At 43.9% G+C, this 274957-nt stretch overlaps 1 protein-coding gene across 1 annotated transcript; it reads right to left on the bottom strand.

The window, feature by feature from the left end:
• Positions 1 to 40414: 40414 nt before the first annotated feature.
• Positions 40415 to 257554, bottom strand: GALNT17 (polypeptide N-acetylgalactosaminyltransferase 17). The gene is made up of 11 exons (XM_075719882.1): positions 257317 to 257554; positions 200319 to 200502; positions 177604 to 177770; positions 163314 to 163488; positions 160384 to 160581; positions 116696 to 116813; positions 56765 to 56950; positions 53138 to 53275; positions 51797 to 51892; positions 41201 to 41368; positions 40415 to 40543 (listed from the first exon to the last, which is right to left on the bottom strand). Exons 1-11 carry the CDS (start codon positions 257552 to 257554, stop codon positions 40415 to 40417), a joined length of 1797 nt encoding a protein of 598 aa, XP_075575997.1.
• Positions 257555 to 274957: the final 17403 nt, after the last annotated feature.

The following is a 274957-nucleotide window of genomic DNA, read 5'->3' as shown; positions in this document are numbered from 1 at the left end:
TGGTAACTTGGAAGAAACTTTCATCCAGCAGCCTGTTTTGCAGTTTTAACGAGGCAGAGCCTCATGACTTATTGCAGAGGGGCTGTCTTTTAACCTAGGGGCCAACTGACTATTCTGCATATCTCTCCGCCGGGCCCACATTCCCAGGAAGTTGATCGTAGCATTACCACAAGCAAGTTCTGTTTGTTTTGTTTCATGTACTCCAGCTTCACTTTGGTTTTTCCCTTATGACCATGCCTTTGAGTTTACGGCATTAGAGGGGAGCTAGAGCATCCTTGTACAGTATTTTCAGAGTAAAACAGAGGAGAATTTGCCAGCATCATACAAAATTTCTATTTTTGCTTCATAACACCACCTTTGACACAAGACTGTGGGGTAGCATGAGTCTGCTCGTCATTTTTTTCCAACCGTGAATCAGGGCTTAAGAAGCACCACCCATTTTCACACATGGGCATTTCTGAGATTTGTGCACAGTCTTCCAACCGACTCTGCAATCACCAGCGCCAGTTAAAACTTCCTCTATTTGGTCCTGTCTGCATATTCAACAACATTTGCTTTCCAGCAGTTTTGCCCTTCTTCTATATTGGTCTTCAGTAACTTTATCTGAGATGAAAATCATGAGGAAAGCTCAGGAAGAGCTTTCCTCCCCTCTCCTTGCCTGCACAATTTGTATTTATTTCATTTCATATGCCCTGGCTGTAACCTGCAGTGAAACCTCTGTGTCAGACACCTTCTCATGGGAGAGGTTATACTTTCACCTGCACGTGGTTTTGACCAGGCAGCTGCTCCAGTCCCTCCCAGGAGCCATCCCACCACCACCACCATCGTCCCATGGGCAGGCTCCAAAGAGGGTAAGCTGAAAAGCACACTGCAGCAAGAGAAGAAGGAACCAAACTGGAGCCTACCACCATGTGTTATGTAGTGTGTCAGACTTTCAGGTCCTGCAAGTGTTAGTTATTTTTCCTGGAAGAGATTTTAATGACCGGCAAGGAGAAGATGGAGTGATGCAGACCAGAGACACAACATGTCCCGTGGAAAGCGCAAGGACTGGGTGAGCCTGGGGCCAGGATTACATTGGAAAGTATTTTTCCTTTTAAACTTGACATAAATCCTTGCATTGACCTTGGGATGAACTGTGCAACTGTGTGTCACGCCAGGAGAGATCTGGTTCCCTTGCCCTCATGGGAGAGGTTTCCCAGCCAGTGCTCATGGAGCTGATGTGGGGAGCCCTCCCAGGGAGGCCCACAGAGGCACCCGAGCATTGGAGTTGCGGTGGCTTCATGGTGCTGGCTGGGTGAGCTCCAGAAACACCAAGGAACAGCAAGATCTTGTTCCTGTAAATGTAGATGACTGTTTCCTGTGCCACAAGAAGAGGCAGGATGGCTCCCCAAAGGATTGCAAACCACAAGCTTCCCTCATCCTACACAGCAGCCATTGGCTTAAGCCTACATCTGTCCCAAAGACTCGTTTCAGGTCTTTAGTTGATTACAAGTTCAATTGATAACATTTAACCTGTATTTTTTCGTAGCCTAATTTAAAAAACTGCTTCTCATTGTTCTGTCTCCCATCACCCCTTTAAACTCATGTCACCACTTTGGATTTTGCCTTTAGGTGTGTGTCTCAGTCGCCCACCTCCTCATCGTTGCCATTTTCCTGGTGCCCCCTGCTCCATCACTGAAGATTACAGCCATCTTTTCCAGAGCAGCTGAGTTGGGTTTTTTTCTGCCTTTCACAAACACACACTTCTGTATTTCTGTTCTGCTGTGACTAATAGAGGTCAACTGCAAAATATTCCACAAAAAAATTGTTATATGACCCAGAAGATGGAGAGATTTATGTTTGCTATAGGGCAGCAGCAGTCTTCAAACCAACAGCATAAAAATCTTAGGGAAGATCTGAGAGCAGGATTCGCACTGCTGGGGAGCCAAGGAATGCTTCCAGCACTCGCTGCGCTGGGCATTGCACATAAAGAGCTTTGAGATCATTTTAAGGAAACTGTCATCCACATTTTTAGGTCTCAGGGGCATGTGAAAAGGTGGCAGAAGCAGGAAAAAAGTCTAAGTGTTACTTGCCACTGAGTAATACTTATTTTTCCCCCTGGGTCTATGCTGCGATGAACATGGGCAGCAGGGGCAGATGGAGCTGAAGCAGAGAGGTGGGCACCAACCCACCAGGCCTGCTCAGCAACAGCAGAAACATGGGGCAGAGCGGTGCCTCTTCACTGAGCCCAGAAACACAAGCTAAAACAGATAGACCAGGCATTTCTCCACGTTCTTCTCACTCATCTGACAGCTAATACCAGGCAGACTCAAATTATAACAGCTACCTTATGGATGAGATGATCTTTTGCATTCCTTTAAGATTTCTGGAAGGCTCCACAATTTCTACGTGCATGCTCCGTAAAAACCTTTGTAAATACAGCAATTTTTCAGTATAATTCTTCACCTTGAAGCTCCATTTGTAAAACCAAACCTATAACTAATAGATCTGTAAAAGCCATAGCCTGGTGTCAGTAGAGTTCATTGCAAAACTTCCCACTGATTGTACTGGGTACAGGATTTGGTGGAATCTGTTTGTTTGTTTTTTTTCTGTAGGGAAACCAATTTATCCATTATGAATCAGTGTCATGCCTTGCCAGAGGTCTCCTTTTCCTTCCTAGGGCAGCCTTTCTCCGTCTAAAGACATCTTGAAGAGATCTCTTCTTCAATCAGTCAGGCTCTTCTGGTAGCTAGTGGCAATGCAGGATGCATCAGGCCAAGCCATTTCATCCTTTCCTCTCCCCACAACCTTTCTACCAACACCTTCCCATCCTTCCGAGCCAGCAGCATTGGACCTGTGTCTCTTACCTACCTCCCTGTTTCATTTATGTAACATCCATTTATCTTCTTTTCTTTTCTTCTACACAAGAAGGAAAGAAAAGGGCTTTTTGCTGCTTTAACAGACAGGAGGTAAAAATAGAGCAGTAAAATTTTGATTGGAACCTGATGGCAAAAGCTTAGGGAGAAGAAAGTAGAAGAATCAAAGAAATAAAAATAAAAAACCCACATCCCGCACTTTAAGAAGAAAAAAACTATTTAAGTGCTAATTAACATACTTTGAAAAATACCCAGACTGCAGCAGTGCTAGGTAGAGCTGTCAGAAAAAGCACTAAACTTATGCTCTTGCCAGTTACATGAGAATTTAAGTGTCTTTTCAGCACTGCAATTCTGTACAAAAAGGATATTGCTATGGCAACCCTCGCTGTTCATGACACGTGTGCCACCCGTGTTGGAGCGACACGCAGCAATTACAGACACACTCCCAGCCAAACCAAGGATGGACAAACAGCTCCCAGCAGCCTGGGACAGTGTTTTAGCTCGTGGATTAGCAAATTGTTAGCAAACTGTGAGCACCCCAAAGACAACTCTCTTGGCTTAGGCAGAAAAAAAATGTGTGCAATTAAACAGATTGACATGCCAGGAAGGCTTTGAGGTGGCCATGATTATTTTAGCTTGAGAGAGGCTTTGGTTTGGTTTGGGATCAAGTGAAATCAATGCATAAGCAGGCTGTCCTGTGCTTGTCAAGGACACTTTGGGCAGGTCTTCATGTAGGGATCGGTCTCTGATGGGTTACTGTTCCTGCAGGGCAGCGGGCTGCATCGCTGATAACCATTGACTTTGACTTTAACCATTGACTTCAACTTTGAAGGCACATCCTGATTTTCTGCTCCTGGAGAAGCCAACAGAGGGAACAGCAGCCATGTGGCACACTGAAATACTTTGGATGCCACGGAGAAGTGAATTCCAGCAAAAGCTGCTGAAGGAATATTGCTTACCTGTCAGGTCCAAAGCCATATCATAAGCTCAGCTGTGAAGAAAACCAGGCAGCACAAGTGCATCATGTTGGTGGCAGTGGCCCTGGGGAGCAAGTTACTGCCTGTGACAGGCTGTGCCACCTAAGGACTTCATTGGGGCCTGACCCTCTCAACAAGTCTACCACTAAGAAATAATTTTTAATCAGAAGCAATATCAACAGTAATTTAAAGAACTGAACAGGGTGGGCAACTGGGAAAACTTGGCTTTTTTTAGGGAGAATTTGGTCCTCATGCTGTTGGAGGTCATATAGGATAAAAGAGAGTTGACAAAGAAAAAGCAATTCTTTTTCATGTTTCATGGGTAGCCACAAATATGCCAGTTACTGTTAGTAGACACCCCATCCTGGTGAAGGTGCTCACAGACCCCCCCAAGGACAAGGGTCACCTGTGAGCAGAAGGGTGGGAGGTGTTAGGAGACCCAGCTACCTGCCCCTGCTCCCACGTGAGCTAGAGCTGTGTATCATCTGGTGATTTGGAGAGATTTCATACAGACTATTCAGTAGTTATTAGGAGCTCACATGTTGGATACAGCACACTGGTGGGGATGGACATTGGTTGCTTTACATGGGAGACTTCCAGCAACTTTGTAATAGAAAAGATATGTACATATATAACCATCTTTTTAAGCTGGGGCCAAGTAAATGGGGTTTTTTTGGTCCTTCTCCCATAAGATAAAGCATTCCCAAGGATACTACTCTGGCTGACTGGTCTGTTTGACAGCCTTGGATGAGCAAAGTACCTACTGGCAAACACTTGTTTCCATGGAAAGCATAGGAATATTCTTTCACAAAAAACACGCTGCAAATTTTGGCCTGCTGCAGAATACCAAAACATCTCCTGGGACACCCAGAGGACTGAGACGGCTGTCTGAAGTCCAGTGCTGGCTCTGCTAAAGATGACGCACTGCTTTGCGACGTGCCTGGTACAAGGAGACTCTCAGCTTTTTCCACAAAAGACTCTCTCCCCCCACATTGCGTGCACGTGCATGGAGCAAGCAGTGCTGCAAAGGGCTGTCATCACACAAAAGCAAGAGGTGCACAGTCCCAAGTCAGACTTAGATCTGCAAGGAGAGGAGCAGTAGGAGGAATACATTAAGATCACTAAGAAAGAAGTTCCCTATTTTATCCACCTGTGTAATAAATTATTTAGTTTCTGCTTTATGGATGATTATTTGAAAGAAGAAAAACCAACTCTTCTAAAATGAGAATCTGATGAAGTATCTTTTTTCTTGGCTCTGAATCATGCTTACATTCCACAGATGAAGATGTACAGAACTTGCTCGTTTTCAATCTATTATTTTACTGTACTATGTTCTGACAGTGCAATTACATTTCCCTGGCATCACTTAAAACCTATTACTTTCCCAGGAATTTAATACAGAAAAAGAAAAGGCTCGCAACATTTTGATCTCTATATATTGTCAGTTGTTATCAGGACTGGATCTTGTTTTTCTCCAGTTCAAGTAGGACATTTTAGGCAGCTGTAGGAACAGTAGAAGCTTCACCAAGTGCAAGATGGACAGAAAATCTAACAACATTTTAATTGGAAAGAGTACTCCACTCCTACCTCTCCAGTGGCAAAACACTGAAAAACTGCCTCAATTTGGCATCTTCACTAGGAAGGAATTTTGGCCCCAGAAGCAAGAAGAAGAGTGAGAAAGGAGAAAAAGGAAATCCTCTGGATCTAAAAATCAGTACTTGACAATTTGATGATGAAAATACTGCAGGGGTTTTTCTTATTTTCTGTCAAGGCAGCCCCAAATACTTTGTAGCCTTGACGAGCATTACTAAATGAAATTGCCATTTTCCAACCAATTATTTTCTACAGCTGTTCATGGCCAGTCTTTGCCAGCATCATGAATAAGCAGCTTCAAACTCTGCAATTTTTACAACTCTTTAGGTGAGATCTATATTACAACTTCCCTTTATCAGCTGGTCTTCTGTCTTCATCAGCCAACAAGTAGACATTTGACCATCCTATTTGAAGCTGTTGACCTTGCTCTAGTAGCTACCCCTCTGCTCTTGCCAGCATTCAGGCATGTCTTGTCTCTCTAGCAAGCAGTCCCACTAAACCCAAACCATACAGCTGATGTGTTTGCAGCATCAGGCCCCTGGGGTTGCCATTTGACATCAATCTTCAAACACATGCCTCTATATTCATATTGCACCAACCCAAGAACAGTATTACATTTCCTACCATCTCTTTCAGAGGAGCCAAAGTTATTTCAGCTTCATGCAGCAGCTCTTGTTCTCTCAGATTTTAGTTGGGGTGGGGGGTGGAAGAGATATGAAGTTCCTTGTGGACTCTAGGGTAAATCAGGTGTAACTCGTTCGAGTTAATTGGCTTAAACTGGAATAAGCCCAGAATCCAGCCTGTTGCCATTTAATCCATACTAGAATCTAAGTAATCAATGCCTCCTGATTCATCTCTAGGAAGTTCTTCACTAATACATGCATCTCCTTTTTGTCATCATTTCATCCCTCACTGTTTTCAAGCCATTTACTGTTCATTGCTAAACTGACCATTTTTTGCTTGTCAACAAATGACATGGCATTTTAATTAAAGAAAACAATTCACAAAGTCAGCAGCATAATGGTAAAAAAAAAAAAAAAAAAAAGAAAAACTTTGTACAAAATACTGTAAATACTAATATAAATTAACTTGGCATGCAACTTAGATAAATCCTATTGTATTGCAAGTTTACCTGAGTGTATAAAGACGTGTATAAAGGAAAACTGAATGCCATATGTATCGGCTGTTTCCTCTAACCAAACACTACTGTAAATACATAATCTGTATAAAAAGATTTTAATTTTGCCATTATTTATGCAATAGAAATAAAGGTTTTTTTTCTTTTGATGAAGGATGAAGTTTCTTTTTTCCTCATTTTGAAGCAGTCATTGATATTTATTCATGCCCAAGTACAAGAGCAAAAGCTAGATTTGCATAAAATATTAGGACAGAGACCCTTTCTTCCTTCTGAGGGATACATGAACATTTGGGGGTTTTTATTTTGCTTTGAAAATAGATTTACATATTTTAAAGCTTGTTACTACAGAAAGAGCTCCTGGCTGAATAGATGCCTTGGCTGTTCAGAGCTGGGATCAACACTTTGAAAGTGACACAGATGCACAGGACTCATTAGCATGCCAAAGAGAGGAACTGAACTTCTCCTCTGGAAGTGGAAGTCAAAGCCACAACTGGTGTGGTTGGTGGGCACCACAAGCAGATCTCAAAGAGAAAAGTCAGACCATGCCATGTGGTCTTTCATGGCACTTGCTTAAAAACTCAAAACCCCTTTCTACCAGAGTCAGAGCCTGTTTCCCTGAGCTCAGATGGGCTTGGGTGCAGTGCATTGCTGCTGGGAAGAGGATGTTGGTTTTAATCCTGTCTCTTCTACTGCCAAGTCTCCATATCATGAGAGCTGTTCTGTGAGTCTAAACTACACTCACATGTCCTGAAGAGCAGCTGCTCCCACAGCAAGTCCAGATATTTTCATTTCACTGTAGACCATTCTGCAAAGCTACCAGTCCACAATGTCCTGCAAGCGTTTAGCTGGAGAAGATGAGGATGAGGTTAATGATTGCCCCCAGAATTGCTTGTAGTGGTGCCTAAATTAAAGCTTAAAAGGAAACAGCTGATGTAGGCAAGTCATCTTCACCCAGGAGGACCCAAGTCACAGTGGTAGGACTGCTGGGACAACCAGTGCAACCCCCAAAGCTCCCACCATGCCCATAGGTAGAGTATCACCTCTACCTTGTGCTTGGAAATGAGCTGTGATCCTTTCCCTAGACCTGACCATTTTTACAAAAATAGCATTTCTGATTCTTTCGTTTAAACTCTGAAAAAATGATTGACTTTCCCCAGACAATTATATATATCACACTCCATTTCATGGTCTCACATTATTTATTAATTACAACCATTTGGACAACAGCCTGGCAGCTCAGATACTGTTCCTTATTCCTGGAATCATCACAACTTTCAGTATGAGCAATTGTCTATGCATGGATTACCACTGAAAAGCAAGCAATGCGGGAAACTTATGTTTACAAAACTTGTGATCTAACAGTTTAAAAAAAGATACTGTACACCCTAGTTGACCTTTTACATTATGTAACTGGAGAGCATTTTAATGAATGGCTTAGGAAGTAACCTGAATTAATTACAGAGATGAATCAAATGTATTGTAGGAATTCCTATGTATTTATCATAGGAACAAATGAGTAATTGAAGAAATTTTCTGCTGGAAGGAGAAACCTACACCATACAGCTCTCCTTTGAAAACAGAGTTCTCATGCAAATCATTGCACTCTATGTCTTCAATGAAACCACAGGTTTGTATGTTGTATTTCAGGCACCAGAACCATTCAGAAATTGAAATTCGCTGGCATCATTGCTAGTACACATCCTCTGTGCCCATCAGCCCTCATGGATGACCACCATGCTGGGCAGGTTAGTATGATACCATTGGGAAATCTTCACTGACTGCAGGGAGAAAACAAACTTTAAAAGAGAAAAACACAACACACTTGGACTGAGACCAAACTGCTTTATCCCACCATAAAGAGCCCACACAAACGACCACTGTTCCAGCTTTACCAAAGCTCGTTCAGCTCTCATGTTATTTTAATGCTGTCCATTCAACAGAGATATGCAGGTGAAGGGTGAAGGTGAAGGAAGCCATATCCTTCAGCTGTGGCCCAACAGGAGGTTTTGGGTGCCTGCTGCCACAGGAGCAGGCATTGGCAATGGGCAGCAGTGACTGCATGGGTCTAATCCAGCTGTCAGAGACTCAGTGGAAACATTCCCAGACTTAGTGGGATTTGGATTAGGTCATCATACAGCACAGTATTTCACACCCCGGCTCTTTGCTTTGTTTAAATGAAGTCTGGCCAAAGCCTCAAGTTTAATTACGGAAGTACAAATACTGAAGAAATAAGGCTTTTCTTACTCTGGAAAAAATTCAGGCATGGCCCTGTCTCATACCTCTTGCCATCAATAGGCTCCCCAAGCTCAAAACTCCCAGCAGACAACGTCTTTGGTTAGACACAATACTTTTGTCCAGATAACTACACTCTGCCTGTGACCCTGCAGGCTGGTTTTGCTGCTAGGATCTCACCCCCTCAATATGCACGTCCTTCTGATTAACATCTATAGAAAGTATTTGCTAATGCAAATCCAGAGGCAGTAATTTATTTGGTAAAAGCTAGTTAATCCTGGCAAGGCTTTCCCATGTAAGTATAGACTAATATCATCTTGTTTTAATTGCTTCTTTAAGAGTTTCTCAAAAATATTTTAATTAAAAAATTCACCAAGAGTATCTCCAGATCTTTCCCATTTATTCTTCTTCCCACCAAAATTATCAGCACATTTGTAAAGTTCTAAAGAAAGTAATTACAGCAGATGTTGATTGCTGCTGCTAGCATTGAGGTTGCTGAATGCTACACATCAGTCTCCCAGCTTCTACTTTTTTGCAACTGTCTGAAACAGAAATTTCCATTCTTGGTATTTGCTCAGAAAGGAGGCTGTCTACACAGGAGCTGGGATGCTGGGATGCTTTTATGCCAGCTGCTAAGGTTAGGGGAAAGTTGCGGGGGAGAAGCAGGAAGAAAGGACGAGATACAATTAAGGAACTGCTAGGGATACTGCGATTTGGGCAAGGAACAGCAAGGAATGGCTGAAAGCCATTTCATTTTACCTATAATACTATTGGCAATGAATAAAGGTTCTGTCCCACCACCACATCTCCAAAAGGCATGATAAATCCACTAGAAGCGCCACCAGCACACACAGTTACAACAGTGTGGAAGTATCAGACTGAAGATGCCAAGTGCATGCCTGCCACGCTGTAATAAATGTCTTTTAACCCCAATTTTTGTCTAGGTTTCCACTTGCCTATAATGAGCTGGCTTTAGAATAAGCTGTCAAAAATAGTTCACCATATAATGACAGAAAGCCGAGATAATCACAGGGTGACCATACATGTCACTACAGACAGAAATTCAATGCAACAGCGTAAGCACAGGGTCAGCAACATGCAGTATGATGCTGATGGTGCAGGCAAGCAAATTTTCAGTGTCCTGTGACTCCTCAGAGATAGAGCTGCAAAACTATTCGAGAAGCAGTGTCTCTCACCTCTGCTTCAGGAAGAAAAATAGCACCCAGCAGTGCTCCCTTAAATGCTTGCTGACAGTGGAGTACTTCTAGGTCTGAGCTAAAATTACAAACACAGTCAAATAGAGAAAGCTCTGTAAAAGGACCTTCTGAAGTTGTGCAAAAGCTCCAGATCTTCTTTCTCTACATCACAAGTTAGTTTCACAAAAAATTCAGCGCTCTGCCTTCAGCCCATGAGTTTTCAGCCTTTGTCCTTCTGAAGCCATTAAGCCTGATCTGCCAGAAAGATACTGCTCCACTGGAGATGCCAGACAAATCCCTTGCAGGCATATGAACAGGCCCCACATGGCTGGTTTCGACACGTCAGCTAATAGTCAAAGTTCATTACATCTTAGAGAGAAGAAGCTGTTTTCCACAGGGCTGAATTTCACACACACAAATCCTAGGGCAAGCTGATATATCAACTTCCACTACAGCCACAGGGACAAAGCAGGGTTCTCAGAGGCATCTCAGCCCCAAGGAGAACACGACCATGAGCATGGCTGCTACTGAGCCATTTCCTGATTTGTCAGGTTCCAGTCTCCTGAGCAGTTTACAGAAAGCATTAAAACCTCCTGAAGTGAAGGATTTCAAATGGAGGGGCTGGGAGACCCCAGCTCTGGCAGTACAAGCAGTACCACTATAGTGAGGGTAATCACTGCATGTTATACGGAAAAACCTCTTGAGTGATTGCTGTTTGCAGAGGCTGATTAAATATAAATTAAACTCATCCACATGTTCAGCAAGATATGTGATTCAAATAGCAAAATCATCCTTCCCATTGGCTGTGCTGACTGTTTGGGGAGCTCATCCCATGGTCTGGCATATCTGCATATATGGGCTACTCCGCACCTTCTGGACCAGCACCAGCAACCTTGGCATCTGCATATTATTGAAATTAAAAGAATCATGTTCACTTACATAGAGATGATTTCAGATACAGTATGAACAAGTAATTCATTAGCCTCACTTTGTTTGTGGGGGAAGAATGCAGCTCCCTGTATTGCTGCTGCTTCATTACCAGTTACCACTGCTCATCTTCATTTCAATATACGTCTCTAAACACCTCTCCATCTTGTGTGCCTGGGTCAGGTTCTGGCAATGCACTGGGTGCTCCATGTGCCCTTGCCATTAAGTAACGAGACAAGCCATCAGTGATGAAGGGGCCAATTCTGCATCACCAAGCATCCTGGCTATGATTAAGAAGAGATTTGTTAATCTTCTCCCCCATTGTATGAGGGAGACAGCGCCGTATTTCTAAATCTGAACTATCATCTAGAGACCCAGGAACTGGCACCATCTCCAGCTTACAGTATGTGGCTGGGGACCAACATGGACCTCCCTGATACAGAAGGGATGGGACTAACTCTGAGCATCTTGCACATGAGAGGTGTTTGGAAAAGCTGTGGATTTCCCCTGCCTCCATCAAGATGGGATGGGTATGTTGACCCTGGGCTGAAGGTAAGACTCACTAAGTGAAACCAAGGGATAATTGGTTTCTTGAATCATATGGTCAGAAATGGCAATCACTTTGTGAACAGACGGATCAAAGAAGATTCGTGAAGAAGGTAATGACCAAAGCTATAAGAGGGAGAGGGGATGTTGCTTCTTACCATGTTGTGTGAGCTCCTACTGTGCTGGTGCCAATTTTAGTGTCTTCTCTCACTTCAAACCAGAGAGAATCTAGGAGCCTGAAAAATGCTTAAAATGGGAATTGCTTCTTATGGTGAAAGAAAGCTCCAAGTACCAGAAACAGCCTCCAGATTAGGGCCTGTCAACACAGTCCAGCCAAAATGAAATGTATTTGCAAGTGCATAACCCTACTTTAATCCTGAAGACCTTCAACCACCGACTTTGAATACTTGTTATTGCTTAAACTCAATTTCAGAGAGCATTTGTTAAATCAATTAGCTACTCTCCTATTCATTTGGAGACTGATCACAATGTTCACTGCCTCTTGGACAAATTAAATTAGCAATTATTTTAAAATGTTTGTCCCCTATAAAGAGGAAAAACAAGCATCAGTTCTGAGGATAGAAAGGAAGAAACAACTCCAGAGGGACAACACTGTGCCAAAACTGAAAAAGGGTTGACCATATGGATTTGCTTATGCTGGTCTCAGTAATAGGCTCAAAGAATGGGATAGGTAGCATATTAGGGGTACTACGAATCATTGTTATTTCTTAGGAAAGTAGTTACAGTGCTGCTGTGATAAATTGCTTGTAAGAATTCAGGGTACAGACTGCTGACATCAGTCAGGCAGGAAGCTGGAGTTCAGATCACAATTGCAATTATTTCCGTATTTTTAACCAAATCAGAGAGTGAACTTGCATGAATAAAAAGAATCCTTTACGTAGAAGCTGGCAAAGTGAAAACTATTGCTGGCTTTGCAGAAACCCAAAGCAACCTCCAGCAGCATAGGTAAACACAGTCTTTAATAGACTCGCTGAACTACTAACCTGGTCTAGCAGAAAGTCCTGTGCTAGCACAAAGGTTGTTTTTGCTGTAATTACGCCCACACCACACTCCCAAAGAAGGATTAACATTTAATTCTTTCTAAATTTGGCTTATGAAATATTGACGATGGTGCCTTCTCAATAAGCTATAAAGACATCTTCTACATGGTGTGCAGCAGGAGCTCAGTGATGTTTATTTACTTATCCCTTTCACTAGGTTTGGCTCTGAACACCCATGTTAAAATTGTTAGAGAATGCCCCAGGCTGAGCTAAGCAGATACCAGCAGGTAGAGCTAACAACCAGTGTTAATAAAAATCAATGAAGCATTCTTACAAGGCAAACTGTTATCCCTTCACAGCTCACAGTCTCCTCACTCTGACAGAAGATGATGATCAACAGATGTAGAAGCATCAGGTAGGGGCAGCTCCAAAAAGCTGTCTCTTAAACACACTCTTCTGCAGTCCCAACAATCTGATTTATAAATTCATGGACATTTCTTAATACTTTTGGGACACCTTATCTCACTGGCTAAACAAATCCACTTATGTATGCATCACTTCTAAGTGTGAAATAATGTGTTATTAAAGTTATTGCAACCCTGGTGATAGCAGAACCCTTCCAGTCACAGTGACCTCATTATTGAAAATCCTTTGTATTGAAACAGTCCAACTTTGTAAAGGTCTTACTGCATGACAAAGAAGTCTTGGGATAACAGCATCCTCGTGGCCTTCCAAACATGCTCCAGTCCAAGACATGACCTCACCACAAGGTTTATTGCCTCTTGCTGAAACAATGCCTTCTTCTGTGTCCCGGGGAAATTGTTCACTTCTCTGGTATGCTAAGGCAGGGTTCAGGAGCAGAGCTTGTGGCTCCCACCTCTGCGCTAATCTAAACCAGGAGCAATCATTTGCATTTACCAAGCAACTGCAAAAACATGCTTAGAAGTAGTAATCTGCCTTCTTGCTGTCTCTCTGAGAAAAATAGGATGAGGAATTACTTTTTCATTGGCATTTGCAGCAGGAATTAGGCTGCACACACACCACATGCACCCAGGAGTAATGGGTTTGCTGCACAGCAAACACAAGAAGCCTCCAGCCAGGAACACCTTGGAGGCTGCCACAAGCCCCGTGCTGTCCCCAGTCGCACTAAACTACAGCCACCAAGGTAGGTTGGTCAATGCACAGAGGTAGCTGGCATAGGAGCTAACTTCCCTGATTTATCCCTACTACAACACAAAACAGCTTTATCTCTGGGTGTTCATCTTAACCGCTGGCAGCCATTTTACACTGTAGAAGTTCACTGGTTATTAGGGGAGGCTACAGCGACAGTGGAGATGTAGGCAGTTTTAATAAGCAGTTTAATGAGCTGTTCATCCAAATTATGCCCTAGACTCTACTGAGTCACAGCTACTTATACAGGCAGACAAGCTCAGGTGTAGGCATCTAAACTGTAGCCATCCACATTTAACCACCTGAAGCTTGTCCCTATTTCTTTAGCCATGAGGGAAAAATTATAGGGAAACTCTTAATAGTTCTCCCCAGCCTATGTGAATCTGTGAGTGTCCTAAGCACCAAGACAAATTTTCCTGTTTAACAAAAAACTCAATTTTCTCTTCTCACCACTCACCCTCATCTGTCCAGTTAGAGCTGACATCAATAGTGAATTACACCAGATGCAACAGAGGCTGGACCAAGAGTAAGCTTAAAGTATTCGTCTATTTTGGGGGGGATCCCTGCTTATCTTCCATTATATCCAAACACTTCATTTTTCAGAATCTGATCAATAACCTGACAAGACACTGTTGACCCAAGTTCTTATTTTCACAGACCTTCCACTGAAGTCGAAGGCAGAGCTGACCTAAGCAGCAAATAAAGAATTCATGGTCACTCTGAGTAATACAAATTCCCAGTGTCTTTTTCCTTTGCAAGAGTAAATGAGTGTAAATAGCACAGACTACATCTCTTCTGGAGAATGAGAAAAGCATACTCTTTTTATTTGGTTTGATTTTCCTATTACTCTCTGCATATAGAAGAGCTACCTTAATTAATGCAAGCTTATTATGAAATTAGAGCACCAATATAATTAAATCATTGATTAAAAAGCCAATAAAACAACCAGCTAAACCTCTTTTGAAAGAGGAGCAATATGAATACTACTTGATTAAATATTACAATTCAGTCAATATTTAGCCATTCAATTGTATTGACTTAATTTCTACATCGAGCTGGGAATAAGCATCTCTTGGGACCTAATTATGTTAGTTTTGCTTCCCGTGTTGTTCGCTAGAGTTTGTGTGTGTTTGTTTGTTTGTTTTGATATTTCCTAAACTTCTGACAGAGCAGATCTTCCATCCCAGGGAACCATACTGCATGAAGATAATTTATGGGTAATGAGTAGTTCAGGTAATTGTGTTTATCTTTGGAAAATAACTTTAAGAAAACCATCTCATCTATAAAACAAAGTCATCTCTTCCTCAGATAGCCCCCATAATGAATTTGTTAATGAACTTGGCAACTAGGTCAAATCAATAGCCTTGCCCCAAGTTCACTGAAGGTCACTCTGGTGCTTAGAGAAGAAATGTGCTTCCCTCCTTTCCACATCCATCCAGAGAAATGTTGCTGCAACATCCAAAGCAACCTCCAGCTCCTCAGTGACACACGAGGAGGTTGCATATTTGGAGTCACCTCTAGCACTGGGTGAATCTGCAGCACAACAGACTCCCAAGGAGGAGTGAGACTCCCCTCTAGGAAGCGCTGACCCTCAAAGGGTCTAGCCCAAGGCAGAAGGCACAAGATAAATGGGGAATGCAACTCATACTCCCATATTCAGCATTAAGTGAAACAAGTCAAACTTCTCTGTTCACAAGAACAACAAGGAAGTCCTTCCTGAAGGGAGGAAAGAGAGGAGAGAAGATGTCTTGAAGGAAAGGGTAAAGAAAGAAGCTCAGATCAACTATCCCTACCTCTTGGAGATGAGTAAAAAGCCCCATCATCAGAGCAAACTCAGTTTTGGAGCTTCTCAGCCTCACGTGGCCATGCTCACCTGCTTCTCTCCTCTCCTCACAGCTGCTCTCCACCTTGCTTTTCACACCTGGCCCCTCCTGATCAGGCCAAGCTTCTCCCAGGCCCAGTTGCCTCCTGGCTTCACGCCCTGAGCACACTACTGCAGCCATCTCACATTTACCCCTTTCTAGCATTTGCACAGGCCTCCCAATTAGTTCCACAGAGCATTTCTGTCTTTTAAAGTTCCAAACTGAACTGTCTGAGCAAATGTGTCCAGGGTAAAGATGGCTATCAACCACCTAAAATTAAACTAAACCACCTAAACTGCTAAAGCAGTTGGCAGCTTTGTCAAAGAGGAGGACTTGCCAAGTAGTCACGGCCCCAGTAACCACGCTCAGTCAGCTATCACACAACAGGGGTACCTGGGCTCCATCTTCATTCCAGCTTCCTCATGGGAACATGTGTCACTCCCCATGGCTTTGAGCAGACATGACGCTGGAGGTCCTATGGCTGCTCGCTCACAAAATCTTTTCCTACAATAATTCAGACAACATCGCCCCACAAACCTCTCTTTCACACACTTCACCTACACAACTCCCTCCACAGGAATCAAACATAGGCTCATCCATTTCACAACTGACACCCTAATACGAAATCTCTTTCTCTGTTGCCACTCCAAAACTCAAAACCCAACAAAAATTTGGTTGTGACCACAGGGAAGCCATGAGCACATTCACCCCAATGCTCACACCTACCCCACCACCAAGGAGGCCACCCTGCACCAGGCAGAGCACCAGCACCCCTTCCCATGGGGCCAGGCTGTCCCCACAGCATTGTCCCTTAGCAGCAGAGCACTGGGGAGAGGCCAGAGAATGCTCAACCAGCAGTGCAGCAGGATGCAATCCCTCTGGCTGCAGACAATTTCCATCTACTTTCCTCCATACAGAGGATGGTGGCCATGCTCTTCTCAGGGAAGAGCTGGCTGAAGTAATGACAGTGTGATCCTGGCACCTTCTGCACTCTCCCCAGCATGAACCTCTAACAACTCAAGTAACATTTAGGAACATCATAAATCCCAGAGGAGGCCACATGCCCAGCCTCTCCCTGAAGTTGTGCAGGGTGAAGAAAGCAAACCTGTTCTTCAGGTTGTCAAGATATTTCAAAATGCTTTCCAGCATTCGCTGAGCATCTGGTTGCAAGATAGATGGACATTTTTGGAAGAAACAAAGTTGTGTTTCAGATTCTTGCAGACTGTTTGCTCTGAAGAAGTAGCACAGCTTCATTTGCCTTTTCTTTTTCCCCTATGATATTCTCCAGTTCTTTTTACTTAGGGAAACAAAATGGCTATGAAGTAAGCACCAAAGAAGCACAGAAGAAAGGGAAGAGAAGGAATAGGTTTTCTAGCACTTTTTTAGCTCAGCATTTGCATTGGATCCTTAACTGGGTCTTCAGGAACATCTGATCTCTCCCCAGTGTGCAGCTTACTCTGCATGCTCACAGGCTATGCTAACACCTCCCTCAGCAAAGCTCACCTTTACACAAACGTGTGTTTTCATCAGGAAGGTGTCTTGAGATCTCTCGGGGCAATCAGAGAGCAGCCAGGGATCTGACACAACACAAGTGTAGTCTTACCTATCCTCTATGCCTGACATGGCTGCACAGTTCAGATCAGAGATTTTATAATGCCTGTCTTCAAATAAAGCTAGGGTAAAGTGGGAAAAATTGCTGGTTTGTCCTACTTGTTAAGTGCAACTCCTTTAGCTCCAGAAAAGTTGTTACACATGCTGGGACACTTCCCAGTTCCCCTGTGAGGAGGCATCACCACTTGGCAAAAAACATTAATCAGCCTCCAGAGGGAGGGTTGCATTTGTTTTGTTTTGTTTTGTTTTGTTTTGAACCTTCCATCCTCATCACAGTGTGGATACACAGGAAGCTCAGAGCTGGACTTTGAGCTAAGAAAATCTAAAGCTATCACCTTTTTTGCTCAGCAAACAGGAGTACATTAATGTTATCATTGCTTTCAGGAAGGACGCTGAAGCTGTTTAAAGTTAAAAATGTAAATCAAAGCCCAAATGAGGTTTGAGGTTGCAGCAAACATGCCGTAGTGTGTCATTTGCAGCAAGGCAGAAAAAATATTCTGGCACATGTGTGAGATGTTAAAAATAAAGCATATTGCATATCTTATTCCAGTCTTAGGCAGAATTTAAAAAAAAAAAAGCCCAAAACCCAAAAAGAGAAGCTTGTTCAGGGCTTATCAATGTGACTGTCTCCATCAAGTGATGTCTCACACACTGAAAGCAGCTTCTGAAAATGAGACTAAAAAAACAGTTTATGACATCTAGTGGTAAAAGAAGATGTGCACACACACACTGTCACTGCACAAAGCCCTGTGAGACTCACACTTGTATGCCAGTCAGGAAAGCCAGGCTATTTTCGGCAGTGAGTTCACTGTACTTACATCTGCACTTCTTGACAATAATCTGTGTGCAAAGTGTAAACTCTTTCTTTGCAGATCTATCAAAAGTCAAGGCGCTACATGCAATGGATGAGTGCTTTCAATTTCACCATCAACTACACTGCACATGGAAAAACAGACCTTTGTGTAGGCAGATATCATTCTGACAATAAAACATAGCTTCAGCTCAAACCCAGATATCTGTGAGCTTTTATTATGAACCTTGTAGCTGGTTTCTCAGAAATGATGACTGGCTGCATCCTTTACTCTTCTGGTTCAGAAAATGTCCATGCCAGAGTAAGAAAAAAGCTACTGAAACTGCACCCGGGATCTCTGAAGTGAGCAGGTACCAGTCACTGCTCAAATGATGGGAGGACGCACAGAGACTATATGACATCCCAGAGCACACACAATTTCTGGTGTAGCTGTGCTTTTCTCTTATTACAGCAGTAAGAGATGGCACCTTTGTGCAAAAACATCTCCTTCATGCCCTTTATATCCACCTTGTTCTCCAAATAGCCAATTATTGGCATTCTTTCTAGACACCTTTGTATGAAGTACTGTGATTGTAACAGATAACAGATTGTAACAGCTGCTTTAGGATGTGGGATAAACTCAGCTTTTCCAGGTCATTCAGTGCTGCCCTCCATCATGGAAAAGCTGACTCAGTCCTGCAGGACAGCTGGAAGAAACCCCACAGACCTCAACAGACCTTCTCCATAGCAAAGCTTCTGCTACAGCATCACTTCACTCCCTGACAGAATTAATTCAGAAGTGCAGCAGGGCTGACAGTGTGCTTTCCTCCAGGAATCCAATGCAAATCCGCTCTTTTGCTTAACGACCACCACCAAAGCTTAGGCACTTGACTCTTCCTCACGCTCTCCTTTGTTTTGGCAGGCTGGCACTCTTCACTGCACCAAGGACTCCTGTGGCTGCAAGCAAGCTGAGCGCTACTGCCCTCAAGGCTCAGCTCTGCTCAGGTCCCGGCACCCACCCAGGATGGGAAGAGATCTGTAGGGTCTGGGAACAAATTTACTTTACTCTAAGTGCCTCCTACATCTCAGCAGCTGTGAGTGCAGAATGTTCCTTCTGATGATGGCATCCATGTCAATGAAACCACCATGCTCAGGGGTGGCCAGCACCTCCTCCAGCCCATGGGAGCTGACTTTTCAGCTTGAATAAGGGTTCAGTTTGGTCTTGCTGTGACTTACATTGAAGGTCAGCAAGTGGACTCTTGATAGTGCCCAGAATAGGTGAATCAGGGTCCCTTGAACCCAAGGAAAACCCCTGAGAAGGGGAAGGGGAAAGAAAAGGGTGGACATGACTTTTGAAGCAGGAAAGTAAATATTGCAATGTATGTCTAGCTACTGCACAACTTGATAGGCTGCTAAAATGCATGCTGCTCTACCTAATAACTCAGCACAAATAACATAACACTGCATTAAGTTTTGTCCACAGTCAATTAATGAGAATTAATTTAGGAGAATATTGATGTTTACATAGGATAGGCTGCATCCCTGGCTGCCTTTTAAAGCAATTCTTTAAACTGTAAAAAGTACTGATTAAAAAGGTCTGAAACACTTGCCTTTTTACTGCTGGAAACCTTTTGTCTAAAGAGTTGCCATACTCAAAGATCAGCAAAAACCTACAGTTTCAGCTTTAGACTCACAACCCAATATCTTTTTAAGCCCAGGAGTCTGTCTAGATGCCAGGGAAAGGACAAGGTGACTGATCCAGAGCACTTGGCATAGAGGGACTTTATCAAATGACATGACAGTGGGTACACTGCTAACACTGCTTCCTAGGACCTCTATGTTATCTAAAGCTCTTGCAGGGGACTGAGCTGCCAAATCAGATAAAAAGCAGATTCTCCTGTGTTCCTGCCTTTTCTGCCAAGCTCTCCCACCAAAGGACAGTCTGTAAGAGAAGGCAGAGCTACTTTGCTAGCACAGCTTTTTAGTTTGTAATGCAAGTCTTTCAACAGAGATGGCTGCAAACAACTTTTGGTTAATCCTTCTTTCTTATATCTCCTCTCTGCATCAAGAAGTAATCAGAGGAATCAGTGGGTGAGTTTAAATATACTCAAAGTACAGTCACAGAAAGCTTGCTGGAGCTGGGCACAGGGAATATCACCCCAAGAGCTCCCCTGCCCGTGTGTTATGCTGAAACATAGCTTGGCTGTTGCATTGCAGTAGGAACAGAAGTCACAAATGACCATGCAAGTCCCATCAATCCGGGTGCAGCAGCAGAGACACCTCCACACCTCCACCCAGCCCCAGGTGTCAGATCCAGCCAAGCTGATGTTTGCAAAGCCCCCTGAAGTGGGTAGGTCTTGTTCAGGTCTGGGTAAGACGTATCCCCAAAGAGAGGAAGGATGCAAAGGATGCAGCTGAGGACATTCAAGAAAGCTCTCCATGTGTGAGCCACCCTTTCTCTCACTCACGCTAGGCTGTGACCAACAGGCATTTTGGGAGGGATCACAACACTTTCTAATCTTACAACACGCTAGTACTTTGGTGCTTGAGGGATGCAAACAGATCTTGCAGCACCAGTTCCTATTCTGGAGACCAGAGCAAGAAAGTTAAGCTTTTATCATTTCCCCACATGATGAGGAGCATAGAAATCCTCTCTTCCCATTCTGTTTCCTTATTACAAGGTGGAGGGGAAGTTGCTAAGCAGTAAAGGAAACATCTGTTTATTTTTAACTTACACCAAAAAAGAAATTAAAAACCCTGGGAGAGAGGCTACGTGAGCACCCTTCGGCAGCCCCAGCTTACACTTATTCATGTGATTTTTTTTTTCCATTCAGGATCCAACCTGGTGATATGCTGAATGGGCTGTATGGGCTTGGTGAGGCTTCATTTCTAGAGAGCTGTATGAGCAGATGGACACACAGAGCTGCCTGCAGAACTCATATAAAGTTGTAGTTAAAGAATACGGCCAAAGAAAAAGAAATGTACAGTTTTAAATGCCAAGAGAAAATCTATTTCTAACCATCTAAAAGGAAACTCCCCTCCATGCTCTTCTCACACCCTGATAACATTAATCTTCATTAGCTTTTTCCCCTGTATTAATGTGAGAAATACTTCTTGCTCCAGGGCTTCCTGAAGAGGTCTCCTTCAAAGAGGATTTTTTGCATAACTTACTGTAGGACTCTGGGGAAGTGTCATCAGAGTCCCTTCATGGGTTCCTGTACTCAGGTGCCCTGTTAAGCATCTATAGTTAGAAGACATGACACAAGCATTGGTACCTCTCATGTCGCCCTTCCCTCCATCCATGCCAGAGCCATACTTGCTTTCAGCCTAACATTAATGCCCACACACTTCCTGCTAGGGGTCCTCTAGGTACTGCATTAGTCACACACCTTGTCAACGTGAGCTGTGGGCCAACATTTATTTGAACCCATTTTTTTCCAGCACAACTCCCATTGTCTTCAGTGGGAGTTTGAGCCACATCCTTCTCGCAAGGGCTGCTGCAGACCTTGCACGTTTCCAGCACCAGATCCTGCAATGTCTTGCAACAAAGTGGCTCAGACAACTGAGTGGGCTCAGAGATTGTTCACCCTGTTGTAGGAGGAAACTTCCTATGCAGTACCTCTCTTCAGTGATGAATAAATATTATTTGTGCGCAAGGACTTGTCAGCAGTCTGTGCATTATGCTGGCTCAGCTGCTAAAGGATGAAATTCATCCCCCTCCTCCATGAAGCACAGTGTATTTTCTAGGGTGTGGGGTGGGAAGAAGAAGGGAAAAGCATTTCTTTAGGGGAACTTGCAAGCCACCTCTTGTGAGAATAACCACTGGGTGCACTGCAAACTTGCCCACATTCCCAGAGCTGGTCTGGAGAACAGAGTTACAAGGGTAACTCTTATTGAGCTAAAAACCCCTTCTCTACATTTAAACTACCTTTTTCTTGCAGACAACTTTAAGATCATTGATTTAGTCAAGAGTAATTTCACTTCAAGGGCTTGAGAAATGCCACCTTGAAAGGAATGACAGAGTTCACAGTTTCCCTTCCAAATTCATTTGCACTTTTGCCTTGCTACAGTCAAGGCCTTATACCAATAACCGGCCTTATACCAATAACCTCACCCCACCAAAGTAAATCATGCAAACAATTTTAGAATGAGTGGAATGGGCCAGGAGAGTATTATTTTATATTGTCCTGGTTCCTTTCCCTGGGAGACACCTGGGTACATACTTATGGGGCAGTGGGATGGGAAGGAGGAGGATCCTGTGTGTGCCAACTAACTGCATTCCCATAGCCATGATCTAGTGTCTGGCCCCAGATAGTATCCTAGCTCCCTTCCTCAAAATTCCCCTGGTGACATTGTCCTTGATTCTCATGACTGTGCCCTCCTCACCAGCCATCCACGTCCAGGCAACACTGAGCTCTTCAGTCCCTGACCACATTCATGAAAGTATCCACACAAAAACACTGGCCCTTTGTTAACTGGCACCCTATAATTACTTATCCCTTCCCCAACTCCAGTCTCAGCATTTCTCTTGATTCAGTCATAGCCTGTCTGAAGCTGTCCTGGCCAGAGGTCCTCTCATGTACCCTCCTGACGGCCTTTTAGGAAGAATACACATTTATTTCTCTATCAGAACCATGCATGGTGTTTTCATACAAGATCTGTTGGGTCTGCCACAGCCATTTCCCTCTCACAGGCTGCCTGAGTGCCCTGGGTTAGTGCATCAGTCTGAATTCAGCCTCTGCTAGGTTTTTGTTCTCTCATATCTTCCTCCACTCTACCAAGTACAGACATGATCTGATTAGACACATGTCGATCATCATCACATGCATCACCACACAATGAACACAAGGCTGTCAGAAGACCCAACACACTGACCAATACCAATTCCTGGAGAGCCCTGGGTTGGGGTCCTTGGTTTTGTCCACAAGAAAGGTGTCTAGTGCCCCAGTGATCCAATATGACATGAATCATCATCTCAGCATGAAAGCAGTCCCCTGGGACTTGGCCATCCACCCAGACTGGATAGTTTACTAGCCAGCTCTGTAAGCATGGGCTTCAGTAGGAGGTTAGAGGTATCTATGGGTCTTGAGTATTCAGATCTGAAAGTAAAGTATGCACAGAGACCAGAGAGTATGACTAAGTACAGGAATAAAAAATATACAGTACTCATATATATACACATACACGTACAGCATTCAGACAGCACTGCAGAAAGACAAGAATAAGAGGAATAAATCACACATCATGAAGTCTGCCTGCAGGATAAGAAAAAGGTCTCTATTAACATTTAAAAGGAAAGATTCTTTCACTTTTGCCTGCTGATGAGCTCAAACCAATCATGACCATGGAGAAATCCATACTGGCATTCTTTGATGAGCCTTTGAGTAACACCAAAGTGTTTTATTACAAAGAAAGCCCAGGACTTGTATTTCTTACTGCCAGTATCTCTCTGGTCTGGGGGAGAAGGGTGAGAGAGCCTGTGCTCTTGCCAGCGAAGGGCTGTCAGTAACCAGCTCCCATGGTCCCTCCACACAGTGAGGATGTCCAAGGCAATGTTGGTGTGTGGGGAGAGGAAGACAAACATTTTCCCCTCTTTTCTGGAAAAGCAGGCATTCTTGGGAACACATGGAAAACCAGGCCAGGCCAAACTAAACAGATTTTCACCATTGACTTGGCCATGCAAAGGCCAAGGGAGGTCTGCAGCTCAGGAGAGAGATGGCACTATGTGTGTGTGTGTCTGCATGCTCAGAGCTGCCACCAAAGCTGCACCATGCAGCAAGGAAGGGCAACTGCACAGCAAAAGCCAGGACAAAATGGGCAAAACAAGAAAGCATTACACCTTTTATGCTATAAGCAGATGAAACGGAAAAGGAAGCACTAGAACCAGACAGGCACCAGCACATGAGTGCATTGTGTTACCGCCACCAGCAAAAATCCCAAGAGCACCAGCTGGGAAACAATGGAGATAAAATAAAAGAGCCACGGAGGATGCAGGAGCAACACCATGTCCAACACTAGAGACGGGCTAACCTTCTTCCCTGCCCCCCTGTCACCACAGGCAAGAGGAGCTGAGAGCCGCTGGTTCACCAGGAGATACTCACAGCCGGTCTCTGAAATAAACAGCACAGTTTTGCTTGCAGCATTTCAGAGGGGAGATCAAAGGCGCAGCCCCTGCAGTAACCCCGCTGCCCTTGTGCACCCTTTTCTGCTGCTGTTCATTTCATATGGCAGTCTGAAGCCAGGCTTCCTACTACTGTATCCTGACTTTATGTGGTCTGCAGCCTCACGTCATTTGCAACATTAAATTGCATGAGCCATTTCTCTGCCTTCAAACCAAATCTCCAAAGCACACAGCAAATTAACTGGCTCCGTCTTTGCTGCCCACTCCCATGCCCTATGTGGGGGAAATGAGAGCAAGCTACAAGGGCACAGGGCCTCTCTTGGTAGCCTGTGCTAAATGTCATGGGCTGCTGTCTACCTGGTAGCCGGTTTTGGCCCTAAATCTATTCCAGTAACAACTTCTATTGTAACCTTAGCAGTCCTGTAGCTGACCTTTATTCATTTCTGCACTGAAATATGTTTAAACAGGGCTTTGTTTGCTGTGAGGCAATGAGGGAGGAGGCAAGCCTGTACTACTCATGAAGCCTCAAAGCATCATGGGTTGTGCTTCCTCAATTAACACCACTCTTCATTTCACTCCCCATGAAAACATCACAACACATGTTGACGGAAATGTATTTAGCCTCATAACAGGGCTGCATGATAAGAATAAACTTCCCTTAGCTAGGGAAGGGCAGAAAAGCTGAAATTTGGACACCTGATCACAACCACTAAAGACACCATGACTACTGAGGAGGCAACGACCTTGTCACAAGCTGCCAGCCCTTCTAGTGTGTTGCCTTTGTGCATTCCATTGCTGAAAAACTTAATTTTTCCCCAGTGTGGTTCTTCCTTTGAAGCAGAAGCTCCCAGACCATGCTGGGAGCACCTTGGCTCTCCAGATGGCTCCCACACCTGCTGAGAAAGTTTGAAATCTCACCCCAAGGATCCAAACCCAAACAGCAAGAGGTGTGTTGGAAGTCACATGTCTGGGAAAGACAGCAAGGTTTCCTCCCCACCACTGATTTAGCATCAGTGCTTCCAAACATTGGTCCTAGATGGATTTTCATCTTTTTTTGCCTTAGGATCCTGGGGACCTCTTGTGGTGGAAAGTAAAACTGTGTTTGTTTGAGAAGAGTGAGAAAGGACTGGGCAGTGCAGACTAGCAGGCTCCATAGCTTCTTTAAAGAAACTTCTGAAACAGAAAACAGAGGAGACAAGATGCTCCCAGACAAGAGCAACTAACCCTCCCCTAATAAATAGCTGTGCTAGGTAAGGTCCCTGCAGCCTTTATAGGGAGACAGTGAATGACTCCTGATTTTACAGCACAAACTACATAACTCTGAAACTAGGAGGCTGCAGCAATGCCAGGCCAGTTGTCCCCACCCCTGGAGGAGACCTGGAAATCAGGCTCTGCAGCTTCACTCATCGGTTGCTTCCTTGTAGGACCCTGCCTGGAGGAGTGATGCCAGCCTGTGCTTATGCACAGTAATGCTTCACTGTGCTCTGTGTTGGTGTTTCAGCCCTCCAGCTCCCCTGGTGATGTCTTTGCTGGCTATTTAATTTGGGGCTTTTTTCAGTGGGGAAAAATTCAGACAACTAAGACCTGAGTTGCTCGATGTACAGAGCAAGAGATGTCCCACCACATGCAGTCTGTCTGTCACCACTCCTACAGCTCAGCTGCAGGTATCAACTCTTGAGGATGAAGGCAAATGTTGTGTTGGGAATGAGACCAGGACTGAGACCTCAAATAAGGCAGATGATTGCTGTGTCCACCACAGGCACCCAGGAGGGAAGGGGGATGTTTCTGTGCTGAGTTGTGGATCTCATAATTGGATTACTTGTTTTGAGCCTATGCTGGCCCAAGGGTAGGGAAACCAAAGAAGGGAAAGCCAAAACAGCTCAAGCTAGACTGTTTCACTGCAAAATGCCCATGGTTTGCTAAGGAATGTGGGTGCTTTAGTCTCTGAAGATTTTGATGTCATCTCCAGTCAGATGGCAAGATCAGCTCTGCTTGGAAAGACACCCTACAGCATGCAGATGCTCAGACTGGGTCCCAGCCACCCACCCAGTTCAGGCTTGCTCTTTACAAGATATGCTAGCAAAGGAGACCATGAAGACAAGCTCCACCCAAACATGAATGAAGCTGGGAAGCCTGTGCAGAAGACAGGCCATTTGCTGTGCTGTTGGTTGCTTATCTACAAGGGCTTTGCTCTTACTATGAAAAAATACAGTGTAATTTTTAAAGGCTTTTTTTTCTCAATGGATGCTCCTGCTCAGGATGTCAAAGAGCTCAGGACCTGCTTAGGTTTGCTGTTTCACGTGCCCATGCCCCTGTCATCCACGCCTTCACAAGTGGCTCACACCAAAGAGGCCTAGCGCAGTGCATGAGCACAGGGCAGGGCTGCTGAAGGCAATGCCACATCTGCACTAGCCCATGCAAGTCCCTCTCTCTCATCTGAGCAGCTAGAAGATCCCTCCCTGCCCTGTCAAAGCTTTTTAATGTGAAGCTACAATTACACACCACTATGGAAACCAAGGTGATCTATACCTCCTTTAAAAAATACTAAGCTACCCATACCTCTCTCTCATCTCCAAGTGTCTAAATAATTAACCTGCCATTGATTGCTAGTAGTGCCTCTACCTAAGGCACTTTGGGACAAGTCTGCTCCCAAGGAACTGGGCTTTCCTTGGGGGGAGGCAGAGCAGAGCCTTCCTGCAGGAGACCCCATCCTTCAGCCTGTCCCCATCACCCACCTAGCCCCCTGGTGAACAAGGACCTCGCACTTTCCTGCTGCCTTGTTAGCAGAGGAAATATATTTCTTTTGATATGATTTGTTCTAATGCCATATGGTATGATCTGTTCTTCTGAGTGTTTTAGAGATGGAGAGTTTCTGTAATCCAGGCCTTTTGCCCCAGATGCTACTATTCAGATGTGTTCTGGTTTCTGCTGGGATGGAGTTAATTTTCTTCCTAGTAGCAGGCACAGTGCTGTGTTCTGGATTTAGTAGGAGAAGAATGCTGATAACACACTGATGGTTTAGTTGTTGCTAAGTACTGCTTATGCTAGTCAAGGATTTGTTCAGCTTCCCATGCTCTGCCAGGCGCACAAGAAACTGTGAGGGGGCACAGCCAGAACAGTTGATCCAAACTGGCCAAAGGGCTGTTCCATACCGTATGATATCATGCTCAGTATATAAACTGGGGGGAGTTGGCCGGGGGCAGCGATAGCTGCTCGGGAACTGTCTGGGTATCAGTCAGTGGGTGGTGAGCAATTGCATTGTGCATCACTTGCTTTGTATATTATTATTACTACTATTATTATATTGTTACTATTATTACTACTACTGCTGTTTTACTTTATTTTATTTCAATTATTAAACTGTTCTTATCTCAGCCCAGGAATTTTTCTCACTCTTCCGATTCTCTCTCCCACCCCATCGGGGTACGGGGAGTGAGTGAGCGGCTGCGTGGTGCTTAGTTGCCGGCTGGGGTTAAACCAAGACAAAAATGACAGATTTATAATTCTTAACTTTCCTCCTTGTTTCTACTCCTGTGTTTTCTTCCCCCATTTTTGAAGACCATCCTGTTGCTTGTGATGTGCAGAGATCATAGAATCATAGAATTTGTTTAGGTTGGAAAAGACCTTTAAGATCATCCAGTCCAACCATTAACCTAACATTACCAAGTCCGCCACTAAGCCAGTTAAGGGTAGATGCCTCTAATAGCTCTGACATTGCCTCTGATGGTTTGCCAATTAGTTTATATGTGTTTTATTAGGCTCACAAGATTTCTGTGTTGGAGAAGTCCAAGACCTCTCCTGACCCAGCAGTTCCCAGTGTTGATGATAACACACTGATGCTTGCGCAGTACCAGGGCCAACTCTGCCTCCCATGCTGCCCCCCAGTGAGAGAGCTGGGGGTGGGCAAGAGGCTGGGAGGGAACACAGACACAGGGGGGAGTGAGCAAGCGGCTGTGTAGGGCTTAGCTTCCAGCTGTCATTAACCCACAACAAATATCGAGGAGGTTTTCTGGGTCAAGTGGGCAGAGTTGTGTTTGAAGGTGAGGTTTGAATCTGCAGCTCTGTGTTTTCACCCAGTACTTCCAGCAGTGCCAGCCTGTGGCAGCACAGCTCCGTTGCTCTTCCCTCTCCCTTGCCTCCTATTACTGGGCCTTTCAAGACATCAGCTTTCCTCTTTGCCTGAAGGTGTAATTCCCTGGTTTGATAGACTGATGGCCAGGACACTTGCTGTAGTAAAGGATCAGGGTTAAAAAGGAGCTACACACAGAGACACGCATACACACACACACACGTGCAGAGAGGATATTGGACTGTCCCCTGCACCACTTGACGCTTTCCCAAGCTCAGCATCTGGCTTCTGTATATGACAAACCAGGGACATGTGGGCAACACCAGGGGAGCATCTCCATAAGAGGCCTCACTGGCAAGGAAAGTACCTTTTAGGTGCATGAAGTGCACCGAGCTTAAAACTCACATTCCTATTTATTGCCACACTTACCAAGTGGCTAACTCCTGACAAGGAGCCATGTCCTGAAGGTGCCAGCCGGGCAGAGCTCCCTGGCCTCTGCACCTCTCTCCAGCTGGGCAAATACAAACCATTTTTAAATACACCTTTTGTTAAAGCAAGGCTCGACTTTCCTGGTTAAAGCTTTACATAAAGTCACACAGTCACCAGGGCACCACTCCCAGGGAGGAGCCATTCATAGCATTATTCAAAAGCCAATATTTGCCCCCATTTGGGATTTGCTAGCCCCTCAGGCAAGTCCCGCACTGCTCACAGCCTTGCCATCACCCTGTGCTTTTTAACCCTGCGAAACTGCCGAGCTGTTTGGTTTTCAGGCACAAGGTGGCACTGAGGAAGCGGCTTTCCTCTCCGTGCCGCTGGTCTCTGGCGCGGCAGTGCCCACGCAGGGCAGGGTTCCCTCCCGCTGCCCCTGTGGGCTCAGCCGCTCCGCTGCGATGTGGCACTTTAAAGGAAACACAAAACCCTGCATTCAAACTACCGACCTACAGCTTCACCCTCCACGCGGGTAACATTTCACTGCATGAGCCCCGTGGGGTTCAAACACGCCACAGGAGAGGATCACCCCACCCACGAACACACGGGACCGGCCGCTACCCAGCCAGGGTACCAAACCCATCACATTTTGCCGGTGTTGCCCTTGCACACCTTACATGACTTTCCTTCTCCTCCTGAGCTCTCACAACCCACGTTGGGAATTGGGGCATGGGGCACCCCGCCATGGGCCACCCCACGCTGCCTGTGGGCAGCTGCTGCCAGGAGGGCAGTTGTCACTGCTCTGGCTGATGGTGCACCACTTGCCAGGGACTCAGCTCCCCAGAGAGATCACCCATCCTCTTTACCTCACTAAGGTACTCCTGCACTTACGATTTCCAACTTGCTTAGGGGAACTTTTTTTTTTTTTTTTTTTACATGCATGCACAGCAGCATGCTTCCCTTCAAGGGAGATGTGAGTGCACAGGAGTGGCAGAGGGCTCTGCCCTGAGCACTGTCCTGGGATGCAGGGGAAAAGCCCCCACTTGGGTGGCAGTGGCCCCATGGGCAAGGAGTGGCCTCCGGGCAATGGCCCCATGGGCAAGGAGTGGCCTCTGGGCAAGCGTTGAGCACCAGCCCCATCCTGGACCTGCCTGGGAGAGTGCTGGCAGCTACGAGGCAGCTGCCAGAGCTGCTGGAGCACACAAGATGATGGCCATTGGTGGAGGTCCCACATGAGCCTCCCTGCAAAGGGGACAGGCAGTGGCTTTCCAGCAAAGCCAGCAGACAACAGCCCCCCACGCTGCTTGCCTGCATGAGAGGTTGGCACAAATTAAGACCATGGCCAAAACATGAAGCACCTCAGACCAGCCTCTCTATGATATTTAGAGAGCTGTCTGGCTCAAGAAGATGATGGAGCAAGAGAGAGAACCCCAAATCTAGCAAATAAATAAAGCACTCTGCTTCCTCTCTGGCTTTGGGGGTGGGCCTTGGAACCCAGGACAGGCAGGGGCACAGGCAGATGCATTGCCCACAGCCATCTCCCCAGTCTCAGAGCAGAAACAGCTCTGTCCTGTACTAGGACCAGGCCCAAATACTCTTCCCTGTCTCCATCCTTCATCTCAGGCATTTCAGCCGTCTCCTTCACTGTGCTTCACGCAGCTCCCAGCACGGGGACACCCACGTTGTTCAGGGCATGCAGGGTCTCTCATAATAAATGGCTAGAGCATGTTGCATACAGCAAAGCTCCAAAATAACAGCCATGAAACGTTAAACACTGCAGTGAGGAGCAAATACCTCCTAGGTAGTTTTCCAGGCCAGTGGTTACAACAATCTCTCTGTATGTTTACACACAAATAACAATAATTAAAGCAAAAACCAACAGAACTGTGTGCACTCTAACCAGATTAAAAATTAAAAAAATAAAACCCTCCTTGGAAAACAATTACACTATTTCTGCACTGTTTAGCTATTCAGAGTCTCATAGGAGTCCAGTCTTTTAATGAGACTTATTATAGGATACAATTACATAAGTTAAGATCCCAAATATTCAGGGTAAAACCATGTCCCTGCTCCACAGGATGGGAGTGGGAAGAGTTTCATGCTTAAAGGTCCTTGGTATGGCTGACTTCTTGTGAAGAATAGTATTAGCATTATTGACTGGATTGTCTGTCTCATTGCAGTTTAATAACAAAATTGTAGAGAAATGGATGAGCTTATTACTTTTTGTAATTTCACGCACAAATTTGCAGTATGGGGGAAATTGTTCATTAAAACATGAAAAGCAGCTTGTTTGATTTTAAGGTTTTAAGGACTCTGGTTTAAATGCTTGAGTAATAAATATGTTTTACCTGCCACCTTTTCCCAGGAAGGATTCAAATGCTATGGGGCCTTCCTTTGTATGCAATCAAATATTAAGTAACATTTTGACCAGTGTTTTTCACTCGTCACCTTGCAACTCCATTAAATAATTCATGGATAACTAACGACAAAATGCCCCCTTCTCTGATTGCAAAGGGTAGATGCTCTTGTTCACATCCCTTCACCTGCAGTAAAAGGAAATCGTTGCTAATCAGGATCATCGACGGCTGGGAGCAAGATTTCTAGCTGCATTTCCAGCTCCGAGGCCGCTTTTGTAGTGAAGCAAGCAGGAACAGCTAACAGCCAGCTCCGGCATTCAGCCTGCAAGCACACTCCTTGCAAAGCATTATTTTTTTTAAATGTGCATCTCAGAAAAATCATGTTTTCCCTTGCCTGCTATTGTCAGTGATCACTTGCCTCCCAGCAGTCAAGAGATAGCAGCTGATTAATATCAAATCTCTGGGAGCTGTTAGATATCCATCAAAGGCCTGAAGAGTGTGTCTTTTGCCTACTGAAACAGTTTAACCACTGATGGGATTATAATTATCTTGCTATCAACTGCAACAAAGCAGCTCAGCAGGAGCTGTTACACTTAAACAGAGGAGGTCAACTAAATTATTCTAGTGGGAAAGTAAGTGTGAGACCATGACCTTGCTCTATAGATTGCCTGTTATTAATTGGGTTTATGATTTATATTGAGGCCAAGCTTTCACCTGGCGGTCCCAGGCCAGTGGGATGCTCAACAGCTGGATGGTCCCTTGCTGTCACCTCCCATTGAGGGTTTGGGATATATGAAGCCTCTTTGCAGCAAGCGTGGAGCAATTCCTGGCTCCAGTGGTCATGGATGAGCAAAAGAGAGCTGCCTCTTTTGGGCTAGGAAGCATGAAAGAGCCACAGCTCGCTCTTTTCTGGACCAGAAGAAACATGACACGGAATAGGAGCAGAAGGAAAAAATCCATCCAGCTTCGCTGTCAGGGCTGGGGAAGGCAGAAAGGCTCAAGCTTGCCATTCAAGCAGAAAATTCGGCTTAGACACGTGAGCAGTATTTCTGACAGTGAGCATGGTGATGCCTGAGGAAGCACTGATGAACCATCAGTGGCAGTTCAGAACCAGATGGGATGAACATCTGCTGCATGGATATGCCCTCCCTGAGGGAGGGAGAAGCCGCTCGGTGCCTCCCAGCCCAGTCCCACGTGCACTGGGGCCGGGGGTGACCCATGCACAGGTGCTGGCCATGGCAGGGTTGGCCCTTCCTGGGGCCCTGTGCTGGGTCGGACACCTTCCTCAAGGCCAAAGACAGGCCCATCCTGGAGCAAGCAGCCTAGGTGTCTGCCCATTCCCCCTCTCACCAAATCTGGCCCTAATGTCCTCCATCTCCCTTTATTTCCCCCACCCCATGCAGCTCCTGGCTTTCCCCCTGGAAGTTCCACTGACCCACTATGGGGCATCTGGACAGGAGGCTCTGGGCATTTTTTCTGCTGTCATTCAGCTCAACTGGGGTAGCATAAAGACTGGTAGAGTATTTTGGGGTTTTTTTCTTTATTAGAAAAAAAAGACAATCCCAGCCTACAGCAAAGCCAGGTTCCTGAGACCCTGCTATCCTCACATCTACCCTAATCCCTTTCCCTCTCCCTGTGCATGAGTGATCTGGACCCTCTCAATGAAGGACCACAGGCTTTCCCCACCACCTTGGAGAGGTGTGTCCCCAAACACCATGGCTTTCTGCTGCCTGAAAGCAGGATCTACCCATCACCTGCACCTTTTCATGGCAGGGAGGTCTCAGAGTCTGGAAAAACCATGGCTTTGGCCATGTGATCACCACCACTGAGCCTGTGTCAAAGCACTGCAGCACTGACAGAAGCAGGATGGGTACCAGCTGCTGTAACAAGCCGTGCTGATGTCTATTTATTAGCAATAAAAAGAAAAAAAAAAAAAAAAAAAGGATTTGGATTATAGGCACTATGATTAAAATTTAAAGAAAGAAACACAGACTGATATCCTACTCAAAATGCAAACTTGGAGAGGAAAGCGGTAGATGGGGAATCTAAACAGCAAAACGAGGATGTATAAAGAACAAAACTACTAGGAGAGAGAACAAGAATACGGGGAAAACAAAGCAAGAGGAAAAAAGAAGAGAGATGAAACAGGAAAGAATGAGTGAAAAAAATCAGAAGTGGAAATAAGCAATCAAAAGAAATAGCAAAGGAAAGAGAGAGCAAACAAAAGAAAACACGGGGAGAATAAAGGAACAAGAGAGGACAGAGATGGAGCAAATGCACGCAGAGAACAAAGAGGGGAATGTAAGGCAGCCCCAGACACAAAAACTAAGACAAGACAGCACTAAAGACAAAGGGAAAGCGGAACAAAAATAGCACCAAAGCAGAAAGCATGAAGGGAGTGAAGGTACTGGTGAGATGACACTGGAGTTGAGGGGCAAAGCAGAATGTAGGGACAGCGTAGGAGGGCAATGCCGGGGCAGATGCTGGTCTTGTGCTGCCCTCCCTCCTCCCAGCACAGCCCTGTGGGACAAGGAGGGGGCCCAGGGAGGGTGTGCAAAGGGAGCAGGTCACAGCAAAGACCCACGGCTGGGCTTGGGCTGGAAGGGTCGGCCCCACACCATCCGCCTCCCCACCAAGCCTCCCTCCCCACCCAGGGGCAATAGTGTCCTGGACTGCCTGGCCTGAAGCCAGCTCTGTGCATAGAAACCCCTCTGAAGGTATAACAGCTCCTCTGGTGCTCAGTCATTCCAAAACCACTGATGGCAAGGGGCAACCCTCCTTTCCATCATAATTTGTCCCTCCTTCCCACAACCAGAATTGTCTTGTCCCCTGCTTTAAGCCAGGAGCTGCATGAGGTCTCACCTGGACGAGCAGGGATGGGGCAGAGCAAGGTGGAACTCATGGTCCAGCCAGCTCCAGAACGGACCCGCTACTGGCCAAGCTGAGCCCGAGAGTGAAGCTGGTGGCACCTCTAGGATAACTTATTTAAGAAAGGTAAAAATCGCTGTGCTGTGAGAGAGAGGAGCAAGAAAAATGTGAGAGCCTTGCAGATACTGAGGTCAGTGAAGAAGGAGGAGGAGGTGCTCCAGGTGCTGGAGCAGAGATTCCTCTATAGCCGGTGGAAAAGACCATGGTGACGATGGGCTGTCCACCTGCAGCCCATGGAGGAAACCACGGGGGGGCAGATACTACACTGCAGCCTGCGGAGGACCCCACGCCAGAGCAGGTGGAGATGCCCTGAAGGAAACTGCAGCCCATGGACAGCCCAAGCTGGAGCAGTTCATGAAGGACTTATCCCCTGGGAGGGACCCCATGATGGCGCAGGGGAAAAAACGGAGGAAGGATCAACATAGACAAAGTGTTATGGACTGACTGCAACCCCCCTTCTCCATCCACCTGCACTGCCTGGGGAGTGGGGAGGAGGTAGAAGAGTTGGGAATGACAGTGAAGTTGAGCGTGGAAAAAAGGGGGTGTTGGGGAGAATGTGGTTTTAGTTTTGTTTTTGTTTCTCACTATCCCACTCCATTTTTAAATACAATAAATTAAATTATTTTTCCTCAAGTCAAGTCTGTTTTGCCCATGACAGTAACTGGTGAGTGATCTCCCTGCCCTTATCCTGACCCACGAGCTTTTTCATCTTATTTTCTCCCCTTTCCCTTTTGTGGAGGGTGCGTGAGAGAGCAGCTGGGTGGGCATCCAGCAGCCAGCCAAGGCCAAACCCACCACAGCTGTCCTCTGCTCAGCATGTCTGCAGCCTTGGGAAGCTCCTGTACTTTCCAATGACTCATGTGGAAGCTCTGCGCTATCCGCCATGTGGGGCTGCATTCCTGGTCCAGTTCTCCCAGGATAAGGCTTTGAGCACATTTTCAGTGCTGAGGAGCACTGCGGGAAACAACCCAGCCTCCTCAGGGGGAGCTTGCAAGACTAAAAGGATCCTCGCAGTAGCTGTTCTGCTTTCAAAACGCCAGAAGTTGTTACCAGTTTAGTGCTGGGTGCGAATTCTGCATCTCAGCACAGCAAATCACCTTGTCCCCACTGTGCTATTATTTTCCTCCCGGCTGTGATTTCTGAAGAGCACAATAAGAAATTAGTTCCTGCACGGGTTCTTGCCTAACTATGAAATACTTGCCTATAACAATAAAACCTAGAATTACAATAGCCAGGAAAGACATTTGGAGAGCTATTACCCATCATGTCTCAGAGCCACCAGATGGGAATAAAATAAGAAACTCCTCCTCCGGAAAGCTCTCCAGGTTATACAATCTTTCTTGTTATTTTGCCTTCTGTCAGAGGAACACCACTTGACACACAGGAACAGGATGGCTGTTCTAGGTAGTGATTCCTGCATGCCTCCAAAACAAATATTTAGCAGTTTAGGAGACCCTGGAGCTAATGCCTAGGTTATTATTTTCCCAATAAATGGCACTGCCTTGAGCACAACTGGCATGAGGTATCTCAGCCCCAAGCACGACCCAAAGCACTTGGGCCAAATTCTCATCTGGGGTTCGCATAAGTAACCCAAACTAGCAGTCCTGTAAATAGGAACTGACCCCTTTTTTTCTGCTATAATTCCTACCTTAGCCCATAGGTGAGACCTCCCCAGGGTGAGGAGCCAAGGATGGCACCAGCTGCTGCACTCAGCTGAGACATCAGCGGGTATTCATCACAGTAATCCCCCAGGGATGCAACACTTAACCCACTTGCTCTCAACAAGGTATCCTGGATAAGTGGTGACCTGGGATTTCAAGCTTGTCATTTCTGCTATGTTATTTTATTTTGAATGTGTTGCTAGAAGGATGTTGTCACTTTGCTTCGAAGCGAAAGGCACAGCTGAGATCCCAGTCCCACCAGCACTGACTTAGCTGAAAACCTGAAAGAGCTGAGCAACTTCACTGGCTTCAGCGTGTTGCATGGCTCCTGCCTGTAGGAAGATTTAAAGCCATTAATAGGTTTTTGATTTTTTGATTTATAAGAACAGTGATTCCAGGAACCACCTCCTCACAACACACAGGATCAACCCACCTACAAGACCTTGGCCTTTCAGTAAAAATGCAGAAGAGCTCAACCCCTCACCTTTCCAGCACTAGGCTGGTGGGGCTGGAAAGGGTTATGTCCCTGAAACTGGCACAAAGTTTTTCTGATGTTTCTGATCTACAGATCACTTTGGTTCAGCAGTGACAGGGAAAAGCCCTTTAATACTTCATCCCAACGTCCTTGGAAATCCAGCTGAGATTCCTAATCGTCATATAGGCTTTTCCCACTCCCCAAACCAATGCAAGACAGCTTCTCATCTGCAAAGGCGAACTGCAGAGATTTCAAAATGCCTAATTTCACACTGCATGGCGCAGTGCTTAAATCTGTATCTATTAGCAGTGGATGACTGCCCAAATTGCTCAGTGATCAAGCAGAGAGGCTTTCCTATTGGGAGTCCAAGAGCTAAACTTTTGACTTCAAAATGACAGTTTAACTTCATTTGAGGGCTTAGAGGGAACTTTCTGAAAGTTTGGCGCTCTGCCCTGGGCAGCACAAAGGTCCTCCTACAGGCTTCAAAAGAGTAAGAGCTCGCTGTTCACTTCAATCTGCCATAAAGCACATTGGATCATACCGTTCTCTAACCTGGACCTTTCCCCTGAGAAAGTCTTGAGTGTGTAAAATGCACACAAGAGCACAGATTTCCATCTTGTGTCATCCTTCAAGAGAGCTGTGGCTGCAAATGGGACACTCCATGATGGAGCTCCTATTTACCACGCTCTGCACAAACAGGCCCCAATGTTGGAGGCTACACTTACCTGGACTTATGCTAACAGCCTGCTGTGTCCTCAGCTTGGGTGGGAGAGCTGCTGCTCCCATCAGGAGAACTGCAACAGTGCCCTTATTATACGGTGTACCCACAGATATACTTCCCTCTTGCATGGGCATATACCTACCCATACCTTGCTGTCCTTACAGGGACACCACATCACTGGCCAACCTGTTTTTTAGGATAATATGGATGTAAGAAAGTGGGTCTAAGGAGTGCTCCAAGCTTCAGGTTACATTTAGAAACACCCGCCCTGGGTACAGGAATGCATTTGCAAGCGATGCTTTTTTACCATGTAACATCTCTTTTCAGCTTTTTGAAGGTAGCTCCGTTATCTTGGTGAGTAGCAGCCGGGAGGGATGGATGAAATGGGAGGTTAATCTGCATCGGCCATCTCTCTTGATTTCTCCTTCATTTCCATTTCTTTTAAAAATGGAAGTTCCATTAAAACAGCAGCACTTTTCTATTAAATAAGTAACAGAGAAGAATGACTGCCTCTGTACCTCATCAGTAGTGAATCTTCTTAAAATCACTCAAGAGGCAAGGCTCAAATCATATATTTAATAAGAACCACTTCGATATCACTTTTTAAAGCAATTAACATATTATTAGAGATAAGCGCAAGACGCAACATTTAGACCCAGATTTCTAAGACAGATTTCTATGGTTTAGGAGGGTGCAGACCTCAGGTCATCGCCTTGGCAATCATCTCTGCATGTCACAAACCAATGTCAGAACAGAACTTCAGTTACACGGACACAGCAGATTAAATTCTCACTTTTAATCCTGATTCTACTCATGCTGCTTCTTTTCAGTCATTTTAAAGCACTCTACTTACACAAGTGAGAATGGGTAAACCACCTCAACAAAGTTTCTGCCCAACCTGAGGGTCCTGGAGCAAAGTGTTCATTTCCACCACCCCCTTCCTTTTGGATATTCAGACATTTGCTTTCTTTATGGAGCATAAAGGAAACACATATCTGAACCTTAATTTTTTAAAAGGATCAAAAAAGCCCATCACCAGCAGGATCCCCATCGCCAGGTCGTCTTGTGTCACCTGAGGGCAAGCTCCCAAGTGCATGTACATCACAGGCAGCACAAGTGCTACCAGGCAGCTGGAGTTGCTCGGTGGTGCACCCTGCTTCTGCCAGGGGCTGCTGCCTCCCGAGCAGAGCCACGTTGCTGTCCCAGAGTGACTTCAGCTGATAATCCGGTGTGTTAAATAGAGCAAGTCCCTCCTGCCTGGTGGCTGAAGCACATCCTGCGAATTATGGTAGCTGAGGTGCAGCCACACATTCATTTCTGTTGCCGGTGACGGGGACAGAAACCTCCAGCAGCTGAAGCAGATGGAAGGCTGGGGGCGGTGACACCTTATAACACCACGATTAAATCTGACAAAGCCCATCTGTTGGCGCCCTGTGCACTGGCAGGACTAGAGCTGAACTGGGAACTATGAAATATAGCACAGGCAATGTCCAAGGGCTTTTTGGTTGTTTATCCTGAAACATGCAGTCTTTTGCCAACACTAAACAATATGTGGCTTCCCCTGATGACTGACAGCAAACTGATTGCTCAGTTAAAGGGCATTTTACCATTTTGACCATTAGCTGTGAAGTCTCACATCCCCGAGACTTTCTGGAGTCCACTTCATCAGTATATTGCTTTTCTTAGGAGGCAGCAACAAATGCAAGGGAAAATACATCATGCATCTAAAGACATTGTTTTCATGTTGGTTCTGTAAGTGCTGAAATTTATTACACAAGAGATGATGCAACAGCGAATAAGAGAGCAAAATTCTACATTGACTCCCTACTTTACAATTCAGGACAACTAAGAGGTTTTACTTAAGGAAGGCAAGGGAAAAAAATCAGAAACAACCCCAATGGATGAGGAAGTCTTGTCAAGCCTAAATGAACAATCAGTCCTATGTGATGCTCATTGCTGTAGAAGGAACATTGAAATATATCTGCTTCTGTTCAATAAATTACTAAAACATCAGTTATAAACCTGCTGCATGGCACTGAAAATTAAACTCATTAAACATCCAGGTAGCTTCATCCTGATGCAAATGGAAGACAGGCATGAGTGCTCTGCAGCAAACAACTCTGTGTGCATCCCATCTTTGGGAAACATATCTACATGTATATCTCATATATTAATATATTTTAGCACACCCTAGCCAGAGGGCAACCAGAAAGAGTATTATTCCATGAGGAGGACAGGAGATGGGCTGGCTTCTCTCCACCGAGTGAAGCCTGTATCCACCCATTAGTCTAGCATCCATGTAAAACAACTTTGCAAGAACGCATTTCCCTTTGCCAGTTAGCCAGACATCAGGACCCCAAAACAATGGTCTCACACGACAGCTGGGTAGATTTGGTAGCCAAGATTACTGTGGGCCGAAAAAAGCAGGTGAAATCACCCCACTGTATTAACAAGCCTCAAGTGACTTTCAAGGTCAAGAATTTCAGCCAAACCGCCATTTATTGGTCTCTTGACCTCCCTCTCCCTTCCTTAATTCACCATTGCCCATGAAGGACTGCAGCAACGCATGCTGTTTGGGGCGGACCTTGACCACAGTCTCACACTGACCAGGCAGGATAGGTGTGCTTGAGCCTCAGGAAGAGAAATACACCACTACAAACTTATGGAGACTACCATTATCAAGGTCTTTGTCAGACCAAGAATGCCTTAAAAATAAACCCTATAGCCTCCACGGGAGGAAAGCCCGAGTGGGACTTTCTCGCACGTTACCTGGTCTCAGCCTGTTGCACACACAAGCACATCCATTCTCCCTTCTACAAGAGGAAAAAAAAGGTAAAGGTGGGTCTCCAATGGGACAGTGCCAGGCCGGCAACTCTGCTGGGAGGGCAAGATGGATCTGCAGCTCCCCAGGCTCCTACAGGGAAGGAAGCATCACACCAGCCCTCCTCACCACACGAGTCCGACCGATACCCAAAAGGGCAGGCAACTGCCCAAACAGGCAGGCATACATACAAGGTGTTTTCCAAGGGGAACCCATTTGGGGTCTCCATGGGAAGGACTGGTGCTGCATGGGGCTGGCTTGTGTAGCAGCACATGGGCGATGGAGAGGGGGCAATGGGAGATCAGTATTTTTATTCAATAGGATTTTGTTTAATGACATCTGTGATCCATGGGAGGCTACTGGGGTGTCTCTGAGAGCCTTGCCTCTCCCACACTCAAGAAAGGGGCTGCTGGATGCAGGGACAACAAAGGGAAAAGAGAGAGAGGACCTAGCAAAACACCACATCTTTCAAACTCAGCTCATTTGACAACCTTTTCCTCTGACAAGCATGCAAGTTTTCATGCTTTCCAGGCAGGTATATCCAGGGTCTCTTGACTCTTGATCGCGGTGCAAACCTACCTGGCCCTTTGGGAGAGCTTGAGGTTGTCTGGGAAAACAACAATTCCCTGTCAGTAAAATGCTCACAAGACTGCATGAGCTTATTACAGTCATTCCAGCAGAAATAAGTGGTACCTTTTAGAGTGCTTGCCAAAAGAAAATAGCAGTTCTGACCCAATTTCACACAGTTGGAATCAGCTGTGGGAGACTAATATACAATAAAAATAAAAAGACACAAATGCCCATTTCCCCCATGTCCTCTCCTAATAACATGAATAAAGCTCTGTTTTGGTATTTCGTCCTTTCCAAAGGAGTCCAGTCAGATCAGTCCAAGTCACCTGTGTTTCAAGTTATTCTCCTCTGACTCTTCCACCCTTTACTTGATGAAATTTTTAATCGTCCACCTTTGTCCTGTGCAGCTGCGAAGAATCAGATCAATGCCAGCTATTCCCCTGTTCTCCACTTCCAAGCATCGTCCCGTTCCCTTGTTCAGGATGGCGCCATTCTAAAATTAAGGGATATGGGGAAAATATTAAAAAAATTAAAGACATGGGGTTGCCTGTGAAGCAAACCAGGACCATGCACTGCCCAGGAGTGCAGCTGTGTCCTTGTGCATTGCTGGAAAGCGCACAGCACTTAGCTGGGCGGTAATGCAATTCAAACAACAAAATAATTCCTGAAGTAATCAATGTGAATTGAATGAGCAACCTTTATCACTGACAACATGGATCCCTAACACGTCAGTAATGAAAGGACATCTGTAACCTTTAAATAGCATGGCTGCGCCCCTGTGTTAGGAAAATGTGACACTTCTGTAGAATGTATATTATTTACACTCTGCTTTCGGACAAAAGTACCATGTTTTCATGTATTTCACCATAGATTATCTATAAGAAACAAAGAAATCTGGAAGTCATCAGCAGGGCACATTACATACATTTGAAGGTATCAGAAAGGGAAACTTCTCCTGGAAATTGTCGTAAAATACTGTCCGTGCCCTGAGCCCTCTTAACCTCTTCCCTCTGTCCTAGGACCTGGCACCTGCTAATGCATGGGACCACTTCATCTTCGTCCCACACTGTCTCATGCCAAAGAGATGATGTGCCACAGCCCATGGTTTGGGAAGCAGAGAGGCAGCACCAATGGCAGATCCATAACAAACCTGTATGAAATTCCAGCGCTTATGGAGGCTGCTCTTGACCTTTTCACAATCGAGGAGCTGAGGGAAGCGGCTTTTCACATTATCCACCAGGCAGCGGGTATCAGGTAGAAGAGTTGTGGTCCCAAGGGCGCCGAGATGAAGGAATCCCTCCTTGGTGTAGCGTGCAAGCTGGGGGGCAGGGAAGGAGAGGAAAAAGACCATCAGAACCTTTGGAGCATCATTAGAAAGCGGTCGAGGAAAGGACAAGTTTGCAGAGCCGCAGGAAAAAAACTGTGAGGATGGTGCACAGAGAAAGTAGAACTGCCAAGAGGAAAAACACCCAACCTTCTCCAGCCTTTTTTTCTTGTTGTTTTGGGGGTTTTTTTGCAGATGCAGGTGAGGAGCTGGGGCACAGGAAAGGGATAAGAATAAGTCTGAGCCTTAAACCCATCATGGGGCAGACTCCTCCAGCCTCCTTTGAGCCTGAACACTCTGTAGTCTGGGGCAATGCATGATTTCCCCTGGTTTTCAGCCAGAGCCACCTGGCTTAGCCTGCCACACTGGACCAGCCTGTGGCTTCTCACACGCTTGGTAAGCCAGCCTTGCTTTGGCCTGTGAACAATGCTGCTGGTGTGTCTGGCACAGCCCTCCAGCAACTCCAACAGCAGCCAGCAGCAACGTCAGCCAAAGAGGGCCAATATATAATTGGCCCTGTTCCCCGGGGATGCAAGCCTAAATCTCCCCCCTGGTTCAGCACTGAAGCAAAGGCTCAGGATTGCGCTAACCCATGTAATACCCCCTGCATCCGACCGCCCACTGCTCCCAGGGACCTGTCTTGGCTGCCAAGGAGATGCAGGCTGGTGGCATTGGGCAATGCTGATGGCTCTCAGGGGTGTTGGGCAGGCAGTGCACAGCTGGCACTGAGACAGCATCAAGACAGCCCCGCTGCCGTGGCGGGGCCACATACAAAGGGCTCTTCCATTTGCAGTGTTTAAGGAATCCCACCAAAATATTTCCCTAAACATATTTAAACTCAGGAGTGAAAAGAGATGAATGACAGCAGCCTGCCTTTTATAGTTCAAGGGAAAGGTATATACAGCTGCTTATTTAAATTATGAATCAATCCATTATCTAGCAGACAAATAAGGAGTATTCAGCACGTTAATTAACTGAGCATTAACTGTGACCCAGATGTTTAAAAAGAGACAGTAAATCACACTGGGAGTTCAGGTTATCTTGGTTACAATAATTAAACATTGAAAATCAAGTTAAAACAATGTAACAGGGTCCAACTCCAGCTAGCAACCACAGATACAGTTATGGTGTTTGAAACCGATTTTGCCTTCCCTCAGTGATGCTGGTTGCAGGTATAGGTGCGCTGAATCCTCCGGCTGGCCCCCGTGCTGCCTGTCTTCCTTAGGAGGGGTGCCTGGTGTGCTTTGCTCCCAGCTGCTGGTGGAGTTACACTTGTAGCCAATGTCTTGTGTATCAAAGCAAGACCTCTGCTACTTTACATCTCACCGAGGTCCATTTCTCAAATGTATTCACCCAGATTCAACTGCACCAGCCCACGCCATACAGTTGATCCCAGAGTCAGGCAAAGCTGCCCCATCCCATCCCCCGCTGCAGGATCTGCTCTTCTGCCCCCAAAAGCCCTTTGCAAGATGGTGTAGAACAGTACATGTCTTTTTAGCTTTACAGTAAGTACCCCTCCAAACTGCTGTGCTGGCACAGCAGGCAGGGGTGGAAAGGAGGGAAGCCTGCAGAGCTTAAAGTCATAACCATCACCTCTTCCTCCCACTAATTCACCGTCTCCCCCAGGCGCAGGGTGCCTGACTGCAGGATGGGGATCCTATCCACCACTGAGCTCAGCTCACACCGTGCCAGGCTCCCAGCAAGGGAGCTGCACTGTGCACGAGGCTGGAGTAACCTGGGAATGACCCCCCGGGCACCTCCAGCCCAGCTGAAGGCTCAGATTCACATTATTTGGTTTTAGCAGTTTGATGTTTTGATGAGCCAAGCCTCAAGTGAGATGGTGCTCTCAGCCTGACAGTGTGTTTTTAACGACGCAACTCATCTCAATTAGTATTTGAGCACCAAGACAGAGAATGAGGCCACTTGCCTTGCAAAAAGAATGAGTTATATAAGTAAAAGACAAAAAAGACAAGCCTTCTCCATGACAGACAGAAGAAATCATCCAGAGGTCCCAAATGGGCAGCGCAAGTTACTCTCCTTCTCCTCTTTCCGAAATGTTTCCTACCAAGTACATAATTAGTGTGCTAGACACTTTCTTTTTTTATGATGTTTGGCAGCTTGTCTTCAGACAGTTGGCCTAATGCCCACAAGACAACATGATTTCTGCTCTTACGTGTTACCGCCTAATGTGGTGGGAAAAATAAGTAGAGCAAAAATCAAATCTTTCCCGAGGAAGGAGCGGGGTGGGGGCTGGAGGGAGACAAAACGAGCTGAAAAACGAACACGGGTATTATGAAAAATGCATTATGTGCATCTATTAGATGTGTCATCTACTTTGTATAATAGCCAGATAAATAAAGCCCTGAACACGTCTGGATCTAGCACACTGCCTAATGCCTGCTCTACTCTGCCGAGTACAGCAGAGGCTCAGCAGCAGCCATTCTAAGCCTTCCAGCCTGTCCAACCATCAAACCTGAGAGTGATTATTCCCAAAAAATCCCACCTAATTTGCAAGTGCAAGCTCCACTGTGGTCCCAAGACATTTACAGAATTTTTTGTCTTTTGGGATATTTTGCCTTTGATGCCTTAATTCTTCTTTTGTTATTTTGCTCCTCTCCAGAGTGAGCCCGCCACAGCAGCCAGGGGTCTCAACCACAAGGTGGTAGCAGGGGGTGAAGCACTGGGGTAAATGGAGTCCTGCAGTGAAGCACCAATCCTGCTGCTGATGGGTCATTCTTGAGCGATACAAGGGGAGAAAATACAGAGCAGAGGTGACACTCGAGACGTTTTCCAAATGTTTTCCTGTTGGACCACATTGGTTTTCTCCTCTCATATGTTTCATAAGGATTGTCCCTCCTGTTCTTGATTCTTTCATTGCCAACCACCCCAAAAATGTTGCCTACATCAGCAAGTGTCTGAACAAGGCTGCTCCCTTGGAGATCCCATGGCTACTTTGCAGTCACCAATGATTTCCTCACATGGTCATCATGGTGCTTAAAGATAATAAAAGTTTGTCTTTTTTCAAGCAAAATTATTTCATTGATGAAGAAGGAGGTTTTGCCAAAGTGTCTAGTCACAGGAAGTTAATGACAGCCTCTGTCATATAACCTGTTAAATCCAGTGGTATTTAATGTTACAAACCCATGTTTTCCTGGTTTTGTGGAAAGGCAAATCACCGAAGTCATGTGAGTTTAAATTCTGCTCTACTTGCCCTAAAAATATGTTTTCCTTTAAAGTGATCTGTCCTACGTCATGTTGCCTGCTAAGCAGGTTTGTCAGCCTCCAGAAAACAGACTAAGCCATGAACAGTGAAGGATACAGCCAATCCAGCAGGAAAAAGACAAACATGGAGGTACCAGCCTGAGGAAGTGCCTGAAGGAATTACCCAGCCCAGCACAGGACAAGAAACAAATGGAAAGACCAAGAGGAAGGACCAGAGAAAAACTGTTTGAAAATATTAACAAGTTACCTGTTTAAAAGTGGTTAATACTGATGAGGTCTTAAACCCCTTAATCAGTGTAAGTGGCCCAAAGCCACATCCCCAGAGAGAAATATGCATTCATACCCACAGCCTCTTACAAACACCTTTCCAGGTAAAACTGCATCTTGCAAAGTCCCCCACCTTCAGGTACCACTCGGGGGGGCTGCTTTGCCCCAGGGGGACCCGCAGTCCCTGCTGATGCCAGGAGAGTGGAGGGGTGCACAGCTGCACATGTGCCTGCTGCATCGCTCGGGCTGGTCTCCCATCGGCAAACTTGTACCAACAATACATCTTCTTTGATGATTGTTTCTGGCTGGCTGCATCTCAGGGATGGGAGAAAGTTAATTAGACATCTTAGCACCTGGGAAATAAAAGCCTTGATGACCTTCATTGACTCTATTGGAAAATAATTTACTGTTGTTTAGCTTCCTTTCTGCACTGAGCAGACCATGAATTAGCAATCATAAGTAAAGCTTACAGTGTTTTCTTTTTAACACAATTTATTCAGATGTGCTATTTTGTCACCCCTGACACTGCAGTGTCCCGGATGATCTCAGTATTGATGGTTTTGTCCCCAAGTTCTGATGCTTAAATGGGAAAAACATATTTTATCCTATAATTAAATGAAATGCTCTGCTGGGTGAACATTATCTTAAGTTTTATAGTATTATAGTGCTTTCTATCACGTTAATATATCACCATAGTTCTGTCACTCCAGTGAGGTATTACTGTATTATTAGTGTAATACATCATTACAGCAAGGTGTTTTCATGATGTATTGCTTAAAAGATGAAGCCATCAGGAAGAAAAAAATCCAAGAGCAGGCTCAATATAATTACAGGATAAAAGGATACTTCATCATGAAATCTGATAATCATTTGACCTGGAAGTGAATGAAAGCAGGGAGAATGGAAAGCTAAAGGGAAAACAAGAGAAAAAACCAAAAATATCCCACACTGATAGATGCTACAACAGAGGTGCTGCAAGCAAAAGCCAAGATCTCATCCAAATTCAGTGCTAAGTATGGGGTCCATCACACCTAACTGTATTCATCTGAATGCTACATGCTTAGCTTAAACCGATTAGCAGTCATCAGCAGAGAGAGCAGAAACTCAAGATATAGCAGAAGCTGCCCTGCCTTGAACAGGACAAATCAGTCATTTCCATCTGCCTCTGCATTGGGCTGCTCATGTACAGATACGCAGCAGCCACAGCAGACAGTAGTGTGGTGTGGGGATGGACTCAGAAAGAGTGAGGACTTCCAACAAAATCCCAACATTACCCAGTGTGGCAGGGAACAGGACCCGCAACACTGCTATCCTCGTGTCATTAAAATGCCAGCAGGGACCCTACACCTTACTCTTGCTCGCTGCAGCCAAGGAACCTGCTCCTTAACTGTACAATGCATTTAAGCATGTATGTGATGGGCCACAGTATCAAGGAGAGAAGTGGAGATTTGAGGACACTACATGAACATTGAGAACAGGCACCACTGTCTGTGCTTTTGGACACTGAACAACTCAAAAGGAATTGCAACTCCTTGTAGGGTTTTATTTATATACATATATATACACACACGTATGTATAAAACAAGCAAGCTATCTGAGCAAAGTGTTTACATTACTTCTAATTATATTCCCAGCAATAAATTACAACATGCAGCCCGTTAATTAAGTACTAGCAAAAGTCCAGTTTCTTTTGAGCGGTGCCCATGCTTCTGCAAAAGACTAATTTCAAAGCTTCTGCACTCACTGATAGCTACTTGTAAAAAGCATTTTCAAGGAGTTAAACTAATTGCATGTATCATGAAACAAAAGAACTGCCAAGAACTGGCTCTCAGCTGGAGAGGGAAGGGACAACGTGGAGGTGGAAGACCAAGAAGAAAAATGTGCGCTGAGCTTGCGTGACAGGAGAGCTGAAGGGAGCCAGTAGCACTGCGTTTGACTTCAGAACATCAGGTAGGAAAAGAAAACATTGTTAAGTCTAAGCACAAAAACAGTTGAGGAAAAAATAAATAATCTGCTTTTAGCCATTCATCTTAAAGCCCAGGGTTAGCAGGCAACGTCAGGCTAATTCAGTTTCTCATACTATAATGCACTTAGAGGTTTAAGTTTCCATCCAGAAAGTCCAGTTTGTGCCACTGTATTGGGTTTGCATGGCAAGGTTTTGGTAGCGGTTGGGGCTACAGGGGTGGCTTCTGTGAGAAGCTGCTAGAAGCTTCCCCTGTGTCTGACAGAGCCAATGCCAGCCGGCTCCAGACGGACCTGCCGCTGGCCAAGGCCGAGCCAATCAGCAACAGTGGTAGTGCCTCTGTGATAACATATTCAAGGAGGGAAAAAAAAAACCCACAGGGACACAAACTGCAGCTGGAGTGAGGAGTGAGAATATGTGAGAGGAACGACTCTGCAGACACCAAGGTCAGTGCAGAAGGAGGGGAGGAGGTGCTCCAGGCACGGAGCAGAGATTCCCCTGCAGCCCATGGTGCAGACCATGGGAAGGCAGGCTGTGCCCCTGCAGCCCATGGACACCCACGGTGGAGCAGATATCCACCTGCAGCCCGGGGAGGACCCCACGCTAGAGCAGGGGGATGTGCCTGAAGGAGGCTGTGACCCTGTGGGAAGCCCATGCTGGAGCAGGCTCCTGGCAGGACCTGTGGACCCATGGAGAGAGGAGCCCACACTGGAGCAGGTTTGCTGGCAGGACTTGTGACCCCACGGGGGACCCACGCTGGAGCAGTCTGCTCCTGAAGGACTGCACCCCATGGAAGGGACCCACACCGGAGCAGTTTGTAAAGAACTGCAGCCCATGGGAAGGACTCACACTGGAGAATTTTGTGGAGAACTGTCTCCCGTGGGTGGGACCCCACGCTGGAGCAGGGGAAGAGTGTGAGGAGTCCTCCCCTGAGGAGGAAGGAGCAGCAGAGACAACGTGTGATGAACGGACCGCAACCCCCATTCCCCGTCCCCCTGCACTGCTTGGGGGAGGAGGTAGACAAAATCAGGAGTGAAGTTGAGCCGGGGAAGAAGGGAGGGGTGGGGGGAGGTGTTTTAAGATTTAGGGGTTTTATTCCTCATTATCCTACTCTGATTTGACTGGAATAGATTAAACTGATTTCCCCAAGTCAAGTCTGTTTTGCCTGTGACGTTAATTGGGGAGTGATCTCTCCCAGTCCTTATCTCAACCCACAAGATTTTTCGTTATACTTTTTCTCCCCTGTCCAGCTGAGGAGGGGAGTGATAGAGCATCTTTGGTGGGCACCTGGCGTCCAGCCATTTAAGAAAAAAATTGTGTACATTTAAGCAACAGCTCGGTTATATTTAGCAGTGACTCAATCAGCCACAGTTGACTGATCTTTGTTTAAAGGCAAAGATAAACCAAAGTGAGATTTGTCTCTACCCCAAAGGACTCCCATGGCCAGTTCCTAGGCTCAGGTGGCTCCTGAAGTTTGCAGTTCAGGCTTAGGTAAGTTTTGGGATTACTTAGTCCCGGTGAGCCTGGAAAGCCCAGGCTGACCATATTGTGAGAACAGGCATTATGCATCTTTATGCATTCCCATCACTTGAACTATACTTTTTTTTAGCTGAAAATGAACCTCCTTCAGTTTGCTGCACCCCAGATACTCACCAAGGCTGCCACAGCTGCAGTGTCCTGCAGCTCTATATCCTCACTCGCTCCATCCCAATCTTGAATTCGCCCTCATGCCAATGGGGCTCATTTTGCAGGTGGAGAATTGAGACCTGTTTAAGTCATATTTGAGGCCTGTGATAAAACAAAGAACTGACACCCCATCTTGCTAAGCTCTGATTAATGTTGCAGGTTTTCAGCCAGATTTGATGAGCTAATCATTAAGATGTGACAAAAAAAAATCAGATCTTATCTCGGGAAAGCTACCAGGAATGGGATCACATGTTCCCAGACCCTAGGGAATGGTGACAAGGTTTTGCCGTGAACTCTAATATTCCCACCTGAAAAGCAGCAGTTGGGGCACCTCCCTCCCTCATAAAGACCTCCTCTCACATATGGGCTGCACAAGCACTGTGAAGGAGCTAGACTGATGTTATCTGTAATGTCCAACGGATTAAAAAAAAGTTGTTTTCAAGATCAAGTTTACATATCTCTTGTATTCACACAGGTATTCAATATTTGGGTATTCAAAAAAAGACACCCAAACCCAAGACGTGCTACAACCCATCATGGGCTAGAACACAGCTGGAGCCAGCAAACCAGTCACAGCAGCCTCTATTTCAACTGGAAAGCTCTGATGCTTAAATTGGAATCCGCTCAATAAATAAATTACCCCAAATACTTTGGGAAACCTACTGTCTGGTGGGGCACTTTTCCTCTCCCTGCTCTCCTTTCTGATTCATGGGAGAAATTTTCAGACACAAGGTTTTATTATGCAAATACCTGTGGGCACTTAATGGGATGGTCTTTATTATGTTGTTATTTCTGTATGACAGTTTTGGTCTTAATGAATGCAACCACAGTGCTGAGCTTTCTTCTGCAACATTATGAAGGAACCAGAAGTTTCGCCTCTCTGTACCTGCACGGAGAGCCCAGGGACCCTGGAGCAGAGGTGCAGGGCAGGTTTACAGACCTCTTGGGAGCAGAAATTCTACCACTGGTGTTGAGCACTTCTGTGTGATTTATGCACTTCTGGGTTGAGATGGAGGTTTGATACAGTAACTTGCCTTTGATGGCACAGTAAATCTGTCAAACACTGGAGTGTATCAGGTGGCCTGGATCTGAGTCTTCACTCATTGCTGTTTCACTTCCTGTGCTGCTTCATCACAGTAGTTTGCTGTTGTGCAGTAATTTAAACAGGACTTAGGTGCTCACAATGCTTTCAACACGTGCTCCTGCCCATCCAGCCCTTCTCAGCCTAAACCCCATGCCATCTGCCAGCACTGACAGCTCTGGTTTGGGGTTGTGATGTTAAAATAAGCTGTTAGAAGGCATGGCCAATGCCAGAGTAATAAACATCATGACGCTGAGACAGAAAATGGTGGAACAACAAGCCTTAGTGGGCAAGGGAAAAACATAGCCCGTATAGCACAGTGACCAGAATACATGCAATGAGAGGGCAGGTCTTCCCTAAACACACACAAAGAGAGATTGTTGTCCTGCAAATAAAAAGAAATCTTTGTCTACACCTTAAACACACCTAACTCAGCATCCAGGCACAGCTGGGATGGGATTGTCTCACCTAACCTCACCCAAATCAATGTTAAACCTCCAGTATAAGACATCCTCTTGGCAATGGAGAGCGACGGGGAGGACCTACCCCACCATGTGAGGTGCCATGGGTCTCCTCCTGCAGCACATCTAGACTTTTTTGGGGAGAATGTGGACAATGGCTTCAGCCTAGAAACTTGGTGTTCAGACGGCTTTTAGGCACAGTTTTGCCTCAATTTCTAAGCAGATTAGTAGATTAAAACCCCTTCAGTACAAATGTGGCTCATCCAGAGAAGGTAACAGGGAAATATTTCTGAGTCTGGCAATGAGCATAGACTTTTTAACAAACAGAAAAGAAAAGCAACAGAAGAAACAGCTTTGTCACAGAGGAGTTTATCCCTGTTTCCACCTATCACCACCACATACTGTACAAGCACAGTGACGGTACAGCCTGTTATCCACAACCTCCCTGCCTTGGCTAAACTTCCAGTATAGGCAGCCAGAGTATTTACATGGGAAATGTAAACAAAAGCAGGAGGCTGAAGTCATACATACATCAAATCCTGATGATAAGCACCCAGGGCCTGAGTGGATAGAGCTAAAATGCCAGAAGAACAAGTGCTGCTACTTTGTGGCTTTAGGGAGGTCAGGCATGATTTTGATAATGAAAGAAAACCTAAAAATCACATCGTAATTCTTGAAAACCCCTTGTGTCATAAGATGGCCATTCTGCTTCCAGACCTAAAGGGAAACTTGTTGTATTTTCTCCTTAAAGATTGTAGGGGAGAAGGACATTGTGCTAAGGGATTTGCACGATGAGATGATGACCACTAGGCATAAAGAAAAACACAAAGGAATTCACAGGATTTAGACAAAATACTGAAGTGAGGATATGGGCAGAGGTAAGAGAAAAACAGACAGGAAAAGTTAGTAGGGAACTGGGTAAATTATCCCTGGAGCTGCAGATCCTGAAAGTCCAGCTTAGAGTCTGCTGTTGGTTTAACAGATGCCAGCAGTGACAGAAGCAGTGTTGTACCCCACTTTGTTCCAACTCTATGGCAATTGAACCAGCAGCATTCCCATGCTGCTTTCTTCTTAAAACATGGTAAAAGATAAAACTACAGAAGAGGCTGAATTAGTTCATCATCACTAACTTTCAGTATCTGACACATCCACCAATCCTCTAAAAGATATGAGATCTACAGTGAATCTTGGAATGATGATTTTTAATCTAGAATATGCTTAAAATTAGGATAAGCAGCTTTTGGTTTGCTCCAAAACTTTTGGAGAGGCAAAAGGAGTGCTAGAAAACTAATGCTATGGTAAATCCCAGCCAAGCTGAAATGGCTAATTATCATCCCGTTAAAAAGCACTGTTTGTTTTCTTTACCCAGTTGGTAGTTTTTACTCTGCTGGGTGAAAGAGAAAGGAAATGTCTTAAAATGCTCTGCTTGTGTACGCTCTGCTCTGCTCATTGGCTATTTGCTTTCAGCATTATTTACCCTCATTTGGAAGATTTTTCCAAATTATGCTTTTACTTGCAGCTCTGGCATGACTATGGTATTCCAGAAAATAGCTACCCTAAGAGCAGCTGGGAAAATGCACCTTCATATCCGAGGTATTTTTTAACAAGAAGCTGGGCCTTACACATTTAAGAGAGAAGCCAACAGACATGTTGCACTTCCATACTCTGTCCTCTGTCCATCCAGCCTCTGCCGGGTACCGCCTGCTCCTGGCACATGCAGTCCCAGGAGAGTAACTCCTCACCTGTGGTCCCCAGCCATGGCACGGGTACAATATTGCTGTGTGGTTCTCCTGCGGGCCCTGGTCAAGGCAGACATCTTTTGCCTTGTTGTTTCGAAGCTGTAAGAAATAAAAAAGTGCAGAGTTATATGGCCCTGTCTCTTTAGAGATAAGCAATAAACTGATATGCAGCAATGTCTCTAGCCCCTCTTGCTATAGAAAGAATATACAGTGCTATATCACCAGGCATAATCAGGCAGAGAAAGGTTTACTGCGCCATATGTTTTCTTTAAATACAGGGCCTAATGATGACTGCTTTTATATAATAATCACCATTCAAAGGAGCCAACTTCCTTGAACACAGCTTTCTTTGTATTTGGTCATGTGTGGTGGTAACAAACATATTTTTAGACTGCCGTCAGCATGTTGCCAGGAGCCTGAAATCAATGCAGAATTGCTTGTATTTCATCGAAATCTCGAAGTGCTCAACAAGGCAGGAAAAAAAGTGCAGCTAGCACAAGGAATCATCATGGGGATGCAGGAGGAGATGCAGAGATGGCAAACCAGCCATCAAGTACTGAAGGACATGCTTCAGAGGGAGCATGGAAGTGGTAGGTTCATGCTACAAAGCCAAATGGCTGCTGAACCCCAGCCACCAGGTCTGTTAACGCAGAGATGTCCTCTCTCCAGGCTCCCCATGTAGGGCATCTGCAACAATGCCTTTGAAAATACTGCTTTTTGGGGGGTTTTAGCCTGAGGGCATTAAGTAACTCTGATAATAAATCTTTCCTAAAATTAATGCCCATCTGGGGTGCTCGGGCTGTGCTTCAAGAAGGCTTCTCAAACTGCCACTATTCCACAAGACGTATTGTGACAGAGTATTATTAGTTCCCATAAATGCCTGTTTTTATATTCCCAGTATGATCTCAAAGCCAGCAGAGATTGCATTACATCTCCTTACTTTATCTTGTCCTTAAGCTGTTGTGACAACGCACTGTATCCCACAGAGACCTTGTAAGGAATTAGGCTGAGTTTAAGTCAAAGGGTTTTATAAAACAACTATGTATTAAAAATATACGTACAGCTGCTTAATCCATGGAGTCAATAGGTAATATAGATAATTTTCTGTCAATTCAGTAAATGAGGTATTAAAATATTTTACTGTATATGGTCTCTAAGATCAGAAATAAATCCCAAAATAGGTTTTTAGAAGAAACTGTGAACAGATTTATAAAAGTTTATATAATTATGCACAAATAGTAGGTTTTGATTCACATTCCTCTCCTTTGAGGCTATTTCTCATCAGGGACTCACCAGCTGTAAATATTACCAGTCTGATCTAAGGGACTGCTCAGCCTTAATTACCTCTCCATAGGCGACGGTGTTGTTGTATCTTCTCATTTCTGGATAAACGTGGTCCAGGTACCACTGGAAATTTTTACACTTCAAGCTCTTCCTTAATGCTTTTCTCTCAGAAACATCCCCAATGTCAATACCTGGATTCTGAAAAATAAAGACATAGCACGTCACTGAACGGATACTCTTAAAAAAAATTTAAACCCAGCACATTTCACTGATGTTTGATACCACTTCCAAGCTGTCTGGAAACTGCCAACAGCTGAGTAACTCCACACAGAGGCCATGCCAGGGAATTTTAGCATGAGTGTGCAAGCTGAAATTGTCCTCACAGAAGTCAGAAGGAAGACTTGGATTTCACAGCCACAGCAAGGAGAAGATGCATACTTCTCTCATAGGTTTTGAAGGCATCCTTGCAGTGGCCACCAGACTGATGCTGGACATGTTTTGGTCCTGGGAAGTCATTTAGAAAAGAGAATCTAAATGGAGAAGAAAAGGTTTTGAAGGAAAGATGAGAAGTGCAGTGTAAAAGAGGCACATCTTCCAACCAATTTCCCTGGGTTTTGGATGCATCTGAAAAAGATGGAATTTGTCAATGAACAACATAGTACACCAAAGTATTTTTAAAAGGTCTCTCTTCCTGTTTAGGTACTGATGTACAGGTCTTCCAGAAGAGCTTAACAGCAAATATACATCAGGATTTAAGAGATGGTCACATGCTGAATCCTGGAAATGCGAACACCTGACTGTGCATTGAGCACCAAAACCTTTCCCCTTACTCACCAAGAGTGTGTGACCCTATTAAGAGGCAAGGCAGAGGACAGCATAGTTAAAGGGTATAAAATAATGGGGGGAAAGAAAAGAAGAAAAAAAAGAAAGGTTTAAGATTCATATATAATAGAGGCAGATAGATAGCTAAGAATAAAGGATAAAAATTACAGGAGAAGAGAAGTTGAAGCTGAACCTTGGAAAAACCTCTTGACAATTTGGACAATTATGCAGTGAAAGAGTCTCCCTGGAGACACAGAGGAACCCCACTGCTTGAGCCGATTTAAAAGCAGACAAAGCTACAATATCTGTCCCCAGAAGAATAATCTTACAGAAGCCAGGAGCAGGGGCTGAAGAGAGCTGCCCCCCCTTAACCTTTTATTCCATTACAGAATTTGGGGAACTAATGAAGCAGCCAGGTGAAGGAAAGCAAAGGCACATTGCAGCCCCTTTTACTCCTTCCTACAGGTGTCTGGGTTTCTTCTCTGTTTTAGCTCCTGCTCTTGTCTTTTCCAGTGATCATTACACCTGGGAAAGCAATTTTCCATTACAACGCTTGTAATGATCTTCTAATGAATTATTCACTCTGCTTTAGAGAAGACACCATTTTAATGTGCGACTGGTAGCTCATAGGTAAAAATAAAGATGATTCAGTGTAGACAGGTAGGACAGGCTGAAATCTGAGTGGGTGAGATGGGATGCAGAGCAGAATAGGACCACAAGCCAGTCAGTACCTGAAATATTCAGTGCATGGGGTTTGGCTTGGTTTTGAATATAGTGGCATCACAAAATAATTCAGTTTATATCCACAACCCCTTGCACAATACCTACTACCTGTCAAACAAGGCTTCTCTAAAATTAAATCTCGATGTTACTGGTAAGACCTGTATAAAAATCTCAAATTGTTTTTAGGGTAACCCAGATCTGTTTCCGCAGACCCACCCCCAGTGTTGATTCATGTGATGCTGCCTTTTCCGAGCTGAACCAGGACCTGCGGCTTCCTGGTCAATTTTAATCCCTTTTTGCTGTGCTCCAAAGCTGTTCCTGAGCTTTCTAAAAAGGAATCAGCCTGAAGATCAGGGCTGAACCCACAGTAATTTATGATCCCTGCCTATGGGCGTTTGGATCTTGCAACTGATTTTTAAGAGAGACCTGATATCACTTAGTCCTTCAGGCAACTCTCTGCCTCTCTGAGCGCTTGGAGCAGTGCCTGTCACAGCCAGTGCCCTTCTGTAGCTCGCTGGGTAAACAGCATTTCTTTCCATCTCTATACATCTATTTCTCAATAACGAACTAATCCAGGACTCTCCACTACCCCCAGGATGACAGACTGGCAGTGCAGGCAGCTCATCGACCCTTCCCAGGTACCTGTTGTTCTCTAATGCAGTGCAAAGTTGCAACTACCGTGGCTCTAAATGCCAGCAACTCTCCCCAGATGTAACCTTTCCTCAGAAAGCAGCGGCAGCTCATGTTTTTGTTTTAATGTTTTTCAAAATGCCCCAGAGCACAGTGCTGCCAGCCGTGGATGCTGCCACAGTAGGATCAGGTCTGCAGCAGCTCTTTGCAGGGGTGTGATCTGCAAGGTATGACTATTTCATGTTTATTTTTAACACCAAAAGGGTGGCTATAAATAACTGCTCACAAGGTGTCTGCCCACTCGTGGCAATGGTTTGTCCTCGCACTTGAACAGAGCAGCCCAGCACTCATGCTTAAGTGCACTGCAAGTGGAGTGGGTGACAGGGGGTTCTGCAGGGCACCCTGAATCCTTATCCCACCCATCACCTGGAGAGCATTGCTGCTCCCCCTCCCCCTCCCCACCACCCCTTCTTCTCCTTCTGGCAGGACCAGAGGCAGGAGATGGTGGGACTGGTCCAGCCAGGGCTGCTCCCAGCATGCTCCAGGCAGTGTTCAGAGCTGGGAGGCAGGAGATGGTCTTGGGTTTCATGATTAGACACAACCTGCATGGAGACCAGAGCCCAAGCAGCAGCCTTCGACCTACATAAAGTCATCCTGGAGCCTATGGAGCTTTACACAGAAGTGCAGGGAATCACCTAGAGAGGTCCACGTGCAGGACGTGTCCCCCTGGGCATGGTCAGCTTGTCTTGCTGGCAGGACCCCACAGTTTTCCAAAGATGTACCATGCTGCGACATGGCAGGATTTACATGAAAAATAATGTGTCAGATCTAAGAAAATCTAACCATTTCTGTGCAGAAATAAATATAACCACCAAAGCTATTTAAAGGGAGTATTTCTGGAGCACTTGCACATGGCACTGCTGGGAGGATATCTCCTTCTGTGAGCCACTGACATCCAATCCTTTACCTCTGAACAAGGTTTCTAAGCGCTTATAGCCTTGACTTTCCCAGCGCTGGGAAAGCAAACGACCCAGACACCTGGACCACACACCGTCCACAGTGAGCTCTGGGCAGCGACAGCATCTGCTAGCTGGGAAACCTGAGTTGGGCTGCATGTGACCTGCCCGAGCTGCAGAAAAAAACCTCATACGCTAATGATGCTGATATTAATAATCTTCTGCCAACCAACTTTACAGACAGACTCCATCTGCAGAGCAGTGTAACGACATAAACTCATGCTGTGTAAACACTCAATGGGGAGATAAACACTACAATACAGGTTTAATTTTTAGAAATGAAAATAAAAAGGCTGATGTGAATCGTAGGAATTCCTCCACAGTCTTCATGTTTTGCAGCACCTTTGTCAAAGCTGAGGGAGCTCTGTTGACTTACACCTGGGGGTGCAACCCAGGGTATTTAAGGCTCTCCTCCACCCAGGGGTACTAAATGCTCTATAATTCAAGTTTCTAACCCAATAAAGTGAAGACTTAGGATAGGGTGCAATGGCCGTACCTCCAGCGGCAGGTTCCATGCGATGTAGACATGTGATTTGTAGTCGTCCATCCACACCTCGGCCACCCGCAGGGCATTGCGCTTGGTGTAGAAACCAATGTTGTTGTTGTAGGGCTTCTTCTTGCGCTCAATGTGAGCCACCCGGGAGCAGGGCAGGACCTCCATGCTGCCGCCGCACAGCCACACCTGCAACACAACCACACAACACCGTCAGCACGGGGCTCTGCCATGATGCAAAGGGTCCATGTTTAAATTAAAGAGCAAGATGGCGGGTTTTGAGGTTTCTATAATATTACACTGAGCGCAGAGCATCACATCATCTAGCTGGCAAGTGGAAACCCATGGCCAGGTTTGGCCTTTGCTCAATGGCAAGACAAGCAGGAATAATTTAACCTGTGCCCAGAGCAAAACACTTGTCGACATTAGAGGCATCAAGTCTATATCCAGCACGTGGTATTAATGCATTGTAGGATCAGGTGCTGAGTTTACAGGGATGTTGCTACTAAATAAAAAGGATTAATGACTGGAATAGTTGAAACAATTGCAAGATCTCCTCCTGCAGAAGGGATGACTCAGTGAAACATATGGCAGGGACAGATTTCTCCCACTTGAAAACATTTGTTCATTATTTTTCTTTCACATGATGTTTAAAATTCCCTTAAGTCACAGTTTACAAGTTACTAAAATCTTTTGAGATCTTCTTTTTATCACACGGAAAGGGAATTCAAAGAAAGGCATGCCATACCTGGGTTCTTCCCTCCCTGTTTGTCTTCACCAAGAAGTTATTTATCTTAAATTAAAGACATGCACCCAGGACACCAGGCAATCGTTACAAACACATATGCCAAACAGGCCTAATAATCCCAGTTTCGCCTATTTTGCAGTCCGCTCCACATTACCATTTTGCACAGTTGTTATAACACCCATCATTTCTGGGATCTCTTCCAGGCTCACCACCTTTTATCCCATCTGCATTCCCTAAATTTTACTGACCCTGCTCAATCCACTCTCCCTGCACCACGAGGATCCTCCTGGCTGTATCAGCTGCCCTTTTTAATCTCTAAGCGGTTGTTTTAGCACACCCAACACAGGGCATGTGCACATCCCAAGCCCAGGTGACACAAGTAAGGGACAGCACTACACGGAGATGTCTTCCCTTGGGGTAATCCTGCTACTTGTGCTGTTCTTGCTTGGATTGCTGCAGAATATTGCAGCCCACGTCAAAAAATCAGAGCCCCATTTATTAGCTGGTGCATAAACATATAGAAAAAACGCCATCTTACTCCTGTTCTGCCGTTTGATCTTTCTGAACACTTTTAATTACAATTTCATGCCTCCAGAGCGAATTCAGAGTTGGTCTCTGAGATGAGGGGCATGCCTGACCCTCCTATCCAGCCTCAACCATGCTCACCTCTGGCCAGCAAAGTCCACAAGGTCTGCTTGAAGTTTTGCAACAGGCTGGGAAAGCAAGTAAGAATTGGACAGGGTAGTTCTAAAGAAAAATACTTCTTTTTTTAAGGAATATTCCCAAGGCAACAGTTTGACAGAAACTGCCTGTGTTTCTTGCCTGCTCAGTTCTTTAGTTCCTCAATGTCTTGGTCAAATAGGAGCATTGAGCCCTGCCCTTGGGTGCTCCCAAAACTGCTGGGCTCAGCCGCAATGCTGAATAAAGCTGCGAGACCTGGAAGATCGCCAGCAACACCTGCTTTTGTAGTTTTGGGGATTTGTTAAGTTTTGTCCTGATTTGAGATCAGAATAATTATTTTAAGAACGTAAAAACTGTGACACAATTAAAATGTCATTTTCCAGTAATCTTGCCTCTAGCAGTAAAGGTGCAATATTGTCTTTCCATGCTTTAGTTAAATAATTCACATGGCTTTATGCTAGACAGCTTTCCTAGATTTCTGGAATATCTGTACAAGCTATCTTGAAATGCACATATTGTAATAACCTGAGAGAGGAGGAGTGTTGGGCATTGTGCAAAGGGCATTGATGATATACATATCCACAAGACAGTTCCAGAGAGATCAATAAAAATTTAATTCAAAAAAGGCACTTACGCAAGGAAAGACCATACTCCTATCTCCTAAATAAAGCCTAAACTGTCATTATAAATTAAAAAATCTGTTTTTACAAGGCATTTATAACCATTTCTGCTAGTAACAATGAGAGCAAGGACAACTATTGCATGGGAAACAGCCAAGTTGCACCCGGCATCACTGTCCTCAGTGTACAGAGGAGTAAACCATGGCCCCAGGAAGACATTGCTTGCTCCCACGTGGCCTGGTAAGGACTTTCTGTTCCTGCTGACATGCAAAAACGCATGTGAACAGGTCCACAGGTGACAGCAAAGGGACTGCAATCCAGGAGACATCCTCCATGGCCACAAAGCATCTCAGTGTCTTTGCCCTACAAGCTCAGTGTCATGCTTTATCCTTGCAATAACCACAACTGTGCAGCGGTGAATGACCCCAAGAAAGGCCCCAGACTTTGTCCTCTGGGTGCCAACATGAGATGAGCTGTGAGACACCGTGACCAAAAGGTCTCAGCAGACTCTCCGTGCTCCAGCAAGGCTGGAAGTCATTGCCTGCTGATGCCCTGATGCATCTTGACCACTTGTGTCCATGTGCTGCAGGCAAAGGCCACACTCAGTTGTGCACACACGTGCAGAGGCAGCCACCTCTGCTGAGTTCACTGGCACTAATGTCCCAACCTGCAGCAACTCTACCCCTGTGGCACTCAGACCCTGTGGGCAGAAGGCTCTTTGGAAACCTTTATTTATGTCCCTATTGAGCAGCCATTTGTCCCACCAAAGACCTCTAACAAACAGATAACCTTCCTATTAAGTAGATTTTTCCTGTTCATAGCAAATAAACCTACAATTGCTTAAGATACTCTATTTACTGCAACTAACAGCATTAACGGGACAATCAGTCCAGCATGTTGTTTCTGCTAATTCCTTGAAGAATTATCTCTTAGTAGATGGGTAATCAAGAGGCAGCACAACACTAAGACCAATCAGAAAAATAAGATACTGTCAAATGAATTCATGTTTATCCTATTTAACAAGGCAGAGTCTTTTATATTGCTTCCTACAAAGGATGAAGCCACTATCATTTAATTTTATACAATATGTATGGATGGGATGTAAAGGCATGTTTAAGGACTCAAGATAGAGTATCTAATACAGCAGGTTAAATATGACGAGCAAGTCTCAAGTTTCTCCCTTATTTTCTAACATACAAATTTCAACACGACTATTAGCTTGCCATTCATCCACCCATAAAGAGACGCAGAATTAAAAATAGGAGCATTCTGCTCCACTAAATGATGGTGACTCAACAACTTCGCCATCGGTCTACACACAGGAGTAATCAAACATACAGAAAGATGCTTGGATTTATAAATAACCAGTTAACACTAAATTCCAGTGAAGAAATCCCAGAGAAACAAACAGAAAACAAATCCAGCACCCAGAGATCTTTGATCTGTTTTTCAGAAAGCTAGCGGGTAATACACTTGCAATTATTTTCCAAGCAAAATGTGACTGTCCTAAGAATTCAGCATGGAAAAGCAGCGATTCCTCTGAGGCAGTGAAACATCTGAGTATGGCTGAAACCGCATCAGCCATCTACTTTCTAGAAGGGTCTGCACATGGGGGAGGCAAACTTTGGTTAGCACGAGACTGCATCACCTTGCTCCAGCGATGGGATGACCCAGCTTTGCTTTCTAATCGCCTTCCAGAAGCACGAAGGTGTCACGGGTGTGTAAAAGCATTTGTGAAACAGCCAGCATCTCAGTGACCTGCACTGGGGATAACCCAAAATGGGGAGCAGATCCAGCACGATGCAATACTGCAGCAGAGCTACAAGAGAGGTCCAGGTGCCTCTCTTGTGCACATGTACCTGCATGTTAGTGTGTGCATGCAAGTACTCAGCAATATTCAATAGCAACATATTCCTCCATCTCCCAGCCAAGACAACAGAATCTCCTCTGCCATCTGCCTCCATTTGAAAAATCAAATAATTGTTTTTACATTGCTCTTGTGGAGCCCTCTATACATCATTCCTAATGACAACTAGGACATGAGTAATGTAGCATTTGGGAGCATCCTGGAAAACAGTGGTGACCAGGCCTGTTAGACAGGACTGCAAGCAAACCAAGGGAGAAGACACCCTGGCATTGCCTGGAGAAATGCACGTCCCCTGCGGTTACTGCAGTCCTGGTAATGGAGGGAGAATGGAAGACTGCTCACAAAACACAGCGTACCAATGGTCCTTTGTGCCTCTAATAGAGACAGCAAGAAAATCCCAATTTTGCTTGACCAGCTCATTGCAACAGCCACAGAAACAATTTTCAAAGTGTTAAGCAGTTAAGATCAATTACTGTCCGTGATCCCCTTTGCCCTCAAAAATATACTGCAGCTATCAATTTGCTTTGCTCCCATCTGCCAGAGCTAGCAGCTACTCTCAAGGAGCATTATTTAAACAAAAAGGGCTTTTGGCAATCTCCCAAATGTCAAAGGAGCCAGCCAGGCAGAAAAGGGTGACCCAGAGGAGGATCCACCACCTGGGAGGGTGCTGAAAGCCTGTTCTGCACCACACTGGGCTTGGGACGTTGTCCGTGCCCCCCAGTTTAGCAGGGCTAGAAATACATGTTGGAGTGGCTGGCCAAGCTCATGCCTTGAGGTTGGCAGTGCTGGTGCTATTAGTGCTTTACAGGTGTGGTTTGCTTGGAGGGAGCAACCCAGAAGATGTATTTGAATGCCACTTGGGGCAGCAGGAGGATGCTGCTCAGCACAGGGGGTTGCTGCCTTGTCCCACCCCATTCTCTCTGGCAGATCAGAGCTGCTTCCTCCACCACGTGCTGTCCCCTCTGCTCACCCCATGGAGTGGGGGCCCCTCACGGCTCCCTCCCTTGGGTGCAGGTGCAGCAGCACTGACGTCCAGCCAGCACCCACTGAGCAGCAAAGGACGTACACAGGGGAAGGACCGGCTACAGCTCTAGCAAATAAACAGACAAAAAAATTAACTTTGAAAACAGAGATTTTCATCAGAAAATACTGACAGAGGGACTGCTCCCCCTGGGATGGCAGAATAACTTGTATGTCGTGCTTCTCTTCACATGGCTGCAAGCCGTACAAGGGAATTTGGGCTCACCATCTGGTTTTTGCACAAAGCAAGCCAGTATCAGAAAAAGAGAGAAGGACTTCTGCAAGATCAGAGCCAACATTGGGGCTGGTCCCTATCCCCTTTCCAGCCTGCGGGTTGCCAGGACGGTGCCCCACCCCAGCACAGCACCTTCTCCTCTCATCCATCAGCATCTCCAGATGAAAAAGCATACTATTGCTGCCCCTGGGCTGCTGCCTTACACAATGCTGTGCTTCCTCCTCATCTCTGGGATATCATTAATAATAATAATAATAATAATAATAATAATAATAATATAAGAAGGGACAGTGACTACCTTGGGTCCTGGATGTGGAATTCTAGCTGGAGCACAGTGTGACATCCATGATGAACACTGACAGCTCCCATTAAAGGATGCTGACTTTAGTTGCTTATAACTTTGCCAAATTTTAACTATTCAGACTGAAATATATCCTAGAACAGCTCGAGCCTGCCTGCAGTTAATGCAAAGAGACATCATGTCTAATGGTGTCAAGATGAGTCTGCAAGGTAAACTTTTAATCTCTGAATGTACTGTGACAGAAGGAAACAGGGAAAAAAAACCCCTCTCCTAACTTTCATTGCACAAACTCCAGGCTTTTTCAGCTGATAACTTCATTTCTAAGGTGATTAGCAAAACCATGCCTTAATTAGCAATAGAGTTCCCATTTAACAGCTTTGCCTTATCTTTGCCCCCCTCCTTTCTTTTAAAAGTAACTTCCTAAGCTAAAGGAAAAACACAATTACCCAGGGCAGCTAAAATAATAAGGAATGTATCAGAACAAAGACCTAAATAGTAAAATCGAGAAACAGAAAAAAAGGCAAAGAAATAATCATTTCTCCACATGCTCCCTCGTATAGTTCTGAGAGACGGTATCTCTCCAAATTATTCCTTCTGTCAGAAGAAACAACACTTTTACAGATACATTTCCAGCTATGGATCAAGCTGTTTCTGTCCTTTCTGTTCCCATTTTGGCTGTGCTCCATCCCACGTCCCTGCAGGACATCATGGGAGGGCATCCCCACGGCCAAGCTTGCACTGCCACATCCTGGTGTCCGAGATGCCAGAACAGCAAAGGAGTCAGGAATGGGAGGAAGAAGTCACTCCCCAAAACCTCTGTAATTCCTCATGCCCAAAGCAACGGAGGGGACAAGGCTCGAGCAGGCAATGGTGACGTGGGGCAGGGCAGCCCAAGCCAAACTCCTCAACCCCAGCCAGCAGGGTCAAGGATTCCCACAGCAACGGCTTGTGCAAGGAGAGGTAAACACACCGCATTTTTGGAATAACAACCCCTTACACTTAAAATCCCTCTTGAAAAGAGAGGTAATGCAGTATCTGCCTGTTATTTAAGTATCCTCAGTGCAGAGCAAAGGTGGTGTGTTGGCCTTACTTCCTCTAGAAAGCATTATGGTTTGGTACTTATAACAAGTATAACTTAGCAGTAGTACCTTAATTCCCCTGGCACAAGGTCCTTGTAACGTAGTGGTGAGAGACATGCACTGCAGCAAGCCTGTTAAATCCAAATATTAGTAAATAAACATCTCCACGCCATTAGCTGATGCTTGTTTACGGGCGACAATCAGAAGTTGCATGACTCACAGCAAGCTGGATAATATCTTATATCTTTTTATATATTTATATATATACATGCTATATCCTAGATCATCACTGAAGAGCTCCTTCAAGCTATTGTGAATGTCACTATCGCATGTAACAATCACAGCAAGAACTTTAGTAGAAATGTTAAGTTGAATTACATGAAGGTAAGTTGAGAAACCACACACAGAGGGGAAAAAAATAGAAGGCAAATCAGCTCTCTTTGGGAACTTTTTACTTCCACCGCAGTGGAATATAGTATTCATGATATCTGAAGGTGAACACCAGCACTCCTTGAAGAGGATTGCCTTTTAATTTGGGTATGTGGATTTTCATAGATCACATCAAGGGGAGGACTGGTGGCATGAGAATTTATACAAAAGCAGTGAGGCCATTTTGCTATTGAATCAGCAAAGGTCTGGTGTTGTATCTCCAGCAAAGACCAACAACCCGACCAACTGGACGGTGAAGCATTTCTCTGTGCAAGGAGGGACAAACTCTCTGGTACATTGACCTCAGAAGGCGGCAATGCCGTGGGGATAGGGACAACATCTGCACTGATGGACCCAACAGAGACCCTCTTCTTGTTGGAAATCTCAACACAACTTCATCCTGAACAACTACTAAATTATCTTGGAAACCTCTACGAAGAAGCAAAACAGACTTGGCATCCTGCAGCTGAAATGGGAAAAGGAATTTTGTCGCTAAACCTGTAGATTTGTTTTCTCTCTCATGAGGCCACGGAAACCTTTTCCGAGAGGATCAGGGCCAAGCAGCCAGATCAGGTGTGCTATTCACATGCCATTTCCTTCAAATATGATTTTTGAATGGACATGTCCTCACCTGACCATCTCAGACCATGCCCATTCAAGCAGAGAATGGAAGTGGGAGGAGAGGGTAATACTACATTTAAAACAATAAATTATTTTTCTTTTTTGGCATTCCTTCTCTCACATTTTATCCTCATATTTGATCCAAAGTGGATCAGGTTCCTGTCTATGTTGTGCCAGACCAATAACAGAAATGCCCAGATTGTCCAGTGTCCAAATGTCTTAGCTTTCCTGTTGAGACTACTAAACTCATTCCTTTTATAATGGCCATGTAAAAATGCCAAATAAGAGTGGAACTCAGGTGCACAATTACTCCAGAAATCCTAACCTATAGCAATACCAGGTAATAGCCATGGTTTTCATCCTCTTAACTCAGCAAGGAACATAAATAGTTTAACATTTGACATATTGGAGATGCTAGAATAAAGCAAGCTTCATGTCAGTGCAAAGCAGTGATTTCTCTGTGCTGCCACAGTTCAAGGAGAATGATACATACACACCACAATTGTGTTTGCTCAAACTGGAGGCTTTTCCAATGAAAAATTTATGCTGTGCTTCTCCAACAAATGCAACACAACCTGTTCTAAATAGCGCATCATTCCTGGCTACAATAGGTATTGATTTGACTTTATCACCAGATAAGATACATAAGAATGGGCTTGGTGGGAAGCTACATTTAAAAGACTCCAATCACAAAGCACAGCACGGGGAGGATTAGCTGTAATGACAAGTGTCTGCATCCTCTTGGCTCGGAAAAACTGCTGAAAAGAAGCATTTCACTTCCCAGTGTATCGGGACTAATATTTTAATTGCTGCAAAACCAAACGGTAGCAACTAGAGCGACTGTAGCTTTGCCATTTTAGTGCTTCCAAACATTTAAAAAAAGAAAAAAAAGAGGAACAGAACATTTTTAACTCAACATCTTGCAAATGCTTGGTGAAACTGGAGACATGCTCTCACACCTGAACTCCCAGCCTTGGCTGGAGATGAAGCCAAAATTTGCATCACCAGCTCCCATATGGCTAAGTCCTGCATTCCTGCAGAGCATAAAGCTCCAGTTACGTGCTCAAGTGGTTTGCAACTATCATGGTATAAATCTGGGTCTCTTCTAATAAGTTCAGTACTAAAATTCCTCAGTACACTGATGTTATCTGATCAGCCTTGGCAGCATGACAAGGACGTGATTATGTTGTAATAGTATAATGCAAAGATTATTACAGACTCGTAAAAGACAAGTGCCTTAAAAACAGCAGCAACAATACCTGCAAGCCCTTTCGGAAGAAGAACATCATGCTGGGCCTTATATGCTCGTAGTACAGAAATTACCTGCAGGATTTGACCCTGAACTACTTGGAGGCTGCTCTTTTTTCTTTTATTGCCAGTAATGTACCAAAAGCATCTTGATCTCATTTTCCTATTACCATTTCTGTCAAAGCTGTAAAAATAAAATAGCATAAATAGTTCAACAAAATTTTGATCTATTTTTCATGCAAAAAAGCCTTTAGAAAAAAATTATCCATAGACCGTTCTTCGGACTAACACGATTCCATGTGGGGAGCAGCAGGAGGAGGAGGGAAGTTGCCATGTATCATTTTAACCATAAGAGGCAGTTCTGAAACAGAATTATTTATGCAGAGAGAGGCAGGCGTGTGATAGAGCAGCTCCTGAGCTGACAGCACCGCAGCTCCACTGAGCTTCTTCCAGTCCTCTTAACTCCAGCACATCATGACTGCGGCTTTTGTGATCTGTAATTATAGATATCCTCTCATCAGATGCTGATGGGGAAGTGCTGGAAGGAAGCCGAGTTCCTCCATAGATGTTTGTAGATGGATACGATCGAATGTGACTCAGCCTATCCTGTCTGCAGAAAGCTGCTCAAGTAACTCATCAAAAAGAGCAGCTAATGAGTTTAAAACTAGAGCATGCAAATATAGAGGGAGGAAATGTATACAGTGCCTGTGTGTCTATTGCATGGTGTGAATGCCTGTAAGTACGTACAGACACGTACACACACAAGGTATTTTACGCCTTGTCAGAACTCAAAGCCAGACTGACAATGTTTCCCAAGTTCTCCAATGTTTTTGCCATGGTCTTTCTCATTCATGATGCTTGGAAAGGATTCTGAACAACAGTGTTGAAACAAACTGTCAGGTTTATCGAAAGCTCTCTACCTTTGTTTTAGATCTTGTTCTTAGGAGGGGTTTCAAAGGGTTCCTGCCCATCCCTGGTGCATGGAGCCTGCTCTGCCACCCAGCTGCCACAGAGGCAGAGGAAGCTCCAAGCCGGTGAGATGTGTCTGAACCACAGGTATTTACATTCCTTTGAAAAATGCTCCATTCTGAATTTCATTGCTGTATTTTAGTTGATCATGGGTTAGACAGGAGGAAATACTCAGAACTGATGTCCAGAAGAGTTGGAGGGAGCCAGTGCAAAATCTGTTTTCTTGGTCTTGCCAAGACCAAGAGTGATGCTGCGTTGCCACAGACACCTGACTGTCACTTCAGTAATGACGTATGGGCAGCTCAGGCAGGGCAAGTGAAATTGGAAGCTGGCTGTCATCTGTCCCTTGTTTTAGAGGGGAAAAAGTATCTGCCTGTTTTACTGAAGTAAGCCATCTTTGTGTGCAGGCTGTCACATGCTACTGCCCAAAGGTGCTACTCCCAGCACCAAGTCTGCTGCAGACGGACTTAGTGTGTGCAAGTTTGAAATGTTAAACTAAGGTCCAAACCAGATGGTTAGAGACCAGGGCAGCTCTGTCATATTTTTGCCATTCACTCTGCCATCTGCTTATTTTCTCTGGCAGTGTTAAAATCCCCTCTTCAGTGGAGCCGTCTCATACTTTGAAATAATGAATACTTTGCAACTCAAAGCAAGGATAAAAGTTTAAAGCCTAAGCAATTGCTGTGGCTCCGAAGCTGTCATCAGCAAAAGCACTGATAACTGATTGTCACAGACAGCCTTCAACCTCCACTAAAAAGCGATGTTAAAATTCTGGTACACGTGCAGGTAAAGCATTGTGCAAAGGCTCTCTAAGATTAATAACCTACTAACAGCTGCTCACCTTAACAGTGGTAGGCACCATCATCTGTTGAACATCACTCCTTCAAGTCTGGCCAACTGCTGAAAAATTTCCTGTCAGGACAGAACAGCCGCTGAGCTGGAGCTGTGATTCTAAATTTGGAAGCCCTGTCTTTCAGGGCAGCGTTTAGGGTGATAACTATGGTGCAGCTGTTTGATCTATCCATGAAACACACCAAGACCATTGAATTACCTTGGTGGCCATCCCTCCGCACTCTCTCTTTCACCTTCAGAAGTTTCCAGAGCAGGCAGCCAGGGCTCGTACGCACTGTTAGATGTTGGTTTAATAAAGACCACAGCATTTCCTTGATGTAGACATACTTTGGATGCATGGCCACTTACTTCAGAGGACTTGAACGTGCTCACAGCAGCCAGAAATTCAACCCTTCAACTAGTGCGCAAAAGCAATAGCCAAGAAGACCGAGGCTGTGCAGTGAGTGGGGACAGATTTGGAAGGGAATGAAGCAAAAATGTGTCTAATGCAAAATGGTTTTTGTCCTCCTGTTATACACAGCACTGTCTACACACAGAGCTGCATTCCTATTTTTATTAATAATAGTATTAACACTGCTCCTGTACAATCCTATCTTATCAAAGCCTTGTTTGGATATTAAGTCCTGCCCTCCCTGAGATCAGCAGCACAACTCCCATTGTCTTTCCAGAGCCAGGATTTCAGCCTCTCTGTCTAAGCAACAACAGCAATATCTTTGTGTCAAATGCAGAAAGGATTCACGTGTTTTTGATGAGGGCTGTCGTGGACACATCTGCACGCCTGGGTGTTACATCCTCCACATTACAAAGAGCCTTGTGTTGGTGGCATGAAAAAGGCAAATGTATCTTGGTCAATTCTTGCTTTTCCCTATCTACAGTGAACTTAAATGTCTGGATTATTTAAAATAATTAAAGAATCACAGGGTACCTTAAGAAAATACTCCAGATCTGCTGGCAAAGCTGATTGCATGAGTCCTCCCTAAACCTAATTCAAGGAAACCCAGTGAAGGCAGAACATATTTACTGTTGCATTGTTTAGGGTGACCCAACCCACTGGAACAAGAGCACTTTTGGTCACAGCTCCATTAGGAGATCTGAGATGACATTAATGCCCAGAAGAGCAGCAGTAACTCTTCCCCAGCACAGCCACATCCACCTCTGCCTAACCCCAACTGGGCATCAGTCACGCTCATATAACCCACTGCTATGGTAGGAAAGTGTCCTTCATGGCTGCCCAGAAAGCATCTTGCTTCACGTGAAGTCCTCTTATAACCCACATTCAAAATTGCTCCTTTGATCCGCAGCACAAAACTACCAAGTCAGAGATCAAAGTGTGTTTGAAATCCTACTTCTGCTGCTTGCAGACTCCATTAACTTGCTACAGCTGGAACTCCATTCCCAAGGAGCATATTTCAATGCTCCCCCGTTCCCGAAAGCCCAGCCAAACATCTCCTTCATTTCTCTCCGCTTACCTTGGGGTCTGGCCAAAGCATGGACACCACTTTGCAGAGCATCACAACTAATGATTTTTCATGAAGCAAACACCAGCTGGCTGTTGTGCTCATTATATTGCACCTCTTCAGGACAATTTAATGGCAGTGAGACCCCAATGAAGCATTAGCTCTGCGCTGTCTCCAGGTGACTCTGGCACTACCTGGCTGCCACGCTGCAGAAGAGGCGGCACAAGCTGCTATTTCAGGATGTCCTTTTGATCATCTTTCCCTTCTGGGAAGAAGAGCTAGGTGGGTCTCCACACTGTCATGGTGTCTGGCCAATGCCCTGAATGCTGGCTGAAGGTTAAGCTACACACACAAAATTTCTCTAAATCATCACACGTAAGGCTGCACTTGACGGGTCCATGCAGTAGCTTTATGTAAAAGAAAAACACATGGACACACAACCACTTTGGCTTTCAGGCATTTCTTTGTGCTTATGAAAAACCTGAAACACCCCAAATTCCTTATTTTTCTCCTGCAGTTGTACATAGTATGTAGTCCAAGAAGTATCTTGGGGAACAGACAGGTGGGTAGGAGAGCCATAGCCCCTCTGCCCCAATGGTGCCAGCTGGCTGGGTGTGTAGCTGTGAGCATCCCAGGGCTGCGGTCCTCCCTCCTACATGCACTTTACAGTGAGCTCTGGTTTTGTAACTATTTTGATTTCAAACTATTTATATTACTGTGAACAGGAAAATACGCCTTCCCTATGTTCAGCTCCCACAGCCAGGATGCACAACAAGAGCATGCAGTGCTGGGACCACGAGAGGTTGTGAAGCCTCTGTTCTCTACCCTTGACTGGGCAAGCTCCTGGGAAAGCTGATCTGACTCTGAAACTCAGCCAGCTTTGAGCTGGAAGTGGACTACAGCCCTCCGAAAGTCCCTTCCAGCCTGAATTATTCTACAATTCCTGGGCAGAAATGCTTAACACAGATGTTTGGAGGTCACAGTGAGGACGCCACTGGGCTAGGGTAGAGAAAGTGTGAAATACTCTCTTGGTTCTTCTACTGAGCATCTTGACAAGTTATTTCTGTGCTATCTACCTTTGTTCTCTCCTTTTACAACTCATGTAGTCTAACTGAGATACCATCTCACAAGGAAAGAGGCTGTCACAACACATGTGGATTGCTCCTAGTGCCACAGCAGTCTAACCTCAGCTGAGGCCCATTCAAGATACTGGAATATAAGGAATGATTTTGTACAGTAGGACCTTTAGGGATATTTTAAACTTAAATATGGTGTTTTTCAGACGTTTCTAATCTCTGGGTCCTGTGAAATTTTCCAGTTGAGGAGAAGATCGCTTCAGAAACTTCTCCAAGTTAGATTACTGTACAGCACACAAGAATTTTTTTCTCTTACCCTCTTCACAGACACTGTAAAGTAATTCCTTGACAGCCAGTGTCCACAGGTACCAGACTGAAAACTCGGTCTGAGATGTTTTCTGGGTTCCTTAGAGCATGGAGGAGATGCGATAATCCATTGTATGATTCTGCTAGACTAGACAGCTAAACACACTTGAGATGGATCAGGGTATATATTCCTTTTTGTCCACGTAGCAAATAGCACACAAGGACCTGAACTGTAGCTGGGGTCTATAAGAACAACAGGTTAGTGGACAAGAAAGATGTGCTTCAAAGTCTTTTAAAGGTCAGTCTCTACTGCAACTGATCAAAGCTCCTCAATAAAGTTATAACAGAGAAGCTGAATCAGGAGAAGAGAGTTGGGCAGCACAGGCATATTGCCAAGCATCGAAGGATAAACCTTAAGGAATTCTGATGTGCAATAAAAGTACTGTTTTTGTGAACAGTCAAATCTCTCAGTTTAATTTAAACTGTGCTGGAAGTTGGTGAGAACAGTCATTTCCCAAAATGCGCTCTAGCTTAGCTGCAGGAGCTTCATCTGAAGGCTCTGAATCAAAGCAAACCAAAACACCTCCGAACAGGTCATACACTCAGTTAATTGATTTATTTACAAAGTTTAGAAACTAATCTTATTTATTTTGCATGAAATGTGCAGAATAGAGATAGTGGTAAAAACATAGAGTAACACTTTAATGTGTTCAATCTGATAGGATACCGTTTATTCATTTGATACTACTGTGGTTATCACACTTCTGTGCTTTCCCTTGTCCTGTTACGTGTAAAAGTCTCACTAAATATTTAATAGATTTTAAGAATTTCAATTCTAAGTCCCCAAATGCATAGTTGTTGTTTAAGATCACCTAATATTAATTTGTTTCTATTTTCATATTACATCCCTTTTTAAAATCACTAATTAATTTTCTCCTCAAAAAAAAGAAAGCCTCTGTAGAATAATGATGCCCTCAATCCCTCCAAAAGGTACTGCAAGCCTGGTTAGTGGCACTACATTTCACTCAGCACAGGCCAATTTCGAGATTGCATTTTAATAGGAGCGCAGTCCTTATCCTTTCTTCCCTGACTCCTCTTGTCCTTAATTTGCCAATTAGAAATAACTGCAGTGGAAGTGATACAATCCCACAATGCTGGTTTCAGACAGATTGTCACCCGAATAGCGATTAGAGTGCCATAAAAAGAGCTCATAACGAATTTTTTTTCCCAACAAAGCACATTGATAGAAACAATGTTTTCATTTATTTATATGTATATGTACTTACGAACACACATACTCAATTATTTTATTCTAACACAAAGAAACCTATTACCATTCCCTGTAACTGAGAGCGTCAAAAAGCATCAAGAAGTATGAAAATGGTGATTATATTCTAATCAGACATTTCCAGGGAGAATATTTCTACTTTTTCAGTCAAAGCCTGGAACAGCACACAAAACAGTCTCTCACTGTAGAAATCTGTCTTTAAGTCAAAATTGCTGTTTTCCAAGTCTGACAAAATGGGGCTGTGCTTTAGGCCACCCCATGTGGTGGCATGCACCTCCCATGTGCATTCCCAGCCATTCCCTCATAGTCCGCACTGCTCTGGCTGTGGACACCTCAGAAGCGTTATGAGTGCCCAGAGCACTGGGCATTCAGAAAGCCAGTGCTGGGCATCCTGCAACGGCTGAAGGCAGCACAGGGGGTACCATACACATCTGATGAGACAGACAGAGAGCAACCATTGGGTCATGCAGTCTGACTGCACATTTTCTCCCTTTTCCTTTTTGATTGACTCCAGGCATCCTTATCAACTGGAGTGTCCCATGACTGCAGGCTCCTATGGCCCAGAAGTGCAGAGTCCAACAGTGCCTCCCCAGTGGGAAAATCACATCTTCTGCACTGTGTTCTGCAGGACACATACCTTATCTGTGTTGTGTAAAGATTACAACAACAAGCTGGCTTTGTACACACACTAAGACTGGCCTCTCCAATGGCAACCATGTGCTGGTATCCATGGATGAGACTGCAGAACAGGGCAAGCACATGGTGACACCCACCCCCATGTCCTTCCCAGCTTCAGGCAATCTGTGGCTTAAGGACTCCCTGAGAAAGAGGTGAAGTCTTTGCATTCCACAAGCCTCTGCAGGTTTAATTTTGTATGTTTTTCCAGGAGCAGCCATGTGGAGAGCAGCTCACCGTTTCTAAGTATCTGCAAAAGCCAGGCCAGAGCTCTTGCATGTCATGACCATGTCTTGAACATCACGATCTGTGCTTTTATTTCCCATCTCTTGCCAATTAATTTGCTTCAGGCCATTGCCAGAATAGGGCTCTGATGACATTTAATGAGATGGGGCTTTGTGAGATTCAAGATGACCCCAGTACATACTAGGTCCTACATACAGTACATACAGTACATACTAGGTCCTACATACCCCTAGACAACTAGGGTTGTTGTCTTCCTCGGCCATGTGAGACTGCCTATGCTCAGTTTGAGCTGGCACCAACAAAGAAGGGATTTTTTTTTTTTTTAATAAAAAGACATACCTGTTATCCTTTGACTGGAGTAAGACCTGCCTTCTCATGAAGAAGGGCTGGTGTCTCTAAAAGCATTTCTTCTTTTTTCTTTGGCCTCTAAGATAAGCAGCAAAGCTCTGGATTGCTAAGCACAGGCTGACTTTGGGAGCTTTGCTCCTTCTCAGCAGCTTTGCTACAGCAAGGCCAGAGCAGCTCTGCTGCAATTTTCTGGATAGAAGACCACCTTGTCATTTTATTACATATCTGCGCTCTGGACTCAGTGTCCTGTGGGAAAGTCATTTCCTCCACCCCTTCTTCTTCCAGCAACTCCAAGATTGGGGAGGGCTAACTGGAGCAGGCAGGGAAGAAAGCCAGGGTGTTTAGGAGGCGAACTGCCCTCCCATCCCTCATTTACAGTCAGAGAGCAAAGAGTACAGGGAATAGCCTGAATTTCTTTCATATAAGCAGCTCTCTTACAAGAGGGCTGGCTGACACAGCTGGGCTTCACTCAGTGCTACAACAGCTCCTCCACACCAGCTGTCTCCAGAGAGCAGCTGAGAAGACGTGGGCAGTGTGGTTTCATGGGAAGAAGATGAAAAGTGAGAGTTTCCAGATGAAGGATATATGATAGAAAACGGACAAACAGGAGCCCATGTGGGGTGGGTGCAGCTGGGATTGTACAGCATCATCTGCACCGTCACAGGGCTGTCCTGTTGTGTTTGGCCATAGTCTGCCTCTACAATGAAGCAATTCAGCAGAAGAGGACTTCCCAGGCTGGGCTGCACGCTATACATCTTCAGGACTTTGGTGATGTCAACACCCAGAGGCAACAAGCACCTTGTTTTGGACCAGGTCAGAAACCCAGCAGAAGTGCTGCTGCTTCTCAAGTACTCATGACAGCTCCCTGCAAAGGGACAATGAGGCAGGCTTCCACAACCAGAAATTAAGAGCCTGTATTAATCACCCTACCTTGTGGGGACAAAACAGTTTTCCCATCAGACGTTATGTCATAAATCAGCAAGTTTAAGGTTCTTCATGATGTTATCCACCTCTATGGCCAACTTCTGGCACACATCTGCTTAGATATACATCTAGTTCAGGCCAGGGCACCACAGCTTCTGAAGCGGCCCTGGCCCATGGAGGGGACAGTCTTGTTCCCTGTCTCATTTGGCCTAAATATATTGAAAGTCACCTGTTACAACATGCTGGCACACCAGGGATGGGAAGGGCAATGGGACCTGTTGTGCAGGGCCTTCTGGTGGCTCATGGACTTCTGTGAGGCACCGGTGAAGGACAAGAGCAAGTCCCAGAAGAGCCTGCTGATGCCCAGGTGGGATGGGTGGGTGCTTTTATACCAGCACTCTCACCAACATGTTCAAAATGCTGTATCTGCAAAAAGGCTGTGCTGTGGAAAAGGCAATCCCTGTCATTTAGCAGCAGTGCAGAAGGATGAAAGACATCACCCATTAACAGTAAACAATTAATGAGGCCAGACTGTTCTCAGTTATGTTCATCTGAGAGAGTGAAAAAGATGGGTGCCTCTGATGTAACTGTCACTGAGCTAATCTATTGTGCCACATTTTCCACCATGTATTTGAAGTATTTCCCAAGCCATTTATCTTAATGAAGTATCACGTATTCATAAACAACTAAGTGTACGGTGGTTACCCAGCCATGTTCCAAATTCTGCCTCGTCTCTTTAGACGATTCATCTTGATTCATCTAGAGATTCATCTTGCTTTGGAGCCCACTTCAAGCTTTACTCCTGCCTCTTCCAAGCACTTACAGTCACTTACACATCTTGAGCCAGCTTTCATTAAACTGAGATTAAAAGGACTTTCTCCACAGACAAAATCATAAAATGGAAAATGTCTCATTTCAGCTTTTGCCTCCAAATACGAGGCTTGCCATTCAAGGGCGCACCAGCACTAATAACTTTTCTGCTGAAGCAGCTACTTCTATTTTATTCCTTTCAAATGCATGACAGAGTCTACAAAACCCAAAGCAGCAGCACAGGACATGTTTTTAAGAACAGCTCTACAGCACACGTGCACTATGTTCCGCTCTGGGAGACTCTACTGCACCACAAATACAAAGGACACGGATATGAAGTGCCCTGCTCTGTTCTCACACTTTTCCTCTACAGATATTTGCTGTTAATTCAGCATATAAAGGTCTGGCCATGTCTGAAAACAGAGATGAGTCAAAAGCATCTAAGAACTTTTTCTTTAAAAATTTGGAATATGGTGATTTCATTGAAATTGCGCTAAAAAGGAAACGTAGCATTTCAGGATAATGGATCAAGCACCATTTAGAGCTCATCAGAATGGAAAGTGTCTGTATTTTTGGTTTTGCATTAAGTTCAAAATTCATAATAAATTATAATAAAAATGAAAGCTGTGAATGGAGCAAAATTTCAGATTTAGCAAAACAAAACATTCTCATCAACTAGAGCATTTTTTAACTTCAGTTCTGGAAACTTTTCAAGCTTTTTTGAAACACATTTCAAAACCCAAACGGAAATAATGAGTTTTGGAAACTGGAATGTATAAAGTGAACAACAGAGAAGAAAAGACACAATAAGCAGTGCTGTGTCTTCAGGTCATGATGACATTATGACTCACTTCTCATTCGTTCAGATTTCAACACCAATTGTTATTAGTGCCTACTTCATCAGCATTCCTGGGTTTGGTATGAGTTTAAAATTACAAATACAGCAATAAACACACAAAACCACAAGACATGGAAACAAAGCATAAAAATCAGAAGATCCCACCTTGATTGCTCCCAAAGTGCTGTCAACAAATTTTTCCAAACCACCTGCTGGAAAAAATGTCCATTGCTGCAGCCTTGGAGGCTGAGCAGAGGTTGCCTTTTATGTGTCCCTCTGCTCTAGGAAGGTCATGCAGGAGAAGGGGCTGCTTGAATGCTATTCATGGTTTTGCAAGTCATACCAGCATGTTAAGATATTTTATTTTACCTGTAAGTCACCTGGCAGCCTTAAAGTCACTGCAGACCTTAAAGCAATAAAAAGCCTTCAACCAAATTCCCTCTAAAATGAAGCCTGGGCCACATTCTGGCTCCACTTCAAATTACACTTGTAAAGTGTAAGCCAAGTCCCTAAAGGAAAATGGAAACACTTCCATCCACTTCGATAGGCTTTAAATTAGCCTTAAGCATGGTCCCACATGCCAAACTCAGCAGTGGTTTACTTGGGAAGTGCCAATGCCATCATTACCTACCAGGGCTGAGATTTCAATCAGAGTAAGATGGTAAAACTTTTTTTAATTAGAAAGATGCATTCAGGTGCAAAAGGATCCGCTCCTCCAAGACCCGTGGAGAGCTCTAGGTCTGAGAAGTGCCTCAGCTCTGCTTCATTAGTTCAACTAGCAGCTGCTCATTGATCTTCCCTGTAAATGAGTGAGCTCTAGTACATTGTTAAGCACAGTTACGCACATCATGCTGGAGGCAGAGAAAAAGCCCACCTGGATGCTCGAATCATAGAATGCTTTGGGTTGGAAGGGACCTTGAGAGGTCATCTAGCCCAACCCCCTTGCAGTGAGCAGGGATTGAACCCGTGACCTTGGCGTTATTAGCACCACGCTCTAACCAACTGAGCTAATAGCCATGAATGTTCCTTATTGCCGTGGACAGCCCAGATAGGGAAAGGTTGGGGTTCTCCTCCTGCCTCCTTGGCATTTCTATGTATTTTTAGCTTTCTGTCTGAGGGTAAAGAGCAAGACTCTCCTTCCATCATTGAGTGGTTCCCCTGTATTTTTGAATAAGCAGTTTCTTGCTGAAAGCATCACAACGGAGCAGCTCCACATCTATTTTCATCACTACCTGACCCAGCTCAGAGTTGACAAGGCTGCCTAAGCAACTTCTTCCCTGCAGGGGAAAGAAAAGATCACCAAACCTGCCCTGCACCAGAGAAGCACATTACAGGTACACACACACAATGATAATGTGTGTATCAGTATACTAGTGATAATAGGGCTTTGTATATGCTCACACAGCATATAATAACTTACCTTGTTCTCATTTGCTATATTCTGTCTGTCATGGTTTGGGTGCTTTCAAATGTCTTCAGAGCTATTTAGGATTACTCATCCTTCTGCGGCATGAAATGAGAATCTGAACTCAAACTACTGGTACAGAGCTTGTCACTGACTCTTTTTCATCTCGGTAAAATTACTTTTGAGATAGATGCCTTCACCAGAGAGAGATGACTCAGCTTCCCAGAGACCAATGTGCTCTCTGGTTCTCCAACACCTGCTTGCTGCAAGAAAACCTTGCTGAAGGTGTTTGGGGCAATCTGCTGCCTAAACCCAAGTCTTGCACTGGACTTTGTGCCAGCCAGGAGTCCAAGCCCAGCCTGGCTTCAGCAAGGGTGGGGTAGGCACAGAGGTCCACAGCAGAAATTGTATTGAGGAGCCGCAGCCCAGTAGGGGTGGGCTTGCCAAGTACCAGGAACTCCATTTCCATGAAAAATACTGCAATTTGGAAATTTCTTTTAATTCTTACCAGTCCCAGATAAGGGCACCAGAGCAAAACCACAGATCCTGCTCTTGTGGAGTTTCTCAGGTTTGACCTGCCATTGCACTGATTTACTGGGAGCACTGGGAGAATATGCACACAGTGTTTAATTACGGACGTTCCTCACCAAACACATATGCCAGCAATTAACCCCTCAGCCAGCGGTGTCAGTGGCAAGCCAGTCTATCACCACCTGCTTTTTATATCTCTTCAGCTCCATACACATAGGAGAGATATAGGATTTCATCTCATCTGTGTTAAGATCATATATTACTGGGTCACACACGTGCTGCACAAAGCACAGCCAAAGCCTTGATGCTGCCAATGGCATCTTGTGATGATGACAGAGGGACTTGGTTTTTATCCCAGATCTGTAAAATCTCTTGAAATGAACTAATAGCAGCTGTTAAGCAAATGTACGGTTTAAAGGTAGCAATTAATTTATGCATTGTCAGGGGTCGCACCCCACACTATCTGTCGATCAACAATTAAGTGGTATTTAACTCCTTCCAAAAGGCAGCAACAATTACTTAGGACAATGGTATTGTGGTTGCTGTTTTTCTTGAAAGTGCTTTGTTTTGACCAAAACCTATTGTTGTATTTAATTTTCACAGTGGTAGTGTTTCTTTTTTTGCATTTTCTAAATGAAAACCAAACCCCAAAGTTTTCACATACCAAAAAAGGAAAAGAAAGCTGAAAACCATTCTTTTACTGCTTTTCCCTTCCTGCTCTGAGAAGAAAGTATTGAAAAGCTTTTGACAAGTCAAATACTTTCATAACCAGTTTTTTTTTTTTTTTTTGGCATCAGCAAGAATAACACTGTTCATCTTCCCAAGCCAGAAGATCAGGATGCAGTGGAGATCTGGCAGCAGTTGGGGGGGATGGCTGAAGCTGACACTGCTGCCTGCCCGTCTGCTCGATTTAGCAGAGGACTCAACGGACAGATTACCTCCATACCCGAGCTGTGAAGTTCTGCAGCTGCAAAGCAAAGGCACATCCCACTCAATCACGGCTGCGGCAAGGGCCGTGACTGCCACGACAGCTTTAATCTAGTGCTGGATTTGAGTTAACAAGCTAAACTGGGAGCCTTAACCCTGCAGTCACGGCTGTGCGAAGTCTGAAGCAGTCATCGAACCAACCAGCCTACTTGCATGTGGTGTCCCACTGTTGGCAGATCCTTCCCGAAACTCAAGGCCAGTCTATGCTATTCTTATTTAGCTCCACTCCTTTGTCCTACATTTGGTTTAGCATTGAAGTAAAGCAGGAAAAAAAGATTTTAGCAGGGAGCATCTCTTCCCCTCCCAGCCTTTTAATAGCAAGATCTCTAACCCAAGCTCATCACCTATGTTTTTCCTGAACCCATGCAGAAAGAGAGGCACCTCCACAAAGAGCTTTACCCACTGACATCAAGGTGGGATGAATGATCCCTTAAATGGCACCTGTCTCCCTCTCATCTGCAAAGATAGCCAAGACAGGGGACGGGACATAGAAAGACATTTCAAGACAGGTGAAATGGATATTATACAGCTCATCCACACATGGGATTATTTAGGGAGAGCTTTGGTTGGGGTTAGCATCCCCATGCTCTTGGCTCTCTGGAGACCACTGCAATTCTGCATGTGCCTGTATGGAGCAGCATATTTTAAGCCTAAGGCAATGCCCATCAAAATCAATAAAAAATTCCTATGAACCTTATCAGACATTGAATAAGGACTTATTTAGTCACCAGAAAGAAGCCCAAGCTGTTACTAGGTCACCATTAAGCAGAATAAAGAGATTAGCTTAAAAAAAAATGCCTTCACCTCTGCAGGGTGGATGCTGCCATGGCTGAGCATGTACAGCCGGTCCCGTGCAGGACCACGTGTGTGCTGTGCTCCCCCAGGATGCACGTGGGAGCACACACTGCAGCAGTACCCTCACTGGGGACCCCACGCAGCCTACGCCTTTCTCCTCCTCCCCGCAACCACACCTCCTCTTTGTGAATTGCTTCCAAAAGCAGTGATTTAAGTTTTAAGCAAGGCTCATTTTGGCTTGCCGTTAGCTACTCACAAGAAAGGCACCTCATCCCTGCTGGTCACCCAGGCTTCCCTTACTGTCAGTGGAGTGGGACAGGCACTGCAGGAGGATGAATTGCACCCTCAGGAGTACCCAGCTCCCCTCCAGCGCTAATTAGGCTAATCAGGACTAAATATCTAATTTCTACCCAACTCTGTTTCAATGCAACAAATCACACTCACAGCGTCGCTATGCCATGGAAGAGACTTCTGCTTGCTGTAAGGCCAAGGAATTGAGCTGCAAATGCTGTTCGGCGTACGCAGCCTGAGGACTGTGTTATACGTGCGTTATTATACCTACAGTAACTACAGGAACAAACCCAAACACTGCACAAATACAGTCACAATGAGATTCATACTGTTATGGCCACTGCTGGCCAAATGATTATAGGTTTCTGAGTTCATCTACGCAATAAAATAAAATAAAATATATAAAACAGCAGGAAACATGCAGGCTAATACTGGAAGAAAACATTTTTGAAAGCTGAAGTGGTGACTCACTTGAGGATTGCAAGAACTGGTATGAACTTGGATAATCAGTGGATTAAAAAAACAGAAAAATAAACCCCAAATCTTAAGGGATGAGCTGTTAATCTGTGATTCACATTAATGGGTGGTTTCCCTTAGACACAACCTTACTGAAGTCCCCTTGCTGAGGTGTCCAGCTGAGAAGGGCAAATTCAGGGGCAGGCTGGGTACTTACTGAGACTCTCCTGTGACAAGAGCCCACCAAAGTGAAGGAGGAATCGAAAATCTAGAGCTCGGCAGATCACATCTGGCAGTCTCCACTCGGCTTCATGTGATTTCATTCTGACTCCTAAATCTACTGGCTTCAAACCATGGTACAAAGGCATATCCAAAATGAAAGGCACATTCTTGGAGGGTTCTTCTGCTGCCATCTGCAAATCATTATTTCTCCTTCATAAAAATAATTAAGTGCAAATGGCTACAAGAAGGGGAAGAAATTCCTTAGCTTCTTCTAGCAGGAATTTTTACCAGCACCAGAAAAGGAGGAGAAAAGACCTGTGTGCAGCAAGTGTCCACCTATCCTTTCAGTAGGGTACCTCCAAAGCAGAGGGAAAAGGAGAGCAGACACATCCTGCAACATGCTGCAGAAACAGTCTGCATGTGCGCTACCCACCCAACCCGTTCCCAAAGCGCTGACTGCCAACACACAGCTCTGCTCACACCCTTGGGCCAGCCAGAAAGGCTTCAGGTCTGAAGTAATTTTCCAAAATTAATACATATCATCGCAAGAGCCAGCATGGGGCAAAACCATGCCCCTGCTGGGAACCTCCTGTCCCCTCCCTGGCAAAGGTGGTGGGTGCATGAACAGGGACTGATGTGCCTTCACCCTCCATGGGGCTGCTCCGCAGATGAAAAGAGCCAGCAAGAAATCATCTCGGAGGATGTCTGACCCACACCCACAGCTTATGGACTGCAGTGCTTGGGGCTGGCGTGACAACTTGCACCTTTGGCTTCATTTTATCCTGGGGAATGAGGGAGAGAAGCTTGGCCCAAAGAAAGAAGCTGTTTGGCGGCTATCTCATATGATCTTTTAGACAAATTTTCTTTCCTTTCCAATGTGAGTCATGAGACTGGAACAAGTGAGATTGTAAGATTAAACAAGTTATCAGCTCCCCATCACTGGAAACATAAAACCCCTTTTGCTCTCCAATGGCAATTAACAAGGAGCAAAAGCAGATAAAACTAGAGCTGGCTGCTTGCCATCTCTGCTTAATCTTCAGATAACTATTTTCTTAAACCTCCTCAGACTAGCTGTTCTGTGTCTGCAGCAGAGCGGTCCCTGCAGATGAGGCTGTCTCAAGAAGGATAAGGACATAAAGGGAAAAAAAAGATAAAGAGATGGGGGAAATGCTTGGCATGCTAAAAAGGACAAAAAGCTACAAAGCTATTGCTTGGAAGCAACACGGGAACAGAGATGAAAGGGAAAAGATTAACTTGTGTTGTTCAATTTTATGAAGGCGCTGTACACAGCCTGAGTTAATAGGGCTTCTTGCTGAAAATCATACAGGACAGAATTAGCAGCAGCTAAAGAAAATGGGATTTGAAGATTAAATCTCAGTGCTACGTAAATACTCGTTTGCCAGTGTACTGCCATGGTGTTTTGAAGTCTTTATTGTCACAACGCAATCCAGCTGAGCTGGGTAGCTTTGTCTGTCTGTCTTTCCTGAGGTACCTTTGGTGAACATGAAAGTTGCCACTGAGCAGGGATCTACCGTGGATGAGACATAGCCAAGGTGAGGACTGTGCCGACTTCCCCATGCAATGCCATTTGTTTGCCCTCAGAAAGCCCAGCATTGGAAAAAATATACCTGTCTCAATGACAATATATAATCCCCCCAGGTCTAGCTGGACTAGTGCCCCTGATCACAACTGTCTGAGCCCAGCACCTCGCTCTTCACTTCTCTAGTTTGCACCTCATCAGTCTGTCAGTGAGGATGTTATGGGAGACAGTGTCAAAAGCTTTGCTAATGTCAAGATAAACATCTACTGCTATCCCTCATCCACTGAGCCAGCCACCTCATTGCAGAAGGCTATCAGGTTGGTCACGTATGATTTCCCCTTTGCAAATCCATGTGGACTATTCCTAATTGACTTTTTGTCCTTCAGATACTTGGAAATGGCTTCCAGTATTAGTTGCTCCATCATCTTCCCAGGGATGGAGTTGAGGCTGAGTGGCCTGTAATTCCCTGGATCCTCCTTCTTGCCCTTCTTGAAGACAGGAGTCACATTTGCTCTTCCAGTCCTCAGGCACCTTTACCAGTTGCCATGAGCTTTCAGAGGTAATTGAGTGGCCTCGCAATGATATCAGACAGCTCCCTCAGCACTTATGGGTGCATCCCTCAGGCCCCATGGACTTGTGTATGTCCAGTTTGTTTATATGTTCCCTAACATCCTCCTCCACCGGAGGCAAGTCTTCCTTGCTCCAGACTTCCCCTCTGGTCTCAGGGGCCTGGGGTTCTTCAGGGCCAATCTGACCAAGATGAAGGTGGCATTGAAGAGCTTAACCTTTTCCAGTTCCCCTGTCCCATGTAGCAGCGAACCCACATTTTCCCTAGTCTTCCTCCACTGCAGATGGACCCATAGAAGCTTTTGTTGTTGCCCTCCATATCTTTCATCAGACTCAATTCCAGGTAGGCTTTGGCTTTCCCAATCCCATCCCCACACACTTGACAGTGTCTGGGTTCCCGCTGGGTGACCTGATTCTGCTTTCACCCATGGCACGTTTTTTTATATTTGAGTTTTGCCAGGAGCTCCTTATTCATCCATACAGGTGCCCTGCCACCTTTGCTTGACTTACCGTATGTTGCAACAAACCATGGGCAGATGATCCTTGAGAATGTACCTATCCACCTAGACCTCTCTTTAATTTTTGTTCTTTTTTTTAAAGAAAGGCCAATATAAAGTAACCCAGAGTACATTCCAGTCTTCTTGGATCGCCTCTCTGAGCTGAGAAGTCTCAGCGAGCACTACCAAAGCTACACTTAGATACCACACTGATAAAATACTATAGATAAGACATCACAGAGGCATGATTTTGGCTTTGTTTTTCTTGAGCATAGAAGTACTAGAAGCAATTTTCCTCTCTTTTATCTAAACCTGAAACATATTATTGAGCTCTCTAAATTCCATTAAAGCATCAAAGCCATGTTCCACACCATGGTTCTTTAAAAAAAGAATCAGTGTACTTAAAAAAAAGTCCAAACTCCAAAGCCTGCTTTCAGTTTGAACTGTCAAAATATTTTCCATACGCAGTGCAGGTACACACTTATGACTGCCAGTCATTCCAGATATATTCTCTTGTAAGGAGAATTTTAGTTTCTTACTTGCTAACTTTTTTATCCATTTTGTGGAAACACTTCACCCTAATTGTCTATTAAAGGCAAGTAAACAAGATGTGATTTCCAGCAGGACACCCACATAATGCATGTGAGAGACTACACAGCAGACACATCAACCAGGATTGCTGCTTCCACAGAATCAACCAGAAGAATTTGGATAAATAAATACACCATTAGGGCTATGGCTTCTTAACAGAGCCCCAGGTATTAGGACAGCTTTAAAATATTTGCTAGCATCGTTTCAAGCCTCAAAAATCTGCTGCAAGTAGCTTTAGCAGTTACCGGGAGCCTCTCCTGTAAGCACTGGCGTGGTGCTGCTTCTTCTCTCTCCATCCCAACTATCAGCTTTAGAGTCTCTGCTCTGTTTCCATCTTTCCCTTCTTTGTGGCTGGTCCTACTCCCGGCCTCTCCCCTGCCATTTCACTCCCAAACACCATCAGATGAACAGACTAAAAGAACTGGAAGGGGGTTTTCCTGGTTTCGGCTGGGATAGAGTTAATTTTCTTCCTAGTAGCGGGCACAGTGCTGTGTTTTGGATTTAGTAGGAGAAGAATGTTGATAACACACTGATGTTTTTAGTTGTTGCTAAGTACTGCTTATGCTAGTCAAGGACTTTTCAGCTTCCCATGCTCTGCCAGGTGCACAAGAAACTGGGAGGGGGCACAGCCAGAATAGTTGATCCAAACTGGCCAAAGGGCTATTCCATACCACATGACATCATGCTCAGTATATAAACTGGGGGGGGTTGGCCAGGGAGCAGCAATCGCTGCTCAGGAACTGTCTGGGTATCGGTCGGCGGGTGGTGAGCATTTGCATTGTGCATCACTTGCTTTGTATATTATTATTGTTGTTATTATCATTATTATATTGTTATTATTATCATCACCATTTTACTTTATTTCAATTATTAAACTGTTCTTATCTCAACCCAGGAGTGTTTCTCACTCTTACTCCTCCGATTCTCTCCCCCATCCCATCAGGTTAGGGGGAGTAAGCGAGCGGCTGTGTGGTGCTTAGTTGCTAGCTGGGGCTAAACCATGACAGGGTTTTTTGATACATCAGACAAACTCTTGTAAATTTGTGGCAATTTCACATGCTCCAAGGGTTTCTTCTACCTTTCAGATGAGGACTTTGAGTAAGACTTAGACCGCTTGTGACCAATTCTGTCTCCATGACAGTTTTTATATGAAAAACTATGTTGAATTGTGACATCTCAGCCCCTTTGAGATCCATCTGAAGCCAGGGAACCCAAGCTCCGTTCACTTTGTCAAAGTTGCAGGATTACTACAGCTGCTTAAGAGACAAGCTGCTCGCATCAGAGATGGCTGTGTTGTTTATTGAGGCGGGCTATGTGACTGGCATTGGGAATTTCAGCGCTCCAGGCCAGAAGCTACCACATCACCTTGAAAATAAGTGTCATCTCTTGCTCTCAAAGGTATTCCATATTAGTTAAAAGTTATTTGTTATCTGAAACACAGTGACAGCGTAACACCAAGAGCACCCACGCTGCCGACAGGCACGCTAGCTAGATTTGCTGCCAGTGTCAAGGAGACAGCGGGATTCACAACAGTCGGCTGCCCAAAACAAAACACTGCATTGTGCTTTTAAACAACTGCCCTGTATCCAATTCCCTTATGCCTCTTTTACAAATTGAGCTGCTTAATTAGTCCATGATGAGTTATTGCATATATTAATAGGAAGCCCATGAATAAGCACTGTGCTGCTGCTGAGCTCAGCAAACAGGCTCCCAGAACTGCCATGCACATTGACTCAAGCACATGGACTTGCAAATTCAAGTCAATGAGAAAATCCGATCTTCATGAGTTTGATTTTTTATTTTGCTTCTTGCCATGTAAAGGCTTCCCTGTCCCTGACAGGCTCTTGGCAATGACAGCCTGCACAATGGCTCAAGCTTACTTTCTCTTGTTTTCCTTAATATTGGTCTGATAACAGTATGAATATTCAAAAAAAAAAAATCACAAACAGGCCAAAATAACCCACAGGCTGCACACACAACAGCATCAGTGAGCTACCACTGGTGCACAGCCATCGCTGTGATGGCCCACGATGGCTTTTAGTGCAGTACTGGCTACAGCTGAGCACTGCAAAAAATCCTTATTCTCAGCCCACCTGGAAGCTCAGCCTCACATAAATATAGCCAAGGTCCTCCTGAAATTTATGCTGCTCATTTATCTTACAAATGCACTGTGAGTTTATTATCTAGACAGCACTCTCAGCCCCTCGGAAGTGAATAGCCCAGGCAGTAACACTGACAGGGCTGAGGCTGGATACATGCACGGCACTGATCACCCTGTGGCAGCCCCGAGGTCTCACGAACATGCTCTTGATGGCCCTTTGGTCTTGCAGGTGCTGCAGAGGACTCCAGTGAAGGTATTTTTCAGGAAGCTCCATTTGCAGAGAAGCAAAAGGAGAATTAAGAGTTTGGCAGCCAGGAGCAGTGTTTAGCTTGGCAAAAATGCAACCAACACCCACGGTGGCCTTCAGCCAGGATCGTGGGCTGGGAAGCTCACCGGATCCTCCATGCTGACAGTATCAGTAACGCTAACAAGCCCATAACAATTACATGACATTATGATAACCTTGCAGATCATCATCTGATAGTGCCTTGGGAAGCTGGGCAGTTCAGGGTAACACGTGCTTTTTATTCTTTGAATGAGTAGTAATTAATTGGAAACTGGATTTGCTGAGCGCTGTGTCCGAATATGTTCTCTGCTGCTCACATGCTGCGTAAGAAGGCACAACAGAAAGTTTCTTATTGCCATTTTAAAGATGGTGAATCAAAGTACAAAATAGTTACGTTACTCAAAGTTACAGAAGGAGCCTGAAACAGCTGGAGACTGAACCAAAACTCAAGTGCTGGTTTTGTGCAACAGAGTGACCTTTCTGATGCACTGGAAATAGGTGAAATGCTACATTTACTGCAGAGAATAAGCAAGGACGGAGAAGGAATTAAAGGAAAAAAAGAAAAAATCTTGTCCTTTGCCTATTTACAGCCTCTCTCTGTGCTGCAGGAGAGCGTGTGCCTGCTCACACCCACGAGACTGTAAAGAACCACAGCCAGACAGGCAAATTCCCTACAAAAGGCTCACAAGGGACACAGAAATTAATCTTTTTTCCTGATCAGGGGTCTCAAACTGACAACATTCAGTTTGCAGAAAAGTAATTTTATAGCTTTGAGCCCTGCTTTGCAGCAAACATAGTTAAAATCCATGATGCCCCTGGAATGAAACGAAAGCCTGGACCTGGCCAGGATGTTAAACTGTATTGAGTATCAGGAAGGAGAAAAGCCTGTAGTTTCAATTTACCCTCTGAATTTATTACAGCTGTGAACAGGAAAACAACAGAGCAACAATAAGCAATGATGGTTCAGCATTTCTGGCTTCAGACTCCCAAATTTTGACATTTTCAGCCAGTGCAAGACTTCGTCAATGGAATCGGCCACCTTCAAAGAAACGGAAGGTATTTATTTCCCCCTTATATCAGTTGCTAATGCTACCCCAACTTACCTCTCCCCCAGCCAAAGGAGCCCTGACTTTTGCAATAAGGTTTAGCTCCAATATATAATCACATATTACAACTACAACTACAGCAGTGGCTGCTGGGCATGACTGGGGCTGTCATGAGCAGACGTGGAGCACGACTGGCCCAGGGTTGCTCGATCCTTCATGTGTGATACAATCAGGCTTTGCATTCGCAGCAGCCCAAAAGGTTCCTTGCATATGGGAATTCAATTAAAGAACTGAAAGGCAGCCTCTCATACCACTTTGCCCAGACAGGCACATCAATTTCTGCCTACAATTAACTAGGGTGAAAAAACCAAAATGAAATCTGAGAGCAACCCTCGTTCTCTATGGACTAAAATTCATACTTTGCTTTCAGATAAAGGCCACTCTCACTCTATCTATCACCTTTGTCCAAACCAGTCTGAGTAAGCATCAAAAGTAGGAAATGCTGAAGCTGCTATTCAAACCAGGGAGAACTTCAAAGTGACAACAGAGAGAAATAAAAAGACTGTGGGGAAGCAGAGTGATGAGAGGTTACACAACCGCCAAATTGGAACAGGATTACCTAAACAACCTTGAAGACAAATACTCTTTGTTGTGGTGGGCTACATCTTGAATTTGTTTCCTTCCCTTTTTTTATTTAAATTTCTCTTCAGCTATTTAAATTCCCTTTATTGTTCTATTTTTCAAGTAGTCCTCAAATCATTTTACCTTCAATACAGACTTTGGAAACATATTACAGATGAAAGCGAGAGGACTGTGGCCCTCACTGCTACATTGCTGCTGCTGTGACAAACCCTTTCCTTTCTTTTTCTCTCCTATTTTAACTACCAGTACTTAAAACCTATCAACTGTGATATTAAGAGAAAATGTAAAGCAAGAGACAGGGCTCATTTATTCTTCTTGCTGCTTCACTTATGAGATGTCACCAGAGCCAAGACTACTAATCAAAAGTCCTTTTAGATGTGTGGTGGCTTTTTTTTATGTGGAATGTTGATTAAAGATTTAACTTAGATCATAAAACTGATTTTATTTGGCACTTCCAAAAAGTCTTAAAGTTTGGTGAGCCCTTCCTTCCTTATTTCAATATTTGCTGACAACTGACCGCCCTGAATAGCCCAGAAATGAACTTTGTCACAGGGGCATTACGCTCCATAGAATATGCAACTTCTGGTAATACTGAAAAATTCAACACTTTAAATTGTTTGAATTCAGAGGCAAAGCAACAATAAACATGTTTCTGAAAAATTTCAGAAAATCAGCTATTCAAAAATTCATTTCCCCATTGGGATTTTAACATCAGAAAAAGATTATCTTCACAGGGTTGGGTTTTTTTTTTTTCATTTTTGTATCATTTTGCCATCATTTATAGCATTAGAACGGTTTATTGAAAAATAAGCAAGAGATAGTCTGCTCTGGACATGACATCATGGACAATACTTGCTCAGTATTATGCACAGGAACACTCCCACACAGAATCATAGAATCATAGGATGCTTTGGGTTGGAAGGGACCTTGAGAGATCATCTAGCCCAACCCCGCTGCAGTGAGCAGGGATTGAACCCGTGTAGAATAGAAGAGAAAACCAGAAAATAGAATACAAGAACACAGTACAATTTAATTGTAATGCAATACTTTGATATTTGCTTCAAAAGTCAGCTGGTATAACTTTCATGACTATGTACAAGTCATAAATATGAACCTGTTAAACCTAACACAATTCAGCTTGAAATTAAATTCTGAAGTGTCCACAGTTACTGAAGCTCATACTTTAAACACATAAAAATCTGTTACTGCATGGACTTTCATTCAAATTTATGAAACTGCCTAAAAATACAGATCTTGAAATGCATATTTCCAGCAAACACCAGCTCAGACAACAACCCTCTGTCTCACTCTACTGCCACAGCAACCGCTGCTAAGTCCTTGGTGGACCCTAACATCTCAGGTATGTAGTTATGATATATATGATACATAATACAAAATATGTATTTGCATGGTCTCCCCACTCCTGCCACACTTCACAGGGATTTCAACACAGAGTCCTCCCGTGCCTTCAACATACCAAGGAGTAATTTAGTCTTGTCTGTTGGCCACTTTGCAGTGAAAAAGAAGTGCTGAAAGTTTTCTTTATTTGAAAGAGCTGCATTAGAGGTAGAATATTTTTTGTCACTGTGATGCAATGAAACACATGCTGAATCAGCCAGTAACTTTCCCTTTTCAACAGTCATTAGGGGGTTTCTCTTGAGTTATGAAGAGATCAAGCAATGTTCAGGGCACCCTTAGAAGGCAATGCCAAATGCTGAAGATGGCAAAAGCATGGGCAAGTCCTTAGAGTCTCAGTTTGTAAAAGATTCACTCTATGTCTATGAAAAAATCATAAATAAAATATACCTGCAATACACCCCCTCCACATCATCCAGGAACAAACTGTAATAGAAGAGACTCCATTCAGATGTGATTTCATCCAACGTGACGAAACCCTTAAGTCCTGTTGGCTTGAGGACGACAAGACCAGTCTGTGGCCAAAGCAGTGACCTACTTTTTACTTGCTCTTTCTAAGAAACAAAATCTGAGGACTGTGGGCTCAGTCCTGTGCTGCGATAACACTGTTGCAGAGAGGGAGGAAGAAGAGGGTGAATGAAGCACTTTGACTCCGTTTCTCTGAACAAAAGGCAGGCCACAAAACCAGTGGAGCAGGTATGCACCCAAAGTCGTGAGCAACACTACTGAATTAATAGTGGGTAGGTCATGGTAAGAGCAAATACATGCAGAGTCATCACAAAATAGTGAAGCAGCAAATCCAACCCATTCCTGCAGCCCCAGCTGAAGTGACAAGCTCAGGGACAGACATGACCTTAAGGGCAGTGGGCAAGTGGGACTTGAATCTTCTGCATCTGAGCTGGGTGATCTAAACCACTGTCCTTGGTCACACTTCAAGCAGACCAACGCCCTCCTGCCATTTTAGAGATGATGAAAGCTTACCCGGCTAAGAAAGGCAGGTTGGTCATGAACAGGAGTCCCACACCTCCTATCCCTCATCCAGTGTCCCCACAAGCAGCCCAGCCACCACACTAACCCGTGGCCTTCCAGATGGCTCATACCTGACCAGGACCATGCTGGGCTGTAGGATTTTTATTCCATGACAAATCCAATTATCTATACCAGCTATAAAAACACCAAGCTGGCTGCATCTTCTCTTCTACAGCAGTTTGCACCCATCCAAGAGCCCACAATTTAGGCCAGATTTTTTTTTTACTGACCACTCTCTATACAAGCTCAGTTGCTCAATAGGACGTGCCTGCTTTGCTGGCATAAAATAAGCCTAGGAGTCAACAGGAGTTCAGACCCATAACAACAAAATGATGGAAAAAATTGTAATAGAAAAAGCCAGAAAGCTTACTTCTTGGCTGCTGTATAGTAAGAAATAAATGCTGTAAGCTAGCTCAGGGCAAGGAGTCAATATTTTTCTGTACTAGTTTAGACTTCATAAAGATAATAAGGAGTAATCGTACTGCACAAATGGTTTGGCTCTTTGCGTGGATTATTTTACATGACGAAAAAAAGAAAAAATTGCTTCAATAGAAGTTTTAAAGGAAAAGTACCTTTGCAAAATTAGGCACTAGCAGCCAGTTAATGACAACTTTTGTTTTTGCTGGGCAAAATGCCTAAAACTCCCTTTATTTTCCCTATCAAGTAGGCAGCCATTCAAGTGCCCCAAAAGACCAACCACAGGGGTTGGGAAGTGATTAATACTACACCAGCTGACCCTCTGCAGTCCTTAATGTGTTTTTCCAGATAAAATTAGAAAACACTTCATCCTCCCTTTAATTTGCATTATATTCACCTGCATTTTCAACATTTATTACCACGTTCATAACGGAATAACTAGGCTAAAGACTGAATGTGAAATTGAGTTTCGTTTCCCAGACCATGTATTATATTTTAATTAATTCTAATAGCTGCTTATAGCTATTAGCACAGTGCCAAGTTGGGACTTGTGTATATATATACAAAATTTCATGAAAGCTATTTCTGCCTCAAAAGTTTTTTTGCAGAGAAGTATTTTTCCAAGTCCCTGGTTTTTTTGGAATTTGGGGACAGTACATACCATCTAGGTTGGTTGATTGAGAAGCCAGTCCCACCTGAGCTGAAGAAGAAGTGTAGAAGAAGGTCTCCCAGCTTTGCATTTGGACCTTCTTCACAGGAAAAGAGAACATTCAGTCTTCATGCACTTTCATGCTTAGGAGATGCAAGCATCTCCTAAGTAAGTATTGCAGTAAGTATTCAAAGGGCTTTGCTCCCACAAACCCCAGCTCAATCTCCCCCTTGCCCTGGTGCCTACAGAAGCAGGATGACACCTTCAGCGCTGAAGACCTTGGACCTTGGTCCACAATGGTAACCCCTTACCCAGCTGGATCCAAATAATCCATACCTGTGTGGGTGTTTTGGGGCTGTTACATAGAAAGAGAGTATTTCATTAGACTTAGAGCTGCTGGAAACCATTTGACACTTGGAAGGGAAGGGGTGTGGCCTACGGAGGCAAATGGATCCAGCCCCCACCTCTGTTAGTGGTGTGAAGGACCACCGAGAAATCCCAGTGTCCCCTGAGCTATGGAACTGCCACGCAACATTAAAACAAAACAGAGTTTAAGGTCCTATAAAGATCGTGTACTACGTTTTCTTTTGAGGCAAGGAATCTATTATCAGCACAGTTTTCCATCACCCAAGAAGCTGCGTCAAACCAATGAAAACATTTCCACATGGAGAAAGTTTCAATGTTTTCTTCCAAGTAACTTTGCTGCCAATTCAGTGAAACATGCACAGAAACAGCCCTTCCTTCCAGCGAGTGCATACTGTGCCTTTCTTCTTTTTAAGTACGAAAACTGGTTTATTTTCTAAAAATGTTTTCCATTTCATAGTTGGAAAATAATATTCCAAGTGTCCTCTCTCCTCAGTGAAACTATTTCACATAATTCCTGCAGCATCTGGTTTTATTTCAGGAATTTTATGTTTGGCTTTGCCAAGTAACTGATACAATTGAGACAAGGGATGTGAACTAAAATGGGCATAAGAATTTACAGTATGTTTATTCTGACTTCTGAAAAGCTTCATTAAGGTCCAGACTATCCTTTTGGACAGGGCGGGTATGATTTCTGCTTCCAGCAGTTTCCTCCTGAATTCAGCCCAAAGATCAAAATACCTAGAGAAACTAAGCTTTGTATTCTCTTTTTTATTGAGTCTTAAATAATTATGCCTTGCTATGTGTGGCACAATCTATATTTGAACAAGACAAGTGGGAAAGCACACGAAATCCAGTGATTTGTAACTGAAGACTGAGAAAAACCAGCTATTTTATGTGAGGTTTTAGGTTTTCACTGTGAAGGTGGCAGGGGAAAAAATGCAAGTGAATTTATAAGCATGATCTTTCTTTAAATCCTTGCCAAAGAACCAGGAAATAATCAGGTCTGGGCAAAGTTTTGATAAGCAGCTTTCCAGTGCAGGAAATATTTTTTGTGATAATGCTGGCCAGTGGCAGAAGAAAATGGCTGTGTGGGGCACTTCACTGTTACTAGGACATGAAACTCTTTCTAGCAGGATCTGCTTAGAAAGCTTCATCCAAAGCCAGCTACCTACAACACCCCGAAGCTCTCCACCACTTCTACTCCAAATTCCTGGTATATATAGTACCTTCAGGGACACAGAAGATTTGGTTACCAATGGTGAGGCCTTCCCTGATTTCCCAGACCATGAGCATCTCTGTAAAACCAGACTGATGGAGCTTCGCCCAGAGAAGAGGACTCTGATGCCTCCTGAACCACTGTTTCAAAAAAAAAAAACCACAACCCCTCTTTAGTACTCATGCTACTATTATTACTCTTATCATCATCATTTTTTACCCTCTCTTTCCCAGTTGTGTTAGGAGTAGTTGTACGCTCTTCCCTACCAGGAGAAAGATCATCTTTTTCACTCTTTCTAAGCTTGCCGGCACACTCTCATTACAACACAATCTCCAAAAGACGACCCCCTTTCAGGAGTTTTCTTTAGCTTTCTAATTTCCCAGTACGCTAATTCCTGGTATTAATAATCACTTGCTGCATCTGGTTGCCTGTGCAGCATTTGCCACTTAAAAGGATTTCACATGTATCAGAACACACTTACACTGGCAAATCATTTGATCTGGAGTAACACGCAGTGCACTAAATTGCGTAAAGCCAGACTGCATTAGCTCTCAGGGGCTTACACCTACACCTAGTATATTGTAAATATATAGCTTTAAACATATCCACTTTTAATCTCAAATCAGAGGAAGAATAATAAAATAAACCACTAAAGATGGGAGCTTGGGAAGATGCGGTGACTAAAAGCATCCTTTGTTTTGAGGCTAAGCTGGCTCTGAACCAGAGCTCTCTTACTAGAGATGGAGAAAGCAGTTAATTTGTTCTGCTACTAAAAACCAGATTAAAGTACAAGGCTAAAGCACAGTAAATAACATCATGTTCCTTCTCAAAGCCAATTGAATCGTTGTAAAAAACAAACAGAAACATTTTATAATTCAAATGGAAAAGGAAAGGAGGTTGAATTTGCACAAGACAGACCTAGGCACAGTCTTTTTCGAAGTATTTTTCTCTCCAGGAGAGAAGCAGTAGCAACCTGTCCTCCATTCAGAAAACACTTGGCATGTTGGCAAGTCATCATTTGATGCTCCTTTTTTTTCCTTCAAATAATTATTTAGAGTTCACAGTGTATTAATTTGATGGTACATCTCATCTACATAGTATGCTAAAAGCTCACAATTAATCAGAAATCAGCATCACGCTTGCTAAGCACCACCTCTCCCTTGTTTCTTTGAGTTGCCTGATTCTGGCAGTGTTGATGAAGGACAAGGGTCTTTTATTCATAGGCAGGCAGCACAAGTTACCCAAACCCCAGTCACTCTTCTTGAACGACACAGTGGTCAGTGCCAGGGCTGGGCGAACAACTCACATGGAGCAATTTATCCAGTTCAGACAACAATTTCAACCACCTTCTCTGCTTATGAATTGCCAAAAAAGACTTTGATATTTTGTAACTGCATGAAATATCTACAGCTGTAGGATGAACACATTAATACAAACATCCTGAAAGGCTACGGGATTCAGTGGTAACCCCAAAACCCCAGCACCGCACAAATACTACATGTTCCAACGAACATACAGAAACGTGATGTTTTTGAGGGACAGTGTGAGGACAGTGAAGCTGGCTGCAGGTATGTTTGGAGCTACGTTAACCCACACTATATATACGCCACGTGAATGAGCAGAATGTATTATAGTAACCTCATCAGTTACTATAATATAACCGATAATAATATAACCAATGTCACACACTGATAGAAGCTAAAGAGTGATCTGGGGATACAACCAAGTACGAACGACAAGGTCTATCAGCATTTATTAATCCTCCACATCCGTTTCACAAAAGGACGAGACTCTAACAAATGACTCCCCGCTTCCCTCACAGACTATCGCAAACCCAAACCCGCCACTTTGCATTTCATTCAAATCACAAGAGACACTTCAGGAGGGAATAAATTGAAGGGATTCTTGCCCTGTATATTTTCACAACAACAATTTGCTTTACTTTATGCAAAAAATGTCATGAATATGTATTCCAATAGCAGCACACATAAATCAGAGCTCGGGGTGAATACACAGTATGTAGCTCCTCAATTAGAAACCTGCCTTCCCTGGGGATTAAGCAGACTGTTTACAGAAAAACACCAGGAGCCACTTTGTCCACAGCAGCAAGAGGTTTAAGTAATGCACTGCCCCAGGCTACCTGCGCTCCATGCACAGGCTGCGGCCACCCTTCCCATTACCAGGTTTGCTGCTCTTCCCTCTCAGACATATTTTATAATGTGCAATGTTTGCCAGACCACCCAGTCCCAGATACTCACAGGTCACAGAGGTATCAGGCTGTAATGCTCATCCTCAGGAAAAAGTACGTTTTGGATACACTCTCGTGTTGCTCTCAATGACATCTGGCTCAGCTGTGGGATGCGGTGCAGAGGTACCAAGTCTCCATTTTTCTTTAGACTTTCCCAGGTTGAAGCAACGCCAGGGAGGGAGACAATTTTTTCATGGCATTTGTATATGAACAAGCATTATTTGTTAAGGTAGCATATTTTATCTGGAGACCAGCTATAAATGGTGACATGATGCTGGTGCAAGCCAAGTTGACACAAAGAGGATTTGGTGCTGTGGCTATCCACATTAAACAGCACCACTAACCTTCTCTGCTACAGGCTGAGCAAAACCCTGCCTGAGGATTCAGCCTGGCTGATATGGGACTCACACACAGTTCTTGGAAATTAAAGTCTCTTATGACTGACATGTGTGGTTCTCACCCTGAGATAACCCTCTCTGCCTGGATGTGGAAGCTCACTGGCCTTTATTTCCTGCAGAAATAAACAGTTGCATCCTCTCCTGCTTTTAGAAAACCTGATCAGGCTGTGTTTCTGAGAACAGCAGAAGCAGCAGCAGCAGTGTGAGGGCAGGGAAGCCCCAGCATGGGAGCGGGGGTGGCTTGTGCTGCAGTCCTGCAGACTGACATCAGGCCATGCATTTAATCCCTTCACAAACTGATCCCAAGCAGCCTGAAGATCCTCAGTAGCTTCTGGGCAACCGCACAACCACAGAGCGTGGGTGCTCCAGCAATGCGGTGAGTCTGGAGAGGAGGAGTTGGGGGTCCTGAGCTTGCCCCCGGGGGCGGAGGCAGTACCACATCTATGCATGGCTCAGATCTTGTGAAATGCAAAGCTGGGAGAACAGACCCCAGTCAAACTTCACGGAAAGCAGCAGGCACTGGAGACTTCAGCAAGCGCCAAGCTAACCTAATTCCTGTATTGTATCCAGATTTTCCAGGTTTGGAAAGGACTCTGCAAATCTCCCATGGAAAATCTGACCTAGAGAAGTGCAAAGTGTTACTACTATCATCAGCACCAATTGTACAGTCAAAAGAAAGGTTCAGTTCCACCAGGACTGATGGTTTGACTCAGATGCCATCCATGAGCATTACTTCAAAGCAGCAGCAATTATCAAAACAGAAAACTGATGAAACACTCAGGGAAAATACATTTTCACTCTAATAAATCATCCTCAGCCAAGGGGATTCTTTTCTGCATCATGAGTGGGCACAATCACACATCTTCCAAAGGCCTTGAGAGCAGAGCAAGGCTGATGTCATGTGACTCAATTTACGGGAAACACTTATACCACAAGCAGCAGAAGGCCAGGATAACTCTCACGAGGATGAGCCAACTGGATTATAAAGGAAACCCACATGCCTGCTCACATCTCATTCTGCTGTCTGTTGAAGCCATCTAGAAAGGAGAAGAGCAGAGCAAAATGAAGAGTCTGGCATTGGATGCAGGTCCCTACCCTGGAAATGATGCCTATGAACATGTTCTTGATGCTTAAAAGATTCTTGCATGGTGCGAGCCCTTGTATTTCCATGCTTCGGAATTCATCATGCTCATCGCTGTTTCATCGCCACTTACTTCATAATCAAACAGGGTCTCGGCAATAAACTTTCGTTCTGCTGTTCCTTAAATTCAACAATACTCCAATTTGAGGACACGCCGATAATAACAATAAAGATCCCAGAGATCCAGACATCCCATTTCAACAGAAAATTTCCACCTACTGTGATGGTAACCAAGAGAAATAGGAAAATGCCTGAATAAAGACTCCCTTTTTATACTTGCAAAATTCATAAAAACATATGGGTTTATTTTACATTTTAAGATTTCCCCTTAGCTAACACCAAGGATTTGCCATTTTCTGCCTACAGGGAATTCTTTGTGGATCAGCTCAAAAAGCATGAGAGCAGAAAAATGGGCATTTTCTAGTAACTTTAGTTATTACCTGCTGCCCTCACATGTTTATGGGGAAATAAGTTAGCTCACTTCTTTAAGATATGATATGCCACTTCCAGGTCATCACCATAATTTAAATAGCAATTCTTATGCAAGCTGCAGGAACTGCAAGGCAAGACATCGTAAAATATGTTTTATATTTGTACATGCTTGGGAGGCACATTTTTTGTCTTTAAATAGCTTTGCTTTTCAAATAAACAGAAAATAAAAAGTAGATAATGAAAGTCTGGGAATGAGATTTTTACAGGCAGGTCCTCCCTGTGCAGAGCCCTGCACGGGGCAATCCCAAAAAGCTGACTGCCAGATTAGGGCCAGAGCTGGTTACCTGAAACAGGTGGTGATCAGTTACGGCATATGATGGTCCAGCATTGGATGAGCATTAGAAAGTTAAACTTACATTTGAGATGATAAACAAGGAAGAAGCAGCAATCAGTTTTCTTAGGCATGAAGTGGCTCTTATACAGTGTGTTAGTAAGTATTTAAGATAAGTGGATTGACTGTCACGTTGTTCGCTGGAAGGCAGGAACTGTTTCACATTGATAGTTCAGGCTTGTAGTGTCATGTTTGCTGGCTTCAGACTTTTCATGTATTGCTGGTGTTAAGGCCGCCGAGACCTGTCTTTCCTTGACCCAGCCCTGGGACTGTTAGATATCAGCTGTTTCACTACACTTCAAGCATCCTCAATATATTTTCCTTTTTCTTTTTTTAAAGCAACATTTCAATCACTCTTAGAAGAGAAACATCTTTTCTAAGGTGGGGGCAATTTCTCAAAGCTGCTCTTCGTGAGAGTATAAATGTCTCCTGCAGTGATTTTTTTCTCCTAAGCTCCACCGATGCATTGATTCTGTTCATCTTCTTTCTAACCTCCTGTTCATGTGAAAAAACAGATTTTGGCAATAACAGCAGTGCCAGAAATTGCATTTGAGATGTCTACTCTGTCAGCTGCATCTCCACAACTCATCAATGACAGTATGCATGTCCCTGCTACCTGTACATCAACTTTCAGATAGCACACATTTTTATGGCACATCTAAACCTACCTAAAGTGGTTTAAAATGAAAGTGCTGACGCATCAGCCCTTGCTGCAGAACAGGAGTGCCAAATGCAGTATCTGTGCAAAAGGAAACAGATACAATCTTCAAGCATCTCTACTAGTGATGTACAAGGAAGGGTCAAATGAGGAGGAACAGCAGAAAAAATATCAAATAGAAAAATCTGTAGTATCTGCCAATGCTGACTTTTAACTGGCTCAGATGGGCTGGCAAGTACAGCAGCGATGAGAAGGACGAAGTCAGGCACGCTAATCTGATTAACAGGTGATTAAAGGACACGGACTGAGAAAGGAAAGGGGTAAAGGGTTAACAGATACCACACTCCCAACAGCAGAAGAAAGGACACTGTCTGCCTTGATGATGAAATGAGTGTAGTTTTGACAGATCTGGGTCTGCTGTGCTTAACCTCTCCTGCAAGGAGATTTTGAGCTGATTTGCTCTGTCAGAAGAAATCCTTCCTTGCTGCTGAGCGCTTCCCCTACATATTACGATTTAGCTAGTGGCAGGGCACAGAAACAACTTGGAAATTATGTGCTGTAAACTTGTGTGCATCTTCTGTGCTTTATGGCTTTCCCAGAGTTGTCCTATAAACACACACAAGTTGTGAAGCGAGGCCACACAAACAGGTGAAATAAGGACTGTAAGATGTGTCTCTTCTCAGTGATCCAAAAGGCAGGCATCCAGCCTGTGGCATTTATCCAAACTCCCACTGCAGGAGTTAAGCAGGATGAATCACTTCGAGTACCCAAGTCTTTCTTCTGATTATGAAGGACACACATTCCCCTCCTGGATCTTTCAGTGAGAGATGCAATAGGAGAACCTTCAACTAAGAAGCCCATAAGCTGCAGCAGCATCAATGGCAACATCACATGGCCACAACCAGGTGCATCCGAGGTGGCACCACTTTTGCATGCACAGTAAAACAAGACAGAAATAGGTGGGGCAGGAGAGACTTGAATAAACTGAGCAAGGATAACATTCAGGAGTCAATTTCTTTGCTTTCAGCCAAATTCAGGCCAAGGTTTTGAGAAGAGAAGTGAAGCTGGCCAACAGCTGGTGCTCAGTGAAGAGGAGGAACAACATGTAGTGCTGCTGCCCCAGAGCTCACTCCCACCCTCGGGCAGAGACGTGGGTGACATTTAAGAGGCAGAGGCAGTCTTTCTAAATTTAATAGCCCTCAGTGGATTTTTCATCCATTAATTAAACCAGTTGTTGAGCAAGTGAATCCAGTTGTTGCGCAAGTGAAGTTTTAGCAGCCAAGTGTCCACAAACACTGTGAATAAGCATCTTCTTCAATGTTTTCAAATGCCCCTGTGCTCCCTTCGGTATGTGTCCCACTGAAAGGGCCCAAGAAAAAGCAACTCTAACATCCACTTGCTCTGTTGCCACTTCTGATGTTGCACTTTTCCCACATCCTCCTCCACTATCCAGGCTCCAGGTGACCTCTCTGCTGAGCACTTCCCCATGCAGGAGCCCTTTTATACCCTCCATTATCCCCACTGCCCTCCTCTGAACCGTTTCCAACTCTAAGTCATCATTTTTGAGACTGAGGTTCAGGAGCTACACAGCATAGTTCAGGGTGTAGGCAGCCATAGCTATGTCCTCGGATTTATTCTCAGCTCCTTTCCTGATAAATCCCTGTGTTTTTGTTGCCTTTTCAACTGACACTGACACTGAGATCATGTTTTCAGAAGCTGCCCACGATGAGCCACTGTTACACCAATCCCCAACTCCCCACACAGAAGAGTTTCATAAAGAAAAGGATGGACATCAGCAGAGAAATCAGTGGGGCACATATGACCCTATACCAAATGTGCATCAACCATAACAATACTTCTACATTTAAAGTACCAAATGCCTCTGAAGTAATGCCAACAGAGAAACCTGCACGTGTGTTTACTTCTGAGAGCCACAGACCCTTCCAGGTGATTATCAAGAGCATTTGTACAATGGGCTTTTCATGCTCTTCAGTCGACATTATCAGATATTCTTTACAATCTATTCTATTTACATGATTCACATTTGCCAAGAGCTAAATACTTTCAATGAGAATAATCTACTACACGCTGCTCATTTAGAATAAAGTTCTCCTTTTTCCTTTACAGTAATGCTTTCCAGTAATGAAAGCAGCTGGTCCCAAAATGCCCTGGGACTTACACTTAACTGGAATTGCGATATGGAAATCCAGGAAAAAAATCTCATTTGCACTTCTTGAGATGTGCTCTTAAGCCAGAAAAAGTCAGCAGAAGCAATATCATTCCCTAAGCCCAATGCCTGGAGACCTTCAGCTTTGGGCCAGGTCTTCTGCAGCTATAAAAAAATATTGCTCTTCTGCCTCCATAAACCTATATGAATTTACACCAGCAGGATAAGTATAACTGAACACAAGCTCTACGAGATATAACTACTCATTTATCTACACAGTTCAAATAACGTACCTAAGGTGTGTGTATCTGCTTGAAGAGCACGTACTGTGCACTACTTAAAATGCTGCTATAAAAGAAGGAGCTTTATGAATACCTGTTGTTTAGTTAATCATAGATTTATTTCTGAAACCTGTATACTGGAAGTCAGATCACCTTTAGGAGAAAAAGGGAGAGGCATACAATTTTTATGAGAAGATAAAAAAAGAGGTTTATTGTATATTACCATTATAGTTCCTCCTTTAGATGTTTCAATGTCTAAAGAAATTTAAAGCGCTCTCTGTATTTTCCTCCCTCCTCCATAGCAATCATTGCCTTTAGATAGATACACCAGTTACAGTAATATAACTGAAAATGATGACATGCCATAGGTATTTTATTATGCATTCAGTTTTTTAGGACTTGGATTATAACCACATCGCAGAAGCCTGGTCAGTAAAGCTGAGAGAACTTCTGCAAAGATAGCAAAACTGAGAATTTCCCATTTCATACTCCATTTTCAAAAGCACTGAACATACCTCCATGTTAAACATTACATGTCTAAATTTAATACCAATGAACACATTTTTCCCTTTATATGTGTCACAGAAAGAGCCAAGCAAATCCATTAAACACACAGACTGCTACACCGTGAATGAGGTGTTCCCCCAGACCAAATGAAATCAAAGCAGCCCAGGCACATGCTTCCCCGGGGTGCTCAGTTTTTAGGTAGATAGCTCTCAATTTTATTTTTCAGAAAGATGCTGGGAAAAGGGGAGGAGAGGAGTGATTCAGTGTCTAAGTGTCCCTTGCAAAAAAATGAAAATGCAGTTGCTGTAAATGTTTTTAAAGACAACAGAGGTCTTAGAAACAAGAGGCACTTTGCAGCTGAAATCAAAGCAGAATATACAACCAAGTTCCCTGGCCTGATGTGTAAATCAAGAGCATTTGTAAATGTGTAATGTGTAAATGTGTAAATCCTATCAAGAAGAGCAGCTTTTGGAGGCATGGAAGGCACAAATGAGACGGGCACACCCGCTCCAACTTCTACCCCATCAATACGTGTTTTTGTCAGAAGCATTTCCCTCTCAAGGGAATTGGGGTCTTGCCCACACAGTTCACAGCAGGACACTCCTTACCTTCCTGTAGGGCACATAGCTCCTGTCCCCGAGTCATCGCTGGGAGTCCTGCCGGAAGCCACCTGCAGCGGCCATGCTGCCCTCCATGGGGACAGATCTCCATGTCACCAAGGTCATTAAACCAACCACACATCAGAACAACAAAACCTGCTCCACAAAGAGACTTCAAAATATGCTAAACCCGTACCTGCCTCTGGTCCCTCACCTCGCCTGGACAGACTTTTTTTTCTTTGACACTTTGCTCACCTCCATGAGCTCCTCCTTATACTGGAGACCAAAATCAACACTGGATGCAGCTTTAGTTACTGTTAAGCTTATACATTAGGAAAAAAAATAAAATTAATGGCAATTTCAGCTGAGGAGGTAACCACCCTGTTATTGTTCTTGAATGTTCTCCTTGTATCATACAAATGATAATCCCTGAACAACTGTTTGTTCCTGTAATATAATCTAAATAGACAACATAACTCTTGTAAAAATGAGACAAAAGACATGACAAGACACTCTATTGTGTATTTGACAAAAGCAGCAGATAATGTAAATGAACAGTTTTTAAAGGCTTTTAAAATGGTTCAAGTGGCTGATTTTTGACTGTCAGCAAAAATTACCATTAAGATGTCCTGCTTACAAAGGTCTGTATGCTGTTCCTGCAGCTTGTACAAATCTGAGTAACTGAGACTTCTGAGGCCATGATCAGACAGGTTTGTTTTCTTAATAATTTTTAAGTCTTCTCTATTTTGAAGCTTTTGCCCCATGGCCTTACAAGCACATGGAGATGCATCATCAGACAAGATGGGGCCTCTGCACACAGGCTTGGGGGTTCAGCAAACCCTTGGCCAAGAGATCAAGTCCAAGTAAAGCAGATATGGTCAGTAAGAGAGGCTATACATGCTCATTCTCAAAGTAAAGCAGTAGGGAAGCAATGCCACCGCTCTGACAAGGTGGCGTGGGATGAAGGAGTGGGTGAGAAGCAAGGTTAGGCAGGAAGCAGAGCCAGTGAGCTATCGCCATGGCACGTCAACAACGCCAATGCTGGGCAGCAGTTCCTCCCTGTCTGGGCAGCAGAAACGCAAGAAAAACTACCAGGGACTTGGTGGCTGTGATGAGCTTGGACTAGAAATGTGGTTGCAACCCTCTGACAATGTAGGTAGCAAGAGCTGTGAAGGCGGTTGGGATGGACAATGTGGCTGGTCACCCTTTTGGGTACTCTGACAAAATCTGCTGGTCTCTGGGTCCCACGGCCACACACTGCCCCTTGTTCATGGCTTTGGGTATGGATACAGGAAGCCCTTGGTGGGAACAGAAGGGTTTGGGGGCTGTCAGGGTAGAGAGGGCTGTCAGTGCAAGAGCTGGCTGGAAGATCAGAAAACTGCATTTTTTTTCCAGCTCTGGGTTTTTCAAATTGTGTTGAATGGAGACATCTGTGCTGGCCATTAAAGCAGGCGAGAGAGGAACCCCTGGGGCAGGCAACATGTGTGTCATCTCCTGTGACTCACTATCTCTGAGCACTCACTAGAGATGCCATTGGAGCAAGCACAGACAAGGAGAAAATGAAGCTTGCCAAAATCCGAGTTCACCAGCACGGGGAGATATCATGGGATCTGGAGCTGGCCGAGCAGAAACCAAAGCTACAGGAATGTTTTCTTTATGTTCACAGCCAAAGCCCAGGCTCCTGATCCTGGAAAAATCCAGTAAGGAACATGAGTTTTTGCAGACCCACACTGAGTTTCAAGTACAAATGGCCAAAGCTAAGGTTTTGAATAGAAAACAGATGTAAATCTGTACATTTCTATGGTTTTAAACCCAAAATCCCAGGAAGGAGAAAGGAAACATTTTACTTCTGGATGCAAACTTTCTTTGCATTTGTTTGTAATTCTACAGCTGCCAAGCCAACCAAATCAGACCAGAGGGGCAACAGCTGAGCCTCAGGTGTGGTTTTAGATTACTCTCCTGGAGCTCACGGCTGGGAAGAGGGGGATGTGTCCTGCCAGCACAGGGGACCCAAGGAAAATCAGAGAGGGATGTTTCGACCTGGGGATTTGGACCGATTCTCTCCATCCAGAGCTCCAGGGACAAAATGGGCAGGCACAGGGGGCATACAGAGCACTTGGGGTTAACACAGACACATCTGTGCTACAGGACCCCATGAGCAAAAGGAGAATATCAACAGTTACCTTCTTTTGGTGGGTGGATCAACATCTCTGGATGGAAAAGACCATATAGCAAGGAGTTCCTTTACCACTCACAATGCCTTTGCCAGCAATGTTAATGCTAGCTTTTGAACATTAAAGGCTACAGCACCTACCCACAGTCCTGGCTCATCATTTAATCTGAGATCCTTCATTGGAAAGCAAACAAAATGCATCCTCAGAAGCAATTATAAAAACACTGATATGCCCTTAGCACAATCAATACTTGAATGATGCCAAAGCAACAAATAAGATAAAAGACATACTGGAAGCAGGCTGCTGAGCTCAACAGGTCAGCAATGAGACTATTACCCTAGCTTCTCCTACAGACAGGTACCCCCCTCCCATGGTTTGGGAGATGTGCAGGACATGGACGTGAAAAGTGATGGGCAAAGACCTGAAGCATTTAAGAACTGACATAGCAGGAGCATCCCCAGTGCCTCTGCCCAAGAGTGAGGCACTTGGAAGGTGCTGCTCGAATGGTGTCCTGGCTGCTGGCACCCCAGGGAGTGGGGAAGGGTGACAACACCGAGGATCATCTTCCTCCTAAAATGAGCACTTAGCAGGCCAACGTGGGAAATCCTTTGTTATCTACTGCTTTGGGTATTGCTATCACCTTGTGTCTTGGCAAAACAGAGCTATAGACTTAAAACTCCTATTTTACATATTAAATTAGATATATTTAGTGCAAATGTAAATTTGTATCTAATTGTCTCTCACCATTTAACTCTGTTGCTTTGACAGAATGAAGTACCTTCTACAAAAATAAACTTGGGTTCTTTGTGCCTGAGGCAGATCTAGACAGTTATCTCCTCTATGGGATTACATATGAACTCTTCATTATAAGCTGCATTATTTGCAGCAGTTTCTGCAGCACTAGGAAATTCCAATTTTCCTTCTCTTTTCGGTCCTAGCACTGGGCTTCAAGGCACAGATCTGATATTACGGAACTGCAGTCAGCACAAAGCACTATTTCTTAATAACGTAAAAACACAAAAGAAAGGGTGATCTTAGCTTGATTGATGCTACTTCATTTGCATATGCCCAGTAGCAGTACTTTGGTTAATTAATAGGTATTTTGTGTCTGTAGATGAATATGAAATAATGGGTTTGCGATTGAAGCTTTAGGCATAAATTTATTCAATGAACAGGTTAGTTCACTTCCTGGTGTCTTCTCCCAGTATTTTCTGTGCAAATAAGACATAATAACTCTCTAGAAGGTGGTGACACATGACAAAATCCAAGAAGGATGCACTTGTATTTTAAAGCTAGATGAGTTAATTAGCTCATAAAATGGAAGAACTGTTTGGAGGGGCCAAGGGGCGGAGGGAGGATGAGAAACAACACCATCTTCCAGTGAAAAATTTTGTTTTGAAAATATTAACCCTTATGGCTCAAATTCAGCTCTAGAGGCCTCAATCCAGAAAGGCATTTAAGCAGCACTTTTTAAGCATTTAAGCAGGTGCAACAGTGCCACAGAAATTAAGACTGCCCAGGTGCTTGAAAGTTAAGTGCTCTGCTGGATCACAGCCTAGGTAGTCAAATGTGGAATTTCGTTTTCTACTCTGTTCTGCCTCACCAGCTTCCTGTACCAGCTGCTTCTAACCAGCTCAGGGAGAGACTAGATGTTGAAAACATTGCTGAAATGAGTGCAGAAAAAACCCACAATATGTACTTTAGTTCCATGGTATCAAATACCTTAGTGGCTGAGTTTTTAGGCAAAGTCAAGGAAGTTTTGGTCAACCACCCGAACTCTTACAGAATTTTAGGATGGGATTGGCTGGCAGCTTAATACTGGTGTGAGGAGGCTGCTGAGGAGGCAGCCTGCAGTGTAGAGGTCAAGCTGCAACATTTTCCCTTGCCCTGGGACTCCTGGGAAAACCCTTAAATCAAGGAGATGAATGAAAACTGTGGGCAGTGTTATTGGGGCTAACTACCTTTTATGCATTATGGCAGTGGTGCATCATAGCGACTAAATCATCTATGAGGCAACAGTCTTGCTATGAATAATAAATGCACCATGGGGAAGCCAGAAAGTTCACTGCTGTGATAGTATTCACTTTACAGGGAGCTCTGACTGTGAATGCTGTTCAAAATGAGTGCCACAGAGTACCACCTCTGCAGTCTCTATCGAGTATCACAAGGACACACTAGACTGAAGGATAAATGCACTGGGAAACATAAATCGTGTCTAGTTATTACCACTGTTATTCTCAATGATGCACAGGGCAAGTCTTAAGTGATATCACATCAAGGGACATGCACTCAGAGCCAGGCTCTTGCTAGTCACAAAAGGAAAGAGGAGATTTTCCAGGATGGCTGCATGAGATAAATTATTAGTTCCCACTGAATTTTGCTGGGATTTTTTTCCTCCTTGTCCCACTGAAGCCATCACTCAAGTCTGCTGGTATTGAAAGAACTGTGGAAGAAGTGAGCCAACTAATTTGAGAAGAAAACTGAACAGGCTGATACTTCTTATCACTGCCATTAACACTGGTTGAGTCCAAAGACACCAACAACTTTTCTGAACACATGAGACGATGCAATTCCTACCCCAGTCACTCTTCATGTATATTAAAACAAGCTCAAGTTCACAGGATTTGTTCAGATCAAAATAAGCCATGGGCTGGACACAGCATGATCTGCCGAAGCAGAGATCTTCCAGGGCCTTCTGCAAAGCTTCAGAGCTGGACATGAATGTGTACCAAGTGTTAACACCCTTATTAAGCGTTTTACATCTGCTTTGTACTCACTGCATGCTGGAGCTTGTGACAGCACAATGGCAAATCATACCCAGTAACACCGAAAAGCAAAAGGTCAGGAGGTAGGTGACTGGCATACGAATAGACTGGACTGAATTTCTTGGAGGAACGGGAGACTGTAACATGCCGCTATCCATCAAACCTGGCCATAAGCTGATATAAAAGAAAGTGCTATAAAGCAATCCCAAAGAGTAGGATACCGGTCTCAAAAGGATTTAGATGTTCAAGGGGGAGTCCAGGAAGTCATGCAGGGTCTTCCGGCAAAACTGGGATGCTTGAAGGGCGCATGCAGGAGGCAGCGTAGAAAGGCCTTCCTTAATTTGGGAGTGCAGCTGGACTCGCTACAGGGCTGGGACAATATTTGGTCATGCTTACTATTATCATTACTATAATTTTATGCTGACTTAGCAAAGCTGAGATGGACATATGCAGGGATATGCAGATGGTCTCTGTTTCTTGCCATCAGCTATCAGGCTGTCAGCTGCCTTTTAACTGAGTTCTGTATTGGTGAGGAGTTCAGATGAAAAAGAAATACAGCTTGAACAGTTCTCAGAGCCAAGGCTGCAATTGCAGCAGGGGCTCCTGGAAAACAGTGTTTTCATTTGTAAAAATGAACAGGTTTGACCTGAAAGTCCTTGAGAGAGGATGACTGCAAAGCCCTACAGAGACACTGAACACACTAAAATCTGGTTGGGAATTTCTAACTACAAGCTTTTTTGGTTGAAAATCACAGGAGTGTAACGGCATTGACTACATTTTCACCAGAAACAATCCTCAGGCCTAGGAGAAATCTGCAGTCAAGGAAGAGAGTGTCTTATCCTTGAAAAAACCCAACATTTAGTGATTACAAGACAGGACTGCTCTGAGCTCTGAGGCTACCACACTGCCTGGGTCAACAGAGGCTAGTGAGAGTGACAAAATCAACTCCATGGCTCTGGATGAGGTAGGGAAGAGATCTGTGTGTCCCACAGCCCCAGCAAGTGTATCACAAGTTAGTCTTCTCATAAGAAAGGACAGATGAAAAGACAAAAAAAATAACCTTGCCTGTGCAGTCATGATGAACAGGGAGCTTTCTGAAAGCTTTATGAATATAATGGGATGAAACCATTTCTCATCTCAGTTTATTATGAGCCTCATTTATTGGTGCGTAATTTCACGTCAAATTTTCTCGTGGCATTTCCCAAGCGTGTTTTTTGTAAGAAGACAAAGTTCAGTTTGGTTTGGAGTTGCTTTTTAGGAAGACACAAGCCTGTTTTTTGTTTTATAGGGTAATTTATATCCCAGACATCGTAGGCACATGCACAGACCAAATGTGCTGCTGCTCACCTTGTATAGCGATGAGTGAAAGGAGAAAGCAAATTTCAGAGAATTATTGTTTCAGACACCCAGAAATACTTTAAAGGACAGTTGTCCTCCAGGGAGTGATGCTATAAAACCAGCTTTCAGGGGGCCTAACTTTGCTACATCTCAGCAATTCCTGACTGAATTGCAGCCACCAGGCACTTGGAGAGCTGGGACTACTCCAGCTCATGCCTCATCCGCACATTAACGAGTGCTCAGTGCTGGAAATGTGACCACAGCCCAGGCAACAGGGGGATGGGAAGGGATGTCCCAGGGCTGCTTCCACTCAGCAGCGCCCAGAGGGCTAATAAAGAAGCAAACCAATGTGCCTTGCAGTACAGAGGAGAATAAGTCAGTTGTAATGATACGGGAATCCTTCTTCAGCTGCTCATACCCATCACTGCTGTTTAAGAGGACTTAAGTAATTTATTTCCCTGCAAGAACACGGAGGGTGAGAGCCAAAGCATGGCTGCAGCAAGCCTACTGGCATCACCCATGCCAACCCCTTTTCTTTCAGACACACCAGTCTATGGTGAACACCAACACAACAAGCCTCTGGCTCACACAGTCCTTAAAATGCCTGCTGATGTATCCCAAAGATGCAACCTGGATCCTACATTTAAGTGCATCCCAATGCCCCTGCCCATCCAGCCAAGAAACGTCTTCTGCTATGGGAAAGTCTCAAGTCTTCCCCACAACAGCAAGGGCTGGCTGGATGGGACGCATAGGATGGCACTGCAGGTATTCTCTGGGGCTGGAGATGAAAGTAAACTGTTGTCCGAGCATCAAAGCCAGGGCTGCCAAGATAACCTGAATCTGCCTAGCAAACACCTTCACCAGAGCCCAGAACAGAGCAGACCATGCATTGGCAGCAGGTGCTACGTATCTGCTGCATTTTATCCTAACAGCTGTAATACAAAACATGGGTGGTGAGGCACCCTGAGCCCCTGCGCCAACCCCACGCCTAGCGGGGTTCAGGCATTTCCACATAAAATATTGAGGGAACATGGCCAGGAATGGATGCGCCCCTAAGCAACAAGCAGGAAAGGGTGATAATGCAGAGACTCAGGGTGCCTCTTCTGCCACATCTTTCTCCACAGAGGATGGAGAGCTGGAAGCCCAGGAGAAGTTAAGGGCCTTCTGGAATGGGTCTCATGCCCAAGAAACACAGAGTGTGATAGGGGAAAAAAAAAAAAAAAAAATCAACCTGTCTTGGGGATAGTGGAGGTTTCTCTGATGCCCACAGCCTGGACGTGGGCAGGGGTGTGAGCACTCGTGCTTGAGGAGCCCTTGGACCACCCTCACCAGACAATGTCAGTGTGGTCCAAATCCTATAGCAGTGGAAATTCAAATTCAAATTTCCACAAAATTCAGTGGAAAGAGCAACATGGGAATGACTCTGTTCAACAGGAGCAGAGTGAGGCCAAACATGAGTGCTGCAGAACCTCTCTCAGGATTTAGGCTCCACTTTCTAAAAACCATTGGTGAAAAGCATAAACAAACCAAACTTTGCTTAATCTCTACGAACCTGCATGGCCACTTGCCCTTGCTCTCTACAGCCCCTTTAGCTATGGAGATGCTGTGGCTGCTCTCCACATCTGGCTTTCTCCACCCAGGCCTCAAGCCCAGGGTGACCAGGGTGGACTCCAGCTATGGTCCAAAGTTTTACCAATGTCTGGCAGATCCCTAACCACTGCTTGCCAGAGGCACCGATCCTGTGAAAAATCAGTAAAAAGCTAACACCTGCCAGAGTTTCAAGTGAAGATAAGGCATGGCTGAGTCCTAAAATGGATTTCTTCATCCACCAGTGAATCTCAACTGCAACACATGGCCTATTGCACTGCAAGAGTTACCATGTTTCCCAGCAAAGATGATCACTGTCTTCCTGGCATAAAAATCAACTTGTCAGTAAAACCACTAGAATCCAGTGTGGTGAAAATAGCGGTCCCTCCCCCTGCTGCCTGTCCCCATCTGTCAGCGGGTAACAGGCAGGGATGACAAACCATTTTCTATCAAGAGGAAAGAGAGATGGGAGCTCTGCGGCTGCCTGCCTGCAATTTCCTTTCCTGAGGAGGGATAGCTATAAACCGCCCAAGCACTGCAGCAGTGAGAGCAGAGTTGCTCTCTGGCTCCCAACACGGAGGTTATAGGCTGTTTAGAAAATAATCAAAATACAGCTCCATTTCCATGGAGGCGGTTGTGATGAAAAGCATTTTACCAGTTTGGAAAACTACACTTGAGCTTCTTATAACGCATCTTCAAACACCTATAGTAAATACTGAGCTGACAACTAAAATGCCAAACATAGGATCTGAATTTCTACATACTGATTCCTGCTCTTAAAATAAATGCCAGCAGTGATTGGATATTGTTCCGTGATGAAAATATTTCTTCTAATCACACAACAATCACTCGGAAGAGCAAAATTGACTTCTCTAACAGGGATACAGGTACAAATAAACAGACTGTGGCTGTACACGAAAGTAATGTATTACCAGTGTATCACTATTTCTAAAGCTGTATTTCTAAGACTTCTTCCAAGGTTAGTCCTACTCTGCCTCTTATTTTGTTCCAAGTAAACTTGATTTTTATTTGGAAACAGCCTTAAAGTCCTTATTTCTAAGTGGATTTTGGTGTCTGACTGATAAAATACTTTTTAAAAGCTGGTCATGAGTTTATATTATTAGCAGATTTGGCTTGTGGGTGTGGAGTTTTTTGGGGTTTTGGGGTGGCTTTTTTATGTTTCCCAAACTGCAGGAGCCTGTGGGGTCTTGGCAAGCCATAGAATCATAGAATGCTTTGGGTTGGAAGGGACCTTTAGAGGTCATCTAGCCCAACCCCCCTGCAGTGAGCAGGGACAGCGGTATGTGATAGCCTGCATCAAACTGCCTGTTCCTACGGCTGCTCCACGCTACAGGGAGGCTTTTTGTGCCTGGAGATAGAGGAGGGAGATGTGATCCATCCCCACACAGCTTCGTCCTGCAGATCAAGCTGGGCCAACTGTAACTCCCACATCTGTTAAGTAAAACTTCCCTGGCCTTTAGCGGTTCCCTGTTACTTTTACCAAGGTTTAGCCTTCAACTTTTCAAACTGGGTCTTGCTCTAACTCCAAAATTTCTTTCCCTTATAGGCGAGCCCAGAATTTCATCCCCTTCCCCTCCTGCCAACAGCCACACTTGGGCATCCCCCCCTGCTGGCACTGATTTCTGCATCATCTGCATCTGACCAACTTTGTGAAGATTGCAGTTCCTCAGTATAAATTCTCAGAAATGTTAAAAGAGTGGCTATTTGAAGAGTACATACTTCCCAGATAATCAACTGATATCTGGTAATTCTAGCCCAAAGCCTTCAACTACTCAAAGGTGCATTCGCCTTCCTTGCAACCAGATGCACCAACACCTCCTGCAACCAACCACAAAATCAAGCTTGGGAGGCATCTCACAGCAAACCCTATCTATGCTCCTCAAAGTCCTTCCCTCAAAAGTTTGGGCTGATTTGTTCCCACGCTTCCCAAAAAAACCCTTTGCTGCCGCATGTGTAATTTCGTGACTAATTCAGTCTCAGCAAAGCTAGGTGCAGATGGAGAAAAAAACCCTGCACATCATGAGAAACTTGATTCAACCCTAACTACTGCATCTCAGTGAACCCTCACAAGCCTAATAAAGCTTTATGAATAAATTACATGCCTTTCAGCTTCCTATTATTCAAAGTGATAAAAAATGAAACAACGCATCATTGCAGATCTCCCAGATCCCACCACGCGCCACATCCTGCAAGCCTCAGCACGTGCATTGCATAGTGGCTGCTGAAGCCAGCAGATGTGACAGTCACTGGAGGAACGCTGCAATTCATGCCCAGGCGCTGATGGACAGGGTGGTTAAAAAGGGATTTCAGGTGCTGCCTACCGTCAAGCTATCTCTGCCTGCACCCAGACTTTAATATATTAATCAGAAGAACTGAGACAGACGTTTGAAGATGATCAAACAAAAAGCTCTGGCAAAACAACATTTCGAATGACAGCAGTAACACACATCACAGAGTCAAAATGTGACACCCAATATTAGATGTCTCTGTGCTTGGTTGACATTATAAAAATAAATTCCTCCCTAACCAGAGATATTTTTACATTTTGATGACAGACACTAGCTACTTAGATATTACATTTGTGCAAGTAGAAACCTAGCCAAATATCCAAATTTATGTGCTCCCCATTATGCTTGCATCTATCACTCTCCATTTCAGAGACGTGAACAATGTCATATAAAGACACATAAAGACACGGGGTATCCACACCAGAGCCTGTGTTCCCAGCTGAGCTGCGAAAGCAAGCCTGTGCTAGCGTATATTCTTTTTTCAAAAAGAGAGGAAAAAAAAATTAAAACATCTTTCTCATGACTCACAGCCCTGCTCTGACATCCTTCCTCTGCTCCCACCCAGCACCTTGGGGGGGTGGATTTTCTGCCTTCCACAGGGCTGGACACAGGCTGGCTGCCTATCCCTCGCCTCAGACCCAACAGAGCCACAGATGCCAAAAGAACTGCTTCCTCTAAATAGCCTCACTTCATTCTTCTTAACAAAAAGATATAGCCATAATTTTATGGAAAATATATGCAGGAGAAGAAGGATTTGATTTTCTGAATGCAGAAAGAGTCATGCTCCCTTGTGGAATCCAAATATACCTATTTGATGGCTTTTCTTTTTTTTTTTTTGCATGACCCTCTCAACATTTCAGCATGAGAGTAATCGTACTCATATAAACAAAATGGGCTCCTTCATGGATGAAACGCACACAAGAGATTTTTACCATTAAAATGCTATTTAGTCTATTTTAAGGGTTTCTGAGACTGAAGGGTACACAGGCATGGTACCGTCTGGAAGAGGATCAATGTCACTGCCAGTGCAGTGAGGTTACTTATGTGCCTAAACGGCTGCAAGATGAGAGTCTGATTATTAAAGAAATACCCACTAACAACAATATGCTCAATCCCTCGTTGTACCCATTTGATTTTCAAAGCTCCATATTCCCAGCCCTTACAGCTATGCACATGGATGCAACTCTGCTCTGTACACACAACTGGTAGCTTGGCGGCACCAGAAATCTGTCCTGTTGAAGCTAGATGACAAATTTGGGGAAAAAATATCTGGGATATTATGAGGACATGCTGGCAATAGTTTTAAAAGACCCAAACCAAACTTCTGACAATTTAACATTTATAGTAAAAAGTAGCTCGAGTCAGTCATTAAACCTCAAACGGATCCCTGAATTGTGCTTTTCTTAATGAATTCAATAATCGATTCTTACTACACAAATAAGGTGTGGGATGGATCAGCCAATAAGCATTCTCAGTTAATTGCCTTCTTCAAGTGACAATTTGTACAAATGATACCATCAAAGGAGTAATAATATCCGTATTGATTAAATTAATCTCTAAAAGACAACTCAAATAAGTTTAATTAGCAATGCATGACAGAAGCACAAAATACTCTGAAAACAACCTTGTAACCCATCCCAAACTTTGAAATCATGGCAACAGTCACGCAATAGCCTTCTGCATCTTTATTCAGACACATGCAATTTTATGAAGCATCTTTAGAGAGTCTGTGACTAACCATGAAAACCCATGAAACCCTCCCTGCAGAGAAAAAGCGAGACATGCAGCAAAAGCAGTCTTTCTGCTTAGTCACACAGTCACTAAAAGCTAGGACCACATTTTTTTCAACAGAAGGAGCAGAGACAATCAGCGAACTCTCTGTGCCAAAATTCACATGTGGAGCTGGTGGGAACCCAGAGCAGCATCAAGCTTTCAAGACATGGAAATTGGACATGGGGTTTATAAAATCAGAGCAGAAACTTGTTCAGTACAGCAAAGGGTTAAAAGAGTGAGCTCAAAGCTTGTTCAGAGAGAGCAGCTTATTCTTTCTGGGACCAACAGCAGGACCTGGGACCAGGGAAGAGGCCAGGCTGTGGTCCACAGCACCCACACGCTCCGCAGGATGAGTGGTGGGAGCTTGGTGCAATACTTGCTCTCCCTATTCCTACAGCAAGACTGAGACCAGGTACGAGATGTCTCCACACACCCTGGCTCCAGCAGCTTCACTGGCATCGTCTGGTCACCAGCCGGGCACGAGGATGAGACTTCCACAAGCAGTCTGCTGGGGGGAGTTATTAACACAGAAACAGATCAAATGTTTAGTCCTTGTGGCTGTCGACACAGTAATACCGACCTGACTCTATTATAATTTCATTGCAAGGCACACTTGGCGGGGGGGGGGGGGGGGGGGGGGGGCGGCGAGCACTTTGAAGACCTCTCAGTTGAAATATTAGCCTAAACCGCCTTGCTTAGCAAACACTGCTCTGCTCTTTGCCAAGAAAAGGGGAATTAGACTCAATTCTGCCTCAGGAAGTGAAGTAGTGGACATCAGGGACAAGAGAAGTCAATAAGCACAACCTTCTGGAGACACTCCAGTGTGATAAAAGAAAATACAATAATACAGAGAACAGCATGTTCCTCTTGTCAGGGCCAAAGCTACCCCACAAGCAGAACAGGAATTTGCCTGGGGCAGCAACATGTTTAATGGCTTTATTATTATTATCTGAGCAATCCGAGGATGCTTCCCAGCACGGATGGGAGAGTGGCAAGCCCAGAGTCACTGTTGTGAATGTGAGTAACAGGGCTTTATTTTTTTAAGTGGCTCATGCAGAAGCTTTCTCGTTTAGCTAACTGAATTCAGCAACTGAAGGAAACATATGGCCCATATATTTCAAGACACATTGGTACAGTACAGCTTATTTTAGACTATTTGAAGCATATTAATAAAACAATACTCTTGTACAGTATATGGCCTTGGCCCTTCTAGGTTAGGACAGCCCAACCTTCTTAAGTATTTATTTCCTTTTGTTATTCACATTACTTGCATTTAATTTTACCATAATATAATTAGCTTGTGCTTTTGTCTGAAACACTAATTTTCCCACATCCTTCTCGTAGCCTCAATGGGTTTATTATCTCATTTTTGGGTTTTGAGCATTTTTGGTAATACAAGAATATAATGTTTAAAAAAATGCCATTTGATTCTCAGAAGGACGATGGCATTTGCACCAGCATCCAAAGGAAAAGAAATACTTTCTATATTTATTTTCATCCAAGAATCACTGAAACAAACAAGGAACCACCAAATTACTTTTCTGACTACAGACAGCCAGTTATCAGGCAAAAGAGCAGAACACCCACAAAAGGCCTAATAATTTTGTATTCGAGTTGATCCTTTAAATCAATTTTATTAACAGAGTCCTACATTACTGGTAATGTGATATGGCTGCTACAGACCCCAGCCACGGCAGGTTACAAGCACGTGAGGAAGGGCTGGCAACCTTTGTACATCAGGACTATTAGAAACAGATACATTCATCTGAGACCTGGCATCTTGCTTGAATCCATAACGAGACTGTTTCCTCACACATCCAACGACTAGCCTTGGATAAACTATAACTGAAATCTTACTATGAAGTGGAACTCAAATATCTGGCAATCGCAGACAGACCATCTCCAGGACCGTTCTCTGTACGAGCTACCTGACCCGCATACACAATGGCCGACGTGTATTAAATGGGACTGATGTGCCACGAGCTCTTGGTCGCTAAATAAGACGCTTGCACACAGACTGATTTTTGGAGCTCAGGAATCTTTGAAAATCTACTTTATACATAGTCTTCCAAGGTGGATTTCCCAAGCATTTTGCCTCTCAAACCCACCAATATTTTTAAAACCTTGACCAGAATGCACAGCATATGAATGGGCAAACAGCAGGGAAACATACAGACTGGAAACGCAAGCCTGGGAAAGTCACTTGGGGAAGAGAGGGATTATTTTTTTCCAAAAGGATGTTTATTAAATAGCCTTTCTAAAAAGTTCAGCATGTGAAAAAGAGGACATATGCTCATCACTTGTCCCTGAGACATCCATCTTATTTTTTCCAGTTAAGAATGCAATTGTCCATTGAATCCCCCAAAAACCTCGCAGCTGGGTTGAATTACTAATTGTGAGAAGACTAGTTCCACAATGATATTATTAAAAAATCCCATAAACAAACAAATAAGGATAGCCACAAGAGAAGCTTGGTTTGGAGTGGGATCTCTCTAGACCAAAGAAATGAGCTGCATGATGATGTGCAATAATTACTTCATATGGAGAAGAGCTATGTGGCATATTTAAAACCTTTAATTTCTATTCCCTTGTTTAAGTGAGATTATTGCTCCCCATAGCCAATAACAATAGATTTCTTAAGTTTCTTCTGATTTGCCAGCAAAGCAAATATCCTCTGGTAAATCTATGAACTGAACAATGATTTTTCATTTTTACAACAGCACAGTCAATTCAATTTTCCAGTTATAAGTCTCAAGCCTCTCCCTATCAGCTTGTTAACGTACAAGTGCTGTACTCTAAAACATGCCTAGAAAAATCTCCACAGACTTTGCCATCCCAAGTTGCTTCTGAACATTGAATTCATTGCTTATGAATCACTTCACTGTATGTAAACACCTGAATCACTAAGCCACATCTAATATGGTACATAGTAACCAAATGATGTTGTCACGCCTGTGCAGATGCACTGAGACAGTTCTAAAAACGTGGCTGTTAGTGTTTCACTTTAAAGAGCAGGTTTTGCCTGTTTATGAACTTATTTTATTTGCAGATGCTAAATGCCTGTAAAATATTTTCAGGCTTTGTGTCTTCTTGAGATACTCGCATGAGTCCCACCAACTGCCCCCCTCCATTCACATGATAAAAACAGCGCTGTATTTTTTCTCATATTTAAGAAACGTATAACTTACAGTAACAGTGTGACAACATGACCAGACCCTGTATATGTTGGCATGCCATTTCATCTCAGTAGCTTTTTGCATCAGGTCAGACAGATAAGCATCCAAAAAAGAAAAAATGGCGTTCACCCCTAAAAGCAAGACATTTTACCCCTTAAACTTAAATTAAAACGCTATAAAACACATCAATGCTCCATTTCCCTGATGCATTCTAATAACTGTTTATGCTAACTTGTTACAGTGTTGCTTTGGGTTCCTTAAATACTGTTAGGTGCAATTTTTCTCACAAATGTGTCACAAACCTTGATGCCGAGCTCTATGTTCTCCCCTCCATAAACATCCATCCCAGGATCAAGAAGCCCAATCTCCCCAAAGAACTTTCTGTGCACAACGAATGAGCAACCAATCATTGCCGGTGTCCTGTATGAAAAGAAAACCAACAGAAATGCACAGTTATTCACATTTTCCAATTTTCAGCGGACCAAGGGCTAATTTCTGCGAAGTTATCTCACAGACTTTGCAGCAATGAGCAAGCTCTGTGCCTTTGAAGACATTATTTTACCACTGCAATGAAACTGTCCAAAATCTAAGTTAATATCACTGTGTGGACTGGAGAAAGAGTTCTCCCAGGATGAAATTACTGAACGGCCTTCAGGTTTTGGCTATGTTGCAAACGTCTTGGTGTGTCTATGGGCGAGGGCACAAACTGTTGGCGTTTCCACTTCCCATTTGTGAAGGAAATATAATAATGGCATTTCCTTTCTCTTACTTTCTTCTAGCATGTGTAGTAACAGACTAGATTTCAGGACAGACACTAGTTTTTATGGTGCCTTGTGAAATGAGGTTTCTGATTGGGATCTTTCTTATATATCACAAAGGAGTCTTTATCAACTAGCAACAACAAGGTAAATTGCAAATTTGCAAAAGCAAATTCTTTAAAAACTCAAGACAACTGCTTGCAGAAACATCTGCTGTGTCATCTGCCTAGTTCCACCAATATCGACAGGGCTCCGGGTTAGAGATCAAGTTGTCACATTCATCCTGCAAAACCTCATGCCCTCCAGCTAACAGTGCTGCTCAGCTCCACCTCTGCAAGAGCAGCCAAGCACAGTGTCCAGTCAGGGAAAATAACAGAGATAAATGAGAGCAGTACTAACAATACTGACATCAATAGAATAGCAGAAAGATTAAGGAAAAACTCAGTGTCAGGGCTTAATTTATAACAACTCTGCAATTTCAAGGATGTAATAGATGGTTGTGTTTTCTAACAACCCTGGCTGCCATGTGCACACGCACCATCCCTCCCTCGTTACCTTGCAAAATGCTGGACCAGATCTCTACCTGATACAGCTTCCCTGAGATGAGGATGCTGCTCTGATTCACGCAAGTTGAGATCATGTTTGGGAGTATTTTTTGAGTGGTTAAACACTTGCGATCCTCTCCGTAAAATTACACTTTGCCACAGAGCGCGGCACTGAACAAAAATGTATTATTATGCTCTTGCTGCTTGGGGATACACTAATCTGTTGCGGTTATGGTATGTGGAAAGTTTACCCCCTGGGATATTTTCTGTACTAAGATAGAAATATAAAAAACGTTCTCCCCTTTACCTTGCTTCCATTTGAATCCATACAGTAAAGAAAAAAAACCCACAGATCCACTTAGAGGGATCAGCAGGGAGGAGACAATGAATTTTACATCTAAGCCATACCAAGGTAGTGCCAGAGTCTGCTCTTATGGGGAGCTACGGGACCATGCCCCCGGCCCACACTGAGCTCAAAGCTTTGAGCAGGGGGAAGCTCCACCGTGCAGGATGGGATGGCCATCACCTCTGCAGCTCCTTGCCTGGGCCTAGGGAACACTTGTCTTCTGCTGCTTGGGGAAGACTTGCAGGGTGTAACACCCATTGCAGCACGTGAATCTGGAAATCTCACACCACTCAGAAATACCCACTCTTCAGAGGGAACCTGGTCTTGAGGCAGAAACGGGGAAACAGGACCATATATTTTAACAGCAGCCCCAAAGTCCTGGCTCAAAGCACATTTCATGGCTTGTCCATACTGTGGAGTACATTCAAGGCTGAACTAAGCAGTTACGGCTTGCAGGGGAGGAACGTATGCTCAAATATACCCAGATATGGCTTACAGATAGCAAGGATCAGGCCCACGCTCAACCGTTTCATCCACGCCATGCAAAATACCCGTATCTGCCAGAGGAACATCTGGGGTCCCTGAGACACTCCAGGCAGCTACACAGCTCAATAACTCCAAGGACCTTACAGTTCAGCTCCACCAAAAGCCAGCCAAATTAATCTTTGTGAAACCCTTGAGCTCCTTGGATGAAGAGTTCTAGCCACTTAAGTATTATTATTTATAGACATTTTAATACTTTTAATAGACTGGTTGGTAGAACAGCCAAATGCTGCTGCCGTATTAAATTAGTTAGAATTGGAATCCATCAGAGGGTTTTTTCAATAGATTTCTTCCCTGACAGCCAGCTCGGCCTTCCTTCCAATAAGTGGTATAATGTTTCATGGTTTGCTGCCACTCTAGTACTTAAGATTTCAATTCTATTGCTTTATTTGTAGCAAGTTAACTACCATTAGCAGAAACAATTCTTTCTGAAACGATAACCACGTTAGAGATGCCAAATCTAATAGCTCCATTATCCCAGACTACCTCCTGGAATTAAACAGAAGGGTGAGTTGCTCTGGTTTTACAGAGAACGTGAACAACCCAGCTCATCTCCTCCATGGGGAACAGGTGTGGGGGAGCATGGGAACCTTTGATTTCTCCAGACAAAACCTGTTAGGTCTGCTAAAGGCACTTAGAGATCAGTTAAATCCAGAAAAAATATTTAAATCCAGGTGGAAGTTTCAGACAAATGAAACTGCACTTCTGATCCAATAATTTGGATCACTGGGAACTAACCATCAGATAAACACAGTTTTCTGAATTGGAAACCACTCAACAGTCATGCACAGGAGCTGTACCCCCAAAAAGCTTTTTTCGTCATTATTTTGCAACATGCTTCACTTTATAGACCACAGAGTCACCGATCCTTTCCAAAATGCTCTTGGAAACAGCCTGATTGGGATTTTGTAACTTCACCTTCAAATTTTCCTCTTCTTCATTTTGCTGCACATTCTGTTTTCAACACACAATACCGTGAAGCATGCAAAGCAGCACTCCCGAGTGGATCTGAGGTCCCTCAAGCAATACAAATTAAGTGCTACATTCTTCTTTGTAACAATGCCTCCATATTAAATAAATGAGGAATCAAGCGGTGCTCAACAATTTAAATAAAAACACCATTTGATTTTGTAGTAAATCCTTCAAAAAGGTGGACGTTTACAATAACAGATAGCCCATCCACAATGAAATAATGGCCTGCAGACAAAGAGCTGATAAAGCCTCTTGTTCCTCTGCCCCTTAATTAAAAGCATCAACACAGTTTGTTTTTAAAAATCACATAGCTCAGCTCAGCTAAATGCATTTTTATTTGTCCCGATAGCTATTCTTTCTTTAATGAGACAGGAAAAGCAGAATTTGGCAGGAAAGGATGAACAGAGACATTTAGCAGAATTATTGGGTTTGTATCCAGAAATCCAGTGTTACTTCCTTGCCATTATTTCGGTTGGCTCCTCTATACAGTAAGTGGCGAAAGGTCAGAAAGAGCAGCTTTTATGAAATATTCTCAGCATGAATCTCTAAATAAAGATGAAGATACAGGGAAAAACGTTTATCCTAGTCTATTAAGTTACTTTAATGGTCTTCCTTTCTTTAGTGCACAGTTACCATCTAATGATTAAAAAGTATCAAGTAGATTGCTTCTTCAATTCAAGGAAATTAATTTTCCTACACAATTGGATTTTGCTTCCAATTTTATAAAGCGTAAGTTATAAAATATGTAGGAAAAAAGATATTAAAAAAATAATTAGCGGTCATACCGCTGAGTGCAGGAAGGCTGAGAATATATTTTAAGAACTGCTGGGGTGTCTAGTTTTCATTAAACTGCTGTTGTTTTTAATAAACTTCAATCATTGAGTTGCTCTACCTTCAACATGTTCCCACTGCTTTAGGAGACACGGCACCATGTTTAACACATCTGGAATGGTCCTTTATCTGCCTAGAAAGGTGTTATTTCTCCCTCTCCCAAATTTGCCATTCCTAATTTAACATACCAAACTCAAACATCTTATTTTCCATTTTGAGATGTCAGGCTTGTCCAAAACAGGCACAATTTCCCACTTCTGCTGCCTGTCTGCACCTCTGCGTTTCAGCTGGGGGTCACTGGCAGGAGCCAGCATCTCAGCAGAAAACACTGGGAGACTCTGAGCTTTATGGTCTAAATTTACCAAACTCATAATTATCAAATTTGGTCAAATTAAGCCTGTGGGTTTAAATAGTGGCCTATCAGTTATTTCCCTAACTATACCAGGGTAAGGGAGAACACCATCTTTATTTTTTCATAGCACTCTATGTTAAAACACTTGATTTTGTTTTGGCCATAAGACGAAATTAAAGACCCAATTTGCAAACAGAAACAACCGTCAGTGCTGTCACCTCTGTGCTTCTGCACTTGTGGCACAGCAAACTTATTGCAGAATAAATTAAGACTGGGATGTGTAACACAGCTTTATAGCAAGCGAAATTAAATACAAGTACATGGCATTAAGGACTGACCCCTCTGGTCGTAAGACAGGGTTAATCAGACCCTACCCACAGGCAGCAGATCACCACATGGGGCACAGACCATGCAGAAGAGAGACCTCCAGAAACCATGCAAAACCCTTCACTCTGCTGGCAACAAGCTGTGTCCCTGGGGCTCGGGGACTGCTCGACCTCGTGAAAGGACTCCAGGCTGGAGCCCTCCCGCTCCGGCTGCCTTCCTGGCCGGTCCAGCCCACTGTAGACCATGCACTGGGCCCAGTCTGACTGCAGCAGAATGGCTCCAGGATGCTGGAGGGGTTGCGTTTCTGCTGACTGAAGAAATCAAAAACGAATTGGAAAACAAGCCCATTTTGCAGTTGCATTCAGCTTGGTGACCACCTGCATCCTTGGGCAGCTGTCCTCTGGAGCCTGACCTGCCTCTTCGGGGCCCATGGAGTGGTGAGGCTGTGACAGGACAGGTTCAGGCAGAGCCCGGAGGCAGAAAGCAACCCTGTTCTTCTCTGAAATGAGATTATGCTCCAGCGCAACAACTCTCTGTACAGGGGAAATGGCAGGGCCAAGCAGAGCAAACCAGAGGTCCAAAGGCAAACCTGGCCCTGCCCAGCCTGCCTGCTGTCTTTGTCAGCCATAATCCAGCACCACGCTTTGCTCCCCTTCCCCTGTCCTCAGAGAGAGTTCAGTCACATCCAGGAGGCACCAGCAGGGATGAGGATGAGGACAAGGAAGAGGATGAGGTGGCACCTTCCTGCCCAGTGCCACCCCTCGCAGCCTTCCTCCCCGCGAGCTCCTCAACGGCAACGGCAAACACACGGTGCCTCTGTCTCACCCCTTAGCCCCGTCCCAGCTTCTCCCAAAAGCAAACACACAGGGCAGACAGGGCATGGAGGCATGCTATGGAGCGGTATTTGCTTTAAAAGTGAACTTCAGCTCATTAACTTAAGAAGTTTGCAGTAACAGAAGAGTGTTGAGTGCCAGGGCAGCCATGGGAGGCAGCTAACAGCAGCGCACGAGTGTGAGCGCAAGATGCTGATCACAACAGCCCAAAAACTAATGTCACACATGAAGCACATCTCCAAAGGAGAAATATATATTGCTTCTGCCTCCTACAGTGGGGCATCTACATGCAGATGTGGAGTCAGGCAGGAGCCAGACTCTCAGCTTCCCTTCACTGCCTGCGTAATGGCTTGGGCAGATAAAAGCTGGATGTCTTTCATGAGAATGTAATAAAATTTCTACGAAGGAATGGTATTTTAGCCCACAGCAGCGTACCTTGCTTAATATTATCCCCAGGATGGCATCTGCAATAGTTGTTTCTTGAATAATTCTAGCTTCCCTGCCCCAGTGACCTTGGTTAATTGTCTGTTTCGAATGGGTTTATTTTCCTGCTGTTGCTAAGTACTACAGAATCTGCAAAACAAATTAAAAATAAGTGATACCACATAAAAGAGGTGCTAGATTGAATGCCTTTTCTGAATTTACTGGAGATTAATACGACTTAAACTTTTAATGGCACAGAAGCTGTGAAAACTATGTATTTTTTAAAATACCTATTATGTCTACCCATGCCTGTGACCTTGCTCAACTCAGATTTGACTTTGTGGCTGTTGTACATCTGCTCTGATTTCTATGTCAAGAAGATACTCACCCTGGGACCTCAGGCAAAGCATTTAACTTCTTTGTACCTCTGTTTCCTCATCTGTCAAATCAGTATAATACCTAGATGCTCTTGAGAAAAAGCATTTATAAATCAGTTTAGCAACTTCCACATTGGAGCTGCTGAATTAACTACCAATATTGTTATGTATGTCAGTTTTCCCCCCAGTTTAAGTCATCTATGGTGAGAAAAACACTGGTAGTTAATAACCTTATAAGCAAGGAATCACGCATGTAATTTGCTGTTCCTAGCCTTGCTTGAAGCCACCAGCAGCAATGAAAGCTGCATGCACACCCCTATGGTGCCCACAGTGTGCTAAGATACAGCGTGCGGGCCTAAAGCAGATTTCCATTTACACATCCAAGCTTCAGGACTGTAACGCAACTGTAAAACTACCCCTCCAGGATAAAAACTGCTGCCAAGATCACTGCCTAAAAGCATTTTCCTTCCTTGTATTTTAGAAAGCCCAAGGATATCCCAGCACTCAAAATTACCGGATGCCTGGACACCCGCCTCTATGGTCCCATTTTCTTTGGCACTTTTAGCAGGGGGTTTTGTGCAGAATGTGCTGCTATTGACTGTCAAAATGCTCACGTGCAGGTAGTAATAGTCCCCAACTCTACGTATTCTGTCAGCTGAATTAAAACTCCAGCCCCAAAGATCTCCATTACATGGATCAGGGCTTACACCATTTCCGCAGCCACTTGAACGCAGAAGACACTTAGGCCCCATGCCAACTGCCTACCCATCTTGTTGGGACCCCAGAAAAAGACACCAACCTTGAGAAACCCTTCAAGACCAATGGCTGTGAGATGGGAATGAGCCTTGCTCAGGGTCATGAGAATTTGCACACACTAAGGCATGCTGAGGTCTTCTCCATCATTCGCCTGAGCGCTGGTAATAGTGCAAGGTGCGAACTCTGATGGTCCTGGTTCTGCTCTCCCTGCGTACACAGGGAAGCAATGCTGCATCACAGCATTTCACATGCAGTTTTGAGTCTAAAAACGATAACTTGGAGCACAAGACCTGAACAAGTCACCTTGGAGAAAGTAAATTTGATTATTACCCTTCAAATGGGACTCAGTCTCTGCTCAGGAATGGTTTTGAGGAAATAGTTGCAATAGATTCTCCCTTGGGATATACTTAAAAAATGGCTCTTCATTTTAGCTAACTTAATGGCAGTTGCTGAGCTCTTCCTGGAAGCAGCACAGAGACAGGCACTCAGGGAAACCCAGTCTTTCACACTTGGTGCAAAGCCTTTGGCCCACAGCGATGAGCCCAGGTGCCTCCCTAGAGCACAGGAGAAAGAGGCTCCTTCCCAAAAGCCACTGTAGCATGACTGCACGTTTGCAAACATCACTATACCGGGGGCTGACCCTTAATGGTGTCCCATTTATTCACAAAGGCAGAATTGGGAGAAATATCACTCATGTGATTTATTAGGGACAGTCCTATAGGAGAGGCAACTTAGAGTCTCAGATTTGGAGGCTGAGATAAAACAGAGCATGATTTTTATATATGCACTGGCTCATACTGGAAGCCACTGAAAAATGCATAGATAGCAAGAAAAATACTTTCCCTGTCTGGAAAGTTATTGCACATCAGGAAAGAATACAAAGGGGAGCACAGATTAGCATGGATGAAGAATCAGAAAGGCACAGTATTTAGTTAACCTGGTTTTACTTTTCCTGTATGACTGGCCCCCTAAAGGTCTTATGCTTAAAGCAGATCTGGAAATTGCTGTTACATTTTACTTGCACAGAAATTATCCGGCCGGAGTATATCTTGTAATCAAACCCAGGAGCTAAGCCACAAAGCCTTGTCTCCGCTAGGAAAATAGATGTTTTCTTATATCTCATTAGTTAAAACATGTTAACCAACGTGAGATTAAATTCTAGCAAAACAAAGCAGTTTCCTATTTTAATCTGAGCCGGGAGGTGAAGTGTAAATCGCAGTCTCTTCCCCACGCTGTGTATCACCATGCCATGCACAGGAAAGCTGCTGTTACTTAATGCAGGATAGGTAAGGAGGGCACATACCTTTAAATATTAATCAACAGGAGGTCATGGTCTCTTCCTACTATTGACTATCAGTCACCTCATCAATGCAAGTGGCAAGCACCCTCCTCAACAGCTTATTCAGGGGTTTTCAATCTCACATGAACTTTTCATTAAAACAGTAGTATTTGTCTATGCAAATCAGACCTATTTATTCCACGTTAGAGATGCAGAACTCCCCAGGGCAACGTCAGGGACTGGCTTCAAAGTTTTGCCAGAAGTAGTTTAAAAACTCATTTCTGTTAATTGGTAGCAACTGAAATCCACCTCATTGGGCAGCTCTGAGGAGAACAGGAGGTGCCTTCACCAGTCCTCCTGGATACTTGGATTTAACACACACAGCCAGGCAGCAAACATCTTTGAACTATGTCCCAGTTCCCCAAGATGACCATATTTTTAGATGACTATATTTTTATATAGTCCTAGACACAAGGATTTGCATTTGCACCACTTCAAAAATCCCAGTGACACAAAAGCAGACAAATGCTGGGATTTCACCTCTATGAAGGTGAATGATTTCTTGTACTTTATCTCCTCCAACACATGATCTTTTGGCATTTCTGATCCCTGACTACTTATAAGAAAATGTTTGGTGGATGGAGGAAAAGGGAAAGAAAAAAAGACCAAATGTTTATACTTAGAAATACCTGGAACAGAGACCAGAGCTTGGGTGTCAAAGAATGCACATCTGGCATCTAATCCTAATCCCAACGGTTTTCAAATGGGAGTATCTAATTCCTCAAGGAAAAAGTAGATATCAATTATGGAAAACCTGCAGTGGGCACATTTTGGTACCACCTGTGGGCCTCTGCCATCCTGCTTGCTGCAACCCCCCACCCTGGTGGGTTCAGCTCCATGGTGCTGCTTGCAGTCACCAAAGGGCCAGTCCACTTCTGCAGGAATTGCTTCATCAGGAATACGTCCCTTCGCTTGCTATCAGTAATAAATGCAATGTAACTGTAACTTCGTTTCCTTCCACTGTTGCTAGACTGCTAATTAAATGATAATTACTTTTAGATGTAATACGTATAACTAACAGGCACTTAACAGGAACATGTTATTTACTTTTCTTTTTTTAACGTGAATACATTTTTTCTCAAGGGCAGCGAAGCGGATGACTTTCAGTCATGTTCTTCCTCTCCACCTAGCATAAAAATCACAGCGAACAAATTTCACAGGTAAAAACTTCTCTTTGCCTCAGACACAACTCTCAGCCCATCACAGCAACAAGCCATGCCCTGGTTAAAGCACCGAGCTGGAGGATCAGGATTTAACGCCCTGCTCCTTCATTCAGGTCTGAGCTGCTGAAGACCCTCGGTACACAAAACGGGACTTGGGTAGTGTGTTGTGTCCTAGCCTTTGTCCAAAAACAGGAAAATCAGTGTCCCTATTCCATCTGCTGGGCTCCCACACCTCAGCGAGCACTCCGCAGGGGCTCTGCAGTCAGCTGCTCTTCACATGGAGAGAACGAGCTCAGTGCAGAGACATGACCACAATTGCTTTCTTCTAAAATCTCCAGCTGGAGCAGGCTGTGCCACCACCGTATCTATTACACAAACCACATATCTGCACTTAGAGGCACCTGTACAGACCACTCCAAGCCAGGGGCTTCAGAAGGCAGATACCATGCAGTGGCTGGGTCCCATCCCAACTGCACTGCTCCTTTTCACCCTTCTTGGAAGAAGATACATGACATCACAAGGAAGACATTCCTGATTAATCGCACCAACTCAAAAAGCATTTCTCCATTGTAGCGCTTACACCAAAATACTCTTCCAGCTTCTAAACTTGCTTCATGTGACTATCAAATGCAAAATGAAAGAAACTGCAATATTACAGTTAAATTGACTTTTTAAAGGTGGTGATAATATGAAGATGGGCTCAGAGGGCCATGCATGTGAGCATCGCCCTAAACAAACCTGCTCTGTTTATGGCTGAAATGTCATTTTTATTCTCTGAACGTTCAAGCCAAATCCCAGAAATCAAGAGAGAAACCTCTCTTGGTTAATCATTGCCTATAACAAAGATGCTACAAGCCAAAACCATGCATCTGGGGACAAACATGCAAATGAAACCGTGGGCTGTCACAAAGTAGAGTTAAAAAGTAATTCCCTTGATAGCTAGGAACAGAGCACAAGTCCCTGTCAGCTCAGCTGGCCCCTAAGCAGCAACATGAAAAAAGAGCAGTGAGAGATTAATACCATTGTTATGCCTAGCTGTGCTCATGAGTGCAGTCACACAGCACCTCTTCCACAAGAGGGTTATTTTGCACAGTCACTTTCAAACCTGCAGTATAACCACAACTCACCGACTGGTCCTAGTTTCCTTCAAACACTCAGAAGTACCTCCTAAACCTCAATTCCTCCTAAATACTAAATTCAAGGCATTATCCAGAAATATGCATTGGGTGATGACTGAGCTCCTCATTATTAGTTTTTCACAGGCATGTGTTGCTTTCTGATATATTGCTGTAATGGATGTTGAAGTTAAAGATTCAGGAGACCAAAGTTATTGGGAATTTCACAGATATTTCTGCAGGCAGAATTTAGGCAAATGCATTTACGTTCACGATAGGCTGGTACTAGGAATAGGGACGTGAGTAATGGTTATTGACAGATGGAGCACTTTCACTTTGTGGGTAAATGAGAGTGCACTGAAATAGCCCTGTAAGCACCTCAAAGAAGCTGAGTAATGCATTTATTTTGACAACTACTTGATACAAGCCTATTCGTAGGGAGGGCAGCTCTCAGGTTTATCTTACCCTTCACGCATCCATAGCGCAGAAGCACAATTCCTGAGAAATATAACAGATACATTTTGTGCCTCCAGCGTTTAATAGTAAATGTCATTCTCATTTCTCAGGGCTTGGGGTTTATTTTATTTTAAACACTGAGCAAAGCAGACAGAAAAGAAAAATGAATATGGGAAGAACTATATCGAAATCTAAAAGCAAACTTGGTAAAGATGATTTCCAGGTAAGGAAACTCCGAGGTGGAGAGGCTGTTTTGGATTCACCTCCATCTGGATTAGAGCAGATCTACCCAACCACAAATCAGATGTCCCAATATTCACAAAAGGATTTAACCAAACTGCCTGTTTAAGGGTCAGAAAACCTAGGGCCAACAGCTTCAAAAGCAGAAATCACATCCCATCCTGGGTACCTTTATCACACCAAAAGACCTATGAAAATTGTAAGGCTCTGTGCATTTCCTCCCACAGATGTGCACAGGTTGGGGACCACTACTTCTGATGCAAGAGCTCTTTGAAAATGTGGCATGAAGCAATGCTGATTGCAGTGCAAGCAATGAAGCTGTTATACATTATCTACTTCAAGTTGGTACAAATCTCAAAGTTGGAGCACTGCAGTCTACCCATGACTGACTTCTGCTGGAATGGGTCACGCTCAACATGAACCCACTCAGAGTCAGTTTTCTGTGGATCTTTTAGGTGGTTTTTTAGTTGTTGTTGGGTTCCTTTTTTTTTCCCTTTAAAAAAAAATCAAACCACCAAACGCATTGATTGTCTAAATGGAAAACTTGGATTCAAGGCCCTCTTGAAGCTGTTGGCAAAACTCTCAGCAAGCTCCTTGGCAGCAAGAGTTCACCTTCAACGTTTAGATTAAAAAAAAAAAAAAAAAAAGTCTTTGAATTACAGGTTGCTCACGTAAGCAAGCAGTGTACATCATCAGCCAGCTTGCACTCTCTGACACCTGATAATTAGGCGACTGCGCAAGTCAGGATGAATGGGCTTAGCCGTGTGTAAAGGCAGCACCAGCCCAAGAAGAATCAGACCTGATGAGGAGCCATGATTTCGCTTACACACTTACCATGACAGGAGCTCATTTGAAGTCAGCCTCCTCAGGGAGCAAAGAAAATGCAGAAAATAGGTCCTTTTTTCCCCTTCAAATTGTCATCCCAAGGAATACAACATCATTTACTGACTACACACAGTCAGACTGGAGAAGTCAGCACGAATGTCCATTTAGCCATGTTTGCAGATGCTTTCTTGCAATTCACAACCAGTTTGGCAACAAGGTTCCCAGGACAAAAAAGGAGAAGGTCAAGGGAAGGCTGGTTCCCCACACCCTGGGCTTGGCATGGGCACAGGCTCCTCTCTGGGAGGCGGAAGGGACTGCCCTTCACTCACCACGGTGCAGATTGTGTGGAGGGGTATTTGAGATGGTTGGGTCTTTCAGCTCTGCAATACAGTTTTGTAGCTTGATGCATAAAAATGCAGCTGGGAGCAGAGGGAGCTGCTTCCATTTTCTAGAGAAAGGTGACATTTTTACACAGGGAATCCCAAGTTCTTTGCCATTCTGTTTTGCTAACAAAGCGTTTGTCCCTCGCCATAATATGTTTGTGGCCAAAAGGCTGACTCTTTTACTTGTGTTTTGCCTAGAAGTTAAGCAGCACCAGATTCCTTGGGGGAAAGGATCTGCAGTTTGCCCTGGCAGACCGCCAGCATGCTGCAGGCTTTAAACAAATCAAGGCTTCGTGATTGAATTCATGGTCTGGAAAAAACTGGAGGGAGTGGATGTCAGTGTCTGAACTCCTAGTAAAGAAGTCGGTTTAGTGGGGAAACCTTTATCAGTGGATTTTCTGTGGAGTCCTGCAAATCCAAAGACTGTCAAACCAAACCACGAGTTGCAATGAGTTCATATCATAAGGACACACTCCATGCCTTCTAATCCAAACTGCCTTCTGATTCTTGGACATACAAGTATTAATTTAAATTAGATTTTTAAAGTGTCTTTGTAGAGCCTCCTTGCTTGTGCAAAGTTAACAGTGGGAAGGAAAGACAAAAAATAAAGGCATATGCTAGGAATCACTGCCAGTTTTACTACATGGAATAACAATTATGCCCTCTCTTTCTATAAAGCACTGCGTGCCAAAAGAGCCAAAAGTATTTTCCCTCCACTTTTGCCTTTAATTGGAAAAAACATTTGTTGATTTTAACGGTCTAAGGACAGACCACAGAATAGCAAAGGAGGCAAGGAAAGTTTTAACCTCTTGGTTGCCAGAGACAGGTGCAGAAGGAGGCTGCTTTTTAACAGCTCCCTGCATTGTTAAGGAGTCAATCAAAAATGGGGAGTTAACAGCAAAACCAAACTCTTCTGAAGCTGTGGGGTAACCTGTACACAACCCACACAGGACAAGTGCTACAATGAAAAATTTCATAATCTGTATGTGAAACGCATCTGACCACTTCATTAATACTACACTGAAGAACCTCTTTATTGAGGTCCCACTTTACCATTCCTGCTTTAATTAAGAGGCGAGAATCTGACATTTTAACAGTTGAGAGACTAAATTGTGGATGGCATGCTCTCACTGAAGAAATTACTCTGAATTAAGAAAACCATTTAAACCCATATTGATGGCTTGTGATACATTTTAGAGATTGACTAGCAATTTATCAAAAAGTAAAAGAAAACTGTCATACAAAACGCTGTATAGCATACACATTTTTAGAAATTGCTGCTTTATGCCTGCAGATGTGCAGCATTAACAGGGGAGGTAGGGTACAGCAAAAGACACTGTGGAAACAAGCTGTCCTGCTGGCAGCATCTCTCAAATTGGAGAAAAAAACAAAACAAAACAAAACTTTGTTCTCATAAATATCTAGCTACTAGCATTTAGAAATACCGTTTGGCAACTTTTGGTCTTACTCACGCAAACAGTACCTACTCAGTGCTTACTGCTGATCTTTATATAGGCTCCAAGTCAGCAAAACCCTTATCAAGGCATTGGCATCAACCATTAGTAGCTCCAACAGCTTCAGATCCCTGATGTTACACATTTCACTCTTCTACTGATCTAGAGCCTCAGCTATCACTGAGGTCAAAACAGCTCATTATAATTAAAACTGATAAAACTAATTCCATCCACCTGAAGGTTTGCGAAACTCCCCTCACCCTCCCAACAGGTTGTAAGAGAAAAGGCAAATCCATGCACATAGCATCACTTATCCAAAACTCCCAGCAGCACCATGAGATTCCAGCCCTAACTCTGGAGCGTGTGAGAGCACCCTTTGTAATGCAGTCATCCAGGCAACAAGAAAGAAAAGGAAAGAAAGCGCTGAAAGAGGAACTATGATAGCAGAGCACATGCTATCGGACAGGTGTAATGATGGCAGGAGGTTTGAGGTGCCTATAAAAAGCCAAATCAAAGCCATTTACAGAAGGACGATCTGGGTTCTTAGATACAGTTAAAGCCAAAAGCTTTAACTTTAGTTCAGTTCATTCTCCCCTTGGCTCTTCTCCATACTTGAAAATACAACGAGCAAAAAGCAAGCAGATGGCTAGTACTGTGCTGTGACTGTTGCAACCTTTGCCTTAATTATTCCCCTGCACAAGAACCGTATCTGCATCCACAGGGCACAATGGTTCTGCCCTTAAGCGGCTGCAGTAGCTAATACCAGTGCATTTGTAATTTGGGCCATTTGATCTGGAGCTATTCTCCAGGTCCTGTGTTGGCTGTGAAGAGTTACGGGGCAGAGAGAAGACTTCAAGTGATCTTGGAAAAATCAAATTGCCCCTGAAAAAGTCAAATCGCCAAAGCGCATGCACATTGCTTTGTGCAAGCAGCTGGGTTTTCATCTCTGTCTCTCCAGGTGGATTGCTGGAATCAGGGAGCCACAGATGGGGGAGATGCTTCCTTCACACTCACAGAAGCTTCCCAAAAGTTTTTTCATGCAATTATTTTAGCAAAAAAGCTCATCTGGCCAACATAGTTGACGGAAAACTCCTGTGCATTGCCCGCAGCAAATTAGCCCCATCATACATGCACATACATGCAGAAAGAGATCACAGACAAACCCAGGATTTGGTTCCATGTCTCACTTTCCAGAACTGGATGAAAAATTCAGCTCTCAATTTAAACACAAAAATTGTTGCTCTTTTGCCTTTCTGAGTGCCCCAAGTGTCTCCAGAGTTGCTTTTGAACTGCACTGAGAATCAGATGCAAGAGCCAAAACTCTGCAGTATTAGCCTGGGATTTAGAGCATCTGTGTGGTTGTTTTTTCTCCCCATTAATTTAATTTGACAGAAAAGACCAGAAAGGCTTCTGGCTCCCGTGTGGGCAAAGTGGATAAACAGCAGGAATTTTAAGGGAAGCTGAAACTAAACAGAAAAGAAAGAGGTTGGTGCCCTGGCTAACAGCCTTTTCTGCTTCCTTTTCCCCCACCCCATTCTCCATGCCCTGCATGTTATAAATGAGACTATTTTCATGCTTACCACCTGCTTGTTTCAACCTATCCTTTGCTTTTGATTTAGACCATTTTGATTGGAAAAATAACACACAGTGCTCTTCAAGGAAGATCATCTCTCATGATGGATCCCGTAATGCAGGAGGAGAGGCGGTGCCCCACCACTGCCCGACTGCCCCCAAATTCACCAGACTCGAGAGCAGCAAATCCTAATCCTGCTGCTTCAGAAAAATCTGCAGGAGTGAGTAATTCCTTAATGGGAAAACATTTGTGTAGCTCTGTAGTCAGAACTGCATGAATTTAGCATCACAACCATTCTTGCAGAGGAGTTCTTAAAACCTTGTTTGTTTTTATTATTGTTGTTTTTATTATTTTTATTATAATAATATTATTATATATTCTATATTCTATATTATATATTATTATATAATAACACTATTATTTTTATTATTTTATTATTATTGTTTTTTATTATTTTATTATCCCCCAGGCAGCTCTGGGGGATGTCCAGCACAGGCAAAGACCCAGCTAACCCACAGCAAGGTGTACATCAAGCTGACCCTCAGACCTGCAGTAAGTGGCTTCAGGTAAAACAGATCACAAACCAAAGCCTCCAGAAAAGTTTCAGTCTCCACTTAAAGTATGTTTCTTTTTAAAGGATCTTAATATTATGCACCGATACATACTTACCTCCATGCAAATACTAGTTTGCAAAACAACTAGAGACATTTAATTTCATTTTTAAAATAAGATATTTTTGTTTATACAAACATGGAACATACTTTAATACAGTACTTCAGAAAAATAAAACTAGTGGTATATAAGAGTTCTTTCCATCAACCAAAGAGGGGAAGAAAGGGAACAGAGTTTATAATACCTTTATTAGTAACATTTGTGTAGGATACACCAAAAGGCTTCAGATGGTAAGAATGGCACTTGTGCTTTCAGAAAATAACATCCTGCAGAACATGAGCGCACTCCCTTCGCTTCACTGTTCAACATGCGCACTGCATCTCCCGTGCCCAGGAAAGGGATTAAAAATTACTTGGAATTTTTATGGAACATGAGAACTGCCAGCAAATTCCACCATCTCAGTTCTGTACTCCCAAGCAACAAAGAAAAGGAGGAAAAAAAAGCAGGTCAAGTGCAATACTACAAAGTGAACTGGAAGATAAAAAGGTTCAGTAGGGAATAGTTTACCTGATATTTCTTACAGAGAAGATGCTAGAAGGCAGGAACATACCACAAGGAGTTACAAAAAGAAAAGGTTATTGGAAATATAAGTGATGCTAGGGATGCACTGCCACAGAGCACAGGGAAAAGCTGAATATTCAGGATTTCTGGAGGGTAGGTCCAGCGGCACATTTTCAACACCCAGGTCCAGGCACAAACCGATGCTAAGTCCAACGTCACTCATAGCACAAGGCAGGAGGAAGTAGAGCATCCTGGGCTCGCCTTATTCTTGCTTTTCACAGGTACCCCATCACCTGCTCGCAGAGACTGGACACTAAACTGCATGGAGTTTTCATTACAACAGATACAATTATTATAAAACTTCATGATTTAGGCAACTGATTTCCTTATCTTTTTTTAAATGTAAGGTTTCATGCAGTATCTTTGATGCCCCAACAATCAATACATTCAACATTACGGTGGGTCATAAAAAGACAGAGAGAGAGTATTTTCCAATACTGTTTTCTTGAAAAAGACCTTGCTTTCATTCTCCACGAAACACAACATTTCAGCAAAAACCTGGCATAAAAATTTTGACTTCTGACATTTCCAACCAGCACAAGAGCTCTGTGCTGCTCCGTGCATGACTGAACTAAAAAGAAAGCACATTTCAGATGAACCGGCAATCTGCACAAGGAATTTCAGCAACACTTATGAGATTAATTCAGGAGAGTGATGCTATCCCAATCACATATCATTTCTGCTTTCCTTTGATATCATTTTCCATTACATGTACATTAGCACAGCAGCAGTAACTCCACTCTGCTAGTTAAAAGCTAGGTATGATCAGGACCTCGAGCATAAAGAGGCAAAATTTTCAAAATAATTCAGCTTCACTGAAAGCCCCCATTCCAGGCAGGCTGGATCCAGGGTCACACACTTCACCATCCCTGGCAGTGTTAAAAAAACGGGTAGACGTGGCACTTTGGGACATGGTTTAGTGGGCATGGTGGTGTTGGGTTGATGGTTGGATTGATGATCTTAGAGGTCCTTTCCAACCTTAATGATTCCTAGTTTTTACTTTCATTAAGAAATAATCCAGCCACTAAGCCAGGAAATATGAAATTGCTACTCTACCCTTGATTGGTTTAGTGGTGGACTTGGTAGTGTTAGATTAATGGTTGGACTGGATGATCTTAAAGGTCTTTTCCAACCTAAACGATTCTACGATTCTATGATTCTGTGATTCTACATAGTCAATAAATTTACTACATCTTTGACAAACAGAGCTCACCATTCCCCTTGTCATCACAGAATCATGTACAGACAAACCAGACTCCTGTCCCAGGATTAACAGAAAACATTATTCAATGCATGGGTAACTGCCAACATGACTACATAAAGCTGCTCGCTCCAGACATTTGACCTAAAAATCACATCTGCCTTCTTAATAAATACGTACAGTACACTGTGTTTGTGTGACCAAAAATTTCATGCTTGCCACACTGTGCTTGAAACAGATGCTTGACAAAACTCCAGGGATATAAATAGGGCAATCATTTACTAAGGCCATATGTTGGAAGCATGTAAGATAGACTTTCTTAACTGAAGAGCTTCCAAATAGCAGTAATAATAGGACTGAGCAGATCTCAAATCTAATATTCTTTGGAGCTTTTTGGTTTGGGGTATTGTTCACTAGAACTGAAATAACCTCTAAATAGCTTTCCTCTGCCTCCCCTGAAAAATATCTCCAGTAATGATGGCCAGCTACGGGGCCTGACTGAGCAAGTCATGGGCCCAGAGGTTCCTGTGGAGAATGGAGCTTGGCTAGTCATGACAGCAGCTAGAAAACAACCCTCTTGTGATGCTTGCAGCATAGACGTCCTCACCGCCTAGAGTGGTCTCAGAGTACTCAAAGACCCTACAAATGCAACAGCATGCAGCCCTGGCTGCCCATCCCAAAATTTCTTGCTTGGTTAACACTAAGGTGATTTCTCCAGCAACCACTCCAGGAGCAGCAAATCACCATTCAGAGGGACCTACATGGGAGGAACAGGCCAGCAGAAGCTTCACAAAATTCAGTAAGGACAAATGCCAAATCCTGCACCTGGAGTAGCCTAACCCTTTGCATGAGGACATGCTGGGGGCAGCACTGCCGAGAAGGACCCAGGCATCCTGGGGGACAGCAGGCTGAACACCAGCCAGCACCCCAACAACAACCCAGGCTTGCAGCACAGAGGGCTGTAGCAACAGCCAGCAGATAAGAGTACTATTCCCCTTCACTTGGTATGTGTTAGGTTACATCTGGAAGATCATCCAGGGTTAGGTCCCCAAGAGTAAAAGAAGGACAGGCCCAGGCGGGAAAGAGTTCAGCAGAGGTGTCTGAGATGGTGGAGGAGAAGCTGTGGGAACAGGGCTGGCTCAGCCTGGGTAAGAGAAGGCTTTGGCGGGGGGACACACCTGCTAATAGCCTCCCATACCTGCAAGGCATTTACCTTGACAATAGAGCCAGGCTCTTTTACTCCCTCTCTCCAAAACCAGATGTTCAAAGTTACCATGATTAAATACACAGCTCTTCAAAGAGCTCTATCCAGATACTGCTCACTAATGCAACAGGATCTGTTACAGATTTCTTTGTTATTTCCTGGGTAGAATCCCCTTCCTTTTCAGTAGCCTTCATGTTTTGATGTTTCTAATTTCACTGTTATGTTTTTTGGAACATTAAATATTTCCTGGGTTTGGTTTTTAATATACAGGAAATTATGCGCACCATATACAAGGGGGAGCAGAACATGCTGACTGCACAAGTGGGTGGAAAAGTCTGGGGGGAATAGCAGCAGAAGGAAGGGAAGACACTGCATTAAATATTAGCGTTTCAAAGTTGCTGAGCAAAGAAGAAAGATTATGGTAGCCAGGTTTGAGATACACCCTTGCTCCATCACTCCCGTCCCCAACAGCCAGGGAGAGAGTCTGCAAAGCCTGATGCCCAAATGTGAAACATATGGTGAATAATTCAGAACTCATCCATTTTTCTGATGAAATCTCAGGAAGGAGACAAATAGGCCAGTATTTGTCTGATCCTTATTACTGCATAAGTCCTGCAAGGTGCTGACCATCAGCAACCTTTTTGAGATCTATCCACAGAGCAGAATCTCACGGGTGATGAGGATGCTCAGTACCTCTTGTCCATCAGCATCCCAGCTCAACTGCTGGGAGAGTTTAGTTTTCCTTGTTCTTGTCAAGATGCATTTTCAACTTCACTGCCTCACTTATTTCCGCCTCTCATTTCAGAGGCTGAATATTCAGCAGCACTCAGAGAAGCCTCTGATGTTGGATGAGAGCATATTGATCTCTGTAAGAAAACCAAGGGATACAGCTTAAAGTTTAGGGGCAGGAGTAGTTGTCTACAGAGAAGTTCATTCTCTGTAAATGTTTTCATTTACAGTGAATGACAGTTTACAATAGATCACAAAGTTTTACTTTACAATGAATAGTACTTGTATCCTAAAACCCCAACTGACTCACTGAAACAAATTGCTCAACAGTGCTTAGACTGACTTTCAAGCCATTACAGGCGTATACCAACACAACCCTGCTGTTAATAAGCAGACATTTATTCCAGAGCCTTCCCAAAGACAGACTTTTTTTGGAAGATAGTGTTGTTGTTCTCCCTCTTTCTAAAGCCATGCTGTATTTGTGGCTGTCCCAGCAGCCTTTGATTTGGATGAAATCGTTACAAACTCACTACGCTTTGCTCTAACTTCTTAAAATCTCTCCGCTCCACAACTGGACTCCCTTGGTGCCTCAGGGGCAAAAGGTGTGAAACACCAACTTCCCTGAATGCCTTGCACTAGCATTTACACATGCTTTACAGCTGATTGCTACCAGATGAGAAAACTGTCCCATCCATTACATTTGCAGCTTCTCTTTCAGCAGCAATGTAGAGTTTAGCTCTGCAAAACTATGTATGGGCTCCCTGGAGCTGGCTCATGACACGACAGCCCCAGGGATCTGGCTCTGGAGTGACAGGGATGTCTTTCAAACTGTCACAAAACGAGCCTCATGAATTATACACACAGAGTGGGCTCAGCAGCTCTGAATTCATCACCCTGCTACTGTCAGCACCCTGCTGCAAAGAGCAGGATCATGCCACGCCATCATCTGAGGTGCTTATCTGCCAAAGTCACACCAGCGGTGGGGGTCAGCCCAGGGGACTGCCACCATTCACTGGCGATGCTGAGGCATTTTTGGACTGTCCAGCACCTGCATCACTCTTCAGGGTTGATTCAGGTTTTAGGACATTAAAGGTGGTGGTCTTGGATGTGCTAGGAAGATGCATCACATCCTAGCAGATTTTTCATGGGATGGCATATAATGCAATGCACTTTTTCTCAGCAGGATCATATTTTTCTGCTTCACACTGTGCAAGACAGAGTGCACAGACCACCTCACATAAGAGCTTAGTTTAAAGGAGGCAGGTATAGTAAATAAATGTGCTGAGAGATGTGAATTAGTGTTTTGCCCTCAGGGTACAGGCCTATGGCTCTATTCCTGTCCTCCTTACAGCTTGATGTGTGGCCTTGGGCAAGCCACTTACACTTCCTACACTTCACTCCACCTGTAAAAAACCTTTCACTAGCTATTCAGACTCCAAGGCCTTTGCAACATGGATTGCTTCTGCTATGTATTTGATGCATGCCCATTAAATGCTTAATCTTTTTTGGGACCTCTATGGGAAGTACCATGATACAGAGAAAAAACATCGACCATAGTATCAACAGGTCAAGGTGGAAACAACCAGGGCACATGTTACACGTAAGAGTTAATGCTGAACAACCCTCCTTCCTCCCAGGGCAAAAAAAGAAAGGAGGAGGCAGAGATAGATCTTGTTGACCAAAATGAGATTCAGTTGGTCAAGCTGACAATACAGGCCTGCAGTTCCCATCAGTAAATTAAACTGCAACCATTTATACAGCCGATATGATGCTTTTATGAACCATCTGCTACTGCCTTACTTTTGCTGTTAGATGTAGCTAATGTTTGCAGTTGTTAAACTTTGTCATTTTAAGACAGTTTCATGTTGTTATAAATTAATTTTAGCTTGTATGACTCACACTGCTGTTAGCAGGATACTTCTCCTTCAAGACAGAAAAGGTAGCCCAGCCAGCTCCCCCTTCTGCCTTCTTCCATTCCACCTTGTTCCCTGCCACATCTAACAGACAGCAAACAGATTTTACCATCTGCTGGTTAAACCTAATAAGCCAGACCCTGCAGTGGAAAACCCCAGATCTAACACACAGTGCCTTCCACAAAGATCGCCTCCAGTGGCTAACACTTTGCATGACTTTTGAAAGAGCATTTGCAAGTAATTAGTATTCCCTTGCCTTTTTTATCTCCACCCAGAACCAGAGCTCTGCAATCCAGCTTCCAGCTTCCTGCTCCTGTGCCCTATCCTTTTAGAACTATTTCTGTAAGGCAACCACAGTGGCAAAATGCAGGTGGCGTCATAATTCAGAATACAAATTCTCTATCATATGTTACCAACGCATTCTCCTAGCACTCCCAAAGACTGTCACACTGACTTTCCTTGGCTGCCCCTTCTATGCACAACAGTGTACAATGGGGCACTGCAGCATCCTTCACCTTCATCACCTGGGCGGAAGAAAGAACTGAATGGCCATTCAATTTTTAGGCTGCGGGATGAAGATGTTGATCATCTTGTTGAAGCCACCTCCCAAATATTGAGTGATGAGAAAAGAAAGAGCTGAAAAACTCATTCTGCAGAGACAATTAATAAGCCATTCAGTAATACATGTTCACATATAGTATTAAGCTGGTGATATAGAAGACCTTTGGAATTAGTTTTTAAAGCTTAGTCTGAAGTACAACACTACAGACTATTTCTCATAGTTTCTCCCCTGTGTTTTGCCAGGAATAAAGGTAGATCTGTTAGAGTCCAGATCATAATATGCAAGCGTGGGGAAGGGGAAAGGAGGAAGAGGAGAGAAAAGGGTTTAACAAGGAGACACTGCACAGAGGAAACTCTATAGAGGTTTTCTTGTACTGGGTAGTGCAGTTAGCTGACATAGGCTGGAAGTCAGGATACACAGAACAATCCTCCCATTCCAGTTACCTTCATTTTCTGATTAATTTCAAGGTAAGCTCTGCCCTACTTCCTGGCCTCTCAGCATGGGCACACACCTCCTCCACCAGAAATCCGAACCTGCACAGTCAGCAAGTCACCATTTAGGTGTACTCCAGACTGTCTCCCTGCTTAAAAAACAGCACAAGCAATAACCTGCGGTGAGGACACGCTGCACCTCCAGGTATCACCAACACAATCCATGAGATTCACACAGAAAGTCACATGCTGCCTGCACATGCCTAGTCTTCTTTTAGTCTCTATCTTTTAACTCACTTAGAGAAGCAAAAGGCTGAAGAAAGAGCTTCTACCACACAAGATGTGCCTCCATCATTTATCGCAGGGACACGCTCTGTCCCTGCCCTGAGCTCAGCTCACACACCCCACTGCTCACCGTGGAGCTGATGAGCTCACGCACAGCTCCGCTAAACTCACTGCAGAGCTTTTAGCTGGCTCCAAGCAGAAAAAGAGCAAACTTGCCTCTGGCCACCATCTTAGCCAAAACAGTGGGACAGCCCTTGCCATAAAAATCCACAGTGTATCATCAGCCAAGGGCTAACGGCAAACCAAAGGACTCAAGCAGAGTAACGTTACCCCTCTGTCTTCGGAGGCCAAGGGTGCTGCTCCTCAGAGACAAGCCCTGAATTTTTTATTCTAAGCCACAAATCACACGAGGTTGCTCTGGGGAAAATAAATAAATTTAAAAAATGAAAGTTATTTTCTGTTTGCTTGTACACAGCAAGAAAGATAATGCCGATTTGTTTTAGAATAAAAATGCCACTAGTTATTTATCCAGGTGAAGAATGAGGTATACTGCACTAGCTAGCAAAAGCTGAATGAAAAAGTAAATCCTTAGGATGGCATGCACAGGGGAAAAAAAAAAAAAAAAGATTAATTGATTTGTGACTACAAAGGAGGTTTATTCAGAACCGTATTTATCACTACAGTGTTTCCGAATTCAGTAGAAACTCTACTCAATTTTCTTCTGCAGCCTTTCTTTGCTGTTAAAGGAAATATATCAGCAAGAAAAGAGAAATGACACTTAATTTTAAGGAGCATCACCTTGCTTTAGAAAACAAACTAGACTCCGGAGCTGCAGCTCTGGGATATCCGCCCACCATTCACACCTAGGTGGGATCTGGCGGAAAGGCAGCATTTTTCAGCTGACAAAAATGAGAGCATTGTCACGACAGCGGAGGAACCAAAGATTTACATTCCGTTACTCACTTTTCACCTCAAGGTACTGATGTTGACAAGTTGCTTGGAGTAGAAGATGGGGGGGAAAGGGAAGGTGCGTATTTTTCTCTCTGCGCTAACTTCTGCCTCACTCCCACTTTTGCAACAGGAGTGCCCATGGTCTACGCCCCAGGGGTCAAGGGGTACCCACTGGCTTTGCAGACTCCAACTCAATGGCAGATTTTGTCCATGTCTTTAAAACGCACTATCTGAAGACACCATTTCGGGGCTGTGCTATGACACAAGGTCTCATGCAGCCAAGAATTTACTCGTATTTCAATAAAACAGAACAATTTATCCTGTGTCTGAGGTTCAGCACCTGTTCGCATACATAGGCACTGCTGCCTTCTAAACCAAAGTGAAGAACCAGTCAGCTCTTTCATTTCTCTACATTTAGAAATCGCTCTGTAGAACAGATCAGTCTTTAGAAAACTTCCAGCTAGTGCAACTTCTGTGAACGCCCCGAAAGTCACTTTGCAAACACACGTGAACTGCAGCCACAATAGGGCTGTTATACCCATACCACAGAGAAACTCTGATACCAGAAACAGAGATAACTAACCCAAGTGCAGGGAGCCAGGCAAGTCCTGAGCTGGTGAACTCTCAGACTCTGGCATCAAATCCTCTCATTCTCATGTCATTCCTCTAATGCATGTTCAAATATGCATTTGCTCGTATTTACCCACTATGGCAAATGGGATGGCATTAAAATGCACAGAGCTATCGATACTATAAGGACAGGTTAATCATTTATTTATTGTTTGCATCTTATTTCAGAAGCCTGAATTACACCATAATTACTTGAAGAGAGACTATAAAGACCCAAGCTGTTTGTCTAGCAACCTCATTTATTTTTGCATGGCAAAGAAGTTATTCCCCCAAAAATTAGAAAAATAAGAAAAATAGCCTTGAGTCCTTCATCCAATTTTAAAGTAAGCAATGTCTTAGTTCACACAACAGTGAGCAATTTAATTCTCAATTAAAGGATTAGATCAAACAATAACTCTGGATCCTTTGGCATACTGCAAGCAACTTGGAAGGGAACAGGCACATTTCTGCAACTGCAAGAAACTCTTTTCTTACACGAACCTGCTGCAGACACCTGAGGTTTCCTTCGCAGGCTGAAAGAGAACAGAGAGCAAGGAAAGAAAAGCAAGCAGAAGTAAATTGGGCTGCCAAAGACTTGAAAGGCCCAAACTGAGGGAAACCTTGACATCCCGCGCAGGAGTCAGGTTTCCCAATAGCAAGGGTGAAGCCTAGGCAAGACCACAGGAGGTTCATCTGACATTGTCCCATGCTGGTGGAAGGGAGGCAGCCCTGGAGAGCTGCTGTCAGGAGGAGGAAGGAGAATAAACTAGGCAGTGCATGAAAGCTGCAAAGCTCTGTTACAGATGTACTGTCGGCTTCCTTCTCCCAACAAAGTACTTAGGACTTGCAACGATTGCCTATTAAGCCGTCCCTGCACAGTCCCAGACGCATCTTGCTGCAAACATTTAAAGATGTTTTTCCTTAATTCCCAGTCTTCTCCGCTCCTTCTGGAAAATGAGCCATGACACATGAGCCATTTGCAACACACTGCAACTATGACATTGGCTGTATTTCCATGGCAACTGTCCCCCGCTCTCCTCAACTTATAGATATGCATCCCCAGCAGAGTTCGGTTGCAGACACAGATCATTATATTTAATCTGAACGAGTGTGTACCTGAGTTGACTTTATTTCATGAAACTGCATAAGAAATTAAATTTCTCTCACTATTTCCTTCTCTTATGTGTCAGTGTCATTACTTGCAGTGTTGTGCTACTACTTGTTGGCATTTTGCATCAGTACATAATGATCCAATATCAGATAATGTTAAGATGCAAAAAACACTCAAAACACCAGACAGCAATTTTCTGCTCAGTTTCCCAATTTAACCTGAATTGATACTACATTGTAAGTTTGGATGAGGTTCAGGGACTACTCTAATTGTAATAGCATCTTGGGCAGAGGCAGTCACTTGCATCCTGCCTTTTTGATGCTGGCCTTGATAGTGCAATTAAGAGGCAAAAGAGAAACCTTCTTTCCAAGATTTGTCCTAATGAACAGGAAGAGACCCTGATGTTAAATCTCTTCCTTTGATCAGGCTGCTGCTTCCAGCCCAATGTAGCCCTCAACTCTAATGAAATTCATTATGTTTTATAAATACCCACTTCAAATGCACACATTTAACTTCCTCTTCCAAGAATAAAGCAGTGTCATGATAAGCACACCTAGCAGGACGCAACATCTGCTGTCTCTCAAACTCCTGCAGCAACGCTTATTCAACTTACAAGTTAAAAAGTGTTTTTAGCCCCTCCTGACCACTAGCACTGCAAATCTTCTCCCATTGAGTCAAGTCTGTTTTTTTCTATCCCAGAGGCCACCAAAAAGAGACACTCGCATGATGGCAACAACCCAGCCTGAGCTGGGGTATTTACCTACTGTCCTGAGGATAACACGAGACAACAGCAAAGTGGATGGACATAACCAAAGGAAGCTTTTTTTCCTGCTGTCAGACCAAAGAACCAGATGGAAGATGTGCTGACCCCACCGGGCCTTCCCCCTTGGCCACAGCAGCCCGCGTGCAGAGGCCAAGCATTGCAGGCAAGAGGGGCCCTGCCTGGCATGTATGGGATTGCAGCAAATACTGAGCCCACAAGGACTGATGGAGGAGCTGCTCCATGGATAAAGCCTTCTTCCACATACATCACTGAGAGATCCACCTGATGAGGAGCAGATAGCTAGTAAAATACCTTCATCGTTCCTTATTACCCTCTCCCCCTAAAACTGTGCGTTAGTGCAGAAAATAGCACGGTGCTGTAGTGAAAACCCATATCCCTGTGTGCTGAGCATGCACACAACCCCACTGCTTATATAGGACTGGATTTGAATTCAAGGCATTTACATTAACAACTTAGATGGTATATGATGATAAACATTGGGTAGAAATTTCCTAAAGGAAACTTGGAAGTATTCTTCCCTGTTGGAAAGCCACTGGCAAGAGCTGCCTAACGTGCAGCTTCGTGGCCAAATGAAAGGAAAGCGGATGGGGCCTGGCACATGGAAAGACAGCATGATTATTCAAAACAGTGATTTAACATTTTATGCTGCCTTCATCTGAACTCAGCTGGTGGCGATTTCTGCATCCCTAGTAACCCCTTTTACTTGATACCTGTGGATAATAGTTTCTGCATTTTTAGCCAAGTCTATAAAAGATAACAGAAAACACACCAATCGCATTTGGTTATAACTGCCCCATCTTGCAGAATTGAAGCTTAAATGAGACAAAGCCAGGATGGGATGAAAATGAAGTAAAACCAGGATTTGCTAGTCTGAGATATGTTATTTCTCTGATGCTATCAGAGATGTATCTTACATCTTTCTTCAGGAACAGCCTCCACGTTCATGGAAGATGCTACTGACAAATGAAAAAGATCCATTTGGAAAACACTTAAGTTTAAACTGATGTATTAAAAACTATTTTGTCACACATCATATGTGCTCAAGCAAGACAATGCATGGCTTGTTGTGTTATGGTTATTTATCAGATAAGAGGCAATCTGAGAATCTGAATCATAAATGTCCTCATCACAAGCGCAGTCAAGTGCCAAACCCCAACCAGCACAAGGGACCATATCTAGATTTTAAGCAGCTACCTCCCACCACGTACGCACATATTACCACACACCCCATATTACCAATTACTGGGGATAATCAAGAAATAAAACTGTTTCAAAAGGAGAAAAAAAGAAAGATTTCAGCATTTGGTTTTATTCTGCACTGGATGCAATGGGATTTCTTTTTTTTCCTGGGGAGGGGGGAAAGATGACCAAAGGACAACACTGTCCCAGAGCAAACACATTGAATATCTTGCTGTTCAGGCTATTCAACCGGAACATCAAAAAGGGAAAGCAGCAGCTGAATCCAGAACATACCCTGCGCATCCTCACCACAGCATCAGAGTTACTGCATTTTGCTTCAAACCCCTTCTCATGTTTGATGAATTATACAGATTAGAAGAGCTCTAACCAAAGGGCCTGGAAGTACATCCCAAAAATGCTGAACACTGACGTGGGACTACAGAAGCTTTGGTTTCCCATTTCTCAGGTCAAGGCTCTGAACTGAACCAGGCTGCATCTTGCTGCCAGTTAAGAGGCTTCATACAGCTCTTAAAAACCAAAACCAAAAGCTCTAGGCAAATATGGCTGCAACTGCTACAGTGCTACTAAAATTTCATTTTTGAAAAATGGCAAGAAGAAAGAATTCAACCCAGCTGCATTCCAGAGGAGCCCTCTCAGGTACTACTGCTTGGGCTGAGGGTGCACCACCAACTCCTTTCTGGGGCACCAAACCTGGGCTTCCAACTTTAACTCCCTTTTTGTTTCATTCATAAAATTTGCCTTTAATAAATCATTTTCCTTTAAAATAAACCGCTCCAGTGCAGTGTTCATTCATGCATAGGAAATTAAAATGTGTTACAAAGCTAATTTATGCACCCCGTTGGCCACGGCGCCTGTCGAATATGCCTCCTTGGACACACACTCAGGATGCATTTGCACATGTTTGATCTGAGTTTTGGTAAACAGTGTTAGAAACAGCTGAGAAGTTTTTAACTTCTTTTTTTTTCCAAATGAAAAATTTCATCAAAATGGACATTCACACAAGGCTGGGGCAGGGCAGGGGAGGTACCATTAAATATTCCACCCCTGAAGAATCTCACAACATTTTTATTTTTTGATAATGAGGGTGAAAATCAGCCCAATTTCTTTTCATTAGGACTTGTTATATTGTTCTTGCTTTCTCTGAAAAACTTCACAGGAGAAAAAGAATTCCCAACAAGCTTTCATTTTAATTGATTCATATTCAATCCAATGAGGTCATGCATGTTTAATTATCATCATCCTTATTACAGATGGAAAATCAACTTCCTCTGATGTTGCTATGCGAATTATCATCTCATTTGTTTAGCAATGGCATCTAGACAACTGATCGAGCTTACAGCAAACAAATACCAAAAAGACCTGTACAGAACCCATTACAAACAGTGGCCAGGATTCAGTAAAGTACTTTGCCATGTATCACGTTTAGCACCATTTAAACATTCCTGCTTTAGCTCTTGAAGTTAAGAACATGCTCAAGTATTTTGCCACACTGCACTTTCAGTAAAAGAAAGAGGAGAAACGGGAAGAAAATATCACCATGTTCATTTAACTGATGGGAATGGAGGTGCAGAGTAATTAAAATGAGCTTTTGAAAGGGACAAAATGTTTCTGAAATGCAGGGCTGTTAGAAACACCAGCTCAGGTCTCTTGGCTTAGACTGATTGTGAGGAGTAAAACATACTCTGGACAGATTTTTCTAAATCCCCTACAGCACCAGTAAATCACCAGGCACCTATGTACCTTTGCCAATTTGTCCCTTATGATGGGACTTACGTTATGGGACTTACGTTAAGTGCCAAGTTGTCTGTTAGTAGTGGTAAATTTTCCTCCTAATGACGTTGTCAATTCAACACTTTAACAGTGAGCCAGGGGACAGATATGAGAGTAAACAAAATCAACCAAAAACCTGCCGATAGACTGAAAATGCTTCCTTTTCTTCTTTTGCTTTACAGAAAAGGTAGGTAAACTTGATGTTAATCTCTGCTCCAAGCAAGTGTAACTCTTTTGCATCCAAATAAATTGTGGCATCTATGAGTACCGCTATAGCACATTAGTGAAATGATGCGCGTGACCCAAAATAAGAACATGAGGACCCGGAGACTGCTCTTCAAAGCAGCTGGGTGTACATATCTTTGAAATGGTTATTAAGTTCATTTAGGTACCAAATTAAGCAAAGAGTGGGAGGAAAGACTGATGAAACTATAATCTGATCTCCTGATCCAAGTTTAACCTTGGCTTAGCAGCACTGTCTGGTTTTATACTTATTTTTAATTTAGTGATGCTCTGATGATTTATTTCTATATTAAAGTCTATTTCACAAAAGCACAGAAAGAAACTACTGTATAAAAAGGAAATGCTCCCTCGCAGTTAAAAATGAACCCATTTTACTAGGCATGCAGGAATTTCTTGACTAAGCTAGCCATAAATCAGCAAGAGAAGGACTGCTCACTGGAAAAAAAGCAGTCATACTACATTGTCTCTGCAAGGGTATTCCTTGCTAAAATGGAAAACGTGCCTCTATTGTACAGCCCTGATAACAAATAGGTCTTCAAAGCTCCTTGGTTTACATCAAGACCTCCCTAGAAATCTTGACCGTAAGTATTTTACTGCATGCAGCATTAAGAGCCCCTTCTGATCACTGCTTTGCTATCCCAGATATGAAAAGGCCATCAGCCTGGTGCCACAGTCCAGTAAAACTACTAATCCTTTATTATACTTGTCTTCATGAATGCCCAGGTGATTTTCCTTGGCAAGAACTGCAAGTCTCCATCCCAAAATCAGATGGAACAATCCACCTTGGCTAGCAGCAAGCCAGCCATCTGCTTCCCCCATCTCCTCATTTCTGTTCCAAAAGTAACTGGAATCTCTCCTCTCTTGCCACTTTCCACTTTATTTTTAGAGCATCCTTCAGTCAGAGATCAGTTCCCCATCAGTAAGTAATACCGCATATTGTGTGCTTCTCTCTCCTTACAACCACATTTTCTTCCAACAGAAATATTAGAGCGGAAACATTATGTTTGTTGACCAGTGGACAGAGAGCTTTACATACAACACAAAGAAAACAAAATATCATGTAGATTAGACAGACCTAAATCCTGAAATTCACTCAGAGGAAGGTGAAATACTGTCACCAAACCTTGTCATCTGAGAGAAAAACAGATTTCCCCCGGCTCTGAAATGGTGACCAAACTCATGACTGCCCATATACAAGTGCAGATGCCTATGGACAAAGAGAAAGGACAAAACCCAGTGCTCGTACAGTTTATTTTTTCTTGGTGTTTTCAGAATGCTTCCGAGATGATACCCACACAGCTGTCAACTGAAGCAAAAAGATAAGCCTAAACACAGGGTTGGTACAACATTGGTCAGTAACTGTTCATATCCCTTCCCTTCACCAAAAAAAAGAAGCAAATGAAATGGGACATCCCAAGTCATTGTGAAAGTTGCAGCTATACTGAGAAGAGAGAAGAATATTCAGGGGAACTACCCTCAGCCACCTCATCCTCCGTTTTAAACCAAATTAGCATCTGCTATTCAAGCTCATATAATTAACACTATAATGGCAGCATTCACTCTTCTGACCAACCGTTTGATCTTCCTATGAAATGCAAATACATGCAGGTAAGAGCAGTTTTTAAACACACCCATTTTAGTGCATGAATTAGCCTGAACAAACAGCTTTGTATTAAAATCTGTCTTACCATCTCTTCCAGCATATGTGGCCCACTGAACACCAGGGAACTTCCCAACTCCCTCCAAACTAGGAGAAAAATATAAACAAGCTGCATCGCCAAACCCTTTCTCAGTGCCAGCCTTTGCTTCTGCCTCTGTTGTGGCCACAAACGCTGTCGACATGTTCAATGGTTCAGCTCCAGTCCCACTCAGGACTGCCACCAGCTTCAAAATTCTAAGTGGCACCTCCCCTGGAGCCTTCAGTTCTCCAACTCTTCCGTTTTTCTGCCTGCATAAGTTTGTACTGTGAGGATTTCACAATACTGCTTCTTGGCACCCTGCCTTAGCAGACTTCCCACACCTAAAGGAAAACTTCTGTCATTGTAACAGGAAAAAAACTTCCCAAAACTTCTTTTCCTTAAAAAAGAAGCTAGAAACACAAAACTACATGGTCATTAAATCCCACACGGAAACTGCGTTTGTGGAGAATCTCTGCTGAGCTCTAGGAAACCTGTCAGATGCTCTTTTCTCCCAGGGCGGGACTTGACAAGAATATTGACGCTAAACAGGGAGCACAAGAAGGCAATTATAAGGTGCACATTTGTGAAAATGATTGATGGCTTTTCTAATTGCAAAGAAAAACAGAGTGGTGGTGGTGGCAGCAGCGATGGTGACAGAATGGACCATTGCCTTTACAGACATCAATCTAATGCTTAGCAGAGAAAAGAGCTCTTTCAAAACACCTCCAAACAGTGACTTTGGGAATAATTTACAAAGACTAGCAAACCTGAGCCTCCCTCTCTCCAGGGCATGACAAACCTCTCCGGAGGCTCATCCGGATGCAGAATGCCCACCATGGAGGAGCCCACCCCTCTGCCTGACCTGTGTGAGAGTCAGAACACCCACCTTCTCCCAGTGCCAAAACCTCCTCTTCAGCCCAGTTCTCCCATTCAGATAGACCAGCTTGCTGCAACTACAAAACTTTGAGGTCTTATGGCACCATGCAAAGCCACTGACAGCCATTCACATAAATATTTCATGTTGGGTTTTTTTTTCCCCCCTCTCCCAAACTAATTTTTCCTGAAGGGAAACCGGAGAGAGAGACAGAAAGGACAAGGAAGGAGAAGGACACGCTACACTGGCATCCAAGCAACCATGCTATGCTATCAGCTAGTGCTACAGGCTGTGCTGGGTTAATAGAGATGCTACGCCAGACAACCACTGCTGCCTCCACGCTTGCAAATTTAAAGACAGGACTAAAGAAGGGAGGGAACTGGCTGCAGGGCTGGTGAAGGGCTGCTCCCCCCAGGGCAGACAAGCCCAGTGCAGAGCCCAGCCTCCAGCCCACCTGAGGGCCGAAAGACAGCTGATTTCTTTGCTTCCAATGCAGCAGTTCCCTCTCCCCCGCAAAAAGAGGTGAGTTTGCCCAGGCATTAATCAGAGCAAAGCGAGCACTAGTCAGATCAAGCTAAGAACAACTCCAACCTGACTGCTTATTAGCAAGTACCTCCTCATCTTCTAAGGAGTGGAACAACTACAAGACAACTGGGATCTGAGAAAGGTGTTCGTTAAACACCGTGGTGCCCAGCACAGAAAAAACAGCCTTCCTTAACCGTCACGTTGAGGCAGAGACTTGGCCTGAGAGCTAATCAGAACAAACTCTGTTCCCAGCCTCCTGTTTCCCCACAACAGAGTCTTTTGCTCTCCCCAGATCCTCTTGGGACTGGAAGCACAACACAACATTTCTGATCTGGGGACTCCAAAAACCTTAAGCAACTGAGAGGACTCCTCCCCACCCCATCCTCCCTCCACATTGGATTCAAATACATGAGTTGAAGCAGCAGGGTTTGGCTGGGGAAGCAGGAGCAGTGGCAACCCAGCACACCATCAAACCCTTTAGGGTCAGCACACCTGATACTCTTCCATAAAGCTACTACAAATGCTGTAGTGCAGCAGGGCTTCACAAGCCAGCAGCGTTTTTGCGGGTAGCCAACCTCTCCATCCACAGGGCAAAGCCAGACACCAGGCTGTCACTACATGCAGTCATTTAAAGGCATTCATGAGAGCTGCATTCTGGAGCCTCAACAAACAGCAACTAAAACATGTTCTAATGTGTTTTCATTTACATATGAATGCAAAAAATCCCTGGCAACAATATTGTCTGCCAGTCCTCATTCTGTTCTTTGAAGGAGCCCAATGCACATAACATCAAGGGTTGTACAAGACCAGTCTGGCTGCAGAAGGCAGCAAATATCAACTTTTCTGTTCTTCCTCAAAGATGGGGAGGCAGGGAGAGGGTGGGTGCACCCATATGTATGGGGGTGGGGGATCACCACCCTGGAGTACCGTGCCTCCAGAAACCCAACCACCAGCCTCTTGTCAAAGCCTGAAACACTCTTCTTCATTCCAACCTGTGATGCTCATTTTGAAGTTTGAGCTTTTCTGATGTGTCACTTCCTGTGACAAATGATGGGGCTGTGGGGACTATGTTCTGGAGACAAGCCATCCCTTTCAAAGCCCACTGTTCAGCAGCAATCCTTGCATCCGTAGGATGTGTGTTCATGGCCCACTGTGGAGAACAGTGCTTGCTAGAGACCAAAGCTGCACCTAACTAACAGTGCTCTCAAAGATACTGCTTGAAGCCAGGCTGTACCGGGTTTGCATGGCAAGGTTTTGGTAGCAGGGGGGCTTCTGTGAGAAGCTGCTAGAAGCTTCCCCTATGTCCGACAGAGCCAATGTCAGCTGGCTCCAAGACGGACCTGCTGCTGGCCAAGGCTGAGCCAATCAGCAACAGTGGTAGTGCCTCTGTGATAACATATTTAAGGAGGTGGGGGAGGCCCAGGACACAAACTGCAGCTGGAGTGAGGAGTGAGAATATGCAAGAGGAACGACTCTGCAGACACCAAGGTCAGTGAAGAAGGAGGGGGAGGAGGTGCTCCAGGCGCCGGAGAAGAGATTCCCCTGCAGCCCATGGTGAAGACCATGGTGAGGCAGGCTGTGCCCCTGCAGCCCATGGAGGCCCACAGTGGAGCAGAGTGAAGTTGAGCCCGGGAAGAAGGAAGGGGTAAGGGGAAAGTGTTTTAAGATTTGGTTTTATTTCTCATTACCCTACACGTATTCTCGCACCTCTCTCCTACTCAGTTTTAACTGGTAATAAATTAAACTGATTTTCATCAAGTCGAGTCTGTTTTGCCCATGATGATAATTGCTGAATGATCTCCCTGTCCTTATCTTGACCCACGAGCTTTTTTGTTATATTTTCTCTCCCCTGTCCGGTTGAGAATGGGAGTGGTGGAGTGGCTTTGGTGGGCACTTGGCATCCAGGCAGGGCATGAACTGACTGTAAAACAAGTCCTCCCAGGAAAGTCCTGTCTTCAGAGTAAGCAGTGATTGAACGGAGAGAGCTGGCAGTCAGGACAACTATCACGCATGCCAAGCCATCCACAGAGTCACTCCTCTCTGCTGCCACTAAATCACACCCTACCTACAGCTACGCTCTGCTGCCTTATCCCCTCCCCTTGTTCTCTAGGTGATTTTTATCTTATCAGATGTCCTTCCACATCACCAAGTTCCCTCAAGATCCCATGACATTCATTTCTGCAGCTGCTGGTCTACACCAGCCCACTAGCCTAGACCTACTCTTACACATGCTACAGCCAAGACAGCAGGCAGGGGTCTGCTGCCCCATGCAAGGAGGTTTGTGGTCTTGATCCTACCCCATTGCAAAGTAAAAAGCCACCACACAGCCCAACTAGCAACGTTACCTCCAACTTTCCCAAGAAGCTCTAAGAAATCAAACTGAAATGCCGGAATTTTAAAATATTCAAAAGAGCTAAATTTTCAGAAAACCACATACAGACAGGCTCAGTAGCGACCTAAACAAGAAACAGCAACAAAACCATTAGGAACTTGTAAAACTGCCCTTCTCCAGCTTTTTCCACTTGCAGATTTCCAAACCTGCACATTTGCACTAAAAACCCAGGATAAAGAGAGGCGGCTACCACTGGCTGGGCTTGTCAGTGTGGAGACCGGGCACTTGCGACTGCCACAGATGCCTAAAGTGAGCATGCCAGGACACAACTGCAGCCTTCTGCTCTGCGTCTGCCAGATACGTCTTGCCCATTAAACATGTGATGTGTAAGCCTGCTGCTCGCACCCATGTGTACATGCTTTACAAGTACCGTGAAAGCATTTAAAGATTTAACCTCGAGAAGATTTAATTTAGACTATCCAACACAGAGCAGCAAAGTCAGTGCTCTGGGCAGGAACAGAGTGGAATAGTTTATAAAAGCCTCCCATGCTCCCAAGCAGAGGCAGCTGGGAGCTCCTAAGGCATCAAACACTTATTGCTTCAACCGATGGATATGATAATAAGGATCTATTTTTCCTTTAATCTAAACTATGTGTATTTATGCACCACTGACTGAAAAGGACACTGAATTAAAGTGCACATGAAAGAAAATCATAGCCCTCAGCACTTGCTCTCAAACACTCTTTTAAGTCTGTTTGATGAAGGGCTGCTATATTTTGTCACCGAGCGCAATCGGCTCGATTATCACTTCTTTGTTTTGAATACCCACCTTCGAAGTCATTAAATACTTGCCTCTTAATGAGAATAGATTGGTTTTGGCCAATAAATCACTTAAATGCCATCTGCCAAAGAAAAAAGAAATTCAAAGCGCCAAATTCCCCCAACTCTTTTTTGCATATTTTCCCCTCGGTTTAGGATTTAGAGAGAAAAGACGTTTGTATAATCCATCAATGGCAGCTTTCTCCTAGGGGAAGTGTGAACAGACCACAGAAAAGGCTCTGCTTGGCTTTGACTTGCAAAACCACTTCATGGACTACTTTGAAACAACACAGTCAGTGGGATATGAGCTCTGTATATTGGTGTTGTCCCAGATTGTTTTGTTTTTATTCATAAGATTATTTCAGTGAAAACAGGCTGACTGAAGCTTAATTTTACTAGCAATTGTTAAATAATTCAATACCCATCTTTTCTGTCTCTTTAATGCCTCTGAAAAATCAAACCCCTTCACAAATTAAAGGCCAAATCCTGTTTACTCTTTCCTTTTCTAAAGCAACTTTGACATCAACAAAAGCTGTTTTTGTGACTTGGGCTCAGATTAAAAGTTCTGTCAGTGCAAATAGTGTTGTTTTTTTTTTTTTTAAATCAGGAGCATACTTTTTTCTTTTTAATCAAAATACTTCTCTTATGCAAAGCTTTAAAAATATAAAGGCAAATACTTCCAGTATGGTCAGCTTGCTTTCTTTATAGAAATGGATTACATTAACATTTTATACCAATAAACTATGACTCCCTTCAGGAAGGAGGATTTGCTCCCTTCCCTGCACCCTCTGTTTACCTCCTGAAGGGACAAGCCTGCAGGCTAATTGTCCCTTGCCCAGTTTTAAAGACTCTTCAGGAAGAAATCTTGCTGACTTCGGCATTCAAAGAAGAACTTGAAGTTTTACCTGCAATAACGCCTTCAGTTTGGCAAAGAATAGTGGTTTCAAAGGAAACAAGCCCCCACTCAAGGCTGTGAAGAGCTCCTGACTGCAAGGGCGATTAAATCTGCGCCAAACTGGCCTGAATGCTCAGGACTCAAGGGATGGATCTCCTCTGTGCCAGGAGAAACACAGCCTTCTCTGGGGAAGCTATTTAATACTGCACCCAAATCCCACTCCATGCTCCAAAATGGTCTACCTAAAAAGTGCACAAATGCTGCCTTTTCAAGGTCACTTGGCCAAACTGGCCAAGCGTGAGCCCATTTGGGTCCTCCTGTTGTTTCTGTACCATGACACGCTGGCATCTATGAGGACTGCATTGGCCATGATGCTCAGAAGCTGCAGAAACATTGATTCTTCACTTGTAACGTCCCCTCCCAAACTCTGGTGTTTGGTGGGAAACTTGCCATGTTTCAGTGAGGTTTGGATCAACCCCAACTTCTGGATGCAGCCAACGTTTGCAGTCCCAAGGACAGTCTTACGAAAACAAAAAGATCTCCTGAAACAAGACACAGCACTAACAAACATGGAGATAGCTGGTCATCACATGGGCTACTGCTAACCAGCTACATATGCTTAAATCTCAGGTGTACCCTCAGCAGAGGCTTTATAGTCTTTCAGACAGTGAAACGAATCTGTTCATCTTGTAAAACCTGACACTACTACAAATTATTAGACACCCTTCTTCTACATTTTGTACTAAATTATGTATCATTAAAAATGACCAGACAAAGAATTCATCATAAAAAGGAAGTTTGAGATTTTTCAGAACAAACCAATAGAAACCAAGGAAATAATCCTTTAAATTCTGCCCTGTCCTCACATATCACCTATACTTAACAGTCTGCAACACCTCTGAGTTGCTGGATGCCTTCTGATAAAATGCAACACTGAATACTCAAATGTTGGTGAAAATATTTATAATAGTTTAGGCAAGCCTGTCTAAACCTATTTATTGAGGTTTTGATGTGCTGCCGTAACATGCTCATTGCTGCAAAGGCGTGGATGCACTGCAGGAACAAGTTGTCCTAGACATGAAGATCCACTTGCATCATTCTGCATGGCTGTAGAGGTTATTCCTGAGAACTGTTTTACTCCTATGGCTATTTCAAGGTTTGTGCATATCCCGTGTGGACAAAAATTTCACACTGTAACAGTTGCCTGGAAAAAGTTTCAGTAGTTAGACTAAAAGAGGAAAGAACACACCACTTATTAAAATAAAGAAAATGCCAAGTTTTTCTGCTTTAGAAAGCCATCATGGGATGATGGCTGCTGGAAGCACTAATGAAAAACAGTAGATAGTGCTTTCTGGAATTAAATTATATACATATATATAAAAAAATAAATATATATAAAAATATATATATTATAATAATATCACCACAAATCCCTATAGTCTTACTGCAAGTGAAATGCACAGCACCCAAAGTGGGAGACCTCAACACCATTTGCAGTCTACAACTGAGAGAATAGTTTATATTAAACACCACAAGCATTTGTTAAGTAGTAGAATTAGACACCCTCTCTCCACTCATGCTGTATTCAATAACCTAAAACCGAGTGTCCTGGTTTCGGCTGGGATAGAGTTAATCTTCTTCCTAGTAGCAGGCATAGTGCTGTGTTTTGGATTTAGTAGGAGAAGAATGTTGATAACACGCTGATGTTTTTAGTTGTTGCTGAGTACTGCTTATGCTAGTCAAGGACTTTTCAGCTTCCCATGCTCTGCCAGGTACACAAGAAACTGGGAGGGGGCGCAGCCAGAATAGTTGATCCAAACTGACCAAAGGGCTATTCCATACCATATGACGTCATGCTCAGCATATAAGCTGTGGGGAGTTGGCCAGGGAGCAGCGATCGCTGCTCGGGAACTGTCTGGGTATCGGTCGGCGGGTGGTGAGCAATTGCATTGTGCATCACTTGCTTTGTATATTGTTATTATTATTATACTGTTATTATCATCACCGTTTTACTTTATTTCAATTATTAAACTGTTCTTATCTCAACCCAGGAGTGTTTCTCACTCTTACTCCTCCAATTCTCTCCCCCATCCCATCGGGGTAGGGGGAGTGAGCGAGCGGCTGCGTGGTGCTTAGTTGCTGGCTGGGGCTAAACCACGACACCGAGGTTTTCTGGTTTGGTTTTCCCCACCCCATCTCAACCTCTGCATCATTTACACAACTGGGATGAGAGTTCACTCTTTCGTAAATACACTGCAAGAGCAAATCCATTAGCTTTTCTGAGGCTGAGATAACAGGTAATTGGGTGGGTTAATTCAAATTATTTTCATCTTTAAAAAATCCCCAAACCTAGCAGCCTTTCTAATCTTTTACAAGCCATAACTCTCAAAATGGATTTCCTCCTCAAAGTGATCTTAATACTAATTAAACAAGCTTTTGTCTTCCAACACCAGTAAAGATTAAGTACCACATAAAACAGCTGCAGCAAAGCCCCATCCAAAGTGCAATTTAACCTGCTAGCTGGTTCCCAGCTGGCATCCCACACACCACAAGCTTAGAAATAGGCTTCTTTGTCATCTCTGAAGTCACCTGAGGACTTCTTCAGCCCCAGCACATTACAGGGGGTTGCTAACTAATGGAGCTATTCAGCAGTGCTTTTGCCTCTTGGATTCAACTGATCCGCCCAGCCAAGTGTGGAAAATACAAAGAGAAAGTCAGGAAATGAATTATATTCTAAATAATCTACCGTTTGGGACTAGTGGGGTCACAGCACTGTCGATGGACTCACCAACCAAGCAGCAAAGATTCAAGTTTCTTTTCTCTCTGGTGGGTTATGGGAAATACTACCAGCAGAAAAGCGTGACGACCCCAATTTCCATGCTCAGGTAAGTGTCCCCTTGTCCTCAAGGCTGCTTAATATGCACTATCTGCTTGCTTGGCTTCTTGAAGAGACACAGATGCAAGAGTGCATTTAATTGTTTTCCTGAATCAGACCCCTGGAGCCATTGATATCTCACATACGTAATTACAAATCATGAGTCTTGCAACTGAAGCGCAATCAGCACATCTAGCCATAAGTCTTCCATATATCAGCAATTTCTCCAAAGCTGCTTTTTGACAAAACTTGATGCAGCATGAATTAAGTAAGTCAGGCAGAAGAAACTGCTGGCGTTGAGGTTCGCAGCCCACTGATGCTGCAGCAGGCTCTATACCCCGAGAAGCCAGGTGGGAAATGAATTCCTGGAGACCACGAGAAGGCAGACCCCACCCTGCGGTACCCCATGTCCAGATCAGGTCATCAACCTGCAGTTTCACAGCATTTCCAAAGATGTTTTTGGACTCCCACAGGACACGGAAAGCATCTTCCATTTTTTGTTAACATTGGTTTACTGGACTCTCAATAAACATTGATCAATATATATAATTAATAACAAAGGCCTGGATAAATTCTGGCTACATCTCCTAGAGCAAAGTATGTCCACATATAGGCAAGCATGTATTCATTAGCACCATTTGAACTAGGAAATGAAAATATTCCTGAGCTCATGCTGACAAAAATCAGGATCTATATGATGACCATTTCAAATGTCACTTACTGTCTGCCTGTTCTGTGAGGACTAATTTAGACATGATACATTACGCTGTAATCACAATTTTATCTTCTGGGCAGAGGTAGTCAGAGGAAGTCTGTAAGCCTGGCAAGGAAATTCTAGCTGTGAAATGCATGCACAACTGAGTACTAAGATTGAGGGTATCTTTGTGTATCAGGATTTTAAATGTTAATGGAAAAAAAAAAACGCAAAAGAAGATGTATTACAGAATACAAGTATTACACCAGCATCCCTCCTAGGCATTAAGAGAGACTATTTCTTGTAGGGAAGTTATTGGGATAAAGCAGGAGCCTGGAGCCAGTCTGAGACTGGGCCATATTTTAGATGGGTTTCATGCCATCAGCTCTCTTTGCCTGGATAATTATATCTTGTGAATTATCCATGAGAGAAAATTGCCTCCAAACATATTCACACAGCTGTCTGTCTCCAGTCTCTGCTGCTGAGTATTTGGTAGGGGGTGACACATCGGGTCTCACAAGCAAGCTGGAGTACCCCTTGCAGGCAGGGGAACTTCTCTTGGGGCTGCCATAATCCCCACACACTGAGAGAATAAAAACAACAAAAAAAAGGGATTAACTGCCTTACTTTGCTCCCACTCTTTTATCCTAAAAATTCTCTTAGAAACTAATGTACCTCTGTATACTGTAATTTCAGAGTTTCCTCTAATCCCATGCATAATTACATGGAGTACTGCACTGGTATCCTTTTCATGCAAATATTGCCATAAAGTGCATAGTTTTCATAGCATTATATAACAAAAAAATAACTGTAGTCATTTATTTCTGGTCTGTATGTGGTTACACAACATAATGCAATGAGACACTATTTTTCATTAGCTTTTTGTTGTGGACACTACCCATTTATCTTTCTCATAATCCTTCCCCCAGTGCATGTTAACAATGTTATTTTAGTAAGTTGTTTAATTATTTAACATCGCTGGGAGGCTACTGGCTTTGTTATAGAAGCCCTTTCCCAGAGCACTCTTCAGAGGCAGTACCCTTCCAACCCTGGCTTCCCCCAAGCCCCGATTCCCACACACTGTAGCCTCAAGCAGCAGTGTCCACATTACAAATGCCTTTAACAAAGTCAAAGCAGATGATCACAACGTGCACCCTTGTTGCTGCCAGTCAAGTGTCTCCATAAGCCTTCTCTGATCCCTAATTCATTGGTGGTTCAACTCAGCCGTACTCAAGAGCTGAGCAGGCAGACCATTGGGATTACAAGGCTGCAGATGCCATGGGGCTCAGAGGGCATCACCTGCTCATAGGTTGTCTCCAAAAACGGTGCAGAAAGTTGCAAGAACCCCAGAGCAGACTGATAAACCTCTTACACCTGCCAGCTCCTCCTAAGCAGTAACTTTGCAATCTGCTTAGATGTAGACATACAATGCTCAATATCCTGTTCACATTTTAGCAACAACTTTTTTTAAAGACAAAACAAGCTCCAGAACAACCTAATATGACATCCTGCCCAATGGAAGACAACTCCCATGCAAACCCTTCATTGCTGTAGCAGTAGACCGGAAGTACATAAAACACCAAATCAGCACTCACTCAAAGCTTAGCAGTACTGGCTGGCTCTTGGCATTGAACCAAGGGAAAAAAAAAGTGTGCTGGTAGATCTGGAGATGTGTTTAAGTGTCCAACATCTGTGTGACCCCATTTACACTCTTGGCCTTGGCAGCTCCCTTTGTAAACTGGTTCATATCTGGAGAGCCTGTGGCAAAGCTACATCCTGAAACACTAACATCCTTCTTGCATTAGCTACTGACCTCTCCACTCCACCTCTTCACAGCCATCCAACCCTTTGGTTGCCCACAGCTCTCCTCCTCCTCAGTCACTCACTTTTCTTCCCTCTTTCCCTTCTCATCTCTCCTGCCATCAAACACCAACTTCCACAAAGCAGCCTGTCCCTTCCCATCTCTCTCTGCCACAGCTCACCCTCCTTAACCACTCCCCTAAGCACACTGAAACCGAAATTCAAACCCCGTTTGTGTAGGACAATATAACAGAAGGTCATGCCATATATTTAGGCATCATACTTAGGTGGGTCCAGTTTCTTCAGTGCACCTTGCTTGACAGTTTTTGAACAACAGAAAGCTCCTGGGGTCGTGTCGCAGTCACAGGGGACATCCCATCTGCCCAAAGCCTGACTGTTTCTCCCAACTACAGCAGTTTAGTCTAATAAAAGAGGTTGCTCTTCCCTGCAACACTTTCTTGACTTCTACATCCACTGGCTGAGAGGCTTATCCCAACAGAGATGGTCCACTTTTATCATCCTCCAGCGGCACCAGTTTGGGCACTGGAGTCAAGATGGCTGTAGGGACTGCCAGCACCACATTGCTCATGCCTCACTTGCAAAGGCTTTTGAATTCCTCAGCTTCACCTTCTCTATACTCCTGCCACTCAGCCCCTCCTTTAACAAGTCCAGCAGCTTACATTTGGTTAAAATAACTGTTTATTCCTCAAAGACTTGATTCCTGTCCAGAATAAACTGTCAGTTCCTCCACTGATGGCTGAATATGCTGTCTGGAACAAGGGAGCCCAAAGGAATGAAAAAGGGCGCTTTGTAAATGGGACTAGACCTAATTTCAGCTTCCAGGGCCTGTATCATTGACCAAAGCACAGACATTTTGGTTCAGGGTTCAGATCAGGCGTGGATTTGCATGGGGATATGGATCTGTTATGTGCCTGAGGACAAGACTTCTCCATATTAAACAAGTTAGGAGCAACATATCCTATTCACTTGGCCAGAAAACCACTCCTGATCATAGCATCACTTCTGATAGTTAGGGGCTGTCAATGGAAAATCATTGACCTCTGCATACAGAGCAGCCCCAGCCTCCCACCCACACCAAGCTATTCCCTCCCCTCCTGCTTTTGTTTTGTCCAAAAAGGCTTGTCCCACACCTGAAGTCTGGAGGGGCTGGGACAACATTTCAGAGCTGTCAAGCCTGTAAGCTGAGGTGTTAGAACAACCTAAGATACATTTCTACAAAGTTTGCCCTGAGAGGAGAGGTACTTTTTATTCAAGAAAAAACAGTGTTGTATTTCCTGAATTCACACTCAGTTCATTACACAGGAATCATGACCTCATTCCTTATGATTTGCAAAAACTTAATGCTGTAATTAAGGTAAAGCAACTTTGTCATATGCAGTTAAACATAAGACTGTACAAATCTACACAGTTCCTATACTTCCCCAGTGTTTTTGCATATTGTTACCAAATAATACCCCTTTCCAAATCCCTTCACCCTAGCAAAACCCGTCCAGGCTTGTGTTACAGCCTCTCTGAGCTGGCTCATGTTATGATACTATATCCAACCTCTGTAACCTGGTTTCTTCAGTTTACCTTTCTGCATTTTGCCTCATTGCACCTTGCTGATGGAAAGCAAGTGGCCCTGGGCTCTGCAACGTACCTGATAGGCAGCGAGGGGTCTCCAGCGTCCCACCAGTCCTTGGGGGGACTGATGTACATGCACCACAGCTCCCAGCTGTACCCATGGGCAGAGTTCTCATAACGCTGCACCTCGAAGTTGTCCTGCTTGATGTTGTCTATGGAGGGAAGAATGACCCTTCTCCGATTTTCCTGAATTCGTGAAAGTACTGGCTCAGCCCTGAGTGGTAAAAAAAAAAAGTGCAGGAAGAGACTGTTAATTTCCCCCATGATTTACAGATAGACATTGTAGCCTTCATACAGCTTGTGCACCTAAATGAGGGTAGGAAAACAGGTGTTCCTGTCACCATTCAGTAAACAGAAGGGAATAACGTGGACTCTTCTCTGCTCCCATTCACAAGCGGCATCATGTCTTCAGAAAGACACAGCAAACCCCAGCCTGAAGATCCTGGAGACTGTCACAAGGCTCCTCATAGTCAGCGAGTGACCCCAGATTGCAACGCACAGGCCTCTGCCTCACCCTTTCACTTGCCCATGCTTTTATCAGCACCGAAATTGCACAGAGAGGCAAAGAATTCGCACTGCCAAGTTTAAAAGGTTATTTCTGAAAGGCTTACCAAGCTTTGTCAGCCACAAGAGAGATGCTGCAAGAGGCTTCAGCACTTTCACTTGATGGGATTTCCCACTCAGACATGTCCCTTGTGTGGGGCTGCCATCGGAGCACAGGGGCCAGTCGCCTGACATGAAGCTCAGGGAGCCGCAGCCCTGGAGGTTTGGTGAGTTTTAGCACTCTCCTACATAACTGACCACACAAATTCATAGCCCAGCTTAAGCTATCAGTACAAGGAAAGGACTATTTCCACAAACGAAGGCTTTACACTGTGGAAATGAATTAAAGCCTCTGAAACTGGACCTTATCTTTTCCTGCAGAGCTAGTACACCATGTTTTCTCTGGTGTGCTGGTTTAAAAAAGCATTATTAAATAATAATTCCATATTCTGAACTTTTTAATTTTCAAAATGTCCATGTTTTTAAACTGAGCTTTCCTGACATCTTCACTAAGGTAGCAATGAAATCAGATGATACATTAACTAGGAGCCAGTTTTGCAGCATGGGCCGAGTGTACAGCCAGGAGCAGCTCATTGAAGGTGCTCCATGACCACCTGGAGACTCTCTCCATACAAGAACTATGGACCATCAAAAGAAACAGGCTCAAGATGGACAACAAGAAGTTAGCTCTTTCCACAGTGGGTAGCTAAGGTGTGGAGCACCCTTGCCCAACGATGCTGTGAATGCTTGAAGTTTACATGGGCTCAATAAACAACAGGAAAAAAACTCATGAGAAACGCAGTGAAGGTTGCTAAATACGTAGAAGCCATGTCTGCCTCACATCTGCAAATTGTTGAACTTTGGTAGCATACTCTGAAGCATTATTGTATGTGCTAGCCCTGCCCATATATGTTTTCCTAGGCTTCTGGTTACGGTTAGTGGCATAATAGGAGGCTAGACAGGCCCTTGGTTTGCCGCTACACAGCTGTTCTCACATACTTCTGTTCCACCTGGATAGTTATCCTGTGTAAAGTTCTGATGTGCATCAGCAGGGTAACTGCACACAGATTCCCATGCTGCCATGCACAGGTAGACATCCTGCATGAAAACACAATCCACAGGCTGGGAACCATCACTCAAAAACTTCCCTTCTCTAAAGCAAGGCCATGAAGGATGTGCTTTGTTTAACCAAGCTTTACCTAGTCCAAACCCCCAAATCCAAAAAAACACGTCCCTGGACAGAACCAGGTAAATTCTTGAAAACTATCTGAAGGGTCTTTTTTCCCTTGGGACACAGTTCAAGGACTCTATAGCTACAAAATTCATCTCTGGGACATTCAAATGTGTTCAGAGCAGGGGGTGTGCTCAACCTCAGCTCTGCAGCCCGAGAGCCACTGATAGACCTGGACTCAGGCTGCCAACACAAGGAGCAACTTGCAGTCTTGGTGCCTCCAGCAACAGCAGTGGGTACGTAACACCAGAGTGAGTCAAGTCCATGCTGCAGAAAAGCTCACTCTCTACCCTTCGGAAAGCTGTTTCAAGAGCTCAGCAAATGGGAGCTTCCTCTGTGTATGAATAAAATCAGGTGTGAGGACTTAATGACCTGAAGAGAGGAATGTTTAACTGCGAATACAGATATCAGCATAAGAAATGGCTCTTAAAGACACCCTTCAGCTGCACTGTCATTACAAAGAATTCAGTAACTGCACAGAACAATTTGTTTGCAGCTGCTAAAGCATTTTTCTTGTGGATGTTACTTTCTGTTCAAATTAGACACAAGTTAGCTTCTTCTATGTCCACTTTTCTAAAAGGACCATTTACTTTTTGCACTTGGGCGGGGGGGAATCATTCTCAGGCTCCTATCATAATCTAGGCTCAAACTTAAGCCACTTGAACTCAAATGTTTTGAATCTCTGAAAAAAATCCTTATGAAACACCTTTCACTGCTTCTGCACCTCTGCACTTATTCCTAGCTGCAGAAGAAACAAATCAATCTAAAACATCTAAGCCTTCCCCAGTGGGATCCAGCTGCAAAGGGTAAGGAAGCTGGAAACATCATCTCTTTCAATCCCTTGCTGTCTGGGCTTTTTTAAGTTTAGAGAAATTACTCAGGGCTAAGGGAATTGGAAATCAACCTGAAAAATATCAACTGAGGGGGGGGACAGGGTGGTGTGCACACATGAAAGGAGGGAACAGAAAATGATTACACAAAACAAGGGCAAGGAAAGGTTTTCCTTGTATTTTCCCATCATATGTCATCGGTGGCCATTCAGTACAGAAGGAAGACAGGATTAGTAAAAGCCAGTGGTCTTGTTTGCAAACACATCCATACAAAATGATGGACTGTCCCTTGTTTAATGCATCACATACACTCTAACCGAGACCTTGAGGTTGAGCACCTACCAGCCAGCAGTGAACTCCACATGAGCATCAAAAAATCCAGTGATCTGGCCAGTGGCAGCTTTCCAGCCTTCGATACGAGCTCGGATAAGGCCTTCCCTCTTCTGGTTGCGCACCACCTTCACGAGCCCCGGGTATCGTTTATTGACATACTCTTCTAGCGGCGCCTTCAGTTCCTCTAGAGAAGAAGTGCCAGAGAACCCATTGAAAAAATGCAACAGTTTTCACCTAAAGTAAACCCACTTTATTAATGAATACGAGCATAACTTATTGGATTCACACATCTCTGAACACCACTGGGAGGGATATGATCATTTAGGGTCAATCAATGTTGGTTTGCAAAACATCACCTGATGGTGGACTGACCACAACCTTTACAAAAGAAATTCAAGGTTGCCAAAAACATTGCTGTTGGACGACTAAGGAGCCTAAATGCCACCTTTAGAGGCAAAGGGCAGCAGCGAGAGCCCAGCTAGATTACCTTGCAATACCTGCGTATCAGCCCACTGAAAGACAAAAACAGAAGGAAGTCACTTGTGGACACCAAACACAAATCCTTTGCATTTCTGGTGATTTTAACTGAATGAATTGCTAGAAATGCTGTGAAACCCATCTGAAGTAACTTAAACTACATCAAAACTGTGTATGAGCTTCACTATCCCTTTTACTCAGCCTCACTGCTACAGTCTTGGCATTTGCTGTGTTTTCCAAGCTTTGCCACTAGAAAAGTTGAAATTCCCCCTGCTTTTATGATAGAATGGAAGAGATTTTTGGCTTCATTCAAAAGATGCTCATACCATGTATCTTCTGTTCATTGGAAGCTGCAGAGCATTTAATTATGTTGTCTAAGCCTGTATATGGGCTACAGCTGAGAACATAATGGGTCTGTTAGTCTGCAGTCCTTACCAGCATTAAACTTTTTGATAGTTACAAGTATTGACTATAAAAGACACACAGGACTTTGAGCGTGGAAGCATATGAAAGGTTACAACAAGGGGTAAGTACTAGTATGTTTTTTCAACAATTTCAAAAAGTACTAGTGCTCCTCTGCCAGAAACCTTCGTCCTTTTACTTCTCGGTCCATCAGTTAAATGCATGAAAATCTACTGATGAAAAGTACTCTGGAAAAGCTAAGCAATACCACTGTGTACCAACATGGACTCCTAACACCATCGAAGCCATTCCTGAGACTTTTATCCCTATGAGGCTCCAGGACAGCAGAAAATTAAGATATGCTCCATGACCCCAAAATTATAGTCTACTACCCTTCACACATACTCTCTCTCCAGAAAAGAAAAAAAAAAAAAAAAAAAGGTCACCATTAGTAAAATACTTGAGGCATATGAGCACACGTGGGTTCCAACATGAAGGAAACATGGCATTGGAGAGCAAAAGAGTAAACAGCAAGTCCCATCTGCTGGGCTTAGCCCGAGAAATCATCAAAGAAAAAGGGATTATCTGTTCCCTTCTCTTCCATGCCTTCTTCCAATCAGATATAATGTGCTTTCTTCAGACTGCCTTTCTGAGATGGTTCCCCTCACATATCAATTTCCCAAGTCTCACTTCTCTTTTATGCTGAAGTGGGAATAAAAAGAATAAAGCAAATGAACCCCTTCCTCAATTCAAAGCATCTGCATCACATACATACATAACTCAGCAACTTCCATTTCATGCTGAGCCACTCAGAGAAAAACCAATATTTTATAGAGACAACAACTCTTCTGAATAGTTTTAAGGAGACAGAGACAGATTTTTTGACAGATGAAACCCCACAAGCATAGCACCGGCATCTCGTGTGTTTTTGTCAGAAGGTAAGTCAATAATGCTGCAGACCATGGCATTACAGGCTAGACTGAACAATTAAAACAACTTTCAAATTGGAGTTTTAATCTCAATTGAAGGAAAACAGGAAAAACCTTTATGGGCATTGTTTGAGCAGCTCGAAGGAGCGTAGCGCTCCACTGAAACAGGGAAGAACTGTAACGTCATGTCTCAAAGGCAGTGAAGGATGAAGCCCAAGAGATTCCTACGCCCACCATACTGTGCAACAGGCAGCTCATCAGAAACTCCCTGGGGAGCCACAGCCATGTCCTGCTCCTTTCTGAAAGGATGCTGGATGCCAACAGGTGAAGAACTGATCTGCTGAGAGCACAAAGGCCAGTACAGCAACACACATGCACCTGTGAAACAGCACAAGGTGACCACAGAAAGCTGGTGGAGAAGGTGCTCATGATTAGCATATTTCTAACCCACCACACCCCATTCATTAGCAGAGGCCAGAGTGCCCCTCTCCTGCCCACAATGCATGCTACAAGCACCCCTAATGGGCTGCTACCCAAGCGGAGAAACACTCAAGAGAGACAAAAGCATTAACCAGACATGGGAAACATGGTTCCCGACCCTCTCTCCACTAAGAGCTTCCTGTACAACCTTGCACAGATTTCCAGGCTTTGCACCCTGCCTTCCCTCCCAGTCTGGCTCAGCCCACAGCACACACCTTTTGGGTGAGAATTCACTTTTCTTACATGCCTGCGCAAGCCCTAGTGGAGAGGACAGTTACACATCTGTGCTGGCCTTTGCCAGTCTCTCACCCTTCTGAGCTGGTTTGCAGCTCTGTGGTGGGTGGGCATTGCGCACAGCAGCTGCTGAGTGCTATTTTGGTATTATGAGATACATACTTGGCACTCAATTGGGTATCCAGCCAACAGGCACAGGGATGGGGTGGGCTTTGTATTTCATTTCCCAGTGCATCCAGAAGTGCAGGTGTGGAAAATCCAGTACTAAGTAACAAAAGCACAAAGCCAGTCTCCAGGAATGCTCTGCAAAACTCCCATCCGAGTATCAAGCAAGCCTTGGTCTCCCCTCACCAATGAGCAGGACTGATATGGCTGTGTCGAAAAGCATCAGTGGAAACCCCAGCACTGGCACAGCTGCACTGTTGGAGCTCCCCTGGTCCTGTGAACGCTGATCCTGCGGGAACAGACGTGCTCAGCTCCCTCCATGTGAACTCTAGAGGGCTGGAAATAATAACTCACAAATCTAATCTTAATCCAAGTCATTTGAAGTCATTCTTAATTTTACCCTACTTTTTCCTTCACTCGGTAGTTGCTTCACTTAGTGCCATTAGCGTAACAGGAAAACAACTCATGGCGGCTCTGACGTGTGTTGCCAGAATGCATGGCTCCAGGCTGAGAATGTGGAAAGCTGTTGCATTAAGATCAGTAACAGCAAAGATTTTTGTCTGTCATATTAACTTAAGAAATGTTTCATCCCCAACTGTATCTTTGCAGCACGTTCCAGAGCTGTAATAGGAAGGTTGGGAGGTCTGAAGTAGTATGCCAGGAATTAAATGACTTGCACTAATGGACAATAGCAGATACTCTCAGTCAAGGGAGTCAGCTTTCACACAAACTGGCAACCTGGCCTTTGGATCTCCTATTTTCAGGACTTCATGCAAACTACAGCAGGGGAGAAAGCATCTCACAGTTCAGATAACTTGCTGCCATTCTCCTCACCTCTGCCTTGCACAGGGCGGGGCTTCCGCTCCTTCAGCTCATTACTGAAAATGAGAATATCCACTAGATACTGAGCCAATGACAGTTTTAGCACAATAATCAGCCCAGTGGTCATAAACTGAAACTCTGGATGAAAAGTAATGACAACGAAAGTGAGGAGCCAAGACAGGAGCAGAGCAGTGGCTCCCCAGCTCACCTTCATCCCTCCTAGTCAAAGGACCACTTATTTAGGCCGTGCACTCATGAGGTATCTGAGTGGGTGGATGTACATGGGGTACACAACCAGTAATTTGATCCAAACTAAGTACTGCAACAGAACCTAGAGACCCCTTTCTCTTCTGTACACTAGGGCACTCTTCCCCACCCACACTCATGCATCCTTTGAGGAGGCCTACCGGACCATTCTTCAGAGCACACCCACATCATTCCTAAGTCATGTTTATTAAGGATGCAATCCATATTTGCACATGGAGGTATTTGTGAACATTTGGTCTTTGCCACTGCATGAGCTACTTTCCAGAGAAGATCTGCAGAGAGAAACCATACTGAAAATGCCACCAGGTTCAATTTCAATCCTGCCTTTTGTTCTCCATCTGTCCATATAGATCTTCACTGAAGGGCAAGTCCAAGGAACTAGAATCCAATAGACCTGCTGCTATACTATAAAAAAAAAAAAAAAAAAAAAAAAAGAGATCTGCCAGCTGCATTGACTTATGTTATCTATTGCAAAGTATTTTGTCACCTACATGAGCTTTCTGGGAAACAGGCCTGCCAGAGAAATTGAACCACCTGATGACACCAAAAGTAACCATGTCACGGACAGCCCAGAAGCAACCACAGGAACATCCACTGCTCAGTGGTCCACACCACAAATCCTGCCCAAATCTCCCCAAATCCTGTTGAAGTTCCCAAAACTAAAGGTGGGAACTGCCTGGTGCCACACAAAGAAAGGAGCAAAGACCAACGGCAACAAAGGAGCTCAAGGAACTACCAACAGCAGAAAATTTCTTATACAACAATGCCCAGGTGGTCCTAGACCACACCTCCTCTACAACCCTAAAGTAAACATAGTTGTGTTTGCCAGGCTGAGGTGGATGGGAAAAGTCTGCAGAGCCCAAGGCTGTTATCAGCAACACTGAAAGCTGGAGGACACAGGAGTCAGGTCTGGGAGCACTCCAGTGCCACGGGGAACACGAGCACTCCCTTGTTCCACACTCTCACCTCTCTGAAACACCAAAGCCATCATGGGTTGGATTTCTCCAGCACAAATTCACATAGGAAACTCCTTCAATGGGCAGTAAACAAATATGAGAATTTTTGCAGCAAGACTCAGAGCCAGGTGAGTCTCCAAAGCTTTTGATGTTTGCTTGCAAATACTGAAGAGGAAACTGTGAAAAGGGGAGCAGGTGCATGAATCAATTCTCATACAGGATTACAGTCAACGCTGGTCCCACTAGGTGCATTCATCTGCAAGTCTGGTTCATTTGGTTCAGCAAAAGCCAGAGAGACAAACCAAGGAGGTCTGTTTCTCTCCTCCACGCCTTGGCAGGGCCTGAAAGCTTTGGACCTGAACACCACTGGGACAGCACCAGGTCAGCTGCAATTAAGCAACCCATCTTTAGTTTGAGCACTGGAATAATTAGGCACTTGGGTTGGACCAGCACCTAGGAAAAGCTGAGATACAACTCAGTTTCTTGCCATTCTGTTAAAACCTTCCTCTAAACAAACACACACAAAACACAAGCAAGCCAGCTCCCGGGAGAGCGTGCACAAACCACTGTTGTTGCTGTTGAAATGAGCTGCAAAACAAGAAAGCAATATATCAAGTCACAGCTAATACGTTACACTGAGGTAAATTACAACTCATAGCATGTCTCCCTGAGTGTAGCCAGCTCCTTTAAGCAGTCTTTTATCCAAAGGTTTTCTTTTATACCAAGAGGTTTGCTTTTCAAAGAGATATTATTCCAGATTAAAAACACTAAAAGACAGACAGCAAAAAAAAGCAGGTGATGATTAAGCAACAGATTCAGACAAAGTGTGCAGCTGCAAGATAACGTAACATCTCAGGGGCACATTGCTGCATCCCTCCAACAACCTACAAAACATGTTATCACTCAGAAACACAACCTGAGCACTGGCTTTGTAATTACACCCCTGCAACAAAACACAAACAAAAGCAGACTCCAAAAAAGTCTTTACAAAGTATAATGCGCAGCTCAAGGGAGAAGGGGGTTCAAACTACAACTCCCCAAGCTTTTTCCTTCAAGGAGGGATTTCACGCACACATACCCATTGCAATACATCGGTATCTTTTATCTATTTACAACTCAGATATAAAGAACCAGAATAACTGTGTTTATTAACTTTTACTCTCTCACTGCATATTTTTATGTTGTGCAGTGTTGTTGTACATACCACGTAACAACAAAGATAAGAGGAAGAAGAGTTTAATGAGTCTTCAGAAGCAGTTTGTTCCAGTCTGAAAACTACAATGATTTGATCATGTCTGTGTTAAAGAGTTACTGCTCTACCTGAAGGGCAAGTAACAGCCAGGGGTACCCTAGGTACGCAGTTCTTACCTCCATCCCTGGGACTAATTTTAAAACTTGAAGTTGACTTGGAAATCCCAGGGATCTTTTAATATTCAGCTTGGGAACATGCTTTGTTCTTCAATTACCCATACAAACTCTATTTCCTCTTCATGCCTGTATAAAGTGCTCCCTCACAAAATCTACACAGAAACCCCTCCACGTGTAGCCCCAAGCCACGGACTTTCATGAACCTTTAGCAACTTCCCCAGAAGCTGCTTCTGGTAACCCACCAGGGCACAGCGCAGCTCCTGATTTTGAGCCACTAAGGTCAGCCTTCTTTTAGGTGTATAAAACTGAGCCCAAAGGCTTTGCTCAGGCTATAGCGACAAGCCATACACCCATAGAAATTGTCCCTCTAACACACACGTCTGCTCACAACGAGGCTAAAGTAATTCCTTCTCTTGTTCAATCAGAGCCACTAAAGTCACACCCATGCAACCCCATCCTCTGCTCGACACCAGCACTTGATCCTCCAGGATTCATCTCTAAATCTTAGAGCTCATGAGAAACTATTTTCCTGTAATTATTTTCCTGTAGAAGCCAAATCCATATATTGCAACGACTTTGTTTGTAATATCCAAAGCATCAACTATACGATGTTGCTATTGCTGCTCACAATTATTTCCTACCATTAGTGGGAACTATATGACAATGTTATTGCCATTAATAATTCTTTGCTGTCATTGAAGCTCCCTGACAATGCAGAGTGAATCCATGGGTCCCAGAGATATGTTCTGGTTTGTATCATTTCTTTTACATGAGAAAACTAGATTATTACACGCTTGGGAGGAGCTCTCCATAAACATCTGCCAAGTTACCTCATTATCTTCCTTCAAATCCCTCCTTAAAATTCTCATTTGTCATGATGCCTACGAAGACTCAACAGCATAATACTGACATTACTAACTAACCCTACCGGCTAATAGCATTGCCTCGTTCCCTACTCCCACTCTCCTTGTATACTTCCATCACAAGGTTTTTGAAGACAGAGCCCCTTTGACGTTCAGGTGTCGTATGACCCTCAGCACAACGCTGGCCATCACTAGGAAGCCTGAATGCTCATATTCCTGACGCAATCAATGCATCCTCTTGGTGGGATGCAGAGTGCACGTTGCCTAGGTGTGCAAGGAGGTTGGGATTTTCCCACCTCCTGCGCATGATGTATGAATTTGTCTCTCAATTTAGAACATCTACCTGCATCTGCCTCCCTGTATAGGTGGGTGCCACAAGGCACTCCAACACAACCCAGGCAGCTTGGTTAGCCTGCAAAAACAAGCACAAAGAGGAAATCCTAGAGATGGAAGTGCTTGAGCACTCTACAAGCTTGGCCACCTGTCTCGCTGCCCTGTCAATGCCCTGCCACCATCCAGCTCCACCACCAGACCCCACCAGCACTGGCCCAGCCGACTCAGCAAACAGCCAGGGAAGACGGTGCCTTGCAATCTCAGTGGTGGATAAAGAGGATTTCATTCTGCATCCTCACTGCCAGCTACAGTCTCAGCTTATTGGGGGAGGGCAATGCTTTTTCATAGAATCATAGAATTTTTTGGGTTGGAAGAGACCTTTAGAGATCATCTAGCCCAACCCCCCTGCAGTGGACAGGGACAGCTTTAACTACATCAGGTTGCTCAGAGCCCCAGCCAACCTGACCTTGAATGTTTCTAGGGATGGAGCCTCCACTACCTCTCTGGGCAACCTGTTCCAGTGCTTGACCACACTCATTGTAAAAAATTTCTTCCTTCTATCCAGTCTAAATCTATTCTTCTTCAGTTTAAAACCATTACTCCTTGTCCTGTCACAACAAGCCTTGCTAAAAAGATTCTCCCCGTCTTTCCTATAGGCCCCCTTTAAGTACTGAAAGGCTGCAATACGGTCTCCCTGCAGCCTTTCTTCTCCAGGCTGAACAACCCCAACTTCCTCAGCCTGGCCTCATAGGAGAGGTGCTCCAGCCCTCGGATCATTTTTGTGGCCATCTTCTGGACCTGCTCCAGCAGGTCCATGTCCTTCTTGTGCTGAGGGATCCAGAGCTGGACGCAGTACTCCAGGTGAGGTCTCACCAGAGCAGAGTAGAGGGGCAGAATCACCTCCCTCGACCTGCTGGCCACGCTTCTTTTGATGCAGCCCAGGATACAGTTGGCTTTCTGGGCTGCAAGCACACATTGTTGGCTCATGTCCAGCTTTTCATCCACCAGTACCCCCAAGTCCTTCTCCGCAGGGCTGCTCTCAATGCCTCCGTCTCCCAGACTGTATTGATATTGAGGGTTGCCCCGTCCCAGGTGCAGGACCTTGCACTTGGCCTTGTTCAACCTCATGAGGTTCACACACACCCACCTCTCCAGCTTGTCCAGGTCCCTTTAGATGACATCTCGTCCTCCTGGCGTGTCAACTGCACCACTCAGCTTATAGAATCATAGAATCGTTTAGGTTGGAAAAGACTTCTAAGATCATCCAGTCCAACCATTAACCTAACATTACCAAGTCCACACTAAACCAATTAAACCAACTAAGAGTAGACTAAACCATGTCCCAAAGTGCCACGTCTACCATTTTTTGAACACTTCCAGGGATGGTGACTCCACCACCTCTCTGGGCAGCCTGTTCCAATGCTTGACTATCCTTTCCATGAAGAAATTTTTCCTGATATCCAATCTAAACCTCCCCTGGCACAGCTTGAGCCCATTTCCTCTCATCCTATCGCTAACTACTTGGCAGAAGAGACCAACACCCACCTCACTACAACCTCCTTTCAGGTAGCTGTAGGGAGCAATAAGGTCTCCCCTCAGCCTCCTCTTCTCTAGGCTAAACAACCCCAGTTCCCTCAACCGCTCCTCATAAGGCCTGTGCTCCAGACCCTTCATCGGCTTTGTTGCCCTTCTCTGGACACGCTCCAGCAACTCAATGTCTTTCTTGTATTGAAGGGCCCAAAACTGGACACAGTATTCCAGGTGCGGCCTCACCAGTGCGGAGTACAGAGGGACAATCACCTCCCTACTCCTGCTGGCCACACTATTCCTGATACAAGCCAGGATGCTGTTGGCCTTCTTGGCCACACTGCTGGCTCATGTTCAGCCGGCTGTCAGCCAACACCCCCAGGTCCTTTTCTGCCAGGCAGCTTTCCAGCCACTCTTCCCCAAGCCTGTAACGTTGCATGGGGTTGTTGTGACCGAAGTGCAGGACCCGGCACTTGGCCTTGTTAAACCTCATACAGTTGGCCTCAGCCCATCGATCCAGCCTGTCCAGGTCCCTCTACAAGGCCTTCCTACCCTCGAGCAGATTGACACTCCCACCCATTTTGGTGTCATCTGCAAACTTACCGAGGGTGTACTCAATCCCCTCATCCAGATCATTGATAAAGATATTGAACAAGACTGGCCCCAAAACAGAGCCCTGGGGAACACCACTCGTGACCAGCCGCCAACTGGACTTAACTCCATTCACCACAACTCTCTGGGTTCGGCTACCCAACCAGTTTTTTACCCAGCAAAGAGTACACCCATCCAAGCCATGAGCCACCAGCTTCCCAAGGAGAATATTATGGGAGACTGTGTCAAAGGCTTTGCTAAAGTCCAGGTAAATGACATCCACAGCCTTTCCTTCATCCACCAGGCAGGTGTGCTGGTTTCAGCTGGGATAGAGTTAATTTTCTTCCTAGTAGCAGGCACAGTGCTGTGTTTTGGATTTAGTAGAAGAACGTTGATAACACGCTGATGTTTTTAGTTGTTGCTGAGTACTGCTTATGCTAGTCAAGGACTTTTCAGCTTCCCATGCTCTGCCAGGTACACAAGAAACTGGGAGGGGGCACAGCCAGAATAGTTGATCCAAACTGCCCAAAGGGCTATTCCATACCATATGACATCATGCTCAGTATAGAAACTGGGGGTGGTTGGCCGGGGAGCAGCAATCACTGCTCAGGAACTGTCTGGGTATCGGTCGGCAGGTGGTGAGCAATTGCATTGTGCATCACTTGCTTTGTATATCATTATTACTATTATTATTATATTGTTACTATTATTATTTTACTTTATTTTATTTCAATTATTAAACTGTTCTTATCTCACCCCAGGAGTGTTTCTCACTCTTACTCCTCCGATTCTCTCCCCCATCCCATCAGGGTAGGGGGAGTGAGCGAGCAGCTGCGTGGTGCTTAGTTGCTGGCTGGGGCTAAACCACGACAGCAGGTCACCAGGTCACAGAAGGAGATCAGGTTGGTCAAGCAGGACCTGTCTTTCATGAACCCATGCTGGCTGGGCCTGATCCCCCGGTTGATCTGCACTTGCCTGTTGATTTCACTCAATATGAACCGCTCCATAACCATTCCCAGCACCGAGGTCAGCTTGTCTGGTGTCATCTGCAAATTTGCTGAGGGTGCACTTGATCCCACTCTCTATGTCATTGATGAAAATATTAAACAGCACTGGTCCCAGTATGGACCTCCGAGGGACTCCACTTCTCACCGGTCTCCATTTGGACATTGAGCCATTGACCACTACCCTCTGGATGCAACCATCCAGCCAATTCCTTATCCACCGAACAGTCCACCCATCAAATCCACATCTCCCCAATTTAGAGAGAAGGATGTTGTGGGGGACTTTGTCAAAGGCCTTACAGAAGTCCAGAGAGATGACATCCATTGCTTTTCCCTTGTCCACTGATACAGTCACTCCTTCATAAAAAGCCACTAGGTTGGTCAGGCAGGACTTGCCCTTGGTGAAGCCGTGCTGGCTGTCTCGAATCACCTCCCTGTCCTCCATGTGCTTGAGCACAGCTTCTAGGAGGATCTGTTCCATGATCTTCCCAGGCACAGAGGTGAGGCTGACAGGTTGACAGTTCCCAGGGTCCTCCTTTCTTCCCTTTTTAAAAATGGGCGTAACATTCCCCTTCTTCCAGCCACCAGGGACCTCACCTGACTGCCATGACTTTTCAAATATCATGGGGAGTGGCTTGGCAACTCCGTCAGCCAATTCCCTCAGGACTCTGGGGTGCATCTCATCAGGTCCCATAGACTTATGTACATTCAGGTTCCTCAGGTGCTCTCGAACCTGATCTTCCCTTACAGGGGGCTTTGCCCCCCTTGTCCCCATCTTGCAGTCCATCAACTTGGGAGGGGTGAGGAGAGAGGTTGCCAATGAAGACTGAGGCAAAGTTGTTGAGTACCTCAGCTTTCTCCTTGTCTGTTCATACTAGGTCACATTCCTGTTCATCTGGGGGGTACGCTTTCTTTAACCTTCCTTTTCTGGCTGACATACCTGTAGAAGCCCTTCTTGTTATTCTTTACATCCCTTGCCAAATTCAGCTCCATCCTTGCCTTGGCCTTCCTGACCCCCTCCCTACACAACCAGGCAGCTTCCCTGTACTCTTCCCAGGACACCTGTCCCTGCTTCCACTGCCTGTGCAGTTCCCTCTTGCTCTTTAGTTTGACCAGCATGTCTCAACTCAGCCATGCTGGTCTCTTCCCTTCCTTGCCTGATTTGTTACACCTGGGGACTGAGAGCTCTTGCGCTCTATGGAAGGTGTCCTTAAAGATCTGCCAGCTCTATTCTGTTCCCCTGTCCCTGAGGACCGTTTCCCAGGGGGTCCTTCTGACTAGCTCCTTGAAGAGCTAGAATTTTGCTTTTCTAAAATTTAGGGTCCTGACTGTACTCCTCGCTTTTCCCATGTCCCTCAGGAGCGTGCACTCCACCAACACATGATCACTGCAGCCCAGGCTACCTCCAGTCTTGACATCACCAATGAGTTCACTTGCACTGATGACCATCAGGTCCAGTATTGCATCCCCTCGGGTAGGAGCGTCTATTACCTGGCTTAGGAAGTTATCCTCAATGCATTCTAGGAATCTCCTGGATTGCCTACAGCTTGCTGCGCTGCTTTTCCAGCAAGTGTCAGGGTGGTTGATGTCCCCCAGCAGGACAAGAGTCTGCAAGCGTGAAGCCTCCTGGAGCAGGAGGAAGAAGGCTTCATCAGTAGGCTCCCCTTGATCAGGCAGCCTGTAGTAGACACCAAGCACAAGGTTCCCTTTGTTGCCTCTGTCTCTGATTCTTACCAATAAGCTTTCAACCTGCTCGTGGCTATTCTTCAGGGACAGCTCTTCACACTGTATAGATTTTTTTAAGTAGAGGGCAATGCCTCCACCCCTCCTTCCTTGCCTGTCCTTTCTGAACAGCCTGTAGCCACAGACAGCCACATTCCAGTCATGGGATTCATCCCACCAAGTTTCAGTTATGGCAATCAGGTTGTAGCTTTCTAGTAGCACAGTAGCTTTCAACTCCTGTTTGTTCCCCATGCTGTGTGCATTCATGTAGAGGCATTTCATCTGGGCTGTTGGCCATGCCACCTTCTTAGTGGAACATCCCTTGTTTCCCTTGAGGTGCTTCATGGAGGTTTCCTTGTTGGCTCCTACTACCTCAGGAGCCCCAGGCTCATCTCTGCAAGACTTTGACTGTGCTGCAGCATCCCCAGCATGCCTCTGGGCAACAGGTTGAGGGCTCATAGTAGCACCCCATCCCTCTAACCATTGTGTAGCATCCCACAGCTTGTCAGAGACAAGCCTGGTATGTTCCCCCTCCCCCTTCACATCTAGTTTAAAGCCCTATCAATGAGCCCTGCAAGGTCCTGAGCTTTTGAAAGGATTCATTTCATTGCCCTGTGCCTTTCAATAGTGTCTCCAGAGTACTTGACTCAGTATTAGCCTTGGTGCTGCATACTGAATGATGGGTGGAGGCTGTTTAGAAACATGTTTCTTTGTCTGTGGCAATGGGTAGAGAAGCTCAATAATTATTACCAATGGGTTCTCTTTTAAAGAGCATTCCTCTCTTCACCCCATTGATACAGTAAAATTTGGAGAAGCATCATCTCATTTTGGTATTTCGAACCCTCCAAGTACTGGGCAACGTTAAATATTGCAGCAACAGGTCACCTGCATTTTCTCTTCACTAGCCAAATAGTTGCAGCTCTGAAATCTCACGGCTTCAGTGGTGCACATCATCCTAGCTTTTGCACTAGAGCTGCTGTGATTTCCATCAGCTGAGGAGCTGCCCTCCTGTTTCTTTTACTGGTAATTATAATTCATCAGCTTTCTATGGTGCTCATTACTGTGGTATTTGAGTGCCTATTTTTACAGCCTTAAGTAGCTTGCTGTATACCATCTCATCTCATTGCAGACAGGCGAGCAACCTCTCAGGCTCCCTCTGGAAATGAGCTCTCCACATCCTGCAGCCTCCCTGTTCTTGGTTTTTGATCACAGCATCCACAGCACATGTCTATTATTTTTTTAAATAATATTAAAAGCAAGTAGTACAAATAAAGAAGGCAGTAATCAAAGTAACTTAACCATTTTCTGTTCTTCATGAAGATTTTAACTACCCTAATGACAGTATCCAACTGTATATTGGGAAAAACAAATCTTGGAAAAAATCAGAGTCTGAAAATACTTCCACATGAAACCCACCTCCTGCAGCTTTCCATTATTCAAAGCCAGAAGGGAAAGCATTGCAACAGTGACTGACAGCAGGTTGAAGCAAATGACACATATGCGTAACATGGAAAACCTAACATCTCCCTCCACGTTTTGTCATGGCCTGACTTGAGCAGGTTGGGTGTGTTTGTTTCCTCTTCACTTATCCTTCTCATATCAGAAACATAATATAAGAGGAAGGAGGGCCTCTACAGGGTCCCAGTCATTTATAAAGCCTGGGACGTCATTTTACAGATAGGGAAACTGAGGCCCACACAGAGAAAATGTCTCATTTAACACCACTGCAAGGGGCCAAAGCAGAATAGCTCACTAGGCTCCAGGGTCTCATCCCCCAACTAGGTGGTAAATGTTTAGAGGTTCATCTCTGCAACAACCAAAGTGTTATTATTAGAAACAAGCATACACCTGAAACCAGAATTTCTGGATGCTACTGTGAAGAGAAAGGCAAGATGGCTTTCTGGTTTCCTTTAGCCTTCTAGCTTTCAGCTACACTTTCAGTCAAGAATTATCGCAGATTTTAACTTTGGTTTGATCCTGTTCCTTTTTTGCTACAGAAGCTAGAGGAAACTGGTGTGCCAGCCAGCACATCCGTCATCTTACATGGCGTGCCTCCTAGCAGCGTCACTGCTCCCAAAGAAGCACGACTCCTTCACAAGATTTTAAGAAATTAAACACCCTCCTGTGTTTTGGAGATCCGAGATCTCAGCACTGCTAACCTTCATCACTGTTGTCATCCACAAGGATAATTTCCTTCAGGAGGTGAGCTGGCGTATGATTAACAGCGCTGTGCACCGATCGCAGGATAACCGACAGGGCTTCATTCACGAAGATGAAGATGATGGAGATCTGGGGTAGGTCCTTGCCGTATCTCAGCTCTTTGCACCTGTAGCACAAAGGGCAGAGAGAGATGGGGTTAGCAGAGTACACAGAGCAGCGCTTTGAGTCGGGCACACATTTAATACACAGCACAAGATGATGGCTGACATCGACAGCTTTGCACAGCCATGTATTATAGCTGCCTGTGCCTGATTTCAGCAGTGCTGTCTAGGAAGAGATAGCAGCGACAGAAAGTCTCCTCTGGGCTCCAAGAGCACCAAGGGCAGGGTGCAAATCCAGAGTTTGTTTAACTGAGGTTGTGTTTCCATGTCTGTGTACTTATGTCTGTGGGCATGTAACAAAAAGCAACCTCCAGAACTGAGAAAATAGCTTTACCATTTAAAGTGAAACTCCACATTCCTGTTCTGTTTTAAGATTAATAGGTGCTCAGAAATGAGCTTTGTTCTTAAACAGCACTTGTGAATTTTCTTCTCATTTGCTTTGGAACAAAATGAATATAAAGTGACCCTTGGTTAAGTAGTCTTAATAAATGTTTTAACTCTCTTTGCAGATACTTCTGAACACATTCCTGTCTCTGAAGTACCCCAGCAGAGCATTGCCGTGAACTGGTGTCTTTGTACTTCACAGCCAGGATAGGTTAAAAACAAAAACTCGAGATCATCTTTCTGGGTTTCAGGAGGAATTGCTTAACTTGAGCTGGTTTTATGGCTGGGTATCTGCTTAGACACATTTCTGTGTATCAGAGCAGGACACAAATGGACAGAGCTCCCAGGTCACCTACCAGCCAGCATCGTACCTGGCAAGCAACAGGTTCACATTACATCGACACACCAGACCTTGAGACCGTGGACACTCGGAGCAGAACTAGGATAGCTCTAAGTGGAAGAGGTCTTCCAGGTAACCCACACCTCTCCAAGGAGCACACATCGTTCCCAAAGAGACACAGATATTGGTTTAATGCCACACTTTATCCTAACCAGAAACCTCACCTTAATAATGTACTTGCAGAAAGCAAACAGGCGATCTTTAACTACTTCAAACATTTTAATCAAACTCTCCAGCTTTCCCTACAATAAATATGAGCGAGGGAAGAAGAAGAAAATGACCCTCCCTGCTCGCTCTCTGCATTCATGACAGATTAGACATGCAACATTAGCTGTGTTCGAAGAATTACAATGGGCATTTACCAAGTAAATCCTGCCCAGATAAGCAAAGAAAGACCAAACATGACATCCCAGAGTTGCTTCAAGCTCACTGACTCTCCAACAATGACTCTGTATTTAATTGTACTGGGTGTTTCTTAGGCAACAGCTGGTGTTCTTCAGACTCCAAAATGAGACTTGGGAGACAAAGATTTTCACAGAGTTCTTTATGAATCCTCTTTAGTTAAACAAGTATGCTAGATAAAAAGAAGGCTGTATTTCTTGATTTAACTACTGCCTACCCTAAAGCAAGCCAAGATCTCTACAAAAGGGAAAGTACCAAATGCTGAAAAGGATCTTCCAAAGGGAGATCTCTTTAAAACGAATGAACAGCCGTGATGGGGTAAAGTGACAACTGACCTGAAATCCTGTCACGGAAGTCAAACTAAACTGGCTCCAAGATTAAAAACCTGCTTTTGATATGTCGATACCTGCTAAGCTGAAGAGAAGGTGGTCACCAGAGCAAGAGTATTTCCTTTAAATCACTGCACACCTCTGGGCAGCCTTCCCCTGGGGCACGCTTCAGGGGGATAAAGAGCTCAGTTTGTGATCAAAGAGGTTTGGAGGAAAATCCAAACTGAGCCCTTTGAGGTTCATCGCCTTCTCATTCGCATTCACCCTGCACTGCTCTTATCACGGTTCTCCTTCCTCAGTTGCTGAGGACAGGCACACAAAGATACAGGGAGAAGAGATAAGTCCGGGGAAGGAGTGGGCACACCAAACACCCACATTGTTCATATGTGCAAAGCTGCAATTCTCCAAAGGCGGGGGCGGGGGGCGCGGGGCAAAGGCTTTGCATAAACACCATGCTCTTCAGTGGCTTTGGTTGCAGCCACAGGAGCAGGAAAAGCAGCAATTTAAAACCAAATTAACCTCAAGTTTGTCAGTCTTCCTTGCACAGGCTCTCTTCAGCAGCTGGGTTGAGCGATGCTCTCTGCCTGCAGCCACGTGCTATTGGACTTCAGCCCTCTGGGCTCCACCACAGCAGTTTATTATTGACAAGCTGACGTGTCAACAAGTATTCATGCATGCATGCAGGAAAACACCTGGTGCTTCTGGGCTCTCCTGGGGCCAGGGAAGGGAAAAAGGAAAAAAAAAAAACCAAACACGCTTGATCTCAAACATAATTAGAAGGGCCAGTGGAGACCTTGTTAGAAACAGCAGGAATAATGAGTACGCAAGATGGAAAGCGGTGGGGTTTGGTTGTTTGGTTTTTTTCTTCTACGCATTTTAAATAGAAAAGGGACTGATCTGGCCTCTGTGGTTCAGCCTTATCATTCAGACCATTTACAGGTGGAGGCACAGAGGTTTGACTGTTTTACTCCTAGAAACATTTGAGACAGCAGTTAAGGGAGGATTTACTGTCTCACAGTGGGTCAGCAGGTCAGGACCCTGCTGGCTCCTGCCAGCAGCAGGTAGGCGAGGCTGCTGGGCTGCCCATCGCTCCAGCTTACGGAACTCCATCCTCCATCTCCACACCCTCTGTACCCCAAAGCACAACACCTTTTCAACCCTAAAGGGCTGTGTTTTCTGCATAAGGTGGGAAGACATATGATGTGAAATTTCTGCTGCCTTCAGCATTTCAAGCACAACCCAGAGGAACAGCACAGAAAGCCAGCACCAACCCCAGCGGGAACAATGACCAAGGGCTCAGGCATAAGTCCCAAGCAATGCACAGGCTACCAAACCCCAACTGAGACATATCTTCCCCTTCCATCCACACTTACTGCCCTCAGGCAAGAAAACATTTGGCTGCTTGCCAGACAGGATGCTCAAAATTCAGATCCCATGCCAAAATACTTCTAAATTCAGGATTCAAGCCTCACTAATTATCCAAAAAGGGATGCACAGGGCCAGAACTGGATTCTAGCACAGCTGCAGTCCTCAGCTCAGCCATGGGCTGGTCTCTTGGGGGATTAGCAATTAATGAGATAAATGTGATATTCGAGAAGGTTCTCAGGGGAGCTTGAGGCTAAGCAGCACATGGAAGACAAGAAGCTCTAGGAATAAACACGTTGTGCTGAGATTTTTGCCAAGGTTTTCTAGAACCTGAATTAACACCAAAGCAAATCCACTTCTTACATAGGCTGGAAAACCTTTGCAGTGCAGCTCCTCACATCTTCTAGGAGGAGAATCTCAGGTTTTACTTCTAACACTCAGCTCACACTATATCAGGTCTGCCCACAAGCAAGTTTTGGTCCAGTAAGTTGGATTTCTAAGGTAACACTGCATACATTTGAAAACTTTTAAATTTAAATGAAATATAATGAAAGACCACCACAATACTTCATTTTGGTGTCAGTGATTAGTTACCCACAGGGTTCAAGACCAGCACCTCATTTTAAATTTAAATTTGCCCACTTTCAGTTTTCCATCATTGACAAAAGGCTGTCTCAAAAACTTCTCCGCCCCGAATCAGGCACTCAGCCAAGTGCCCATCTGCACATGGACCCAAGGCAGAGCTGCACAACAGAGGCACTGTGGCAGTTTATAAAAGTGCAATACCTGGCCTTCTACATCTGAAAATACTTCTGATTGGAGAAAATTGAAGCAGGCTGCAGCTGATCCCTCACAATCCCCTCTTCACTAGATGAGAAACACTTGACTGGTACAGCACAGAACACTACTTACTTGCCAACACCTGCAAACTAATTAGTGCAGGTTACCCGACAACATTTTCCCCACTAAATCCCGCTCTCTTCAGCCAGTAGGCTGGCACCTGCTTGCAGGATTTATATCAAAATATCGTGAATCAACAGCAAAAAGAAACAGGTCCCTCACAATTTTGTCTCTCATTTGGATCAAAGGCATTTTATGTCCCATTAAATCATGCTTGACTACATCCCATTAAATCATGCTCACAAAACTCTCCGTAAGTTTTGAGATGCTTGGGAAAACGTCCTAACATATGATATTGGGTTTAATTTAAGGACCTCCTAAGGTCTCACTGAGAAGTGTCACTTGTCCTTAAATAGGGGAGAAAGGCGGTTTACTCCATCCTTGGTCCAAGGCTCAGACATATCTTTTTTCTGACGGACTGACCACAGACACCAGACCCAGCATAAACCTCTGCCCAGCACGTCCATGGACCAACTCCCAACGTCCTCCCCACCGGCCCCACAAGAGAACCAGGGAGGAGGACAGGTACAGAGGCCACAGAACTACTAGACTGTGGACACGGTCACCTTTCTCAGGTCCAAGATCTTTATTCTACATGAAGCCCGAGTTTGCAATCAGGAGAACATGCAAGGAAACACATGAAATAAAATATATTTATGGAGGACATTTTTTACTGTGAATTCTTTGCAGTTACTGCTTTATGTAAGAAGCCATTCAGAAACAAAAGAAGATGAGAAGGGGAGATGGGGGAAGGGGAAATATGGCTGAGTTTATGCTGAACAGCTAGGCATACATCAGGCCGTATTAATCAAGTCAGCCAATTTCAAAACAACAAAAAAACACTAAGTTTTGCTACTATGTATGTTTGTCTGCTGTAGCAGTCTGCCTTTGAATCCTCCGATCATTTGTTTTATGCTCACCACGCAGCTGTAAATCTACTCTTCAGTGCAGCAAGTGAGATTAGGATGTTTATTGGCTGCCTCTGTAACATAAAAGGGATATCATATCATTTACTGCTTCATGATCCCACAGCAGAGAAATAACCTGGAATCACAGCAAGCACTCCTGGAGCACAAAGAAGCCACAAAATTGCAAGTAACATTTAAAATACATTTCTTCCTGCTCACTGATTTAACACAATCCACTCTATTACTCGATTAATACATATCAACTGTCTTCTGGGGCGCAAAGCTATTTCCATCAACCACCCAGAATCATACTGTCCAGTGTCAGGCAACTGAGAGCCAAATTCAGATGGTTTCTATACCTTCACTACCCCAACACAAGCCATTTACCAGCACTAATGAGTGCAGTTTATGAACAACCTGGAACATGGACTGTTCCAGGACAAAACAGGCACCCACTTGTCTGATCCTTCAGCTCCAGATCAAACTATGCTGGCGCAGAGCTGACCGTGGACTTTCATGCCGATGGTGTGACTTGATAGACTGTGTGTGGTGCATCTTCTCCTATGGATGACAGGTGCCGTCAGGTAGCACCTTTCACAAAAAAACAATTTCATGAAAGAAACAATAATACATTATATTCTTTCAAAGTCCATAACTACAGACAACAGGACCATTACCTCATACTCTGGAAAGAAATGAGCAAAAGCATTCAGATACGAGTCCAGAGAGGAGCTGGACAGACAGCCCTGCAGCTTGCTTTCCTCCCAGGGTATTTTCCTCTGCAGATCACAAAACAGAAATACTGCTAATACCAAGAGATCCAGTAACCACTAATCCCACATGCTGCATCAAAGTTTATATTCATCACTGACTCTAGAATAATCATCATCCACCTTCTATGATATGCCTCACTCAAGCCATCCACTCCTGACAGCACATATATCTGTTTTGCACAGAATCTCAAATCTTTAAGACCATCACCTTTTTCCTAATTTGTGCCATTTGTACTGTCTCCTTCCCCCCAATTTCAACATAAATATGCCTACCAAAGTTTTAAGTGAAGATTAAATAGCATTAAGCAGAAAGTATAGCTGTCCTCATTTCCAGTGAGGAGGCAGAACTCCAAAAATTTGAAAAGCCTGCTTTGGTCAGATGTGCCCTGGTTTTCAAATACGTCCAATGTTTTAAAGGTAATACTTAGATCTAGATTAAAACCAGGCTTTAACAGGCTATCTGAAAATGATCTGTCAATAACCTGATTTTCCTAATGATATATTTCTAATAAATCATTCCTAACACCTATTAAGCATCATGGGATTATCCAGCCTGGAGCCCTCTGGAGCGATCTCTCCAACTGAGGGATGGGGGTGCAACAATGTGCAGAGGTTGCCTGTCAAAATCCAGAGAGACACAAACTGGTAGGAGTATCAGGTGGTAGAGATAATAGGAAAAAAACACTGAAGGAAAAGTATCTGCTGCTGCAGACACAGAACCCTGATGATGTATTTAAATCACAGTTTTAAGCAAGGTAAAAGAAAAATCTAACATACCCCCTGTGCCTTAAAACACTAGGATAAAATGGTCTCACCATCTGCTTTGAGACACATTTTTGCATTGTACGGAACCACACAGACACAACAGTTTTGCCACGAGCTGTTTTCTTCTAGGCTGGTGCCACCTCAGTGCTATCTGAGGCACAGTCTGGAACATAAGCACTGTACATTCTGCTTGTAGATTTGGCCATTTGCCCTTTGGTCTGCAAATGAATGCCCCAAAGCTGATCTCCACCACAGGCCCACCAGCACAAACCCTTCTGCAAAGGTCACTTCCAACTCTGTGCTCAGCTTGGTTCCTTACTGTCTGGGATGCCAACACAATGGCAAGTGAAGCCAAACAGAAAGTTGAAGAAATGCCAATAAACCCCCAAATTTTCTCATAAATGGAAGCACTCAAACATGCTACAGCACAAGGGGAAAAAGCAACACGCAGGGATCCTGGGCAAGACCATGGTGCCTAAGCCAGAGAGCAGAAGCCACATCAAAGCCTGGGGAGAGAACAACCATCTTCCCCCAAGCTGCATTTTTATTTTTAAACACAGATCCAACCAGTAACTGAAGAACAACAAAGACGGACGGAGAGCCAAAGGCAGTGCAGCTATATCTATGTGGGATCTAACAATATAATAAGAGGAAGGATATGCCCCCCTCACCCCCTATCACTTGCCTGCCCTTGGTTTAAAGCCCTACCCAAATAAGCTGTAGCTGAGGTACCCAATCTGACACAAACCTGTAAGCCTGTCCAACAGGTGTGCGATGCTCTGGTAGGAGCAAATCGGGCATCGTGGCTCCAGCACAGACCATCAGCAAGGCAGGTCAGCTGCTCGCCTTGGCAGTGAAACCTTCCTCATTCAGCAGCAAAAGGAGGGTCCCAAGGGGCTCCTCAGAAACCACTGCCAGCTGCAAAACCAGATCCCATGCTCCTCTCCTGGACGTGGACACAGAGCAGGACTGGTGTCTGACCTCCAAGCCTGGGCAGCTCACTATAGGCAACAGCATCAGCACTCCCTTCGTTCAACTCCTCCAGGGCTGATGACACTGTTTTCAAGATAAATACATGCAAGTGCAGAAAGGCAGCAAAGGCAAATCAGCCACTGCAGGCCAGGCTCAGGTACCATCACCACAAACAGCAGAGGAAAATACCTCCTGAGCCTGTGTCACAGTAAGAGCAGAGCTCGCCCTGGTAGGCATAGCAGGTAGGCACAGGAAGAGTTCAGAGAGTTACACTGCAATTTGTTCAGCTCATAACATAGCACACATCCCTGCCCCATACCACCACCACCGAGACAGCCAGCAGAGCACACAAGTACCTTGTCCACACACACAATACCCTTAATAGGAAAGAAAGCATCTCTGTTTAGTGCTCCACAAAGCACAGGAGAATTTTACCAACTCCTTACATTCAATAACCAAGAAGAGCTAGCAAAACTTTCTATATGCTGTGCATAGCAGGAAAGGGCACTAGCATGCTGAAAATCCCCAAAACACGAAGTCCCACCCTATAGAACAGCAGTACATTCCTACTCATTTTGTACATCAGTGCGAAGCAACTGCTGTTATGAGAAAACAGCACATCCTATTTGGGGACTTAAATGTGGCACAGGCTTTAAGTTTCTGACTTCCACTAGTGCAGGAATGGTCACTCCTTGACAGCTGAAGATGTGGTGCAGAATAACACACACAACTGCCCAAAAGCAAATTACAGGCAGACCATGAACTCAGAAGTCTACTGTAAAACCTTGATATCACGTTAGGGTAAGATTATTTCTTACTTGCTCCCTGCTGACATTCAGCCCTCCCTGTCCTAGCCATTGCTTTGTGTCCTTCTTCCAGCATGAAGCCGGTAGGATTCCCCATCCTGCTCACCCAATATACAAAGGGCACTACGTATAGCCTCTGTGTTACAAGCAGGATGGCCAGGCTCTACTCCGCTTTGGATGGATGTCAAGTATGAAAAACACACACAGGAGAAAAGGTCAACAAAGTAATAGTAGGTGGCTTTTCTGCAGCCATTGGAACAATTTAATTGGTCTGACTAATGTCTGGCACAGGTAAGGATTAGGCAGCATCATATGAAATAATTTTTGGAAGCAGACAGCACTGTGTTATGTTCTTATGTTAGGGAACACATTGATGGCCACATGCAGGTGTTGGACCCACTGCTACTGCTGCCAGATGGCAGAGAGTCTTGAGAGCAGAAGCCCTCCATGCTAGCCTTGATGAGCACTCAGGCTGATTGATGACCAGTGTATCTATTTAATAGCTACATTGTCATTAGCTTTGACGCTATGCCATTACTCATCTTTGCAGAAATGCCCTTTAGGGCTGTTCAGGGGACAATTCTCCCACACTGCAGGAAGGTGACATCCCTTTTACATGCCCTTTTGAAATGCCAACAGCAGCAACTGCCATGGAGAAGGGTGAACACCCATGGCCTGCAGAATGCCCCAAGTCTTTAGGGCTCTGTGTTGCTCCCACATCCTATGAAGCTACCCCTACAGCTACTAATGGGGGTCCTATTGGATCCCTCTCCATCTTTTTTGTGTGATCAGCCATAATAAACACTCATGAACTGGGCAGGCAGAAATAGTTAGGCATGAAAATCTGTGCCAGTTATACAGTGGCATAAAATGGACAGGGGGAACCCACATCCTACGTGCCTGTGGAATACTGCTTTGGTGGTTCCGATTATGGGGACTGCACTTCATAAAAGAAGATCCCAATCACAGGTTTTCAAAGATTTCCTCCTCTCCTACATATTAGAGTGCCTAGATTTCCACACACACACATTTTTTGGTTTTAATTCTGAGCACCCAGTAGTTCCCCAATCTGGCTCCTGAAGTATAGTTATTAATCATTTCTTTGCTGTCCATCACACAAAACAAATCCAGTTAACATGCTTATCAGGAGCTTATCCCTTCCCGACATTTCATTCTTGTATAAGGCTTGAGGGTTTGAATATTTAAACAGGCAAATACTCTTTTGATTAGTAGAATAAATGATTCTTGTTACTTACTGTCCTTAAAAACAGTTAGCATCATGAAAGTGCTCAACTACGTTGGCATAGCTTTTACAGGATTTTGTAGATTTTCCTATAAAACGTGGTTCAGCAGCAGAGAGAGAGTTCAACTTAATAAGCTCATACATTTTTAAATGCCTTTCCTACCATGATATATGGAACTGCAACATTAAAGCTAAGGGTGCATAAGAGAAAACTTGGTTAGAATTTCTGCACATTAAGTGGAATTCTCCCCAAAACTGCTATCATATAGATTACTGTTTCACTAAGCTCTTATAAAGACAAGCTGGAGCAAACATTATGCTGCAAGTAAAAGAATTATCAATACATCTCTCAGTGCCTACGAAGCTCTGACCCTTTGGTTCCCAAAACTGCACTTTCAGAGCACTCCCCAAATCTGACGTACCAATAATTTCACCCCATTATAGAGACAGAGTATCAGGACTCTTTTGGCAGAGCAGAGTCAAGAGCAGGTTAACACACGGCATGGTTTATAATCCCATGGCCAGCCTATGGGTGCCTATCACCAGGTACATACTTTTCAGAATAGCACAAGTAATGACATCCACTGTTTCTGCTTCTTGCACAGAGCCCCCCAGCTCTTTGCCTGTTCCTCATCAGTCCCACGGTGACAAAATACACGATGACAAGACACAGACCAGTACCTTTACCCTGCATGACCATGTTGCAAGAAGGCAAACGTGCCTCCCTCAGGGCCACACCTGGACATATCTGGACACCATGGACATCCACAGCAGAGCTGGGGACTTTCAGTATGTCAAGAATCTTCAGGAGGAGGCAGCTGCTCTCTCCTTAACTAAGTATCAATGATCTAAGCACCACATGATGTTGTTCAAAGTTAACATTATCATTGCTCCAAATGAGGGAATGCAGAAGTTACATGGTCAACCCCAGGGTGACAGGAGGTCAACAGGGCTCAGGAACAAAACCCACAGGTCCTGCTGCAACAGCCCTGCCAGTATGTTGGCCTTTCTGTCATCCCAGGCAAAGCGCATCAGACAGGGAGAAAGTTTAGGAGCATTTTTTTGTCTGTTTGCTTTAAAACAGTCCCCTCCAAACAGAGCTGAACACTGAATAATGTCAAAATAGGCATGGACTGAAGGAACAAGCTTTGAAAATGGCTGTCTATAGCATTTACAAAGACAGGTATCATTGCATCAGAGCAAGAAGCACCCTGACCTCCTATGTGGTGCAGATCCTGATCAGTCAGGCTGCAATGCAAGATCTGCTCTTGACTTCATTGCCAAACTGCTGAGCAGACCCCGTGTTTCCACTGAGGAAGGACTGGCACCATGCCAGCCAGAGCTGTCAAGCAGAGGAATGCTGACTCTGCTACACAGGAGCAACCAAATCCTCAACAATTACAAGCTTGTAAGTACTCAGAGATCACAGGATGAAAGGCAGCAATGTAAAATTGTAAATTAACAGTGTATGTTTTGACATCCTCTATTACAGGTGTCTACTACTCATGTAGCCACAATACTGGATGTGGCTAATTAAGAGACACCTAGTCTAAGGTAGAAGTCAAAGCTCTCTTTAAGGTCAATGAAGAGATGCTGACACTGCCAAAGGACAATTTATTCCACCCCTCTACCTGAGGTATAAGTATATTGCTATAACAGACTGATGCAGCTATTTTTTGGGTAGATGGAAATGCCTTTTTTCTCCCTTGATCACAGGCAGACCTAGACTGAACATTTAGATGAGCGCATCCAGTGAAGGGAGCCCTTACCCTCCCATCAGAGCCTCTCAGGCCAGTGACTTCAGGGTAGCAATCACACCAGCAAGCTTTACCAACAAGTTCACAGCTCTGCTCGGTTAGGTTGGTATAAAACTGTCACTGCTGCAAGCCTTACCTGCCAAATTTAAAATTAACTCCTTGCTACATAGCCTTACTGTAGGAACATCTTACTGGCATAGATCTCATGGGAACTCAAGATTTTGACATCCCCAGTACATACTTAGGGCAATGAATAAGAGAAGTGGCCAACACTTGTGCTGCCTGGAACACAGGGTGGAAAGATACCATTGCTGGAACAGCTAGTATAAAAATGATCAACACAATGGATTTTTAGAGATAGCTCTTCTTTTTTGTAAAAACAGATCCACTCTGCTGACGGGTTTATGAACTGGGAAGATGAAGAGATTTTTAAACCTTTTCTGTTATGTACAGAAATCACTGTATAAGTTTACTTAACCTCTGTCAGAATTAGATCAGCTCAGCCGTGTCTGGCAAATTTCTGCATGGTGGAACTCACACAGGGAGAGCTCTACAACCCCAGTGTCAGCCTGCCAGAGCTGGCACCACCACAACCCACCCACACATCCACGTAGCACAGGCTGCTCACCGAGGTCATGATAACACACCATTTGGTAAGACATACATACTGCTTTGTTTGGAAAAAAACCCAATCAAGTCACAAGCAATATCAAAAGGGTTAAAAACCAGAGGATGGGGTTGATTTTGATGTGCATTTCTACTTGTATTCCAATTCCAGGTACTAATTAACTGAATGCAATTAACTGGTTATAAATATTGGTGCCCACTTAATGGTAGAGGACAATTAAGCATGGAGAGGTTAATAAACTTGAAGACAACATAAGTATTTAGTGACAGCATTCAAAAGCAATGACTGGCCACGCTGCCTGTACTCAGTATTTCATGCAACAGATTTCTTCTGGTGCAATAAATGCAAAAGGCCAAGCATCCACCCCAATATGCCAGAAGTTTCCCTTTATTCCACAGATGAAGATCACAGAATCACAGAATGCTTTGGGTTGGAAGGGACCTTTAGAGATTACCTAACCCAGCCCCTCTGCAATGAACAGAGACATCTTTAACTATATCAGGTTGCTCAGGGCCCCATCCAACCTGACCTTGAATGCTTCTAGGGATGGGGCCTCCACTACCACATAACCTGTTCCAGTGCTTCACCACCCTCACTGTAAAAAATTTCTTCCTTATATCCAATCTAAATGTATCCTCCTTTAGTTTAAAACCATCACTCCTTGTCCTGTCACAACAGGCCTTGCTAAAAAGATTCTCCCCATCTTTCCTATAGACCCCCTTTAAGATCCACACCACCACTGCTATTCTGTGGTTAAACTTGCTCCTATGTGACTTCTGTACTGTTAAGGGTTACATTCCCCACCTCTGCCAAAATAAGATACAAGAGAGGCAAAACTGGGAGACAAAACTGACCAACTTGGAGTCTGAGCATACGGAAGAGAGGTCATCCAGTTTACCCCAGTGCAAAACAGTAACACTATTTACATGCCTACAAAGCAGGTTAGGGAGGGATCCAACCCAACACAGCCAGTCAAACAAGACCTGAATTGCTACAGGGTTAAGAATAAAAAAAAACCCCTGTACTATAATTTTTAGTGATGAGTTGGAGATGCCCTGTGAGTTGGGTATCTAGACCTTTTTTGCTATGCCTATTCAATGCCTGACTTTATCTGCAGAGATCCAAATGACAAGAGATACACAGCTACCTAGCACAGACACTTTTCCTATTACTTAAACCCAAAGAACATGATTAAAGCTATAGATTTGTTTGCTGCTGCAAGAGACACTAACAGGAGTCTCTAAAGAGTATCTAAAGCCTGACACACTTCAAGTCAGCTCCTTTCTCACCCTGCCACCACCAACAGCCCCCAAAGGAGATAGATGTATACTGCAACTTCAGGTTGTAAATACAGACTACCTTATTAGATGCATTTTTAGGCAGCACTGGCCATGATATACTTGATGTGAGTAGACACAAAACACAAACTGCAAACTTGTATGGAAATACATAGAGTGACGCATGGTCTACACCTTCCTGATACATACTTGTAATTTACCTATATACACCAGAGGTTTGGGTCTACACCTGAAAACCACACAGCAGGAAAACTCTGGAGTCTTCTTCCCTCTCCTCCCCACCTTATGAACGCCATCCAAGTTTTACCTGCTTTCCACAAGACCAAATGCAAAATCTAACACAAAATCTTCCCCCACCTGCACAGCCAAACTTAACATATTAATACACATCCAAGATTGGGCTTTTCTTTTCTGCCTCCAGCCATTAGCTATTTCACAGATCCCCTCCTGGCGCAGCACATACTCTGCTTTGCCAGAAAAAAACAATATGTACTTTGTATTGATGCAGCTGAAAACCTGGGAGGTAAACTCTTATATATCAATGGTGCACTGATTGGATTGAATGATTTACTTGTGACTGGGCTGCGAAGCACTGTGGCTGAAATACAGTATGTTATAAATCATGTTACAATCTTCTGCTGTCTACACACACACACAGTCTGTGCTAATGCACACAGGCAGGTTCAAGCTTGCTCAAGTTTCCTTATTCCAGTCATACAGACCGCTTCTCAGCTGCTACTTACATAGCTGTATAGCTTTTCATCTTTAAATCTCAGTAGGAAAAACCTTGCATATCCTTCTGAGCTGGTGACAAGTAATTCCACAAACTAAAGCTATTGATTTCAAACAAGCTTCATTCACGTTCTCCTCACAAAAATAAAGCTTCACCAGGAAATGAATTGATCTTCATTTGGCTTTTGTAAAGATTATGAACAAGCTTAAAAGAAAGCAAGTGTTCAGACTGCTATTCATATTGCCGCTTCCTAATCATGCTCCATTCATTGATTGCCTATTTTAGTTTGTATTTTGCTGATTCAGCTGCACGTGTCTTCTTGCAAAAGGGATTATCAATATTAAATCAATTGTGTCTACGCTATGAAGTAAATGGAAAAGCAAACCATGTTCTATTATACAAGTGTCTTAAAAGACCTTATGCCTTCTGGTACACTTTAGCGGTTACAGATTCAGAACATTAGACTCTCATAAACTATTTCTGATCATTAAAGTTCTAAAACTCCCCACAAAATTTGGTTTTTTTTACAGCACCTACCTTATTTCCATTAAGTATTTTTCAGAAGTGTTATGCTTTACATTTTATAATTAGGGTATCAAAAATATGCATTACAAGTCAAATATTTAGGGATATACAGGCATTTCTAAATGCACTTTACTTAGCAAGTTCTAACAAGAAATTATCTACTAAGTTTTAAAAACAGAACGTGCAGAACATGATTTATTTTTGTGAGGGGCTCTTGCAATAAAGTTATTAGGTTCAGACATATCTAAGGGACATAAAAGCAAGAGCAATTACGAGCATCACATCCACTTACCCATCTCTCCCACACAAGCGACTTTACACATATGAAGAAAAAGAGTTGTTAGGAGATCCTTGGTCTAGCATTTATTGAACAGCCACAAATTCAGGACAACAGGGAGGAGAAGCAGAGGAAAATTTGGTAATGAACTCTAAAATTATTTCAAAGGATTCACATTTTGTGATTGACTGTCCTTTGAAACAAGCCATTGACAGCAGGACAAACTCACCCACCGCCCAGACTGCAGGACAAGCTCACCCCCTGCCCTTCCCAGCAAGCTGCACACATTCAGACTGGCAGCTCAAGACAACTGCCGTCCAAGCGAGCCAACACAACAGACTGCCATGGATGCTGGAAAACTAAATAAATTACTTCAGGACCGACGCTGTCAGACACCAGTGTTTGACTCATACCTCTGCCTGGTTTGGCTGTGAATATGCAACCTATTCAAAAGCTCCCATGGCAATAGAAAAGGTCTCTACAGTACATGGAAGCAGAGCAGTAGCACAAACACACAAACTTTCATTTCTTTGGAAGCCAACTGAAAAGTGTATCCAAAGCTTAATTTGGTTCATTTATTTTCGTAAGTATAGCTTAGTCAGAAGTATTTATGATAACGCAGGTATTTTTCAGCGCCAGAGTTCAGAAGAGCACAAAAGCAAGCTGTTAAATTACACTAATCCCATCCTCTGCCAAAGTGTGCATTTAATACTTATGTTTACATTAGTAAATGTTTTATAGCACACTTCATAGATAGAAGGCTTCCCTGAAGCATCATGTTCCAAAGTTATAAGAATAGGGAATAATTTTGTAGTCAGGAAGGGAAAATTGACAATTAGTGGAATCTATTGTGCAAAAAAAAAACAAATTAGGTACCACGCATATAAATCCATGGTCACAGCGTTTCAAGATTACACTATGCAGCATAACAATAGTAAGAGAATCTCATAACAGCCACTAATCAAACTCTAGAGTTACTTTCCCAAAAGCACTTTCTTACTGACTGAGTTTAAAGGAAATATCGGGACTTCTAAGCACCAAAGCCTGTTGACACACTTCTGACTCCATACAGAGCACGCATAATTGTCAGACAAAGCATACTTCAACAACCTCCACTTCAAAAGAAAAGGGAAAAAAAAAAAAAAAAAGCACGCTGTCCTGTCTCCCTAGCTAAATCCAGAATAGAAACAAAAAATAAAACCATAAATTTTTCAGTAAGAAGTCAGACACTTCCAGTTCTAGGGTGATTTTTCACAGCTCTCAGCGGAGCTGACCCTACCTGCCTGCATGCACATACAAGTCACCACACTGCTCTGTGCCATGGAGCTGGCTCCCTTTAAGAGGTCACAGTAGTAGGCATAAAAAATAATCAGCAAATACCAAGCACAGCTGGAAAAGCATGTCTTTAGAGACTTTACTTGACCAGTTTTGAAGAAAAAGAATTACTGGAAGTCAAATAACAATCTCTCCATACACACATATTGGTATGCACTGAGGAATAAAGATCAATACCAGTATTTATTCAATAGCCCGCTGGTTTGTAAGAGCACCGGAAAAGCAATGCAGCAATAAAGCAGCTTTTTCCTCTCGCGCAAATCATCCAAAAGTCACCAAAAGTTGCAGCACCATCCCTGAGGAGGCAGGTGGTGCACATGGCTTCCCCAGCGCCAGACAGCGCCTGCACACGCAATACAGCACCAGTGCCTCTTCAGATCTCAAGTGCCTCGATGCCAGATAAAGAAAAACCAAATTGTTTCTGGTCTGAAGCTGGGTTTGCAAGCATCCTCCTACCCTCATGATCTTCACAGCAGAGAGGTGACAGATTCAGCACAACCTCAAGCATTCCTCTGGAGAGCACAAGGAACACGTACAGCCTGGCAGAATAAAAACGTCCAAAGCCACACAGAGATCAGACAGATTGGGCAGGACAGCATGCATGGACAGAAAGCATCCAGCAACTTCTCTCTGAACTGCAAAACTGATCTAGTTTTGGTGAGCCTTGTTCTGAGGCATGTTTCCTTTATGCCAGAGCTTTGTCACTGATACTCACCGCTTGATTTCTTTACTTGCTCTCCCAGAAAATTTTCAGTTGGCATCCTTCCAAGTACTGGAAAATATTACTTTTCCTTTTTTATGATGTAAATCATAAAGGCAAGAGCTATATGGGCCCAAGGCAAGAGTGTTTTTCACACAGTGTTGGATCAGACCACAACTATCTAGTAGGAGAGAAGATACACAACTAGTTCTGACTTTTTCCTAGAGATTAAAGTATCTTTTAATACACTACCACGTGCTATTCAAACAGAATTTCACACCTGAAAGTTGGGGTTTTTTTTCCTTCTTACACTGTCTTGATTCCTCACTAGTTTTTCCTTCAGTTATTCAATGAAGAAAAATCCCTGTCTTGCCTTTCTTTTCCTTGCTATTGTTTGTATGTAGGATTGCAAAACAAAACAAAAACCTCTGCAAAAGGTAAAATAACATATTGTGCTTGCAAGAGAGAAAGCGCTCTTTTGACTTCCTTTGTTTGCAATAAACAGCAATGACTACAAATAAACAGTCATGAAACTACTTCCCAGCAAGTATCACCAGCATAATTCAAGTAGTTTGTTTTTGTCTTCTTAAGTGCTATCCCTCTCCTCAGACTCATTTCATCCAGCCTGGCTAAACACCCAGGACATGACTAAGTAACTGGCATATCACCACAAATGTGCAACTCCAGGAATGCTCCACCTCCTAAAAACTCGAGGTAACCTCCAATAAAGAACTCTCACTTGCTGTAATAATATTTGCAGATCTCAGCCATGTCTACCAAAAAGAATATCCTCATTTGGGCAAGAGGGAAAGGCAAAACCCATTTTGCTTCAAGCAAAGCTTGAAGGAGGTTGTACACCTTCTATTTAGGGGAAGAAACGATACACTAAGACAAACGTGATGCCAGATGTATGAAGCAACATACAGGGCAGCCTCCTGCCCAAGTCATGATATGTGCTGAGAAAGTATCTCATCTTAGTATCCTGGTACAGGAGAAAACGGAGACAAAGGCACTTGCAAAGCCAGGTCTTTTTAGTTGTTTCCATAGTGGAAGAGATTTGCTCTTCTTCACAAGAAAATAAACAAACATGATAGCACATGAAACCTACGGAGACTTTCCTGAGCCCCATCAGAGCCAACTACAGCACACTGGTTGAGCCTCATGGCACAAAACATTGTCAGTCTTGGAGTCTGCAGGGGGAAGGCCCCGAGAGCAGATACGGACAGTGTCCAGCACAGGATGAGAACGTCTTGGGTCCCGCACAAGAGACATGTGAAAGCAGGTGTGGTCTCATAGGCAGGAGATTGAATTACAGGTCCCCAAGGCCCATTCTCCTGATGTGTCTAAGTCGCATCCACTTTTATGACTTTCCAAAGATGTATTCAGTTTTGATTATAAAACCAAAATCCAATTCTTTGGCCCTGCAACACCCCAGTAACACAAGTGGAGGCTGAGATCCAAAGGTAGTCCCATGGCAGAGGGCAAGAGGCTCTCCAGGGGTGAGAAGAGACCCCAAAGGGAGCAGTGCCTCCTGCTAGAGCTTGCTCCCTGCACCCCAGAGTTTGTTCTTGCACCCAGCATGTACATGCTGAGAGCCCCCAAAGGGCACACACACAGACCACGTTAAATAAAATCAACAATGGATTTAGTTCCTTTTAAGTTAAGTAAGTTGTCAAAGAACAACCCAAAGTCTTCTCTAAAACTCTCCGCCTCTTCCACTATATCCCAAAGAAAGACTTTCAACTAGCTGCTACGCAGAAGCCTCTGGTAATAAAACCAGCTAAACTCAGATGGTGCTAAAAAGCCCACTTGCTCCCAGGCTCCCAGGGAAGGCAGCTACAGAAATAAACAGGTGATTTGGCCACTTGAGACACTTGAGTGTAATGACTCTGACTGAACCCCCAGACATACACTGGGAGAAATTAAAATCAAGTCAGTGATATGTAACTGTTTAATCTTTAGCAATGGCTTCCAGGTGATGGTATAGCTCTACCCAGGACACTGCTCTAAGGCTACATGGTCCAGCTAGTAAATGCAAACCTTTTAACAGGTGCATGCTGCGAAAACACAAAAGCAGATCAAGCTCCCCACACACAACCCCAACATTTTTCCACGCTGTGCCTGACCCATATGCAGGGTCCACAAGGCAGGCAGGAGGAAGGGGTAGGGTCTCCTGGCTAGGAAGCCCTCAAAACCTCTGAAAACCAAGCTGTGGAAGTTGCTTATCACTTACACCATTTTTCCTCTTCACTCTAATATCTTGAAGCTTGCCTGCACAAGAACATTTGTTGAGAGATTCGCAGCAGCAGGAATACGTCACCTTCACCCAATGATTCAATAGTCCTAACAATTGTGGGTATTATTTTTCTTAAATCTACTCCTTAATCCCATAATGCCATAAAATACCACTGAATCAGAGCTTAGCAGGATTCCAGAAAGGAACAGACTTTTAAAGAGATAATGAGAACTCCACATTTATATTAGATAGGATTGAAAAGAGATAATAGAGAAGACAGAACATACCAGATGGGCAGATTATTTCATAGTTTTCCTTAATATGATTTCTTCAACCTGAAGCATGTGGTAATTCCACTATCGGAGATTAGATACTGGATAAGATGGACAGGCAGGCTGATCTAACACAGCAATTTTTATTTTCCCATTACATATAGGAGGGGTTCCCATTAAATCATACACCACAGAATAAAACAGAGGTGCATAAAATCTAGTATCAAAGCAGGGAATGTTAGCAGCCCCTAGGATCCCATGTAAATATGTTTCACTTTTCATAAAGAAAACAACACATCTTCTTAATACCCCCCGTCCCTCATAGGCAAGCAGAAAATGCTGTGAATTGATCAACAATAAAACTCAACAATCAGCCTTGTCCTTCACAGGTTTTGCAGAAAATTGAAGAAAATCTCTCCAGCTCATTTTTTTTTCAGATTTGTCTAGAAGTCCTGCAGTCTGCAGGCAGCGCCCTGGGTGCTTCCAATCTAGAAGCAGTAATTGTTTTCCAGAACACACAGGAATCTCATCTTAAAGTCCAAAAACCTAATCAAGCAAGATAGAAATGTGTTGCCTATGCCTCCTCATTACACCACTGCTCCGCAGCAAGATTTGAAATAAGGTCCCTTGCACCAAAATACTAGTCCTCCCTTATTTTCACCAAAAGGAGTAGCTTTCTCAGTCATCCAAAATGTAATACCATTATCTGATTCACAATAAAAGTACATTGCATTGCACACCCAACACAACCTTTCCTACTCAGCAGGAGGCCAGGATCCAAACATTCGTATGAATGAGCTCAAGACTAAGGTCTTACAGGTACAGCTCCCTTATGGTATCAGTACCAACACACATATTTCAGCATCCACACGATCAGCAGCACTTTTTCAGGAATCACTCCAGTGTAAAGCCCAATACTGCTCAAGAGGTGAACAGCAGGGTAAACTTTCTACCTTCCAGCCTAGGCAAGTAGCCTCAGATTTTAAAGAAAAGAAAGCCTCTCAAATAAACTGCATTTTATAACCAAACTGATAATAATCCAAACTACCAAAAAGAGACCACAACTCCCCAAATCAACATAAGCAAGGTACTCTGTCCCTACTCCTGGCCCTAGGAAAGACTTTACCTTCTCCTAAGAGCCACCCTGCATCCAACACCTCTTGGACCTTTTTCTCTAGGGAAACTCGCCTCTATCCTTTCTGCTGCCTCTGGGTAGGGACTCAAAAAGCCATCAGCTGGGGCTTGTGATGCCTCCTTATTGCCAACACCTGCCTGCAAATAACTCTGAGCAGGGACACCTGCGTCTCTGAACCCTTAGTGATGCTGACCACAGGGTGCAGGGAGTCTAAATACAGAAAGATTACAAAACATGCCAAATTTCCCCTAAACTCCCCTTACTCTGCCTCACTTTGGCCACAGTCACAAAGAGGGGGCAGGAAAATGACTAAGAGGTCTGATCCAGCTAGCTCAGCACTCAGGACACTCAATGACACTTGACCATATTAATCTTTTTCTTTAAAAAAAGAGAAAATTAAAAGGAAAGAATGCATGAGCAACAGTCGCTGCTAGGAACAGTCAGAGTGCATCAGCATCCCGGACACTGAACAGCCTTTAGTTGAACCAAACAGGCTTCACTATTATATTTAAAACTAATACATGCTTTGTAGTGCTTATCAGCTGGAGGGTTTTCAACAGCTTTTCCCCACTAATGCTGCAATTTCAAAACCATTTAGGCTAATTTCCTTTGACTTGAATCTATTTTAATCAGAGACCAGGATACTTGACTTAAATGGTTTGTATTAAACCCTTCATAAAATCAGCCATAAAATTGCATGAACAAAATAGCAAATGGATTTTGAAGTCAAAAGTAAAAAAAGCTGAAACTTTTCAAATCCTCCAGCAATCTCAAACCTATTTCATAGCCAGACCAACCGCTCTCATACAATACCAAGACAATTGATCCCCCCCCCCCCCAAAAAAAGGCAATAACCAAAACACACTCCTGAAGTTATTACATAGATAAAATACACTAAGTTATGCAGCTGCAGTCAGTACCCACCAATTCTCTCCAAATTATTAGCCCAGCTCCAAAATGATGCATATTTAATAAATTGCCATGTCTGCTCTGTCCTCTCCACCACCCTCCCATGGAATGATGGATAGCAGCACTGAGGAAGAATACAATGCAAACCTAAAAATGTCAGAATTAATCCTTTTCTTCCCCCCAAGACCTGAAAAAACATTACTTCTCAAATTAATTCTCACACAGTAATGCTGGCTCTGCTAGAAGTGAGAGTTCTGCATGAGAAATGAAAATAAGCAGCTCAGACTCAGGTAACTGCTAGAGAAGGTCTCACTTCAAGGATTTGTCACTGTAGCGGGATTTGCATATCATATAGCCAAAGGTGCAATTTGTACCTGCAATTCATTTTGTCCAGATGAACCATACCAGCAGAATTGGAGGCTGGGCCTCCATTCCTTTGAGAACTCATCCAAATATTTCTGTTGTCAGTGGTTGACAGCCTTGGAAACTCTGAGTGGCTGCTTGAAATTCATGCAGCATGCAGAGAAGTGAAGGAACAAAAGCTCTCCATGCTCTCACATCCTTAACAATTTGCCAGTACACTGGAGACATGTAGCTGCATCCCCTTGCTGCATGATTTTCAATGGTTTGCAGATGCCGAGCAATGGCTTTGTCACTGTCCTAAAGACACAGGCATTGGACACATATCTTTCAGAATCTAAATCTCTTCCGGCTCATTTTTTAATCAGGGTTTTCACTCCTGGCCTGGACAAATTGACACTTTATTTTGAGGAACACCCTGCTAGCCATATCTAAAATTAACTTTCATAAAGATAAACTTACAGCATGTCTTTTCTCACACTCTTAACAAAATGATTTGGCATCTCATTTAAATTCTACTGTTCTGCAGTGCTTAGCAGGTAAACATCATCACAACCATCATCTTAAAAGGTCATTCTGGAAAAATAGTAGAGGAAGGATATTGCCACCTGAGCCGTTAGGCTCCCTTCAAAGGCATCTGCACAGATCTCCAACAGGAGAGATCCCACAGCAGCGTCCCAGGAGAAGGACTGCACTGGGAGGAGCACGAGGGCAGCCGGAGAGCCCCGGAAGTCTTGCAGGAACATGAAGGACCTGACAAGGGAGGAGAGAGGCAGAGTCTTTGCACACATTTACAGGGTAATAAACACCAAAGGCCAATAGTGCAGTGAACAGCTCTTTGCTGACGAAAGCAGAGCTTCTGATTGCATTACTACCACCCAAAATAATGTATTGCTTCAGGAAAATAAAAAGGAGAAAGAAGAGCAGGAAGAAATTTGCTTTTTTCCCCTGACAATCATCTTTATGAACTATCTCAGTTTCAGCCAAACTATATGGGTTGCTGATTACCGAGCATGGTCCTGTGAATGATAAGGAGGGAAGAGCGAGCAGTATCACACAAGAATATGAAAGCAACCGTCACTGCTGCCTCTCAGATGGTACCTAAACACGTGCAGTCCTTCATGGAGCAACTGGTACTTACTTGGTTGGACGATAATCTGGTATGGAACGATCCAGTGAAATTTTCTCACTGAGGTAGGAGTTGTAGCCATATTTCTCATGTGGTCCCTTTGCCTTCTCCTCCTCCTCAGGGGACAGGGTGGCTGGAAGCCCACCTTTACCACGTCCACCATAGCCTTCAATGAGACCAAGTGACTTGGACAGACCTTAAGAGAAAAAAAGCCACCATCACTGTTAAAGTTCATCACTGTTATTTCCAAGCTAGCAAAGAAACAAAAATAATCAGAAAAAACAGCATGTTTTATTTTGGTTTTCTTTTCAAATTCTAGTTCTTTGGCCCAATGCTGGAAAGAAAATTACTCAATTTTTTAAATTCTTCATGGCTCAGACACACTGTCCCTGATAGCTCTGCCCCCAGCATCCAACTGATAACCTGTCTGAGGGATCTGTGCATTTATTTAGTTGTTAGGAAGGTTATTTAGGCCTCCTTCCCACTCTCAGAGAGGTAATTACATATAAGGTTAGATGTCCCCAGGAGAAGGATAGGTTGAACACAGAATAAGAATAAAATAGGGTTGGTTAACTGCCAACTGAATGAATTTTTGCTCAGTATGAACAGTGAACAGCATACAAATGTTATGGATTTAAAAACAATTTCCCCTCAGAGCTTTCTTATCTTTTAAAGTATAGCATTCCCAGACCTTTATCAAGCAGAATTATTTATTTATATCTGCATAGCTGAAGGAAATAGGCAAAGTTCAAAACAAGCTGCACAAAAAGAGCTATATTGATCACTTGGTGGTGATTGTGGGAAGCCTAGTTCATGCTCATGTTATTATTTATTATACAGGAGACCTGGAATTTTAATATTTTTCATTAGCAGAGACTCACACTCTTCTTTTTGTGTGAAACCAAAAAAAAAATTGATGGATTGTTCTGTTGATTTTTTTTTTTTTTAAATAAAGACACCAGGGTATATTCCCCTTTGTTTTAATGGCAGAGCCCTGACTCTGAGAGCAGAACAGACTGTTGTCATCACTGATGCTTAGGAAGGGATGATACCCTTGAGGATATGCACAGGGCTTCATCATCCAAGAGCGTGGTCCAGCTCCCAAACCTACAACAGATTTCCACTGCCCTGGACAAAACACACTGTCTCCCCATCTACAAGACACAGATATAAACACTTTTTCCCTCAAAAAGTAATATTGTGAGGCAGTAAGAAAATCACCTTTGTAAATCACAGTTTGAAGCACTTGAATTGAAATTATTATTATTACTATTATTCCTTCTGACAAGGAAACTCTAAACAGCCTTCCCTGCTAGGGAGCTTCTGAGAGTTGATGGAGTCCCTCTGACCATGCTGGGCTTGATTAGATTTTATCTGAGGACAACAATAACAAATCAACTGCAAGGAGCGGCTGGCTGTGATGTGAGGATGGGTTAGATATCCAAGCTGCCTTTTTCCATCTCAAGGCTCAGCAACAGCCAGAGGAGTAAGTCAAGAAAGCTGGGAGAGGTGAAACTTTCTGGCCTGCAGAAGGCCAACAGATGGCTCTGCAAACCTTCTAACCCCAAATGACTGGAGGGACAAGGTTCAGATTGCTTACGAAGAGAAGAGATACCAATTTCATTTCAGACACAGAGTCTAACAGAATTAAAACAGTATTTTTAAAAAAATATTCTCACAAAGAGACAATTCTTCTCAAAACGTCTATTTCTTTGTGAAAATCAGGTCTTTTCTACTCAAGAACAGTGCACCTGTAGATACATAAATTTCCTCAGGGTACCATAGATCATATCTTGCTTCTTGTTACGCCAAAAAGATAAAACAGCTTCCTCAGTTCATGAGCGGAGGGTTTTACCACTGTAACAGACACATTCTAACAGAAATTCAGTTTATAATTTTAATTCCTTTTTCTTCACCTTTCCCATGAAATGTTTCCACCAAAATTGGTAAGAAATTGTCTGTCTATCAGTGCTAGTTCTTGGCCAGAAAGACTGTAACACAGAGCTATGAAGCCCTTCCACGGCATCTACCACGCTCATACTTCTACTGTAGGTATCCTCAGGATCTACCAGTTTGCTTTCAAAGCTTCATTTTGCTTTTCTTCATTCTTTTTAACACATTTCTCATTTCCCTAATGCTTTTGCTATCAGTGGTCTCAATCTACACATCTGTAAGAAGGACTGAAGAGAAGTGGGAACTTTCTGAGCTGTGTTAGGGCTGGCAGAGGCTCTGTGGATGGAGGACCTGGGCACTGGGCAGTGGAACCTGGGCCTCCCACCCAGTGGGATATCAGAACCACTAACACCGCAGCACCTTGTTCTGTTTAAAGCAGGTTTAAAAAAATAGAAGCTTGGGTTATTATCAACAGATGATATTTGTTTAATTCAGACACCCCAGGTAGCACTTCTGCCCAAGCTCCGCACTTGAAGTCAACAGGGAAAGACTCATCCTTCCAAGGCTAATTCATCCACCACAAGATCTGAATCCGTCTCTAGAGGTGCCTACCTCTGTTTTGGCAAAGGTAATTGGGCTCCCAACTACAGCATCTTGGTAAAGTATCTGAAATTAGAGCCAAGGAATCTAGCTCTCTGTTCAAAATACCAACAATCACAGGAACTAGCTATAACAGCCTTTTCCACATTTCATCATGGTCGACCTGAGCCGGTATTAGGAGCAGTAGGAGATGCCCGGAGTAAGGATATCTTTGCCAAGGAATTCAGCTGGCTGCACTGAAATGGCAGGCTGGGTGTACTCTACAGTCTAACCTTCAATCCTCATCCACCAGTGATGCAGACTGGGGATAGCAGGGTGGGAGCTGCTGGACAGCACAAGGACACCTTCCTTACTTGCCCATCTGTGGTTTTATTAGAGTATAAATATACACAAGGGGATGGTGCACACTCCATCTCTCCCAAAATACAGTCAAGACGTGGGCAGAGCCAACATACACCCATTTGTGCCCCCATGCCCTCAGCTGTTGCAAGGTAGGAGGTTCTGCCGTGACAAGGAAAAATGAAGGTCCTGGTGAAATGAAGCCTCTCTGTTGACTGCAGAGGCACCAGAGAAATGCCAAGACATGACTTTATATTCAGCGGCTTTGACTGACGAGCCTACAATGCCATTAACTGCTTTATTCCAAGACCATAATCATGACAACTAGACACACACACACCCCCCAGCATACATTTCTCTCCCCTCACTAACTATATTCTGTTATTTCTGCATACGAACTTCTCAGTCCTTCTACTACTATAAACCCTGTCTCAGTAAGTACAGATAAATCCGTGTCATTTAACCAAAAGAATCAATTAAGGTGATCAAGTCATACGTGTCGGGCAGGGCACTACTGTGAGTCCATCATCCTTTCTTTCAGTGCCATGCAGGATAGCAAATACACCCTCAGGGATAGTCACAAAGATGAATATTGCCAGGTGCGATGTGACAGGGAGGATCTACATGTCTGTGTTGGTTAAACATTTCATCCTCCAGTTCAGGCTGTCAGAAGGGTTCATCCGTGCAGCTGGGATGTCACTTTGGTATACGGCACTTTGAAGCAAGATTCAAGTAATGTTTGGCAAGAAAGATAATTCGTGTCCAAACAGAAGAGGAAGAAATTTGCTTCCAACTGGCTGAAAAGATGCCTCAGGAGAGGCAGGACTGAAAACAAATGGTTACAGCAGACCTTCATCCAGCCAATCCTTTCATTCATTTTTTTTTTTATTTGTCTTATTTTAGGGCTGCACAAAGAAGCGCACATTTCTGCAGGCTTGAGAGGCCTTTACTATAGGTTCAGAAATTATCCTCAGCCCAGCCTGTGTGGTTCCTTCAGCTGGTCGGAACCCAAGGAAAGCTCCTTCTTGGCAGGGAGCTCCCAGGGCTTTGCATCAACCCATGTCTGAGGTACACAGAGGCAGCCACACGCTTCCCAAGTCTAAGGGCTCACCTGATCTCCAGATTGCCTTTTTCAGTCCCTGAGTACACTGCTGTCACCACAGCAAGGCCCCGGTCCACGTCAGGATCAGAGCACTACTGACTGCTTGTTTCTGGAGGCAGCACACATACCTTCTTCGACTTTCTGTTTACCCTTCGCAGCCTGCATGGAAACACTGTTTGGGACTCAAAGGATAAGCAATCTCACATATCGTGTTCAAACAGCATAATGCTGTAAATGAATGATTAAGTGCCTCTGGTGACACAGGAACAGAAAGGGGAAATCACCTCTGAAGCCCGTTGTTCCCCATGCACAGCTGTCCAGGACTGGTTTCCAGCACAGCCTTCTGCTCTGGCCTCTTACTAGCACATGCTTGTAGCATCTTCACACTTCGAAAACCTCCAGGCCTTTGCCAAACCTGCTTGAAATTGGCCCGGAAGGGCCAGATTACATACAGAGATACAACGAGCAAGAAAGAGCAAGAGCATGATCCCATCAGCTTATTTCCTTGAAGAACTGGGCTAAAAAGTAAAGAGTCAGAGCTGTTCCCAAGTCACAGACCAAATCCTTTATCATTCTGGGCAGACACCAAAGCAGAAGTGCTGAACAGCTGCCAAGAAGTCTCTCCTGATGCCTGCTCCAGCCTATCTGTAGTGATAAACAGCACTAATCCCGCACAAAAAAAGCTTGGTCTTTGGAGTGAATTCACTCCCTAATGAATCTTGCAAGCTCATGAGATCGTAATGGGCTGCATCAAGATTAGATGTTCAGTGTAGATCAGAGCTCTGAACGGTTGTGAACTTCACTCACCCTTAAGCCACATTTACCCAGCAAGTACCTTAGAAAGGAAGAGAGGATTTTTTTTTCAGAATCTCCTAAAATATCTGAACTTTGGGACAAAAGGAGTGTATTGCTCTTATACTGCAGGAATAGAAGGAAAAAAAGACACCACTTAGAGCTGCTAAGATCTGAGCTACTCCTGCTGAAACGGCCAGACGTCAGATCCCCTGGGGACTGACGAAGAGTTGGTTTTCTTCAAGATGATATAAAAATTTAATCTCTACAGTAAAATTATTCCTAGACTGAGTACAGTTATAGTAAATATATTATTCTCTCCTTAAACTGGCAGTATATTTCATAAGGAGACAGGAGTTTTCTCCGATAGAGAAAACCTTTGGTAAAATACAATATAATGTGATACACAACCTTCATTTATAAAGCACCCAGCCAAACAGGCTCCCCAGGCAGCAGGAGTGTTGGAAAAGCATTTTGCTACATGTCAGCCTAGATGAAGGAAAACATTAACCCTACCGATACAAACAGCTGAGGAAACTTCTTTCATTAAGAAAGCTAGGGAAGAGGGAAAGTATCTGAAATTGAAAAGCATTTCTGAGAAACAGGGGTCCTGAGCCTTAACAGTGGAGGTGGAGGAGGGAAAAGAACAGGAGGAAATAACATAGGAAAGATTTCTGGAAAAGCAAATTTTTAGTTGCATCCTTCCTTATTTGTTTATTTTATCCTGCTGCATGAGTTACAGAGTATGTATAGCTCAGATTGAAAGGCACATTCCTATAGGAAAGAGGAACACGAAGCTCTCCGTCTCAAGAAGAAATAAATAATACTGAAATGGTACTGAAAAATAAGGGAAGCATAAAGAGAAAATTAAAGTAGATGTTTTTGAAAAGTACAGCTCTTATTAAGCTAAGCACCACGGATCTTCCAGCCCAAATAGCTCGCCTAGGGACGTGCGCTTCTGGCCTCACTTCAGCCAGAGATTTGAAGACTAACAAGAAATTTCTGACTCAGGGAAAAAAAGCAAAAACTATGAGGTAAATGGCCTAATATGTGCCATGTGTTACACTGCGGATATTGCCTCTACGTGACCTCTCAGTGAAGATGGAAAGAGAGGCTACAACAGACAGGCTTTTAGGGGTATTTTATGAGAAACTAGAATAGATACCAAGGGGTGAAATGTCATAGGTAATGCTAGAAATTATGGAAAACTGCTGAAGTTTTTAGTGCGGTCATGCTGATTGCTGCAAATACAGACCAGCAAAGGGAGGACTCATTAACCATAAGGGTAAGAGGCAGACTAAGAGCCACGAATTTTCCTTTGCAGCTTTGGTGGAACCCGAGACCTGGGATTTTCTCTTTTCTCCTTGCAGCAGTTTTTACACACTTTTTACGCAGTCTTTGCTCAGATCTTTTGTTTATTAGACTCAATAACACAAGTTCCTCTGACTGTAGGTTACCCCTACGTAACATGAAACCACGCACTGTTAAAGGGCTATGGAAATTGTCTAGGGCATACCAAATACAACTGCCTCTGTCAGCTTCCTTTGCTCTCGCTGCCTCCCCAGCGAATCCTTACACTCTTACAAAGGAAACCAAAAGAAGTAGTAAAGGGATTAGAAGATAAGAGATCACTTACGGGGGGGGGGGGGGCAATGTAAAATTTTAAAATGAGCTTAAATACTAGAGTCCATTGGAAAAACCAGTATTCTCCTGAACCCTATACAATTTTATTCAGCGTGCATGCTAGGTATGTTTTTCCTAGGGCTGACCACTTATTAAAAGCCAGTATATCCCCAAAATCAGATGCTGCAGCAGGCTTCCAACAAATCCCCCTTGCTAAAGGATCAACGCTATCATCTTTCATTTGGACAGTACTTTTCCAGTGAGCTTTTAGCGTATCTGAACATCTCCTTCAGCTGCAAGGATCCAACAGAGCTGTTTGGTGCCCTTTGCCATGCAAATGATTTGGTGGTTTACCAGAGATAAACACAAACACAAGATGCCTGGTGAAAGGTGGCTTCAAGAAAATTTCAAACCTCTGGCTTCACACTGAATGACAAATGTGAACTTAAAGCAGCAGACGAATGCTGCTGGCCCATGCTTGGCAAGCAGGAATTTTAGCCAGACACAGACTAATTGAAAATACAGCGTATTTTAAGGGTAATCCAACACATTTCATCTCTAAAAAAGCTCCAGTGTATGTAAAATTACTTGAATAATTCTCACTAAAATGAGTTTGTCCAACAGACCATTAAGATTTCACTTAAATAATAATTGTGACAGGTGGATGTACGAGAATTGTGCACATCTTCCAGTAGCCCAGCCAGGCAAGCACCAAAACAGGCTGCCCAGGACAGGCACAGCTCCTCATTATTAAATATATTTAAGGAGAGATTAGATGAACATCTGTACTGGGAATGATTTAAGTACAACTGTGCATACATCATTATGGGAACAGTCAGACAATGTCAAGGTTTCTTCCCACCTTGTACTCTATGAAAAGGATGGGAGAAGGGAGCGCAGTTAAGACTGCACAGAGTTTGAAGTCTCGTGTGAAATATTTTAATATAAATATATATTTATACACATATATATGTACATACATACACATATTCAGAATTGAAGTTTTCTTATCTGTATGGAAATGGAAACATGGAGAAATTACCTTCAGAGCCAGAGGGAGGATCAGCACTGGCTGCAAGAAGAATGTAGTCATCAGAATTTCAAAGCCAGTTTCACCCTGGTTAGGCCATTACACTACCAAGTTCTGGTGGCAAATGATAATTTCCCAATCACGATTCGCCTCAGGCACAAAATAACAGAAATCCTTCAACTAGCTGAGGCTGTTTAGTTCTGAGGAATGATTTAGTTGGTTCTAAAACCTGGGACTAGTAGAAGAGCTTGGACATAGATATACGCTCCCTGAAAGTCTGAATAAGCCACATCATTACATCAGCAGGTGCAAGATACATGCACTGTAAGAAAGGATATATATTTTACAGGCAAGGCATTGATATATTTGAGGCAGTTGCCAAGTAATGGAGTGACATATTCAGCACCAGCAGCTGACTCACAAATCCAGATAACAGACTTGGATCTACCTGCAAGGGGGGATGGATGAAGTGTATTTGCAGAAAAGGCACAGAAAAGAATGTGTTGTAGCAATCTCACTTGCACATTATGACACAAATACAAATTTATATATCTGACTACCATATGGGACCATCATATTCTAGAAATATCTGTGTTATTTACTGGGGGGGGGGGGGGGGGGGGGAAATATCTGTGTTATTTACTGGGGGGGGGGGGGGGGGGGGGGGGGGGGGCAAAAAGTAGTAGATCACAAGGTATAACAAAAAGGAAAAATCAGGGTCAAAAACATCACTAAGATCATTTAGCGAGTTGTCTGACTCCAGGCACGCTGGATCCATGTTCAAGATGTTGAAAAGCTCACTTTATTAAGCCCTGCCTAAGGCCTGCTTTCAGGGATTCAGTCTTACTGGGGTGCAGGCAGAACCATTTCCGCAGCAACATATTTCCATGAAGTGTTTAAAAAAGTCTGAAGCAATCTTCTCACAGTTATTTTAAATGGGCATAAACCATCACAAAGAACCATCATGCCCAGGTAGCAATAAGGAAGCAAAGAATACTCTCAGTTAGAGAGGGAAGGGGAAAAATCAATAGAAGAGCACCCAACACACCAGGCACAAGTAATGACACCTAATTAGAGAGAAAACAGATGTCCAGCAGAGCAGAGCAAGTCCCCCACAGCACAGCATCCTGGGACATGCCAGTTTGACTCAGAGGCAATACAGCTGGATTTGTGTGGTTAAAATCACCTTCTTGTTGAGACACTCTAATGTCAGCAATCTGTGTTCAATCTATTTTATGGACCCTTTCCCTCCACCGTTGGTCACTCAAGTGGCTGCAGACAAAATGCTCCCCAGGCTTCTCCCTCTGGACCTCTTTTGCCTTTTTCCCCTCTTAAGACCAGACTAGTAACACATAAGCAAGGATGGTTGCTCCACTATGAGTAAATCTGGGAGTTACCTGCTGAGGCTCCAGGACAAGAGGGGGACTCAAGGCATGCAACTGCTACTATGGATGCTCTACAAGAGGCAAATTCTCTGTACAGGAGCGAGATATCACAGCTTCTCTTCACATTGACAGCAGCAATGTTAAAGAACAACACTAAAAGCTTTGTCCAGCAATACATCTGCTATGAATTAACATTCAGCTATCTAACACCTGATGAAGTACCATAAGGAAGAGTCCGTATTAGTAGCCTACCAACACAAAGTAACATAAACCATGGCAGGACTTCACATTAAAGATCTGATACTGTTCCAGTAACTTCAAAGATCAATTTAGGGGTGCCCCCATTCAGAATACAGACAAGGTCCTTGGTCCATACACCTAATGGTGTATTGATTCAGCAAACACTTAAGTGCCAGCTCTGCACTTCATGGACTTTGCTGAAGCACCCAAGAGATTCCCATACACACTGACTGACTCAGTGCCTATCAAATAGCTTGGGGCACAGGAGCTTGAATGAGAAAGGCCAAGGGTAAAAGCAATCTTGCATATTTATGCTGGTCAGGCATGAGCCTCTTTGGGTGATGAATTAAGCAATTGTCTGCAGCTTTATTTGCAGAAGGTAGATTGCAATTCAAGCAAGTACAACCTATCTTGCTTTCCTATTTGAGCTGCCTGGAAATCAGTCTGGCAGGACTCATGTCTACATGCAAGACCTGCTCAGAGAAGATGGCAGGAGCAGCACAGATGGCAAGAGCAGCTCTTTTGCCGAGAGAGTTATGGATGCCCCATCACTGAAAGTGTCCAAGGTCAGGTCGGATGGGGCTTTGAGCAACCACTGGAACTAGATGATCTTTAAAAATCCCTCTCAACCCAAACCATTCCATGATTCGGTGATTCTGCACTGAGGTCTCCTCACTTATTTTCAGACCCAACCCAAGCACCAGAATGCACAAAGGAAAATTAGGATACATTGCTCATTATAACATCTTTGGTAGTATAGGCAGTTTAAGAAGTTCCCAAACTCTTCTGCCCCCAGCAGCAAAACATCACCCCTCTCATTTGTGCTAATGCAGTGATTTGTGGGGCCATTCTGCAAACTATTCATGCCCAGGTAGCCACTTGTACCAGCGACTGTCAGAAACCCAGGGTCAGACAAACATTTTGTTTGACTCCGCATTGCTGCTTTTATGCTCCGGTGTAAAGTTTAACTTCTTTGGGTAATGCAGTCCATTCCCACCCCTATCACAACCCTTTTGCATCCAGGCAGAGCTGCTGCTTGGGCACACTACAGAGGTGTCAAGCTGCAGTGCCAGCAGAGGACCACGCAGCCAAAGGTGGGGAAACAAGAATTTCTTAAATCCATCTTGCCCCCAGAGAAGCTGCGACTAGAGTTACACCTGCAGTGGGACAGGACTACCCCCAGGAACGAGAACAGAGCCACAGGAACGAGTATGGAAACAGAAAAAGAACAAAATCCACACACACACAAGCCAACATTTTTTTAAACCCCATTCAAAGGTTAAAAGTAGTATTTTTCACTTTTATTTTCACAAGGAATCTGTTATTTCCAGATCGTGTTTCTAAAACAAGCTGTTAGTGTTTGTGTTTTCTTTTAATGCATGTTCTTGTTTTCCTTTTTGTAAAACATTTCTCTCTCTCTAGATTAGCCTGTTGTAAAGGGGGAAAAAAGTTGCCATTTGGTACAAAAGAAAATGAAGAAATACCATGCTTTAGCACAGACTTCATAAACACGCAAGGCTGGCTACTTCATTTTGGTTTTTTTTGCTTACGTGATAGGTTACACTTTCAGCACGCAAACTGTGCCAGCCCCACCCACAGGGCATCTCCTCCACGGAGCCACAGGGAACGGGAAAGGGCAGAAAACTAAGAGACGGTCACCAAACTGCTGTACCAGGTCAGGCTATAATACCTTACAAATGTTGACGAGGCCAACTAAGGAGCTCCCTCCTTCTACCCTAGCCCTAGTTCCCACTCCTGAAGACTGAGGGGAGGCGGCAAGCATGGTTGGTATTTTTAACCCGTGGCCCCAAGTAGAGTGCCCGCATCACTGAGAAAACATGCCAAAAAGTTGGGAATCAGTGGAAAAAGAGGTATGTGGGACTGTACCCTGAGAAATACCACTTTTCAGAGGGGTCCTCAGCATGCTTCCAAGCTTCTCTACAGGGGCCCTTTGATCTATATTATCCCTCCCTGGGCTACCCCTAAATCTGCTCATTAAGCTATTCTTTAAAGACCAACATATTATAGAAGGGATGGCATTGCCCACAATGGGCTTTCCCAAAAGAAGAACAAACATCTTGAAGCCAACACGGAATTATTATGTTAACATAGCTGCAGAAACTCAAGAGTTAAAATGTGCACCTTCAGCAAGTGTATACATGCTTCTTCCTGCTAATTGCATTTTACTGAGCTGTGAACTTACTACTTACTTTTTAAGCTCAAGAAAGTCTATTTTACAGGGTTTTGCTTAGTGCATTTAATTTCTTTTATAATACTTTTTCTGGCTGTGCTCATAGGCTATTCTCACTCAGCGACCGAGCCAATTTGTTGTTGGTTTACTGGTGTGCATTCAGTGCTCTCAGACATACAGGACACCCCAGAGAGCACTTTTGCTCTTCAGATTTCTTCCCATCTGTTTGTGCTCTGCAAATAGGTCATAGGGGTGACACACCATGACTTGCAACACCTAAGGACAGAAATAAAGGTGCTAATTTGGTCATCGGAGAGGAATATTCTCCACTGTGATGCCTTTATTCTTGTACACATCTGCATTCTCCAAAAACACCCACTATTAATGGATCCAAGGTGTTTTGTGTAATATATGTATTATTGTAATGAACATACAAGCACAATAGATACCTCTTTATAATAGATAAAAAACGGGAATTGCTCTAGTATCTCTTAGTCTCTATATGGGGAAGGCAGAGCTTTGTTTAAGTTCAAGTACTTTGCTGCCAAACCCAAGTTACTGAACTCCATGAAAGTATTCAAAAGTGTTTAAGTAAAGCATAAGCTTGAAAGCTTTGTCAGACAGGGGTCTCAAGGAAGGAGGAATGGAGCTTGCTCTCTACCGTGCATGCAAATTTATGAATGGTTATGGTGTACAGTGTTGGGAACAATTCCTAAGAGGCCACAGATCCGTGACTATTTAACTTTGTGTTTCTATAGAGAGCTTCTGATGATAGGCACTAAGTGCTTTAAAAACATAATTAATGCTCAAAGCACTCCTGAGAGGGAGCTAAATATATGACTCAGATTTTTAAGCAACCTGGAGTAGGACCATCCTTGTTCTTTTTATAAAACACTTGGTAAAACAGGGTACATGGCACAACAGGGTCTCGGTAAAATAATTTGTCCAAGGTGACTTAGCGAGAAAAGAACAGTGTTTACAGACAGAATCAGAGTCCCTATGAAATTAAAGAGCTTACTGCCTCCAGAACAAAAATCTGGGCTATGCTACAGCAGCAAAAGCTGCTCAAATCCTAAAGCAAATCCTGCAGAAGACAGTCTGTTCCAAGGGGTGAGGAGGTAGACTCAGGACAGGCCACCATGGCAGGGTGGCTTCCTCCAGAGGCCCTCCCTCTTGAATGACCAACACCAAACGACAGGTAACACCTGAGCACTGATCACAGGGCAGCTGTACTTTGACCACCTCACTCCGAGAGCCAACCACCAGGTTGCATAGCTGATTTTGAAGGACCAGATCAATCCAGTGCACCAGCTTCACCTGCTACAGTGCTTGACAGGATTTTGGTTTTTGTAAAAGCGGAATGTTTGCAGTCTTTTTTTGAGAGCAATACATTCAATTAAAATCATGACAAGAAGCCCCTCGAGGTGGAGCAAGCACTGAGGTGTTTGGCATGTCTGTGGACCAGCCTCCACAAACCTCCTGCCCTGTGGTAGAGACTCCCACACACCCCAGGGATGTGTCCAGTGCCGGCAGTGACAGGACAGTGCATGCTTGCCACTTTGCTTTCTGGTCCCCAAGGAGAAAATAAGAGGTCTCAACAAAACATAGCCTCTGCCAAACCTCTCTGGGAGGAACTGCCCTGGATTTGCCATATGGTGCCACGACTTCCCATGCAGACGCAATCCTCATCTCCATTTTCTCTCCCACCCTCCCAGCCCTCCAGCACACATACTTTCTTCTTCTGTCTCTCCATCCGACCTTCACCTTATTGCCATCCCTTAAAGCCCCTGCTGATCAGAGGCAGTCTCCCTTCTACACCACATCCCTTGAACGCTTCAGCCTTTGCCCCCATCAGCCACTTCCTGTCCCCAGGACCGCACACCCTGTGCCAAGTCATGGCCAGATCCTGCCCTGGAAAAGCCAAGATCAGGCCAGAGACTCCCACCCAGATTCCCATGAAGTAAATGAACTCACCCTTAAAATCTGTGTTAATGAGTAATCCTGTAGCTCCCCAGCATACAGGAATTGACTGTTCCTTTGGTGTCGATATAGTTAAAAAAAATTTAAATGCCTTGCCATTGCTTGTCCTAGACATGCAGGGAGAAAGAGAAGCTGTTAAGGCTATATTTTAATTAATCCCCAAATTCATCATCTTAAGCAATTTGGGAAGTATCTTGCAACTGCTCAAACAGGGTGTTGTACTATCTTCCTCTCGCTCTCCCACCTATCTAGGGAGAAATGCAATTAAACCCACCTTGCAAAGCCTGCCTTATTCACCTTTAAGCAGATTAAAGGACTTAAGGAGGAAAAAAAAAGGTCGTTGTATGATACCTAGGGTCACCAACCTCATTTAGCAGCTCCCTGGCTTTCCAGGTCAGGTTTACCAGGGAATCGGATTCCCAGTAGAAAATGCAGCTGCAGTGGACATTGAACTGCCAAATCCTGAGCCCCATCCCTTCGCTGCTCAAGTGGGTCCTGGAGATGCCGTGGAAAGGATGTCCTGAAAAGATGCTCTTTTCAGAAAAGTAGGGTATTGCTTTACAATCCCCAGAATGATTGCAAATCTAATGCTTACAGCAGAGAATGAAAACCAGACCTCACTAGGAGCTCGGTGTAGACAAAGGGAGCTGAGGACCTAAACTGGGGACACTTTCCTATAGCAGTACAGGGTCATGCTCTCTCCTCACACGAGGGCTAAAGGGGATCGTTTCTTTTCCCCGACTCTTTCGCAAAGACATTCTTCCAGGATCTGCCACTTTTTTCTTCCTGCTTGCCATGACAAAGCCTCCCACACACCCCAGTTTGTAGAGATTGCATTCTCCTTGGGGAGATTATTTATTTATGAGTAAAACACAGCTCTCACTTCAAATGCAGGTCAAGAGAAAAAACAAAAGCATTACATTCATTTCTCCATGTTTACTTATTAAGGATGTATCACCTTTTGGCAACACCCAAGAGCAACTTGGACCTACAATTCAAAGAGAGTAAGAAATGTTGAGCAGGAAGAAAGGAAAGGCAGGGAGAGCAGTGAGACGCTCTCCCAACTCATCTTTTGGGCTTAAATTTTTAGTTCACAGTACACACTCTCAAAGTGGAGTGTGGAAGACTAAAGTATTTTAAGCACTTGCTCTTCAGTGCTGCTTTTCCAATGTCAAGTTTTCCGTCATGTCAGAAGTTCACACCTCTGCTTCCACTGTGACCACCAGGTGCTGCTACGACAGCCCTGCACTCATGGTCCTCCTTGCATCTCCTCAGTCAAGTGGCTTTCCAGACCACAGCCCCAGACCCCCATCCACAAACTCTACCCTGGTACCACCCAGCCCTTCCTTTCCCTTTTCCTCCACCTTCCGTCCCATGATGCACCCCTTGTCTTCAGTGTCTCACCCCTACATGTAATCAAGGTCCTCAGAAACATCCTCTAGCGACACCAACATGCTGAAGCGCCTTCTTTCTATCAGAGACGGGAATATTGGTGTTCCTTGCTATTAAAGCATCTAATGGCTGACAGCATTCATCCTTCTTTTCCTCAAAATTGATCCTTGCCACTTGAATCTGGCGCATGAGTTTACCAGCAGACAAGCCTGGGTACCGAAACCATTTATTCTACGTAACCATGCTAAGCATAATGTCAGGCTGCTCTGGATTTATTCCTCTGGATACACTCTTACTCAGTTTTCAAACTATTGATAGAAACATTTTACCATCAGAAATCCAGGCTCCAAACTACTAAATTAAACATGCTCAGAGGCTGGTGCTGATTTGGCATCAGTCTGCAATTCAGGTATGCACTTGGGCTTGAAACAAAGACTGCAGGACTTTTAAATCTAAAATTTGGAGTTTAACTTCATAACTCTGTGAGACCTTTCCCTGGAGGAAACACAGAAGGGACCTGTGAACCTGACTTGCTGCTGTCACCTTGCTGTGCTCTGCATGAACGTAAAAGCAGGCCATTAGATTAATTTGCATGAGTAAAAGTAAGTTATATGCCTCACAAACCAAAGTCAAGATCGCTGGGTGGAAGGGCACGTGACTTGCAACCTGCATGACAGCACCTGAAGGCACTGCAATATTGGTAATTACTCTCCATACCTTCTTCTACAGCTTAAAACAAGCATCTGAACTACTGAACCTAAGTTGCTAATGGCTTCGTAGCAGTCCAACTTCATGGGAGTCCTTCACCTTATTTCATTAAGCCTTAAGACAGATTCCTTTTTATCTAAAACTGACCAATTTGCTGAGGGTCACTACCATTTGGAGCTCAATACTTACTGCATCTCATTTCAGACACCGGAAAAGTTTTCTCTGTGACACAGCACCCCCGTTACCTACTTGTACCTGTCATCCCGTCTTGAAGATTGTCCTAGTTTCAGCTGGGATAGAGTTAATTTTCTTCCTAGTAGAGGGTATAGTGCTGTGTTTTGGATTTAGTAGGAGAAGAATGGTGGTAACACACTGATGTTTTTAGTTGTTGCTAAGTACTGCTTATGCTAGTCAAGGACTTTTCAGCTTCCCATGCTCTGCCAGGTGCACAAGAAACTGGGAGGGGGCACAGCCAGAAGAGTTGATTCAAACTGACCAAAGGGCTATTCCATACCATATGGCGTCATGCTCAGTATATAAGCCATGGGGAGTTGGCTGGGGGCAGCGATCACTGCTCGGAAACTGGCTGGGTAGCGGTCAGCGGGTGGTGAGTAATTACATTGTGCATCACTTGCTTTGTATATTATTATTATATTGTTATTATTATCATTACTATTTGATTTTATTTCAATTATTAAACTGTTCTTATCTCAACCCAGGAGTGTTTCTCACTCTTACTCCTCCGATTCTCTCCCCCATCCCACTGGGGCAGGGGGAGTGAGTGAGCGGCTGCATGGTGCTTAGTTGCTGGCTGGGGCTAAACCACGACAGTCCTTTTTGGCACCCAACGTGGGGCCCGAAGGGTTTGAGATAATGACAGATTAACCAGAGTGTATTAAGGAATCTGCTAACAGTTGCCGGCCACAATATTAGTTCATCTGCTCTGCACCATGCTCCTTTTTTTGTTGTACATGTTAAAGACTGGTGTTGGTTTTTGCAGTTTGCTGTGCTCTGCAGTGATTAGTGATGTTTTGCCTGGGAGATTTATTATTAAAACACTGACCTTGAGCATTATTTGGTATCTGGGGTTTGTACTGAAGCCGTTACTGTACTTCAGGTACCACCTCATGGAGAGAATTAGCAATGATACCTCTTCCTCTGAGAGGTTTTTTGTGGAGCAAATACAGAATGGTACCTTCGCTGCCGCCTTCTATGATGTCTCCTCCTTCATTACAATAACTTTTCAGTATCTTGAACATAATTGTGTAGTTAAGATACATCTATTGGTATTTCTTGGGAATACTGTTTTGGTTTTGATGAAGGTTAGTAAGCAATTTAGAAATATCACCAGAGGAGGAGGTGACACGTGCTGAGGAGGCCCCACTGTATACTAAATTGCCAGAAAACGAAAAGCAATATGCCCTGTTCACTGATGGGTCCTGTCGTCTTGTGGGAAAGCATCGGAGGTGGAAAGCTGCTGTATGGAGTCCTATACGACAAGTCACAGAAACTGCTGAAGGAGAAGGGGAGTCGAGTCAGTTTGCAGAGGTGAAAGTCATCCAGCTGGCTTTAGATATTGCTGAACGAGAAAAGTGGCCAGTACTTTATCTCTGTACTGACTCATGGATGGTGGCAAATGCCCCGTGGGGGTGGCTGCAGCAATGGAAGCAGAGCAACTGGCAGCGCAGAGGCAAACCCATCTGGGCTGCCGCATTGTGGCAAGATACTGCTGCCCAGGTAGAGAACCTGGTTGTAAAAGTACATCACATAGATGCTCATGTACCCAAGAGTTAGGCCACTGAAGAACATCAAAACAACCAGCAGGTGGATCAGGCTGCTAAGACTGAAGTGGCTCAGGTGGATCTGGACTGGCAACATAAGAGCAAACTATTTATAGCTCAGTGGGCCATCAAGAAAGACATGCAACACATAGATGGACTCATGATCGAGGGGTGGACTTAACTATGGACAGTATTGCACAGGTTATTCATGAATGTGAAACATGCGCTGCAATCAAGCAAGCCAAGTGGTTCAAACCTCTCTGGTATGGAGGGTGATGGCTAAAATACAAATATGGGGAGGCCTGGCAGATTGATTATATCATACTCCCACAGACCCGCCAAGGCAAGCGCTATGTGCTCACCATGGTGGAAGCAACCACCGGATGGCTGGAAACATATCCCATGCCCCACGCCACCACGCGGAACACCATCCTGGGCCTTGAAAAGCAAGTCCTGTGGTGACATGGCACCCCAGAAAGAATCGAGTCACACAACGGGACTCATTTCTGAAACAACTTCACAGACACCTGGGCCGAAGAGCATGGCATTGAGTGGGTATATCACATCCCTTATCATGCACCAGCCCCCGGGAAAATCAAATGATACAATGGACTGTTAAAGACTACGCTGAGAGCAACCAAACAAAATCCTTTCTAAAAGGTAAGATTCCTGAGAGGATACATTTAGAAGGACAGTATCATGCCCTTTAGGCCAAATAATTTGTCACTCTTGTAAGAAATGTAGTGCTCATTTCAACTAGACCAGCCTCAGAAATTAATCATTCCCAGACCAAGCCTTTTGAAAGAGAGAAACAGCACACATGCTACAAAGCCAACGTGCTCCACACATGCCCCCCAAAATAACCCTCGCCATCCTATCAGCCAACAGGTGCAGATTCCCTGCAAGTCCAAAGAGATACCACTGCGCACTGTTCAATATCAGCCCACTCCCTGGCTCGGGAGGTAAGTGGACACTAAGAAAGTACTTTGAGTAAGTAAGGGCTGAATGGACATTGTTGGCTACACACTGACGTCCCAGCACAGCTATTCCTGTGCTCCCATATAATTGAGAGCAGAGAGAAAAACCTTGGGATGAGACTATCTGACAGAAAAAAGGACAATATATGTTTACTAGTTTTTCCAAAAGGTCTCAGGAAAAATTCTCCAATTTTTGCACAGATTAGAGTAATTAGTTAAGTCATTAACTGTAAGGTCTGTGAAGCAGTGTGTCATTTTATTGTTCATTTGTACTGAGCCTAACTCAATGAGATCTTGATACATGACTGGTTTCCTAAACACTACCTAAGTACAAATAACTAATGACAACACCAATAAATGCAGTATATTTAAGGTGACTGCAAGGCTCCGGGAAGATGATGTTAATCAGTACAAATTTATCACACTCAGTACATGCCTCAGCAGGGATCTGACCCTGGGCTGAGGGCTCTGTGTGCTAGTGCCAAACAAAAAGAGATGGTAACTGCAAACTATGCTGTATTGAAGACTGGAAAACTGTATGGGATTTGATTATTGTATTAGTCAGACTTCAGGGCCTAAACAGAATTTTATCAAATCTGCTTTTATCTTTTTGCAATGTCAAAACTCACATCTCCAGCCAACACTGGCTGCCACTCCACTGACTTCTTTTTAAAACACTTGCCTGTGTTTTACAAAATGAATGTCCCTCCCCTCTCAAGGCTAGAGAGAAGAGCTGCATCTCATTTGGGAGAGAAAATCCCATCTGCTGACTACTACTGGGCTACACAACGTAGGAGGGGAAGGAAAGGCAAGTGCATCACAAATTATGAGCAGAAAAATTTTATTAGCATCTGAGGAGCAGCACATACCTATTTCTTGGTATCACTGTCAGAGAAGCTCACATAACTTCCTAGGCTAAGTTGACCCATTGACTGGACTTTGTGTTTGTAATTACAATTTTCTCTTATTCTTCAACCTTAATGCCTATGAAATCCAGTATTTCCAAGCATCACCTACCTCCTACCTTACAAGGAGATCATAAGGCAATGAAATTGCAAATATTTTTCAAACACAGGACTGTATGTGGGCTGTGTCATTTTGGGGGGTGCGTGGCAGCCCCACAGGACCCTTGGTGTCCATGCCAAACAGCAGATTGCACAGGAATGTCTATCCACAAAGCAGCAAGATAAATGCTTCCCATATGAACTTTGAAATAAATACAGGGCAATTGCAGACCTCATTCCATAATTCCTCATATGTTACATGCCTGTAATTGTCTGCAGAAAGTAACTTGCTCTTTGCATTAAAAAAAAACAAAAACAAAGCCTGCTGTGCATAATTCTGGCATTTATTAAAACTGCCTTTGTGAATTCTGCATTAATCTGTGCATTAGTGAAATGAAATAATAAACAGCTGCAAATCATTACATATACACAAGGTCTAATCCTATGATACCCTAGACTTAGTAATCAAGTACTAAGTCCTATTTCCTATTATTAGTAACAGAAGAAATTTTGAGATTCTAGTAAAATTTTTCAGGTATCGGAATTAATGGCCAGGAAAAAATTCAGTAACTTTTCTTCTCAGGTTTCATCCCATATGCAGACTAATTTAGTCAGTGTTCCCCATATAAAATAAGCACATCATGCTTTCATTCACATGATTCACTATTGTTTTAAATTTAAACAAAATCCATATGTTGGTATCAGCTACCAAATATCGCATGGCCCAGACTACCAACAATAGCTCCATAAAGCTAATTTTACCCTCATTCCAGCACACCACTCTTTCAAGCAATCTGCTTCTTAAAGCCACGCTGAAGTAACAACATGCGGTTGCAATACTCTATCGACAAAGAAGGAAGGGAAATAAATCTCTAATGACACTACACCCAGGTTTAGGTAGAAAATCTGTTATTTGAGTGCAGCCAGCTGAGCTGATATCAGGTTCCTGGAAGAGCCCAAAGCTCTGCAGACATCACAGAGGATCAGGACCACAGATTAGAACTTTTTCAAAGTTCAGTCAGCAGCAACAGCATCACAGAGACACTGGCATGCTGCCAGCTCGAGGGCTCTTTGACACCATGGCCATCCCCGCTGCACCCTCTCAATGTCTCCTGAGCAGGCAATACCTAGGCTTAGTCCTACTGAGCTGACAAACTAGTCATGTCAACTAACCAAAACACTAATATAAGGATAAAAGAAAAGGAAAGAACAGCAGCAGGATAGTAAATGAAGATAGATGAGTTTGTATTAGCATGCAGCATTGAACTGCAGCGTTATCTAACACATTAGAGCTGTCTGCAGCTGTCTGGGAAGGAAGACAGTCTAATCACCCCCTTCCTTCCATCAGTGCTGCGCAGAGCTCATGAACGTACCTCTCTGAATCCCGCCCAACAGTCTGGGATCTTTAGGTTTCGTTGAACCTCCCAAAGTGCTGAGCAGCCCCAAAAGTCTTGCACCATAGTGGATTGAGATTGGTTTTACTCCCCAATCGTTTGAGCTAGACGTAGAGCAAGAATCCCCCCCCTGCTGCACCAATACCAAGGTTAGAGGAAAGTAATTAATCACCTTTTTCTAGTCATTTCTGCACATTGTATTATTGCTACAGGAATACAGAGGAGTTGGTTTAATCACTTTCAGACCGGAGACTCACTAAGTCTGCTTATACCTAAAAAATAGTCCACATATACATACATATACGTAAATTAACTAAAGACAGTCCAGGGCAAGTCTAGAGAATTTCAGCCTCAAAAGCCAAAGCTTTACGAAGTTGTGAATGTCTGACCGCAGCCACTCATGGCAACATTCAGGTTATCCAAGTGCTGCCACTCACCAGTGTGTCAGACCAGCAAAGCAGTAAAACACATACCCAACTTATTCCCATCTAATGTGGCATCCATCACATCCCAAAAAGTCAAACCTAAGACATGCATTTTCAGTTCCCTATCTGCTGGAGAAAGAGCACTTACAGGAACCGGGAGTATGTAGAGAAACATAAAAGTCTCAGAGGCAGCAGCAGTCAAGTATTGAAGAAGGCAGCCAGACGGAGGAGCAAGCAACAGAGATAAAAAGACAAGGGAAGGAACCACAGATGTCTTGTATCTTTCTGTGGATCTGACTTGGGTTTGTGTATAAAACGTTTTCAAGTGTTAGGACACTGCAAAATAGAAGAGCCTTCTTTAATTTTGAGGTGGCAACCACTCAGCTGCAGGAAGATGAGCTGCTTACAGCCTGGTGTTACAGGAGCAGTAACACCACTGCTTTGCTGTTGCCATCCTTTGCAAACCCAGAATGATGACAGAGTGGAGAAATGACAGCACTGAGACTCAGGCATTTGGTCCATAACAAATAATGATAGTAATTAAAGGCAGGCAAAGGCAAGAATAGTGCTATTACTTTCTCCTTGCATTTAACTTTGGATTCTGCATCTTTTGCTGGAAAAGGAGCAGGCAAACACGCAGGGCTCATGCTCCACGGCCAGGGTGGAGGCTGACAAAAGGTCTCCAAGCAGGGGCCCCACATGTGCCTTCCAGAGCTCACTGACATTTTTCCTATTTGTATGTTATCTCAACAATAAATTTAGTTGCAGACTTCTTGAGTCTTTTGAGGCATGAACATTTCAGAACTTCCAATGCAAGTGTAAACATAACATAGGTAATGGCAAGGAAAGAACACCTTTACTTTAAAACACATATAACTAAATGATACTTCAATGGAATCAGAATGAAAATTAGCAATTTTATAGGATGAATTTTCCCCTGGAAAATCTGCTGTTTTTCTAGTATCTCAATACCTCTGTGAACCCCTTGAAAAATCAAACCATACAATAGATCTAGCTGGTGGAATGCTGGCACACTAGCACAAATACTAAATAAAATACCAATAATATCAGAGTACTGCCTTTCAAAGGCAGCAAGACGTGATTAAGATAAGAAAGGTGAAGAATGTGTAGAGATTAAAGAAAAGGCACTGCAGAAGCAAGAAGGCATGTTTGCTGGAGCGAATCCAAACAGCATCACTACATCCCCAGTTATCTCCATGTCATCGCCCCATCAGATTGCTGAAGCACATCACAACCTGTTACGCACCCCGGCCTCATTCACAGCACGAGCTGCACGTTTCAAAACCGGTGTACATCAGCAAATTTGTCATCTTGGGAGCTCTTAACTCATTTCCACTCCATGTTACGTCGGTGCATGATGCTCACACGTGCCACAACAAACTGCAGCAGCCCAAGCCCTCGAAGCAACAGATTTTCCTCCCCATTGAGGCAGCACAAATGTGTTTGTTACTTTGAATGGAGCTCACTGCAAACTGCAAAAAGCCCAGCCACACTGAATCGTGCTGCATATAAAATATAAAATACATATACAGAAAACCAGCTGGTGGCTATAGGGGTTGACCAAAAAAAAAAAAAAAAATCTAATGTCTCTAACTAACCATTTCTTTTACAGACTGGATGTTTTCAGCTGTGATATAGAAAGACATAAAAAAAGTTTTCCATCCTCTGGCCATATGAGAGCTCTATTTTAGGCATCTGACACACAACTTGCATACCCTGCAAGATTTTCCAGACAAGCACCTATGACTATAGGTGTTTAAGGATATTTAGACTCCCATTTCCACCAATTTCATTACACGTTAAATCATATTTGGAAATATAAATGATCCACGAGGGTCTGAACCAAATGACTTGCCTGAGGTCACAGGAGACATCTGGAAAGAGGTAGAACCTCAATGTGTCCAGCAGCAAACTTAACTAGCGATAATCCTTCCTCTTGGCACATCAGGGACCTTGGGGGCACAAAAGGAGATGCTTCGGACACCATCTGTGTCCCCATTCCCAGTAGGGTCCTGGCTGCTCCTGTAGCACCTGACCCTTGCAATTGCAGATGTATTTACCACCCCCGTGATGAGTAAGGGCAGGGATCTCCTCCCACCACAGCACAGCATCTTCCTCACCAGGGTGCAAAATTAGTTTCATTGCAACAGCACATGCACAGCACCAGTGCTATTTTGGCTGCTGCTCACCCAGCTCCTCCCCAATGATCAGTGTGATCATGCACCAAGTAACTTGTCCCTGGCTGCGGCACTGCAGGGACCTCACAGATCAAGGTCTGGGGTCCTAAGTGCTGGTGCAACCCCTCCTTTTCTCCCCACAATGTCCCACAAGCATGGGGGTAAGCAAGCACCTTAACCCACGCTACCTTAGAATCTAAACAGCATGTCTGTAAAATGCTTTGAACTGATAAAAACTAGACAACTCTGATGCACTAAGCTCATCACACCCCACCCTGGGGAGAAAATTAATATAGCTGGTGATGTGTACTGAACTCAGAGCTGAACTCACAATAAAGCTTTGTGACATACCCTTAGGTTTCTAAGAAACATTTGGGCTTGAGAGAACAACTGCAAATACTCCAAACTGGAGTGAAGTAGAGGTGAAGGGGCAGTTAGTGCTTTTGGTAGCTAATGGGCTATTTCCTATGCAGGTGAGCAGTCCCACTAACTTGTGGCTATTAACAAACTTAAAGCTAAAGATGTGCTTAAGTGGATCTGGGTCTTAAAACACTTCTATAGGCCAATGAAACAAATAGCGGGGCAGATTTGTACAGGCAAGAACGCAAGCTTGATGCCTGGCTAAAAGACAGCCCCCCAGGGCTTGGTACCTGCTGCCATTTGTACCTGGAAAAAGACACCCACTCCTTTCAGTAAGGACTGACAATTTTTTCATGGGAGAACACAATCCATTCCAGCTTTGTTTAATAGTCACACCAAATTTACCTGGACACATGACAATGTCTGGCATTGAAGGAAACTACATGTGCTTAGTTAGCATCCTTGCAAATCAAGCCAAGTATCTAACTGCTGGCATGGAAATACCTGCAGCTTTGTGATATATGGTGTCATAGTATCTTCTAGTCTGGAAATAGATCATCCACTTAATGTATATACCAAAGAGATGAATGCTACAGGGGTTTAATAGCACCCTTGATAATAGGACCTGTAATGGATTTTTAAAGTGAATTTAAGTCTGAGGGAAGGTACTGCACTGATGCTCCTGGAAGCCTAAATTCTGACAAACAGTGTCCCAGGAGCCATTTTCAGTGTGGAAGAGAGCACTTTAAAGAAGAGAGCTGTATAATTCATGAATGGGGAGCAAAGCAAAGGCACAGGCTGGTACATGTCTACTCCCAACTCACACGCAAAATGCTCACTTGTGTGGAAGTGCTTCATTGCATCTGTACTGTTTTCTGCTTCTGGTGAAAGGACAAAGGGAGAGGGGAGGAGAGAAAACCCAGGAGCATATGTACATCTCCCAGGCACTGGTAAAATCTTTAAGATTCATAGTCTAAAAGGAGGCAAGGCTTTCACGTGGGCTACAGGAGACCCCTGCCAAGGCCACGCTAAGGTCCTCTGAGACCCAGGATGTCACCGTTGATCCTCTCTCTCTGCTTTTCCTCTCTAACTTAACTAAAACTACCTTTCCCGACACCATGACCTCCTGACCCGCCAGTCCTGATAGATCCCATACATCCAGCAGGCTTCCCTGGGGACACAGGAGTCAGTGCACACAGATCCTCTGCAAGACCAAAGCCAGAAGCACTGGTCCAGCAACTACTTATATATCTACTTATTTGCGCTTAATTTTAAAAACATGAGTACTCCCATCAGCATCTTTCCCTGGACATCAATTGCAAAAAAAACCCAAACGCAAACAAACAAACAAAAAAAACCCCAACAACAAAAAACCCATAAAAGCCCGAAAACCCCCACCTGCATGTTCAAGGGAACACAGATGCCTTGTTGTACAAAAGCCATTAAGCACTTGCTTAACCTCAAACACATATGTAAAAGCCAGGATTAACACCAAACAGAAACAAACAAGCAAGCAAAAACCTCAAATTGTCCTGAAGAGGGTCAAATGAAAGAACAAGTAATAATTTAACAGGAAGGACAGCAAATGAAAAAAATGTGGCCTTTAACAAGATATCACGGATAAGATGAAAAAGGTGGACAAAATAAAGGTACCCTCTTCAGTGAATGCTGCTTCAAAATTGTCTTTTTGCTTCAGTGTTCTGTATAAACCACAGCAGCTCTGTCACATGGCCACATATGTAATACAGTGCAAAAGTAGATATGAATATGCTTAAATAATTCAGGGCAAAAGTCTAAAGGATATGAGCTGCCTTAGGTACTTATCATAGAATGCTTTGGGTTGGAAGGGACCTTTAGAGGTCATCTAGCCCAACCCCCAATTCATGCCATTCATGCCTTCCTGGCATTCATCTTCAAGACACTGAAGAGACCTAACAACTCATGACTGGTGTAGTTAGACTTACAAAATCTCCTTCTTCTCTCACACAGATCAACATCACAGAAGATCCAGACCACCATGTATTATCCTCCTTTCTCTTGCGGGAGCTGTGTCATTAGAAGGCTGTCAGCATTTCTGTTAAAATCTGTATTTTCAAGTTGAAAATGTGAATTTGCTCCAGGGTGAAACTTGACATACAAGCTTCTGCCTTGGAGCAACTGTTTTAAAAAAATGTATTAAGATCCTCCTGTGGTAGAAAAGAGCAACAGAAAAAAAAACCTGAGACTATTATTATTATTAATTATAATTACTATAACCTTTGGTCTCAGTACAGTAAAACACCCTTGTTTTCCGCAAGAAAAAAAGTATGCCTCAGGCAGAGAGGCCAAGATTTGTAGTACTGGATACCTAAAGCTAGGCTCCTCAAGCTATGTCTTGAGATTAAAGAAGAGATTTCCAAAGACATATATGAAAGTTAAACACTTTGATTTTCCAAAGGCCGCTAGAATTGCAATCCTGCAGAAACTTGTGTATCTTTTTATCTTAACACACTGCTGAGCAGCCCTGCTGATGAAGTGAACTTAATTTAAGCAAGCACATGCAACTGTCTAAGCCTAACTTCTGTGAAAGCCTGTGTCTTACTGATTTCTGATAAAATTTGGCCTTCAGTCGACATGGATTCTTTTGAAAACATAGCCTTTAATTCCTCTTGACATCATCTAATGCCATGCCCTTGAAAATCTCCTCCTTAAACAGAAAACAGGATTCAGGAGCCTTGGAAAATGTATCTGAAAGAATGACACCGTTCTTGCTCTAGCATGAGTATCTTACTCCTTATCAGCTGCACTTTCAAGATCTTTGGGGTTTTTTAATAGGAATATAAATGAAGATTAAAAGGTACATTATGAAAAAGACTGAGCAACATGGAGATGTGAGACAGGATAAGGAAGTAAAAGTGATTTTTCTCTTGCAATGACTTTAATATAAATATTTTGTTTATGTTAATGTAATTATGTTAATGTAAACAGTGAAACATTAGCAGCACAACAAATCAAGAGGTGCGACGTGCCAAGCGCCCCGACACCGCTAACCCGTGGAGCTGCAGCACATCTGACGACAGTCTTTGCTGCTGCTCGGGGCAGTGGGAGCTGCACGTGGCCAAAGCACTCATGCACAGATTAACTCTGCAGGTACACGGAGTCCAAAACAAACCCTGGACATGCAACAAGCAGTTGATCTGTGCACATACACAAGCCATTATCCAGCATTTCTGAACATTAGGCAGTCCAGCCAGAATTTAAATTACAGGTCCAACAATTTGATCCAGCTACCGCCCCATCCGGAAAACCAGTGACACACAAGCCTTGCTCTGTGCATGACTTTTGCTCACCAAGCCTTAAGACAATGCAAAAGTGTTAATGTAGTTCCTTATTCCAAATCTTTACCCCAAATTCAGCTCCCCAGAGGAGTTCACATCCCCATCACAGTGCTTTCTTTACACAGGGTCCCCCTCCCGTTAGGGCTGCCTGCCAGCACACGTCCCTGGTTGGAGACCTCTCCAGGAGGCCACGGCCATAAGAGGAAAGCTGTGCGGGTTCACAGGGTACAGAGGAGCCGGGGAAAGATGCCTGTGGCTGAAACACTGAAAAGACCATTTGCCTGGCAAGCCAGGAATCAAAGCGTACAGATTTAACACAATAACGATCATTCAGCACATCTTCTCCTGTGAGTTGAAACATCCTCCCCTCCTTCACAGGATAAAGATGTGAGGCCATTAAGTGGAGAAGGGTAGGGGGAGCTGTGTAAGCTCTCGGGAAAAGTTAGTATGTAACTTAATATGAACAGATTAAGCCTTTCAGCAGCCACTCTGCCTGTCTGTCCCAATGCACACATCGTAACCAAAAGCTGAATATGAAAGCTGCTGGACTGACAGTAACTGCTTGCCTCTTTCTCTCCTTCCTAACAAGGAGGGAAGACAGTTCAAATGCTACGCTCCACAAATACGGGTGATAAGAAGATTTCCCTCCTGAAAATAAAGACAAAAACAATTCCTAAATGCCTCAAAATGTCTTGGGCATTTAGTATAGAGACAGTCAAGGTTTAGCTACTGGCAGAGGATGATATAAATCAGGACCAAGACTCACCCATGGGATTGCTGGCTCATCTAACTACCACACCTGCCTATAACATCTTGCTTAACCACTATCATTAACCATCCCCTTTTGTGCAGCTCTGCATTCATTCACAAGTTGTTAAATGGAAAAGAAATACATTGATCTCCAGGATTTACAATTATAGCACAACATGTGGCTGGGTTTATTAGGTGAATCAAGCCTGCACACACACACAAAAAAAATGAGCCTCTGTGAGATACACTTATGAAAGACATCAATTTCTCTGGAAACCTTGCGCAGTTACAGACCGCACAATGCTTCTTATGAGCATTATTTAAAGAGGGCTTCAAGCCTCCAGTGCTGTCAGTTTGCACTGATGGAGAGGTCCTACCCAGTGTCACAAAATGAGGTTTATCAAACCATTCTGCAGAACTCAGGATGGCCATGTCCCCTCCTCGGTTCAAAACCCAGACAGAAACATTCCCACTCACAGCCATGCACTGCAAGTTTCCAGGCACAGTGGTTTCAACCACAAGCTTATTACATTTCTCTATGAACATTACTATATTACCACAGTTAAGTTTTATGGTTGTATTTTTAAAGCAGACTATTAATTTTACTATAAAACATGCATCTAAAACCATTAAATGGTGCCGAAAGCCTAAACCAAAGAACCTACTTAATTTCATAAACATAAGCCTGTAAGAAGAAAAGAAAACAAAACCCCGAAACATTGAAGTGAAAGTCTCACAGAGACCTCCTTGTGCACTGTTGCTCACTACACCTGGCCATTCGCAGGTCTATCCTACGGAAAAATAAAATGTGCCTTTCTCAAAGTGGAAGTCATCAGTTTCCTAATGGCTAAACATTCCACATGATACTGAAAAGACTTCCTCTTGAGTTTATGTTAAAGGAAAAGGAAGTATGGTGACACCGTTTTTGAGGGCAAATTGATCAGAGCCTGTCAGGATAAACAAATAAATAACCTGGGGTGTAATGCACTCTATAAAAAAATTCAGGCTATGCAAATTTAGCTTTTTTGCACTTGCGTGTTTGTAGCAAACTTTGCATAAGTCTGGCATTCATGAATTACAAAATACAAATCGCCAAAAAGACATTAATTTTAAATGCCCAGACAATTCTCATATTATTAATGATTATGTCTATGTAATCGCTAATTAGGCCCAGAAATGCCACCCCACCAGCACAGCAGCCCTGAGCCCACCACTCCATTGGTGCACAGGCCTCCACAGGGCAGATATCTCCCCATCTACTCATATATCATCTCTTCAATTAGTTATTGCAGTATATTATATTGTCTGGTACCCAAAAACATCTAAATTTGAGCAGAAGGTTAAAAGAGGGATGAGTTGGAAACTAACTGGGAGGTAGTTATTGAGCTGCTATTTCTGCCACCAGAGACCCAACAAGTTAATGTTGAAAAAAATCTGCAGACATAATGGCATTGCAATGCAAGGGGAATATAAAAATGTTAAAGTACTGCGTAACTTCAATGAGGAGGCTCAACACAACAATAACCCTGCTGCAGAGTGCACCGAGGAGAACAAACTGGGACACATGGGTATGGCACTCTTGAAAATGCTCTTTCAAGAGCCAGTTGCAAGTGGCTGCTGTGCTGGTAAAAGCCCTGCAAGAGCTGTTTTCTCCCCAGAAACACAGAGGACAGCTGAGGAAGTTTTAAATTGGGTTTCACTCAACAGCAGCAGAACAGGGGTTCAAGCACAGAAAATGGCAGCTAGAAGATAAGTCAGTTGTTTTCAACACACAATTGCAGAGAAGGTCAAGGATGAAATGGTAGCACAAAAATACACCACGGGCCACACTGGAAGCAAGCAGACCTCCAGATGAACACACAGACAGGCACTTCCGATGTTTTTAAGACATAAGAGCCAATCTTGCAACTCTGTAGAACAGTCCCTGGTAACAGATCAGATGGCAGGAGACTCTATGTTAAACTGTTTTCAGAGCCTGCTGGAAGCCCCCAAAGGAATTTTTGATAAAGCTATTTTCTCAGCCAAAAATCATATAGATCTGTGGTTTAAAATGTAAAAGAACAACCTTGAAAGAACTGCCAGGTACCCTTGCTACGCGTCTCACGTGAACAGACGTGTTCTGGAACCACTGAAGAAGCTCTTACAGCTGATCAAGCATGCCTGAAATGCACAGCAAAGCAAAAAGGGCCACATCAGTGCTACAACAAAAAAAATTACTTTTCCTCCATCTCTCCCCCCTCCCTAGCTTAGATTTATTTGTTCCTGACAGAGGCTTACTGAGAGTGACAGTTAAGGAGCTGATGGCACAGAACTCCATCATTCTTCCCCACACATGACAAATGCAGCAAGAAACCACTGCCAAAAACAGCAGGTGATGTGTTTGCAGGACTGCAGCAAGTTAACCATACCCATATAATCCATACCTAACATTTTGATGGAGAAAAGCGCTGTTTAGAGAATTTCTAATACATCATAGTGGAGTAGCAGTTAGCACTGCTCAGTCTTAGCCCCACATCAAATGTGGCATGGCAAGGAGAACACCTGGGGACCATGGCCAGAGGGATGCAGGGGAGGTGCGATAGCAGCTGGAGGGCTGAAAGAGCAGCCAGAGCAGGAGGCAACGTGGTCACTGCCACTGCAAGATGTAATCCCTCCCACCATCTTGAACTAGGGGAGCAGGTAAAGCAGATTTAAAGCATCCCAAGGGTTAATGTCACCTACCTGTCACACAGGAATTCTGAAGGGGGGAAAGGGTTCATCTCAAATACTACAGTAGCCAGAGGACCCACTTAGCACAGAGAGGTACAGTGTGTGTTGAATTGGTAACTCATCTAGCCCTGGCTAAAAAGATGATTAATTTTCTGTGAGTTCCAGGCACTCTCCCAGGAACACTGATGCAGCTTCTTGGTGTGGATCCAAGGGAGTTATCTCTCAGTCATTCTGCCTCGTTGTTAAAGATGGGAAGAAAAATGTCCTTTGTGAGTAATTCCAAAGTGTTCTCCAACTCAATTATCTGCAAGGATCTTGGAGATTCACACTGAACTACAGAATCTTTCTTTTCCAGAAAGGGACATGAGGTTATTTTAGAGAATACATGCAGTCCTATATTTTTAGCCCCATGAACCTACCTTACAAGAGGTTGTAGACTCATGTTGCTACCATTTTTCAGTGTAAAAAGTACATGGCTTTTGTCTGATCCATACATCAAAGCACAGAAATGAACACTAAAACATTTTGCACCCTTTTTCTGATGCGAACCTTTTTTGTTTCCTACAGTTGCTACTGAGATTGATTTTTTCCTTCTCTAAAATTTCTTAACTCTGACATTTAAAATTTTGAAGTTTTCACAAGACCTCCTCTGCATTTTTTGCCTAACTGAACTCCCTTCCATTAGTTTAGTTTTATTAACCGTCTTCTTTCCCATGCTTTCCCAGGTAGTACTTAACATAAATGGAATAAGCTGCAAGCTCACCAGTTGCAATACTTCCTTCTTTTCTCAAAGCCTCATAATCTCTCTTGGGCAACAGAGAAGTGCTGTGGATAGAAGTCTGCAAAGCGGCAATAGTAGTGATGGAAACTGGGTCTGAGCTAAGTAACATACCATTGCCTTATGCACTCGTAGGTTCAAGCCAGCAAGCACTGTAACTAGAGGTGGTGCCTTAATGAGCCCTTTGGCAGCCATGGTTGATTTTCCATATGCAGCTTGGATGCTGGTCATCAAACCAGGATGAGCTGTGAGCCATCAGCTTCTTACCCTCGCCCAAACGCTGCTCTGAGCTGCAAGCTGTCTGCAAGGGAAGCACATGCTCTTCTGTGGGAGGTAAGGGAGGAAGCTCAGGGGCCAGAGGAAGGACAGCTGTGTGTCAGTATGCAGATTTAACCTCAGCCTTAGGCTTTACCCACATATGGCAATAAAAATCAGGAAACTGCAAAACTTTCCAAGACTCACTTGGGCATTAATTCCACATAACACCTGCCAGTTTCAGTTCAGCCAGCTCAGCTGTCTGGGGAAAGGAAGAAGGTGGGACATCTACAAAAGGAAGTTTTGGGGCTTTAATATTTAAGGGTTGGGGACTCTGAAGGAACAAGCAACTTCTTCTCAAGCTAACGAGCATTCGTCCTTGACTACAAGCTTCAAGGGAAGTAGTCTCATCACGTGCACACAGTGTGCTCTCCACATTTGGCATGGTCATCTCTCTCTGTAATGATCAATCAAGACTTGTGAGTGCACCAGGAAAAAAAAATTAAGCCAAACCTGGTGGAACATGCTTTACCAGAGGAAGAGCCAGGAGTCATGTTGGATACTTCAGAGATTTTTCTGGCTGCATCTGAGCTGAACATTTTACAGCACTGGCTGTGTCTGCGTGCATGGAGCAGAGATTTCTCATTTCATACATCATTTACTCCTGCAGTGATTCCACAAAGTCACAACACGTCCTTAATACACAGAAGAGAAGAAATCCATTCTTCTCATGATAATGGTTAAGGCTGGAGATATTGAGCATAGATTTCTCTGCACAGCAATGCCACTTGCTACAGGATAATTGTATGTGCTTAATAGAGATATACAAGGCAAACACAGGGAAGCGTGAACTCCTCACAATCAGAGGACGATGGTTACAACAGGAGGTTTCCCACAGCTCTTAACAAGTTATTTATGTGCAAAGCTCCAGCCGTAAGTGGAGCATAATTCTTGCTGGAAGCTATCGACAACATTTTTCGAGAAGAACAGGTGCCCGTGGGTGGTCAATAGACGGTAACGTTAAGCATCCAGACACTTTTACATAACTTGGGGTACCAACACCAGTTAAACCAATCAAAAGGATTCTAACACTTGTCGGCAAGTTCAGCTTTGGCTTAAGTGTTCTCCTGCCAGGATCTAGATGTCTTCTACTTGACCTCTGCCATCACATCGCTCCTCTCCCTCCTCCCTACCACTCCTACAGACAGTTACAACTCCCTAATACTGTAGGACTGATACCCTTGTCCATTTGCTAAGATTTAAGCCGTATTGTAGACTGGTGCTAAAGCACAACTCCAACAATCGCTGGAAAGAAGGGGAGAAGTATTTTTTTTTTCAAATTATATTAAAAAAAAAAAAAGAGCAAGAGAACTAGGAAGGAAAAGGAAGAAGACATGAAGAGTGAAGGAAAAAAGATTGACTGCTAGTCAAGGTTGCATGAGTGTTGATCATCAGAGCTGCCACGCTGGGTCACACGTGTGGTCCAAATAAGATGGTGACAGACCTCTCGAGGAAAAGCAGAAAAGACAGGGCAAGCACAGCATGATGCATCACCCATAACAAGTGACTGCAGTGAGTCAACAGGGCTTAGGAAGGTGTAAAACCTCACCAATTAAAGCCATCCGTTGCAATTTTACACAGGCCAACAAAACTTCTGTTGTCCAATGGGTCATTGACAGCCATCTTGGAATAAAATCAGCTTACAGGGAATTTTATAACCTAGAAGGCAGCACTACCATAAGAATGAACTGGTTACTCTGGTTGCAAGTCTCACTAGAGATATCCTGGTCAGAGCTGGCAGGGAGATGGCTAAGCAAATTATTTCAGGGTGGTGGTAAAAGAAGTTCACTGACTTGCATTAGAAATTTGTTCCCATCTTCTGGAAAAAGTCAGAATTTTCTTTGGGGGGTAAGAGGAGAAAGAACACAAAATTTAATCAGATGCTTAACGTTCCATCCCAAATCTATTTAGAAAAGTCTGGCAAAGGAAGTACACTTTAAAATGTTACCCAAAAAGAAGGGACTGGCAGTAGGACAGAGCATATTAAAGTGAAAAATTAAATGAAGGGCTCAAGGGAGAATTCATTAAAAACCTATTATTATGAGACTTCTCATGCCTCCATTTCCTTTCCCAAAACATTGATTTACTAGAGATTAGCAAAGATGGGAAAGGACATACTGAAAGAATACACAAATGTACCTTATATAATTTATACAAGATCACTCTGTCTGGTACCCTGAGGGCCACGAACAGAGCCAGCAGCGTGGAATCACTCTGTGCTGCTTTAGCAAACAAACAACTCCCCAGTTAACTTCACTAGACAGAGACCTCAACAAAAATCCTGTATCCTGGCTTACGCACACTCTACCTAAACATAGTCTTGGACCAGCAATCTGTGTCTTTGGTCTTTTCTAACCCTCAAAAATGATTGGAAAATGTTTGATGCTAAGCAACAGGTCAATTATCCCAAGCCAGTATGAGGTGCTCTTGGGCATCTCTTTCTGCCCTGGACCTGCTTTCATAAGCCAAGCTAGCAATCAATAACAGTTGGTCTGGGGGTCTTCCTGGTGGCTACATAGAAAAGCAACACCTGCGTCTGGGTGCTCCATCTGCTGCAATCTGAACCTAAATATTCTGAAACATTTCAGGGCAAAATCTCCCATGTGTGCTACAAAAGAGCATCCCTTAGTTGAGCTCCTAGAAACAGCTCCTAGTACCTTTTACTATGCAACTCCTTTGCATACATATTTGCTCTCTCCATACATATTTGCTCTTTCTATTTGGGACCATGTCCAGCTGGATCCAAAAACTGAGCCTCCAATATCCCTTTCTTCGTACAGATGTCGGCCTGGTACAGTTCCTGAGATTACATGAAAGGGCAAACACGGGGGCTCAGGCAGCGCAAGCGTGAGCAGCTGATCCAACTCAAGCAGCACGGCGAGGAGCGCAAGCCATGCAAAGCCCCTCCAACAAATCACCCATCTGCAGAGGCTTGGAACAAGCACCCTCACATGCTTGCTGCTAAACACTGCCATTTGACAGGGCTTCCAACAAACGCTCATTACAAATTCACGGCTGCAGCTGACCCCCATTAGAAAGTGTTTTATTAAATTAAAACATCAATCCCAGAAATAGATGTTTGCTTAACAGATGTAAATGATTTGGGGACATCATGCTGCAAGCCGTAAAACAAAAATCAAACTGTGGCAAAGCCGAAGAAATTAAGCCATAAAGAGAAAGCAGCAGGAGGAACACAGAGACCTCTTGCCAGAAGGAAGGTGCTTATCACAGACTTGGTACAGATCGAAAGCTCTCAGGTATGCCACATCCAGACAAAAAGAATTCAGCAAGTGAATGCAATTATCAAGCCATACTTGGACAACAGGTACTAAGGATATTTGAAAAGATAAAAAGCCTGATTTTACAGACCTTTAAGTGTAGATTTTCTTTCCAACAGTTTTCTACATTTGCTTCTGTACAGAATTGGCTACATCATTTATCATTATGAGTTGTTGCATACTATTTTTTAAGCAGGGAAATTGCATTGGTTCCAGGATGTTCAACTGAGAGTCAAATCCTGCCTACACTGCATCGCCACCGTTGTTTTCCCTTAAGAGCAGTGCTGTGCAGCAAGCTAGTCTACAGGGGTTGCAAAAAACCGAAAACACCAAAACCAAAAAACCACCACACAAAAAACCACCAAAACAAACAAACAAAAAAAGACCCTGAAAAAAACGCCAAAACACTCTTTTTCACTTCACCTCCAAATCCAGAGAGGATTTTCGACACTGCTGCATCCCAGATGTTCCATTTCCTTTCTACTTTGAGGTCTACATGTTGCAGCATTCAGTTTTTTACCCTTCAGGAAGGCTCAACTGCAACGAGCTACTTGGAGTATTTGCCCCTCTACTTGCACACCTGAGCAGGAGGCACTGAACTGATATCAATCCCCTCTTCTGGCCCAGAGATCTGTTGGAAACACCAGCCCCAGCATCTCTTTGGAAAGCCACATGAGCCAGGTCCCATCAAGCTGCACAAAGTGCAGTTCAGATGGTTTTAAGGGCAGAAACATGATACAAGAATTTCTTTTCAAAATCCAAACCTGCACCCTCCTCTTGCCCCCAAGAGAGGTGTTCTCTCCAACTCCAGTTTATTGCAGATAGCAGCCCTTAAAACTATCCTCCTCTCTCTTCCAGAGGTACAGATGATAAACCCTGCCCAGCTGTCCCAGCCGGCACAGCTTTAGTTCATATGATGCAGCCTTGCTCAGAGGCATCCCAGCAGCCGCTCACTAACCCTTTTGAAGTGGCTGCACACATCCTTTTTCCACACCAAGGTAAGATCTCCAATTAATTTTGTGTTTATTTATCCATCCCATGGCTCCAGAAAGTTGCTATGTCTCTTTAGCACGTACACAAGGAAAGCGATACCTGTTCTCGCAGGCAGGCGGAGGTTAGAGGCAGCAGCCCCACAGGCAGGAGCGCTGTGGTTTCACTGCCTGTCAGCACAAGGGAATCACAGGAGCTTCACATGAGCAAGAGGGAAGAAATCGTAAGGCTCAGTGATGCAGAACCTCCATGTGTAACAGCACAAGTTGTGAGTCTACATGTATTAGAAAAAATAACTAGTTAATTAATTTTCTCAAGAAAAATATGTTTTTTCCAGGGCTTTTACAAGGTCTGACATTACTGAAGCTCCACTCCCACAACAGACACGCTGGCTGCTGTGCCAGCGAATGCAGAAAATGCTCTGTTTGCACACAAGGGCCCATCTGTTCCATCTCTCACAACTGGATCCAAGAGCTCCACTGTTTTTATTTGTATTGCCTTACCCACGGGAATGTCTTTATCCTATGCCATGGACAAGCATGTCTGAAAAAGGACACTATCGTCATTGCTCAACCATTTTTGCGCTCTCCCTCCCTGGAGCTGAACTCTGCCAGCTACCGAACACCAAGGACAGAAACTCTGTGGCATTTATCATCAAGCTTCAGCCCCGTTTGTCCACTGCCATCCACATGGAGCAACCGATAACAGAAATGCTTTAGGTTTCAAAGCATAAGGCTTAATCCTTTTATTATATAACCTCACCACAGAGCAGAATAACTGAATTAAAAGGGAGAAGCAGAGAGTCTGCTGACCCAAAGCAAGTGGTATGATGTGGGGAGACTTACTCTTCACCTAGTTGTGTACCAAGGATTAAATCACATCCCTAGGAAACATCTCACCAATACCTCAGCTTTCAGCTCTGAAATGAAACCAGCTCGCAGTATACCGTAACACCCCTGCTACCTTTGATTTCAGACTAATGTTCTGGGCACTGTGAGAGATGGTCACTGCCGCTTTAGGGCCCCCAAAGACCTTGAAAATGGCTTGCCAGCCATCTGAAGCCATTATCCATAACAAACTGCCTTCAGCTAAAGGCAAGAGGCTACAATACTAAAATCCAAGATTTCATTTACCAGTTATTTGAAGACAGATATATAACATCAAGCAATAAAACAGCTTTGATTTTGGATTCCCTTTTTGGGTATCTTCCAGTTTGTACCAATCCCCAAGTCCTGTTTTCAGGCCAGCCTTTCTCAGAGTTAATCCTGACACGAGCCAGAGTCACTTCTTTCTTCTCTCCCTTCTCAACAGGCTTTCTGGTGAGTATAAAACATCCCATTTCGTTAACTGCTTTTATTTGGGCAATATCCTGCCTTTCACAACCTCTCCTTTATGTCAATGCCAGTGAACGCGAGCAAGCTTTTGGACTCTTTCCTTGAGCGGTGCAGACAGTGCTGGTGTAACGATCTCTTGAGTGCAAATGTTTTCATACAGTGCAAGTACATGGCATCCCATCAGGGTGCATTACTTCCTAATATACAGGCACTACAGAGCTACCCTGCAGTATAGCTGGGAGGCAGGACTTACCCCTTTCCCCACTACATTTTCCTGCTGGCTCTACAGCGCTGTGAGGTTAAGACCAGATTCACAAGCAGACAAAAGCTACAACCTGTGACCAGGACGTGTTACCTCTGCACCCTTGACCATTAATCCTGCCACAGCTCAGGCTGGGACTGGCTTATGCCCGACCGAAGCTGAGGACGACAACCTGCACCTGAACATGAGCACCCCGAGGCTGTAAATAATTCAGGATCAAAGAGGACCCATTTGGCTAGCAGCATAGGCACTGGTACCAGCACTAAGGGGAGGGAGAGACTGATGCTGAATCCAGCCCTAAGACTTCAGTCATGTAAATCAAATACTCACCCTCCAGTTTACACCCCTCTCTAACTGGCCACACGGGGCTATGCAAGAATGAATTAGTTGGTATTTCTGAATTACCTAATTCTCTAAGTGCTCTGTAAAAATAAGACTTTTACTAAAACATAACTTACCTGTTTCACCATTCAATCAAATGGCAAAATGGCTAAGAAAGCATTGCCTTGTTAGCTCTCCAGCAGTTCAGCCAATTAAAGTGTTTTTTTTTTTAAAAATATTACATTAAAATAAATCCTTCTGAAAGGAATCATTAAATTCCTACCATAGACACAACTTGTTTTAATGACACAGAATTATATTGTAAAGTGTCTTATGTTTTACATTTCACTTTGGTCTGTTTATACTCTGCAGCACTGGCACATGCAAATCTGAAGTGCATCATATTGACGTACACATTAAATACAACTGCTACCCAAAAAAAAAAAAAACCCAAAAAAACCAAACCAAACCAAACCAAAAAAAACCAATCAAAGCATTACTGATTTCTGACATTAACAAGAGAGTTCATCACACAAGACTGGAAAAGACTGAGTTGCAAGGATCACTGCGCAAGAGGAATAGCTGCAGAGCGGAGACTGGAATGAGTGCAGACTTGCCAAATTCTGCTCTGCAAGAGCTCCACAAACTTCCACAACATGCACATCCAGAGAGAAGGGGCAAGATCCATCTACAACACCACCTACAACAGGTAAGACACAACCTTGGGGGTGGGGTGATACCATCAGCTCCTAAGAACTCCATAAATCCTCATATTAATAAAATTAATGGTCTGAAGTTCCACAAGTGGCTCAAACAGTCCATGTCATTTCTGGTTCAGCTTTAAGCACCTTACTTCTATTTTCTGATACACTGAGACTCTACAGACCCTGTTAAGCAGCCCAAAGATTTGGGAGACTGAAGGGATCTTCCAGTCTTGCCTTCTGCAGCACCAAGACACTGCAGGAAAGAGGGCGGGAAGAAGATGACTTCCAAGCATTAGAGCCATTCAATCCAGGGTATGAGAAACAGTCCACCTGAGGCCTGGACCACTTTAAACATTAATAGTAGGAATTATATATAAAGGAATGTCTTTGACTTTCCTGCAAATACTAATGCCATTTTGCCAATGTCTGGCCCAAGTATTCTCTCCCTATTTTGGGCCTTGCTTTCACACCCAGAATACTGGGTGCAGCTCTAGTCACCTCCAGTTAAAAACAAACAAACAAGAGTACAAAAAAATCTAGTAATCCAAAGCAATAGGATATCAAAGATTTAAAAAATGCTTTTTATATAGGAGAAACTAAACAAACTAGGACTCTTCACCCTGGAGAAAAGGCAGATGAGCTCAGAGGACATGAACTCTGCAATGCTGAATGATAAAAAGAAAAAGCAAGATACGATTACTCATTGCACCTCCCCAGAAGTTGGGAGCACCTAAGAAGTTACCAGGTAGCAAGTTTACAACTTGCTAAAAGACAGAAGGAAGTCCTCCCATGGTCTTTCCCCAAAGCCCTGCTACTGGCAGTGCTGGGGAAGGTGGTCCCTTGGCTTGGCCAAGTTTGGAAGTAGTTTGGAAGTTATGCTCTCGCCACTTTTTCTTGGCCACATTGCCCAACTCAGTTGCGTGCAGGTGAGTCAGCACTTCCTGCTCTTTGCAAAGTATTTCCACTGGAATAGAGTGTTTGATTCAACTGTCCCAACAAATGTTCTTTCCCATATCATGTAGTTAAGAGTCTACCTCTTACCAGACCTGCAGAGGGACTAAGAAGCCACTCAAAGTCCCTGCACAGTGTAGCTCAGGTGGGAAAGGCTGAGGAACAACACAACCAGGTGATATTGTAAGCAGTGGAGCAGCAGTTCTCCCCATCAATCTGTCAGCTTGCCTTGACGTATTTTCCTCTCTGCAATGGGTCAATAAACTTCTATTTTATATATGTCATTTAAAACATATAAAACTTTTAAAGCAGGCCACAAGACTTCCTCTAGACTTCTCGGATTTACTACTCTTAGTGAAGAATGGAAGTTAAAAGGAGCTGAGTTTTGACTCAAAGAAAAAGAAATGCTATTAAAAAAGCATCAGGGGACAATAACTGCATAGAACAAAGTTGTTATGAGAGCATTAATGCCCTGAGGTGGCTGTGAGCAGTCTTTTCTCACCTACTCATCAGTTCTTAATTTTTAACTTAGTTCATAGATCCTGCCAAATTCCCAATGGGCTTCGCAAACTCAACATATGGCTCCAGTAAAATGCAACTACCCACAGGGCAGGGAAGTTTTCATCTCATTCCTCTCGGGTATTGGAAGAAATAAAGATTTCAAGCAAGGACAACCAGACACACATTGTTCTTACAACATATTTACCACTAGGGAGGGTGAGCAAAGAAAACTTTTTAGTACCTTCTCTGACTAAATGAACAAATCTTCGTCTCTACATAATCTTGTTAAGACGATCAGCTCAGACAAGACTGTCTTAGTCAGAAGCTCAGACCAACAACCTGTCCTCCCTTTCTGCCTATCAGGACATCATAATATTTTAAATGCAAGAGCAGAGTATCTATGAATTTCTGAGCATATGAAAGCCCCGATCATCACAGTTTCTTGCAATGCATGAGCTGTACCCAACTCAGGTCCTGGATATTTAAATTATTTTGCATAAGATGCAAATCAAGTTAAGATAAAAACATAGCTTGCAGACCAGAAACCAGCACTGGTAGGGCACAGCCAGCCTTCAGCAACTATGTGAGTGTTGATTCTCTAAACAAGTTATAAAATCACTGGGACTGACAAATCAGCTTTTACTGCATAAATTTATGCATTTCAATGTCTGGTGTGACCTGTGGTCATTCTGATCTAGGTGCACATTATGCTGACTTCACACCAAAGGAAATGACCATACCAGATACAGGGCAACAAGCTGTTACTGCACGTGCTTGTGTTGCTTACCCCAGCCCTGTGGACAGCATTGGCCTTCCAGACCCTGATGCTGTTTTGCAGAGTTAGATCCCCTACTAAGATGGTACCAGACCTGAATCAGACATGTATCATTACTAAGGGACCCCATTTTAAAGAAAAAAGGCCACAAACTGTATACCCACCCAGGCAGTGTTTATTTGATGTCACATACATACATATGACTCCATGTGTCTCATGGCTACCAAACTAGGACTGTGTGTTTCGCGGTTTAACCCCAGCCAGGAACTAAGCCCCACACAGCTGCTCGCTCACTCCCCACCCCTGGTGGAATTGGGGAGGGAATCAGAAGGGTAAAAGTGAGAAAACTCATGGGTTGAGATAAACACAGTTTAATAGGTAAAGCAAAAGCCATGTGCACAGGCAAAGCAAAACAAGGAATTCGTTCACCACTTCCCATCAGCAGGCAGGTGTTCAGCCATCTCCAGGAAAGCAGGGCTCCATCACATGTAACGGTGATTTGGGAAGACAAATGCCATCGCTCTGAACATCCCCCACTTCCTCCTTCTTCCCCCAGCTTTATATGCTGAGCACGATGTCATGTGGTGTGGAATATCCCTTTGGTCAGTTGGGGCCAGCTGTCCCGGCTGTGTCCCCTCCCAGCTTCTTGTGCACCCCCAGCCTGCTCGCTGGTGGGGTGGGGTGGGAAGCAGAAAAGGCCTTGGCTCTGTGTAAGCACGGCTCAGTAATAACTAAAACATCCCTGTATTATCAACACTCTTTTCAGCATAAATCCAAACCATAGCCCCATACTAGCTACTATGAATAAAATTAACTCTATCCCAGCCAAAACCAGCACAGTGTATAAATAGAAGCAAATGCACCTCATCACCCAGCTGCTAATCCAACCCATCTACTGGGGGATTTCCGGACCTGCTGTGCCATTTGGCAATTCTCCATGAGGATGTTCCCAAACATCCCATGCTCTTCAGCATGATGCTCAAGACCCCCAAAGCAAGGCACGCTGCTCCTTCTCGTTTAAGTGAAGCAATGAAGTGGATTTCCTACAAATGTTAGACTGTGATTAACATTTCCCCAAAGCCCTGTCTGAATCTTGTCATCTACCAAATGCTTCTGCACTGAGCCACACAATTCTACCCCAGCTGCAATGCCAACACAAGTCTTTAATATAAAGGGGACTCTTGAAGGACAAACAACATTTCTTCAGCTCCAAGTTCTTTAACCCTCTATCAGGTGAGTGTCAGGAGAGGGCTCAGCCAAGGGAGCACTGATGCAGATACTTTAAAAGTATATAAATAAATAAAGAACCCATTTTAAACTCTGCTCGTTCTCCCCCTCCCTTTAAGTAGGTCACTCTGCCTGCTATGGAAATCAGCTCATCTTCAAAGCAGGTTTGCTTGTCTCCTTCCTTATCTCCTCAATATTAGAAACGTGTAAAGCATTGTAAGAGCAAAGGCTAATTTCAGACTAATTTGGTTTATTCCTGGCATGGGTATAAATATGAAACTGTATTTACCTGTCAAAAAAACCTGAAACATGAAAAATGAATGAAAGCTTGCAAGGTAACTGCCATACAGTTAGTTCTGAATTTGGTACATAGCTACAAGTCCAAGTACCTGACGGATAACACATTGAAAATGGAATCAAAAGGTCTTTGTGACCTGGGGGGGGGGAGGAAAAAAAAAAATGTCTTGAAGTAAAAGCTCAAGGGACTGATGTGAGAGAAGCCCAACTCATACCAATTTCAGCCTGAAAATTAGGCCCTACCTTTTTATTTCTTTAACCTAACATAAAGCCTTCCAATTCGTACTGCCAATTAATAAAGCACGTAAGACAAGCCTGATCCTAACCCCACTGAAGTCCCTGGAAACAATGCAGCTTGCACCCATAATGATGAAAGCAAGTTCCTTTGGTTTTTCCCAAACCCACCCATATGAAGGGATGCAGGCAGCATCCACTCATCAGAAGAATTTACAATTTAGACAGGCTAGGCTACAGGGTTTTAAACACTATCAGAGGTTTGAGCTCTCCCCATACAAACTCACAGAAAACGTTCATGCTGATTGAACCAAGCAGCTTCTTCTAATTTCAGCCTAGATCACTGAACACGTGAGGGACCACTGTGGGGGGAGCTGAGCTTTCCTATAGGGCTTGGGTACCCTGGGCTCCTGCAGATTGCAGGATGACTGCTGCTGCTCGGCTCCTTTTAGGAAAGATCTGGGGGCCTAGCAGGATTGAGTATTCATACTGCAGAAAATGCAACTAAGGGCATGAAAAGAAAGTCCAGTGCTCACAGAAAGGAAATACTGAAAAGGTTTTATTTAATAACGTCCAAAAAATGAGTCAAAGAAAATGAACCACAAGAATTTCATTATTGCTTGAATGCTCCCATCCGCTATTTTGTTTTTAAAAAAAAAAAAAAAAAAATCAGCATTTTAAAATTCACGTATAAAGGAATTTCCTAAGACTGGAAAAGCATTTGCCTTGTGCACCTCTGAAGATAATCACCTGGTACAAGACCCTGACACAGCATGTTCAGCAAAGTTCTCCTAACTCACAACTGTGCAACTTCATCCTATTCCAGTCAGAAGACTCCTAGATCAGGTTTTTCTCCCCCAACTTCTTGAGTTTCAACTCTTAAGGTTTTAAGCCAAGGCTCAGCATAGAGGTGTGAGAAATACAAAGGAAGGAGTAGGCAAAAAAAGGAAAAATAGCAGCATTTTTTTTTAACTTCTGGAGGAAAGAGGCAGGCTGTAGGTCTGATGCTGCCTTTAACAGCAGCAGCATTCTGCCTTCTAGACAGCAGAAAGAGAACCTATGGCTAAGAAGCAAGAAATAAACTCAGCAAATATGTAACCACATTAGGTCTGTGCAGGAGGAACTGTTGCTGGTTGGCAAAGTTCAGCACAAGAAGGAACTGCAGCACATTGTGCCCCTGGTACCACAGTCTCTTCTTCCAAGTCAGAAGGAATTATTTCACAGGATGCAAAGTGAAAAGATTCTATTCAAAGCCTTCACTTACATTCAAGCTTCCTTAAGAGTTTAAGGGTTTGGTTCCAGACTTGAGTACTGTCCGCTGCACCTAACCCTAAAGCACTGCCCATATTCTGGGACATGCTTATAAGCTGTGTTTACTGCCAGGACATACCTGTCAAAAACTGAGGTTTAAAAAAACGTAATTGCAATAGGCCTGGAGGCTTCTCTTGGAAAGAGCATTATTAATATTAATATGTATCATTTTAAAGTAGGAAGAAATACAGAAAATAGACAGCACTGTACCTTAAGCCCTAAAATCAACTGGAATTTTTGGCAGCACATGCTGGAGAAGAGGGAGTAGTAGCTGTCAAGTCACAGCTGGAATTGCCTCTGGTGAAGGTGATTGAGAAATGGGATTAAGAAAAAAGAAGAAAAAAACCAACAGGTAAAATTCAAGGTAAGACGAAATGCAAAGAGGACAGACAACTGAGTTAACAGGCTTTCTTTGCTTGCAGAGTATCTAAATTGTTCTGAGTTGCATATTTCCCTTTTTTCTTCAAGTACAGTCCCTACTTCCAAACCTACACTTTACAAGTTGTTCTTTTTTATTACCACTTTTCTTGCATTCTCGGCTCTCTGTTTTGCAGGGAGGTCCATCAGACTATAAGGTCAATGGCCTCACAACATCTGTGGGGCCTTAAACCAGTTCACATGGCTCCATCACACTGGCCCTTGGAACAGCAAAATGGACCATGAAAAAAACACCCTACCTTTTTCTTCCTCATACGCCACTTGGGAAGCTTGCAAAGCTGCTGCCCACGCTGCTACCTTTCAAACAACCACATTTCCCATATTATAAACTTGTTGGAAAATCCTAAGGATTTAAAAAAAAAAAAAAGACAAATAGAGCAGGAACTCCCAAATCAAAAAGTGCTCCAGCCCAACCACCCCTGCAGTATGCCCTCACTGACTCGGCATGAGTTTATGCCACAAACCAATGCTCACTGCAAATATATGTGTCCTCCAGCGCTGCTGCTCCTCTGCCAAATCTAACTATTTCTGCTTCTACTGGGGACCTGTATATCAAAACCCGTCTAATGAAGAAGAGTATGAGGCAAGCATTTAATGCCAACCTGCAAAAAATCACCAATACTACACAATTCTCAGACATAAAAAAATAAGTCACTAGCAGCTAGCTTGAAACTAGGACAGCTGCAGCATTTAAAATACCTACTGCAAATGAGAACTACTTAGGCACATCATAATTAGTAAATGGCAAATATTAGGAGTTATGGGAAAAGAGATCGTTAAAACAGATTTTAATAGCCCAGCATTTCATACATTCAGATGTGAAAATCCAGTCAGCATACACTTTGAGCATTAAGTCTACATTAAGAAACAAACTGCTTCATTTCTGGAGTTGTAAAAACAAAGGTTAAATATCTGCTCCAGCACAAAACCTGTAATTTTTCCACAGTGACTGTATTGTTTCGCTTTACACAGTTAATAATACCTGCCCTGGCTTTATACCCACGCATCTTCTAAATGCTCTACATGGCTAACACTTTAATCGTCAAACCAGCAAAAATACCCAAGAACCACATTTGGCATGAAGGTTTCTGGAAGTAACCTATCTTTTTAGTTGTACTTCATTTATATAAAATATCAAGTTGAAAATAACACTTTTTTTGCACATGGACATTTTTCCACTACTTGTAACAAAACCATTGTTTTTGTTGTAACTGCACAGCATTCAAACATTTCCTGTAGGAAAACAGAGATACCTCCAGGACCCCCCGCTCCCTGGGGCCACTGCTCCCTGCCTGGATACCTTGTCCCACAGTCCCTCTCCCCACCAATTCCCATGTTGCCCACCCATCACAGCGTTCTCATCTCCCCCCTTGTCTGCTCCCATGGTTTCTCAGACCCATTTTTTTGGAGCTGCCAGTTCAGTCCCTCCACTCCTTTTCCCTTTGTACTAGCTTTTGTCTCTCCATGGGAACAATGGTACACGTTTTTCTCATACATCATTTCAAAAACGTCTGGACCAGTTTGCTGGGATTAAAGATAAACATGATCTTGACAATATCTGACCATCTGACCAAACTGGAAAAATTGTAAACAAATTAAAGCCGTTTCTCATGATAGAAAAGGCTGGGCAGCCTCAGAGTAAGATGCTATCTAAGATGCATCTGCAGCTTTGGAATTAATTAATGACTTTGGTTATCCAACTCCAGTAACTGTAATGGGAGCTGGGTATTTCTGGACATGCAGTTCCAGTAATTACAATCAGAGCCGGACATTCAAGGGAATTCCAGGGTTTAGCAAAGAGCTGCACAAAGAGCATAAATTATGCTGGATGCCTCAAATTGGGATGTGATGTCCAAGTTTTATTCCTTTCCATTCATTGCTTCTTTCCTCATTGTAGCCTGCCAGCCGGTTCTAATTTGCAAGGTCTGATGCTGTTCTACAGGATCAAACAGGCAGCATCAGTAGGGAGGAAAATTTGTGGAAGGAACATAGCATTAATTAGTATTTGGAAGTTGAGCAACTTCCTGAGAAAAGACTGATAAAAGTGTAAAATACCATTTTACTGTCTAACCCCTTTTATGTCTGTGCAGAACAGCTATTAAACTCCCCCAGAAAGTCACTTATGGATTCAGTGCTTGATCCAAAGACAACTGAAGTCAATATGACCTGACCCCAGTAACACCTTCCATGTAAGACATTGTAAAAGCCAGTAACTACCTTTAGACGCTCCTGACAGGGGCAGATTTCTAAATGAAAGCTGTCTCCATGCCCATAAATCTGCATGATCCAGCTGTCATACTGTCCCTTCATACCACAAGGACTAATCAAACAGCACCACGTTTGAACTGTCCCCCTTCATGTCAGAGAAAGCAGCTCACCCATCCCTGGCCCACTAGGTTAATTATTCATTTATTTCTCCAGATACTGCAGTTTTGTTTCTGACCTCCACCTGCAGAACTTAAAAACCAGCTCTGTCCTTTGGGCACGGCACACGGTCAATCAAATCAGCTTTATCCAAAGAGCACCTGCCCCACCACAAGCATCTGCTCCTTCAAATTGAGACTTCTGGTCCCCCCACCTTCCCACAACCATGATCCCACTGCATGTCCCTTTATGAATTGGTGCATGGTGGATATTTTCCTAATTTTGAACCAAATGTTGAAGCTGCCCCTGTAACTCACAGGGGCAAGTAAAGCTTCTGGAGGCAGAAACCCTGAGGAAGTACACAGATAGAAGCTGCTGCTTGCCCCCTCCCCAGCCCTCAAAGCCCACAGAGACCCTTCAGCTGCATGACTTGGCTCAGCATGTTGCTCCTGGATGAAACCGCACCCCTACCTTCTGCTCTCACTGTTACCGCAGTTCTCCCTCTCTCCCTCCCTCCCTCCCACTTTGCTTGCACATCTTCCTGCTCTATTATTTCATTTTCTTACACATCTCCCCTTCAACCTAGTTGACATATAATTAATACAGATTTAAACCAACTTGAGTTTTAAATCCAAAAGCCACGGGGAATTAACACAACATTAGGTCTAATTCTCCCCCATCTTCTGCCTCATTCTGTTGCATGATTTATCTCACTAAATGATAAGCGGTTTGGGAATGGCCTGTTTCTCACTGGTTTACAGCACCAAATATATGGGACATGAACCAGCCAGGGCCACTGGGCAGGGTCTTCATGTAAGCAAGTGGTAATCACTTAATTAAGGCTATATTCCAATCATTTGTTGTGGTAAGGAATAAGAAGGGAGGCAAAGATCTCTCCTATTCTTTCTCACTTTTTCTGTTCCTACCTCTTAACTCCAAATATTTTCAAATCATCAAAACCCATCTGCCACTTTTTCTTTGTTCTCATACCATTTCCCATATATAAACCTCTTCATATCTCTCTGCCCTTAAGACACTCACTCAGTAATACATGACAGAACTTGAATGCCTAACTAGTAAATTTTTTCCTAATATTATGCTAAGTGACTTGTCCAGCATCACACAAAATGTTGGAAGAAAAACTGACACCTAAGCCTTTCCTACTGATGCCTGGTGCCCTTAATAGTGACGCCAGTCCCTTCTGATTACATGAATAACAACTTCAAGCAAACTGAAGTTCCACATCATGGTGTTTGGTCTACACTTAGCAAAGGACAAAGCACAACATGGCCCCAGCCTTGACTACAGGTTTAGATGAGTGCAATGGTTATTACTATTATTGTCATGTCAGTGCAAATATGAAAAACTGAAATAAAACCTAGCAGAACAGGGGTTTTATGTTCCAAGCTATTAACAGCATTCAATGTTCCAGCGCACTTCACTAAAGGTGGTACACACTAAAAACACACAAAGGTCAGCAAAAATTATTTTAAATGCAACAACAGAATATAAGCAAGCCCTAAAATATCGTTAAATGGCTTTTCACTTTTTTTTTCCCTCCTTTGCTTTATGTTTTTAGAGTATGATCAAGCAATTGTTTTGGAAGAATTTGTAGTAATTTGGTGCAAAAATGAGTGCTCTCATGATTTAATTTAAGGTGTAATATAGGCAAAGACCCAGAAAGAAATTCTGTTTCATTTTAAAATTAACCTTCTCGCTTCATCTTTACGTTCTGCAAACATGCATAGCCACGGTGGGCTGTTACACTGCCCAAAATACTACACGAGCAAATGAAGATTAAAACAAAGGTTAAATAAATTCTGATAACCGTCAGGTAGAGACCTTGCTTGACTCTCTCATGCTCTCTGCAGTTTGAGGAAACACCCAAAATAACTCAGCCAAGGCACTGCTGGTGTCTGTTAATCTACTGTTGATTTTTCTCTTGTAATGGTTTTCTGCCTTCTGTATCTCAGCAGCACTTAGACACACTAAGGAAAAGCAATTTAGATTTCCATTGCCTACAAACACAAAAAAGCCCTACTGTTACGTAGAGGAGATGGGAGAAAAGAAAATCCTGTACCCCATTCGGGTGCTGGGGAATGGGGTCAGGGAGACAAAGGATGCTCAAGGGCCCAAAGGCAGCACACAGCAGACCCCTGAGAAGTGCTAGTGCTGAGCAACCGCACTTCAAACCACAGGAAGGAACACAAGACACTTCCGCTTGCACGTAAACTGAGGGTACTAGAGCGAAGAGGGACAAAGGATTCCCTTTCCTTCCTCAGCGTCAAATGCTGACACATCACACAGTTGGTTTTACTGTGCTCAAAATTAAGTAATCAGGTGCAACAAGGCATGCCAGCTGTGCAGTAAGAAGCGGTGGTTTACTATGTATGACAGCCCCAGCTTTTAAGACATCTTTCATTTTCCCTATCAGTGGGAAGAGTGGTGCTCTTACACACCAGCCTGGGTCAGACAACCTAGGAAGATCCCTATTTAAAAAACAAAAAATTTACCAAGAGTTATCGTATTACTCCCACATTACAGATCCTGTGAAGCTCTACGTATTTCCCGTTCCAAGACTGAACAAGTGCTGTAATACAACAGATAGCCTTTAGCATCGCTGCCTGTGGGTATCAAGGTATCCGAGTGAATGACAGGGAGCGAATCCCTGAGAGGGCAGTATCATAGGAACTGGCACTCATTACACAGCGAGAGGCATGCGAGCGCAGATCATCAGGTTTTTAAAAAGGAAAAAGCAAACAGTGATTTTTATCCAATTCACTCCTGATTTTAGGGAATTGTCTGTCTTTTCCAGATAACTTTGCACCTCCCCACCAACACAAGCATCAAAGCCCTAAGACTGCATCAGAAGCACGATGTATAATCGCTCAATGACAGCAGAGCAAGGCTCAGCATAGCACTCTCCTTGCACGTAATGTTTTACGTAGGGCTCTCATTGCATCATTACCGCATTATTTTTAGATAGCCATCAGTGAATGTCAGAATGTGGGTCGATAGCTATTAGATTTATAGGCAGAACTAGCTATGCTTGTAGCAATAAGATGTAAAGCATTTGACAATTTCTTGAAGAAATTTGACCACAGGGATTGGGGGCTAGAAAATATGGTTGCTAGTACTCCCAAAACTGTTTAGGAAAAATAATATTGTACCACTAAGATACATTACTGAAGTTGAATCACTGCTGTTGACTCACAGTAGGGTCAATACTATGCGTATTCAGTTTGAACAGCCCTTTGCAGACTTCAATAAGGACATCTTACCAAAAAAAGTCTGCCTTTTAAGTTTAATATTTCAACATGCAGAACGTCCTCACCTACCCTGGCATCCAGGCGTATCTGTAGAAGCTGGGAACTGGCAGTCTGCCAGCCTGCCGTAACATCTGGACCAGATTGTTCAGTTTTAGATAAAGATAGTGGCATAAATCACATAATGAGTAAAACCTTTTTAATTACCTGAGAAGACTCATTTCTATTTTGTTTTGTGCTATGCCTTATTAACAGGTAGATTTGCTTACAGGCTGCACACAGCATTTTCTCATTAGAAATGCATGTGCTTTCTGCCAGGAGGGAAGTAATGAGGGAAGATGGTGGCCAAGAGTAGACCAGAAGGACTCCCCAAAATCCAAGCGCATTGACAGCATATGCCTAAAGCCAACTTCATCCGTCTGTCCTCCCTGATCAAAGCAGAAGATCTCCAAGCCGGCAAGCATGGGACTCTGTCATCTCAGCAATGCCTGCTGCCATCCGAAAGGCCTCAGGGTATCCAAGATGCTGTGCGAGCCCAGCAGATGTGACACTCCACCGACGGCTGAGTCGTGCCCTTCTGGAGTGGCAGCTGGAAGCCAGGAAGGATGCCTTCAGGCACTGAAATGTCACTAGATGCCCATGTTTTGCCAAATGCATCCAATTCCAAATGTCTCTTACTGGAGATACAACAGTACACCCCTGATCCAGACTGAGGCTTGGAAATAATATTGTAATACAGATAATTACATCACCTTTTTTTTTTCTGTTTCCTAAAATATTCCTAAAATCTGCCTAACTAATTTGGTGGCGTAAATCTAACATACTTTTGTAAATTTTACCATCGTGGTAAGGTTCTGTTTCTCCATTCCAGCAGACCTGAATTAATATGCAAGAATAAAATACCAACATTGTCACTATTTTCTAGTCATTGCTGTTGCATCTCATGAATCTTGTGTTGCCTCTGCATGATAAATGTGTTAGTGGTTTATTACTCATTCATTGCCAGTGACGGTGAATATTCAGATGATGATGCCAAACAACTATCGAAAATAAAAATTATCTATCAGTTCCTAGCCAGCCAGGTTGTAAACTAAATGTCACATTAACGTCTAAGCTTCCAGATGCTTCTAAATGACTATGTGAAGCCTCATCTTTTAACTCTATTATTTCTCTAAGAAGTATTTCTTTTATTCATTCTTTGATCAGTATCAGACCCAATTTCCATGAACCTGGTAAGAAAAATTTACAGACAGCAGCTCTCAGGTGGCTCGAGCCTATGCCGACCACTCTCCTGCAGTAAGCAAGTTTAAGCTGAGAGCTTCTAAAAGTATGCACTGCATCTGGACAATATGCATTATTCCTAATGCGGAATATGGCAACCAGATCTGTTAGGTATATAATAAATACTAAAGCTGCAATTTTTATCAAGTAGCTATATAAGGTTATACAAAATAATACAGTTAGTTTCTACTTCAGAAACATCATGGTAGTGGGGTAGATAAGGGAAACAGCATATCAGATCCTGTGTGATGACCAACAGTTAATACAGTAGTCACATCCCTACAGTGTATCACTTTATCTCCACATCATCATTTCTTATATCAAAGGATTTCACCCAGCAAAGCTGTGCTCATATAAAGAGCTATTTTATTTCATTAACATGATTAAAGTTTGGGCCCTTCTGCCTACAAACAGCATTTCCCTACTCTCAATTATTTACATTTAGTGGTTTATCTTAATCAGAGAATTTCTTAGCATTTTAGTTAATATATTACCTACCTGTTACAATCTCTATTTTACTAGTCTGTGGGTGTTAACACTATTACATACTACTAAATGGCTGATAGAACTGCTTTTAATCTGCCTTATTTACATATATAATTTTTATACTCAGTAGTTAGCTAAGTTTGTAATGTACTTAGAGGATGATAAGTGTTATAGAAGATAAGCACTATCTTATCCTTATGCAAAGTAAACCCACATATCTCTAAAGTGTTTTAAGTTAATTAAGTGCCATTTTAGAAGGGGGATAGCAAGACCATGCAAAAGGCTGTGTTTCAGTATCAGCCTCAATCTCCATATGCAGCCCTCACGAAGTTAATCTCCTAATTGGATAAGCAGACCAGAGCACAATCTGTATGCAGGGAGGCTGCTGGCATGCACTTGTTCATATCTCAGCACGTGCAAATAATTCCATGTGCAAAAGCACAGATGCAAGCTTGTTTAAAAAATGAACATAGGCTTATTTAACCATCAAGGAATTTAAAGTTCTTCTCAACTTTTAACATTTGGTAAAGCAGCAGTTTACTCTCTGTGCACTTCTTTAGCATGAAGAGAAAAAACCCTCTCTGCTCACCCATATTTTGGCCAGCTTCAGTGGTTCTTCATCACTGGCCTCTCGTTTACAACAATTTGCAGATAGCTTTTATTCTCCCTGATCTTACACATAATCTGTTGTGAGTTTACAAAATAAAATTTAAAAGAAGAGCTTAGGATGAGTCAGCAGTACCCTTTCACAGTGTTTTCTCTCTTACTAATATTTAGGTTGAAGTAAAAAAATTTTTTTTTTCCACACTACTCAGAAAGATACCACATCATTCCTGTCTCATTGGCTTCCAGGCAGCTGAGCACTTACTAGATCCAGCTGTTGTTGTGTACCAACCTAAACGCACTAGAGAGGGAGTTTATAGCCTTCATGCTCCTTGGAGGCTTTAATCTAAGACCCAGACCTCTGCTGAACATGTACAAGCAGACATGGAGGTGTCTACCCCAGCACACCTGGGAGGTGGCTGGGTGGAAGGTTCTTTGGATCACCAGTGACCAGCAGAACCGATATGCTTATATTTGTTTAAGGTGCTCAGCTATGGTAGATATGGATGATGGCTTCCCCACATGCAAACCAAGGGTTTATTTAGAGTACTCTCCCTTCTGTACTTATTCTCAAACTAGCAGCACTATTTAATGACTATTTATATATTGACTTTAAGAGCTTCTGGCGAACAGCATTTAGAATGGGGGATTGCCCACTTTTGGGCAGGATCAGACTCAGAAGGATAGAGACAAAAAACGAACACAAAAAATCAGATCCAGGTTCCTTCCTCCTACCTGGGATGAATACTCAACCTTGGTGCAGCTCCAGCACTCTGCACACGTAAGGAAACCTGCTTATTGACCCTATACATCCTACCAGCCTCTCAGTGCCTTAGCAGCAGATGTCCAACTTTTCAACGCTTCTCCTACCTTGGGCAGGCACCACTGAAGGAATGCACCAGCCTTATCCTCTCCCCTTCTGGGGAGGGCAGTGAATGTATGCTGTACTGCCGTGAACATTTCCCTTTCCTACACCCAGGGTGGGATCAAGCACAACTTCAAAAGGACAAAGGGAGGTTGAGGAGAGTATTGCAAGAGTTCAAGGAAGAAGAAACACAGCCAGACAAAAGCTACCTGGGCAATTCCCCCAAGGCCATTGCTTGTAGGAAGGGGAGATGAGCAGCTTCTCACCATGCAACTGACACGGGACGCGTCCCACTGAGAGAAGCCTTATGGTGAGCAAAATATTTGTACGCTGTTTCATGAGGCAAACTGCAGCTTTTCTCAAGTCACTTCACTGATCCTGTATACCACTGATGTTAAAAAGTCGGCCCACCTTTGCTGTCTCAGGATCCTACAAATGCAGTATTTCTCAAACTCCTCTGGAGGGAGAGGGTTGGGTAAATCAAAGACTTCTCCCAGCGCTGCCCAGGAAGCCCATGGTTGTGGCAGGAGGTGAATGCTCTCTTCTGAGTCTTTATTCACTCCAGCTCCTCACTAGCTAACTGGTTTGTCACATAACCACAGAAACCTTCTCTTTGTAAACACAGACCCAACTGAAAAGTTCATTTGTGTGAATCTCCATAAAGTTGGAGATAATCTGGACCACAAATTTTGCTTATGTAAATGTCAGCACACAAAAAATTAGGTTTGGATCAAAAAGACAAATTGTAGTTAATACCCAGAGTAAAACACACACATTCCTTCCAGGCCTTCATTAGCTTTCTCTGAACATCTGCTGAACAAGAAAATTCCATCCATAAAAGTGACTACAGAAATTAAAAATCCTCTGAATTCTCAGATAAGTGCATGCACATACAAAACCCTCCATTTCAAAGGGCACCCTCATACTTCTTTTCCCCTGTGGGAGCCATCCAATTAGAGACCAGCAAAAAGCAACAGAAAAGCAAAAAGTAAAACCCACAAGACTTGTGCAATGAACTAAGGAGCAATAATATAATAAACTTCCAGAAAGAACAAAGCACACATACAGTTATCAATCAGTTTTAGGCCAAAAAAAGACCAACCGTCTGATTGGACAAATGCAAGTCTTCTCACAGATAATTTATGCAAGGAGAAAACTAAGCAAGGCCACCGTCTGCTGTGATGACTCCCCGATCCCATTCAGCAACCCCAAGGCACTCCTTCAACCACTGTCTGAAACAAGCATCCCACGGTTGATACAATGCAGCTTTGTGCAACTGCAACCCCAGCTGGAAAACACTACAAGACCAGCAAGGTGCATCACCTGGAAAGCGAGGAGTCATTGTAGGAGACAGATTGGGCCACATTTGGGACAGCTCTTCTTGCACAAAGAGGACTAAGAGGAGGCCCAGTGTTATTTCCAGAATGGTGCTGCAGAGAAATGTCATTCAAAAGGAATGATTGTGTAAAATAGTTCCTTTACCAGACCTGAGGCAGTGTTGTTCAGCTTGTTTTCACGGCCAATACTTACAGAAATAAGTAAGTATACGTACATACAAATTGAGGGTTGCCATACCAGAGAGAGATGTTATTTCCAATATGCTTTACATTACATGATTCAAGAAACAAAAACACAGCAATGGTACGATCAGATTGCTCATTTGATCTTTACAGGATAGAGCTTTTTAAGAGATTCAGTTTTTTAGAAATGGCTTCAACTCCCACTGAAATCCAGCCAAGTCCTATAATGCAGAAAAAAAATCCATAGCTGATTGTACTCAAACTGTGGTTTAGTTTTGCTCTTTGGCCAAATGCTTCCTGATGCTCCCTGAAGCTTTCCACGTGCTACACTATAGGATACCACATTATAATATTTTGTACGTGCTAAACCACAGATGAGATTTAAAACAAAACGCAACAGAAAGAGAATTCTCTTGATGGATTCGTTTTGCCGGGAGCTTGTCTAAGAGCATACGGCAGGTTTTGTTAGACATTTCACACCAGCATGCAACTTCCCTATCCTGAAAGCAAAAAAAAAAAAGAAGTGAACTCATATTTGCATGCTTCAAGCGAGCAGTAGGATTTTAGCTTTAGGTATACTTCAAGTACCCAGAATGAACACCGATATGGGCACAGAAAACTCCTGGTGGGGAAGCTGGCCCCCACCAGCTGCCTCCGCATCCTCAGTCCTGTGGACTGTCTCAGCACACTTGACTGTTTCCTTTTAGTGCTGGTGGGTGGTGATGGGGGTTCACCTGGCCCCCCACACCTTGCTCTAAACCCATATCTTGCTGAAGCACAACACACAGACATCAGTCAGAGAACACAGCACATTGTACGTTTCTAAAAATCACACGTACCAAAAATATACTTGACCCAAAGTTACATAACTGCTACGCCAGAGCTATTTTTTAGCCAGACTCATCAGTGCTGCTATAAATCACCCCAGTACTCAGAGGCCAGACAAGATGTCACATTTATGTGCTAAGCTTTCTACCTGCCCTAAGAAAACATTTGTGATATGGGCAACATACATATTACTTCTCTGCCTCCCCTGGTCTTTAGGAGCATGACTGCTCTTCAGCCCTAAGCAGACTCCTGTACCACACTGTAAACGTACCCCAAGTGCCCACAGCAGCCTACAGACGAGACAGCACATTCAGAGCTCTCCTTATGCTCGCAGCTCCTGTTACAAGCACCAGCTACCTCCAAAAGCAGCCCCCAGAGCACATTGGAGCAGGGAGTCCCGCACTAATCTCCACAGAAGAAAGGTAATAACTTACAATTTCTCCCTCTGTATTTGCAGGAATGGTAGATATGATCATGATTACTTGTCCAATACCAAGGTCCTAATATGAGGTCTCCTATCTTGAACTGCAGCTATTGCCCCTTATTAAATAAGTTCCTAAATCTTCCTGGAAAGTTCTTCTGTAGCCATATCCAAAAGCAGCCAGTTTCACAGTTGATTGTAAATAACACCCAGCTTTTTATCCCATTCCTCATTATTCTTTTGCTTCACCTTGTTTGTCACTCAACAGTGCGGCTTCAACATCTTGTGGTGTTAAGGCACTTTCATAGGCAGGACAGGTTTTTCATGCAAGTGTATAAAGCAGCAATATAAAACCCACTTTCCTACTCAGCTGAGTACTTCTCACCTTGTACAGTGTTGTCCCCACAAAGCACAGACACCGAGACAACTACAATGCACCAGGAAAGGTATGTTTCATTCCTGCACCTGCCTCACATCCTCGGTGCAGAAGTATAATCAGCAATAGCTCTGATTCAGTACGGAGACACGGTGCATACCAGCTTTCGGTTCAACACAGCACAGAATCATGCATTAGCTTCATATTCAAAACTCAGAGAGGGAATCACACTGACATTGCCAAAAACATTAACTCTGCTAATTCTGATATGTGAAAGCTTGCAGTTGTTAAAGCTACAGAGATTGGAGACAATAAACGGGACTCTTGACTGAAATTACATTCCCAGTTGTGAATCTATGGGGAACAATTTAAAAAAAATTAGCTTCCACAGTCAGTGTTTTAATTAGATACCTCACCTAGATTTCTTCCATCTTTACAACATGCTTCTATATCCTGCACGGCATCTTTAAAACTCCCTTTTTGCATCTCAGAACTACTGAACCTGGTGAGATTTTAATAGAAATCCCTTCGCTACGCTATAAAGAGAAGCATTACTTGAGATTTTAATTAGCAGCTGTCAATGCTGAGCCATAGGAAATACTGAACAGTTTGCTTAACTTACTAGAAAAAGAGCATTTTGCTTTCTGACCTTCTGCACTCAAATGATGCGACACACTTCAGCTGTTTAAAAACTCCCTTCCAAAAAAACAACCCTGTAGCAGTAAAAGCCATTCCCTCAATCAATATACAGCATGCTGCTCCAACTCGCATTCACCCACCAAACACCCTTCTCATTTGATGCAGAAATCATGACACTGTAATTTCCTGACCACTACTATAAACCTGAAAGGCAACATTATGCTGTTAGGATTTCCTCCCATCCTGTGCAAGGTACTCTGAGCTTTAAACACAAACTGAACTTGGAAACCAGATACTAAATTGATTCAGTCCGTTGAGACTCCGTTTGCACGCTAATACAGGAAAAAGCACGGTTCTATCATACAAACTTCCAGCAAGCCGTGCGCCCGTTTTTTGCCTCGAATTCATCACCCACGACCGTACCCAAAAGGCATTAAGAGCGGAACTATTCCTACCATTCAGCTGCCTGTAGACTATATCTTCTAGGAGGGAGAGTCTCTTCAGCACTGCATCCTGGATGGAGCTGATGCCGTGGGCCGTCAAGTTGGCCACTTCTGCCCTGGGATGGATGTCATGGAAGGAGTCGCCACTCTTGGCCGTGATGGGTCTGCACTTGGCCAGGAAGAGGACGAAGCCAGCCACCGCGATCAAGTTTAACACCAGCAGGACTTTGACTCTCCTCAAAGAAGCCATCAAACTTCCCGAGGGGCACCGCCAGCCGCCGTGCTGCCTGCAGGGGCTAGAGGAGCGGCCCGGCAGGTGCCCGCCGCTGCGCGCACATCCCACGGCGCGGGGTCTGCGCGGGGAGCGCCGCGCCCCGGCCCGGCCCGGCCCCGGGCTCGCCGGACGAGCCGCGGCGGGGAGCGGAGGGCTGCGGGGCACCGGCGAGGGGAAGCGCCGCTCGCCGAGGCGCGGCGGAGCCCGCCCCGGGGCTACGGCCCCGCAGAGGAGACGCCGCCGCCGGGGCCGCCCGCCCCGCTCCGCCCGCCGCCGCGCTGCCGCCGGCGCAACTTCATGCCCCGCACAGGGCGCCCGCGCCTCGGCTCCGGGGCGGCGGCGGGGCCGGAGAGCCCTGCGGCAGCGCCGCCGCCGCGCCTGCCTCCGCCGGCCGCGCGGGGGGGCGCGGGGCCGCTCCTGCGCTGCGCGGACGGGGCATGCCCCGCCGGCCGCCGCCGCCGCCCCGCCCCGGCCGGAGCCGCCGCCGCCGCCGCCTGGCTGCACCGCCTGGCGGGGCGGGGGGAAGCAGGGGGCGGGCGCGGCGCGGCGCGGGGCTCCCGCCCCTCTGGGCGCACGGGGAGGGGGAAGAGGGAAAGTCACCGCGGCGGGCTGCCCCCCGCCGCCGCCCGGTGCCCCGCCGCCGCCCGGTGCCCCGCCGCGGGCGCGCAGGGCCGGCAGGCTGCGGCAAGCGGCGCTCCGCGCTCCGCCCGCGCCTGCGGAGAGCGGCCCGGCTGCCGGGAAATCCCGGGCTGGAGGCCCGAGCCCGGCGCGGGCACTGCCGGCAGAGGCTCAGAGCCGCGTGCCCGGGGCAGCGTGGGCGGCGGGGCCGAGCCGCCCCCCGCTCCCCCGGCAGGGACGGCGGGGCACGGCCTGCCCGGGCATCGTCCCTGCCGGTGCCAGCTCTGACGCGCACCGGCGCATAACACCGTTAAGATCTGACGGGGCTCGTCGCGAATAATTCACTTTTGCTCTCCCGTTTCACAGAAGGTTTGACCGCCCTCCAGGCTGCTGGTGGTCCTTCCATGAACTTCGCTCCCCGGCTTTCCTGGATCAAAGCTTTATCCTCTCACCTGGAAACGTGGCTTTCTCTACACAGGCATTTAATAACGAATGAAGCAAGCCACCCTGCGCCTTCGTATATGTCTCCACAAATATTCTGTCTGCAAGAGTGGCTTCAGAGCTGTCACTTAGGTGATTAGCAAGGATCTTCTGTACTTCAAACATTAAAATGATGCAGTGTTGAACATCGTGAACTAGAATTCAAACCCAAAGTTTTAATGACAGAATACTGAATATCCTCCTCTGAGAGGACAGCTACTCCTGAACCACAGTAAACCTATCTATTTAGAGCTTTATCCATTTGCCACAGTTAACCCCGCTTTTCAGAAAGATGACATGAAAACGGATTGGAAATTCAAACTATGTTGAGTCATTTTATCCTACCAGGCAACTTTTCAAGATGTAAGAATATCCCCCTCTCACCTTCAAGCCATAATTAAAAAAAGAAACAAAAAATCAATGCCATGGAAACAAACCTAAAATGGCTTTAAAGGATTTGCAGTTTTAATTTAGTACTAGCTGCACAAGGAATCTTTTATGTACATTCAGACCCAGGATCCTGCTACAAACCTGAAGAAGGGAGACAGGCACATAACTCATAGTCAGACCTTAAAATAACGTGGTCAGTTCATCATCCACGCTCAGGTTTATTACTCTGCTAAGAGGTAAAGCTGTGAATGATTTCGGTGCCATGAAGCTAGAACTACCTTACAAATTCCTGAAAACCATGAAAGTTTTTGCTGGCACTGAGGGGAAGCTTATCATGACACCTGCAGGTTTGCAGCTTCTTCTGGAGTGTTTTGGCATGTGATAAACAGAAGAGTTTTGTTTCCAGAGCTGTCAAGTGAGATTTTTTCCTCTATCAGTAAAAAAACATTATTATTAAAAAAAAAACAACAACAACAAAACCAAAACACAACCCACAACTTGCAGAGTTGTTTACCAGAAAGGGAAGCTACATGGCCTTGCACTATCAGGAGCAGAAATATTCATACAAACAGAAAACTACCTGCTACTTATTTTAAAACAGTCTCAGATAAAGAAGACCCATTCCTGCTAGTCCATTATGCAGTGCTCCCACTGAAGTCAGCGTTGTTGCACATTACACAGAAACAGCAAGTTCTATTTTAATTATAAAATACTGGTTGTAAAAAGCTAGATTTAAGGAAGCTTGGTACATGGCTCTTACAAAATATGACCCTAATGCAAAAAAAAAAAAAAACCACCTTAATATCATTTCAAAAAAGTGAATGCAAGAGTTTGCAGCAGCTCCTTGCTGAAGGACAAGGAGAGTATTTTTGCCACCCCCCACCCTCCCCATCCCCCTCGCAAGAAAGGAGCAGAATTAAATCGCCAGCCCTTGTTCTTGTGGGGACTTCAACTTGCCGGATATCTGCTGGAAATCCAACACAGCAGAGAGGCAACAGTCTCGGAAGTTCCTAGAGCGTGTGGAGGATAACTTCCTGACACAGCTGGTAAGTGAGCCTACCAGGGGAGGTGCCTCACTTGACCTGCTGTTTACAAACAGAGAAGGGCTTGTGGGAGATGTCATGTCGGTGGCCATCTTGGTCTTAGTGACCATGATATGATGGAGTTCTCGATTCTTGGCCATGTAAAGAGGAGGGGCAGCAAAACTGTTACCATGGACTTCCGGAGGGCAGACTTTGGCCTGTTCAGGACATTGGTTGGGAAAGTCCCTTGGGAGGCAGTCCTGAAAGGCAAAGGGCTCCAGGAAGGCTGGGTGTTCTTCAAGAAGGAAGTCTTAAGGGCGCAGGAGCGGGCTGTCCCCGCGTGCCATAAGACCAACCGGCGGGGAAGACGACCGGCCTGGCTGAACAGGGAGCTTTTGCTGGGACTCAGGGAAAAAAGGAGAGTCTACCACCATTGGAAGAAGGGGCAGGCAACTCAGGAAGCATACAGGGATCTTGTTAGGTCTTGTTGCAAAAGATAATAAAAAATGTTTTTATAAGTACATCAACAATAAAAGGAGAGCCAAGGAGAATCTCCATCCTTTGCTGGATGTGGGGGGGAACATTGTCACCGAGGACAAGGAAAAGGCTGAGGTACTTAATGCCTTCTTTGTCTCTGTCTTTAATAGCCAGACCAGTTATCCCCAGGGTTTTCAGCCCCCTGAGCTGGAAGACAGGGACAGGGAGCAGAATGGAGCCCCCATAGTCCAGGAGGAAGCAGTTAATGACCTGCTACGCCACCTGGATGCTCACAAGTCTATGGGGCCGGATGGGATCCACCTGAGAGTATTGAGGGAGCTGGCAGAGGAGCTTTCCAAGCCACTTTCCATCATCTATCAGAAGTCCTGGTAACAGGGGAGGTCCCTGATGACTGGAGGCTTGCCAATGTGATGCCCATCTACAAGAAGGGCTGGAAGGAGGACCTGGGGAACTACAGGCCTGTCAGCCTGACCTCGGTGCCAGGGAAGATTATGGAGTGGTTCATACTGAGTGAACTCAACAGGCAAGTGCAGATCAACCGGGCGATCAGGCCCAGCCAGCATGGGTACATGAAAGGCAGATCCTGCTTGACCAACCTGATCTCCTTCTATGACCTGGTGACCTGCCTGGTGGATGAAGGAAAGGCTGTGGACGTCATTTACCTGGACTTTAGCAAAGCCTTTGACACAGTCTCCCATAATATTCTCCTTGGGAAGCTGGTGGCCCATGGCTTGGACGGGCGTACTCTTTGCTGGGTAAAAAACTGCCTGGGTGGCCAAGCCCAGAGAGTTGTGGTGAATGGAGTTAAGTCCAGTTGACGGCTGGTCACGAGCAGTGTTCCCCAGGGCTCCGTTTTGGGCCCAGCCTTGTTTAATATCTTTATCAATTATCTAGATGAGGGGATTGAGTGCACCCTCAGTAAGTTTGCAGATGACACCAAACTGGGTGGGAGTGTCAATCTGCTCGAGGGTAGGATGGCCCTGCAGAGGGACCTGGACAGGCTGGACCGATGGGCTGAGGCCAACTGCATGAGGTTCAACAAGGCCAAGTGCCAGGTCCTGCACTTCGGTCACAATAACCCCATGCAACGTTACAGGCTTGGGGAAGAGTGGCTGGAAAGCTGCCTGGCAGAAAAGGACCTGGGGATGCTGGTCGACAGCCAGCTGAACATGAGCCAGCAGTGTGCCCAGGTGGCCAAGAAGGCCAACAGTAGCCTGGCTTGTATCAGGAATAGTGTGGCCAGCAGGAGCAGGGAAGTGATTGTCCCCCTGTACTTGGCACTGGTGAGGCTACACCTGGAATACTATGTCCAGTTTTGGGCCCTTCAATACAAGAAAGACATTGAGTTGCTGGAGCGTGTCCAGAGAAGGGCAACGAAGCTGGTGAAGGGTCTGGAGCACAGGCCTTATGAGGAGCGGCTGAGGGAACTGGGGTTGTTTAGCCTAGAGAAGAGGAGGCTGAGGGGAGACCTTATTGCTCTCTACAGCTACCTAAAAGGAGGTTGTAGTGAGGTGGGTGTTGGTCTCTTCTCCCAAGAAGTTAGCGATAGGACAAGAGGAAATGGGCTCAAGCTGTGCCAGGGGAGGTTTAGATTGGATATCAGGAAAAATTTCTTCATGGAAAGGATAGTCAAGCATTGGAACAGGCTGCCCAGAGAGGTGGTGGAGTCACCATCCCTGGAAGTGTTCAAAAAACGGGTAGACGTGGCACTCTGGGACATGGTTTAGTCTAGTCTACCCTTAATTGGTTTAGTGTGGACTTGGTAATGTTAGGTTAATGGTTGGACTGGATGATCTTAAAGGTCTTTTCCAACCTAAACGATTCTATGATTCTATGATTCTAAATCCCCAAAGAAAACAGGGAGGGAGGGAGAAAGCCACAACTCACCTTATGGTGACCCTGTGTTGCCATGTACAGTTACAGGACACCTGGCCACTGTGAGAGTGTGTGGTCCCCATGCAGGTTGCCAGGACAAAATAAACATGTCCCAAAACCTGTAGGGAAAAAAAAAAATTACACTCTGTTTGCGAAATAGCATGAGCGCTAAAAATTAAGAATACACATGTGTTCAGCAGCTAGCCATACAGGCCCCCTGCCCTATCCAGGAGGATTAACTTCAAAAACTTTCCCAGGTATCTGTTCCTGCTTTTCTTTATATAAAGGGTAGAATTAAACTGTACAGACTTGGAAGCTCTGCTAGCTGACAACAAATAGTCACCACCAGGGAACTTCACCAACCCACCTACAAAATATCTCCATTACAGAGAAGAAAGGTTTTCTGCGGCTGGCCTCATGGGGCAAAACTCCTGATAAGAATCAGCATTGGCCTTTCGGGGGTGGAGGGGCACCTTCTAAAAAACTGATCTCCCTCTCCTGAACTGGTTTGCAACTCTGTATGTTACACACACAGGACTCCTTCCACTGTGCTACTCTTAGCAGCAGCAATTTTCCCTTAATTTCTTTTACTCAGAGGAAGTTACTTCAACTTTGCTCAGTCGTCCTACCATCACTTCTGGCCTGATGATCAAGATTTTAGAAACTGCTAGAGCCCAAAACGCAAATAATTAACACCAATCATTATGTACCCTTTAGCGTGTCCTGAGCAACAACCACCAGCACGCTCTGTATGAGACTTGGCCAACTCTATCATATTTCCAAATAGCCTAATACTATCTGCATCATCAAGAGTTGCAGTATTACCTACCAATGGATACCTTTATAACTCCCATAAAGTGACATAGGAGAAGGCAGCATTCTGCAGATAACAAAAAACAGTAAGGACCAAAAAGTCCACTGAAGATGGACACCAACAGGATATGGCTGTAGGAGACCAGAAAAAAATATGCTTTGTGGCATAAGTCTTGAGAACAGCCTCCCACATACTCCACGACCAGTATCTCATTTGAGCTTCGCACCACTGCGAGACTGAAGAAAATTGAAGTAACAAATACAAAATGGTAGTTTGCTGTATACGTGAAAAAAGTTTGTCAAGACCCCACCCTCCAAATCAGGGTTTCGGCAAGGAGTAGCTCAACCTCCACTGCAGTGTTTGGGGTCCCCCCCCATTTTCTCGATTTTCATTACATTCCTACAAAAAAAGCATGAAACATTGTTACTAAATAGAGGAGAACTAAAGTTTGCATGTCTAATAGAAAATTTCTATTTTTGCCCAATACAGTGGAGTTCTACCAACAGCACACACACACACTTTTCAAGTGCTAGCCAAAATAATTACTTCTCTCCTTCTGGAGGGGGGAAAAATCCACTAAATCATGAATATTCAATGGACTGATTAATGACATACTAATCCTCTAGCTAAAATCTCTTCTCCTTAAAATACAGCAAACACTAGCTGCCAGTTACAAGAAGAATTAAAAATACAAAAATAACTTGGTGTCCAGAAGTTATCTTATCCTGATCGGTTTGGAAGTATACGATGATAGTATGATACCATGACACATCTGGGGCAGACTCTCTTCACATTCTGGTAGATGTAAACCAGGCAGAAAAACCTGGTTCCTTCTACTTACTGGAGCTACTGCCAGCATTATGTGCTCTCCAGGGCATGCAGCAAAGATGCCTTCCTCTCAGCTCCTTCTCAGTCCTCTCCCACCTGCTCCCAGGGCTGGCAGCAAGTGAGGGTGTTGCTGGGATGCCCTGCACCCACCTGGAGAAGTCTAAACATCTACATTTTTGGCCTTGTAAACACCAGCATAAGAAAGCAGATGTTTGGGTCTTCTTAGATAAATTTGCTTGAATTGCATAAATCAGCCTTTCCGCGACTTTGAATCCTTGTATGAAAACCATGATCTTCAAGAGGGAGGCAGCAGTGGAAAAAACCACAAAGGTTCAGTTTAAAACCATGACCTGTTTCCTCAAAATCTTAAAGTTCTGGCTGGAGTATTAGTTAGTGCAATTAGGTTTCTTCTTTGTTTTCAGGTTTCAGGTAGTGCTCAGGATCTGCCAGTCTTTCCTTTTTCTCTCAGGCTTTTGAGAGATTATTCAGCTTTAATTTTGTTTCTTTGCTGCCTGAAACCACCTCTGAGAGAGTCCTCCCCCGTCAGGTCAGGTGAATTCAAGCCTCCATAACACCTGTGGGCTCTTTGTTTTTCACACTGGTGCTTTCTCCTTGCAGGAATCTGCTCTGTGAAGCGTTAACAGCTTCTGCAGGAGGCACAGAGTGTGCACTCGCCTGCTGGCAACAGTTCTGGAAGCGTAGTTGCAACACGACCTGCAGCATAAAGCCTTGTTGCATGCAGAGCTGCAGTCTACATGCTGCTCCCAGAAAACATAGTGGTGGTGGCATTGCAAGAGTCACCAACATCATTAAATTGTACCCTTGGCTTATTGGTCTTGTGAAATGAGTAAGCGCTTGCAAAAAAAATGTAACTTTTTTTTTCAGAAGCTAATATTAAGAAGTTGATGGCACATTGTCTGCTCTCTCTGGATTCATTTTTGACAGTAATTTAGGCAAGTATTTAACATCAAGGAGTGAACCCTTTATCTCCAGCCTTAAAATTTTCCTCCACTACGGAATAGCTAACACACAAAAGTAACTTCCTTCAGTTTTATCTTCAAAGTTTGGGAACATATTTAGTTCTACATTACAATGACTCTATTCATATTTCATGAATTTTTAAGTTCAGCCTGTGAGCATGGACAGCTCATCACTGACACATCAGGGAAATGCTGTAAAAAAACCCAAGCAACTTATTGTACTTTTAGCTTATGAGATTGCTTTATGGTTCCCTCAAGGATATTAAAAAGAGATCTTTGCAATGGTTATCAATAACTATCTTTCAGGATCAGCATTTCTAAAGCTTCTAGAATGGCTTCAACTCTTGACTGAGTTCAGAAAAGAAAGAACTCACTCAGAAAAAGCAAAATCATAGCTTAAAGCTCAACTACTCAGTTTTGCTGCTTTGAACTTCAGTATTCAGCTTGATGACCAGAATGGAATTCTTAGATCCTTTTCTTATTAAAGCTGGTTAGAAAAGTTTCAGCTGCTGCTTCTCAAAAAAATGATGGGGGAAGGGAGAAGAGCAAGTTCACTAAAATTTTGACAAATGATTGAAAAATAAGAAAACGTTTTACATATTGACTTCTTGTGTGACCAGAAAAAAATTCCCCACTTATTTCTTTTTATTACAGAAGATACCTATATGGCCCATATTATTTCAGCACCTAATCATCTCATAGTCCTTCAGAACATCTCAACTGAGCCAGGGAATACTATTGTTTCTTCATTTTACATGTTCAAACAAAAAGCTACCTAACAACCTTTGAAAAAGTGGGCTTTAAATTCCCAAAGAAATCAATAGATGACAAAAATGACCTGGCCAGGATCAAAACAAGAGCCTTTAGTACAAGAGCTCAGTTTGCCACCAGCCTCTGAAGTTCAAGGCTAACACTCTCAGCTGATGGCCCCTTCATCAGCACTGCAGAACGTCCATGCCAGTGGAAAGCAGGGAAATCCAGAAAGATCCCCAAAGCCAATTTGTAATATATCCCTATTCCTGTTAACATCAGGGTTACCTTTCATGTGACTGTCAGAAGGGCAGATCTGATAGTGCAAAGAAGATGTAGAAAGAAATCAGTTAGCTTAGATATAATAAAACCTTTCAGGGTTTAGTTTTTTCTCCCTAAAAGCCTGATCTTGCTTCCTATAGCAACCTGGCCTCAGTTACAGCAGAAGAGATCCTAGAAACGGAGTATCCCCTCTCTGCTGCTCATTAAGCCTGGCTCTAAGGACTTTCTAGGTGCTACGGCTCATGCTCAAGAACAGCTTATTATCCTATACCTTATATCAAGCATTCAGCTTCGAGGTCAAGACTCAAAGACTTTTCTGAACCCATGGACTCCTGGGGGTGCAATGTATAGCTCTCCCCAGCACCCTGCTCCGCCCAGCAAGAGCAGTGCTGGGGCAGGATGGTCGTACAGAATCATGGAGGCTGCACTGAAGATACATATTGAAGACTTGGCTGTGGTGCAGCCACAGATTATCAGTGGAAAACTGACAGCAGCTTTTTTTCCTTATCTATGAGACCTCTCCAGGTATAGATGTCAAAAATACAAGGAGTGTCATCTTAAATAAAGAAAACCAACAACAAAAAAAAAAGTGTGAGGTTTACAAGCCAGTGTGCACGAATACTTGCTGCTTTATGTCTTTTCATGTAATTCATTTTTTTAGATAATTAAGATATCTCTTGCACTGGATTTGTGCTTAAACTATGTTACAGTCATGCTAGGGCAGCTTTTATCCTGCTGTGATTATGAATGGTGGGCTGACCATCTGGAAAATTTAAACCTCCCAATAAAGAGGTACCACAGATTGCAACAACTGCTTAATAAATGCCGGTCTGTGTACTGCATCACACTAATTAAATATCATTGATAGATATGAATAAAATTCTTGTTACAGAACTTAGAAGATGCTTCTCATAAAAATTTCAAGAGGTCTGGATCCCAGCAAAAAGAATACTTCAAAGCAGTTCTTAACATACAGAAAATCAAGTAGGTCAAGAAACAGACATATATATATTTACACTTAGAATTAAACAACTGGATTCCCCTGTGGGGTACCTTTTTGCTTTATTTTGAGAATCTGTCTATTAACTGTTTTACCAGTTCCTAAAACATACCAAGTGCACATCTCAGCAATACCTCATAGATAAATACAAGGTGCTGTGTACCCTTGTGGTGTTCAATGAAAGGTAGAGTTGGGGAAAAAAACCCCACCAAAACCAAACTGGATTTTATTCTAGATTTGCTGTTGATTCATTGGGTGTCCCTAAGCAAAGTGCCCAGAGTTTTCAGGGCAGTCATGGATCAAATATTCAGGCGCTCAACTGAGGGCTACAGTTTCAGAAGAGCCCCACTCTGCATGTAAATCCGAACATGCTGAGCAGTTCTGAACAGCTGGTGGCTGTGTACAAAGGGAGATCTTTGGTAGATCTTTCCTCTTGCACAAATACTGCACAAACTCACATTCTCTGCTGCTACCTTCATATTTTTAGGCAGCCCTAAGAAGCATATTGAAATCCTCATCTCAGCAATGCTGCTGAAATATTCTCCATCACCAGCCATGGGTGGTTAGTTTGGGAGGTGGGGCCCACAAAACTGCAAAACCCACTGTGAAGGCTCCTGAAAGCATCAATTTTCAGGCAGGAGTCTCATTTTTATTGCAAATATTCTCAGCTGGGAAGTCATTCAGGGCAAAACCCTGTCTCCACTCCTCATGTTGACATCTAGGTGAAGCTGCTGTAGGAGATTTGGGACAATACAAGCCAGAGTTTTGGCTATATTGAGCTTTCTTGTCAGGATTTTATACATACTGCAAGAACATGGGAGGAGGACGACCAGCTACAGCTGGGTCAGCTCCACTCACACCAGTTACTGGATGGTGGAGCTGCAAAGGAAAGCAGATCCCAAGGCTGTGTAAAACCTATAACTCGCTCTATCAAATGAAAACTGGTGTCCAAAATAGGCTGCGATTTTCTCCCCACGTTATAAAAGCAGGATTCAAGCAATCCTCTCTGTCACCAAGCACAGCCCAGCCATGTACCCGTGAAGCACCATTCCAGCCGCTGCCAGGTGTAAACATCTCCACAGGTAGCTCCAGCCTGATAAAACAGTTGCGAATCTTGATACGTCACAAGTACAAACTGCCTGTTTTCATATGGTCTAAGCAGTTACTGAGTTACCCTGAAGGGATTGTTTTTAGCTTTGAAGATTGCTGCTTTCATTTCAGAAGAATGGTCAGAAAGATTTTCTGTTTTCTTTCCAACAGTAGCATTTGTTGTGGGTGAAAGATATAACATCTTTAAGGAAGCAGAGGGAGATTGTGTGCTAGACCCTGCCTCTGAAATGCATCCCCTGAAAGAATATACATCCACATCCAGGGCTGAAGATCTTGCAGAGAAGAGTATTTTTTAAGGGGAAAAAAGCTGTTCTGAGCCTATGCAATTCTCTCCCCTTTGGTCTGTCTCATCATAGCACCTGGGTGTTTCCCCTTTTCTCCATGCAGAAAGGGAATAAAGCATTAAGACATGGAGGGATTCACTCAGGTTGCATCCACAGATTGCAACAGCACAAAGAAACATGGGTGTCCTCAGCCCTGCCCTCACTCCAGAAGTGCTTTGCCTTTTCCTTACCCTGCATGAACCACCTGCTCAAGGACCAGCAGCAGAGCAATGAATGCACTCCAAAGGTCCTGCTTTTGCGCTGCCTCAAAAGTCACATTAAGTGAAAAATCAGTGAAGGTGAATGAAATGGATGTCATTCTCTCAGTGCTACTGCTACCAAGTGCATGCTCAAGGTTTGCCAGTGACTTCGGCTCAAGAAAGAGTTACACCATTCTTGCTGTTCATTATATTAAGGCCATATGCCTCTAGTAAACCAGTTCTGCAGCGCTTAAAGCCAGCTGGCTTGCTGGCTTCCTCATTCACTGTACATCCTGCAGTCATGCCTCCTCACTAGCAATGCTGCACTTCAAAGACCCGTGGAACATCAGATTGAGACACTGCAGTGCTTTGTTTTCTTCTCTCCTTAACTGCTTTTTTAGCATTTTAAAACACAATGCACTCATGAAAGCTTGTAAAATTCCTCATAAAGTTTACCATGCCACAGGATTATAGAATAACTCTTAGAACTATGGATAAACAGCTAATCTTGGATCTGTCACCAGAAAGCACTAATATATTTCAAAAAGCTATTAGCCCTTAAACCAAAAGCAACACAGAATTTGATTTGGGGCAACAGCCTATAAAACACTGAAATTGTTTGGCAACTCTGCATTGAAAGCAGGTGGAAGAAACTGTAAGAGCCCTGGCATTTATTTTATTCTGCTATTTAAGGCCTATTTTACATAGTTTCCAAAATGTGTGCATGAAAACAAACATTAAGTAAGGATACTTGAAAAAACTCTTGAACAATTGATTTACCACACATTTTCAGGAAGCAGAACACCATTTGTTACGTTATGCAAGAAGGCAAGGGAAGGCAGTAAATATTACATGTAAAAAAATAATAAGCTATAAATAGCCTTCACTTTTTTTTTTTTATGGCATCATATCTTTAAGGAGCTTTAGAACCATCAGCACTGACCATAACCTCCAGATGAGTAATAACCATTCTATGGATGGAAACACTAACGTGCACCTATTAATCCTAAATACCCTGGTTATTTCTGAAGGGCTTTGCAACAGGAATGGCCAGGCCAACGTGGGATGGAGGGGCAGGGAGGAAAGAATGTTTGAGGAATTCAATGGGGAAATGCAGTTTGAGATTCTCATGTGTAAAATGAAAGCCTAAATATGTTTTGTACCTTGCTTCTTTCCCCAGCCTTTACAAGTACCTGGTCTTGTCCTTTCCTCTTGTCAGTGGATGCAGGTTATTAAACAGAAACGAGCAGGAGGGTGAATTTTCTGGGAAAGACGACGTGAAGAGACCGGGCAGATAGAGAAATGCTTCAGGTAAGGAGTGCAGGAGTTACCTTCCCACAGGATAGAGATACTTTTGTCAAATATTTTGAGTGAGGTCATTTTTAAGCTCCTCAAAACCTCAAAGAAATGGAAAGTATGAGTAGGATGCAAGGTGAGTTTCTAGCTTGTGGCTGTGTGCTCAAATCTCTTGTTAGAGACAGGAGAGCTGGAAATGGCTGATGAAACCGAGCAGCAGAGCCAGGCCTGTGCACTGGCAGTGATGCCATTCCACCGTGGGTTTATTTGTGGCCTGGACAGTGTATTTGTGGCCTGGACAGTGTATTTGCATTTTCTGCACAGAGAAGTACTGCAGAAAGGCTAATACTCATGGGAAAAATATTGTTGGCATTTCTCTGGGAAATAACCTACTATATGCAACAATTTCATTTTTTCCCTAAAACATACGCTCATCTCAGAGCCTTTTAAGGAAGGGAGGTGTCAGAGTAGTTAACCAGAGCATTGCTGCTTGTGTTCCTGCATCAGCAAGCATTGGGGCATACAACTTACCACCATAGTGGTGTGCCTCTGATCTTTACGTGAGGCTTTGGTGTTTGCTTTCCACCAATTAGACACACATATCTACGAGGAAGTGCTGAATTCTAGAATTTTGTCAAAACCAGGCTTCAGTAATAAAGAAATTATGCCTTCAGCATCCCCTCATTCAACAGCGTGTGAAGCAGTATGAAGCTGACTCATTCCATGGTGCTGTCACTAGTAGTATAAAAATTTCAAACAGAAAGTACTTGAGGTACAGAGGATACAGTTCTGGAAAGAAAGAAAGGTTATTATGACCCACAGAGGTCATAGTAAATAAGCAGGAACAAGATCCACAGGCCTGAGAGGCTGAACACATGCCAACAGCAGCTTTGCAAACTGTTTTGCTCTCACTGGGAAACATCCTCCCATTTCCAGAATTCACACTGAAAAGCTACACGGTTTGGCTATTCAGAAATGCCGTTCACAACTATTCCAGGGCACATTCACACCAGATAAGACAAGACACCTAAATTAGGATGTATATTTTTCCTTTTCAGTATTCAGTGCTTTGGTGTTCAGGAACAGGACGGCAGAAATGTAGAAGAAAGATTCTTTGAAATAATTTTGGCTATCTCCATCTCTGATGCTGTAAGCCCTCTTTTGCACCAGCTGGATAGGGAGAAAGGCATGTGCACACAGTAAACAGGCCTTTGGAGAGCAAGATGCACATGGCATAGCTCCAGGCAAACATACATGCCTGACTATCCCCATTTTGTGGATAAAAGGTGGAAGAAGCCTGCTTCCAAACTGAGCGTTTGTAATCTTGACCACTAAAATTCCATGAATGGATTTTTCTGCCTGTACAAAATTGCATCAAGTAAAAACTGAGTAGGTAATTTCAAAATTACATATATGCATAAATTGAAAAAACAAACAAACCAAACAGAAAAGCTACTTGCTCAGTTTAGCTACTAAGCTGCCTGAAGTAGTTCACTGCAGATGAAGGAGGAATCACGGACAGGATCACAAGAAACTATTCAAGAGGTTAAATTCAATAGGCTAAGAAGTGCACAGAGTACACCAGCTACAACTGTTCAGGATTAACAGAGAGAGGTGTACCACATAAAAATTATTTTGCAGTCTGGCTGGAGTGCCTCTCGAGATAATTGAAATTAACAGACTTCAGGTCTTAAGCTTACCAGTTACAGCTACCAGTTGGAAAGCTTGGTCTCCAGACCCCTGCAAGGCACAACAGCCTTTGGAGTCGGATATCCACATACTGAAAACTTACTTTATTGAGACTCCTGATGCTAAAGCACACCTGACTCCAAGCACATGGACAGTCCTATTGAAGTCAATGACCCCACTCATTCAGACAAAATGTACTACATCAGTAAGCACTGGGAGAACTGGGATCCCAAGTATTGACTTTTGACTGGTGAAGGTGGGGGGGAGAAAAGTTACTCAGACTGAGCAATTCAGTGATTAAGAAAGCACCATTTACTGGATTTAATTCTTCCATTTGTGAATTGCTTGCAAAGATAAATTTTATTTCTTTGTGTGGATAGTCTCAGTAGTGCAATAGGAACCTGAAGGCATATATTATAGCCTGTTAATCATTCCTGTGCAAATGGCCAGGATAATACCTGCATATAACACAAATTCATTGTGTTATTAAAATTTCACTACAATAGCTCACGGAATTGAACCATGGAGTAATCAGTATGTACAAGTCTGCATTTGAGTTGTCTTGCTGTTTATCTAGTTCCATTCTGGCTTATGAGATCATTTGTGATGAACAGCTACAAGGTCACAACATTAATTTGGACTACAATCTGGGAAGAAAATAAATTTTTACATACTACATGTAATGAGCCATGAAAGGGTTAATTTTAACTAAGTTGATGTTTAATAAATGGTTATTTAAATGCTATGAACTCTAGTAACTTGATAGATCTACTTACAAAAATGACAATTCTCTAGCTCATATTACCTAATCGTATTCAAGCTATTCATGGCTATAATTTATCAATTATCCACGAACCCTTGGCAATTAGACTTCATGTTAAAAACACTCATAATGCAAAACAGCTTTCTGCAAAATTTCTGAATAAGCACATCAACTGACCACTCACAGAAAGTATAGAGAGTCCATATACCTATAGTATGGGTGTCCTACATGGAAATGATTGCAGAAAGGTTAAAATACTTCTTTGTATAGTTGATTTTGCTGCTGAACAAGAGCATGACTGAATCTCTTTTTTGATGCAGGGAGTCTGGAAAGGATCTGTTTTTAAAGTCTGCCTTGGGTGGGATAATGAATGGTCTTTCTGCTGCATTAGCAAGGAGAAAGGCTTGTAGGCAAAGCTTTCAGCATTTCTTGTAGGTGTAGCTTTAATCACTGGGGACTATGCTGAGGCAAATAAGCCTGTTGATGTGGTATTTCTCTGAAAAAAAGAGCCTTCATTGCTCCTTCAAAGAGCTGCCAGTACCTGGAACAACATTATATATATATTTGTGTGTATATGTAAGTATTCTGCTTAGAAAGAACATCTAGGTCATGTTTTCCATACTGATCTACCTTCCATCTGCATCATCAAGGGCACTTTCACAGAAGCAAAAGCCTTATTAGGGATCTCATCTGCTACTGCTGCTTATTCGCCTAACTGAAGCTTAACCCTCAGTAGGCCTATCTTTTTCATTTCCCAAGCAAGCAAGCAACAGTATCAGCTTCCCCAGGGGAGAAGAGTTGAATTTCAAGTGAAGGCAAGAACACCTAAGCAAAGACAAACAAACAAAAGATTTCATAAGGTGTCATTAATAAATGACAGGTCAACCAAAGAGATATTTTCCCATATGCTTCCCATATGGTCCTTAAATGAAAACCTTACTGGGCTCTGTGATTGCTGGTATATAGCTTGAGATAAAAGCATGTCCAAAGGGAACACTGGAGGCTAAGAAATGTAATGTTGCTCACCAGATCACAAAGTAACTTTTAACATGTTATGGATAAGAGCAGCAAAGCCTGGTCTTCTATAAGTATATTAAATGCAACATATCTTTAGTGTATCTGATATAATTACACTGGTTTACAATTGGCACTTTTAACCCTCTTCCAAATCCCAGATCCACATGACTCAATGATTATTGAAGACCATGCCACAGTTTTCAGCCAGCAAGAGGCTTGTGTTTTGTAGCTGCAGCTTGACTCAGTACTTCAAGGTCCAATGCCTGCTGCAGCAGCCCACAGGTTCACATGCTAACTCTGATATCATGTGGTATATTCCCAAATCAAACCTGAGAGATTTTGTTTGTCTCAGTTGCAGATACTCCACAGGGACAAGGCAATGATTTGAATAAGCAAATCCCAAAGCATTTTCTGGGTGGTGTTTTTTTTGTTTGTTTGTTTAGTTGTTTTTCAACTGCCAACCCCTTTATTATATATAGACATTAAATAAAGTGCTACTCACCAACAGGCTTTGGGAATTACTGGGCAAAGGAAAACAATAGATGTATAAGAAAACATGATACAGAGATGATAAATTAGGCTGAAAAGTGCTCTGATTGCACAAAGTGCTTTCTAGGAAAGTTTAAGTTATATTGTATTATTTACAACTTCTAAAAACACGAGGCATAGAAAGATGCTTTCTGTTCTCCCCTCACCTACATTTCCTGATGAGGATAACAAGAGCAAACTATGAAAATGTGTCTGCAAGGAGAGTCTGGTCTTGTTCACCTGGATGTGGTGGTGTGGGTGAAAACAGCAGGGCCCCTTGCAGTGCAGTGACCTGAAGTGTTTAAGCTTTTTAAGCCAGTTGAGGGACAGATGAGCCAGAGGCTTGCTCGCAGTCCCTGGGGACAAGCAGCACCACTGCTGGACACGGTACAGAAGCATTGGCAGACCTGGCAGTTTGCACTGAGAAACTGGATGCAGACAATAGTCTGGATTATCTTGGCAGCCACCATGTATATGAATTTCTGCAACAGTGTATCTGCATGCAATTAGAAAAGAAAGGCCATAAAGCCCAAAGACGACAACCTTACGTAAAAGCTGCAGCAGGGACCTTTTAAGCCTGATGGTAGCAGTGATGGCATCAAAATACATGGTATATGTTTGTTAAATTCATCATTTCTCCTGAATCACCTATATGTTCGCACCACAGTTTCTCACAGGTTCACACAGCCTCATTTTTTCATGTCTCAAAACTGGGATTTTGCATCAGTTCTTGAAGATTAGTGCAAATTATATCTTTTTTTCCCTCAGTTCAGAGAAAAAAAAAAAAAAAAAAAAAAAAAGAGGTGAACAAGGGAACCTAATACAGCAGCCCAGAAGCAACTTAGCAGTGACCTACTTCTTTGTGAGAAGGAAGCAAAAATGCAAGGGATTAGGTCCCAAAGACCACAGTGCCAGG

Source organism: Pelecanus crispus, chromosome 12 (genome assembly GCF_030463565.1).
Source record: "Pelecanus crispus isolate bPelCri1 chromosome 12, bPelCri1.pri, whole genome shotgun sequence".
NCBI lineage: Eukaryota > Metazoa > Chordata > Aves > Pelecaniformes > Pelecanidae > Pelecanus > Pelecanus crispus.
This window is presented reverse-complemented; position numbering and strand designations above follow the sequence as displayed.

Coding starts and splice junctions, on each gene's coding strand:
- GALNT17 (XM_075719882.1), bottom strand. CDS start 257,554: ATGGCTTCTTTGAGGAGAGTCAAAGTCCTGCTGGTGTTAAACTTGATC. Junction 56,951..116,695: donor ACATAGAGCTCGGCATCAAG/GTTTGTGACACA, acceptor GTTGTGTTGCAG/GTGTGGCTGTGCGGCGGCAG. Junction 40,544..41,200: donor AGCGCTGGAATTTCATACAG/GTTTGTTATGGA, acceptor CCTTAATTTTAG/AATGGCGCCATCCTGAACAA.